General features: G+C 48.0%; 15 protein-coding genes across 22 annotated transcripts; 4 read left to right on the top strand and 11 right to left on the bottom strand.

The window, feature by feature from the left end:
* Positions 1-77,066: 77,066 nt before the first annotated feature.
* On the bottom strand, positions 77,067-79,365 carry LOC120951971 (organic cation transporter protein-like). The gene is made up of 4 exons (XM_040371003.2): positions 78,965-79,365; positions 78,652-78,889; positions 77,656-78,565; positions 77,067-77,535 (listed from the first exon to the last, which is right to left on the bottom strand). Exons 1-4 carry the CDS (start codon positions 79,138-79,140, stop codon positions 77,159-77,161), a joined length of 1,701 nt encoding a protein of 566 aa, XP_040226937.2. The 5' UTR covers positions 79,141-79,365; the 3' UTR covers positions 77,067-77,158.
* Positions 79,366-115,777: 36,412 nt separating this feature from the next.
* LOC120951972 (uncharacterized) lies at positions 115,778-182,540 on the top strand. Of its 5 annotated transcripts, none has more exons than XM_049605387.1 (8): positions 115,778-116,415; positions 117,795-118,581; positions 133,196-133,440; positions 160,409-160,619; positions 163,054-163,134; positions 179,971-180,073; positions 180,176-180,363; positions 180,476-182,540. In XM_049605387.1, exons 2-8 carry the CDS (start codon positions 118,281-118,283, stop codon positions 180,817-180,819), a joined length of 1,473 nt encoding a protein of 490 aa, XP_049461344.1. In that variant the 5' UTR covers positions 115,778-116,415; positions 117,795-118,280; the 3' UTR covers positions 180,820-182,540. The 5 variants fall into 5 exon arrangements, with proteins under 5 accessions (XP_049461344.1, XP_040226939.1, XP_040226938.1 ...); XM_040371005.2 differs by having other exon boundaries at positions 179,956-180,073; XM_040371004.2 differs by having other exon boundaries at positions 115,778-116,541; positions 179,956-180,073.
* Positions 182,541-186,620: 4,080 nt separating this feature from the next.
* LOC120953075 (glycogen debranching enzyme) lies at positions 186,621-193,039 on the bottom strand. Of its 2 annotated transcripts, none has more exons than XM_040372752.2 (7): positions 192,913-193,039; positions 191,818-192,010; positions 190,090-191,745; positions 189,607-189,872; positions 188,662-189,511; positions 187,942-188,597; positions 186,621-187,875 (listed from the first exon to the last, which is right to left on the bottom strand). In XM_040372752.2, exons 2-7 carry the CDS (start codon positions 191,975-191,977, stop codon positions 186,865-186,867), a joined length of 4,599 nt encoding a protein of 1,532 aa, XP_040228686.2. In that variant the 5' UTR covers positions 191,978-192,010; positions 192,913-193,039; the 3' UTR covers positions 186,621-186,864. The 2 variants fall into 2 exon arrangements, with proteins under 2 accessions (XP_040228686.2, XP_040228685.2); XM_040372751.2 differs by lacking the exon at positions 192,913-193,039 and adding an exon at positions 192,099-192,212.
* A 65-nt stretch (positions 193,040-193,104) lies between these two features.
* LOC120953074 (DNA polymerase zeta catalytic subunit) lies at positions 193,105-204,420 on the top strand. Its single transcript, XM_040372750.2, has 11 exons — positions 193,105-193,699; positions 193,766-195,181; positions 195,244-195,348; positions 195,415-197,494; positions 197,566-197,745; positions 199,730-200,790; positions 200,871-201,444; positions 202,585-202,889; positions 202,968-203,493; positions 203,565-203,925; positions 203,980-204,420. The coding sequence occupies exons 1-10, from the start codon at positions 193,344-193,346 to the stop codon at positions 203,703-203,705; spliced, it is 6,744 nt and encodes a 2,247-aa protein (XP_040228684.2). The 5' UTR covers positions 193,105-193,343; the 3' UTR covers positions 203,706-203,925; positions 203,980-204,420.
* LOC120953076 (trypsin-1-like) lies at positions 197,934-198,971 on the bottom strand. Its single transcript, XM_040372753.2, has 2 exons — positions 198,371-198,971; positions 197,934-198,279 (listed from the first exon to the last, which is right to left on the bottom strand). The coding sequence occupies exons 1-2, from the start codon at positions 198,899-198,901 to the stop codon at positions 198,004-198,006; spliced, it is 807 nt and encodes a 268-aa protein (XP_040228687.2). The 5' UTR covers positions 198,902-198,971; the 3' UTR covers positions 197,934-198,003.
* Positions 201,467-202,450, bottom strand: LOC120953077 (chymotrypsin BI-like). Its single transcript, XM_040372754.2, has 3 exons — positions 202,070-202,450; positions 201,853-202,005; positions 201,467-201,791 (listed from the first exon to the last, which is right to left on the bottom strand). Exons 1-3 carry the CDS (start codon positions 202,430-202,432, stop codon positions 201,525-201,527), a joined length of 783 nt encoding a protein of 260 aa, XP_040228688.2. The 5' UTR covers positions 202,433-202,450; the 3' UTR covers positions 201,467-201,524.
* On the bottom strand, positions 203,943-205,897 carry LOC120953078 (uncharacterized). Of its 3 annotated transcripts, none has more exons than XM_040372755.2 (2): positions 205,220-205,897; positions 203,943-205,041 (listed from the first exon to the last, which is right to left on the bottom strand). In XM_040372755.2, the coding sequence occupies exons 1-2, from the start codon at positions 205,312-205,314 to the stop codon at positions 204,576-204,578; spliced, it is 561 nt and encodes a 186-aa protein (XP_040228689.2). In that variant the 5' UTR covers positions 205,315-205,897; the 3' UTR covers positions 203,943-204,575. The 3 variants fall into 3 exon arrangements, with proteins under 3 accessions (XP_040228689.2, XP_049463205.1, XP_049463206.1); XM_049607248.1 differs by having other exon boundaries at positions 203,943-204,591; positions 204,668-205,275; XM_049607249.1 differs by having other exon boundaries at positions 203,943-204,591; positions 204,685-205,275.
* Positions 205,898-206,004: 107 nt separating this feature from the next.
* On the bottom strand, positions 206,005-214,078 carry LOC120952802 (uncharacterized). Its single transcript, XM_040372319.2, has 2 exons — positions 212,483-214,078; positions 206,005-207,525 (listed from the first exon to the last, which is right to left on the bottom strand). Exon 2 carries the CDS (start codon positions 207,504-207,506, stop codon positions 206,133-206,135), a length of 1,374 nt encoding a protein of 457 aa, XP_040228253.2. The 5' UTR covers positions 207,507-207,525; positions 212,483-214,078; the 3' UTR covers positions 206,005-206,132.
* A 4,493-nt stretch (positions 214,079-218,571) lies between these two features.
* Positions 218,572-219,945, bottom strand: LOC120952362 (G kinase-anchoring protein 1-like). The gene is made up of 2 exons (XM_040371643.2): positions 219,640-219,945; positions 218,572-219,572 (listed from the first exon to the last, which is right to left on the bottom strand). The coding sequence occupies exons 1-2, from the start codon at positions 219,838-219,840 to the stop codon at positions 218,790-218,792; spliced, it is 984 nt and encodes a 327-aa protein (XP_040227577.2). The 5' UTR covers positions 219,841-219,945; the 3' UTR covers positions 218,572-218,789.
* A 264-nt stretch (positions 219,946-220,209) lies between these two features.
* On the top strand, positions 220,210-235,376 carry LOC120948518 (nuclear cap-binding protein subunit 1). The gene is made up of 7 exons (XM_040364937.2): positions 220,210-220,436; positions 220,551-221,886; positions 221,957-222,060; positions 233,799-234,046; positions 234,117-234,360; positions 234,430-234,761; positions 234,898-235,376. The coding sequence occupies exons 1-7, from the start codon at positions 220,391-220,393 to the stop codon at positions 235,009-235,011; spliced, it is 2,424 nt and encodes an 807-aa protein (XP_040220871.1). The 5' UTR covers positions 220,210-220,390; the 3' UTR covers positions 235,012-235,376.
* On the bottom strand, positions 222,086-233,791 carry LOC120948517 (mucin-12-like). The gene is made up of 3 exons (XM_040364936.2): positions 229,769-233,791; positions 228,390-228,613; positions 222,086-227,584 (listed from the first exon to the last, which is right to left on the bottom strand). The coding sequence occupies exons 1-3, from the start codon at positions 229,919-229,921 to the stop codon at positions 222,595-222,597; spliced, it is 5,367 nt and encodes a 1,788-aa protein (XP_040220870.2). The 5' UTR covers positions 229,922-233,791; the 3' UTR covers positions 222,086-222,594.
* A 2,693-nt stretch (positions 235,377-238,069) lies between the features above and the next one.
* Positions 238,070-282,178, bottom strand: LOC120948516 (microtubule-associated protein futsch). The gene is made up of 7 exons (XM_049606786.1): positions 279,969-282,178; positions 264,944-265,042; positions 256,782-256,954; positions 256,143-256,365; positions 255,914-256,072; positions 241,338-255,836; positions 238,070-241,270 (listed from the first exon to the last, which is right to left on the bottom strand). Exons 1-7 carry the CDS (start codon positions 280,183-280,185, stop codon positions 241,101-241,103), a joined length of 15,540 nt encoding a protein of 5,179 aa, XP_049462743.1. The 5' UTR covers positions 280,186-282,178; the 3' UTR covers positions 238,070-241,100.
* LOC120948520 (uncharacterized) lies at positions 258,587-259,249 on the bottom strand. Its single transcript, XM_040364939.2, has 2 exons — positions 259,129-259,249; positions 258,587-259,045 (listed from the first exon to the last, which is right to left on the bottom strand). The coding sequence occupies exons 1-2, from the start codon at positions 259,184-259,186 to the stop codon at positions 258,672-258,674; spliced, it is 432 nt and encodes a 143-aa protein (XP_040220873.2). The 5' UTR covers positions 259,187-259,249; the 3' UTR covers positions 258,587-258,671.
* On the bottom strand, positions 259,846-260,427 carry LOC120948521 (integumentary mucin C.1-like). The gene has a single exon (XM_040364940.2). The coding sequence runs from the start codon at positions 260,327-260,329 to the stop codon at positions 259,970-259,972; it is 360 nt and encodes a 119-aa protein (XP_040220874.2). The 5' UTR covers positions 260,330-260,427; the 3' UTR covers positions 259,846-259,969.
* On the top strand, positions 265,117-266,336 carry LOC120948519 (uncharacterized). The gene is made up of 2 exons (XM_040364938.2): positions 265,117-265,708; positions 265,788-266,336. The coding sequence occupies exons 1-2, from the start codon at positions 265,624-265,626 to the stop codon at positions 266,270-266,272; spliced, it is 570 nt and encodes a 189-aa protein (XP_040220872.1). The 5' UTR covers positions 265,117-265,623; the 3' UTR covers positions 266,273-266,336.
* Positions 282,179-284,634: the final 2,456 nt, after the last annotated feature.

Genomic DNA, 284,634 nt, shown 5'->3' with positions numbered 1-284,634 from the left:
GATTTTGTCGGATTTTATTTATATATTTTCTTCGTCTTATTTGTCATTGTGCTTTTCGTGCGACGGGGAGCGCGAGCGAGCGCGCGCGCGTCTGCAGTACCACCAGCCGTCTAACTAGTTCTGTGGTTGTTTGGATGTAATCCGATTTGGGATCATTTTGCTGTTGTTGTTTTGTTTCGGTTGTACTGTGCCGGTGGTTTTCGGTCCACGCCAGTGCAGGTTAGGGGAGGCACCCTCGGGTGCCGCAGGGTGGGAGTTGTTTCAGCTTTGTTTTCCAGCGGCCTTGGCGCTGCAACAGTGGATGGGATTCCGATGACGAATGCTAATTTTGTTGCCGCCGAAAGTATGCGCAGGGTGGGCGCGAAAGGTGCATGTGCTGCAGAGCGCATCAGCGATGGTTGCAGTTTGCAAGTGTGTGCATGTTTGGCATAATTGGCAATTTGTTGGAGCGACGGCAAACCAAATTAATGCAAGTTGGTGCGCTTGGTTTAGAAACGTTGCGGAATATATTGAATATGGTATTAATTGGATGTTTTGTCGTTTGGTGTGAGTTTTTACATAGAATTTACAATTGAAAAGTGTTTGCATAATGTTTAGAGCGAATAGAAGCAGTTTAAGTATTTGTTACACATTAAATTTAATGCATTGATAGGATGGAAGGCAATTAGATTGGGTTTCACCTGCTGGAAACATTGTTGCAGCTAAAATTCATTAGCATTTTCGTGGAATTGCATAATTTGTTTCTAACCGCAAAAACAACCGTGCAGATTGGTTCGGAGCAGCCTTGGTCGGTTGGTATGGAGATTGTTTAGAAATTCTTGGTCCATTTCCTGTACGAAGGCGCATGAATGCTCTAGCAATAATTAATCTGAATAACCATAATTTATGGCTGTATTCATTCTTCGAACTCGTCGACTTCCCAGCACAGCGAAGAGGCGCAATCCACTGCACGGCACAATGCAATGCCGCCGTACACTTGGTGCTACTTATGCATTTCGATCAATTAGCACCGCCTATTTGCTATGGACAATGGCCAAAAGAAAGGCTGGGATTGTGTTCCGAGTGCACGTGTTTCCCCAGCCGATCCCGTTCGCTGTTCTCGGGCAGGAACATTGCCAATGGAACAACAATGAACAATGAGCAGCTCGAGGCAGTCCAGCACAAGCAGCGTGGAGAAGTTCTGTGGTCAGCAGTTCGAGGCTGTGGCAACATCTTCCTCTTGCGGTGGCCTATGGCCCAAGTTTACCGAGGTCGACGACTAATTATAGAGGTAGAAAATGAATCTGTTCGTCCATGTTCCCGTCCCGGCACGGGGGTTGTCATCCCTGTGCCTGTGCCTGCGTAACCGGGCTGTGCTTTGCAGCGAAAACTGTATAACAACTACTCAGCAACAAATTAACAAACAACCCGAAACTTTTATCCAAGATTTTCTTCTTCAAAACCAAGTGCTGCTACTTCTCGGGTTGCACGGGTAGCCGTGCTCTCGGTGTTTTCCTCAGTTTCAGGTTTGGGACCGGCTGGAGGCTTTTCAAATCCCTTTCCGCAAATAAAGAGCCAAGGCTTGTCGTTGTCGGTGGGCCTTCTTGGTGCGTGGCCGGTGAACTTCTTGCATCGGGGTTTGGTTGCGTTGGAAAGTTGGCTTCGGAGGAAAGCAACACGCGAATGGTTTTTCTATTGAGTAAACAAGGAAGATTTCCCGGTATTTCAGCAGGCAGGTAAAAACCCAACGACAGGCAAAAGGCGGAATATAAGGCCACAAACTTCTTTATAGGCACCGCCCGTCCAGCTCACAGCCACTTGTGACCGTAGCAAACCTGGAAACAATAAAACTTCTGGGCGGCAGCAGCATCGGGAGGAAAAGCCAGCAGTTTGCTCTCCGAAAAGGAATGGATAAAGCAGCACACTTGCAGAAACTTTAAACAGTGTTCTTTTCAGCTGCTTACTGGAGCGTTCGCGACCACCGACATCAAGAAAGATGGGAGGGTGTAAATCCTGCAGCTAAGAATAACTCTAACGCTGCACACGAAACAGAGAGAAGTTTTAATGTACTGCGCTAAGAGAATACCAAAGTGATCTTACACCTTTCGGAGGGACAGAACGGTAGAGAAAGGAGGGCAACACAATCCTATACGCACATGGATAAACAGGACTGTGAGCACCAGAGGGAAAAGCTTTTTTCCCCGAAAAGCAAACTAGGCACCGGGAATGTCATGAGTTCGGATGCAACATTTGTCTAGTTGACGATCGTTAAAGAGATTGCATCGGCAGTGGTTGGGTGTACAAGATGTAAGAGATTTGTTTTTATCATTTGGATCGGATTATAGGGGGAACAATGGTATTGCAAACAACAATGGTGAATTATGAAGAAGAGGGAACATTTTTTGCGTTCGTTGACACAAACAGCATAACATTTACTGGCTATGGAACCCTTTGGAGTACCCCGTTGGATGCAGGGGTATTCTAATCAGCCCAATAGGGCATTTTTGATTCTAATTGTGTGTTGCATCATGATCGAAGGAAGTACTCTATGTTTATGTCAGAGTATTCGAGTTAAGATAGAAATAATTGAAATGCATTTCTCCGTATTTGGAGTGATTGTTTATGCGAGCAGGCTAGAGTAACCCTGCAGTAACGGCAGGGGCAAACTTCTGTCATCGATGGCCCTGCTGATTGGTGATATGGGTCTGATTAAAACGAGATCAAAGAAGCGGTCTTTGGTGCGCTCAGTGCGCACGATGCGAAATAATGGCTTACTGTGACGGGCATGAAATGTGTCGCTTTTTTGTTGCGGTTTTGTTGCCATTGCTACCACTGCAGCAAGCTGGCGGAGGGTGTAGTTTTTAATAATAATTTTAGCCTACGCTCGGTGAACACACACCCCTCGGGGGAACTGGCAGTTCGTTTAGTGTGCTGCGTTGTTCAATCAATGCTCGAAAATATGCCACAGTTGGGAACAGGGCACTAAGCCGAAGGCTAGAAGCAGCAGCAGCAGCAGCAGCAGTAGCAGGTACCAGTTAGTGTTCGTTTGATTCCTTTTGGGCACAGACAGAGCGCACGGCACAAATTTTAGTTTTATTGCGTAAGGTTGTGTTTATTTTGAAGAGTCGCTGGAGCACGTTATTAAACAGGACTCACTACGAACGCGGCGTGGTATCATCGCCGTGGGGCTTAGCAGGGTCGTTTATTGGATCTCTTTTTCTAGTGGGATGCCGTTTTTTCATCATTGGCGCATGTAGAAAAACAGGCAAATACTAGCACACGCATTTGTTCTTTTTGATAATTGGTTTTTAGTTTGCGTTTATGTTTGATGAGCGTGATGATGAAACTGAAGGGTTTTAGTGTTTGGTGTATTTTTGGAGGATTTTTTTTTGTTCGTTGCACTTTCCTTTCAGTGGCGTTTGTTTAGCTGGTAGGAAGCATTGCCCGAATTTGTTTGTTTTACTTATGGATTGAGCGGATAAAGCTGGAAGCCGTCGACAAGTGAATGTAAAAACTGCAACTGCACCAGAGAGCTGGAGCGTAAGCTTAGCGTGTATGCGAGTAAATTAATTGTTTTAACATTTGCATATCATCAGCATGGAGAAGTATGAAGTTTATTTTTGGCTTGAATGATTCAAATTTCGCGTAGTTTAAACGGGGTTTAGAGAACGTTTTATCAAGCAAATATACCCCTCAAATGTGCTGTTCCGTTGGAGTGCAGTGTAACATATGTCACTTTTTTTATGAACGGTCATCAGAAGGATTATTCTATCTAGTTTCCAGAAGGGACTATTAAGTGGAAGTTACCAGAATGTTTTACGTGACCAAAATCAATTTATTATCCATACGCTATTTTCACTCGCTTTTCTCACGGTTCCAACAAGTTTTAACATTATTTCTGGTTTGGTGGTGTTGGTAATTATGTTTTTCCGTTCTTTCATTCGGTTGGATAGCATTTTTCGCGAATAATCGTGCCTTATTTGTGTGGAGAATGTGCTCTACCAAACAAAAAAGTCCTGTGAACCTGTGGAACAAAAAGGAAACAACTACGATGGCAACAAAAACGTACTGAAGGCTGGTTGTCACCTGGCGAAAAGGGACCCCCTCTCCCCCCTTATTACGGTCTGCCTTCCTGCTCCACTCTGCTGGATTGAGTTCTTTTAGAAGTCGAACGGAATTTTAATTGCAAATTTAATTTTGACCTTCCTCTGGTTCCGCTCCTTCGACGAAATCTCTACCGCCAGCACGGTTTGCGTGGAAGGCGCTGTGCTGTTGCAAAAATCTGAGCACAATGTACATGCCTCGCGATCAGCCAGCGTGCCCCAAGAAGAGATTGGTGTTAGTCCGTTGTGCCTTAAAAATGGCTTTATTATTTTTTCCACGGTTTCTCCCTCTAGCTCTCTGTCTACGTTCCCGTCCCATTATCCCGCACCATTTGTCGCACAGCGAGTGTGTCCTGAATCGGGAGGCGCTTTTTTTTCCTTTTGCTACCGCTATCGCGTTGTATGTTTGCTCTAGTTAATGTTACTTTTTCGCTGTCTCTATCGCCGTGCCTAAATGAAAATACGTTTGCAAAATTAGCATTTCTAGCGAACGATGGGGCAGCTGTGCTGTGCGTCCATTTCACACTTCTTTTTGCGGAGCCTTCAGGGCCGGGCTGGTTTACCCGAGGTACTCATTTTCCGTCTGTCAGGTCTTTTAACTTTCAGCGCCGGGCCGAGGGTGACCAAAATTAGCTTTCGTTCTAATGAAGATTTTTCCGATTTCGCATTTCACTGTCCCACGTTTCAGTCCTACGCGCAACAGATCGTACCGTCCGGTGGCACGTGGTTTGTTTGCTGTTTTGCAAATGTGTCGTACCGATGGGTTCTGTAGAATTGGATCGATTCTGGAATGAACTGCTAAGTGCGACAACTTTGATAAGCATAATGCTGCCACGGGTAGGGTGTGCAAGCTTTCCTGAGGCTGGGAATGGCAGCGAGTGGGCCATTGGAAAGCATGTACACTGGTAGGGCGTAGTAACTCTGGTTTGTGTCGGCTTTGAGCCTGTCGCTTAATTAATTATCGGTCTTTGGTGTTTGTTTCGCTTTGATAACCATAGTGATTAGCAACGCGTTGGCTGACGGTACACGAAGGCGGAAGCATGTAGCGTAGGAAATTGATTTTTTGGCCTGCATAAATCTACCTAATACGAATAGCAGTCGGTGAAATGTGGTTTTAGTCTTTGGTTATAAAGTTACTGCGAAATGTTGAGATTTGCCAAAAAGTCTCAAATCAATGGATTATAAAATGAAAAGACAAGAACCAGTTCTACATGAACTCTACCTTTTAGTTCGAATAAGAATCAAACGCCTTGCAGGTAGGGTCTCCAAATATTATGTAAAATGGGACCAATGGTTTCCTGATTTTTTGGTTTCTCTTCCAACAGATCGATGAATAATGGAGCTGGTGTCGGCACCGCTGGCACAAAACTTTTCCTCCACCCGAAGTCGATCGATACTCTTGCCACACCGATCGGTTCCGGATGCTCTCCCAAAACGGGCAAGGATTATTCAACGGCAGCATCGTTACGAGCCGTGTTACAAAAGGCTAAAACACCTGGAGGAACCAACCACAGTTGCCGAAACGCCGGCCCAACCATGAACCCTCAACCACGATGGTTATGGGGTTGGGGTTTTTGGAAGATGATGGCCTTTTAGCTGCCGTGATTCGATTTTCTTCCCGTCCTCCCCTGGCCCTCCCGTCCGCCCCGTGTGGTGTCCGGATAGTGGTGGTAAAATATTCAAATTGAAATGCATAAAAATTGAAATAAATAGTGTTTGTGCGGGCAATGGCGTCGACCAAGAGATGTTGTTGTTGGTGGCCAAAATGCCTAACGGCAACAAGCCGTCCAAGGCGTCGCCCAGGAATGGAAGTTGGAAGTGCTGTGTATTATGGATATGGAAAAGTGTTCCCGCAGGAATGGGTGTATTGGGGGTTTCTAGATGCAGGAGAACCTGAGGCCCAGCGGCAGAGGGTGTACAAGGTGGCTTAGCTCTTTTGCAACCTCCATTATCACCACTGTGAGCTGTAGGCAAAAGAAAGGGAAGACAGATCAGCACAATTTTCAGGCGCAATGGTATAGAACCTGTTTGTGTGTGTGTGTGTTTGTGAATGTGTTTGAGAAAAATGGATCATAACTATCTTCCGGATGAAAGAAGAAGCGACCTTCCCGAACCATTTCACCGGAAGCTGAAAACGATTGTCGGCATGTATGCGAGTTTGCAAAACTCCTTCCTTTGTCGCTGACTGACGTAAGTGTTGCATCGTACGAACCCACCATCCAAGGCGGGCGTCTTCGCGTGCTGAAGCGTTGTGAAAGAGGAGCGGTATGCTAAATAGTACCGATTTTATGATGTACTTTGATTGTGCAGGTGGTTGTTGTGATGCTGGCTGCTCGTTGTTGACTAACTTTTCCATTTTCTAAAATCAAACACATTTCTCCAACCTTGCCTCTAGTGGTGAGGGGTGCCGGGGAGATTGTGCTGCGATACCTGCAAACTATTATCATCACGGCTGGAAAGCTGACAAGCAGCTCACGCGAGTTCGCGGGAAGTTTGTCTGCGACTTTGCCAGCTTCCCGCGAGTACTGCTTCCTACGAGCGAAATAAAATGTGGGCTTTTTATGTAGATTTTATTGCTGCTAGCCCAGGAGGACGTCTTCTCGGTATCTAGCTCAAGCTTAAGCTTTTGGGGCTTCTTTTGGCGGGAAGAGTCAGTCCACTGTAGCGGACGCAATCGTGTGGGCAACCGTTTTTTGATTGCGTTATGTACTCGTGTCCTCGTGTACGGCTTTGGCGAAGAAACAAAACACACAACATAAGCGTGCGAATCAATTTTTCGATGGTTTTTGGCAGACTCAAAGTGAAGAGAAAAATGGACGAGTGTGGAGGTGGTAGATTCCGGGAAGCATTCCGCTTTACCATTGTCAGACATACTTTGGGGATTTTTATTTACTCCTCGGGCGAGCTGATTGCACCTAAGCATCACGAGCTCATTTCTTATCAGATCAGATCGGGGGGAATCGGCCATGGCTGGAAAGTATTGAGTGTATTAAACGCGCAGGAAAATAATCCAAATCGAGTATCGCCGATACACATACACACAAACTACATCCATACACGCAGAATCGTACCCTTCGTAGCAATGGATTGTGTGAAGCGTCCCCAAAAGATGCTGCTTATCGCAAACATCCAGTCTTCGGTACATTAGGATGGGAAGCGGCAGGTTTTGTTCGGATCCGTTCCCATTTAAGCACTAGCACAAGAGACCATAGAGGTTACCAGGATCAAGTATCATTTTGCCACCTATTTTTTGCACAAAACCTCCATCCTGACCGCAGCAGCGCGTAATCTAATCGAGCTAGAGAGAGAGAGAAAGGGGGAGAGAGAAGGGGAGACGTGGAATGGAAAACTTTGATAATGAGAAAAGCCGTTCGACGTTCGACAGACGCAGCGTAGGAGCTTCCGTTTTAAGGGATATGAGTCCGTCCTTCTCTGATGCTTGTATCTTCTTCGGTACCTAGCGTCTTGTCAACGTTCGTTTCGGTGGGTATTTTTGGCTCTCCTATTGCCAGGCCAGAGAGACCATCGAAGAAGCAAGGATTTAATATGGCCATGTTGGAGGCAATGTATGGGTGTGTTTATAATTTTAAATGAGCCTACAAACGACACAGACACACAAATGCACTCTGCTACCAAGGGGTAAGCTTAGACAAGCGGCTATTATTGGGTGGTGATGGGTAAAACATTTGCATTTGGTGGGAGGAAGGGTTCCTTCCCATATCCGATGGGACGATACACACGTGCCATGGGCTCTAGGGGTAAACTTGTCTGAAAGTCTGAAGGTTTTTCTCGCATGGGTTACGAAAAGGTGAAGGTAATTTTGATAATACTCTGTGCCAGCCAGCCAGCCAGTCGCCCTCCTCTACAGTGTATGCTTCATTTACGAGTTCCACTAACTCCGTGCGCTCTTGGATCCATAATGGGTTGCTAAATGGCCGCTAGTCGAAATACCTAGAATGCTTGGGCAGCTTACCGAGCAGGTTCGCTGAATAATGGTCCGGGCAGCTACGTTCGACGACGATGTGGCAAGTTTGACTATTACCGAAGGTAATAGTGATTTGGTTTTGTTGCTGTTTATTTAGCGGCCTGTTCATAAGACCCGCAGTTGTTTGGTTACTTTTTACGATTGTATAGATGTGAAAGGTAAGACCTGACGTTGCCTTGGCTGTAGTTTCAGATGCAAAAGCTGTCTCTTTTCATTAAATGGAGTGAGGAGTGTTACACAACAGTGTACAGGTGCTGTTTGATGCTTTGTCGATTTTCTGATGAGATGTTTGGAAATGAAAACAACAGTCACAGGCAACAGATGCAAAAAACAGTTAGTTCATGATTCTCACAATTTAATCTCACAAATTTTCAATCGCTAGAGCAACTAATGAGCTTCCGGGCATGAGCTTGCATGGGAGAAAAAGAAGTCCAGTCCACTGCTGTTAATCTGATTGCTTTGCCAATTGCTCTGGTGAACGTATTCCACCTTCTTTTCCGCAAAACAAACCCGCTGTAACAGAGTCCACTTCCTATGTTATCGGTTTTTATCGCCTTGCGTTGGTACTGGCTTCTCGCACGCCCCACCATTTTCCGGACAGAACGTTTTTTTTCGTTTTAGCAAGTCCATTCCAATTGTACTCTGCAATATTGTTTGGCTCAATACGAGGATTGCACTACTTGGTGGCTGGCTAGCGAACAAGAAAAAAAAAAACGGAACGAAACACACACAGAAACAAGTCACATTGGTGCTATAAAAACAAGCAAACGATGTCTTTACGGGATCCTTGAGGCCGTGGTGACGGGGTAGTGTGTGGTGCAGGCACCCCCATGGAAACGCACGCGGACCGAACCTGGTGATACATTTGTTTGCCTTTCAATGCATGGAGTGTGCAATTCGTTTGCCTTCTGTCGTCTGAAGGCTTTTTGTGCGGCTCGATTTCACTACCTTGTCCTTGGTTCACTCGATCCCCGATTAGGATGTCCCCGGGTTGTCCGTTAGGTTTTTTTTTTTTTTGCGTGTGTTTTCGGCCGAACATGTGCCTTCACAAGACGCCATATATGTGTAGCGACATCGCATAATGTTACAAAATGACGATGTTGAGTGTGTGTTCTTTTTACTGTCGGTTTGCTCGATCCTTCCCAGAGCCTTTTGGTGGGGGTAGAGTGTGTGCGAGAGTGTGATCCGCTCACTCGCTTTCACTCGGCATAAATGGCCAGCGGAGTACAAGTGTGTCCACCAGCGTCGCTGTCGCCATCGTCAGTTGTCGTCCAATGGTCGTCGTTTGAAAGTTTGAGTAGTAGCACTGCCTTTCGGTCGATTCACTCGTGAATCCTGCACATGGGGGAAAACCGCCGGAATCTGGCCAGGAGACAGAGAGAGACAGACCGAGAGAGAAAAAATGAGAACAGACTGAAACGAAAGGAAACAAACACAAACAGCACCGCAATTTGTTTGGACATGTTAGAATTATGTGTAGAAGCGGGCGGCCGCTTTTTGTTTGTCCGGGGATACGTTTTTCTTGGCAGCATCGGTGTCGGTGTCCTCTTGTCACGGTTTCCGGTAAGACGGGTTCAGCTAAGACGGTGCACCACTCGTGTGCGGGGAAATGGTGTTGCTTCCGTTTGTTAAGGCCCTCCCGAAGTGTCTCTGTGGTGGCTTTCCTTGCTTGCTTGGCACGTGGTAATCGGGGCCATTCAGCTCGGTTAATCTTGTTCAATTTAGTTGCTTGCATCAAAGAAGAGTTGGATGGTGGTGGTTGGAGTGCAGGTAGTGTGGCCGTACACTTCTTCTTTTAACACTCTCAGCAACTTCACCTTTCGGAGTGAGGTAGTGTCAGGAGTTTATAAATTCGACACCGGAATGGCGAGTGGGTCCCAGTTGCATACGCCATTCCGAGACAAACGGGATGAGCAACTTGAAATTCCACCAAATCGCATCCCATTCCGAGCAACCCTTTCGGGAAGTTGTAGGGACAAAGAAACGGTCCATCTCTTGGGGGACTTGAAATCGAGCAAAGTTTTCTTTTTTTCGGTGAAAAACTGTGCATCTAAAAGGGATAGGACAGCAATGTGAAGTGCTGAGAGTTTTATGTTTTGTTGTGTGGGGGTTTGTTTTTTTTCCCTTCCCTTACAACTTCTGATCGACGAGTTGGTCGTTTTTCGGCAGTGGCACGGAGTGGACCCGGATCGTTTTTCGGTACAAGCCGGCGAAACTCGTCGCCACGGAAAAAGCTGATATTTACTTTTATGAGAGTGTAAGCCGGTGGAAAATATGCGCTTTATGTGGTTGGCTTGTGCAGTGCCGAGTAACAACTGCGCTTAAACTGATGTTCCCGTATCCCTCGATGTGTCTGTGTGTTTGTGTCTTTGCCTGGAACTACAGTTCCCGGAGCAGTTTCGCCTCAGTTGTCGACGGAACGCATTCATGTTCGCTGTGGTGTCTTTTTTCTCTAGCCCCTGCGGAAGTGGATAGAGGAAAAACTTGCTTATTTATCTACATGCTGCGTCACCACAACTCTCCTCCAAACCCCCCTCCTCCACTTGGGATGATTGCCCGACACACCCGCGCCACAGAATTGTGGACTTTTAGTAGGACGTCTCAGGCAAGCGCTACCACAAAAACTTACGTGCTTAAGAAACACAATTCAGTCACTTGCAAGCATCCAACCAGCTGCTCCGTGAGTGGGTGTCCTTTTTACGGCCGAGCTTCCAGCCTCCTCGTTCCAAGCTCCAGCCTCCCGCTTGGCGGTCGTTTGTGTTCTGGAGCGACGATTGCTGAGATTTTACCGAACACATTGCCGCTGAAAGCCAAACCGGATGAAAAATCACCGCACATTTGAGTGAACCTTCTTTTGTATGCATGAGCATAACTTACGGTCGATTCCGAGGTTCTTGATGTATTATGTTTTTTGTTGTTGTTGCACTGCTACGTTCTGGCGCTTTTTCCAGCCATTTGGCTTTCCCTTTTCCCGTTCGATTTTTGCTATCGCCCTCATGCCTCCGTGGATGGGAGTGGTACTGAGGTTGCCCTGAAGAGGAAATAGGAAACATTTTTCTTCGAGTGCTGTCGGTTGGAAATCTATCCGTGTTACTGAGCGAAACGCGAATGAATTGGTGAGTGACAGTGGGTGGAAATGGGACCCAAATGGAAGCCATTGGAAGAGGGTGGCGGGGAGAACCAACCACACAATAGTACGGAGGGTTCGGTGGCCACGACGGTCGGGAAATCTTCGTTAGTGCATTCTGTGGCTTCACTGAATCGAGGCAAAGGATAACAAGTTTGACACGAGCGTACAATGAACGGTCGGACGGACGAATGGCCACGGTCTGTGTGTGTGTGTTTGTGTGTGCAAAGCATGATGTTATTTATGGCGTGATGGAGCTAAAGAGCTGGCGCCGACGAATAAAAACACGTTTATGATAATTTGAAGGATGGCTTCGTTCGTGCCCTGTCGACCGGGAATGAAATGCGTTTGATATTTGTTTGTTCGATGTTTGTTTGTAGCTCAAGCACAACGGCATGGCGCACGTCGGCATATGGGTGCCGAACGGCTTCTTGTCATAGTTTTAATTACTCTATCAGAAAAGGTAGTAATGTTTATTATAATTAGTCACCATAGTTATAATAATCTTTTTTCCACGAATTGACACCCCTCACAATGCATTATCTGTGCCGTTCCGCAGCCAGAAGTAATCAGAGCGGCGAGTTAATAATGCTGAAAATAGCACCCATCCATTATTATTGAGTGAAATTTAATCACACTGCCGCAGGACGTCCGGTAATTGAAAAGCTGATTTGTACGGTGCTTGCGTTGATGGTTCGGCCAGGAAACGAGAACACCCGATTCTGGGAAACTTTGGCCCGCAACATGCGACACATGATGCAGCGGTCGCCACGCACAGTTCGACTGTTTCCCCTGCTTTCCCACCCTTTTCGGCGAGGAGTGGGTGAAAAGTCAACTGAGTCCTTTGAACTGAGCCGACCGAAGCGCGAGCGAGAAAGTCCCCGAGGCGTGACGGTCGCTGAAACGTTCGGCCACGGTATCAATTTTGCAAACGCAAACGAATGATTGCTCTTCAACAAGTGCGAAAATTGTTGAAATATTTATAACCCTCCCAGGCGACCAGGCTGCCCTCAATCGAAGGGAGGAGTTCCCCGTAGCGTGACGATGCAGTAAGTGCGACTGTGAGGCTGCTGCTGCCGGTGGTGTTGTGACTGGTTCAGCTCGTAACAGTAGATTGTACGTACAGCGAGTCCTAGCATCGATTGCACGGGTCCGGCGAGACCAGCAGTGACCACCGAGCAAGCATACTGGCTGCCCGAGCTGCCAAAGTGTAACGACAAAGTTATGACGCTGATATTTTGCTGTAATAACGGAATTATCTCGACACCGCTTAGAACCGCTGCGGACATTGCCGCTGGAGCTGAAGGGTGCAAGCGAAATGAGACGAAGCGGATTCGACAAACAAAACATATCCTTTTCCACGGTTGGCACAGACAAGCCATTTCCTTCGCCAGCGGTTCGCTCGGGTGGGCTCTGGTCGACTTTGACATTGGTTTGTAGCCCGCATGCTGTACCCTGGAGCAGCCGGGCAACCTGGACCACTGGCAACGAGGCTCGAGATATGCAAATGGAAAATCGGAAGTGGCTGTCATCAGCAGGTTGGCGCTCAACGGGCTGATGTGACCGTGCCTTGGGAGACGTGTGTGTGTGTATGTTGTACTCGCCGAATGTCGAATCGGATTCGTTTGCGCGCCACTGTGCGATGGAGGCGCGCAGCATACCGTGCTTACACATATCGGAACCTCGGAACCTCGCCATCGGCAGTTGACTCGAGTCTGGCTGACACATTGAAATTTGTCAATATTTATAAATTCAAATTTCATCTCGTTCGGAAATCGAAGAGAAAATCGATCGAAATTGCTCCTAGGGGACCGCAGGGCCGGAGCGTCATTGTGCTGTGCTTTTCGCATGCTGCTTGTTCATGCGGTGGTAGGGCGTAAACAAAAAAGACACTGGCAATGGAGTTCGCTGAATAAGAGACGCAGAGATATGGGAGTGAGGGGAGGGAGGAAAATATGCTAACGTGTTGGCATCGTTATTATGTGGCTGTGGGTGAGAGATTCCGTGGGCTAAAAAAGTTTCATTGTTATTCAAATGGATGTTGCCAGCATCGGTGCTCATTGGGTCGGCGCGGGTTGGTTTTGGGAAATTGGGCGATACGCCACTGCTGGTGAGATGTGTCGCTGTCGTCATCGTCTTTTCATGGTTTGGTAGGTTCGGTGCTGTTGGGATTACACATTTTGCATAACCACATACACATACACGGGGCTGCCGGTTGGCTGGCGGTGTGGGTTCCACCAGCAAGGACGACATTTCGAATGATCGCTGTGAATGGGAGTGGGAAGCACATCGCTCGAAACAGGCACAAATGTGAGCTAAACATACTGTAAAGACGCTAATGGATCGTTTGTTAGGAGTGCAAAATGATCTTATTGCAGAGCCGGTAGAAGAGCAAGAATTGTGGAAATTCTTGGATATGCTCGTACGAGAAACACTGCTAGATATTGATTGCATACACAGAACCGTTTATCCAAGATTCAAGATAATCTACAAAATCCTTAATAAAGCAAAAAAAAGGAACCATCACTATCGCAGCACGTTCGTGCGGGGGTTCATGTATCGCCTGCGGAGTACGTTACCATCCCATCCATCTTCGGCTGCTGATGATCATTAGAGTGAAGTTGAGCAAAAATCTGGATTACATTCCCCTGCACTAATGTAAATATGGTGCTACCAACCATCCGGTCCCAACCCACGCCGGCACAAGCTTCCTGTGTCTTATCGTCTTAGCACGACTGTACATGCAAACATGTGTAAAGGCGAGCGGAACTAAATGCTACGGTTTATCGTTACCCCGCACCGAACGGACCGACAGGGGAAAGATCTTCGAATGGCCTGGAGTATCGAATCGATTGAGGGAAGTGCTACTATTTCCCTTGCGGTGTACCCTTTCTTTATTTGGCCCGGCCCCCGTCGCACCCGAACGATCTCGTCCAATCGGGGAAAGCGTGTCGGAAAAGCGCATCTTGCTGTACGAGGAAGCTAGAAGATAAATGAAAAGGATGCTCGGTCTTATCATAAATTTTCTATGCAATTTTCGTTTCCCATTTCCCTGCGGTGTAGCCGGCCCGGGGTTGAAGTATCTGGTTTCATAAATGATCATACGTGTACGCTTCTTGCCCGTCTCTCTGCTGCCCGCGGCCCGCTTGCCTGTCCCGCTTGAACCCGAGACGGAAGTGAAAGTGTATGCATGTGTGTTGCCAGTTCCTTACAAAGTGTATCATGTGCTTGTGCGATGCGGAGGTTCTTGTCAGGGAATATCTTTATTTTATTCTTTTCTTTCTTTTGCGGTCCTCCCGGGCGGCACCCGGGCGCAAACAGAAACAGCAAAAAGGATCGTTCCTTGGATTGGGAATGCCATTAGACGGTGCTGTGGCTACGGGGGGGTTTTTTTTCTATGTGCGGTGTGCCATCGGTGTGCCAAACCGAGCGACTAACGTCAGTCAAAATCTCTGGCACCCGAACATCCGGTGATACCACACCTGGGAGACCTGCCGTTGCTGCCTTTTGGCGGGGGTCCTTGGTTCGATGAGGAGAAAATGCAATCATCCTCCGGTTTCGTCGTTTACTGACGAGTCTTTCCCGATGGGCCGTTCGATTCGTTCGACGCCAGTGCAGAAAGGGGTTTCTTTTTCATTCTTGATGGTTACGATCCTCCCTTGTGCACGCTATCCAAGGATTTGGCGAACAAGAAAACGCCCATACATAGGGAGCAGTTTGAAAGAAAAAGCGACCCATTGGAGATCGTAAACCCACATCGGGCGAACAAACACGAACAGACTAGGATTGAGGAAGTGAATAATTTACAGAAAAGCCCGTTTGAAGGAAGCCAAATGCAAACTGCCAGCCAAAGGCACCGAAAACGTTCCATCAGGCGCTGCACAACGTAGAACGAAGTGTAGACATTATGTCCCGGGACCCTTTGGTTGGAATGGGCGGGCGGGCGAGCTGATGATTACGAAAATGATGCCATGAGTGCAATTTTTGCATGCCCAGTCGTGGAACATGGTGATGCACTCGTTCTTCTAGGCCGTGTACCGCCGGAGAATGGGATAGGTGTCTCTCGTTTCGTCGGAACTGTAGTCGAAGGAAAAATGATGGCACAGTACCAAGGAATCAACCAAAAAAGGGGGGAGGGGGGGTCTTATAAGAAAATATCGTTCTTGTCAGCCCGTTCCCTGAATCCAATGCTCACAATGGCCCTTTTGGTAGATTATCAACCTGATTTGTGTCGGAATGAAATAAGATTTCTTTGAAGCAATACTAACTGCTAGCTCAGTGCGATATGGTTTAACATTGGCAAATGGAAATGGATTCCCTAAAAACAAAAATCAATTCCCAAACTCCCTTGCTCCCGCCCAACTAAAAAGACTGTTAGGATTGGTGTATGTGTGTTCTCTTGCCGCAAAGCAATGAATTCTGAGGTTTGGTGCCTCCGGGGGAAGCAAATAAATAAAAAATCTGTGAGATTTCCCTTTACCATCGTTGACATTGACCATGCATCTTGATGACCTTTGCAGAAAATGAGAACAAGTTCATTTTCTCATGTCCGACAGGGCAAAAAAAAGGAACACCCCCCGGATCGCTGAAACGGTCCGAAAGTTTTGTGCCAGGAAGTGGCAAAAAGCGTCATCTCTCTGGATGGAGCGCAAGAAGGACCCGATCTGGCTGAGGTTGACCGCGAGGGCCGTCTGTGGAATGGGAACAAATTAAAATTTATTGCTATCTACGGGCTATTATCCCTCTGCATCCGGCGGTGATCTGTGTGACAAGGCGCCCGAAGGTTCTCTGATAGTGAAACGACGAAAAAGAGAGTGGCACAAAAAACCAGCGAACAACTTCTGGACGCTGATAAAGGATTGGCGCTTTTGCTGTCGGGGAAAAATCCACACGATGTGACACTCACTTTAAGATGAGCTGTCTGTGTGTGTGTGTGTTTGTGTGTGAGTGTGTGTTTTTTTTTCTATAGACAGGCCCACCAGCACTAGCCTTCCCATAGCAAGTGGAGGTGGCCGTTGAGCGAAAACCTTGCCTTAAGCCTTTCGGACGACCCCGAGAGGATAATGGGCGCGTCCGATGCTGTACCGCACCGGAGTCGCTTGTCGCCCGCGCAGGGATTTACAGGAACGGATGGAGCTGTCTTTTTTAAATCTTCATTTCCGCCGTATTTTCGGTTTGTCGCTTTGTCCCAGTGCTCAACGGGATCGTCCCTCCGGAGAAAAAGCGCCTTGGTTGATGGTTGAGAACCCGCTGGAGAAAGCTTTTGTCGCCGAAGTTTACATGGGAAGGGTGGCGAAAGAAAGCAAAGTTCATTAGGACAAAAAAAAAAACGCCCGGCACACGTACCAAAGAAAGGAGTCAAATGAAAAGGAAACGTTGCAACAGAGCACGAGAAATCCGACATCCGACGTAGTGCTGTCAGTTAGTTATTCAATTTAATGGAATTAAAGTGTCACATTTGCATTTAATTTATGTTCACAGCTCAGGTCCGACCGGCGACTGCACTGCTAGTTACATTCCATCTAGCAGTAGCAGCAGCAGCAGCAGCACCCCTACCATCTACTTCTGCCCACATCGGCCTTCATGGTCGTTCCGGTGTGCAAAGGTGAGCAAGGTTACCTTACGGGTGTGGGGTGTTTCCGCGCTCGGTTGCGATGGCACGGGAAATTGGACCCCGGGACATAATTTGTGCCGAGTGACTTCCTTCGCCGCAGGGATAATTTCATTGCAAAACTGTGGCACAGCAACAGCCTGCATCCAACTGCAGGCAGACGTGTTGCGTGGCGCGTTTCACGTGTAAAAATTGAACATGAAGTCACCGCCGGGAACAGCCCGTGCTAGGGTTGGCTATTAAACGAGCGTCAATGAACTGTACGGAAGCGGGCAAGGCACGCGTTAGGATTAAGCTGTTACGGTTGCAGAACAGAAGTAACTCGCTTAGGGCTGTTTCGCTCTGCCGTAGTGAACACGTCAGCCGGAGGTTTTAAGTTGCTGATCTTTCGCAGAGCAAATAGTTTGTGCATCAAGTTATGCGTGCGGTGCTTTGTGTTTGCGTTCCGCCGTCGTTGCATTAGCCTGTCACTATCAATTAAACGCTGCCGTGGAAAATGGGTTCCTTTTAGCAGGAAAAAGTTTCACAATAATGAGAACAGTTTAAGGACGTATTCAGTGCGTTCGGGTAAAAAGATGTAAATCCTGCTGTTGGAGCTGGTTGGTGCTCAGAGTTGTAGAACACATTTTAATTGGCCTGGCAAGGTGCTGCAGAAACTCAGGAGTTCAGTGGAGACAAATAGCCTCTGGCAAACAGTTCTGCTGTTAGAGCTCAACTTGTTCCTGTGAGCTGTTGTGTGGTGATTTTGCATCTTAATTGGTTTACCCTTTTGCCGGCAGGGGTATGGAAATATTCCCTGAAATACTCCCATGAATACGAAATTTAATTTGCCCTGTACCTGTACCTGTGCGCAAAGGGAGGGAGAGAGCAATGACAAAATAAGGAAGCGATCTGGTATTACGTTGGTGCAGATCGTACCGCGTTCCAGCAATTTCATTCAAAATGTTTTAAATTTACCCAGAACTCACCCCCGTTGTGAATGAACTGTCAATGCGTGAAGAGAAAGTTTGCGGCGCTTTTGTTATTGTTCTGATATGTTTGTATCATCAAACGTGTGGGAAGGGAACAGATTTGCTCGCAGTCCCTGTTGCTAGGAAGTCTTATCACTAATTGGGACTGAGCTCTGCACAGCGCACGAGTCGAACATGAAAAGGTGGATCTTTATCCCGTGCTCCACCGGGAGCCATAATGTGAAAAGCGATCGTTGCAGTTGCAGATAACTTTCCGTATCCGTGTTCGTGAAAAACTCTCCCCTCCATAGGATGACAAATTAACGCATGGAGCCGACTTTCCCGAGCAAGTTAGTTGATGAAGTTAGCTCATTTGAGTGTTGCAAACGGAGCGACCGGCTCGGTTCGGTTTGAGTACCTCATTTACCCCCAATGTTATGGTACGGCAGTGTTATTTTACCTGTGCCGGGCGAGATGCAGGGAGCGAGTGATGATGATGATGATCAGAATGGTGGAGGGCGGAGGGGGCGTGGTATACATTTTCACCCCATAAATCACTCCAACCTTGTTAATCTTGCAAATATTTCACTTCCCCATGGCGCAACCTGCTGCCCCATTACGCCTCTGCGTTTCAACGCCGTGCAGGCGGAAGAAGGATGGAATTTGCTTGTTAAACGCCTGGTAAATATTTATCCTTTCGCAACTTGCACTGGAACTAGCGGGTCGGGCGGCTGAACAAAAGAGTTCCGTGTGCTGTCGAAGTCGAACTGCTAGGGCGGAAAACGGGGAGAGGTAAAATGCAGAGCGAAAGAAACAAACGAAAAAAAAGGACAAACAAGACAACACAAGACAGCACGGAAGCTTAAGAAGAGCTTGACAAAAGGATGAAACGCTTGGCCAGGAAGCAAGCGTGCAAGCTGGCAACTTTGCTAAGACCCGAGCACTTAGTTGATATTGGGGAGTCTGCTTTTTATCGAGCCAAGTGGAAGGTGGACGGTGGGGGGGGGGGAGTGTTGGGCGCTTTCCTGACACAAATTCTGGTTCGTTCGTTCGTTCGTTTGAATGTAGCGAAATCAATGAACCATTGGCTCGTAAATCAATGAAACCTTCGTGCAGGAGGAAGATTTGCAGCAGGAAGTGGGTGATGTGAAGCCGTCCTCCACGTCGGATGGGGCCGAGGTGCGGCGTGGAAGCAATCTTGAGATAAAGGAAAAAATCCGTTCGCCTGACGGCCTTCTGGGCAACTGACAGCAAAGAGTCGAAGGAATCAAGACGTTATCCAAAAACAACCCCCAAAGACGTGCACGGGCCTGGTCCAGCGAGCTTTAAGCTTTCGAAAAACGTTACGTTTGTTCCGTAACAAAAGGCACTGGAGGGGAACGGGTGGAAGTGATTTTTTTTGTTGGCAAAGTGCACAGAACGACTCGAAACAAACAGTGTGGCGGCTGGGTAGGGTATGGAATCGATTTGCCGCTAGTGGGCGGGCATCGTCAACAGAAGCAGCTGCTCGGTCGGACGAACGAGGAGGATCGTTAACGGAAGAAAGGATCTGTTCTTTGCCCTCCGAAAGGGGTACGCACACACTGGGCGGAAGGGCCTGCACCGGTTGAAACGAAACCGTCTGTTAGCTTGTTGAGGCCGGAGTGGGCTTGGCAGAGTCAGAGCAACCGAGAGAAACAGAGAGAGAGAGAGAACGAGAGAAATGTACGCTAACCTGCAGCTACAGCACGCAAGCAGGCTGGTGCTAAATGGGCGAGGAGAAGCGAAAGGAATCCAATTTGTATATTTACTTATTCATTTAATCAATACACATCTCACCGTTTCACCTTGCATTCCCGTCTGGCAAAGGCAGCCGCTGCTAGATTGTGGAGCTTTGCGAACAAGATTGCGGTTGCTAGGTTGGCAGCCGTGAAGTACTCGAACAGCCACCCATGGGCGGGTACCCAAAAGTGGCATCCGCGGGGCGGAAGGGAACGTTTTGAATTAGATTTCTTCAGGTAACGTAGTCAGCCTTCGACGATACGGATTAGCGTATCGAGCGCTAAAGAGGACGGTTTCGATTTCCGATTGACGTATTGAGTTATGGGGCTTTCGCTTGCGTTGTAAAGATAGTTTGAACTTACCCAGGAAAAGTAACCCGCACTTCCCCTCTCTTTAAGCGTTCTTGCTTCACTAGAAACGTGATATACGGAGCTCGGTAGTACATTTGCTACAGTGCAAGACAATTCCCCATCCTAGTACAGGAAAAGTAACGCAATGAATGGATTGTGCTTTGTTTTGGGAGAGTAATTTTTCTTGAAGAAAGTTCTAACAACAAGAAACCCGAAGCGGAACGAACTCGACACTGCCGGGGATTGATGGATTGCAAATAAATCTGCGACGTACTGTGAACTTACACGGCACTCTACGGAAATTGTACAGCATAGACGTCATTAGAACACGAGATTCGATTTAATCAAATTTTGTTTTCCAGCACCACATGGCAGCAGCAGCGTTGGTTCGTTGTTTTCTTCTAGCTGTGACGATGATGAACGGAGAGAGGTTAATGATGGTTTAATGAACTGAGTGAGCGAAGGAAAAAGCTTCACTGACGCAACGATCAGGTTCGCATAATTAATGAACTGTGCATCTTTCTCTTGCCGTGGGTCACGATGCAATCCACTATGCTGTTCGCCGTAAGTGGGCGATGCTTATTCCATCACTGCTTGTAATTTTTAACACTGCCTGGTTGCCCCCGGACAGTTAACAATTAATGTAGATCACGTTTTGTCGATTTATTTTCACATTTAGACCGTCACACGTCATTCGCAAATGCTGCTTTACAGAAATTGGCTTTTGATTTGGAGCATTTCCCGTCTCCCGGGTTTCATTTTCTAGAGATAGATGGAAACGACTGAAAAGTGAGTCTGTGATATGGCAATGGGGAGCAGAAGTAAAATCCCGTTTTCAAAAGGATGTCATTCGCATAATCGATTTGGAAGCCAAAGTTCAAGACATGCTGCCTCGTTGGTGAGGTTTATTAATACGATTAACCTGCTTGTGCTGGTGCGGAAGACCGGGACAGTGCACAGAGCGCAAGAGTGCAGAGAACTTTTAAATTATAATCAAGGGATTGTACCTGGCAGGGTGGCAAAAGAAATCAAACACGTCGCCCGTCTCGCTGTACAGCTGCTGGGAGGGCGGAGATTGAGACGGAGCTTATATTAAAAGTTGCTCCTAAAACATATCACACACCCTTTTGGCGCGTCTTGCGTAGCTGCCACCGCTAGACGGTGGCCACGTTTTCATGAAGCTCGATTTTGCACAGAAGCGTAACGAAGCTGCCGCTTAAATTCAATCTAAACATAATTCCTCTCGGGAAATAACATCATCTTCGCTGCGAGCAAGGATACATGTTCGCCTGCAGTACATCATCGCCGTCATCGTGCTCGCTGCGTCATGGGCAAACGATGGGAATTTTTCGCTGCACCTTGACCCTTTTTCGCTCTTGCGCTTTGCCCTGCGTGACGAGGATGCCCGCTCCTTTGAACACGGCGTTGTAAAGCAACTTTCACCGTGGTTCGCTCCCAGGATTGGCCGGGAATGAGTGGATGGTGACATGTGAATTCCTGAAATTTCTTCACCAACATCGGACAAAAATTTCGTTGCACACACACACATATAATCGAGACATTAGATTCAACATTAGAGACGGATGTCCTCCTGCACGTTCACTTCCCTCGTCATGCCACTACAGCATGGCATGTCGTCTTGCTTCATGAAGAATGCGCTTGAGACAGTCGAGTTGGGCAGTGTAGATGCGGGTTGCTCATGTGCGATTGAGTCGTGCGCTGGCAGAGAGCAGGCCGGAAACAGACGACTACTTTTACACGGCATGAATACATCCGGGAACGCAAATCGCTTCTGTCTCGCTAATCCCGGTCGAATGTCGGACACCCGTCCAGGATGATCTCCATTCAACGGAGAAAGCAAGATTATCCCTTTCCGGGTACACTCATGATGCAAATTCCAGTGGATAGGTTGTGGTACGTTTTTCGGCATTAAAAACAGCTAGGTTCGCTTGATGTCGGTGACGCCTGGTGCTGGAGCCAGACTCTTGTGTTGTGGCCGGCTGATTGAGTTATAAGGAAATACACAACTTTCCCTTTGCTAACCAACGACCCTGGATGGTGCTCGAATGAAAAGCCGTTCGCTTGCATGCGAAGAAAGAGTTAGAGCGTTAGAGGAAAACTGGCTATGTGTGTGCGTGACGATGATGATTGGAGGCTTTGGTGGGTATCGTTGTCGCAGCGAATCTCAACCGTGGTCCCGGCGGATTACGACAGGCGAACCAGGAGAAAGATGTCGCTTAAGATACGTCGGCGTCTGCAAACCGGTTGGAAGCAACAGCATCAAACATTCATGAGAGTGGGCACAGACGGCCGAGTAGTCGCAGGACGGGGAACGTGGGGGAAAAACTAAAAAGAAAACGAAAAGACGCATATTCCCCCTTGTGAACGAAACGGAAGTACGCTAAATTGATAGTTATTCAGCGTAAAATTGAAAATAAATTGATCCTAATCGCAGGGATACGTCCGATCGGCGTCAGCTCCATCGTTGGCTACGGTTGAGGAAATACCAGCCCAGTGAGCAGAAGGATGAACAGCCAGAGAGCGAGAGAAAGCATTGCATAAATATGGTACGCAAGACAACGCCGTTTAGGGTGAAAATGGGTGAAACCGATCAGCAGCAGTAGAAGGAACGAGTCAGCAGAACGACAACAGTAAGAGGATTTTTACTTCGGCAGCATCGACAGCGGGGCTCTATTTCCATCATCACCACCTCGGGGACGGAAATCGATGGAGGTAAGGTGTTTCTTTTTCATTGCAAGCTCAGGCACGATTTTGAACAGATCTCTGATGAAGATTTGACGCACCAGTAGCTGTGAGGCGGCTTTACGCAAGGAACCAGCTTGATACCAAGGATGATTGACGGAGAATGCGACCGGTTTCGGAAATGTTAAGTTACCATCAACTCGTACCCGAGATTGAGAGGTTGAGAGACTTGGGTGTTGGTTACATTTGATTCAAAATGAGCGCTCTGTTCCTTGTGCAAACTTTTAGTGTCCCTTGTCGAAAAACTCACCCGACAAGCATCATCAGTTAAGCGTTTTCTCAAGCGTTTTGTTTACCGGACGCTCGAGCACTCTTCAAGACGGGGAACAAAATTTAAGTTTATCGCATTGGACATCCCATTTTGGATTGCAGTTTGGATCGGAAAATGGTTTAGACAGTGGGGACCTGTGTGCCTCCTTTCCAGAGGTACACTGATGTCTTACTCCAACAATGTCGTTTTAAGAGAATGAATCGTTGAGCGGACGTATTTTCCACCGCTCGAGGGTAGCCAGTGAAACGTTGATTTTCCAATTCCATAGAATCGTATCCTCGAAAGATAGCTTCTATCACCGCTTTCGCCGGCGTATCATTGGAACGTCCTGTGGGCCCCCAAGCATTAAGCCGGGGACTGATGCCGGCGCAAGGATGATTAGATTGGTCGGTTCGGAGCGGTTCGTGCATGTAAGCTGCATATGTAGAGCGCCGGCCGGATTTGGATTGGGGCTACTGGCCGGATTCTTCCGAAGAGCACGAAGATACTGGCGATACGGAAGTGATTTTTTGTCTCCGGCTTGGGAAATTTTGCACAACGCTTGGGTTTGATGGTGGATTTTCCATTTCCAGTGAATGGTTGGAGCGATTCCGGGCCCTGCAAATGTATTTGTCTGCTTTGGAACGGGATATTTCCCGGGGCCTCTGCCGATCCGATCGCCCAACGCGTTGAGCCAGTCGTGTCTGATGGAAAATGTGAATCTTCTTGCCTCAGGTAGTTTTCACCTTTGTCATGTGTAATGGGGCGGCCGCACGGTGTGAACGGTAGGTGGAAGGCTCCAAGCCGAAAATCCGTAACCCAATTTACATAATATTTCTCTTCGCTCCGACACAAAATGCCTAATAAAGGCCGTAGCGTGGTAAGTAAATGATTTATACATAATTTACGGCTCGTAATTCTGGTGAATGACATTGGGGGCGCCGGTGTGTTAGAGACGGTCCCGGTCGATCAGCGGCTTGTGCCCCGGAGCTTGACCGGCTGGGGATTTGTATCAGTTGGAACGGTGGAACAGGTCGCTCGCAAAAGCAAAGCTCCGCTCCCCTCTCGGTGAGGGTCAAAGTTCGTATTCGGTGGCACAAAAGTTACAACCCAAATAAATATCCCAGTCGCTCCCGGTCGACAAAGTTCGCAAGCTGGGCGAGAGCGGTACGGTGTGTTCCGTGTGACGAGTACACGAATCGCGACGGATGTTGGAGCGCGGTTGCTTTCCCTCTTCCTGTATTCGTTGCGCCACATGGCACGGCACGGAACTTATTAAAAATTCTTCACCCTCGAAGGTGCTTCTGTAATTCTTAATGCAGTAGCTGCGAATCTGCGGTGGCTCCGAGAGGCTTGAGAGATCTCGCATTAATTTGCTCGTTTTTTGTAAGATTTTTTGTTGCTGTAACGTAAATTTATAGATTTTTCTGTCCGAGGCAGTAGAAATGGCTCGACTCGACGCCAATGGCTATGCTGCTGAGCTTTAAGTTGTTGGACGATGTTACCTGTGTGTTTTCGATTAACCGCACTAAAGCAACAACGGACAGGAAAGTTGATGACGGGCCTGCTACCTTCTTCATAATTCAACAATTTTACGAGTGTTCCTTTTTCCCCGAGCTGTCCCGTTCATGAGCCCACCTCAGCCCCAGAAGTTTTACCCACCTGCTCGGTCTCGTTTTAACTGCCACTTAGCCGTCCTGCTCCAACGCCCTGTTTACCCAGCGACTCTGGGGAGTCTCGCAAAAGTAAGTCCCCGGAAAAGCTCGTTACGTAATTTTTGATCAGTTGCGTTGCTGTTGCGCCCGTGTTCCGTTCGCGTGTACCGGAGTACCGGAGGCTTATCCCCAAATCCAGGCCTGCATTGTGGCTCGAGCTTTTCCCCCTGTCCCTTTTTCTGCCCACATTCGCACATGTTCGCAGGCAGTAAATGAGGGAGCAAGAGAAGTACAAACAAACAAACACTCCACCGGTCTCCACGGTCTCAACGGGCAACGCATGTGAGCGATCGATGGTTCCAAGTTTCGGTTCGTTTCGAAAAGGGACGTACATCTAGGGGCGTGGGTAGAGCTTTCCGAGGGCACATCCCCGAATAGCACAATAAAGTTTTACGAGTGTAAATAAATTTCGAGTGGAGAATAAATTCGGAATACATTATTTCAATTTTCTTCATCCGAAACCCACGACTGCCCAGGACGCCACTTGACGAAGGAGCAAGTGGACGAGCAGCGTGTGGCAGGGCTACCGGCAAATGAGTGTTGGCGGTTGAAAGGCAAAGCGCTCACTTTGAAGCGTCGTCCGCTTTTGCATAGTACGCGCGTCTTGACTCGAAAGTTTCCACATTGTCTATTTTCTGGGGTGGATGTAAAATTAAACATCGATAAAGTTATGGCTAGCCAGTGGGTGTTTTGAGTTCGATTTTCTCCCTCCTACCGGGGATACGATGGTCCCTGCGGGATCAAATGTTGTGTACAGTGGTCGAAAGAAAATTGACAGCCAAACAGGGGCTAGAGATCTCTCATGGTCCAGTCCTCCGAAGTCATCTCAGATTTGATACACATTATTTGTTCTAGGAATAATACGAATATGCTTTTATAATAATGTCTCGGATAGAAGGCGATACAGAGCTGCCTTTTTCGCTACAGCAGTGCTTCTCGGGATACAAAAGAGTTCTAAAAACAGTGTTTTGAAATGAATTGGATACAGTTTTAGGAAAGGAAAAATACATTCCAGTGGGTCGTTATTTCTTGTTGCTTAGCTGCTGTTGCTGCCCGTTCGAAGGTTCCAGGCTAAATGGGTGACATTCCAGCGGACAACCCGGAGAGCGAAAACGGATAACAGTGGCTGTTTCCAATTTTCCATTTCGCCGAACGGTTTCTCACCATTTGATTGGAAGATTTATGAGCGGTCCGAATTGAATTCGAATTGAATTGAAATGTATTTTGCTTCATTTGATGGTTCATGGTTCGGTTGACTGTTGGCTAGATGGTTCTTTTTTCGCCTTTCACCATTTTCGCTGCTGACTTCCCATTCTGTCTTTGCAGCGGATGTGTTCGGATGTGTCATTTAGCTTCATCGTTAATCGTGCGCTAGAAGATGTTTCCGTTCATATGCAAGCTTGTTTTTCGCCTTTTGGACACGGTGACAGCGCAGCGTTTCCTACGCGTAGAGCTATACATTACTGGCATGACAGATTGCCGTTGTTACACTGCAGAGTGGGCTGCACATCGACGGAGAGAAAGGGGAAAATTTATGGGTTCAAAACCATAGCTTAATGTAACGACAAAAAGATGCTTTTTTGTAGACAATTGGGCCTCATGCAGCAACTATTACGAATTGGATCTGGGATAGTAGGTATTTTGAATAAAAAAATATTCTTAGGATTGGAAATTGTTACAGCGTTTATGGTTGGAAAGACAGGGCGCACATTCAAAGAAATGTATTAACAAGCAATTGTGACTTAACGCCAGCACCACCAGGAACCTATTATCAACAAGCTATACTTAGCGCCACAGTGCAAACGTAGATGGCATTTTCCAGCAACACGGCTCTTTCTGGGCGATAGAATTAATATGTCTTTGCAATGGTCGTGGAAGGGAGAGTAATTATACGAACGTTGCAAGTGATAATTACGTGTTCAAGGAATCATGCTGCTGGCAATTGAAATGAAGCTAATTTGAATTTGCATGTCATCGTGATGATCATACCATTTACAGCTCATTACATCATTCTTGCAATCTGAAACTTTGTATTAACATTTGTCAGCTTGCAGGGAAAATCAACTCGCGTCGGTAAAAGTGATGGTAAGTGGAAATACGACGGAATAATTGCACTTCGCCATACACACCCAGCTAGGCAACGTGTAATTGATGATTTTTCAGCACTACTTACACACCCAACTGGAAGGAGACACAAATATGTCAACTGATGTAGCACCGAACAGCTCCACTCACCGTATCGTGCATAAACCCCAAAAAGGCAGAGTATTGAAAACCAGATCAAATGTATCGAGCAGGACGTAATGGGTGTGTCGTATAGCAACAAAGCACACAGAAAAAAGCTGGTTTTTGGTTTCCTTTTGTCATATTTTTTTCGATTACAATTATCATTGTTGCAGTAAAAAGAGTCACGGATCGATCGTTAGCATTTGGTAGTTGGTTTTAATGGGGAATAAAATTGCGAATCGTGTGAATTTAAAAGAATGAAGGAGAGAAAAAAACATCCAATTTGAGTCAAAACCGATGCAAAATGATAAAGTACGTGATTGTGGCATAGGTAAGCGTATTTAAAAATAATCGACACACATACAAGCCCCAAGATGTGCAATGTATGGAACAAAATTACAGTACATATGATGTAACATGCCACTAAGCGAGCTGGCAGATGAAGCAGAGTGTTGTTTGAGCTGATTCATTCTGCTCTATGCTAGGTTAGGTTTATGGAGCATCGAAGGATATATGTAAAGTAAAGTTATCGCAATGGGAGTATAGTTCGGGATGTTCCGTCGCATTCGTTAAATAACTGGGAAATCATACATATCCCTTGATTCTCAGCCATATTGCAGTGCGAGCTAATCTGGGGAACATTGTATCACAGCAGAACAGTAAAGTAAAACAGGATGGGTAAATTATGATGAGCTATGTACTCATGCTCAAGCTGTACACTACGAATGCATCGCTATTGCCACATAGGATTTCAATCATGTAACCGCAAATGAGTGGATGGGATCGGAGTGCTTTAAACCCTGGCAAAGCGACTAACAACCGACAGTGACAGCGAAAACAAAGACAATGGAAATAAAGAGGAAAATAAAACCCTGCTGGTAGCACATGTTTCCAGCCGATCGATATGGGCAGAGCTTCTAGCAGAGCAGAGGTCAGTTTGAATAAAAAAACATGCCACAAAAATATGAACTTCAAAATGTGGGAACAGATTAGTATTTAATGGTGTGGCATTGATAAATGGTTATGGTGTTGTTTTGGGGTAGACCAAAACATGGGAACACTCGTCACAAACTGAAAGCTTTATGGGGGATATGAGGGGTTTTATTTTCCTATCCAGGAAAATAATAATGCTAGTTGTATTTAAAAAACACAAGCACATTAAATAATCCAATGCAGTACAGTGAGCTTTACCGTACGTATATTAAGTGTTTAAATTACGATGCCATCTCCAGGTTAAAGGATCTTGCAGATCTTGCACCCATGCATGGAAGTGCTACGAACGTTCCGGGAAGGATGCAACTATCACTTTGATATCGATCTGTGGCCGCTTGATATGGGAAATCAAAATGTCGACCAGGTTGTGGAGATTGCCTTAGCACTTACGCTATCGAGGATCTGATGCCACAAACAGGCACAGAACTGTGTAATGTTTGCTTCCCGTGTAAACCACATACACAAAGACACACACCCACACGCATCCATTGCTGAACGTGGCTCGCTCACACTAATTAAATGTATTCAAAACAAAGCGGTGGGTGGTTTGTGGCGATCGAGGCTTTCAAAGCGTTGGTGGGAACCGGTTCGGCATTGCACTCATGATCTCCGTTATGCCAGCGGCAGTATTCGTACACGTACCGGTGACAAGCATCGTCGAGCTCGAAATGCTCATGCTTATCGCCCCGCCACTGCACACACGCTGCCGATGCAAAGCGACCCAAACCATCTCGAGGACATGGGCTGGAGGATTGCTCTGGCCCGCGCACGCTCTCTCTCTCTCACACACACACGTGTATATTGCGGTACATGTTTGGGGATGCTCGGGTAAATTTATCAAATGCACCGAGCACCGAACTACGGCATCCGGCATCGTCAGTGCGCTGTATTGAGATGTTGCGTCTTTGGTGCAGGAAGAACATGAACAGAACATACCCATGCTAACGCGGGAGGTGACTGGTTCGAGGGCACTTTCGTGCAAATGCGACCAGATGCATCGCCGTGAGCTGATTCGTACCTGTATGAAATCGGGAACAGAGGAAGGATGCAACGATTGTTCTAATGCTTAGAATTACTTATTTATTTGCGAATTTAATCGTACGTGTTGTTGTGTGGTTTACAGTACGTTGCAAGAATTTGGACAGAGGGAGTAGTGGGGTAACCGCTAAACCTGCCACATTTTGCTAAGCCGCTCTTACAGATGTCCCACTCGGCATGGCACGTCTTCGAACGGCACAGTGTTGCACAGTTTCCATCCGGTCCCTCTTGCACGAGTGCGGTGTTTGGTCTTCCATTGGATCAGTATTGCCGGTAGGATTGCTCCTTAAATGGGAACAAGTGCTTCGCATCCCCTCCTTTCGCGACCCATCTTCGCAACCCTGCTCCTTTCGCCTTGCCCCAGCCAAATAGACGCGAGGGAATGATTGTCACTTCAATTAACGATGGCAACGATAGGATCCTTTATTTGATATCTTTAGAAACCGGCAAAACACCCCGAGCCTTGAGGTGGACTGATTTCTTCAGTTTGATAGTGCCAAACAATAAGGGTCGATTGTGTGGGATGTTTTCCGAAGGGTTTGTGGCGGTGTGTCTGTATGTGTGTGTGTGTGTGTGTGTGTATGATATCCGATCCGTGCCTCGGTGCCATTGACAAGCGGCATACCTTTCGGGCGTTCTACTCGACGCTTGCTCCGGTGTGTCGGGTGGGTCCTACGCAAGAGCAACCGATCCACCTTAATGTGTCGTTATGCCCGGTGCAACAGCTGTGCGAAATTTCAAGACATTTGTCTCACCATCCGTTTGCAGAACGTCGGCATCGGCGGCATCGTCGTCGTTGTCGTCCTGGGCGATGGTAAATGATCGAAGATTAATTACAGAAACATGGATAATTGGTATGTTAACATTCTCGTTTCCCATTCGAAGCCAGTTTTCGCCAGGCGTGTAAAGGTAGCGGTGGATTTACTGAAGCAGTATCTCATCGGGTTCGCTTTGCACGGTCGGATTTTCACTGCTTATTTGATAGCTGCTTTAGGTGGCTCTAGCGTTCAAATTGACGTTAGAGCGGGTTTAAATATCCATTTTGTCGTGAAACGACTGGAATGAAGAGGTCATTTGAAAGAGCAGGTGAGCTCATGATAAGGATCGCCATTAAAAATGAAAAAAGTGAGCGTATCCCAAAACTTTCGAAATCTAGTTAGAATAGAATGAAATTACGAAAAAACCATTTCAAAAATATGTTTTACTCAAGAACAAGGGAAACCTAGAAGTAAAGGTTCTAGTTTAGTTTATCTGAATGATTAGAATGACTGTGTTGAAAGCTTATTGAAGCTAAAACAATGTTATTGTTAAATCTAACAAAGAATACAATGCAATATTTGAGCTTTTCTTTTTCCTTAGTATACAGTTCTGCTGGTTCTAAACCGGAACAAGCTGAGTATGTTTCTCATAATGTACCAGCTGTTTGTAGCAAAACAATTTCATGTCCGTCGGGTGTTCAAGAGAGTGTTAAAATTTATCATTAGGACGTGTTTGTAACACACCTCAAACGGTGGGTTGTTGGAAGCATGTGTTTGCCATGCAATCGCACCAGGCACTCTTCGAATAAGCCTATTTCCATTCTCCTTGGTATTCGAATAACAAGTAACACTTTGTTCGATACGCACATTTAGTCAAGCTTTGTGCTTGTGCTCTTATTGCTCACAACATTTTTGCAGTCACAGTTAGTGTGGTTTTCTTTTTCCAGCACAGTTGCACGAACAATTGTAAATCTACCTTTCGAGCAAACATCGACAGACGATGCTGCTGGTGAGTAAATGTTGCTTTCGTGTCTGTTTCGCAAACGCTTAAGTCTACAATGAATACGAGTGCCAGGATACGTCTGTTGCAAGAAGTAATGGTTTGAAGAAACACTTTGCTCACAACGTTGACCTTCCTCTAAGGCTTAAGCGACTGGGTTGGTCATAACAACCCTTCAGGTATGGAGTGAGGTTTAGTTTTGAGAAAAGTGTTCTTACCAGTAAATAAAGCATCATTCTTCTGCTTTCTTGGGTGAGCGAGTCAGAGAGTGTTGATTTTACAGTTAAAGCGCACCCTTTAATAGTTCAAGGAATACTCTTCGTGGCAGGGTGGTCGTTACGCTGTGATTCTGAAAGGTTTGTCTAGTGAACGATTATAGTTAAAAATACAATGCAGCTCTTCAAACCCGAAGCATTGATGTAATGAGTTTTAGTTTCGTACATCAGCACTTACCATGTACGATAGGGAGGAAAAACAGCCACAAATGGAGATATTGAACATCAAACGGAGCAAAAAAGATTAAATAAAACCCAAAAGCATCGCTACTGCCAAAACACTTTCAACTGCATCCGAGGAACGCAAGCTTCAGTTACAGCACAAGGCGAAGAAATTCTTCAAAGTACAATACAAGGTTCGCGGCACAAAAAGCAGATTAGAGATTGGAAAGTGCATAAGTTACCTTCACCTGCAAGTTTTCATTGTTTTGTTTGCAGCCGCTGGGAGCATTGGTGCAGGGCTTTTTTCCTTTCTTTCTCTCTCTTTCTCTCTCTCTCTCTGACTTCAAGTCGTCAGTACTTCAGTATCCGGTTTTATTCCATTCGCCCATTGTGTCGGTGGGGACTGCTATTGGGGAAAATAAACTATAACTAGAGATGGCAAAAAGAGGAATCTGCAGAAAAAAGCGTGCGCCGTGAAATAAGAAAATTCATGTTCCGGTCCGAAGAGCTTAGTGCTGCTTCTGGTAGTGCTGTAGCATTCGGGTTCGGTTGGTGTGCTTTTTGCTAGTATTGTTCCATTCTGCCAGCTTCCCGTCACTTCTTTTTATAGTTCCTGCCGGGCTCGGCTGACGGGTGTGGTGAAAGCGCGGCAAATGGGGAAGTTAGTTTCATCTACACCTTTTCGTTTGCAAAAGGGGCAAGGTGGTGCAGTAAAAGCCAAAACCCGGAACAGGAAATGACGATGAAAAACAAACTGCAGCAGAGTTTGTGTTGTTCGGTCGTTAGTTTAGACGATGCTTGATCGAAAAGTGACACAAGTGAACGGTAACCAGGTGCGGCGTGGAGTGAAGGTCTTAGGAGCAACACACGACCAAGGCAATCATGGCTTTTCATCTTTGTGGAGCAGTTTAAAGGGAAAAAATGGCCCATTTTTTCCCGAACATTCAAAATGTGTACCTATCGAAGGAGAACATTGTACCTGCGCAAGAACGATCGCGGGAAACTGTGGGATGCTTTTCACTGACAGCTCCACCACACGCGGCAAAGCGTACGGAGCGAGGGAGGGCTAGGAACTCATAACAGGCGCTCACTCTCATCATTCGTGAAATGGTTGCAGCCACGGATTCGGTTACGGATTTTGAATTAAACTTCAATTTGTGCTTCTTTGATGGGGGAAATTTTTGCATAAACGATTTTGTTTCATCGATCCTATCGCGTAGGAATGAGTACGTGGATGGGTGAGCGTGGGTGGGATCCCTTCAGTTGTGTTGTAACTGTTCCACCCACCCGTGTGTTTGGTAAGCGTTGGTTGAGAAGTGTACGGAACTTTTTCCCAATCGTTATACCAGCTTTGATGGACCCTGCTGGGAGTGGTTAATGTGATTATTTTTCAGAAATTCACGTGTGTTAGTAAAAATGGGAGTTTGGTTGGATTCGAGGGGTAATATAAACCTTTAAAACAGTTTGGTAATTTGTGTAGTATCTTTATTGTTTCATTGTTTAATTGTGTAATTGTTTATTTCTCGTTAAATGGATAACAGTGATCCGTGTGAATGTTCTTAAGTCTAATATTAGTTTAAAATAAGTAGAAATATCAACTTTCAAACAGTTATTAAAGGATTGCACTGAGGTTCCAAAATCAAACAAGAACAATTAACATGAAGTTTGTTTTATGTATCATTTCACCTGTTTGTGAAATTTATCCGCAATCGGTTACATAGTTGTATGGTGTATCGTTGTAATTTCGTTTTGATAACATATTATCCAAGAATTTAAATACATGTTCATAGCTTGTGTTTGGTTTTCATACAAATGTTTTACATTTATATAAAAATCACTATGATACATGACTGGTTTATTAGGATTACTTGTACTGCTTTATCACTTATGATTCGGCTAAGGCAGCAACCAGACTCATTCCACTGATTCAGCTGATTCCAGTCTAATGGATGGAATAGATTACGGTTTATGCATCACGGTGTACGCTGTGTAAAAGTCCCCCACCAGAAATATCTTATCACATACGCTGTAAGCCCAGTAATTAGTTACAGCGTGATTTCTTCGGTGAGCCATGAGCAACGGTAGCTCGTATGATGCTTTATGCTCTTTGTGTGTCCCAGCAGATATTATACGCTTGCTTATGAAGCACAAGCCTCAAGGCCACACAACTGATACTTGCTTCCGTTCAATCAATCAAGCAGAGTGCTCGTAATACAGTGTGCTGATCTTTCAGCATTTTTCATTTTATTATTCGTCCAACACGAATCCGAGCGGCAGCCAGGGCGATTATGCTTCAAAGATTACGCATTGTGGCGAATGCTTCTGCTGGGAAACTGCGTATCGAAATCCAAAGAAACAATCCGGCACAGGATGGCTAGGCAGGTCCAGAATTTATTGCCGGCGCGTAACTAGCGTAATCCTACGATGGGTGGTTTATCTCTTTAGCCTTTGCACCTCTTCGCTCAAAGCGCTGTCGAGTATGAGGATTTTTTTTATGTAGCTTCACCCTTAGTTCGTTAGTTACTTTGATTAGACGGAACGATGTAAAAAAAATCATTGGAATCCCGCGTGTGTCATGCGCAAATATTGGTGGAGGCGCCCAGCTGCTTGTATAACCATGGTTAGACAACGACGTGTTCTTTGGATACAAAACAAGCTTGAAACAAGAACATTAGATTGAAATACTCAATCGATGATAGTTTATAGGGTGTTCGCGATATTGTTAGCGTGCGATGTAATTGTAATGTTACAATGCGGTATATTGCAGAAACGTTGAAATGTTTAATGGAAATGTAATAAGCAAGAGATGAAAAGACAAAATTGTATTCCTTAACTGTATGGGCCGTGTTGCGGTTGGCAGACGGAGGAACCAGAAAAAAGGCATGACTAATGACACGGAAGTCTGCAGCAAAGCGGCAGTAATCACTTGAGCCGTGCACTGTTACGGCCGTATTGATTTCGCACCGAACCCTTCCAAAAATGGCGTGTGGGTAAGTGCAGCAGAAGAAACAAAGCCATTGCCAATGTCTGGAGTGGAATTGAAAAATGTGAAACAAAATCAGCTTAAGCTGCAATGAGGTGAGGCGAAAGGTGAACGTAGTTGAAAGGTTAAATGGAATGGAATAAAGACGCTTAACCGTGGTGGCGACTTTTGCCATTTTGTGGTGACGTTCGTTCGAAACTGGCCAAAGTTAGCTGCATGGGCTAGATGTTTCGGAACGGGCACATACTCGCCATACACACATACACACACACGAAGCCCATCAACAAATGGAAAAGGTTTGATTCTCATCTGTCAAGTGAGGTGAGCTGCTTGGTAGCACAAGGCTACGGAAGTCTGTTAAGTGCAGGTGCTAGAAAATTGCACCGCCCTATGGATGGAGCGTGAGCTCGAAACCTCAACACCTCCCCTGTCCGCCTGTTCACACCGCTAACTTTCAATGAGTGATGAGGTGTCGTATTCGGTGCCACCCGATAGGCAAGTACCAGGACTTACTAGCGTGGTAAAATAACGAGAGCTCATTTTAGCACCCGAGACGGACTTTTCCACGTGACGCCACATCTGTGAGACGGTGCGGAAGAAAATTCAAATCCTTCCTTTTCCATCGGTTCGTTCGAAACAGAAGGTACTCAGGACGGTCGCCCGGATGGTGTGGAGCCCATTAAGGCGAATGGGTCGACCGTGTGTTCAATAATGCAACACAAAAGACGAACGTAGGCATATGTATCAGCGTAACTGCTGCCCGGCAGTACGTTGGGCCTTTAACATCGTGGTGAATGGTGAAAAATTCATAAAAGTGGCTGGTTTGCTGGTTTTGCTTTAAAGTATGTTACTTCATGCAATCAAGAACAATCGCAAAATCCACCAACAGCTGAATCCCTCTCATGCTCACTCTCTTTCCAATTCTAAGTTTGTGCTTTGCATTCGATAAGATTAACCGATGTTTATTGGGCGGCAACTGCTGTCCATGGAGGAGAAATGTATGGTAATGGTTTAGAAGGCTAGGGGCTGCTGTCATGCGAAAGGTTTCTACTTGCTCACCGAAACCCGTGGCAGAGGGACGGAACGACAAGCTATAAGTTAAATGGTAATGCGTGTAGAGCTTTGATATTGACGCGGAACCGTGTTGCCAGCTCGAGCTTTCTTCCCGGGGAAGTGATAAACTCCGTACCGACAGTCATGAAAACATACAAACATAATTCCAACCCTTACCGAGGACATCGGAGGCAAGAATCGTCCATGTAATTTAAGCGAAAATCATAAACTGAACAGTAAGACATGAGAGGGACATAAAACGGCAACTAAACCATTCGGCAGCACAACGGACGAATAGCTTCACCCATTCCTCACCAGGGTCGATAATGGATGCGAAAAACAACAGTTAGTAATCTTTTCTTTTTGTTTTGGGGTCCGTTACATTCGTGGTACCAGTGCATTTTTTTCGTTTCCGTTTTTTCTTTCTTTTATTGTCATTTATTTATTTTTTTCCCTCCGTTTTTTTCTTTCTTCCTCCTACTTGACAGTCGGAGAAAAACTAAACGCAACCACTGGAAACAAATCTGCCCAGGATCGACGGCAACGGCGCAAAAGATTCGTTTATGTTTACAACTTTGGTAACGACTTATGAAAGTAATAATAGCGCTTATAATGAGACTACGCGACCAGATAACGCCATACTCTTGCGCACACTGTCTCTCACTCTCTCTCTCTCATTCTGGCATGCTGGCGGAAAACGGCGGAAGACGCGTGAAAGTTTAGTCAAATAAAACCAGAACTTTCACCAGTGTCTTCCCCGTAGCGCATGAGCTAGCTGTGTGTGGATGTGTGTGTGTGTGTGTTTATTCCTGTTTGAACAGTGTGGGAATATTGTTGTTGCTGCTGTTTATTCCCTTTTTCCTCATTGCCCAAGAAACAAGCTGGACCTGCTTAAGCCAGCTGGAAAAAGGGCGGGTATGTTGTATTGTCCGCAACAGCTTTCCACTTTCGTGTCTTTTGTGATTGTGGTTAAACTAGAAAGATAAAGTGCAGATTCACTGGTAACGGGTGGCAAGGGAGGTTGAACACCAGCAGCAACAACAACAACACCCCCCAACAACAACAAAAAAACGAAATCTCGCTGGAAAATATCTACAAACGATGCCCGAAAAGGATAAAACGCCTCGTTGTGGAGCAATTCCGAGGCGAAAATAAACTAAAAGCGTGCCCCAATCGCCCCGTCGTGGGTGCCCCGGTTGCCGGAAGCTTTTGTTTGTGTTATGTGTGTGTGTGTCTTAAGGAGGTACACTAAGGCCGCACCTCTACGCCGCCTTCATTCAAACACCGCAGCTCGTTGGCGCCTGCACGGACACGGCGGCACTGGCCGAAGACAAATGTTGTTTGAAGTAATATTTGAACGACAGGCAATAAGCGGCCGTGGTGCCCTGGTACTGGCCGAAACGGAAATCGGAGGACAGTGCTAGAAACGCTTTATGAGTTTGCTTTCTGAATGGATAATCGTAGCGCAAAGGGGATGGACATTAACGGGAGAAATTTGGGAAAATTATGGCTCAATAAATCAGCACACAAAACGGTTGCGGGAAGTAGCTGCTTTGTGTTTGCTTCGTAGATTTCTTCCCCAGCAGAGGTCATCATGGTGCGTAAGGGGGGTTTCTTTGTGTGGGGTATGGAAAGGATGAAGCAAGTGAGCCCAAGACCATTCGCTTTGATTGATGTTCGTAGTAAAATAGCTTAAAGAGGAAATTTGTTCACCGAGATGGGCTTGTTGTCCTCGGTAGGTCAAACATGGCTTCGTATTAAGGGGGCAAATTTCCCAAAAACCGATCGCCGCAAGATGTAAGACGCTTAGTGCCGTTTCGCCAATCAACAGATTTCGATTGTGAGAAGCCACACAGTGAGGCAGGTTGGTGATTAATGCAAACCGAACGGACGACAAATTAACGATCGGTTCGTCGTAAATTATTCACGCACCGATGCACTACGGAAAGAGCGTGGTGATGTGGTCCAAGCTGCGAGAAGTGGTAGAAAATTGGTTCCGTGACCAAGAAGCGCAAAATTGAAATCAGTTCTGATGAATTATGATCTGACCAGTCGCAGTCGCAATGGCGGTAGTTTGATGGAATTGGATATGCACATTCCCCCGCACATTCGTAGAAGAAGCGTTCCATAGTGCAACTGACTTGTCGCTTTATCAGCGGGCGGACAGACTGCTTCCTGTTATCGGGATCGTTGTAAATTGCATTTCAACGTATGCACACGACAAGTACAGCGACTAGCGACGGAGATGGAGAGTTTCGGACGGCGATATTGTAGTAAGTTCAAACCCGTTTTGCTACGATCTGACACAGCTATCATCTGATAGTGTTGTTCATGACCAAGCTGTCCATAGAATTCATTCGTAGGAAGTGAAAAGGTCAAACGTGACGACAAACTAAAGCAAAAGCCATTTCATATGGGCGTTTCACTGTACTTTAAAGTACTCTTCAAAGTTGTATAAGGTGTGATTCTGGTCAAGGTGTTAAGCACCATTGGTCCAGCGATTGTAAAGCTTGCTTCAGATAGAATTGGAACATAGACAATTGCCTGTATGTCAGTTATTTATTATTGAAATTAAGATATTTTTTTTATGAAAATGTAGCGTTTTCTTCATACTTTTAAGGAAAAATACGGATAAAACTATTCTTCACGGTTTCGAAGGAATTCTCGATTTTTTCCTGTAACATGGCTCATTAGGCGGCGCACATCTTCTTCGTCCATCGTTTTAGCTATCTTATTCCACCAGGTCGTCATCTGATTGATGTCTTTGACAACCTTTCCTTTTGCCTTGAGTCTCCTCTTCATGATTGCCCAGTATTTCTCAATAAGGCGGAACTGGGGGCAGTTGGGAGGGTTAAGGTTTTTCGGAACAAACTGGACCCCTTTCTCTGCATACCATTCTCAAACGACTTTACTGTAATGACAGCTTGCCAAATCTGGCCAAAACATTACGAAATGGTCGTGGGATCGAATGAATGGCAAAATTCGTTTTTGGAGACACTCTTTTTGATATAGTTCCGACGTCATTGTCTTGTTTGTAACGAAAACTTTCGTTTTTTGTCACAGCTACAAATGTCCTGCCAAATCATAAATTTTCTAGCAAATTTGTCGGCAAAAACAAATTTAAATTTGGCGGGAACATCCCCCCGACCCGTTGCCAAGTAAAATTTTTGACCTGGGATTTGCCCGAAGTCAGCCTTAACATAGGTTTCATCATCCATCAGAAGACACCCGTCGAACCTGGTCAGCACCTGATCGTATAGCTTCCGAGCACGAGTTTTGATCAAACTATTCTGTTTTATGGTGCGATTTGGCTGTTTGCTAGCTCGATACGACTTGATTCCTTCCCGGAGTCGAGTTCTCCTGACGGTACTATGGGCAGCACCGAATTTTCTGGCCAAATCGCGGTCCGACAGATTAGGATTCCTCTTAACCGTCTTCAAAATCTTACTACGCAGATTCCGGTCGACAGTTCCACTCCGACGATTGGCTTGAGGCTTCCGAATCGTCGTCAATGTTTCCTTATACCGTTTGATAACGCGCCATACGGTATTTCTGGGAAATTTCAGCTTTTTAGCTAGCCTAGATGCAGACCACAAAGGATTTTCCAAATAACTGTGCACAATTTTTTCCCTTCTTTCGGCTTCCATGTTGATTGTTTACTAATTACAGTCGATTTGCGGAATGTCAAAAATCCATACGTCAAGCTGACAAAATGCCCGACACGTTGACGCCAAGAACTTCCAAATCCGTCCACCAGGAGCGCCACAATATGAACAAAAGTTTGTTCCAATTCTAAATGAAGCAAGCTTTAATTGAAAATGAACGAAGATTTTTATAAGAAATCTAAATAAAATCAATAAGAAGCATTTCCATAAGTGTCAGACTTGTATCTGACGTTGCGAGCATTAACTAAACAACAACTACTAACACCGGGGGATGGCAGAACGATGTAACCGACAGTTGATTGTGAAGAGTTTTATGACATATTTTCGTGCGAAAGATGTAATTCAACAGCAAATCTGAGGTGTTATATTGACACTGTGCAGTATGTTTTATTACACTACACATGAAATGCAATCGGCAGGGAAGCATGTAACATCTATTTGCTCAAAATTCCATTTCCCCTAGTTAGTTACCAGGAAAAATGTACCAAACGCGGTCAAGAGCGCATTACACACGGAAGGTTTGTTACATCATGTATGGGGGAATGTAGCGCTTGTATGTAGGATATCTTTTTACATGAAACTTAAATTGCATAAGTAGTTTTGCACAATTTCACTGCACGAGTGTACGAGTACGGAGCCGCGAGTGCGCTCTTATCAGGGTGCACCGTCGAACGTTCGTACGTGATTCGATTAACCAATTACTGACCTCGAGGGAAAGCGCTCTTCAACAGTACGTGAGTAGGGTGGGATGAAGCGAGAAGAAACCCCAGTAAATAAGAGAAGGCAAATGCTAACGTTTGGCGTATTTCAAGTGCTGTTGGATTGGTTTCTGTTTCAAATTTTAATTGCTACGCTTCGCATCTGCTGCTTCGTCCTTTGCCGTGCAACCCGTGGACAGAAAGTGAAGCTTGATCGCTCGTGCCGGAAGAACGCTTCTTAAGCTCGTTTGCTGAAGTATATGTAATTACCAACTTTGCGAGAGGTTTTTTTTTGCCGTTCGTGTTCTAGCGTTCGAGGGACATTGATCATGTTTCCGGATGTTATGTTTTATGCACTTTATCGTTTCTTCTCTGTCTCTCTCTTTCTCTCTCCTCACCTGGCTGTGCTGTCCTGTTATTGGAATTCGATGTAGTGTTCGACAGCTTTCTTTCTTTTCCAGCGAGAACGGGGCACGCGTCACGTAAGTCATTGGTGTCAAGTGAGTTGGTACGCGCGACCTTGTTGTGAAGCGGGCAAGCTGGGGCAGCAGATTTTCAATCGCTTGCCACTTTTCAATCGGAAAAACGTGGTGAAGCATGTGTTTCAATATCACATAGAACGAAACCGTGCCACACTAATTGAAGTATGAAAAGTCCACGTACGTGCGCTTGGAGCCAATACATAGCAAAAAAGGTGTGACGTTGTGCGAGAAACATTTTTAAAATATGCTTAAAACGAATGCATAAAGTCGAAATGGCACACTACTTAGTGGCTGAGGGCATGTCGATATGTACTTTCAATGAAAACCAAACATCAAATCGGGTAATCGTGCATTGCTTAAACATTGGAATATTAATTTCATAAGCTTCTGAGAAAGCACAAATAAAAACAAAACTAGTGCAGATGTAAACGGAAAAGCAATATAGAAGCCATTAAGGTAAAATTTCATGAAGGATAGCATGACATTTTCTATACACAACTGTACCGTATCTTGCATACGCATGCGAATATTGGGAAAAAATGCTTGGATTCTGGTAAAGTATAATTCTGCCAGGTGGGTTGAAAATAACATGTTTTGACACTATTTGTAGATAAACATTGACGTTCAACTTTTTCGGTTTAACCAAAATTTGTTCCATGAAAACTGATTGAAGAAAAACAAATGCTTCTCGTTTTAGTTGGCATTCAATTCGCCTGTTTGACGCAATATTGATTCATTTTCAATTGAATGTTGACTTTCATTTGATCACAAAACCCCCGAACAAATTGATGAGGTGTTCAATGGAACGAGAAGCGCTTGAAACCACCGAAGTTGTCCTCTGTTCTCCAAGAAAATGTATGCAAAATAAATAAGAGTTCTTTTGAAGATTTTAAATAAAAACAAAATACGTTCCAGACATCAATAAAGAGAAGCAAGATTGTCTGGTACTGGTTGGTGGGGTTTTGCTGTCTGCTGCGGTCTGTCTCGAGTAAAGCGTCTCGAGCACAAATTCAGCCATTGAACGTGACTTGCGGGTGGCTAAAGTTTAGTGGCTATTAAAATTCATAAACTTTCTCTCAATGACCCGTCGTGTGTCTGATCTGTCAAGGCTAGGAGGCATGGGCGGCAAACAAAAAAGGGGAAGTCCGAGAGTCCACGAAAACCTTTGGCGACTCATGACGAAACATACCATTTCCTTGGACCAGGACGGCTGGACACACGAAATTGCGATTGGATTTGATGACTGTGTTTTGTTCCGTTTTTTTTCTTTCGTTTCATTCCATTTTGCTTTGGCTTCATGCACGAATGTTTGATGTTTCTGAAAGGGCATGATGGCTATTCTCGGCAAGGTTTCCAGCTCGAGCTTCACGATTGTACCCTCAAAGGGGCCAGGGGCAAACTTCATGACTTTGAGTGAACTTTAACGCCGTGTTTTGCTCGGGGTTGGAGCAGACAGGTTCGAAGTTCAAGCGGAAATGAAACGCGCGGAAAAGCGCGTGTGTTTAAAATCCATCACTTCAGTAGAAGATTTATTGCGTATTTTTTCCTCAGTGGAAGTTTAGAGTGTCTCTATTTGGCGCCCGGCAGGCTCTTCAGTTTGAGCGACGAGGGAAGGAACCGGGGTCAGATGTGAATGCAAGAAATCGGGTCGGAGATCGTATCGCAGAAAGTATGAACGAACACCGGTAGATTTGGGAAGGCTTTCGCCGGGAAGGCGGATGATGATTTATGAAGTAACTGCCGATGGGCCCGCCCTGGATGTCCCATGTTTTCCCATCTTTTGTACGGTTTGGTTTGCGTGTTTCCCGGTCTTAGAAACGGGAGAAGGATCAATAGCAACGGAGTGTTTTGGCTTCAATATTTCGCCATGAGCCTTATTGCTATCGACATATAATTGATCGAAAACGTTCAGCTCGAAACAGGAACCAGCAGCGCTTGCAATTCGATTACTGTTCCAAACCCCATCGGCATGCGTTAACGTTCTCGACCGCTCCTACAGCGTTGGGTAGAAACTAACCTTGACCAAGTAAGGCCAGCGTGTGGGGTTGTGCTATGGTGGAAATGGGGCAACCAATCCGCGTTTTGTCCATAGTCAGCAGTCGTAAAATCACGCTGTTCGGCGTATGGTATGGATGGCACGACACGCTGAGTGACGTTTGAGTTTCCTGGCCGGTCGATGTGGCATGGGCGTGATCATAAACGTGTTAAAACCGAACCGTTGGCTCGAAACGCTAGTGGCCGGACTCGGGCGAGGAAGATATTATTGCCTTTTAAAGAGCGATCGTAAAAAAGGAACGTTATCGATGGCGTTGTACTGGGCGGATGCGTGTTGGTCATAATACTGGCGTCGGGAGGTGTTTTCCGTTCCTGCTTTTATCTGATCAATTGGATCGAGCTAGCCGATGCGGGGTGCGTTATCTTTGTTGCAAAAGTTGAGCAACACGGACAATCTAGTGAGCCTCCAATTAATGAAAGTGAAGACTGCGCTTCGAGTGCGTCATTGCCCTTCAATGGCTGCAATCCCCGGCAAGGGTGAGCGTGTGTGCCCGAGACGAGTAAATGGCCTCAATTCTTCTTCCTTGGGCGTCATCAAAATTCCGTAGAAACTTTCCAGAGGGGCGAATTTCGTCAAGTCATGGAAAACTAGAGCATATAAAGCGACATTACGACAGTTTGTCAGGAGGAGTTGGCCCTTCCCTTTGGGAATGGTTGGGTACGGGGACACGAACGCCACGAACACACACAAATCTGTACACTCTCACCCGTAACAGGGCGGTGATCCATCGGTCTAATCAATATCGTAGCCCTGGTTCATTGGTCGTATATTGAAGTTTTATCGTAAAATCTTCCAAAACGACCATAATTCACCGTGCGGACAAGAGTTTTCGTTTTTCCCTTCAGTTGATTGGAGCAGCTCAGGTACGGGAACGCTAACAAGGCAACGACGAAGCCGTTGACAACAGCGACTCATCGACGTCTTGCGCTGGTGTCCTTTGAGACAATCGGTTGGTAGTACAAGGCAAGGCAGGGTTGGCTCGACTCTTCCTGGACTCTGGGCGTTTGTGTGGTGTGAGGTTAGAATTTGCGTCTTTCCCAGCTGGCAGTGGAAAGGGACAAACATTGATCTGGTGCCACCGGAATCTGCTGACAGTGAAACTTCATCGGACCATCGTTGATCCTAGGGACCGTTTTGTTAGTACTTCGCAGTGTTCAGCTCTTTTTTGTTTTCACTGGTTCCGGCTTTGTGTGCCCTTTTTTCAATTTCAGTGCACTTTTTCTCGCACTGCTGTTCGTTATCTACTAGCTTGAAGCTTGGTCTGGTCGAGCTGACAAATTGATGAAGCACGTCTGAAACACAACGAAAGTAAAGTTGATGAACGCACGAGACGAGGAAACGGTTCCAATGGCAACATCCTACCCCACGCTAGTGTCCATGGAGGATTCTTTTTTCGGGCAAACGAAGCGGAAACAATCCGGAACAAGCTTGTTTCTTGTCTTATCTTGGTCTGATCATCATGTGCTCTGCTGGTCACCAGACCAGTCCGCACAAGGTTGGTGCGCCCCTTGAAGTGAACGGTCTAAGTATTTGTCTCTGTGTCAGTTGGTCGGTTGTGGGCTAAGGGGATAAATTAATGGGCTAATCGGGAGGAGGGGAGGGGGGAGAGCAAACATAGGCAACGGCAAATGGTGTCGAAAAAGTCCACACCCAGAGCTATGGGAAGTTTTAATGATGGAATTATTAAGACAGAAGCCATGACAGGAAGCAACGGGGCTGCAAAAAAAGGCAGAGTTAATTTTCTCCATGGCTGGTCGAGCCTTGTCCTGTCAATTATGCAAGATGCGGATAATGTTTACATAAGACTGGGGTAAGAAACGATTAGGGATTGTAGCCATTCAAGGTTGGGAAATAGTGTAGCTAATTTTAGACAGCAGATCTCATTTAGCAGATTGGCATTTTAGGAATCTTTAAAGCAACGGTCCTCTTAAATCTCTGCAAGCATTTTTCAACAGATGAACAGGTGCTTGTAGCAAGACAGTGTAAAATAATTGACAAGTCTTTGCATCCTCTCCAGTGCACTCATCCTCTTACACGATAATCCTAAGCACGATGTACATCAAAGGCACAGTAGATGAGATTGTGAAGGGTGTTTTTTGAGCGTTGCCTTCCGTAAAAAATAACATGCTTAACTACACATTAAAGTGTGGTTCACATGCGACGAAGAGCAACTACTGCTTCGTTTTCGCTCTGAGCGGATTTTCTCGTACATCCACAGGTTTGCACTGCACAAGGATTATACCGGAGCACCGGAACACGGACACGGTCCCGGTAAAGTTTACCTTTTTCGGCCAACTTTGCACTACGATGTAAGGAAATTTGCTGAGCTTTTCCGCCTGCGCAGGCGGTAGCCTTCACCAACAACACACTTAGCCGTGCGTCTCAGGGTCGACGAAAAATGTCGAAAATGCCCAGGAACGCGCTTCTTGGAACGTACACGGATGCGGAAAAAAGCGTGCACATTGAAAGTGAAAACTTTAGCACAAAACTTTTCCATTTCACCTCGCGGCAGTTTCCGAGAGCATACAGTTTTCCGGTGAAGCTGTGGCTCGTGTGTGTATGTGTGTCTCGTGTGTATGTGTATGTGTGTGAGTAGCAAGAACGTTAAGAACATGGACCAACACGTCGGAAAAGCATGAAGCAGGAGCGATCGGTTTAGTGTGCCCATAATCCATCTTACTCGCGTGGCCTACCGCAATCCGGCAAGTTCTCATCACCCAACTGGAAAGCCTCCACCTCCGTTAAGCGGGTGGCAGTGGTCAGTTTTTGATGAACTAAGCAGCAAACTTCGGAACGCAAACGCACATCCAGCAGACCATCAGCTCGTGGCACTAATTCTGACGAAATTATCTGGAAGTAATATAATCTCCACAACACTGGAATGGGAACCGGGAGTCCTTGAAAGCGGAGGTGAAGTTGGGAGGTTTTTGGCGCACAAGGTCGGCCCGGACGGCTCGTATTAGACGATTCGGCAACTCGTAGTTTCTTGTGCTGGTACGTACACCGATCCGCCTCGAAACCAAACAGCCCGCCGTCGTCGTTGCTCTGGTGGCGTGAGATGAGAGCGGCTGGAGAACGCCCGGAGTGAAAACGAGAGGATTTGCTAATGAATTAAATTCACAGGGAAAATGTATGCACTATCGCTCAGAGCAAACATCGCACACAAGACCGATGATGGTGTCGTTGGCATCGTTCGCCGAGCTTCTAGCCTTTGGGTTCGATGCTCATTTATGGTTCTTCCAACTGTGCTTCCCGCTGTTGGGCCACTTAGGGAAGTGTGTCGGGAAGTGTGAATGGCAGCCTGATTCGATTCCGTACCCGTCCGGCTCCAAGCAGCTCATCAATCTACCCGGGGTTTGGTTGCTTTTTGACCAAACTCGTTTGAGGTTCCTCGGTGCCGGTCATACGGTTTGCGCGCTATCTGTTTGTTAGCCACTATAATTTTCAAACAACTCAAACATGTTTATGCTTCTTGTTGTACCCTTTGCATTGCATCTTTGGTTGGGACGGGCTCTCAGCGTCATTGCCAAAATCAACATTGTGTACACCGCGCGCACCACATGTGCAGGTTCGTTCAGGGCCAGCTTCGGAGCATTTACTTCTTGTTCATGCCCGCATCTGCTATTTGCTAAATTCCCTCCAGCCACATCAAGCAGTCGCGGCAGTGATGCTCCTAGGTATAACTGATGGTGATATATAGTGCTATGTAGCTCACCTGAGTGCATCTTGATCAGGATGCACTCGCGCTGAGGCGATCTGATCTTGCCAAGCGTTGAGTATTTCAAACCTCCGCCACATGATTGTAAATGTGAAACTGTTTCGTTTGTACGAGCATTTCGAGTGACCACCATTAGCAGCCGGGTCGATTGTAAGAAAACTGCTCGTTTTGCAAGAATGAAGCTTAGAATACTGCAATTAAGTGGTGCTTCCAAAAAAACAGCTTTAGTTTGAAGGTAGGTTGTATCAGCATGCTAGAAATGGTGCAGTGCAAACTCAGTATCTTATTCCCAGAAGCGTACGCAATGTAAGAACCCTCGATCGTTCGCATCGACCAACACCAAAACACATTGAATGAGTGTTTGGCTGGGTGTGTTTGCGTAGACATAGTTCAGTCAAAGTGGAATCGCTTGTTGAATAATCTCTCACCCGGGCACAGCTTACGTGTGATCATTTTTCATATGCTCCAAACACATCCATTGCTCCGCATGGTAAGCATAATAAAATTGCAGCTGAAGGGTGCATGGCAAGCAAAACGGGCAAGCTTGTTGCTTTGGGTGAAAAGTTCAAGCTAGACGGGTAAACACTTTTGACTTTCCAGTTGACTTTAACATGCTGCTGAGTAATGATTGGGAAGTGTCGGAAGCGGAGGCGAGAGCGGGGTGCATGAACGTAGCCAGTGCCTTACCACTTCCAAGTCCGTCGCCGGTGCACCAGGTCATATGACGGATAGGAAAACGCATTTCGCCCCAGTGACCCCGGCAATCGAATCGGTTGCTGGGCAGAAAGGGAAGCAAACCAGCAGTAAGCGGTGTTTTCTCCGAGGTTCAAGGAAAGAATCTTTACGAAGGAAGCAGCAAGCTTCTTACGTTCGCTCTTCGTAGCATCATTCCTCCAGGCGGCAAGAGACTTCTTCGCCTGGTTCTATAAGGACTGTTGATGAGACGGCAAAGACAGTTCAGCTCCACGAGACCTCCACCACACGGTGGGCACACGGAACGGACGGGGTCTTTTGTTTTGCCTGTCGTCAGTGATTACGTACGATGTTTACAACAAAATTCTCGAGTCCTGCATAATCACCATCATCTTTCGGTACACTGGTACACCAGCGCTCCGGTCCTGGGACAGGCAGATCGGGTGTTTTCCAGTCCCGTACACTCTCATTACACTTTGGTGCCCTGTGTACACACACACACACACATGCATGCATCCGGGATGGGACGTAGTGCATTTACACCAGACTGATGTGTTTCACCTAGGTCCTAGGATAAATCATAAAATCACACTCCTTCGATATTGTAGTTCGTCTTGGAACTTGGCACGGCAGAATCTTGTGTTTCTTAGCAATGTCTTGAAACAATGTGTGTGTGTGTGTTTGTGTGTGTGTGTCTGAGATAGATGGAGATACTTGGCGGGCGTGCAAACTCAACTTCGATTGCACGATCCGATTGACGGTACTAGAAGAGCTGGGGGTTTCATTTCCGGAGGAGGACAGAGATGAAAGGAGCCTTTAGTTGTGGATGGGTCAGCTGGGCAGTGAAGATATCCCGCCAGGAGAAACGCACATCAAAGATGCAGTTTATGGTTTTATGTCGATTGCTGACGGTAGCTGATGGTCGACCTTTTTCCCTTGAGCTAACATTCTTCCAGCAGCATCTTAAACGTTTGCCGACAGAGCATCTCGCTCCCTTTCCCATGTCTTGACGCCACTGTTCTTGGAGCAAATGTTACGCAGCAGTTCTTTGTGCGTTGCGAATCTAATCTGTATCAATGGTTGGCTCAGCAGGCACCAGCAGCGCCAGGAAATGGAAAGCAGGTCGACAAGATGTTTTGTTGGAAGAATGCTTTGTAAGTGTCCGGCTTGAGCCAAGCTACCTTGGGTCGTAGGGTCGCAGCACCCAAGAATAACACGTTTGCTTCGTTGTGCTTGGGTTGTTTTTCTGGTTTCCCAATGCAAAGAACGACTTCGAAGACGATTATCATAATATTTGCTATTTTCAACCTGCCGCAGGGAAAGTCGTCCTTGGCAGTTTGGTCTTCCTGACTCTGTACAGCTGCAGTCGTACAGACAGGTAAGCAGATGTCTACCGATGCATTGCGTTGGCGTGTTTGCGACACGTCTTTGTAAGATTGATAAACATGCCACTTTGAAAGATCGTTTGATGCTCGAGTTTTCCCCGGCACGCAAATGAAAATTGGTTATTGAAAACGAGCAATGGGTGTAACTTTTATTGACTGGCATAAGCGAAATGAAGCTTTTTATCTGCACCTGTGCAACGATCGGCCGATGGTAGATGAACTCATACAAGTATTCAAAATTGTAGGTCGTAATGTTACACTTAATCGAAACGCACCGATGTTAATGGGTGCGCGGTTTTGCGGTGCCTGGAAACAAAGTACGGTGTATTAATGAAAACATTTTCTTCGTAAAAACGAAAAGGACAACGGGAAAATAAAAGAGCGAGATAAAAGCTCGGGAACGATTTCCATACCGCTTAATCACCGTAACGGCAATAAATCATTATACTTGCTGATGAAATCTCTCTTTGAGCGGCTCAATCCTGACACGCAGGCGAAAAATTAATAATTCGTCCCCATAAACGTGACGCTCGGTGACAGGAAAAAGTGCAAAAAAAACTTTGTACCCGCAGGAAGCAACCGCTGCCAATCCGTTGGTAGGCAATTTTTGTCCCCTCATCCGTTGATCTGTAGGCAGTTGAACGCAGTTCTTTGAGCCGAGCCAAGTTGTGGTTTCGCTAGAACGGAGCGGCGGTATTCGGGTGCTGCTCAAAGTGTGTCTCATAGTTGCATTCATTAATTCACTCCTTCACACTTGGCCGGGGAGCGATGGTGGCATGTGTTTTTACTTGATGTGTTGGTGTTCGGCTTTCCGTGCGCTAGTTTCCGCGGGCTAAGCGGATCATAACTTTACCTTGCCTGTGTTATCATTTAATTTTTTTTCCCAACCATTGAAAGCACATTCTTCACAAAGTAGCTTCCCTGCACATGGCAGCGAGTGTTTGTTTTTTGGGCGAAATTTTGTTTCGTCCCTTTCATTACCGTGCTCCAGAGCTGTGGGCTTTCCACGCTCGTTGTTGTCGTTTGTCTTTGGCTGGTGACTTTTGGTAATCCGCAAACTTTTACTCAACCCCCGTTTGCTGTGGTGGCGTTTGTTCTCAAAGCATACTTTTTTTGGTCAGGATCTCTTTACTTCATGCCATCGTTTCCCTTTCCTTCTTATCACGCTTCTCGTGTGTCAAATTCCTTAACCTGTGCGAAATATCCTTATGTACGGGACAAAACGTCCAACAAAGTCGACCAGCCACCCTTCCGAGCACATTCCAAGGATAATCTCAATGGCGGCTAGGGTGGTTGAGCCGCATGCTAAGAACACGCAGCAGTGCTCTGGAAACAATTTTTACTGCGCGGCCAGTTACCGGCCAGTTAAGTTTGGGCGTTTGTGTGAGCGAGCGGGGGGAAAAGTCTGCTCGACATTCCAAAGAAAAGCTACCGGTTACCGGTAGGCAACAAAGCGAAGAAAGTAAAGTATGGAGGATGGAAAACTTTTGCCGATAAACTGTCACCTTAATACACCCAGCCCAACCGTCACCCTGTGCCCAGTCGCTGCGTCAAGAAGCGTCAAGAGTGCTAGTAAACAACATATCCGAAGTTGCGTGGCGGTCAAAGACTGGAGCCAGATAGGAAGCCACGAGATAGAAGCGGAGGAGGGGTGGAAAAGAGATAAAAATACACACAAGAAGGAACCCGCTCGAGACAGACATAAAAGTTCAAGTGAAGCAAAGCCTCAGGATTAGAATATCGCTTACGTTCGAATAAATAAATATAAAAGGCAGAAAAAAATGGGGAAAAGATTTATGCTGTCATTATACTTACGGACTTTGTACTCGAACTCAGTGGTGCCAAGTTTGTCACCGTCCCAGTTCCGATTCACTCCGTTCAAGTGTTGTCATTTTGCTGCGCATTCCTGCACCACCCCAACAGCAAAGGACGAAAGTTCCGATGTGTAGATCCTGTCTGTTTCCGCCTGCAGCAAGAGGGAAAGAGAAAAAGAGAGAGAGAGAGAGAGAGAGAGAAAGAGAGAGAGAGATCACAATGGTAAAAGTAAACAGTTTGTGGTCGATTTGCTAACGAAAAGTTTTTTATAAATACTGCCAGCCAAAAGATCAACGTCCAAGCGCGTCCAGCGAAATGAGCACGACGACTTAAACCCAACGTCAGCAAAGACTGTGTGCCATTGCCTAGCCGCTAGCTGCACCCGGTCGGACGAATAAAATATTTACAAAAGAAGCTGTAAGTGGAAAACTTTCGTCGATAAACGACAGGAAAGGCGATAGTATATACAACACGGAACGCAGACAGCAAATCTTACCCGCCCGGTGGAGAAAATCGCTCGCAACACGCGACCGTCTCGCATTCGTCTTACAACTGCAGGATAAGAACGGCCCAAATCGACGGGGCTTTTTTATCTTTCGCACAAAATTTCCACACTAATGGTCTAATGATACGAGCAGCGAAAGGATCGAGCAACATTTTTAATGTAGCCGATCGTTTCCGCCTGCGTTCGTTCGTTTAGCAGAGAGCTCCTTACCAAAGTAGAGTACTCACTCCACGCCATGATGTCGAGAGCGATGGATCAAAGATTTCCATGAGGGCGAGCGTCGCGCGGGAGGTGTCGAGGTGAAGCTTGTGAGTGCAAGCTTTATTACTTTTGACGGGTGTTAACGTAACGAGTACCATTGAGGATAAGCGTGTCCTGCAGCCTCCAGTTGGGTGGGCCGTGCTTAGATGTTAAGGTTGAAGGCAGCTCGTACCTTGCGGCAGTGTGGACTAATCTGTTGGAGGTGGTGAGCGAATTTCAGGCAACGCAAAACCTTAAAGTCGATGGGAAGCTGTTGTTTGACTCCGTTTCAAGTCCTGTTAAAATAAAGAGATTTCATTGAGCTAAGGATTCGAAAAATGTTGCGAGAGTATTTTTGATCTATCTTTAGCGCAGGGGAGGGGTAAAACGCGTCGGTATTCCATCAATGTTAGCATCATTATCACGGTTATCCGGCTCATCGGATGCGGCCCCAAAGGTGGTACGTCCATTATCCTTCATTATCGTTCCTTTCGGCAAGCCTATCGGGGTGAGCCGAGCGAGCAAACCGAGCGCTGTGGAATCCGGAAGCGCACTATTATCGTGCTTAACATGATCATCCTGCTAAAGCTCGGAACACACGGCCATCAGTGCTAATGTTCGTTGGCGGTACGCTTCACCGAACGATTGACCGGGGCCAAAACATCCAGGGGGATCGATTCAGTAATCCCCTAAAATATGTCGCTGTCAACACCTCCGGGATGCAGTGGAGCAGTGGAAGGACCGGCAACGGTCAGGCGAGCGTGCTGCAAGAAGCTGCCAGAAACTCTACGCCGTGCTGAGTCCCTTGACGTACGTCAGTGTCGTACGCAGGGCGGCCGGATGCGACTTTCGTGTGCGAAAGCTTCCGTACGGGTACGGGCAAACAAAAACAAAGTGGAACATTTTGGGAAAAAGCTCGCTCGACCGGTCACTCAGCGCTGGTGCGCAAGCGTCACGCTGCCCAAGGAACTCACGGCAGTCGCGTAACGCTTCCGTGTAACGCTTCGCTACGCAACCCGAACGGGTCCGGGTAGTCGAGGCTCCCTGTGTGTAGCCCGTACGCGATGGATGCTGGCGTTTCCGCGGCTCAGTGCGCCTGCTCATCATGGCGGTAAATATTGGCAGCCGAAGGCGAGGGTGCCGAAGTTTGACAGCTGCCTGTACGAGGGGCCCGAACAGACCGGGAGCGTTACCAGGCACTTAGCCGCACGGACTCGGACGTCCCAGTCAGAGCCAGCAATGTTGTCCGGTTGGTAGGGAAGCGCGATTTAACGACGAGTTGTGTTCCGATTCCTCGCCCACTTGATACGGCCCCGAGCTCTCGGTGCGGGAGCAGAGCTATTGTGTGTGTATGTTGGATTTTGGCACCGGATTTGCAGTGCGGTAGGTTGTGAATGTCAACGCGTTACACACGGAAAGGAGTACTGTGTGATATAGGCCGAGCGTGTACAGCAGCGCGCCCTGCGTTTCACGTGGGTGGATACGTTTTACGCGATTGTGACAGCAGAAAGGGCATACGTGAAGGTTGACTATAAAAAGAAATAGCTGTAGTTAAACATGGTCGTGGGAGCGATTGAAAGGATTTCGCACGGTGAGGTATTGTTGTGTCGCTAACGTAAATGCAAACAGTGGCCCAAAAAAGTGTTGACAAGTAAGCGAAACAGGTGAACATAAAAATTGCAAAACCAACACCCCATGGTACACGGTGGTGTGTGTTTGCTGATTGATTCGGTGAAGTGATTCGGTCGGAGCAACAAATCAATGACATGTACAAATCGCGCGCCAGCAGGGCAAGTCAATCGAGCTGACTCTGCTGAACTCGCTCCGTTACGTGTGGTCGTGAGAGCGGAAACTGTGGGAAAAGTGTGTGGCCTCCGGGCGGTCTCCGGCAGGGCGAAAGGCGTGAAACGGAGCGCCAAAAGTTAGTCTACGCAAGTAGGCAAGCAAGTTTCTGTTTACTGTGATCTTTTTCCGGAGTCTATTCTGCTCTCGAAAGTTCTTTATCCCGCCGCTGTTCGGCCGCTCGGCTCGTCGAACAATTTTGCCCGCGACTTTGATGGCAAGAAGCAGAATTGACTTGCTGGTGTACGAGTGTGCGAGATGGAAAGTGCGTATCCCAAGAAGTGAGCGTGAACGAGGGGGAGAGGGGGGAGGCGCCAAAGTTTTCCTTTTTCGGGTGAAAAGCGTGCTAGCACAATAAGTGAAACACAAAGCCCGTCAGCGGTCGCCAGCCAACCGGCATCCGGCTGCTGCGCGAGGCCAAAAAGTCAAAGAGAACGGTGACGGCAACGTCAACAACAACGGCCGGCAGGACCACACCGTCCCCGGGAACGGGCAAATGTTGCGGAAAAGTTTCACCCAAAAATGCCACCGTTCAGGCTGGTCCTGCCCCGTGACGCTACCGGGCCTCGGCGTTCCGACTTTCCTTTTGTTTATTATTGTTTCTTATTATCAGCTGCTCCCGTTTTTCGTGATTGAGTGATCGGCGCATCGGGCCCGGGCGAATCGCGGTCAACCTTGGGCGGAAAATCGGCTGACAGAGTTGTTTGTTTCGTTGCCGTTGTCGCGGTGAAACTGGTGAAATGAAAGTTTCCTGGAATTTCGCAGTGAAGTAAAGGCACACAGCTGGGAGAAGACCGAATGGTGACAGGATCTTTTGTTTCCCTTTGCTTGAAGGGCAAAAGGTTGTGAATGTCAGCGTGTGGTTTGAAATTGAATGTTTTTTTCTTCGTTTTTATGTGTATAGGAAGTGAAGGAAATGCATGATTGCACGCTGCACGGTGTAGAGTGTTAAGTGGTAAAGTGTATTAAAGTTGCTAAAAAGTGCTTCAAAAGCCGCAAACGGTGACAACGCGAGCGCGGCGGAAAATCGAAACCTAATACCCGAATTTATCCATTCAACTTCCTCCCGCCTCCCAACGGGCTCGACGTTGGAAGAAGGTTAGGATCGTTTGTGAGTAAATTTAGGTTGCCCACTTTCTTATCGCAGGCACGTAACGCACAGTTGCCGCGTGTCCTTTTTTGGAGCGCGCGTCTGAGGACCCGGGGCATGCCCGGCGGCGCTTCGTCGCGATATGATTGTCCATTATTTGCCGCCCTGCTTCTCGGTCTCGGTCCGTCTGTGCTTAATCTGCATAAAAGCTTAATGAAGGAAAAAGGCGAACCATCGGCTCCAGGATTCCGGCCCGGTGGGCCATCTGGGAACGGGCATGTTTATTCGCAGCAGCAGTGAAAAGCCGGAGAAGTGAAAATCGTGCCCAGAAAAGTAACGATACCCGGTGGGCGAGGAGAGTTGGTGTAAGTAGTGCTGAGTGAAAAGAAGGTGGGAAGAAAGTGCGCACAGAAACAGGAATCAGCGAGAGTACTAGCATTGCCTTTGGCTCGGTGTTGGTGGCTGGTATGTAAATTTCGTTCCGAGGGAGCCGTCGGTAGTAGTGGCGCGAGAAAACGGAACGCACCGACCGAGGGAAAACTTCAGCAGCGCGTTATTTAAAGGTACGGTTATTTAATGTTTGCTTGTAACGATAAGATCCATTGGCAAACAACGGATGATTGGTTCTGTTTGATAAATTTCATTTAATAAATTTGATTATGCTCAGCAGACGGCAAACAAGCTCCACGTTTGCATCTTCTGGTCCAATTTAGACGTCATGGGCGAAACCTCGGTACGAACCCAATCAATAGCAGAGCCGATACCGATGCATTGTCCTGCGATAAATCTTGCCGTCCTACTCGGCTTCAGACATTTCAGAAATAGCATCAGGAAATATGTTTGCGCTCGGATGAAATATGCGTCGCCCGTCACGACACAGCGGACGAGCAGGCAGCAATGGAGTGATGGGGGAGGAAAAAAAAACTCGTTCTATGGTGACCTTCTGTCGAGAGCTTCTCAAGCGCCGGCTCGAAGACGAAGAGACGTAGACGCGAAACTAATGGTGATCCAGGCTAACGGCGAAACAACAGTAACGAATCGAATTCCTCATTTGATTGAGATTCCTACGAAAAAGAAGGCAGCACCAGCAGTAGCAGTACCGTACCGTGTTGATATGGCGGACCTTCCTCAAAATAGACCCCGATGGTCACCATCGCCACGGGACTGATAAATGAGAAACGATTTTGCTCCCGATCACGAAACACCGAATTGCGGCGGGACGGGAGATTCTTGGCGGCAGGGTGACGGTGAGGCGGCAAATACAAGTGCCCCGTGACCGGCCACTCCTTTTGGCTGCTTGGGGAAAATCGATTGCACTGTGGGGAGCACATCGGGCCGTCATCGGGCCGGTACCAAGGGAGGATTGGATATTTTTCCAGTTTTGATTGATTGTAGAACATATCCGGCCACGCACGCAGTTGCTATAGAACACACACACACACACACACACACACACACACACACCTCATGCAAGGCGGCGTGTGGTCGAACCGGTAACGGTGTCGCGTAAAATAAATGGTTTCTTGGAAACATTCTGACGATGCTTTGCAGGGGTCCGGGCACACCGAAGGTAAACCGAGGCTGTCTGTGAACAGCAGGGAAAAGAAATAAGCAACCCGGTCAATAGATGCCGAACGAGCGATCCATTATTGTGCGTGTTTGGGGGGTTCCTTCCGCTCTTGCTCCATGCTTGACGAGAACCGGTCGACGGCTTGAAGATTGCGACGACATGATATCTTCATTACTTCTATTAGTGAGATTGGTTTGAACGTGCACAAATGATACAATATTGACACAGGCCCCGGTCAGCTGGAAGTAACTGCCACATGTATCCTTTGATGTGCACGGCGCCCCATTATTGCTACCGCACAGTCAAGCATTCTCTATTGTCAGGTTCTCGAGAGCGTAGAGAGCGTGGGGAAAAGATGGAACCGACAACCCGCCCAAGTTCGTTGCTACTGCGAAAGAATGAACAGCAGTAATGGCACTTTGAGCCTGACAGAAATGCCGTAACGGGGACATTTCAGTGGGCGTATTAAGTTGGTCAGCGAAGTAAGTCTGTCCTCGGAGCTGTCAAAGGAAATGCTTCGGTCAGAGATTTTCATGGAGGTAAATAAATCAGTACATGCGTGTGTGCGTGTGTGTGTGTTGTGTGCCGATTTGATTTGGAGGCAGTAATAGGGCTGTGACATGGCCGAACCTTCATTGCACCACGAATCCGCACCGGCACTCACGTGCAGTTCTGATGAATTCAGGTTTCAGTAAAGTTATTTGGTAAATTTGCTCAAACAGGCTCAAACTCAATTACCTCATTGGCAGAGACAAGTGAACGGCGCTCCAGATGCTAAAGTTGCATGTATTGAAGCTGAAAGAACGTTAGCGATATACAAATTTACGGCCAACTTTTGCCAGCTAGCTTTTTGTCAATTCTCGGTGCGCGCACGAGCGCGGCAAGAAAAATTAAAATAAGCCTCAGCTTCCACCGTTCTTAAGACGGGAGGATAGGTAGTGAAGCAAGAAGGGGCAAAGCATGACGGGCACTGCAGCAATGGGTTGGGGTTGGAAAAAGGGAAAAATCACCCTCGACATGCAGCTTTACAAGCTGTTACAAGGCACACATTTGCATAATACAATATTTATGATGATGACTAGTCATGTTTGCTAAGAATTATCTCGTTAGTGAAACATGAATTAAATATTTCGCTAGTGTGCATGGGGATGTGTCTGTGTGTGTGTGTGAGGGAACGCGCGAGCGTTTTGAGTGGGAGAGAAAGCCTGGGAAAAGCGCAGCCTGTTGGAAGTGATGGCTCATCACTTGTCCACGGTACAAAAACTGGGGAAAGGTGTAGATGAGGAGAGATGGGTGAAAATTGAATTTTCCACAATAGAGAGAACAATACAAATGATGTTCACTCTAAGCTGCCTCCGTACCGTACCACCAACACCATATTCACTCTTGACACGTGTGGGTAGGCGTCGCGTATCGATGGAGTGGCGGGTGCGAGCTTTTGTGTTTGTGCTCCGGAAAATTGGTAGGAAAGGGGCATGATTCGCTCTCTTGCCTAGCGCGCTTCCATGTATCATGACAAAACTCGCCTCCCACCGCAGTAACTCGAACGTCGTTTCCTTATGGAGTCCCTCTCGAAAGCGTCTTCGAAAGTACCGTTTTCCCCCTCAGGCTGGTGTGTTCGTACCCATCCATTGTGATCGCTCCCGATAACCACCAACGGAGCGCCGGAGGAATGCTCCACCCCCAGCAGGGAAGGATGCAGCAATTTCACACATTTGATTCAATCAAGCACAAGCTCCCCTGTGTCACATTCCTGTTCGTGGCTAGAAGCATACGCTGCTTCGTTCTCGGTGGGTTCTGCGGGCACTCCTGTGTCCACGAGAGTCCCGGACGACCATAATGCTGATATAAGTGAGGACGATTTGCGAACGTTCGGTTGAATGGGTTGCGATACCGTACACGTGGACTGAAGCGTGGATCAAGATGAATGTGTGGTGAAGGGCAATGGCAGCGCCATTTCTTAAAAGCTGCTCGGTTACCGTACAATAGCCGCAATAGGTGGCCGTTTACGGTTGGGCGGAGGTGCCGTACCGCTGGTGTGACATAATAAGCCATGAACTGCTCACACTTGCCTCAACTCGTCTAATGCGTCAGTTTCGCGATTCGGGCTTAGTACCATGTGTGTGTCTGTGTGTGTGTGTGTGTGGACGAATTCTGATGCTGCAGCCGTGCAGTGATTGAGTTCTTCGAGCAGAAAGGCACGGCTTGGTGTACATTCACACACTCACACACATCGTACCGTGGCTATTGTGTGCTGGTGTTTCTTCTGCTGCACCGTGCTGCTGACGGACGGCAGGAAAACGACTAACAATACCGTCCATGATCACTGGAGTGTTTTATGGAATCAAACAATAGGTTGCTTTCAGCGGTGCCTCCCAACGCCCCACCGTTTAACTCGGCAAGGGAGAGAGAGGAGAATGAGAGAATGAGCCCTTTTTGCACCGTTAGTGGATTCTGGTTGTGCTGGCGGATAGTGCTTGCGGCAAATGGCCATCCCGGCGGTACGCGATGATCTCAGCCCAGCACCGGCGGAAGAGCTGGGAAATCTATGAAAGGAAAATATGCTGATTGTGCAGAAAATAAGACACAACCTTAATGGGGCAATGATCTCCAGGCCAAACTATGCCAAAGGGATGAAGGATAACAGGGATGGTGTGTGTGTGTACTTGGGCAAGGTGAAGGACAATGGCTCTTTTCCCCCACGGTTTGGCCTGTATCGCTTTTCATAGCATTGGGAAAGTACGAGTTATTCTCGTCGGTTCAGCGCTATTCCTTAACAAATCGCTTGCAATCCCAAAGATCAATTGCAGTGTTATTGATCAATTTGTACAGTATATTTCGTTCTCTTTCTTACGTTAGTCGCTCTACTGTTTTTTAGCTGAATGCGCAGTGAAATAATTTAAACCCAGCAAACAATCGTCGAAGATGCGGGCTTGAAAGAAGAACTCACAAAAATATTTGCAGAGTCGTTGACGCACTATTGAAGTGACCTTTTTGTCGGGTATCGTTTACCAGAGGTCATCAATATTAGCTCTCGGGTTTTGGGAGCACACGTTCAAGTGAAACCCATTCTAAATATCAACGCTCCTATCCTTCTCCTGGGCAATATTAACTAACCGTCCCATGTTTGTCGCTTGCGTGATCGAAAGTGCCAAACTGCGGAATGTGTAAGGTATCCTTTTGCCCCATATCCCACCCATTCCATTCACCTTACACACATACACCCAGACACACACACTCATAAACACATTTAACTCCTCTCGCAACAAAAAGCTTACTGGAACAATCGACATCCTGACTTCTCGGCAAATTGAATCCTTTACCAACCCTCTTTAGGCTGCACGGTCGATTGGGTTTCTGCCCTGTTGTGTGCTGTGTATGAGTTTTCCTTCTGCTACGATCTGGAGCTTCATTTCCGGTGTGTTCGTTTGGTTCGCTTATTTTTGGTTGAAAATAGTTCAACTATAACGGAGCCACAAAAGGTTTACAGTTTCTTTTGTTTCGGTTTGTTTGAGAGTAACATGTTGTGGGTAAGTAACCGTTTTTCTCGGTAGTGGACGTGAAGTTGAAAAGAATGTCCACTTTCCGGTAACAGACCCTCGATTTCTTTTTCTTTTCCTTTGTCAAAAGGGACCAACTTATGTTCTCTTTGTTTGCATACATACGCCGCCTGTCAATCATCTGCGGTGATGTTTTACGTTCGGAAATCGATTGATGCATGAAAAAGGTGTGGCATTTGTGAAGAAGCGTATCCATTTCTTAGAGCAATACACATATGGCAACAACTTTTGATAAAAGACCCCCTTCAAAAGCATGAAATATAATTGCCAAGTCATTATTTTGTCTACAAATGGGTACAAAAGTCGTTCAATTACATCTTCACGTCGTTGTGTGTAGCATTGCGGTAAAATAAATCACACCGCTTGAAACAGAGTATACCGCAATACGTGACCGTTGGCGAATATATGAACTGCTCTACAGAAGACTCACCCGGCACGGGTAAACTAGTGTTTAGTTTTTCGACTTTAATGTCAGTTGAAAGTAACGAAACCACTATAAAACTTACCAAACTTATAACGCTAGCGCACGCTCGCAAGACGGCGCGCAGGGAAAGAGCACGAAGATAAGCACCACCACCGCGGTGTCTGGCAGAAGTCGAAAAATCACGTGATAAAAAGCACTTTATCATAATAAATATGTTATAATGTGGTGAAAAATGCGACCACGGGTCGAAAACCTTGGAAGCTACGCAAAGCATGCGGCTTGGCAGCAGAGCAGCGAACGTCTCCTGTGCGTCCGTCACCGTCGGGTTTGCTCAACATCTAGCCCCCCCAAAATACATCAAGTCCGATGGTTCAGACGATTGTCTGGGCTGACGGCAAGGTAAATCTAGCCTGATGGATTTCGCACTGATAGCGCTCCGCACGGCTTCCGTTTTCGTTTCGTGGTAGACTTTTTGGAGTTTCTTTTTTCCCACCACGCTTCTGTTTGGTCGGTCGTACTGTGAATACGCTTGTGGTAGGCATGGCATCAGATATGAATTATGGATTTAATCTCCCGATCCCACGGCAAGCGCCTTTGCTGAACGGCGTCCGACAAACTGTTACGAGAAAGCGGCACGACATCGTTTGGCAAAGTGAGTGTGTGTGTGTAATGGTAAGGTTTTTTGGCCTGCACCTGTCGACCCCGCATGGCCAGAAACGTAGAGCTGTACCGGCGACCAGTACTCATGTCGGATGTGCAACATTCCCGGACCCTTTGACTGGCTTTACATATGGCGGATATGGCTAACTGGTAAGAGAGTGCACTTTTCCCCGTGGCGCACGGAATGAATGACGAAGGCAATGCCGACGCCCGAGATACGATTGAAAGGGATAGTTTCTGTAAAAGGGAGCACCAGCGTGTGTGTTGGCAGTTGCTAAACTGGTACAAGAGATCCTTCGTCACGATACGGCCGCACAGCCTAACGAGTTCCATTATCCCATCCATCAGCAACGGTTGCCAACGGTCGGTTAGCCGGTGTGTGTGGGGCCAAGCGAAAACGATAGACCTGCAGCGGTTAGAGTCCTTAGTTTCAATTCACGGTTGGCAAGAGTGGCTTCACCTCGGTAGGCGTAACGAGGATCGAGCCACCCTGCCACGTCTCGTCTCGTAGGTTTAGAAATGATGCATAGCCTTTGTTTGTGGCATTGCGGGCAAGGTGGGTGGACAGGAAAGTAAATCCAGGTCGTACACCACAACACAACCAGGTCGCCTGTCTGTCATCCGTCCGGTGTTGTACGCCCCAGGAGCTGTCTTTTGTGTGGGATGATTCCTTAAGCCTGCCTCTTTCTTCGCTTATCTGGCGAGCTTGAGTTTGGTACCGGTTTGCAGGGAAAGCGCGAGGGAAAAAGTCGACTTGCTCATTGTACCCCACCCGTTCACAAGCCTCCTCCGCATACCATCGGACAAAAATGTGCTTCTTTGTCCGCTTCCGGACGCTTCACGAAAAGGACACAGAGCGAAAGAAAAGTGGTTGGACACACATACACAAAAAAAAAAGATACCAACAGAAGCACGGTTGACGCCAAGGTTCCGAAAGTGCAGGCGCTGTTGCAAAGCGTTTGTTGTTTATAGTATCATATTCTTCGCCGTACAATGGAAACAGTTTCCTTTTGATAATGTTCTGCTTACCGGGGGAAAGTTTCGCTTTAAATGCGTACTTAAAGATGTATAAAGGTGGTGAAATGAAATGTATCTGTGTCGCTGTTTTGATGCAGCTTATTATAATAGTACAGGTTGCGTTTAGCAATTAATTTGAGAATTTTTTGCTAGCTAAGCAACTAGGACAATGATTCACGCTCTGAACGTTGTTTGCGCACAGAGTGCAGCTTCCCGGAGCTCTCCACTGTGTGGTAATTGCGTTTTTTTCGTTTTGCTCGGGTTTTACTTATTTGCCAAAAAGATCCACCGACCGCAGGGGAATGTGTGCAGTATGTACGTTTTGTGTAAAAGCATCTGTTTTTCTTACCTGAGGCAAGCGTCAGCTTCAAACGCTTGCCAAACGGACGAAAAGTGCAGGATAATCTGTTTTACAATGTGCAATTCAGTTTCCGGACGCGAAAATGAACTAAGAACTGCGGGAGCACCGTCACCCCGTTGAGGCGGGAAGCATTTGGCTGCAGTCCATTCCCTGCTGGATGCAATCGCTGCAATCTAATGCACCAGTCGGTTGCTCTGGCTGGCGGGAAGAAAAGGAAGGGTTTTTTTCAATTTGTGCACACGGACGTACTCCTTATATGCCGGATCCGAGGGCCAAAGCTTTGGGCGAAATGGTTTATCGCTTCCTCAGCAACATGCGCGCTCGCGCGCGAACAAAGACGAGAGCAAACAATTATTTCCAAAGCTTCAATCATTCGGTGAATTTTTTTTCTCTGTGTCTGTTGGCTGCTATCTCACTAGCAAGTGGTTCGGTGTGGCTGCTGTTTTCAGACTTGGTGGTACTTTTTCCTTACTTTACGGCGTCCCATCAGCCGTTGTTCGATTTTTTATCTGTTCCCCAGGCGTTTGGCGTTCCAGATATACCAGGGATAAAAAAGCATGTTGTTCTACTTTCGAAAGCATTTCCGGTGCGATCTTTGGCAATCTTGCAATTATGGCGCCCTGTAGGAGGGCGGTAAGAATACAAGCATACGGTGCGGCGTGAGCTTGTGTGTTCTCCGGGGTGCAAAGTGGCCAGAGTAAATAAAAATGTGTTGTGCACGTACCTCACATAGCCATAGACTGAAAAGGATCACACACACACCTGAAAGATCCATTTGCGAAGCATTTTCCATTTTTTTTTTGGGGAGATAAGATTCGGATGCACGTCCCAAACCGAAACAATGTCTGACACATCATCATCGGCATCATCAAGTGCGGCGGCGACGATTGAAATGATTTTCCGAGCACTATCGTTCACCACATGCTGTTGATGGTGTGGGTTGGATGCTGTCTTTACGGTAACAGAAATACAGAATGGAAAAGGTGAAACCTGCTCACTTGCTTTCGCTAAACAGGCGTCCCAAACCCAAGCCCACACAGTGCTTCACAACAAGACTGACTGACAGGTGAGCGGATGGAACGGACTCGGCAGTCTTTTTTCGCCTGCAATCGCACCAGACGCCTGCCCGAACGACAACAGCTGCGGTAGAGATGTGTCCGTGTCCATTTGTAGCACCGGACAGCTTCTGTTTTCTGGGGAAAATTTTAATTGCACACTCACCACCACCGGCGGGCAGAATCACTTGCCGTGCCGCACTGGGACTGGGATGAATGGATGAAATAGACCCAACATCTCGGTTGGCCTCGAGATGCACTCGACTGATTTTCTTTCGGAGTGCACTTCGGTACGGATCTGTCTGCCGGGCGAAAAACACTTTGCCCACACGATGGGATGGTTGCCGGGGCAATAAATCCCTGCCACAATGCACAACGATGCACAGTGCATTTACAAAATGCGAGCAAAATGTACCGCACAGCATATGTGAAGGGGATGTTTGGTTGCTGAGCTTCACGCAAATCGTTCTTAGCGACATGTTTGTCTCTTTCTTAATCAGGTTGCAGATAAGATCGAAATTATAATTCATTAAGGACGGTACCATGTTGTCCTCGGTTTGTTAATTTATTTGATTTTTGGATTAAGTTTCACATTACCATAAGCTCTCAACTTCATAAAATCGATTTGTTAATGTAATGTCCCTTGGAATGGAAGCTCCCTTTCCGCATTAAATCCATACTCTCTGTACGGCTTACGAAGTGAAGTGAATGTGTTGTTTGCCAGCATTACCAGACGACGATATCGAAAAGCCCGAACGGCCACGGCGGTCGTTTCCTTACATCTCCCCGATCGAACGCAGCGAACGAAGAAGTTAAATTATTTTATCAACAGCTTTTGAATACGAAAAACGACCCAAAGCCATGGCGAAAGCTCAGCTCATGCAGCTGATCGCAAGAAACGCAGCACCAGAGTATCTAATAATCCTTTGCATACACTTACGCCGCACTCAATATATAGTTGGGGAGAGCTAAAAAAAAAAGGCAAGTGTCTCCTCCGTTTGCCTTGCGGATGGGGTGTCGTTGAAACAAAAACTGTGAATACTTCGTTAGCCGGGATATCGTTAACCATCGACAAGCGCTGCCGTTTTCACCACCTTCTCCAGCCACCAGGCGCGTTATGTAAATGAGGCAAGTGGCGAGAGTTAAAGTGTGTGAGGTTGTGCGGGACCGGGACGACGGTGAACCGTCGGAATCCCGTATCCGGTAATCCAATCCACGTTCACGTTGGAGCCGACGCTGGTTGGAAACGGCACGAGCACTTTAACCACAGGACCGCAACACTGTGAAGATGACGATGATAGTCCCTGCTGGGGACGGGCGGGGACGGGTTTTGTGGGAGCGACGAGATGCTACTAGACGAGTCACGCCCGGTGGACGTTGGACAATCGTTTTGCGTACATGTGTATGGAGTGCGGCGAGGGTCCAGTCGGCACGGAAGTGATGCATTAATTTTTGCGCAGTGAACTATAATTGTTGATATGATGGGTACGTGTCCTGGGCGTAAAATGAGAAGATGAGAGAGAGATGCCCGACCAAACGGCGTGGTGGTGTGATTGTTTTTGTGTTCTACAGTGCCAGAACGCTGGAATCGTTCGTGATTGTGATGAGAGAGCGTTGGTTTCCGATAGTGCGGATAGTGTTTTGTTCTGGTTAGAATATAACTGTGCCATGTCATCGCACCATCAGCACTAGAACATTAAGGATTGCTGGCTGTTTTTGTGACGCCTGAACCATGCACACGTTATCTTAATTTAGCTGGCACGAAAATAAAGCACTGACTGCTTGAGCTGATCTCTCTGATCTGGCAGGAACGTGCTGTGCTTCAAGACGGTTTGTTTGAGTATCCGTGTTGCACTGCAGCGTCCAAACCACAATGGCGGTTACGGTGTCACAGCCGTGCCGATACCATCGATACCCAGCACTTCCGGGAAAGAACATCAACAAAGCACGAGCATAGCCGTGGTCTATCGGCAAGGTGGCACCCGGGTATCGGCGAACCGCAAACCGGTGTACGTCATGTGCTCTCCAGGGTCAGGACGTCAAAAGCGTGTCATATTTCAATTGTGTCGCAGTGATTCTGCTCTGGCCGTGCAGCATCCGGACGGGGGTGTCGTTCAGCCAGCACTTCTGTGGTGAGGGTGTGTGTGTCCGTGTGTTTGTGGATGTCCTTGACATACGTACCTGATTGAAGAATGTATAATAAGCTCCGGTAGCAAAGAGCGCTGGGTGGGAAATTAATTAACATACGACATGATGTAATCGTGATGAGCGTTCGAGTGTTCGCGTGATGAGGCTGTGCCGGTTAAGGGAGCGTGGGGGATGAGTTGTCAACGTCAGGCAAGATCCTGGTCTATCAGCATCCGCATCGGTATCTTCGTGCTGTCGAGAAGCGCCAAGATGGAAACCGTGATGTTTACAAACATTGTTGACGCAAGAGTTAGCGCGTGCCATTTATTTCTGTAATCCCCTCGATACATAAATCTCATTCCGAGCCCACCCTGTGTCGGGTGCCACTATTTTTCACTACTTTTTGATGAACGGATCAAACCCGTTGGCTTCATGGTTGGTGGTTTCATTCTGCTGATCGTGTGCTGCTGAAACATTCCATCGATATTGATGCAAGAGAGTAGAGTCGTTGCTTGTGTTGCTGTTGACTCTAGTGTGCACGACACCGCCCTGACACCTCCAAAGCGAGACGAGACAAACATTCCGGCCGGTGGTCGGTACGTGAGTGATTTTCGTTTACTGCGAGTGTCTCTCGAACGTTCTCGCCCTCGCCTCGGTCCCGTTTGGCGAATGGTCGACCTAATTTTCGCCCCCCCCTCAGGAGTATGGGACGCACATAGTGGCACTTTGTCATTCTCATTACTGTCAGCCGTTTGACATTTGCAGGCGCGAGGAGTCGTTTGTACGCAGCTCCGTGCGCGAAGCGAATGTCACCGAAAAACGGAAGCTACGTGACGTGCTGTCGCTGGGCACCAAACGCAGGAGCTCACGCACCCGGTGGATGGCTCCATGGAAGGCATGTGGAAAACATTTGAATTTTACCAAGAGTGTGAAAATGCTGCTTCCTTGCTGCTAGGGTGTACACGTTTCGCCATGACGCACAGTGCGTGGCAAATGGAGAAAACAACCTCGTTTCGTAGCCACGTAGCCGACGCCATTTTAGTTGGAGCTGGAGCTGTGTGTTACGCAAACGAGATGACAGTGTTGCGATGCTGCACCTCCGACCCCGTTGCGATTCCGTCCAATCGTTTGCACTCACATAATTACAGTACAGACGTATGCCATACCTATTGTTCAATATTCGATAATGCCATAGCAGCAGCGGCAGCAGCAGCAGTTGGACATAATAATGAGTTGTTCTTATTCCGCCTCAACGGTTAAGTACAATTGCGTAAACTGTGCTTGGTCGTTGCAAGCAAAGAAAGGCTTGTTCATGCCGAAATTATCCAATCCGAAACCGAGCTTCAGTATTAATTCTCTTTTGAAAGATGACTTGCACAAACGCACACAAGCCCCAATTGGTAACCGAAGGCATAAACAGACGCAGGAAGTAGATGCGAAGTTTCGCTCGCGATGATTATGCCTTACCGCCGGTGTGTGCAAAAATATTGTTTCAAACATAATGCTCTTATCTACTTCCAAACCCTTGCGCTCCAAGCGGATTAAAATTCATTACACAATTGGTTGCTGTTTACGGATTGGAGCAGCAGGGTGGAAAAAACTTGTACCATCTCTCTTACGTCCGTTTGTTCACATGTACAGTGGTACTTAGGTTGCTACACTACCACGTAGCCATTTTGAACAGAATTTATTGGAATCATATCGACATGTGCAAATTAATTGGTTGGCCGATTATGGCTTTCTCGGTAGGCCACCGGCCGATTGTCGCTGGGTACGATTACTGGAAAATCAAACAAATTAATCAATTGTGGCAAATCATGCGTGGTTCAAACTATCGTTCACTGTAGGGCCCCATCATTTGGTATAATTAAATAAATCCCACGGTAAATTCCTTCGCAACGCATTCCAACCGGTCCAAGCGTTGACGAGTTCACCGAAATATTGGATAATATTCAAGATAGGTTGGATTTAAAGTTGTGTTTTGGTTCGCCTTAAACCAGCTTCCTCGATAGGTTGCGGCCGAATAAAGCTTACCCTGGTCCAAGACGTCCCACCCCCGAGACACCTGAGCATGCTGAAGTTGGCAGCAGGCAGAAGTTGTTGTTTGCTGGTTGGATATCCATCAAGCGTTGAGGCTAAAATATGTGAAAGCGGAAAATTAATATTCTCTCGGAGGAAATAATTGAAACCGAATCTCTTGGAAAATACCAACGATACGCTGCCTGCTACTGGGATGTTTTGCTCTCGAATACGTTTCGGTCGAGGCCCGACGGAAAGCGGCCTGTGGAAAAACGGAGACCTGCTACGTGGGATGAATTTTTATCTTAATTAAAAGTTCGGCTATCTATCGATTGGGAAGGGCCTTCAGCATCGTTGAATGTTTTCGCACATTTTCCAAAGCGCATCGAATTCCAACCACCCTGGAAGTGGTGTGTGTGTGTGCGTATGTTGGTGCAGGGATGTGTGGATGAGTGTAGATACGTACGGTGGGGCCAAGGATTTGGTAATTTTAATCTGAAATTTACTCAAAATCGATAACCAATGCGGTGGGTTGTTTGGAAGATTAAAGTGAACGATACGTTACGTAGAGTTAGTTGTTCAGATATTCATCAAGATTTTTTTGGGTAATCTGTGGGTGGAAAGTAAATGAAATTTTGGAGAACTGAGAAAGGTTCTTTTAAAAAAAAGCAACCAAAATTTTGTTAAGTTTGCACATCCAACATGGTGAGGTAGTGAATGGTAATGGAATGTACTGGAATGTGGAGATGAATTGCTATATAAACATGCTGGTCATAGTGGTTTCATTCTCTCCTTCATACAGCTTTGCTCAAATCTGTCTTAAAATATCCGGTATACACAAATATGCTTAGGTCAAAGTTTGACAAGCCATCATTGGCAGCTTTAAGCATTCCGATCATGCTACTGAAAAAAAAACCCGAAATAAATAAATTCGTTCAAAACTTTTCATTCACCGGCATATAATCCGCTTTCCCTGCTGGGGTTAGAATGTGAACAGATCGACGGGCGCTGTGCGAATATGAAGAATCCCAAAATGAGCAATGGAACCGGTGATGGGCAAATTGGATGGAAAAAGCCAGAAAGCAAAGCCATCGACACCGGCCAAGCAGCCGTTGTGATATGATTGCAAAATGGAACTTTTGAATTAGATCCCCGGATAAGGGAAGGTTTTTGATTATCGTTTTTCAGTAAGGTGAACCATCGGTCCAACCGGTCCAACGATGTGGAGGAAACGCCCACGATTTAGGTCTTCTAGGTTCTGTTCGGGGCAGCCGCTCGGAGGCTCGCTTGGAGGTGGTGAAGTAAAATTATTATATTTATCAAAACCACGATTTATGCTAATAGGATTTCGACCGAAAGCTCGTGGTGCTGGTGGTCGGTGTGTAAAGGCACACGCTTAAAAACAACCCACCTCTTAATGGGGAACTTTCGATAAGACGGGCGTTCGCATACATATTTATGTTGGGTACATGTGCATCCATTTCCCGATGGTCCTATGGTCCTTCATGCTGTTCCTAAACGGGGGTAGTAGCGTTGGTTTTATGGAGTGCTTAAAGAAGTGTGTATACTGCTCTCCGAATTCATCGGTGTAAGGGTCCTCATCTAGCCAATGACTGCAACCCGGATATCGAGATAGAGGGCCGTTATCCACTCCGGCTTCGTGTGGTACATTTCCTTTCGATTTCATTTTCGGCAGTGAAAGTGTGCTTAAGCGAAAGGAAAACGCTCGTTGACGCTTATTCGTGCCAATCGATTTCGACAGTTTGTCTTAGCAGAAGGGTCCGTTACCGTATTGACTGCAGGGAGCGGATTAGGATTACTTCCGGTAATCATGTTTTCGCTTCGTCCCGATTTCCCGTCCCTTTTTTGCATGGCGGACACCATAAATGTCCGATCAAGAAGGACAACCGAACAAAACGGATCATCGATTTTCAATTTCAACACGCGCTTGGTAGTGGTGTGGAGTGGCTCCAATCACTTGATCCTTTTACAGCTTTTTTCTTCTTCTCCCATTTACCTCCGATATGCGTGGTTGATGGGAAAGTTTTCGATTCCATTTTTTGCCCCCCAGAATTGCCAGAATGATGGAAGGTGATGAAAATTTTAGAATTTCCAATTTCAACAGCTTCGTGTCTGCCTTTTTTACATTGCCGGTACGATCTTCGCTTTCTGGCAACTCCAGGCCGTTCGGGACACGCACGGAATTGGAGCTGGTGGTTCGCAGAAGCGGTGCGAATCGGTTGACCGTGGGTCGTGCCTTTCGAGCAGGGAGCTCCGGATGTAGATTAGCAGCCTCGAATGTTGCTATATTTCCGGGGTGTTTCGGAGGTTCTCCTCGGCTGCTGCTAACGATCGGCCAGCCACCAAATCGTGCGGAGCTTGTTGTACTGGTTTTGCAAAATATCCCCTTCACCCAAGCGCCCGCCCAGGGTCGAAAGGTTGCGTTTGCCGTTCCGGGGAGTGGTAAAAATTGGATTACTGCCCAGACTTTTACCCTAATTTTCTGTGGGGTGACTTGATTTTATTACCACCTAGCGTAGCGGCGTTAGTCTCTGCCGCAACTTTTCTTCTGCTGTGCGCCCGCTGGGACGTAGGGGAAATCTTTGGAGCTGAACTTTACGACTCAACTCAACACGAGCGTGTCCAAGCAGGACTGGGGAGCAGGCGGGGGAAAAAAGGTTTACGGGACTGGATAGAATTCCGGGACACACGATCGTGTTGCAAGTGTATGCGTGCTGTACGGTGTTGTAAATTTCCGGCAGCGGAAGTTATCAACGGTTGTAACGGTTTGTTTTACGCTTCTACCGAGCCAGTCGGGATGTGTTGGGACTTTGTTTGCGCAAGAAATTTGTTCCATAAATATCGAATGGCCATTTGGGTTTCGTCACCAGCCAGGCGGCAAGGGTTTTGGCGAGCTGAAGCCATTTGTCAATTTCACCTGTTCGAGATTGGGTTGGTTTTGCTGTTTGCAGTAACAAAAATTGCGTTTTGACTGGTTTTGCGCCATGTTTTGGACTTTAATTTGCTTTGCTAATCCAATTTTGATTCGTTCCATCACGCGGCGAGCCCTTCGGCATTTGGCGAGTGAGAGAAAGAGAAAGAAAAAGAAACATTCGACAAATTGATTTACCCCTCCTAGCTCGCTTCGTTTTTCCTTTCGTCCCTTCGTTTCGGATTTATGTGCGGCAATTAAGGAAAAGCGACGAAACTGAAAACCCATAAAATGGTCGAACCTCATCTGCATACTGTGGAAGCGCTCCAGCACCATCAGCGGCCGGCATCCTAATCCAAGCAATTATCCTGTCCACGACGATCGGGGGTGGCGGAATTCACGACGGCACTGGCGAGTGAGCAGCACCAGTTTACGGTCGTCCAGTAAACATTCGTCGTAGGCCGGCAAACAGTTTGTGGCCATTTAGGTGAATACGAAATTGGGGAATCGACAAATCAATTTATTATTCCAGACAGGTCCGTCCCGGTGGCAGGGCGAAGGAAGGAAAATCGGGCAAAATAAATCAAAGCTGCTGCTGTAACAGGGTGTGTTTGTGTGTCCCGGGATGCACCATGAAATAAATATCCACTGACCTGATTAACTTTAACGCGGCGGGTTAACGCGACTTGTTAAATTAGTCGGAAAACATTCTGAAACCGACTGCCGGAAAGTGGCAAAAGGGGGAAAAAGCGCCACCAATAGCGTTGTCCGTTTTTTTTTCGACCTGCATAATCCACGCTGTAGTATTGCTGCAATCCTTGTTAAGCTTGTAATCACAACGTATCCGGAATGTCAGTTTTAATTGCAAAAATAATCTCCCATCAGTGTGGCCTGAAGCGAGAGCCTGTGCGTAACCGTCCTTCGCAGCCATGCAACCATGTTGGTTAGAAATTACATGCAGTCCGAGCTGGTTCGGTCAATAGTCATCTTTCCGCTTGAATTCCGTAACGGGAATGGCACGATTAAAGGCCGACCAGGCGTCTCTCCATCAATTATGATACCGCACAACTGCTGGTGGGTGAATCGGCCCGAGGGGATGTGTTGGAAGACGGGGAGCCGGATACGACGGGGGTCTATTTCGAGCGGAATAAACCACCGAATGCTATACACCTGATACGCTCATCAATGTCCCTCCGACTTGTGGCCCCTGTTTGCCTGTTGAACCAGCCACGTGGTAGGTTATGACTGGAGAGTGAGTGCAACCATGCTCTAAATTATACATATCTAATAACGAATAATTGATTCGTATGAAAAATGCACCACTTCCACTCTTGGCATCGTTCACATCACACACTCTTCTCCGCGGTTCATTGAAATTTAGTTACCAATTTCCGCTTCCCATTCCCGATGCCGTCAAGCCCATGTGTCCAGTGGATGTGTTTGTGTTGGACATGCTGCTAAACATCAGCTCTATAAATAAACGCAACGCCATGGACTAGCTCTGATCGGAACTGACAGTTGCGGTTTATTTATTCGTTCGCCAGCGCCAGCCAGCGAGCAAATTCGGGCACCGCCGAGCCTATGTCGAGCTTTCGGCGCGAGGAAATGTGTGCATGGTATTGTGGTTTCGGGGCAGTTGTGTGTGTGTGTGTGGTTTGAAACGAAATTAGAATCAATGTTTGGACAGATTATATTACAGTGTGCTAAACAAACTGCACGGGCGCTTCACAGCGATAAAAAAAATCGTTTCGCTGACCCTCGTTACATGTGCGGCGAGCGTTTATTTGCGTCATTTTTACGGAATGTTTTGAAAACATGCATATTTGTGAGGCCAAATTTGATAAAGGATTGGCTCGCAACAACATAAAAATACGCAAACAAACAAACAAACCTGAACCGTTATCCAACGAGCGCGCGCGCGCGCCTGCGTTTGGGGGTTATGGCTAGGCTCGGCCGCGTGGAAAATTTGAAACATCACGACGGCAGCAGACCCCAAGGGCAAGAAGGCGTACATAAATCATGATGCCCATTTTGGCGTAACTGTTTTCCGTTCTCTGCATAACGATGAAGTTCCCGCTCCCGCTCGCAAGGACTAAGGTTCTTAGGCCTGAGGACCCTTTCGAGTGGGGCGGCCGGTTGTACGTCCGCTTGGTGAGGTGCGAAACCTCCGTACCCAAAACGGATGAGTTCCATATTTTAACGATCAGGTCAGACCAAACCTAGCGAGCATTAATATGCCACCGTGTCGGCGTGTCTGGAAAGGCAATAAATTCACCTGAACGCAGGGATGGCTGCAGAAGGAGCACGGTGCGAGGCAAAATTTCACCACCAACATGCCCCATGCACCCGTGTATTCGAACGATAATTTCCTTGTATTAAGACTACAAAGCAGTGGCCCTTCGGTCTCGGGCGGCTGTTTATGGTGTTGGTCAGCTGGCCCCGGTGGTCGATTAATCTTCGATCAACACAAGCCATTTAGAATCGGAACGATGATATATTTGCCCTGGTTTTCTGGGGCCGAGTATCCATTTTCCAGAGAGAGAGCGAGTTGCTTTCACGGGCTGCCAAACATATCAACGCGTCAAGAATAAATCATAACCTTCGGCTTGGGTCGATCTAATTATCGTGTGCATACCACATGAGCTTTCGTTTACGTTTGTTCGGAGTTCATTCTTCGGATCTACCTGTTAGCGTGCATAACTAAATTACATAAAACTTATGCAAAGTGCAAATAATACGTTATTTATGCTGTTTGCAGTGTTAACGAAGTCACAGCATTGAAATCGAAAGGGTAAGCATCAGACCCGTAAAAATAATCGTTGGGAAATCTGTTACTCTCACATTTCCATCCAAACGGCGTGAAACAACTTCCAAACAATGAAGACTTCACTGCCCACAGACATCCATTCCAAGAACGAGGGCGTACCGAACTTGATTCATTCTTCTTTCCCAGCACACACAAACGTTCAACACATAGACGACTTTTTCTCTCTTTACATTGTGGCAAAACCCCACTTCAAAGGGTCTCGTTATAATAACTTCTAGCTTTTGGTCGTATCAAAAACTAATTTCATTGTTTGGTTGATTAACTAAGGCGGCTATCCTCCGAGCCGCTTCGCCCGACTTTTCGGCAGTTGGGTGGCCTGCTGCCTTCGTGGGGCGTGAGTGTTTCGTGACTTTCGGCAAACAGCCTAATCCAACCTCTTCGGCAAGTAAACATCCATCCGTCCATAGATCCATCCGGCCGGTTTCATTCATTTCTCGCCACGGACCGACTCGGATCTATCCTTTTGCCACTGCAGGAGAAGACGAGGGGATGACAGCAAAGGGAAGGATTGTGGAAAGAATTTAAACACAAACAACATCTCGTAGCCGAGAAGCAAGCTTTTGTAGAATGCAGCATTCACAGAGAGACACGGTTAAAGAGCTTTGCTTAAAGTGTGTTGCCCAACGGGGAAAAGGCACGCCACGATACGCCGATGGTCAAGGACTGGCTCAAGGAAGTCTCGTGGCTGAGGATGAGCGAACGGTTGGACGTTTAATAATTTCATTACTATTGTTATTATCCTTCCTTATTTTAATCATCGTTTCATTATTGCTGTGGTGTCTGGGATACTCGGTCTGTGTTCGATGGGTTTCACTGGTATCACCGCAGGCGGTAAATAACATTGTGGAGATAAAATAAAAAATCCGGCACTCCACCGTGGGTGGTTAACTTTTGTTCCACTGGGAATGTCCGGAAACCCGTCCGATTTAGGATCGTGCCGACTTCAGGGGCTCAGAAGCTTCACTTGTGCGCTGGGCAACACAAAAAGGGGTTATGGCGGTGAATCCCGGACCCGGTTACTATTGACTGTAACTGACAGCCCGTCTAGATGCCTGGGGATTGGAATCACGTCCATCGAGTGTATACTTAACGCCACCGTAAGCCACACCTTCATAAGAGCAATCTGCAGACAATGGGCTAGGTGGCAGTGTGTGACTCCACACTGTCCCAAGAGCACTTTATTTCGAGCCATGCCGAGCGAAAGCCCGGAGAAAGACGAGCTGACTGTGGATGATGTCTTTCGCTTGTTGGTTGTTGTGATAATCACAGAAACATTACTCGGCATACACGTTTGAACGCTCTTTTCCCTGCCTTCGGGAGCGGACAAACGTTGTTATTCTAGCGGCAACTGTTTGACATTTACACAAGCACCTGTATGAAAATTTAATAACCAGCATTCATAATCCCAAAAGGTTTTCATCTGACCGGTTGACATTAAACGAAAAAAATAAGAAAAAGAAAGCAAAATCAAATTACCCTTCTAACCCTAAACCGTATATATAGCTCACAGTAACCGAGCAAAAAAACCCTTCACGTGCGGTATTAAATGTATATATAAAACGAGTTTGGGTATTTCTGGGTCGAAGGTTACACCGTAATGGCAAATACGAAGCAATGAAAAAAACGGGACCCCAACATCGTTTTCACCAAAGGGAAAAAGGCTACCTCTGCCGACTGACCGCTTCATTTTCCATGACCTATCGTCATTGGTACGGGCCCCTCTGCATCCTGGATGAAGCTCAGCCCCACGTAGGCGTTTAGGGATTTCGCCAAAGTTTCTGATCCACGTTTTTGGATCGCTCGCGCCCGACACAAATACGGGTTTTTTACGCTTTCGCTCGAATATCTTAATCAAATAATTCTCCGGAATCCTTGAATGTTGATGAGGGCCGGTCGAGATAACAACAACAGCAACAACAACAACAACAAAGAATAAAAAAGTGCTCCCGCCGCAACACCAGGTGCACCGGCCTCACAGTAGATGCTGACGGGAAGGAAGAAGATCATTAATAACAAAAACCGGGCAGAGTAGAAAAAACGAACCGAATTCCTTTCACCAGTTCTCACGACATGGCTCCATTCTTTGGGCACGGGGTTTTTTTTCGGGGGGTAGGGAAACGCAAGCAATACCTTCAATTTCCGGACCGTCCACCGTCAACATTTGGTGGTAGACTCGAAAAACGGACACCTTTTTCGATGGATCCACATGCAGCGCACTCATGACCCTGCGTTCGTGGGGAAATTGACCGTTCGGCGAGACTGGCGGCACTGGCGGCGCTTATCTAAACATTCCCAGGCAGGCAAATGTTCACCCGGCACTGACCAACAAGCGCCAAGTTCCGAGCATGGCCGATGATCGTCATCATTCAGGTTTGGTTTGCTCTAAAATGGATGATGTGTGTTTTCATCGGACCGTGTTGTTGATTCGTTTCGGCTTTGTGTATGTGTGTGTGTGTTCTAAAAAAGAATGCTTTACCGTGAAATATCTGATAATTTCGTTTCGGAGCTACAAGAGGTCCGAGGCTTGATCTCCGACCTTTGTTATTGTTATTCTTCAACGCGCTGTTCGACAGGCGCGGTATTTTTGGGGCGCAGGACCACAGGCCCGGTCAGACCAGGGACAGCTAGTACGTGTGATTGCTGCTGACCGGAACGCGAAGCGGGGTGCAATTCGTTTGCTCGTGTGTATGTGCATTGTTTTTAGTTGCCGTAAAATTGGTAGCGTTGCCATATTTATTCGGTTCGCTGGCCGGTTGGTGCAATCGATTCGCAAGTCCAGGCCTGCGAGTGCCGCTGACAGGCACGGGAACTGATGAGTTCGACAGCGGCGTCCAGGGCCGGAGTGATGGCACCGGGCAACAGGCACAGGCAGCGGCAACGTTTGCCCGTGGCATGAAGTTTTCATTTCACCGTTGTTCCGGCGCACGAATGTTTGTCAAATAAAAGCAAAAGGCGAAGCACGGCCCAGTGCAAAACCCGGTGGACGCTCATTGTGTTCCTGACAGGATATGAAGCAGGCCGCTTCCCGTACCAGTTGTTGCACAAAGCGTAGAGTGTTGGTGTACATACATAGGGAAAGCATTTTTTTCTCGTCTATATCCTTTGCTTTGGTATTTTTAATGTTTGGCTACAGTTATTCATCGTTGCAGAGCAGAATTGTTGAGAATTCTTATTACAAACGGCTGGAACGATCGTTTGGTTGTTGGTCGATTTCCGGAATTTGGGCTGTAGCACTTTATGGACGTTGTTGAACGTTGATTTCTGAGGCACAAACAAAAAAATCATCAAACGGAAAGTAATTTACAGATGGGGTTGGTAACTAATAAAGTGAGGCGTTGTGTGTATACGCGAACGTACGATGAAAGCACAAGAAATAGCTTGCTTTCTTATCAAGTGGATAGGAAATTGTGAAAATGAATTCTGTTTAAAAGCATCTGATTGAAGCACACAACTTCCACCACCTCCACCATCCCTGTGGCGATGCTGCGATAAGCAGTTTACGAGCAGTTTAAGAAAACGATAAAATGAAACTAATAATCCTGTGACAAACTGTGGGACTGCTGTGTTGGGTTGGGGCGGCCCTTACCGTAAAGCATTCTTTTTAATGTACCATCCCTAATTTCGGTCTGTTTGTGTTTTCCTCACCGGCAACAGTAGTAGTAGCAGCAGCAGCAGCAGCAGCAGCAGGAACAACATAAGCAGCGTCTTGAACGTTTCAAAAGCCATCGAGTTTAAACCGTTAAGCCGAATGGTCTCTTAAGCCCCCGAGCAATAAATCAGTTTTTTCTCTCCGTTTAGCTCCCGGGGCCCGGAGAACCTTCGCATAAAGGCGGCCAGAGAAGACGGCCAGATCTGCCATCTTTCAAAGCCATTTCTTCGCCGGGTTTTTTTGCTCTCTCGCACAGGCTTTTGCTGCTGGGCTTTGTCAATTTTTCGCATTTTCTAAAACCACCAGCAGCAGCAGCGCAAGCGGTACGGTAAACAGTTGGGAAGAGTGAAACTGAAATCCTTTCCACGCTGCCGAGCATCATCGACAGTTTGGTGGATGAGTTGGAGTTTAGAACGAAGAATGGCGAATGGAAGGTAAAACAAGACGTACACGTATTTTGGTTTACTCGCCTCGAAACACTGTTCGGTTTGAAGCTATTTGCAACAGTTTCACAACTCCCCCGGGAAAGCTACAACATGAGCAACGGAAGAAGCAAACATGCTGTCTTTTACTCCATTCTGTGACAATGGAAGCGATTCCGTCTTTTGGAGCTTTCAGCCCTTTCCAACCAATTCGAATACCTTTCAGCTTCTGTCAACGGTTCGTTGCGGCGCGGTGGTTGCCATATATACAATCTACTGGATATACTCGAGCACTTGCTCGAATCATTTTGAGAGACTTTAAGGTCTCATACTCTTCATTTCCCTTACTCGACGAGGGCTTCCGTGTTCCGTCTGCTGGATGAATCGAACAATGCTGGAATCGAAACATTTGCTTGCCGGCCCGGGGTGGGCCAACCGAGTTTTGATTTTAGTTTTGCTGCTCCCGGTTGCCCTCGGGAAATAATTTCATTTTTCACCTCCCCATACCCGTGAGTGTGCACGATGAAAGAACCAAAGTGGAGATCTGGGACTGATCGACCCAGAAGTGATGACCCAAATTTTGCCAGAATTTCACTCCAAATTCCCCTGCGGAAGTCGATCAAATCGAGGTGGAGAAATGAAAGCGCAACCTAAGCAAACTGACGGGGAAAAAATCTAGAATGCGAAAGTCGCCCAATGAGGCGACGGGAATTGGGCAAGAAAAAACAACTTCAAATAAAAACTATCTCACATCAGGACGGTTTGAAATGAAAGCTTGACTAGAGTTGGGTCACGCTGATTGTTTGGTAACCAGCAAGGCAAATTTGAGCGTCCCAGCACTATACCATGTGACCGCAGAGAAGGAAATGTGATTGTATTGGATAAAAAATGGAATTGCTTGGAGGGATGTGGGAGCTTTTTTTAGTCATTGTGCGATGTTTGCCGGACAGAAAAAGAAATTGGTATACAAAAACGTTTTGCCCAATAGACGTTTCTGACTGAAAAAGCTTCAGTAAATGAAAGGATCCAAATCTGGAAATGAGATTTTATCGGCAGCAACTAGCAAAACCTACTAATCTTGGAATAACCTCAGAAAATTCATTCCGTTGTATTTCATTGAAATAATTTAATTTCCCAATTTAATTTGAACACAACAACCAAACCAATATCTGTTGTGTTTGAATGAGTTCTATTCAGGTGTAAATAACTAATGAAAATCATTTGATATGTATTTCAGGGTAAGCTTTCCACTGGAACGTCATACTCATCCCGGACTAGAATAGGATCCCTTTTCGGCACCGTCGGCAGACCGCTGGCGTCGACTGTGCAGCTCGATAGCCTCCTCGAGTGTGTTGGGCAGCGTGACGCCGGTCGTTTCGGGAAACTCCAGTATCAAAATGCCCGACAGGACGGCCACCGAGCCGAACAGCACCATCGGCAGTGGTGCCCAGAGGGTCTGAAGCAGCGGCATCTGGGGGGCCAGCATGGACCCGAACCGGCCCACCATCGAGCAGAAGGAAATGAAGCTCTGGCGCAGGTTGGTGGGGAAGATTTCCGCCGTGTAGATGTAGAGCGTGGAGAAGGACAGCGAGATGGCCATTTTGCTCATTAAAAACAGGCTCACATTCAGCCAGGTGATGTCTGAAATCGGAAACCGTTCGATGAGTGGTGCGCGAATAGACTCGGCACAGGACTGAGGACGGGGGATGTGTTTGTTGGGATGGGACGGACGGGATGAGCATTTCAACGCCCTCTGCCTACCTTTGAGAGCTGTCAGCGCCAGCAGGCAGAACAGGCCGGACAGTAGCAGCGAGCCGCATTGCGTTTTCCGGCGGCCGAATCGATTCAGTATGAAATTGATAGCCAACGATGGGGGTATCTCGGCCAGCGTGATGAAGATAAAATTACTGTACTTGTCCCCGGCCAGCGTGACCGAGTTGAGTGTGAGCCCGTAGTACACCATGGCGTTGGTGAACCAGCAGAAGGCACAGTTGGCGATCCGCAGCAGCAATCGCCGGTGCTGGCAGGTTTCGCCGACCAGCTGGAGAAAGGTTTTGCGCTTCCCACCGTCAGCCGCCTGCTCGGCGTCGAGCTTGGCCCGCTGCTGCAGGTAAAACTCGTCCAGCGTGCTGTTGGGCAGTGGAGGACGGCCGTTCGCTTTGGCCACCCGTTGCAGGATGTTTACCACATCCGATTGCCGATCCTTGGTGAGCAGCCATCGGACGCTTTCGACCGTGGTGTAAAGCAGCGGAATCGACAGTACGCCCGGCACGAACAGCACGATCGAAAGCGTCCGCCAGTCGCGGAACGTCATCGCCAGCAATCCGAGTACGGCTTCGGCCAGCGCATACGCGACCAGTATGACGCTCTTCACAATGACACGCAACCTCGGCTCGACGAGCTCGAGGCTGAGGATGAACGCGGTCGTGTAGCTGGTGGAGCCAAACATTGCCTCGACAAACTCGAGCGTGATGAAGGCACCGTAGCTGGCGGCAAAGGAGCGTATGATCGCGAGTACCGCTCCGACCCCAACGCACAGCAGCAGCGTCCAGCGGCGCCCGAATCGATCGGAAATGATGCCCGACATGGCGAGCGACACAAACTGGCCGATGCTGTGCACGGTGCCGACGAGCGTTACCTTCCAGAGGTTCTCTTCGCACGTTAGATTGAACTGGAATGAAATTGCAAACAAAAAACACGTATCAGTTCATCTGATAGTTATGGAGAGTCAATTGGTATTTGCGCGTATTTCCTCACGTCGTTCACGATAGTCCTTTCGGTGGGATCGGCGTACACGAACTCTGAGCACCGTTCGATGGCACTTTGATTGAAGCGAGCAGCATCGCACCCGAAATCCTCACTTGCCGGTATCACGTGATAGCGGTCACATTTCGCGGGCAGCTCTGGCTTCCCGTGAAACGGCACCGCGTCCCGTAGCCAGTCTGGCGTGTACAGCGCCGTAGTGGATGCATTTTCACACGCGGGAATGTGGCAGCTGTGAAGAATTGAAGTTTATGGCGGAGTTACGGATGCTGCCTGGACGACCCTTGAAAGTGCCCCCATTTCTTACCGATAGTGCAAGTCGCCGGCGGTAAAGACGTAGCAAAGGTTCGAAAAAGCGGTAAAGATGACGGGCAGCAGCAGCAGCGTGCACTGCCACAGCTGAAACGGTCCGAAGTGACCCACTTCCTCGAGCAAATCGTCCAGCTCGACGCGGTCCGGCGCCGATGCCGGTGACTTTGACATCGTGCGCGGCTACTGCTCGGCTCACGGCACAGGCTAGAACTAATCGGGCAATCGGGCGCACCAGATACGCAGCCGCCAACACAAAACTAGCCGAGAAACACCTGATAAATCTTCGCCCGATGTCGTACGATGTACACGCGGTCACGCAGACATCCAAGACGGCTCGCGGCCGCATGGTTTACTATTCCGCGTGTCGTTGACTTATCAGCTATTGTTGTTGTTATGATCGTGTCAATGCGCCGACGCACAACAACACACCACGCTGATGCTGATCGCCGTCAACCTTCACCAACACTCGCACACACAAACATGGCACGCACATGTGTGCAGCTGCTTCCGCTTAGCTATCGAAAACGCGCTCGTGGATGGATGGTCTCTGTAAGCCTGGTGAGAATACCTTGTAGAAGGAAGGTATTCCCTCTAACGCGTCGACACAATGTTGAGTGAGACAAATGCTGGGCGGTGTCGCACGGTAGATAAGTTTATCTGCGGCACAGTCAACACCCCATTCAGACGGTCGGCAACCGCGAGATGTCTGACCTTCTGGCATGACTTGCAGGAAGCGAGCAAAGAGAAGACACGCGTACGATACGGCCTGGGCGTAATGCTATCAGACCTTTTTTGTGGAAGGCGAGTAATACTGTCCAATATCGAGCTGATTCTATTTTATGAATATGATTGCAAGGTTTGATTAACATCGCTCTGCTTGTGGATTGCTCAAGTGCTCGTGTACGTGTAGCGCATGCGAGCTCAACCGAGCCGCACTTGACGAAGCCAGTTGTTGGAAAGTTCAATAAACAAACGTCGAGCTCGTAAAAGCAACGCGCTCGACTGCGTATCGAGCGGAAAAGGCCTCCGATCTGATGAAGTGTTGGTCACCTTCTCCACAGCCATTTTATGACCTTCTTCAGAAATGGAAAGGACGCTATCCGGCCTGCGTACGTAATTCTTCCCATCGCAGGAAAAAACGGCGTCTGGTGGGGTTGCTTTTTTTCTTCTTCTTACTGCTGCCTATCGACTAAAACCATCGAACTAACCTTCGACCACAAGAAATAAATCATTCTACCTTCTCCCCAAAGCGGCGGTGGAGCCTATCGTACCGGAAAAGCCCGGAGCGCATTTAGAATCACATCGGTCCTTTGGGTCTTCCGCTGCCCCCTGTTGGTCCCCTCCCCGACACAAGCTCTTCTTTCCCACTCCCAAACAGAGGAATTCGCACGGGAACGTTTCCAAACTCTCCGAACGGTCTTGTCATGTAGCGAAAGGGGAAGAAATCGAATGGAAAGATTCCCTGGTTCTTCCTCTACTTTCGTTCATTTCGGCCTATGGACAAACGAGATGAGAGGCATTCCGTTTTTTTCTGCTCTCTGGTCTTCTTTCCGCTGGACGTTGAGGTTTCTTTCAACGCCGGCTTTCGGTGACATTAGGTAAACCAGGCACGATTTTCCACTTTTCCGTCACATACGACCACACACACACATCTCGTTGTTGGACGCCGAACGCCTGAAGCTCGCCGTCTATCTGGCCGGTCCGATGGTGACATTTCATGTTTTTCGTCCGAACGTTTTCGGAACCACCGGCCCACGGAACAATTCGTCCAGCGGACTCAGATGTCAGATAAATTCGCCACCATTTGACACATCGACATAGGCACAACCACCCGCCCACCCTCGCTGGGCAATGGACATTTGGGGGCGGGTTCGGACTGGGCCCTCTTCAAATAGGAGTGTGAATTTATGTCCCGCAAAGTGACGCGTTTTTTCGGGCAAGTCACCATGGATCGATTGTTTAGCCGGCGGCTTCACGATCTTGGGCAATTGTCTGTTTGAAGGGCACTCACGGTTGGCCTTCGAAGCCGGCTGCTAGTAACATTAAGTGTCCTTACACCTGTACGAAAGGAAAGCAATTCGCGTTTTTTTGTTCTCCCATTTTGCCCAAACGCACCTCAACGGACATTGTGTGGAGTGCACACGTGCAGGCACTTAATCGAATTGTTCAATAACTTCACGCCACCGGCATGACATTTCATGCGCATCGAGAGCACAATTTAAACAAAAAACCCCTTACGCATTACGGTCCTTCCCAGACGGTGGTCGCGGCTCCATTAAAAAATAAACGAGCTGGCACCCGTTCCACCCGTTGCGTGAAGAGGCAGCGACGACGAGCAATTATTGAAGCGCAGATCGCGCAACTGGAACGTGGTGAAACAGTTGGATAATGGGTTTCTTTATGGCTTGTTGAATTTGTCCCCGATTCGCAATCGGAATCGAAGAAGCCAGCCATCCCTTCGCTGACTGTTTGCCCCGCTGTTGGCACGCTGGCACGGGAAAACTGTGGAAAACAACAACCTGTGGAAATGTCACAACAACCGTGTTTCTGCGGCCGGGACGCTTGCCGGGACAAAATTACTTTCTCGGTGTGTGTTTCTTTATTGAGAAACATGCCATGCTATTTCCATTTCTTTTATATTTTCATTTATTTGCTTTGCTGTACAATCTCCTCCAGCTCCCTTTCGGTTACAAAGTCCTCGGTTGCCTGATGGCCTGTGCTGGGTGGGCCGCCACCAGAACCTTGTCACGATCGAAGTGTAAAATAATCATTATGCAAATGCAAATACACGAAAACACACACACACACAAACGCGCGTCTGATTACAAGCGTCCTTGCCGGAATGAAGCCGGAACGCTGCCGCTGTACCCGGTACCCGGGAACGACAACGAATCGCTGATTTCATGATCCATCTATACTCGAACGATGTGTTTTCTTGTAGACGCTCGATCGATCGACAGGCAGCGCGTCCTTCGCGATGTTTGCTGAGCAGCGGCGCAGGGGCTGGGGTCGGGGTGCGAATCGTTTGCCGCTCGTCATTTGACGCTCGTCCATATTGGTTCGTTTAGCGAAACACTTTGCTCGAACACAACATTGTTGCTTGGCCAGCGCCAGCTCTTGCTCGAGGGGTGGCGACGCCAATGCAGCCAGTAAATATTATTATTCGCCTCGTCTGTTTATTTTTTGCGCCATTCCGCCATTCGTGCGCTGAAAATGAGCGTTTGCCAAGCGATGTTTCTTGAGTGACAAGACCCCGCACCTTGTCGAGGAAAGCGTGTTTTTTTTACATCCTCCACACCCTTGCCGTAACACGCCTGGATGGGTGTGCTTTCAATTGATGAAGGTTGGAGGGAAAAGTTCCACGCCCGAAAGCAAGTTGTCGTCGTCGCAGGGAAATATCGGGCGTTTCCTCGACTGGCTCGTGTGACGAAGTACGAATATAAATAAAACCATTTCCCAGGACTGTGCGTGTGAATAATTGTTGCAAAGCGGGGCCGACATAATCACGATAAAACGAAAAGGTGAAGTGGCTTACCTTCTGGGAAAGCGACAAAGACAAACACCAGGTCCCTTTTTTCCGGAGGGACGGTATAAAATTTCACCAGATGACGTCGCTACGCCGGTGCGGGGCGGTCGGATTCGGGACCAAGGGGCCACGTGCGGCGGGAAGATTTGAGGTAAAACTTTGCAAAACCCCTGACCCACAACCCCCACACCCCTGGCCAGGCGTTTTTGGGGCCCTTTTGGACGGGTGAATGTGTGATTGTGGCGTGGCTACCCTCACCACACGGCGCAGATTCCGGCGGTTGTGTCGGGTGGGCAAGGATTGGGCTGGCTGCGGTTTGGGTATTTCTCGCGGGAGAAAAAGTTGTTGTTAGAAGAGCATTATCTCGTTACAATTTCGGCGCATGTTTCTTCGGCACTGGCGGGACGGAAACTTTTCCATCCCATCCCGCCCCACAAAAGGGTATGTCGTTTTGGATTTACGAACCTGGGCTGAACTTGAGAAGTGGCCCCGGGACCGTTTTCGCAACAGTCATGGCTATATTTAATTTACATGGCGGCGTTTTTCATACAATGTTACATGTTCCCGTGCTGGGCGCGCTACACACAATTACCATTTTCTGTCGGTGTGTAAATTACAGCACCAACGAACGTCACATGAGGCGCGTTATGTTATCCTGCCGCTCCCTCCGTTTGATGCGCAGAAACTAGCATGGGACACGCTCATTAACACGAATGGATGTCAATTAACGCAATACTTTGCGCATCAACCCTTTTTTTCATTTCAACCCGGGTGGTGGTGGGGAGACATTAATTGAGGTGATTTTATTACAGCTGGAAACAGTGTGCACAAAGTTCACAAAGACAAAGGGAGAGGGAGAGAGAGAGAGTGAGAGCGTTTTTAATTCGCGCCATGTGCAGTACACAAATTAGGACTCATTAAAAACACGCACACACACGGCGCAACCGTACGCACCGACACACTTTGGACTTTGGTTTTGGCAAAGAGAGACGGCTGTCAATCAAGTTGATGTAACCCAGTTATCATTATTTGTGTGTGCGACATGATGTAAAACAATCAAAATATTGTGAGCTTTTGTGTCATTGCCGGGCGCGCAAAACTTAATGGTGGCATGGATTTTTGCGCATTATTTTACGCCAGAAGCACACGCTCCACAAAACTGCGCGAGCAAATGCGGAGTAATTAACACGAGCAGAAGAAAGTGTTCGGGTTTTGTTTTCGGTCGTGCAAAAAGAAAATGCAGAAAATCGTTGTTGTTCGTTCCGGTCTGATTTGTGCCATTTTCTTTCTCCTTTGATTGTAACGAATGGCGAGGCGAGGTTTGGGTTTCTTGGGTCTTTACAAAAATAGACAACCATCTCGCTATCAGCGGCGATCTTGATGCTGCTGCTGCTGTGAAAAAAAGCAAACTTCAAAAACAAAGGGACACAATTCCTTTTCTACTGTTTCGGACATGGTGTTTCTTCCGCGAAACAAACAGTTTACTTTCTCTTCGGTTGCACATTGCGTCCTTCGCGCGGTGCTGATTGTCTTACTCGGTTCGTTTGCAGGATCTTCGCTTCCAGCTGAATTAATTTGAATTCTACGATTAATTATCATCGTCATGCTATACCTCTGGCCCGTGTTCTGGAAATTGTTCGATACTTGCTTTGTGTTTGTACGCGTCCTTTCCCGACCGATGCTCGGTTCGCCTTTGTTGTTTAGTGCTTTCGTCCCCGTCCCCGTCCTGGACGCTCCATTTACGTCGCGCATTTTTTGAGTTATGTTTCACTGTTGGGACAACCGTCCGCTGGCGTAAGTTCACACAAAGACATAATTTTTCATTTATGAAGCTTGATGGATGAAGCTGTAGCATGGGCCAAAGAAACCTTTCTCTCCCCCTCTCCAGCTCCCTTTATGCCGAGTGCAACAAAGCAAATCCAACTTTATTTATAAAAGCTTCATTCGTAAAAGGGACGGTTCCATTTTTCATTCGAAATGGAAAGTTTTTGATCAATAATGTGACTGCTGCGGAATATTCTTTTTTTTACGTGCTTGTGTGTGCCTGTTCCTTCATTACACTGATGCATAATTGGAAGCTGATGATGGCTGTGAGAATTTGTCAAAACTCCAACCAACACAACGAACGAAAGCATCCTTCTTTCCGTTTCTGGTTGATATTACTTCCTTGAGCGATTTATATCATTCCATAACTCTTCCGCGCTTCCGGGCGACTACTGTGCAGCAGTAAAATCTGTCAACGAAACACAAGTCAGTCAAATCGGGAGCGCTTTCTCGTGCGGATTTCGCCCATCAAACCCCCCACTGGCGGTGGCCATAAAACCCGGATTGGGCCATTCGCTGGGGGCGGTGAAGGGCGGCCCGGAAAATGCCGCCCCGAAAACGTCACCGCAGCAGCTCACTATAAATAACGAGAATAAACATACAAGCGAAGCATATTTATGGCGTGTGTATAATTTTATTATTCAATGATTTATTTAATGGACCCCCGGCTTCCGGCAGTGTCTGCGATGGCTGCTTCTTATCAGCAAGGAAGGTCTTTCGGGTAGTAAGTCGCCGGTTTTATTGTTTAAATCCATTTCCTGCCACTTTCTGCCTGCTGGTGCTGGCGTGTGGCTGGCAAGGAAAGGGAGTTTATGGGCGATCCGATGGAGCACTGCGAGCAGCTCCGGATCAATCCGATCCCGTTAGGTAAGGTGCAAAAAGCTACCACTCAGGACTGGCAGAAATATCACACACATGGACAAAGCATGTTGTACAGCTACTTTCCTGTGAGAGGATATTTTAATTTGCATCAATTTGCCATTCGTAAAGGTAATTTAAATCGTACGCATGTTTGCTACACTGTAACCATGCAAATATTTACACATTTCGGTTACAGCACCGTTAGGCCTGTTGGGGACGATGCCGAAACATCGGCTCACGAACGTGTGTGACGTGGGACTTGGCCGCACAAAGTCAAATAATCACAAATACCATAAAAATCCATCCCCTGCGACACCCGAGCACACAAATGGGAAATGTCATTAACGCAGAATGGCGGGAAGCTAATTTCAAACACGAAACCCACCGGACTCACTAATGAGTGATCGCAATCAAACGCTGTTACCGGGTTTGGGTAGTGCGGACAAATTTGGGTTTGCGAGGAACAAATTTGCCATCGAAGCCAATCTCTTTCATGTTTTTGCCAGTGATTCGGGCTGACGGCCGGCCGCCCAGCCTCCCGCAGCGAAACGCTAATCAACTGCACACGCGAACGCAGTCGGTGGAAGGAATGCGCTGCTCACAGCTCGTCGCCCCACACCGACCCTGTCCAATTAAAGCCAATAAGCCAGCACTCGGTATCGTATCGTGCTTGCCCCGGGGGCAGGATGTGCCAAGTATCAATTGCACCGGTGCACTTGGGTTGGGTGGGTTCGGGCGGTGGGCGACGTCGAATGAATTTTCAAAATTTGCGTTAATGATAATGATGAGCCAAATCAAGAGCAGTGGAGCAGTTGCGTTTACCGCGTGTGGCAGGGGAGATGACGTACCGATGACAATAATTGTTGGCGCTTATTGTTTTGCGTGAAAATTGCGTTTAGAAACCAAACTTCACACTGCCCTTTGCAGTACACACGGGAACGGGAGTGGAGGTGGTGCACAAATATTGCCACATGTTTTTACCTCCAATGGGGATGCCAGACACACATGTACACACGCGAATGAGCACAGATCGAGCGGTTAATAGCAAACGCACTAAACAAATCCGCCAAAGATCCTGCCTGATTTGGTTGGCTTTATGAGTGGGGGGTAGGTCTTAATGATTGGGCCTTTTCATGCCCAGTTCGGCTTTGTTTTTTTAGTTGCGAGCACTGAAATTGGCCAACATCAAACACACACACGCACACCCACTGTCAGCACACTACTAATTTGAGCATTCAGTGCGGATCCCGATCATTATCATATTTTGTGCATTTTAGCTCGGTTTCAGCTAGGACAATGTATGATTTTTAACTAATAAACTCAATAATTATTTCATGCCTTTTGGGCGTCAATTAATGGTGTTGGTTTGTTTTGGGGCGAGCAGTTCGTGGAAAGGAGATGCTATAATACCGATTTTATTGTGCGTGTGAAACGTTGGAGGCGTGTGAAGTGTGCTTGAAACTCAATCAGTAATTAGAGGATGTAGGTTGGGAAAATTAATCAATTTTCATAAAAGCACCGAAAGGCGGTTACGGGTAACAGAGTGAAGAATTAGAAACAAAGCGTATGGAACTTGTAGGAGATTTACACGGAGGTGGTTGGTTTTGAGTTTGATGATTAGTATTGATTACTGGTTGCTGGGAAATATAACCAGTATTCATTGAATACTGTGAAATTTAGAAAGCATATGAACAGGACTTTTGATAGAATAATAATTTAGTTTTCTATATACACTGCAGTAAGTAAGATTTGTGTTCTGTATCCTATTACATTAGGGCGGGGCACATCAAAAACAAGTTTTACACGAAACGGTTGCATTTGATGAGAGCGTTCCGGCAAAGCGCGACACAAAATGAAACAAAATGCAAACAACAGTTTCCAGACTAGCGCAATATGTTCCCATTACTGCAGGCGAGCGCTTGTCGTTTCGAAACAACTAGCCCAGCCATAGTAAGAGAGAGAAAGAGAGAGAGAGAGAGAGAGAGAGAGAGAGAGAGAGAGAGAGAGAGAGAGAGAGGAAGAAAGTGCGATGGAAAAAGAGCGAAAGAGAGCCAGTGTAGGGATTTTGTTCGCCCGAGTGTGCACAAATATTGAACGAGGACTTTGGACCGACGCTTCTGTAACCTTTTTTTACCACTTTACCTCCCTAAAGCGACGAGGGGACGAACTTTTACCAACGTTTGCTTTAAGTCGCGTTGAAACAAAGTCAAACACGTCAACTGGGGATTTTACGGTAGCGTTGAGTCTGCGTCGAATGGATATACGTGGCGGGATAGAGGGAAAAGGGCATAAAAACACACACATAGACACTTCTTGGAAAATGACTGAAGCTCTCAGCAGGAAGCAGGAAACTTTCCTACCGGAAGCTGATTCTGGAGCGGACCAACAGACACAGGGAGCGCTGTAAAATGTAGGAAAAACGATCAATGCGCTTTCTGCGGGTGACTTACCGGGTGTATCGTATAGCTCAGGATAGCAGGGCAGCGGCTGGAGTGAAAATTTGAGAAAACATCCAACCGAACGAACGTTTGCTTCTGCATAGGTAAGCATTCTAGGATGCATGCTTGCGGTACGCCCTGTGCAAAGAAAGAACCCAAGAAAAAATGGGAATTTTCGGAAGGTGTATACTGGCGCCATGGGAGGAAAAAAGCATCAAAATCCCGTGTTGTTGAACGGCAGGGCTTTGCACTAAGTAAGTCATTACACATTTCCGCCGGGGCTCGAGGATCCTTAGAGCTGCTGTTCTGTTGGTTTTTAAACAGTATCACGGCGTGCATGGTACTCTGCTCCTGCTCTGGCGGAACCGTGTCTTCCAGAAATCTCAACCGCTCCCAGTTTGTTTTGGTCCGTTGCTTACCGCCACGTGGCCTTTCCGCCACGTGTAGCCTCGACATGAAATGAAATATTCATAATTAAAAAGGGTTCTCACATCGTTCTCGGGGCTTGCAAGCGAGCGAATGTTAGGCTGGAGCTGCTTGGTCTTGGTCTCGGCACTCGTCCTCGTACGGCCCTGCGGGAACAGGCCATCGCTGGTGCAAAACATGCATGCAAAGATGTGAAGTGTCAGATTCGCTGTAACGCGTCACTCCTTTAGCCTCGAGACTTCCCCTCGGAAAGATCAAAAGCCCTTATTTAATCACTTGTAATGTTTCATGTCTAACGAGAATCCTCGCCACACTGCTAGTTGCCCCACAGTTCTCGCTACGGTTGTGGCAGGCGGGAGGCTCGGAAACCCCGGAAACGTGAGGGTGCTTTGTCGTGGTAAGCACACACTAACCCTACCTGGATACGATAATGAGCCGTTGACGGACAGAGATAGGCCCCGTTGAGCGACCGAGTGACGTTGGGACGTGCTTGACCGAATAAGCTGCCGTTTGATCAGCACAGCCGGACGTCCTGGAAGTTCCTCATTCAACACATCACCCTGCGGGCTGGGGCTTGTGTAAATGTGCTCCAGGAAAGCTTCTTAAAGTTGGTCGAACAATGAAAAATACAGGTGCCTAGTAAGGAACAAAGTTTCGTTATTTGTTAACGTTATTAAAAACACTAGCCGTACGATTCGCCGTGCCGGATGACTCGAGAGAGCGTTCAGGGTCTCACTTTATATGAGTACTTTAATCGATTTCGTGGAAATCTCTGAGGACAGCCCTTATAACAGCTCGTTATAGTAATGTTTGTAACTAGGATTTGTTTCACAAAAGGCATGAATCGTTTCATTTCCTTCTGAGAATCGACTCATTTCCAACGACTCAAAGTGTAAGTGATACCCAACAAGTTCTTAATTTCACATCAGCACTCTGTGGAGATAGCGAGAGAGAGAGAAAGCAGGTTGCGGCGACGATGGGCCAGTTCCCGGGAGCAGGACTGAACACACGATCTGATTGACAAATTCCTCTTACTTCACGTACGGATTCCTCGGTACGGCCCCCCCACCATTCGCTTTCCACTCGGATGAACGTTACGCGACAGTTCCGAAAGCTCTAATAAGGTCCAGTGGCGTAGTGTGTGGTATGTTGGAAAATCCTTTTCGAATACACCACACCGAATGGGTCGAGGGACAATTTTCTCACGAAGCTGTGCTCCTTACTACGTAAAAGCACATCCGCCTGTGCCGTGGGGCTTCGCTTCCGGACAAACCCAAGCGGTGGTAGCCAAGTGGAATGCTTCCCATACGGGACGTCGGCTGGTGCGGTTCATTACAAAGACGAACCACAGTAATCCTTCCCCCTTGCTCCATCTACGCAAAACCCTTTCATGTGCCCGCCCTTGTCTTCGGTAGCGTTGATTGAAACTCATCAATGTGACCTTCGTCATGGTTGTGATGGAATGCGATGAATTCGTCACTAGAAACAGAGAGTGCATGTGTGTGTGAGTGTGTGTATTTTATCTCGACGCTGGACCAAAATTCGTGTGGATAAATTGCCACCACAATGGAGCGCGTTAATGCGGGTGAATCTGGTGGGTGTGTGGGGTGGACAGTGCGTTTTACTTGCGTTAGCCGTTCGTCCATGAAAGGGGTGTTTAAATGAGAAATATTGGTGCTTCGGGACGGTACAAAGCTTTTATTATTGCCTAACCCTTTCGAGGATTGGTTTGCAATCTAAGGAGCTACGGTTGTCGGGGCTTCCCAAGGGTAGTCTGCGAGAGGTATGAGCGTATGATTCATTACTGCCATTGCCTGTAAACGATCCAGGGAGTGGTCGTTCGAACCGGCCGGCTTATAAAAACTAAATTAATTTTCGCTTGACTTAAGATGCTTCTGGGTGTTGCCAAGGCAGCACCACCCGGGCTCGAACGTCCTTCGGTACACCGAGTTTGTAAAGCGATTTAGTGGTTGGGCGTGAAAAGGAATTTTACCGAGCACTTGGATGAGTCGTCCCGCTGGCGATGGTCTAGCACCCCGTTGGCAATGGGCGTTTCCCGATTAACTAACAACTTCTCGAAAGCTTGCCGGCAAGATTACAGCCGACACTTTTCGGCTCACTGCCTGCGTCTTTGTTTATGGCGTAAAAGCAAACTCGTTCGCCTTACCTTCACATCTTTCGCTGGAAATGTGTACCGGGCGGGAGAAGTGCATGTACCTGTGATTCATCCCAACGCAGGATTGATTTTCCCAGAACGTGCCGAACATCGCAACCGTCCGTTGCCGGTTCGTATCGAGACGAACACTCGCCCGGATAATCTGTCGTAAAATTAATTAATTATATAAACTGTTTTAATTTAGCATCGACCATGGTTCAAATTGTATCACCGCTTCTCGAACCAAACGCAAGGCAAACGGACCCGTTTTTGCGTTTCGGGCAGGAGTTCCGTTTCTACCTAAACCGACTGCATCTCGAAGGACCGTTAACAAAATCCTTAATTGGAATTATAAATCAACAATCAACACTGGGAAAAGGATGGTGTTGGAAAAATTCCCTGGAAATCAACCCCGGTGAGAGGATTGGGCACTGAAGCCGAGGCGAAGAGCTATTCGATGGAAGCGTACCGAATTCCAGGTAAAGGTGTGCATCGGTAAAGTGAGATACTGTGAGCTTAAGGCGTTGGCCCGAGACGGGCCAAGATTTATTCTGATCATTTTGATTAATTGAATACCAGCCCGTGGGCTTAAAATGAGTAGCAATCGTGTAAAAACAAGCGTGCCTCGCACGCCGCTCTTCCTTACCGGAGTTTGCTAAGTAAGTAAGTAAGTAAAGAAGCGCAAAAAGTCTACAACGCCGAATGGTATTTGTTGGAAGACTGCTACAGTACGCAGGAAGCATCGGTTGGGCAATTTTCCACGAATCATTACAAAATCAAAGCTGCAGATGTGCGTGTTTTCATTCGAAAAGCATCCTCAGCTTAGCTCAGGTGACAAGAACTTCTAGGAATGAAAATCACGCCGAAATGAAGGCAGGAAAATATCGCTTAAAGTGAGATGATGTTTTGATAAATGGTCTGCGTAGCCGGTGTTGGGTGTCTTGAATAATCCTTTTCCTTGCCGCAAGCTTACCTCCATCTCCGATGCAAGATACTCGTGTGCTGTTTGATCCATAAAGTTGACCGGTCACGATCGTCCTGCCCGAAAATAGTTCCCCTTGAGTGCATCTGTTTCATGATCTGTTGGTGCTGATAGGGCCTGATTCTGACGCAAGAGCCAGCCTGCCAGCGTCCATTCAAATTCAATCAAGTGAAACTAATTTTAACCGCCCTCATTATCAGACAAAGCGGCTCGATCTAATCTTTATCGTGCGTTTTTCCTGGCCCTATCCGGTGTGGAATGAATTACTTAGCCGGTAATACCAACTCTGCTCGCTCGTGCCTGGCCCCGGCGGTCTGCGGAGGACAGTCATCTGCCTAATAGCATTCAAATGACCTGTTTTCCTTCCCCACGAAAGGATTAGGATGTGGTTGGAATGATACACGCTGCCAAACTACTGAGATAGAGCGAAGAGCGCAGAGTGTAGGGAAAAAAGGAAAAGCATCAGACCAATCAGAGGCAAGCACTGCTGGAATTACTCGAGTATGGAAACACAAAAACAATTACGAGTGAGGCAGGAGAGCAAACAAAAAATACATATTCCAACTGGAATATCTCTTCTGGCATGAAGGGTTGGCCCTAATCCAGAGAAGCAAAGGCATAACGTCCCTCCCCTGGACACGGTTGGCGGCCATCTGTGTCCCGTGACAATCTCTAGCCCCGCGTCTGGCATGGCTGATGAAAGATAAGCGTCTCAAGATGAAGGCGAGAAATTTGACGTCAGCTCGCACCAGGGCACTCGATTTGCACCGGTGCGCCAGTCCACCAGTCAACTAGCATCTTTCTGGACCGGATCATAATAATAAAAATAATCGTAATAGTTTCATTAGTTTAAATCCCATAAAGTCCCAGCATCTGCTGGATTTAGTAAAGAGCTGCTCGGTGGACGGAAACCACATCGCCTTTGTCTGAGTGCGTCAACTTTTGCATCAGCTCAGTTTGTTGCTTTTGAGATTCATTGACAAAGGGAGTTTTTTCCCCATCATTTTCGCCTTTACTGCAATCTAACCATCTGCTGTTGGAAGGGTAAAGAACAGCCCATTCTTCAACTCGCTTCCCTTTCGCAGCCTTCTTTCAATTTGCTGGCCTTACTGGTGGGGACGTGTAGGTCAGCTGGAAATGGTTTCCATCGTCACCAACTTTTCGCCTACCATTCTTGCCGAATTACGGATTCCAATATATTCCGGATTATGAGACGAACTTGGGCCGCAGGCTCAAAGCCAGCTGTCGAAACGGGAAGGACGCTACCAGGAAGCGTGGTCCCAACCAAACTCTCATCAGCAGTATCAGAACGGCGCGGCACGGTGCAAGCTGTTGTGCGAAAGGTGCCGAAAAGAAGCGATGAAAAGAATTCGTGAAAATTACGAACCGGAACACCGGGGTGCCGGAACAAAGTTCCGAGGCAGTTTGCACCATTGCACGTCATGCAACACTGCAGCGTGGTGCTGGTTGGTTGGTGTGACGCGAAGGTTATGCCGAGGACACCGTCACCAAGCGTTAAAAACTTCCCACAGCCCAAGTGACGCACGGCAGCTGGACGAGCCACAAATCAGTCCGCCTGTGCTCGCTCGCGAGGACAATCACGGACACGGGCGGGGAAGACATCTCTGAAAGGTGGAAAATGTCAAAACAAAGAGAAAACCCTCGCTGGGAATTCCGTGAAAAAGGCCAGCAATGAACGGAAACTATGCATCTTTGCCTCCGAATGCCTCTCCGCTCATCCCTTGTGGCATTTGCGTACCTTTGCTGCGGGGAGTGTGTGAGTGTTTTCTTCCCAGTTTTTTTGTTGCTCTCACGTCCAGTTCATCGTTTCATATTTTAAGATGACTGTCGACATCTGGTGCGGTTATTTTCTATATAATTTAAAAGTTTTGCGAAATTGCCTCCACTCCACGAGCGGTGCAGGAAGCAAATCGGCGCCTTCCTCTGGGACGGGCTGGTTTTACGCTTCCTTCTGTTTGGTGGTCGACCATAGGCGCCAGACGGTTGGAATAAATCTCGCTACAAAGCATCGGGCCATCTGGAAAATTTTACATTATTCCTATGCATATTGAGAAGATTTTACCAGATTTCTTCCTGGTTTTAGGCATTTGTACTCAGTTCAAAGCTCAAAGCAGAAACCTTTTTTTTATATCATCATCATTCTTTCTTTAGTAGGTTAGGCATGCTTGAAATAAAGAATAGTGATGGTAGAAACAGTATTGCGACATAGAATGTGAACGAAAAGCTTGGTGGTGTATATAGATAATGGAAAAGATGCAAATGGATTCAAGATATTATTTCATATTTTTTATTCTTTTAGAATAAAATATTTGTGCAATATTTTTCTGTCCGTTTTAAATGATCTACTTCCAAAAATATTTGTATTATATCTAGATAATTTACACATCTTGTCAAAAACAAGTTTACTCTGCTGTTAAAACGCTCGCACCTTTAGATCCCAAAGGTGGAGACGACTCGATTGCTACCTATTAATTATGCATTAAACGTCCTAGAAATCAATTCAGCTGCAGATGGAAGTGATATGCATTGGTGACAGGTAGTTTGGTAGATGAAAGTTTCGTTTGATTTGTCAGCCATTGAATATCATTCCAACTCGATGAATACTGGAATTATAAACATTTCAGTTTAAAAAGTTACTTTTTTATATGATTTGGTGGTATTATTAATTTATTTTCTCTCTACTGTGTAATTACTAGCTTTCACTCAATTTCACCAATTGGATCAAATCAAATCAGTCTAAAAATCAGACATACCTGAATGCTCGATACATCCGTTGATATGGTCGGAATGTTGCTCCCAATGTAGGAGAGCTGCCAGAGAAAATGTATCTTTCTGTGAGAAAATCGATGGTACGACACAGAAACACAACAAAAGTGAACAAGAAGTACGTGTGAATATGGGAACCGGTTGAGGAAATTGTTGTTTCAAGTACTGTTTGTCACACACGCTGCTCGGGCTATATCAGGCAACCCTTGTGACATCCTGAAATTTCTTCTCAAACTCGCTCTCGCTCACTCTCAATACGTCTCGTCCACACACCTTCGCACATTGGTATGTATTTTCTTGAGGAAAACGCACCACAGATAGGTCGCTCGAGATGCTGTCACCCGAACCGGGCGAGCATGACTGCTCGAGAGGATCGATGAGTTTAGCAAATAATGATGTTATGCGAAAGTGGCAAAGTTTCCGTGCGTTTTTGTTTCAAACTTCATCTCGTTGCCGTTTATTGGCATGCGTCTCACTGGGCGGGTGCGGAGGGGAAAAGCGAAGAAAGAAACACTGTCGGCAGGCCTAGCTTGCTGGCTGGTGTTGGTTAGGCGCTCATGAATTTTACATGACGCTGTAGCTTTCAAATATTGAGGTTTCGGGTGCGTTTTGTGGTTTGCTAGTGAATTATTCCGGCACTCCTGCAGAGACGGAGCCGCAATTGCGTTGGCACTCGTACAAATTTATCCATTCGGATACTGGGTCTCCCGGTGACACGGTAGGAAATTGCGGTCAGCTGATGATATTCACTCGAAGTTTGCACACATAAATTGCGAGCTCACATCCTCCCCCGGGCGATACATATAAATAAAAAGTCACACACCTGCATGTTTTCTCAGCACAAATATATTACCCAGAATAAGTGTTTGTCACGATTGCAGCCGGCACGAATGCTAACGGGGCGGGTGATGAGTAGTGCGAGGGGAGTGGCGAATGTTTCGGTAGGCCAGAGCATAGCATCCATTGCGCTCTGGGAAATAATATGTTTGACTGCATTATCGATGAGAATATCGTTTGATTTGCTTTGTTCTGTGGGACTGTTCCGAATGTGTGATGAAATATTGATGAACTTAGGATCTAGGCAAGCACGATGCCAAATCTAGATGGCTTTAGTTGGAGTTGAAATCAAAATTTGCTCAACCGTATCCTAAAAGAATAACATTTCCTATCCCACGACCGATGCTGCATGAGAGGTACATTAGAAAATCTCACAAGCATTAGTTCATAAACGTGAAGCATTTCATGTACCACGTGTAAGCTTATTTATAGCTCCCGGTAGCACATTACAGATAGTGCCTCTATTCTTGCCCCGCTTCTCTAGAGGTCCTTTTCTTCACAGAATTCACTGCGAGTGGCGAAAAGTCCTGGCGAAAAGAGCGTCCTGCTAGCAAGTGTTGCCGAAACCTCTTCCGTACGATGCACTGGCAGGGCTTCGCGAGGGGAAGATTAATAGTCGCATCAGGCGCAAATTATGTTAGCTGCTTTGGGAACCCGACACGGCTGTGGTAACGCAGCACGGTCTGTCATCTGGAGCGGAGTGTGCTCGAACGCCACCCCTTTACTTGTCGCTGTCAGAACACGTGCTTTGGCCAGTTTATTGTGAGCCTTTCGTGGAGTAAATCTAGGTTATCGGGTCAAGTAACGGGCGAATGAAAAATTACGCTTTCTGCCCCTTTGATGGAAACGTTTGACAGATTAAGAACCTCTGAGGTAGTGCTTCACTAAAGCACTGTGCCCGGCAACTTTAAGAATGTTGCAGAAATGTTTCGAACAGGACAACCGTTTCTGGGAACAATTTATTTTATCATTATCAAGACTGTGATTCCGATTCACGAGCTGCTTGCGGAAGAATTTGCTCCATTCGAAGAATGGCAAACATATTTACAAAGTTTACCAGGAAACAGTATCGCCATCCAAAACCCCCGGCTTGAAAAGGAGCTTCAGCCACAATAATGCCCATTGTTGTGCTCCCGCAGGACCGGTAGTTGGCCATTTTTCACGTATTGAGCAAGTTTGCCCAAACGATTGCTGATTGGATTACGTTTGCCGCTTGTCGATTTATGATGACTGATGATGGACGATCGCACACGACCGATTCGAGAGTGGTTGCTGGCCTCCGACCTGGTGGCTTTTGTCCATTTCGAGATCTTCCACTTATTCGTACGAACAGGATGCCACAAGCGGAAGGAGCATCGTATGAGGTTTTTTTCTTTCGCTCGTCCTTCTTCTCATCTTCACCATCAATAGAGTAGTGGGCCGTTGTCGTCAGTCGGCAAAGCACCGTTCCACAGCAAAACGGCCGAGCTTAAATACACAGACAATCAGAAATCAGTGACTCGCCAGCAGTGACATAATTCCGGATGGCGAGGTTCCCCGGGTTTCGATGCGTACTGTGTGAGGCTGTGTGTTTGCTGTGAGCCGCTTGGTTGAAGATTCGCGTTCCCATCGATAAGAGCAAGGCCTCGAGAAAGTCCCGGAAGGTTGAAGTTCGTACGCTCGGTTCGGATGTTGTGTACTTACCAATCAAAAGAGTAAATAAGCGCCCTCTGCCAGATGAAATCAGCAATAAATCTCGAGCAAACATTCCGAACGCACTGTGGCTGTGTACCGATTGGCAGACGGCGTTCGGATACAAACGCACCCGATTGAATGGCCAATGTGGACATACGGTTTTTGGTGCCTGCGATGTCCACTTGGACGTCCTTTACGTCACGGTGAATTCGGCAATGAAGCCATCACGAAGAAGAGTGCAGTGATCTTGGCTAATGAGGAAACAGAGATGCAGTACGGGATGAGCCACCGTGAGCTAGACAGTTAAGCCAAGGTCCTGTCTAACAGTATTTGTGTTGGACTGCCACTTTAATTAAAACATTTCTGTCAATGTCTACAGCCTGCAGTACAACGGAATGTGTTGCAACGCAATAGAGATGTAACGGAACATTGGGGAAATGATTCACCTGGCATGTCTGGGAGCTGAAACCCGCTGCCAGTGATACTTTTCTGTCTGTTTGTCCAAATCCTCTTACCGGAAGCCCATTTCCATACCAACGGTGCTGAGATTCCTTTGCCGAATGCTTCGGCTAGATGTTGTTCCACGGCCTCACAGCCTCTCCCAAACGCACGTCCTACGACAGAGGAGCAGAAATTGCCACAAATGTAAATCAACAACAACAGACTTCACCTTACGCAACGTTTTCTTTTGGCGAAGGATTTTCGCTTCGACGTGGAAAACATTCAAACATTCCTGAAACGTACCGAGCTTAGAAGGGGTTTTATTTCGGGTCTCTTCCTTGCGTTTGCTGCTGCGCTAAGAAAGCGAGACTGCCTTGAGGATGTCCAAGTGTCAGTTTCCCATGGGCACGATACTCTCATCGTCGTGCACGGCTTGTGATGCGATTGGCGGAGATGGTTCCATTTTCCCCGGTGACATTTTCCCACGATGCGCAGCAACTGCACCACCCTTTTGACTAGCAGCTGCGTTCCTTGATGTACAAACAAAGCACGACATTTAGGTTATTTCTTCTTTTCATCTCACATTTCATAGGTGTGAGGGGAAACAGAAAAAAAAACAAACGACAATCGCCTTCGGTACCATGCTTCTATTTATACCAACAACGCAACAACGACTCGACAAAGAAAGACATTCTTCATCTTGCAAGCATTCGGAACCGGTTCTACGCTCCACGGACCAGCCGGATACAGACGAAAGTGTAATTTTCTCCTTTACTCTTTTATAATGTACAAAACACCGTCAAATGGTGGCGAGCAGCACACAGAAAGGAATGTTTCCACCCCCTGGGGGGGGTGACAGTGGGCGCGTAACAAGTAAAGTCGCAACAGATCGTATGTTCCGCATCCGGGAAACGGTGCTATTCCATCCTGCCGTCGGCAGTGTTTCGATTCTGCAGCGAACAAAACAGAATTGGAAGCCTCTAATTAGTTTCGGGAACATGACGAATTAAAATACATCCCTCGGCTAATGAAGATGCTCGTTGCTTGAGGGTAGTTTGTGACACTGGCGAGTGCTAGTGACACACACTTTCTCAGCTTTGTCGTTATATTGTGCTTCTGTAGCTAATTAAAAAGTAAAATGGTAAAGAGTTTTCTTCTCTTATATAACACTATTGAAGTCAATATCCTCTCAAAATATTGTAACAAGACCTCTTATACGATAACGACAGCTTACAAAGCAAACCTTGCCTGGCATTATTTTGATGCATTTAGCGGAATTTATAAAATGCTGTCCTTTCCCGTTCATCTTTTGTGTGCATGTTATTTACTCAACGTTGCTCCAAATTCCAGCGATGGGTTATAAAAAAGGGGTGAATAGCGCATCCATTTTACCTTGAGCCATAGCACGGGACAGAGATTTGTTTTCGCAATGGATTGTACAAAACAAAAACCCTTGCTGCGTATGTGTGCGTCACACGATAAGTACCTTTGGGGAGTTCTTTTACGGGAAAAAACGATTTTGTGGCTTTTTTTGTCGTTTCGTTGGAGGGATTTACGTGACCTCGCATCGCGTCCCATAGCACAATAACACATACACACGCACATATGCTCGGTAGGTTCCCGCTTGTGCGTGCGTTCCGATGGAGCAGCCTGGTGGTTTACTCATTTTTCTATGCTATGGAAAGCTTGTGCACGGCATGACGAAAAGCCGTTCGAAAGTACGTTCACGCTGAAGGCTTGTTGAAGGCTGCATACCATAGACCCTTGGCGCATCCCTCAATGCCTTTCTCCAAAAAAAAAAGGAAGAGAGTGGAAAAGAATGTGTTGATGGGCTTAACGAAGGAAATGTTTAGCTCTAAAATTCAAACGCACATTCGCCCCTCGCTTTGCCCCTTGGGTTCCGCAGCCGAATGTTTGTCTGGCAATGCTGCGGGAGGGTTGGAATGTGTTGCGCTTTTGAGTGCTAGAAATCACCACAAAGCAGCTCCTCAAGTCATCGAAAGGGAATGAAGCAGGGCAGGTTACGACCCATGCGGTATGGATGAAGTTAAACAAGCCAGAGCAGCCCCGGGAAAGAAACAAGCTTCACAGGCGGAACGGAAACATGAAGGACGAAATCCATCACATCCCGCTGGATTTTAGATGAGTGATAGCGGTTCAGAGGGCTGATTGCGCGGTTAACTTAGCAGCTTGTGGAAGGGGTTGCGCGGGAGGGATGAAGGTAGGTGTTAGGTGACGACTGATACCCTTTTCCGGGTGACATCTTTACGGAAGAGTGGGTGCCTCGAAAAAAAACCCCAAAAAAACGCTCTTTCGCCAGAGCTGCTGGCAATTTTTCTCTTGGAATGAGCTCAGGGTGAAAATGTTTGCGTTGCGCAAAGTCAATTGTAGATTAAATATGCTCCTGTCTCTTTTGGGTAAGCAAGGATATGAAAAGAGAGTAGAATTAAACCGAATTTGGAAAAGAAAAAAACGGTATGGAAACGGTTGGCCCTGGATTTTTCACCGACGGAATCCTCAAACCGCAACAATAATTTTGATGAATCGTTTCTGTCGCGTTTAGAAAACCAAACAGAGTAGAAGTTAGGTGTGAGGTATGAAACCTTGTGATAATATTTCCTCTTTTTATAAGCAAACCCTATTGTGGTGTTAATGTGCAAGGATTTAACAGCGGTCAAAACATGTTGTTTATACATAATACGCAAATTAAAGGTTTATCTCTAAACACCTTTCATCGACGTTAATTAATCCATGTAAGGTTGACAATTAAGGCATGATGAAGGTGTGTTACATTTGAGTGACACGTTTTAATTGAATAATTTTACGGATAATATTAACATGTAGGTAAAACAAATATTAACAAGTGCCTATAACTCGCTAGGAAACAATGTCGACTTGAACTCAATCTTAAACAATTTACGGACCTTTTTACATAGCTTAATATGACGCTTCCACAGTTTATGTTGATTTTTTTTATTTGGTTGATTGACAGTTAAACTTGTTATGTTTTTCGATACGTTTTTGTTAGCACTGTTCTTTAGCATTAACTATATAAATAAGTATGTTATGTAAGCTTATGCCAGCTGGATAACAGTCGGAATAAATAATAATAATAATAATAATAATAATAATAATAAAAACAGAACTGTAGGTAAAAAGAGAACAGAAATTGTTTGTGATTTGTTCGGAGCTTCTTATTGGTGAACATAAGTAATACATGTTCAATCACAATCATTTCAATTGTTTCACCCGATGGAGCGTGAAAAGTCTTGCAGGTAATGCATCTGCTCAGGCTGCACGTTTGAGTGTGTCGCCCGAAAGCACTCCCACACACGCAAGTGCTCAAGTGTCACGCGCGTTCACCTGCACTGAAACTGCAAGAGTTAATATTTGATCGGTGCGACTGTGGCTGTCATCGCCACAAACGCCTCGCTGCCAGCCACTTGACATTGGGGCGAAACGCGATATGCAAGTGTCACGCCCAAGAGTCGAAGGATACTCCAGAACACAAACCCCTCAGAACGGCTAGATTGCTTCCAGAAAACGCCATTCCCTATCCTGTACTTTATGCGTGTGGGTGTGTGGATGCACGTGTGCTTGTATGGATGTTTTGCCCGAGTCGCTACTCAATCCTGGGAAACGGAAATTCAATTTCTCTCAAGCAGCATGTTGCCGGTTCCGTCAAGAGCCTCCAGTATCGCACAATTCAACGAAATTGTGTCCCGAAATTCATGCTACTGCTGGTGCTGGTGGTGGTGGAACAGGAGCAGGAAAGCGCAGGTGGATCAGACCGCCGTTGCCGGAGCACCGAGGCACAACAAACAACGTTACCATTCGTTACAATTCTCGCCAAATCACATTAACCGTGTTGTGCGCTCTTCAATTTTACCAATCGTTCGATTTTGACGGTGAAGAAGTCATCGATGTTGTTTTGTGTCCATTTAAACTGTAAGCTCGTGTGTCTGCGAATGCCTCTGTTTTGCAGTACTGTTGAGGAAAACAACATAGATCGTGTAGACCTTTTGTAGACGAGTGAGTGTGTATGTATTCTATTAAATTGCTTTAAAAAATTAATACGCATTACATTCCCAGAAAGCGAAAGGCACTGATTCTATGATAGCACGTTTGTTGCTTGACAAACAACATGTTGCTTGGCTAGCAAACATGGTTTATTCATTATTCTTGAGATTGAGTACAATTTATGAATTATCTTACACAGGCGGTGGGTGGGATGACCAACATAAAATCAAATCGAACGCTTAACAAATTATGCATCAACATAGAAGCACAGCCTATTCCAAGAACCACTGGCCCAGCAATAATTTTGCAAAGCTGAACAAGAAACATCCGCCCGTGTGTTGTATCAACGACTGCGTTGATCCAGCAAAAACAGTTCGGATCGGTTTGGGCGTGTTTAAGATGATTGAAAATTGATCCATTTCAGCGCCAGAGGCAAATGGCCTCTGTTCCTGCGCAAAGCGGATGACAAAGTCCGGGACGTGTGGTACAAAAATCGCCTCAAACCGTGTAGCGAAGCGGGAAGATTGGTGCAGCATTCGGGTTGGAAAGTAAAACAAGGTTCAAGGATTCCGGGTGTGCGGGAGTTGATGAAACAGACAATTTCATCTTCACGCTACAGTGAGCAATAAGAGATGGCACAGGTTCCAAAATCCTTCGCTCAGATAATTGTCCTTAAACGACGGTTCACGGCGCAACACATTAGATCCCTGAATTGGGTGAGATTTTCAAGAATACTGTCAAAATGGAACGGAAACCCAACCCCAAAAAAAACTCAAATGGAACGCCCCGGGCAAGGCATTCGGATGGAAAGAGTGGCCAATGTCAGTGCAAACCCGGCTAGATAGGGAATGACATCACGTAGCAGTGATTGTTTCAGCATCCCATCACTCAGCCCGGCTCCTTTCAACCGTGTCGTTCGCGTTCCTTTTCTTCTGTTTATCCCGAACCGAACCAACATGGCTCTGGTGTATGTATCGGTGCTGTGTTGCTGTTGTTGTTTTGATTACTTTTTACGGAAGGGGGAAAAAGGGATGGGGCAAATAGCAGTGGGACGCCAAGTAAGTGCGGGCCAAGGTCAAATGGTGGGGTCGTTGGAAAATTAAGCACAAGCCCTCATTCACTCTCGGTTCCCGGAAATGAGCCTTCCGAGTCCGATGTGTATGCAGAGCGAGGTACGTGATTAATTGATGAAAGGAAAACAAGCTGGCCAGCAGCTTGCGAATGGAAAACTCTGTGTGTGTGTGTGTGTGTGTGTGTGTGTGTGTGTGTGTGTGTGTGTGTGTGTGTGTATTTTGGAGTCCTTTTTCCCTGAGAGTCTGGTCAATTATGGTTGCCGTCGGCAAAAGGTCATTTTTCGAAAATCGTACCCCCAACACCGGGCATCGTCAAGATCGATAAGGCGTTGATAAGGGTAAGCGGTCGGTTTATGGTCGACGGGCAACCGATTTCCCCTCGTGCACGATTTTCCGGCTCTACGGCCACTCGGACACTCCAGATGGCGAGGGTTGTCGTACTGACCTGCGAGTTCTGGTCCAATTGCCACTCGGTGTGCCGCATGTCTCGTGACGTAAGTGGCTTTCCCGAGCGCTTCGCTTGATTTATGGGAACGAATTGATTGATTGATCCGCCTGTTGATGGATAGATGGCGTCTTATCGGGTGTGTTCTTTTGTTTCGCCACAATTAGCGAACAACGGTGGGTTGGGTTTGGTTGGATTTTTGGGGTGTTTTTTTTCTCGCTCCCATGAAAATTCGATCATCTTAATTTAAGCTCAACGATGGTTAAAACGCACCCCCTGGTGGATGGAACTTTTCTCGATGAAATAAGAGACCTGACAGCCCACCCAAAAAAATTGAAAAAAAAAACCCCAAAATATACCTGTCATAGCAACACGCCGTTTAGGGTAATGGAAAGGAATTATCCTTATTATAAGTTTCTCATTATAGCCCGCGTTCACGCGCGGGAGGGCAGGAGATTCGATATTCCAGTACGACGAATGCCGAAATCCATCTCATTGGTACCACGCTCACGTCACCGGTGCACGCCGGAACGGTTCCGGGAGGAAACTTTCTCATAATTGATATTATTTCCACGCGACATTTTAAGCCCGAAAATTCATGAGCTCCGTGGCGGTGACCGAACGCGGGCGGTATCGGTTTTCCCAACAAGCAAGGAAAAGTTATTATTCCACTCCGATTTCCGGTCTGGAGACCTTTCCGGGTGGCGAGTGGATATACGGCGAGGTGGGGCAGATCCCGAAGGAACTGCTAACGACATTATCCCGATTCCCACAGCGCCCGGCATTGTGGGGGACTCTTGCGGCAGGGCAGCCACGGTTGGTGAGATACCGGGAAAACTCCCACAGCTCTAGCTGAACCAATAGCGTTGCCGCATCCGACACCCGAAGATGCAGTGGATGGGGCCATTTTGTAGGACAACGCTACACAACGGTGCACAATCGAAAAACGCAAGACAAACCAAAACCGAACTCACCGGGTACGGACAAAGTTTAACAATAAATATTAAATCGCATTGGCAATTTTCACTTCACTTCATCCTCTACTCCCAGGTTCTAGTCCGTTCCCACAGCGCAATCCTGTGTACGTGTGTGTGAAGGTGTCCAGAATCGTCCTGTTAGTGTTCTTGCCATCCAAAATGAGAAAATGAATCGATACTGTCCTCCAGGCCGGACAGGTGTGTGTATGTGTGGGTTGTATTGTTTCAATGTGGGTTTTTTTCGATTGGAAAACTGTGTCCCCATCGAGACCCGGAAAAGTTAGGTGACTGTTTTTTTCCTCGAACGAGTGAAACTTTTTTCACACTTGCCGCAACATCGCTCGGTGGGTGGGCGTTTTTTTCGGAAAGGGCGTGATTCTAGGTTCAACACAGCGAATGAGCCAGTATCGACAATAATTGAAATAAATTAATTATAAAGTATCCGGCAAAGCGATCGAGCAGCCGTTCCGTTGGGAGAGGCTCGGGGGAAAATTACGGGGCGAAAATTACTGTACAAAATGGTGAGCATTGGGCGCAACAACAAAAAAAAAAAAAGATTATTTTTAAGCCATTGCGGAATCGGGTGGTGAAAAATCTAATTTGATGGAATTATACTCTGCTCACTGTTTTCATTGCCATGGGAAACGGTTTTGCTTTTTTTCTTTTTCGCTCCCAAATTCCTTTCCCGCACAGATTACACTCCTACTAGGCACAGTAAGCAAATTTCGTTCATTAACCTACTTTGATTGAGCGTGAGTGGGTGTGGTAGTGTGTGTGTGTGGTGTGGCTGGCATATGGATTGAATTTATTTCAGGCACCCTCCAACAAAATGGCAACATACCGAGATAATGGGTCGCTGATTAGCACTGATTTCGATTAACAGTGGAAAGAAGTCTAATTAAGATTTGCCTTCCCGCTTCAGCTGTCCCCTCGCCATATGGATCCACGGCCCCCAGCTCCTGTGGTCGCGACACTGGCGGATGCGTTTTGGGGAATTTAATTTCCCCAAACGCGCACGCAGCACGTGCGTCGCGCCAGACCTTGGAGTGCTCTTTACCACGTACACTCACGGTATGGTTGGATGGTTGGTAGCACAAGGGCCTAATGAGAACCATTCACGCAAGCAAACAAGCCATTCGCTTTCACTAGTGTTAAACCACAACTCAGCGTTACTTCAGCCAGCTACCAGCAACCCTACTTCTATACCGCTAGTAAGCAATGGCGAATGAATATCATAAATTTGCACACGATTATGATCGGGAGAGTGCGCCTCAGAGCGTACGCGCGCCACGTGACCTTCACGCGGTGTTTTCGTCCCGGGACAATGAAAGGCTCGCCGACGGAAGAAGGGTTTCGGCCTAATTTATGGAAGTGGCTCTCTTTCTCTTTTGGCTCCCCTTCACATTCACACACACATAGAAGAAAAGGGTGATTGTGAGCGGGAAATAAAATACAATGACTGTGGAGAAAAAATACGAACTGCCTACTCGCTACAGGACGCAGGCAGTATGACGTCACAAATGAGGGTGGTGTAACTTGCAGCAAGAACAAAACAAAAATGCCGGAAGCTGCTCCCCAGTATCTTGGGGCTAGTAAACTTCATGTCACTTTAGGAGAGCGCTGGCAAATGGAGCGACATGTTTAGATCTTTTATTACTATCGTTGAATCCGAGGGACGCCCTAGCAACGCAATTTCCTCCATTGCGCTCGCTGCGCTTAGAACGCACTACTGTCTTCAGTGTATGTTTGCGTGTGTGTGTGTGTGCTCTTCGTTTCTACCATATGTTGCTCACTCGCCGACCTACATCCGCCAAAAATGTTGCCATGTTGTTTTGTCTGCCTTTTGTATTTGGGCTCCCTCTCCCCCCCATTCGGCATGCTAATAAAATGCAAACATCAAAGCATCTGCCACGCTTTTTACGGTGGATGTGGGAGTGTAAGAGTGTGTGTGTGTGTGTGTGTGTGTGTGTGTGTGTGTGTGTGTGTCTGTTTTACTATTTGCATTTTTATTGAAAAAACAACACAAAAGCGCAAAAGCTTTCCCCATTTTCGCTGCCGTTTCGATGTGTTGCAACTGCAGCTCGCAACAAAGGCGTGTGTTGTTGTGTTGCGAGCTAGCAAAAGTCCAATCATGACGCTCCGAAGCAATATGTGTCACAGCAGTGTGATTGCGAGTGGTTTTGTTTTCAGTAAAACATCAAAACGATTGTTATGAAGCTGTGTTTCGCCTACAAATTCAACTGAGGCGTCGCTGTCTATGTTATGAAATATCTATAATTTCTTTTATTTTTAGATTGTTGATAATTGTTATTTTTTCCCCCGGAACACTACTTTCCACTCAGCCTGCTTATGTTGTATGGTTTGTTTATTGTTTATTGATGTTCCCTTGTTATTGTACCGCAAAGCAGCAGCTGAGCTTTTTGATGTAAAAATCACGATGGAATGCTCATTATCACTCCACAAACGGGTTGAGTACGGCATCGACTAGTTTTGTTTGATGCCTAGGCAACACAAGGGGAATTTTCCTCATTAGTATCCATGGCCGCAGTTTGTCGATTTGCAGCGAGCTTCCGCTGTGGGACATTTTTCTAGTTTTATTTTTCCGCTTCATTCCCGTGCTAGTTGGGGCTTCAAACGCTAATGGCAAAACGATGGTTGGCAAGTATTTTTCATTTTAAACCATTAGTTGTGCAACGCGCATCAACACCGGCGGCCCAAAGCAAAGTCGCAATAAGTCTTAACAGTACAAGAGTACAAGGGAACGGGAGCAGTGGGTTGTGTCTGTGTCAATGGCCGACGGGAGGTCTCGCACTGGTTACCACATGCTTGTTTGTTGTTCTACTGCGTTCGCCCCGAGGGCTCCGGGCTGCCGTGCCGTGCCGGAAGTGGAACTTTGTCGTTTTGAATCTACTCGGCAAGCAGTCCCCGGGAATACCACCGCAAGCACTCCCATGGCAAAGTAGGAGTGGTAGCGGCCTGCGAGAGAGGGTAAAAATGTTTAATATCGAGAACAGAGGACTCCTGCCGTGACTCGCGCTGTAACGGAAGCGACGGTACACGGGGCTGTGGTGAAAAGTTTTTAATAAGCTACCGCTATGGGCGGCTTCCGGTTGTACAACAGCGGGTAATTCACCTTTCTTTTGCCGCACAGAGGCCCTTTTTCTTTGTGTCGGTCGTGCAGACCGTACCTTTGGCTTCCCTGGTTGGCGTGAAAAATCCGTTCCTAGCGACATTTCAGGGTAGTGCAGTGCGGGCGACTTGTGCCTTCCCGTCCCAAGGAAAACCTGCATTTGCATGCATTACACTGCAACGAGGCGATGCATGTGACCTGTCACATTTGAGCGGCAGCCCGCCTGTTCACTGGTTCGGGCGAGGCAAGATTATGAATGTTATTTCTTAACGATATCATTTCCCCGCCGCACTCGTACAGAGTGTGTGAAAAACTGTGCCACATACCTTTTTCTCGCGCACTGCTGCGCTCGGTGTGTTAATGGTAAATGTTTTTCCCCCCTTCCACTCCAAGACGCCAACACGATGGCCCTGGCGCGTTGGGCTGGGCAGGAAGGAAGTATCGTTAAGATCCATCCAACCACCTTCACCACCGGGGTCCAATTATTATAATAGCTTCCACCTTTCCATCGTTCCCCGCCGGCCTTCCTGTTCGCTCTCTTTATTACACTTCATTAAGTTGTTGTTTCAGCCAAGTGGAAGCGTTTTGTAAGCCATTTACGAAAGCCAAACCGAGGGAACCGCTCCTCACAGAGCGAGCCAGCCGGCCGGTACCGATGCAGTTTTGTGATGATTTGTGAACGCACTTTTACGATGTTGATTTTGTCGGGCCGGTGGGATCACCGCTCGGGTTGCGTACTTACGATTTACTGCAAACTGATCGCATCGCGCATTGCGTCGCTAATGAAGCGAAAAGTTAATGCCCACTTCCGGTGGGAGATCTTTCCTCCTCATCCCAGACGATTACATTTCCTCGCGGGAGCGGGTAGAAAACTTTGTTTTTTGTTGTGCTGGAATGTTGACGCAACCATGTTCGATTGTTTATGGAAAGAGCAATGGATTGCCTTCAGCTCGCCAAGCAATTTTCCAACAAACCCTTCACAGCACCGTTTCCATTACAGTAGTGTGCAGTTAATACAGCTCAACGGAAAATAATTACATTAAATGGAAGAATTATTCCAAGCACTTGTTCGCTTCTGCACTTTCATTGACAATTGCGCACTTAATTTTTATACAAACTGTTTCGTTTCGATGCTTCGTGGACTAGCTTTAAGCTGAGATGCTGGACGCATCCTTTAGGCGTCGACTGACGAGCGCTCTAGAACGGGCCCCGCATCGAAAAGCCCGGACTGTGGAAGAGTTATGGCCTTTTCACACCATTACCGGCCCTACGGATGGACATAATAGATTACAGCTGAAGTAAAGGATAACAGCAATAAAAGAGGAATAATAAAGCTATAAATGAAAATTTATTACCTTATTCTTTGCAGTCTCGCCCTTTCCCACCACCACCACCACCACACGCCCAGTGGGGTCTGGGGGCGTTATGACGGTTCCCGTTTCCGGCTGACCAGTTGAAAATCCAGACCGGTATTTTTTGTTTGTGCGAAGCCATTTTCTTCGGGACGAAAGTCACCAGTTTCACTGTATTTGTCTGAGAAGTCCAACAGCTTCGGTCCATGTTTTATGCTTTGCTCTTCTTGTTTGCGTTTGATTTAAATTTTATTCCATTTTCGCAGGTAGAGCTCCCCGGGAGCGAAGGATAAAAGCACATCACGCACATATCAACACGTACCGAACATTACTCACGTGAAACAAACAATCATGCGAGCTTTTCCTTGCCTGCCAACGTCTCAGCTTCTGCTAAATCCACTTGCAAAAGCTTTTTCCTTTGTAAAAAGCGGGGAAAAAAGGCAAGCGCTGTAAAAGCGATTCCATTTCCAATTAGCCTTCGAGACGGCCCCATAATCCATCAGCGCACGATGCAACTCGTCCTTGCGCTGTCATCCCCGGGCCACATTCACTTCGGGGGCCATATTTCTGCCATTTATGTTCCGGATTGCTCTCTCTCTCTCTCTGTGTTTCTTTGCAGTGCGACAACGCACTGTCCATGGGTCGTCGTGGCTTTTTTGCTCGAGACTTCGTTCCTGTCAGCAGGAATGGGGCACGGATGATCCCGATGTTGGCCAACAAAAAGAGTGGAAACTTATTCATAAAGCTTTTTCCTTATGCTGGCCTTGCATTAAAATGGAGCGGGCTGGTTCGGTTGGGTTGCTTTTTGTTGTTTCCTCTATCTTTTCCGCAGTTACTTTCCGCTGGCTGGCGTTCTCCAGCACCGAGAGGCACTCATTTTTCTTCCGCTCAAGTTGTTGTTCCTGTTTGTTTTCTCGCACTGGTCACCAGTAATATTTATTCGCTCTGCCACCATTTCTTTCTTCCTCGCAAACGGAACGGACCGAAGTGGTGGTGGGCTGCGGGTTTCTTCGAACAAATCTGTGAGCTGTTTTTATCATTCCCTTCGCGCACGATGCTTATCGACGGAACGTGCCGTTTGCGTGTGCGTTCGACCCCCTCCTCGGAGTATGAATATTTATGTTTACATCACCTCTTAATTTGCTTTCGGCCGTGTATGAGCAATGGTTCGGTCCGATGGGCTTGGGCTTTTTTCTTCGAACATGCGGCAGATTACTGAACGCACTCCCCCGTACCAGGAAGTGTCGCTGTCGTCGTTTGTGCGTACGGTTCTTCAATTTTCTTTTCAATGTTTCTTTCCCATTCGCATCAGATGGCGCGTCGATGGTCTGTTATCATTCATACACTCCCGTTTGTTTCCGTTTTTCATCATCGAAAACGGCGATTCTGGCGCGGTTAGTGTGCTGAAAGCGAGCAACCTAATGGAAATCCGTGCTCTCCGGTTGCGCTTCATGTTTATTTATGCGACTTCAGTTGACCTTTTACCTCCCGCTGGTTGGTTCTAGGGCGTGGAGCAGTAGTAGTAGCCCCAGCAGCCGTCAGCCTAGTGCTGCCCTGTCAGCCAGATCATTGTCACAATCCAGTGTGATTCGTTGTTGAGCTTTGTTCTTTTGCTGGCTGTTCGTTCGTCCGCACACGCCTAGCGGCCCTGCCTATCGCTGAGAATAGCCATCAGACCGTGTCCTTGCACTCCGGAAATACGCTTTCGAGATAGGCATCGGCGTTGGCGTAGGACGAACAATTGTTTTACCATTCCAACGATACTTCGTCGCTTTCCCATTCGCTCTCTCTCTTTCGCACTCTGTCATTCCGTCCTATATCGCTTTCCTCGATCGCAAGTTATGTTTCCTGCTGCTCTCAAAGGCTCCTTCTGTACGTGGAAGCTAAGACTATAGGGTATACTGGGAGCAGAAGCCTGTCCAAGAAACGGTCTGCTGTAGATCAAAGCTGTAAGACAGCGTAGCTGTGGGTTGCTCTGACGGGACGGGGACGAAAGTCATTGGCTTCCATCTCCGCTGCAAGAGCCATTTAATAACTTGCTGGTACCATTTTTTTCTGCTCTGTTTCCTCCACCCATCGTCACTTCGTCGACCCGCCTCGTCGTGGCTGCTTACATCGAGTGTCATTTTACTGCTCAGTAGCAGAGGCGGAAGCCCCAACATGGCCCGGGCTGTTTGACACACGATAAAAGCCTCCGATGCTCTGAACGCCGCTCGCAAGTTGCACTTGCTCGCTTGCTAACTTGGGGCTGTGATTTCGTCGTTTTTCCCTTGTCCTGCGTCAATCCTGCGCGATATTGTGGCAAATGAAGTTCGCTGTACTGATGCTGGCAGTGGTGGTGGTGGTGGTGATGGTGGTGGTCTGAATGTGTTCGTATCTCCCGCGAGACGACGGGAATGACACGTGGAAGCGTAACCGCCACCACCCCCGGATGGCGACAGCAGGCAGCATAAAGCGTTGGGGACGACGAGCACCGTCTTCACTCGACTTCTGGGAAATATTATGCCGCTTGGCACTTTACCGCCTGACCATCGCTCACACGCTCACACACGCAGACCGAGCGCACCCACGAGCGTTCCACTCCTCGGAACCATAAATCAACGACGAAAACATAATTTAGATATAATGCAGCGCCGTGTAAGAAATATGATCGCGAGTGAGAACCCCGTTGGAGAAGCAGGAAAATCATCAGAATGCGGGGAGGGAATGGGCAATGTTTGGAAGCAACCAGTAAATGTACCCAAAGTTCCTTCCAGTCTCGAGAGGAATGTATTTGCAGCGCAGAGTGTGTTTGTGTCATACACCACGTCGAGAGCACAAAATGGCAGCAGAAGGCGTGTGCTTTTGCAACATGCTTTCCGTTCGTGTGCGGCTGTTTTAGGAAGTCAGCGGAAAACGTGGTTCACAGCCGCCTTTCGACAGGTTAAGTCGTGCTGAGAGCAGCATCCACTTTGCAATCCAGTCTCGTACTCCCGGGCGCCACTGGATCGCATCCCGTCCGCTTCTCAGCAGGGGCGCAGTGGTCCTGCCTTACATCGGCACCGTAGCGACAACGGCTGCCCCGACCAGCCGACTTACTGCCACGCTGCGTGAAAGCAGCGTGAATTTATGACGGTGGAAATCATCATAAAAATCAGAGTTGCTTACAGGCAGCCGAGGCTTTAACTAGCATCTCGTCCCAGCGTCGTCTTTTTGTCGGTGATGGTGGGAGTCCGCCTTCCCGGGCAGATGCACTTTGCGAGGAACCGGTTGGCCTTAGTTGGTTTCTGAGAAGATCCTTAAAAAATGTCAATCATTTCTCTCCCGCGGTTGCCAGGAATTTTCGTTGCATTCCAGGCCTCGGTAGAGATATAGTTGGTGCTAGAAGCGGCCTAATGAAGTCATTGGAGTGATGATGAATAAGTTTCAAGTGATAAGAATAAATTTTAGTAGTATTACGAGATACAACTTCATCGTTATCTCTTTGGATGGATGTTTAGAGGCCCCAATGCATTAAATTTGTAATATTTTCCACCAGAAAAACCTATAAAGTCTCTTACAAACAGAAACAAAACCTTACACAACAGAGAGGAAACAAATACTTCAGTGTCTAACCTCCAAACAGTCATTGGATTATTGATTTCTTGAAAGTAAATAAACAACTTTTTCACTCGAAACAAAAGTTTCGAGCTTGACTACGGTTACATTTCCTTTCATGTGCCGTCGAAAAAGTGCTTCACCTTCCTGGAAACAATTCTAAAATTATGCAAACAGATACGACCATCGCAGCCATTCTGATCAAACGATACCAATTTCTTACCGCACAACTCTTGAATAGTTTTACAAAACGATAGATAAATAGATCGATACGGGGAACGGGTCCGAGCGATTCCTATACCTTCATAGATCACCCGAACAGTAAGTTGCAGCCACCCAGCCAATTGTTCCTGTAGGCTGTTGAAGAAAAGCAATCACAATATTCGTTTACATCCATCCCATCGTCGGGTTGAAGCTCTTTCATCTGTCTGCAGCGCACGCAATCCGGTTTCGATTGTGCGTATCGAAGAAATCGGGCGTTTTTTCTTCCCCTTGGTGGGCGTTTTTCCCCTCCCCTGTCGCCGGTTCTACTCAATATGCACAGCAAGCATTGGAGGACGGGTTGTTCGCTTACCTCTCGCAATGCAATCAGCCCGACCGAGGCCAATGGAATCGAAATCGTCAATTCTGCCCCGTTCTACCAGAAGCAATACAGAAAAAAGGATAATGAGCTCCGCTATTACATGCTCCGTGCGGTACAGCAAGATGGTTGATAAGAAGAACGCTAGAATAGAGACGACGAGGGAGCGAGAAGATTGGCACTCAAGAGCGAAAGCTGTTTGTTAGCCAGCGATAGAATGGTACGGATGGCAAATTAATAAACAAGAATTATCTTAAACAAGTCTGGAGCCTGTTACGGGGCGGCAAAGTGGCAAAGTGGCTACGACGACACCGCACACGCCAAATGGTTCTCGATCCCCTTCATTCCAGTACGTGGGTGAAATCACTCAGAAGATTAGCTACCTTTTAGCCGTTTCCGGAAGCGGCCGAGCAGGAGCCGTAAAGCAGAAGGGGTCCGTGTGCCCATTTCCCGGCACTACCGGTCGGTTAAAACGTGTGATGTAAGCCCCGCGCCCGGTCCGCTGCCAGGAAGAAATCAATTTTAGTAGAAGAGTAGCTTTTTCACACGAAATTACCCTCATTTGTGAGATCGTTTCTGTACGCACCATTAACCAAGATAAGCAGCTCTGGGCTGAAATCGGCACACCATTGAGGAAAGAGAGGGAGAGAGAGAGAAAGAGCGCAGGAGTTATGGATGTAACGAGACAGTTATCATGATTTTCCAGGCCTGGCTGCGCGGATCTGGATTGGCATCGAAAAACCCCGCCGCTGCAAAAGTTCAGCCGAGCGATGGATTGGAATTGACGACTGAAAAATGTCAAACGGTAGCTCCAGACGGCCAAATAACTTTCCCAATTAGTTTCGTAATGGCGAGATAACAAAGTTTTGCCAAGTCAACCGGCAGGCGGCGCAGCCTTTTTGCTGCTGCGAACGACTGTTTATTTACTTCTTCTCGAAATTCTTCTCGACGATTGCACCGAAAAGGGGAGCGCTGTGGCTACAATTGACGGGAAAGCTCGATTCGGCACGAAGTCAATCCACCAGAAAGCTCTCCACCAGCAGCACCAGAAAGAGTTTTGCACACGAAAGAGTAAAGTTTGCTCGTCAAAGTGTTGTTTGTAATTGTTGTGGTTGCCACCAGCAGCAAAACTGCTTTCCGAAATGGCGTCCAACGCGATCGCCCCCAGTACACCAAATTGTGGCAGTGACCAAACATGGAAGGAAGAAGAAGAGAAAAAAAAGGATCCGAAAACGCAAATTGACCGTAACATGTTTGGATGATACGCTTCATCAAAGTCTAATCTAAAATTCAAACGCGTCCGTCCACACTCCACACACTCTCCGGCGACGCGCCAGTGGGTGGGATGCAAAACAAATCCAATTTCTTCCATTTAAGCTTTTCCAATCAATCCGACTAGAACCGGACCGAATGATTCGGTTTCGATCGGCAGTGGTCGGGAGGGGGGGGGGGGGGGGTGTTTTCCTTGCCATTTGCTTTGTCCGGGAGTCTCATTTAAATTTTGTTTATCTTCAAAACTGTACCAATGGATGAATGGTTTTGGGGTTTGCTTGCTGCTCTTGTTTCTTCACACCTTTTCGAAGGAAGTCTTTTGGATCGATCGGTTCCCCACCAGAAAGGATTTTTATACCACATTTCTGTGGGTGTGTGTGTGTATTCTGTACCATGTAGCAGACAGCAGCGCCGGAGGCTTACGTGTGTTGATGCGAGAAAGCATTATCCCCTTCGGTTTGGTGAGAAATGTGGCGGAGCAAATAATCGGAAACTTCACAACATTTATTTCACATGTAAATCATCCTTCATCGCACGTTCTGGTGGAGAGCGAGAAAGCGAAACGATTGGAAGGAAGTTAGCCTCTCGTTCGGTTTCTGATGAAAAGCATGCTCGTTACCTTCGTCTTCCCTAGTCATGATAAATCTCTTCCCCTTTCCCTTTCTCTTTCCCTTGATGCGGGTGTGGCAACTTTCTGCCAGGTGTGTGGTGTTGAAAAATAGAATCCAGCTTTCCCCGTGTGCTGGTCGAAAAGCGGTCTAGCTTAAACGAGAAAAATCGATTTCCCCGAAAGGCCCCGTCGTCGAATGCAACTCGGCACATGCAAGCGTGTTTTCGAGGCGGTGTTTGCCGACCGATCCAGGGAAAGGAAAAAGCTGCTCCTGTATAATCTAAAAACAATGTTTTCCCAATCATTTCCTCACTGTTACACATCGTCGCAGTTTGCGCACTGGTACAAGCGGTACCCACGACTGGTGGAAAACGGTGAATTCGCCACAGCGCTGTGTAATCCGATTCCGATTCGACGAAAGCAACCGCAAACGTGCCAACACTGACTGAGCATATTTCCTGAGACATTACACCAAGAAGCGTAGAAAATGGGACCGATAGCTTACACCGGCTGGCGGTGGGCCCCCTGGCTGGAGGAAAGCTTTAAGCGGAGTGGTCCTTTTTTTGTTGTTGCTGCTGCTGCTACTTCTGCTGCTTCTGCACGGTCCATGGCTTTGTTTGGCAACGTGTGCGTTAGTGTTGCGGAACAGTAGGAAAAATAACGCCATTGTGTTATCGGTAACACTCTAAGCTTGAGTGCTTTTCGGGCATTGGTTGCTGTTCATCCGACACCTTGCAACTGACGGGGGAAGGGAGAGCTGGAAAGGAATTTGGAAGGGAGAAACCACAATGATGGGGAATGGGTAGCGCCGTGTGGGACGATTTCATCCACTTGTGGTTAATGCGAGCGTGCGCCATATGCGAGAAAACAATCAATCCAGGTTGTAAACGATACCTGTGTGGTTGTGTGTGGACCTGGACCATCGAAAACGGTGCCATAGACTTGTGGTAAACTAAATGTAAAATGATGTAGCATAGGGAAAAAGCAACGTTCCTAAAATTTTAAGCAATTAAGCAATTCAAGGAATACTTCATGATGATGTTATTTTAAGCTTTTCCTTCCGCGCACCGTACGGGAGCTACACAATGCCAAACGCCGGCAAATACAATTCAGTCCCACTTCCGAGCACTTGCCAAGTGCTCTGGCCACTCTCTGATTTCTATCCATTTCGTTAATCCTTTTGGAGATTAATTACGCCCGAACCGGGACGCAAATGGAGGGTAATGCGTCCGAATGGAGATTAATTTTCATTTTCCATCAGCTGTTTGCCAATGCTCGCCTGCCGCTGTAATTCCCAAGCCAGTTGGTTTCTGGTCTAACTGTGTCTTTTTTTTGCATCGCCTTGGGGTTTGCAGTGAACGAAAGAAGAAGAAAAAAAGAGCAGCACGAAAAATAAATGCCGTAATACGTTCCGAGACCTTTGAGGCCTACATAAATCCAAGTGCTTGGACGTGGAACGAAGGAAAGGGATTAAAGAGCGAGGGACGCGAACGAAGGGGGAGTGAATTTTTACTCTGCTCTGGGACCCGAACCACCGAACCACCGGCTGTGGCAGCTGTGTGCGCGCCGGCAGTGTACGGTCGAGACATGGAAAGCGTTTTAAAACGAAATAATTGATGAAAATTTCGACTCATCTTTCGCCACTCGACCATCTTGATGAAAGCGTTTTAATTAAAAACTTTTGCCCACTCACCCCATCCACCACCCCTGCGATGGGTGGGAACGTGAACCACACACACACTCGGGATGCAAAAAACGGGTTTCATATTCGAGGTTAACGCTTTTGTAATGTGGTTTTTGTTTCACGCATAATGTCGTTCTCATTTTTCTCTTCCCTCTCTACAGCCCCGATGCTCGAATGCATTGACCTCTGCAACAGCATCAACAGCCACAAAAAGGACGAACCATCTGGCAGCAGTAACGAACTGGAGAAGTACAAATTCGATTGATTCGACTGTGCACAAAAGACAAATTCAACCAGTGATTGCACTAAAGGACCTCCACTAAGACCTCGGTTGATGTGTGGTTCTGTATTTATGAGACACAGCACAGCCTCCAAGTGAAGTGAACACTCGTACCGCCCGTAGTGAAGTGGTCATGAAATTAAATTAAGTATATTTGAAGCGATTGAAGTGCCGTGAGCGTTAAAGATCGCAAAGACAGGATGCTGCCGAGCGCTAGCGAACCGGTGGTCCGGGTCGCGCCGTACGGCCACGAGTGCCCATTAGTGCTCGAAATGAAGGGGTCCACCACTGTCAAGGGTCGAGGGTGGAGGCCACTTTGCCGGTGAACGAGCAGGCCGTGTACTGCTTTCCATCTCACACCAACGCGCGCGCGCGCTCCAGTTTGCGGTCCCGGAAGGACGAGCAACGAGCCGTCACTGCAGAGCTGCCGATCCCGGGCCGGCCCAAGACAAAGGGGGAGGGAGGAAAAAAGGAACAACAGAAAGCGGAGCTAAAGGTGAGAAGGAAAAATCGCTACCCATTAGTCACAATCGCGGGCAGCGGAAGCGGAAGTAGCAGCGGAAGTCGCAAGCGGAAGCGAAACGGTGCTGCCACGGAACCGTGACGGCAGCTACGAGCACAGGTACAGCGGTTTGGTGGATGGGAAGAATGGTTACCAATTCAGTTGAGATTGTGATTTATTTTATTTATATGCCCGGGCCTTTTCGGTTCGAGTTCTTGTCACGTGCTCCGAAACCGGTGCAACTTGTGGGAGCATTCGAAGCTGCTCGATACTAACGAACTGGTGCAAAAGCAATTTGGTTTATTTTTCTATAAGGCATATTAGCTTAGGCAAACACACACATACAGTCAGGCCTCGCGATTAGACACAAATGAACCGACTTGATTGTGGAAGTCGAGCTTTCATTCCAAAGTGAGCACTTTTGCGATAGTTAAGACACCGATTGGCAATGATAACTGGCGGCCACTTCGCTCTATTCTGCTTCTCGTTCATTTGTTCTGTCGCCTGTCGTGTGCTAATGGCAAACAGGCATGCTTCCCCTCAGTCCGGGTGCTAGATTTCTTTCGTTCGTTTTTTATCATTCCCATTGCTACATTGCTCCTTTGCAGCGCTGCTCCGGGGTGGTGGTAGCGATAAAAAAGCGCAAAAAATTACTACAAAAACTCCTAGCGTGCCAACAAAAGCGTGAAAATGTATTATTATTAATAGCTAGGCCGTGCGCTAAGCGCACGGTGCTGCGGTGCTGCCTTTTTTCCGCTGTTTACTGCCGTTTGCAAGAGCAAAAAAAAACATAGCAAAAAGGTCAACGTGTTGGGTGACGCAAGGATAGGGAAAAAAGTGTGAACTTGACGCAGGCAAATGGAGCGCCCGGGTATGGGAGAAGGCACACCTCGATCCTCGCACCAAAACTACACCCTCTCCCGGGGGCCGGAATGGATGGAAGCATGCAAATTGCTAGGCCAAAATAGAGCATAAAACACACAATACAAATATCTTTAATGAAGGTAATAAATTCAAGCCTCAAACGGGGAGGTAGCCCGGTTCGGGTGCGCGAATTAAGCCGAGACACCGGTTCTTTCCTTCCAAACCAAATTCGCGAGCAAACGAACCCCGCACGGACTTGCAGAAAAAGATGCTCTCACAAAACATCGCATGAAAGCTTCAAACGAAAGGACATAAAGCAAGATGAAAACAAAGCGTCGCAATAACACTTACTTGAACGAATCTAATAAAAATCTGCACTTTCTCTTCGCTTGAGTTGGACCGGATGAGCGTGGCCTTTTTGTGGGACGGGGTGGGCTATGGGACAGGGCGTGGGTTTTTTTCTTTGTTTGTTTCAAAGCATCTATCATTATGCTTGTGTCCCATTACAGGACAAAGACCCCAAAGACGCAAGACAAAAAACACATTCTGGAAGCGAGCCGTACGATGGATTCGAGTGTGAAGAGAGCCAACATTAACGCCAACGGCACAGAACCTTACGTCATTGGGAAATAGGCGGAAAATGGAGTGCAGTGCAGTGCAGAAAAGTGACAAAATTAGCAACAGCCAAGGAGCGAGTGTGTGTGTGTAGTGACGAGTGAAAAATAGCCAAAAGGTCGTGAAAAAGGTCCCGGTAACAAAGAAAGCAACACAAACCAAGGAGTGGCATCCTTTTTGCACAATACGCACAGTACGCGAACCGAGTGTACAGAAATACACCAGAATAGAGTGTGTGTGAGAGAGAGAGGGAGTGAGACACCGCAACTGGGACCTTAGGCAAAGTTTTCGGTGATAATTTTCTTTCCCTCCCCGTCTGGTGCACCGGTGGGGAGTTTGCCGCCGACGGCAGGAAACGATTTGCCAACGGGCACTCGCTAATGGTGCCTATGATGGCGCTGAAGAACAACAGATCGCGTGGCCGCCGTCGTGAGGCGGGAGTGCGGGGCAACCGGTGTGGCTGTGGCGGCATCGCCAGCGACTGTAATCCGTTCATTTCCACACCATCGGCCGTATTTTCGCGAACTTTGCTCGTTACCTTTCTGCTGATGACGTTCAACGTGAACGTGTGCCAGGTGGTGGAGGCCGCGGCCAGTGCCAGTGCCAGTGCAGCTGCCGGAATTGAGCGACGACCGAGCGGGGATCTGCAGCGGCCCGACGGTCTTAAAATGCATCACCACGGTAAGTAGTTGGGTTTGAGTTGGGTTGGAAAGGAACCTCATTGCAAAGATCGCGTTTAAAAATTGAGCTTTAAATAGATAGATCTTTAACCACAGTCGAAAGACAAGTTGAAGATATTACAGAAGAGTAAAATTTCCAGCGAAGTTTCTATTTCAAATTTATTATGCAGCTTTCTCCGACTACAACAGACATGAAAACCACTGTATGCTCGTCCATATTGTTTGTGATGGGCGAATGAGCTCGCAAGTTTCCACGCCACCACTTCCGGGGCGGCCAATTAACCGCTTTCCTTCAGCAAATCGTTGTCGTCGTTGGTAGTTTGGTTGCCCTCCCAATCCCCCATTACCCAGTTTCCATCCCATTTTCCTCGTACACCGGAACAGCAAAGGCAATTGGATTGAGTTTCGGCAAAAAGTTACAATTGAAAGTGGCACTTTGCCGCAGCCCCTGTCTACCCATCCTCTAGCCAAGCAGAAAAAAGCCTTGCGTTCCAAAGTTGAGCGCTGGCAATTGCGCCATTGCGATAAACAGATCCATTCCGGGTAAATCTGTTTGCCTTCTAAGTTCGTCGCGGGTTGCCATCTTGCTGCTGGTGCTGCTGCTGCTGCTGCTGGGTGTACATAAACAAAACAGCAAAGCAATAGAAGAAGCAAAAAAACACGGGAAAGACACACGACAACCCGTTTGGAAACAGCAGGCACAACACGTATGCGCCATTGCACACGCACACTTATTTAAGCTGGGGAGCGCGGCTAGGGGGTTGGTGACGTTAAATGGATGCGATCAGAAACAATTTCAATCGGTATGACTATAATTCTTCCGCTTCCGTACGACCGCCGCTGCGGGCCCACCGCCATCGCCCAGACCTTCCTTTACCCGCCACTGCAATCACGGTGGAAAACGCAGTGGAAAAGATGGTTTATCTGTCGCCAAAGGACGAGTCGACTGCTCTGCACTGCTCACGAGCACGAGTTACTATCACCGCGTGTACCCGTACTGTCCCCAGCCAGCCGTCCGGTACATACTGCCGGCACAGCGTACCGCGAAACTGTACGCCGAAACTGTCGTGTGAATTTGTAGCCTTGCAGGTTTGGCAAGGCCCGGGCAAGCCCCATGCCCTGAATGGCATGGATCGCTCTCCGGCGTTTGCAAGCAAATAAAACAAATAAATCCCGGAAATACATTGCCCCGAAATAGGACCATGGCAGCGTGCCGAGGATCGTTTTTCTTCCGCAACAAAAGCGACGGGAAAAAGCGTTTGCATCAAATCGTTCTCGGAGTCGGTTGAGAGAGACGTAGCGAATACAACAAAAAAAGAAAACAGTTCTCGGATGAGAATGTTAGCCAGACTGACACACCCTGGTACTGGTCGGAGTTTGGGAGGAAGCCAGTGCTAAAAGCCGCCCGTAGGGAAGTGTGCACGATAAACTATATCGCCCCGAAGGTAGCAAACGACGACACGCGACATGCTGGTGATGATGTACGACAGAGTGAATTGAATATTAACACTTGCGGGACTGGCGAAGTAAGGAGCACGGAAGAGAAGGATGGTGAAAATGTTTTGCCTCGAGGTGTGTGAATGATTTGTTGACGAAAATTGGGAGCAAACACTCGGTACGCTGTGTTCACTCTTCCCGCTGGAGCTCGGGACCTTTTTAATTGATCAAACCAGTCTAATGGAGCGTGTTGGTTCCATTTCTTTAATTAAAAAGCATTACAATGCCCTGCAACTGTAGCATAGGTTGGAGAACAACAATCCCAGACCCAGAACACGCACAACGATCGTGCACAGTTGCCACATTCGATTGCCGACCCATTGCATGCTTGTTTGGGAACGGCTTTCCTCGGCTTTGATATCAATGTTGCACTGTTGGAAAATAAGCAAAATTTGGAAAAAAAACCGAATTGCATGGTTGTGTGGTGAAACTTTGATTACTTAATTATACACTGACCCACTTTGCCAGCTGACCACTGTGAGGGCTGGAGCATATGTTTACCATTGACAGGGTGGGTTTGTTTGATAACTTTGAACTGGGCCCGCATCGAAACACAAACACCATGCATGAAATCCTTATGAAAAAAACCGACTCGCTATCTCATTCCCACCTCTCTATCTGTTTCCCTCTCTTCATGGTGCTTAGACTGGGGCAAAGTGTCATCAAGCACGCTCTGCAAAACGTTTCTCCAGAAAGCTTCGTCATTCAATGGAAATAGCAATCGTTTCGGGAGGCTCTAACGTTCCCGGGGAAAACTACTATTTGCTCGTTTTCGATTTACCCCCAACTTCCACCCAATCGCATCCACATGCGATGGGTTTTCTTTTCCCCACTTTCCGCGGCAACGACAGCTCACTGCGTCCCACTCTTTCTCTCCCTCTTTCTCTCTCTCTTTCTCTCTCTCTCTCTCTCTCTCTCTCTCACTCTCACTGCCTCACTTTCGACACATTCGGTTTCGATCAATCGAAGCGCCTCCGGGTGGCCCCCGTCTCTGTGCCTCCCGGTTAGCAATTTCATTTACTGTAATCAATTTCACCGATCGGCACGAACCCTTCCAGCCCCCCGTCGACCCAGCCCACTCAGGCACGCAACTCGAACCAAACACGATGGGATAAAAATTAGCAACATTTTGTAGGCAGCTCTGGCAAGGGCTGCGTGGAAGCCGATCGGAGGTGGGGTTGTTTCGCCAGCCGTTGTGTCGTTCTGCCTAAAAATCTGATTTATTCCCTTCCGTTGAAACGGCGTAATCGTGTGCATTTGCGTGGAGATGAAGGTGGGTGGGTGGGCAGGGTTTCAGTAAAAGCCAATTTTCCTCTCCCGAGGCCATGGCAGTGTTGGTTATTGGCAAACATACATCGATGGCGGCTCCAAATCAACCAATATAAAATGTGTCCAAGCTTGTGTGTGTAAAAGAAAGAGAGAAAGAGAGGGAGAGAGAGAGAGAGTGGGTGATATGTTAAAAGATAAAAAACTAAAACTCAACCAAACTCTCCATATGCAGGTCACGTGGCAATAAATATGTTTTTGTTGAAAATGGGAAGCCATATAGGGCTGCCACCAAGGATCTTTTTTTATGAGTGTGTGTGGGAGTGTGTGTATAAATTTTATTTTCACGTAGCGATCGCTAACACCACGTCACAAAATGGGGATGGATTTTGACGCACTTGTACCACCCACCGTCCACCACCCGTGGTACGTGTCGCGATTCATTTCGCGGTGGGTTCGCTTTGAGTGCCAACGGTAGCCAGGACAGCAAGTTTTTCACCCGTGTACATTAAATCTGATTTTGTATCAATCGTCATAGTCGTATGCGTTTGTCCCTTTTTCTCTCTCTCTATCTCTCTCCCTTTTTCTCTCACTCTTTCTCTTTTTTCCGAATCCGAATCGAGATTGGCAGTGCCTCCAATATTCGAATTTCAGAACAGTCAAATCAAATCAGATCACGATTGGGGATTTTTTTTGTCGAAAGATACATTTAGGCGCTTCGATACAAATCTGAATGGGCTTTGTGGAGGAGTTGGGCAACTTTATATGATTTTTTTTTCTCGGAAACAAAATATTGATATAAATGGCTTTCGGTAGCTTTATTTATGCACTGATGAGTAAAGGCCTCTGCATTTAATCTTCTTCTTTTTTTAAGCTGGCGTGCGTGACACTCAAATTTGAGGAATTTATATGTTTGTTCTGTGTCCTGTGGTGCAGGGACTCAATTTATTTCATTCCGTATATTTCATTATTGGAGGGCTGCAATTGTAGATGGAAATATTAAATAATAGATTTACAATATAACTTGATACACAACACAAGCACAAGTGTGCAACCGTAATTCCCACTGAAATCACAAAGAATATCCATTTTTTGTATATTATTTCGCCAAAGGGTTGTTCAGATTTTCCATAGCAATAAAAATGCAACCCTCTAGAGACGCCCCATCAAAAACGAGTTAATCTCCTCGAGCGGAAAGTCAAATATCTCGAATATCACAGTGGGCCGATTTACTAATGCGTGCCGATAGCGACGGCATCTGATTATTTATTGCCCGACCCGCTTTTTCGTTGGCGTGTTATCAGCCATCAGCCGTCCCTGCAATAGTTTTCACCCATTTTCAAGCCCAAATCCAACCCCACATGAGGCAGATAATTTCCTCTCGCATCTCTGTGTGTAATGATCTTTTCAATAATTCAGACCAAACCCCGTCTCGGTTGTCTGCCTCCAGACTCGATAGCATAAGTCCCTTCTGGCGTGAAGGTACGACGCCGTGTGTGCATGTGTAGAAGATTTCCTCTGGGATCACTTTGGGGAAAATTAAAACCTCCGCCTACGAGTTTTCCTATGCGTGCAACCTCTTATCGATTCCGTTCACTTCACAGAGGCCGGCTCCTGCCGTTGCTCACCGTTTAGGTTGGGTTGCGAATGATAACTCATAAATACGAAAACAACTCCCCCGAGCCCCGAGCCCGGACTGATTTCGGAAAGGGTTGCACAGTGGCCCGGCAGCTATCTCCAGCGCTGCTTCTTTTTGCTGCCCGACACATCGGCTGATTGGAGTTGGTAGCTGTCGATATCTTCCCGGACCCGCTTCAACTTTGGGCTTTATCGATGATATTGGAAAGGTCAGCAAAAGGGAGCGACGGTGGCGATAGACTTTACACTGCCTGCACATTATCCGACAGCCGGAACGCTGGCCAAAGTAAAGGTGTAAACTCAATCAACGCGTCTCAAATCGATTACCCGACCGGAAACCCCTATCTATTGGAAAGTGATTCCTATTTTTCCCGAACCCCGTCCCGGGCAACGAGGGAGTGATCGATTTTAATTGATTACCACAACTGGCAGAAGGTACCAGCTGGCTGTCTCCAAGCTGGCCACGCAGATACATGTTTGTATGTGTGCGTAACTGCCAGTGTGAAGTATCTTCTACCGGTGCTAATCACCACGGGGGCCTCGGAGTTGGGTTTGTAGGTAGTGTCGATAATCATTTGCTTCTCTCTTCCCCCTTCCCACCGTACCGACGGCACTCCACTCCAGTAGAGCAATTAAAATTTAATTTCTCACCGTTTGTTCACAAAATCGAGCTTTTTGTCAGCATTCCCAGCGCTCCCAACAAGTGCGACCGAAAGCCCGAACCTTTCCCGACATCTCTGTTTGGAATGGTGCTTGTGGTGTTTCGCCAACGCCAACACTATTTACACAGGGGGAAACTCTGCCTACTCGGTAAACCCATTCAACGATGGCAATTTTCGGAAGCGGTACGAGATGACAACACCACCAACGACGATGCAAATGATAATGAGGTTGATTTTACTGAGGAAACAGGGCCGCGCGGTTACAACACAGCGTCGTGATTACCTGCACAATGATTAAAATTAATTAATTGCACTAAATCTTCCCCCTGCCCTTTGCTTTACCCTTTGGATCGACCGAACGCGGGGCACCTGTAGCGAATCCATTCAAATTGGCCGTTACAATCTGCGGTCAATGAGGGATAGTAATGGAAGTAATGGAGGTTTTTGTACACGCAGATTGCTTCAATCCGTCTTATTATTGTAATGGCTGAAACGATACAGAACAAAGCAGTTATGGCAGTGTTAAATAGGGAAACGGGACTCAAGAATTAGTTCATACGAATTATGCATTTGATCCGGTGTAAGCTTCTACGTGTACGACAATAGATAACAATCGGACGAACAGCCACGCCGTCCATTACACGCATCGTACCACTAGCAGCAAATTAGAACCACCTTTTCAATCAGCCCGTATGATAAACTGACGAACTGTCCAACTTTCCCCCCGCCTCCGTTCGCGAACAATGCGACTGCAAACTCGTGTAGCTTCTGTCCGATTAGCAGCCCCCTCACTGCCGACGCCAATGGCCCCACAGTTTAGGAAAGTTTTCCCGCACGTGCATTTCCCCCGAAATCCTATTATGTCCAATTGCTGCCTGCAACAAACGCTGAGCCGGGCGAGTGCTGATCAACGTCTTTCAAAGCTGCTGCTGCACAGAACATCCACCGCACTAATCGCCGCATCGACAGCCATTCATCGCTAATCTCCATCAATTCATAGCTAAAAGACGTGATAACAGCGAATCACGAGCGCCATCGTCCGGCCGTACCGACAGAATCCTTTGTCCTCCGAGCTTCGAGGCGAGCTGGTGAAACTTGTTCTTCGTCCGCCCTGGACCTGGTCGAAAGTTGGACGGACATTGTTCTTCTAATCCCCAACCCGGACCCTTACACCTCTTTAGCGTGGGTACAAAAGGACCTGCTTCTTACGGTACACGCTGCGGCGGGAACAATATGCGCTCGACGGGTTTCTCGCTTGCCGGTGGAAGTTTTACTTCTACCAGTGTGGCCGCAATGGCGCGCGCCCAGTGGTACCATTTTCATGGACGATGGATGCCCGAATGAATGCATAATTCATCCACGTTTTGTCAAATTTTCTCAATCACATAAGTGAGCGGCCAGCAGGAGTGGTTGGCTAGAAGTGGTTGGCTAGGAGTGGTTGGCGACCATCATACGAATGCTGCTGTCTCATTAGCAAGCACACTTCTTGCTCACACACACACATTGCTCACGCAAGGTGTGTGGCAAGGTGTGTTCTCGCTGCGAGTCCCCCGAAACTATCTTATGACACGGGCAGTGATCGTGCCGCCGGTGATGCCGGGCCATTGCACCCATTTCGGAGCACGCGATGCACACCAAACTTTATCCTTTCTGTTACTGTGAGAACGGTATCATCCTTACATTTGTGACCTGCCACCGGCTGCTCCTACCCTGTGTGTGCTGAGTGTAAAAGCCACATGAAAGATCACCAGTGCAGACGGTCGCCACGCTCGGCACAAAACGAGAAAGAGAGAGAGAGAGGACCGAGGGAAAAGTTTGCTGCCAAGATTCGTTCTTCGTGTGCTTCATTGCCGCGATGGTCGTCGATGAGTAAGAAACCGGGCTACCTATCATCGTCCTGCACTAAGCGAATGGCTCTCAGAAGATGAATTTCGCCCTCCCGAAAACTTTCACCAACTGCATCGTTCGAACTTTGCTTTCACGCAACGTGAACGCAGCCCGGCAAGCAGTGCTGATGGTTTCCACACCCGTAGAGCGACAACGCTGAAAGCACTGCCCGAGTTTCTGCAGCCCTGCAGCCGTCTTACAGCGATTTCGGTGTAATTTATTTAAATTATGAATGAGCCAACGCAGCAACTGCAGCTTAGAGGCGCCCTTGCACGAGAAAGTTTTCCCTGCAGGTCTGCCGGCGAGGCTGGTCTTCATGTGGCGTGATTAAATAATTAAATAATTTCCTTCAAAGCCCGAGACGGTGACTGTGGAGAGTGGGAGAAGAAGCGGAGTCGCAGGACTCCCTGTGGGCCTTTTGACTTGTCAAAGGTCCGAGATAAAAGACGATCAATACGTGACATCGAAGCTCGTTCCGGTGCTGCTGCCATGATGTTGGTGCAGATTTGCACGAAACATTAGCCATCGCCGGTCGCTCAGGCCGTGCAACGACATCTTGTGTCCTTGTTGTGTGGACCAACGTAAGAAGCCGTCCGCAGGCTGGCAGAGGAAAAGAAGGATGAATAATTTGTAATTGAATTTATCCACCCGGCCCAACTTCTTCTCAGCGTGTGGGAATGGCTCCACACACGCAGCACAAGTCGGCCGACTTTAGCCTCGATCTTCTAACGCTTTCTTCAAGAAACTCATTTTAAATGACGAACATCATCAGCAGCAACCGGTGGGAAAGGTCAGCGACCAAATTTGATTACAAACAAGGGTTGGTGGTGGTTCTGGGAGTTGATGTAGACGTATGTGAGGAAACTTTGCCGGTTTTGAAAATTCTCTTTCCCGCCGATGCAGCAGGTGGTGCTGGTCTCTTGGGTGCTGGATGCTGCAAAAGATTATGCTTCGATATGAACCGAGTTATGGGCGACAAATTGAGCGGATCAAATGAGGCAGGGAGACTCCCCCAGCCGTCCCTTGGGAAAACATACCGATGGTCATTGGGTCAAAGTACATCAAAAGTTGCTGGTGGTTGACCACCAGTTGTGTTCAATTTCTTACGCCTGTGGAAAGTTTATCTTATCATTAATAACAGAGAAACAACAGGGTATGTATTTTGTTGCTGGGACTTCAAAAGCTGTCCTCCACATAAAAACAATCAAAGCATTACACATGTGCATAGCTGATGCTTGAGCTTACGTTACGTGACCTCCTGCGTTCCAAGAAAACTCCTTCACTCGTAGTCAATCAAAAAGTCAAACACAAGTACAATATTTGCCCGCCCGACGATGAGGCCCGAATGCAAAGAAAAAGATCTCCTGAAAACACAACATTTTCCATGCCACACAGTGCCGTATGCTAACAAATTGCTACCCTGAAAAAGGGACCAGACGCACACACACACACCCACACACAAGCTTTGTTTTCACTCATCATTCCACCCAAGGTCCGACGAGCTCGGTGCACAATTTGCGTATCCCAGCAGTGGTGTGATCTTTGTAAATTCTGGACTCTCGTTCATGTGGAATGTTCATTCCGAGAACGGCATGAATGTTTAAACGTCCAACGTTCGCCGGACCCGTGTCAGTCTTGATGAAAGTTTCCAAATCGATACACTGCCGGGGCGTTGCAGCGTTCTGGGCCGGTGCTTTTTGCCTCTTGACCATCCATCTGGCCAGCGCCGATGCATGTCGAATGCCACTCGGATAAATAGCTTCATCGAGTCTAGTTTCACAGTTTGAGCTCTTCCAGCCAGCTCTCTTCCCGTAGGGCGGCTCGATGATGCTTGATGCTGGGCGGCTACACTCTAGCGCTTCCAGACAGCTTGGACAGCGTAAGATGAAAAAACCAGCACACACTCTGCAGCTAAAGCTCTGTTGTGAAGCACCTTTGCACGATGTACCTTCAAAGAGGGCTTTCCTTTCGGTACGAGTCCGGACCTCTCTCTCTCTCTCTCTCTCTCTCTCTCTCTCTCTCTCTCTGGGATTCGGTTCCCGCTTTGCCGTGATGAATTGTTGTCAGATTGTTTTCATCCGTATATCGAGTGAATTGCCCTGAAGTGTGGAGTGTTTTTGTAGAAGCAAACGGGCTGAATGAAATTGCCAGAGCATGCCGGATCGTGCGCCGCGGGCCATGGAATGTTGTTCAGCCATGGAGCTGAGGAAGGATAGTTTTTCTACCCTATTTTCCAATCACAATCAAGAGCAAAAGAGTAGATTTAACAATTATGCATTCATTGTACGGGTTCACTTGAACATTTGTTAGATTGTTTGTAAGAATGTATTTCAGTATGTCTAGAAATTGATGATCTCATACCACATGCGCTTTTCCCAAATAGTTCAGACAGTGTGCAGGAACCACATTAGAGACTAAGTGAGTTTAGAATCAATTTTCTTAGCTCACTTTCCATCATCATCCATGCGGCAAATCCTACCCGATTGAATTCCGGGATGCAAGACGGCCTAGGAACAGCCGGCAGCGCACGAAATGAGCACGACCACGCATGAGTTTCATTAATAATTACGCTCTCCAAAATATCTCATTTACTGCCGGATATAATCTCGGCAGCCGCGGCCGACAGGCTCCTGCCAGCTGCACGATTAAACCGTTCCCAGCGGTGCTATTTTCACCCACCGCTTATCGTGCTCTGTCTCTCTCTCTCTCTCTCTCACTCACACACATGCGCCTGCATGAGTGTGTCTGGCCCGGCGGGCATCCATTCGGCCGATTAAGCGGGCAAACGTAATAAACATTTTTCACTCCCGCTTCCGCTCCGTTTTGGGCCACTCGAGAGGGGTCGGCTCGAAAAATCCTTTCCACTTCCGTGGCTTACTATCGCAGGCGTTTACACACGATCGCCGGGCAGGCAGGCAATAGACAGGTGGATGATGTGGCCCATCGAAACCCAAATAGACCGGCTGCGGGGGAAAACGGCAGCAAAAGGGAAAGAATAATCTCCGCTACCATCCACCGTATCATTAATATTTCTTATTATGCTGTTATTCCAGTGCGGGCGTTTCCTGTTCGATTGCTACGTCACAACACCGTCCACCGTCGGTTTGGCAAAAGAGGCTTTCTGTCGTCTGTTCGGCAGAGGGAGTGTGGCATCATTGACTCGCTTCGCTACTTTATGTATTGAGCGTTGTAGGGTCAGACAGGCTGCAGTTGCGTGCCGCAAACCCATTCAAATCGGAGACAATGGTGTATCGGCCAGCAGTTTTTCATTATTCATCCCATGCAACATGGGTTGTGGAGAGAGAAGGTTCAATAGACGATAATGGCGCGCCACGTCCCTTTTATTCGCCACAAATTCAGTTCCTCTATCGAATGGCTCACTAAGAACAATTTCATGTTCGGTGGTTGTTTGCTGTGTGTTGGATTGTTTTGTGGAAGGAAAAGTTAATCACTGAACAGATAATTAAATAAACACAGCGAGCGGGACCGAGTATGGGCAGTATTTTGTTTTGAGGTTGAGATACATAATTTAAAAGAGCCTTTCAGCGACACTGAAGCATTATCAACATTGGTAATCGAGCTCACATGAACTGACACGGATTGAAAGGATCGCTTATTTTGATATTTTTAGCAACCTCTAGGCGTATTATTGTTATCAAAAATTTTCACGTGCGTATTCGAACAGCCCGTGCGTTATTTACATGTAACTGTGCGCACTATAGCCAGGGTTGTATACAAATTTTTCACTTTTATGAAGAAATTTTCACTGGTTTACACGTGCACGCTTGCAACCGAACACTTTCCACAACAGCGAACAATGAATAATGAAGGTGCTGGCGGAAGAAACCATTCAGCTTTTCCTGCGAGAAATCTTTTTCCATTAACGCTCGATGGTTGCGTTAAGTAAAGCACTTCTTACCTTGCACCTCGCTAGCTGAACGAAATGAAGCAATTTGATTTCAGGCAAAAGTTTATATTGTTTGAGCATTGCCTGAGGGAATGAGAGTGGAAGAAACCGGTCCATTCTTGAGCAAGACGGAAACCCTCTGCTCTTATCCCACCTGCAAAGGCTACCAGCACACACAAACACACCTGAGTAGTATGATTATTTCCCTCCCACCCTTGCCCCGCTGAAATAGACTTGCAATTAAGCACACACAAAAAAAAGAGAAACAGAAGCTGCTGAATGTGGAAAATGAAAAACTTTCCATAATTTCCGTGCTAATTACGCTCGACGTGTTTCGGGGAAAATTTCGGCACGGCGAGGGCTCTATTTGCCAGACGAGCCGGGGAGGGCATTTAGTGGGGGGAGGGGGGGGGCATATTTGGGCACAAGCTAGCAAAGTCCGAATGAACCGGAAAAAAGACGACGCAATCTAGGCAAACTTCTTCGCTTCCCTGATTGCCGATTCGACTCGAATGAAAATGGTGCAATTTTACCACCTTTCGTCATTTCCTTACCACGCTCTATCACTATCTCTCTCTCTCTCTACACATCTTTATTGAAGGTGTTTCCCTCCTTTCCGCTACAGTTGACGCCACCGTCAATCACTCGTTGAATGAAAGTTTTGGAGTACCGCTTCTTGAGCACTCCTTCGCCGGAAAAAGGATTGAACCAGCGGATGGCTTTGTTGACGAAGGCGTTGACTAGAGCCCTTCGGGTGTGTTGGCCATGCACAAGAACGGACATAAATTTGCCACACCTACCTACACGCCTTTCTTCTGCGTCTTTCGGCCGCCTTGTACCGCCGGAAGTGGTCCGCCGCCATTGCAGCAGCTCGTCGATCGGCTGCAAACGACCCGAACTTCCGGTTCCGGTCCCGATTGCCTCGATGGGCTGGAAAATCTGCCTGTAAATTATTGCTACCATTAAATTATGTGACATTAAATCCACAGCCTCTCCCGGACTTACGGCTCGCTGAGCTTCGAAGCGTCGAGCTTCAAGCTCAAAACATTTGCAAACCCGCCACCGCCACACATGCTTCGCCTGGCTTATGTGTGTGTGGGTGTGTGTATTGCGTCCCCGGATGCAAGGCACTTGAGACGTTCTGCAGCCTTAGCGCTTGCCTATTTATGGGCAAATTAAGTTTAAACGCTCGAACGGACCGACCTCCCGGCGCGGGGTCGTGAAGCAACGGGGTTACGATGCAATATTTATTTATGGATTCAATGAACGTCGTTTGACGACAGCGTACGCCTTACGGGAACGGGGAATTGTTCTGTCCCGGCAACCGACTTACACGTGTACGTACACATGCGTCCCGTTTGGCAAGCTGCCCGCCCGGCCCCATAACTCGCCCCACTGCCAGAGCATTCTGCTGCATCGTTAACCAACGTGAGACCATTTCACAACCGCCAATGATCGATAAGTAGCGTGTTGTTTGCAAGGTTGGCCCATAAATCAAAGGGCCAACGCGCTTACTTTCTCCTTTCCTCGCGCAGCGTTCGACTTCCACCCCATAACGGTAACCATGGCGACACGTACATAAATACACACTCCATCTGCGACGGTGCCTTTGCGTGTTCGATCGATCAGCACGACGCACCCGGAGCTTCAGGTTCAAGCAAGGTCAACTGCAACGATCCTGTGCTTAGTCGTGCCCGATTATTGCCCCGTGTGCCAAGACGCAACGGCCTCATCCAGGCGGTTCTCAAGATGAGAAAGCCATTTCACGGGGTGCCTTATGATGCCAGCCCTGAAGGACGGCCAATTAAATGGAGTTGTTACCCAATTTTGTGGGTCTCAAGCGCTAATGACTTCCTGCTGTGACCCGTTTATGTGTGGCCGTGGTATGGTAAAACACACCAGCAAACATAAAACCACCGTTCGCCATAAAGGAGTGCACGAGGGTAATCAACATCCAATAATGTGTACACCTTGTTTCACACCCATAGCAGAGTGTTGTCAATCGATGGGAACAGCATTTGGTTGTAAAATACTGCGCTGCGCAGACGGGAGCTTCCTGTTATTTACTTTCCCGTTTTTTGCTACAGGTTGTTTTACGGGATGCTGCTGCCTATTTTTATGGTGTTTGTTTTACCATAATTTATAACGGAAATGGAAATGTGTTAAAGCAACACAAAGTTAATGATATGCTTGCGTCGTCTTGCTTCAGCCCAAAAACAGCAGCAAGGCGTTATGCTCGCGCAACATAAAATCAACACCAGAACTCGGCAAACGGACGGCGGTCCCGAGCGAATGTGCTCCGACGGCCAGTCGACCACACATTCGCAAGGTAAACATTCGCCAACTGTCGTCGTTCGCATCTGACCACACGCTGAAAATGGTGCCATTTGCCCACTCCTTCTCCTCTTCCTCCTCGTGGTGGAAATCGTAGGCTGTAGGCTCCGGTGAACAACATCGCAGTAACCGGTAACTCAACACCTTTATTACCGTGAAGTGCGGGTCGCCCCGTCGAGGCCTGCATGTACTTTTGCCTTAGGAGAAAAGCTGGAGAAAAGAGGGTGGTTGAGACTACAAATCTGGCCACATATGCAAATTAATTCATTAAACGTGATGTTTATAAAAAAATCTCCCCAACTTCAGCGCTTTCTCGCATTCCCCTCTCTCTCTCACCAACGGAGGATGCTCTTGTGAGAGGCATTGGCAAGTTTAATTAAAATATCAAGTTCCCGTTCACCAAGGAGCGGGCGTTAGCGGGCGGAAAGTGGCTCGTACAGGGACGAAACATTACACGCCCGTTGTTTGAAGCCCACCCATAAAGGGGGCAATATTTCTGTGTAGCTCATGATGAAGAAATCACTTGAAAATATAATAACCACTCCCTCGCAGGTGCGTGGGTAATGAAAATGGCGAAACAACTTTGCCTTTTATTTGTTGCGCTTATCCATTCATCCGCCAAGCGCGTAACCATTCTGCACGGTACACCACGCTTCCCGCGCGCCGTTCCTCTGCGGCAAAAATCAAATTTCTTTTGCCCTGGATTTGTAAGCAGCCAAGGAAAGTGGGATTAAAAATTGGAATAAAGAAACTGCTCGAAAAAAAAAAACTCTTTGAAACGCTGTTGGTAACATATTTCACCCTGTTAAACTCGGTAAGCTTCTGCCCCGTGCCAACCGCTAAAGAGGTGTTTAGTGCTAAGCAACGTGACTGAGATTTTAAATTTCTACTCAAAGCGCCATTCCAAGTAGCCGCTTTCCACGTGCTGGATACAATTAAAGCCATTTTTGTTTCTAGGAAGCAGCATTATCAGCCTCGTTTGGTATTCATTTACATATTATCAATTAACATGCCAGGTCAAAAGTAACAACTCGAGATTGTTATTGCAATTTGTGTTTTATAAACTCACTCGGTGCTGCTCCATATGCTCCGTTGACACGAGGGTTACAGTAATTGGTTCGATAGATGGCATTAAATTAGGATTAATTAGCATCCTGCAGAAGGGAGCTGTTTTGTGATCATGGTGGTAAATTATCCAGGAAAAATATGCTGGCAAATATTTTACGTTGATTAAATAAAATGAAGTCAGGAATGTTTCGAGTTTGGTGCTTCGATTCATCAAAATACTTTCAAATGAAGAATTTTGCAACAATCAATACGAAAATTTGCCTAAAACACGCCACAGCGCTCAATAAAAGCCATTGCAAATAACGTTCTCTAAATGATCCTTGTTTAATTTAACCCCTTTTTCATTCCCGTTGCAGGAATTGCGTCAGCAGCGTCCCCGGGCTCTCTGCAGCACGCCACCGCCGGCACGTCCACGGCCTCATCGTCGGGCTCGGCGTCCGCAGCGGCCCTGGTCGCTGGAGGACTCGCGTCACCGTCGTCCTCGCTGACAGGGCCAGCCGAAAAGCCGTACTTTGACGATGTCAACTCGCGCAACGTTACGACGGTCGTGGACGACACAGCAGTTCTGAAATGTCGCGTCAAGCACAAGGGCGATAGAACGGTAGGTCATTAAATAACGATATAAATTATATTTTCTCTTCCAAAGCTCCCCTCCCCCCCCCCCCTCCCACACACACACACACACACACACTAACAAAGGCCTCCGTAATTGGTGCATAGGACACTGACCGAGCGCGGGAAACTCGCACAAAGGTTGGTTGGGAAGTGGGCGATCTCGTGGCCCTTGTTCATTCTAATGCATTCGCCACTGGACATGCTTTTATGAACCGTCCATCCTGTCACTTACCCGCCTGATGGCACCAACATCATTTAGAGCGCGCACACGTGTGAGTGTGTGGCCCTCCCACTCCGCTCCAGTGGGTCCTCTTCAGCTCGATCAAACGCTGGAAAACGCGGCACGGACTGGCGTATCGGAGCGTCCATCGGGCGAAACTTCAGTCACGCTTGGTGCGTATCTTTTATTTGCTTTCCGTGAAAACCCCGGAAACCAGGAACACGGGTTGTACATAAATATTTTACCCCAAACCTCTGCCCCCATTGGCGCGATCTTTCCCTTCGTCGAAAACGGGAACCACACCAACCATTCTCACTGGTCTGTATTGTTGTGCGGTATTCCGTCATCGACAGCTTCTAGCATCGACATCGCTGCGCCGAAAGAATCAAGATAGCAGAAAAGGCCCACCCAGCAACGTCCAGAAAAGTCGGTCCGTTGCTGGACGGGACGGACGGACGGACGGACGGACGGGCGAGCGTGCACGCGGACGCTCGCGCTGGAAAGTGCGAAACGGCGTAATTCATTTCACTTCCATGAATAATGATTTGCATAATTAATTCCCCGCCTCGAGTGCTAACCGGTTCGGGATAGGGATTCACTTCACGCTTCAGAAGTAGTGACTCGTTTTGTGGCTCCTGCTCCAGTGGCTAGACCATATAATTACAGTTGCTCCAGACCAGTGCCACGGGATGCGGGACCGAAGCTGGGTGCATTTGCACCAATTTTCATTTGCTGCCACTGCGCTTATGCTGTTTGTTAGTTTTATCGTTTCAGAGGGTTTTCTCACTCTTTTCGGGCGCGAGTAACGAGCGCACCCTGCATTTCCTGGGCCGTAGCGCAATTGGAATCAACCCGCTCCACTACACAGGGGACCGTGTTCCCGCTTCCATTCACGCGCGCGCTTGATGGATGGATTGATGGAAGCCTGGAACGTGATCCACTGTCTGGTCGGTTTTGGGGTTTGGGTGTAAAGTTTCGTTTTATAGCGCAGTACGCGGCACCTTTAGCTCCTCTTTAGCGCTGCCAGGCTGGCCAAGAATGGCCGAATGGCAACGGGGCAGGAAACTAGAACTTCCCATGGCCTAATGCAAAACGACGCTTGCCCGAATGTGCGCCACCCGCGACGGGAACAGGGGGAGAAGAATTAAACGAGCACGTCGGCGCCATTATTTGCGGAAAATGGGCATTCCTTGGCCGTCGTTGGGCCGTCGTAGCCGGTGCCGTAGTCGTCGTTACGAGTCAAACGGTGGAGTGGAAACGCTTCCCCGCACGTTAGCACACTTGCACAAAGTTGTGTTTTATTTCTGCCGCTCTTTTTATCATTGCGCTACCTCCATTTGCTAGATTTCACAATCAATCCTCCCGGAAGTGTGTGTGTGTGTGTGTGTGTGTGTGTGTGTGTGTGTGTGTGTGTGTGTGTGTGTGTGTGTGTGTGTGTGTGTGTGTGTGTGTGTGTGTGTGTGTGTGTGTGTGTGTGTGTGTGTGTGTGTGTGTTTGTGTGCTGGCTACCGAGCTACCGCTGTGCATAAACGATTTTTGAGCTCATTTTGCTGTCAATTAGACGTCGTTAGCAAGACTGATGATCATGATGTCGGCGGTCCAAGGTGTTACGAGTGTTGCCCGAACGACCCAATGCCCGGCAAGATCGCACGAAAACGATCCAGTTGCCAGTACATTGTTGCCACTTTGCAACTTTGCAACACTCAAAGTCGATCGCTGTATGTTTGTGTGTGTTTGAATGTGAGAGACTGAGCATTTGGTCCGACGGCCCCATGACACGCAGTGACTGAGCGGAGGTCACTCGCTAATGGCGAGTAATCGAATTGGATGATTTTAAATTTCCACATCTGTCAATTAGGGTGAATTCAACAGGCCCCAACCTCATACGCCTTCATCTCACTCGCCCAGTGAGAGGTAAATTTGCCTGTGGAGTGAAAATTAAATTTCCCTCAATTTTGTAGCCCCCCCCATCTGTGCAACTCGTCCCATTCCGGGCTCCAGTGGTACGACTGTAACGTTTACCAGCAAACAGAATTACCACGTTTCCAGCACACTTGTCTGAGTGGAGCCACCCGCTGAGTGGATAATTCGCCCAAATAACTGGCGCTTGGTAGTGGAGAGTGGGGTCGAGAGTGTCAGTATTTTGCTGGCCAGCCGTACCGAGCCAAGCGCCTTTTTCGGTGGCCGGAAGCTTGTCAGTTCGTTATCATCGACCAGAGCGTGGTAAGCGAGGGTTTTCCCTTTTGCTTCGCTGCCTTGCAGCCCCGTGCGTCGGGGCATATTATTTAGGATCATCGTTATCATCGTCCTCATCATCTTCATCACCATCGCCGCCATCATCATCATCATCATCGCTGGCATCATCTGTCGGAAGTGGTTGGACAGTTCAGTCGAGTTTGCAACCGCTCGAGCACAATTCGGCCGACGGTCTGCGTGTCGGGAGTGTGAGCAAGATCGAATGGCTCAAGTGCCCAACGACGCACAAATAAAGCACCGGCCCAATGCTAAACTCCGGACCGGAGATAAGGTAGTGGCTATCCGAAAAAGAGCTCCCCAGAGACGGAGACGACCGTGTACAGAGATAATGTTCCGCAACCACGGTCAGAGTAATTAGGCCGACACGGGTTCGTAGCTGCATAACACCGGGAGGGAATAGAAAAAGAGTGAGAGAGACAGAGAGAAAGAGAGAGAACCCTGCTGAGCTGAAGAAAAGTTTTCAGAGGCTACGGGGTTTGCTTTACCCTTCCCTGATCCCTTTTTCTGCGAGCAGCCTTCAAATACAATTATGTCCGGTTTTGATTGATGACTTGCCGACAAACTTTTCGTCCACGTTTTTTTTTTTGTTGTACCCTCGATGTGCCCTCGCCGAGGAACGACACAGTTTCGGCAAGGATTAAACGGACATGATAACGATGCCAAGGATGGCGTGGGGTTTTGCACGTCGCATTGCGTCGGGCCCGGGTTCCCGCAACCGAACGTGGTTCATTATTATGTCGACCCGAAACGGTGGACAAAAAACACCCGGGTGAGCCTCAAATCTGTGAGGTTAAGAGTTTGATAAATTTTCTCGCCAACTTACCATAAGACCACAGTTCCATCTGGGAGCGGCATGGATTGGGCAAGTTTTTCATTGCATTTTCATCAGTCGGGCGAGAAACTGTTAACGTATTCCATTTCTTATTCCAGCGAGTCTGTGATTTTAGCAGATTTTATCAACGTTCCCTTGCACGCTCCCTCTCTTTCTAGCTCTGTATCTTCCTCGTCTTTTTTGTTAGACACAAGCTACCGCATTGATAGGCTCAGGCGGGCGAAAACTTCCAATTGGAGTTGAAAATGAGCTTGAAAAATTATAATTTTTTGATGCATTTTCATCAATTGTGGATCTGCCTAATCCGGGCGCACCAAACTGTAGAGCACTGGTGTCACACCGCCCGTTTCAATGGTGGTAAAATATTCATCAATTCGACTTCTGCCTGTCTGCTTGCCGGTGTGATTTGGCTTCGACCGTCGAGGTCTAATGAAAAGAATAAATTCCCGTCCCAGCGCCCGCATTGAATCACGGTGGCTTGGTGATGAATAAAACATCTCAAGGTAGCTGGGGAGAGCCTGCTCTAGAGTGAGTTTGGGCAGCGTAGGCATACCAGGGAACCTCCAGTGAACCCCGGAAAGAGCAAAATTCAAGTTGACACCTGGCAGCGTATTCGTAAGATGGGAAAAATGAAAGTTATCCTCCATCTGAGTAGCTGAGCGAATGAGTGGCAGCTGGTATTGCCCAGTAAAAGTTAAGCATTTGCTAGTGTCAATTTCATCATTCGCGAACTGCACAAACTATCATCTCCATGCTAATATTGCCCTTTTAGATGACGGAATCATTGCCGCAAATCAGCATACTGGGCGGATCATTTTTCTTCACTTAGTTGGGCTCTCCCCCTTCAGCAGCTGATTTAGCTCTCAAGGAAAATGATGGAATGTGTTTTTCATACAGTTGTCACACTGCTTCTCCAAGTGGGGCTGCCATGATTGATGAGTGTTATCAAACCCGGAATCGATCGGGGCGAAAACAATTTGCTTCAAATCTATTCCAGTTGCTGGAGCTTCAATCGTCCTCATAATAGCATTGAACATTCATGCTCGTGTGTGTGTGGCCTGTGTGGGCAACGCTAATGGGCGAGTGTAACGGTAAAGCCAGCATAAATAATGCCGTCCAATACCTCCACTTTCTGCCCTATTTGGTACAAAAAAGAGCGTTCTAGGCGTGTTTGAACCCATTCGTAAGAGGTGGTTCGTGTTTTTGTGAGTCACTTAAGTGACTCCTCCCTCCGGGCTCCCCCCCCCCCCGGCGATGCCCACCGGCCCTGCTCAGCACTCTCGATGTTGATGATGGCTTGCCTAATTCTTCGAATTCTCGGTGCCCATATCTCCCACACTGGGCTGTTTTTGCTCTACCCCAGCGGTACGAATCCTCTTGTGAGATTATGTTAATGCTTGCCAAACGAGCAACCGACCCTGCCATCCTGAGCCCACACAGCGCTCCCCCGAAGCCCGGCTTACCGACCATTTGCCAGCGTATTTAAATGCGAACCTCTCCACTCGGCCTTTAATAGGCTCGTCGGGAAATCCGAAAACAAAACTAATGACGTCTTTGATGACGATAATACCCAAAACCGACCGAACCGGGCGCGCTACATACGGCGGGAAAAGGCATCTTCAGCTTTTTTTTCCTTGTTCCAAATTCAACTCAAAGAAAAATGCTTCACAAGGACGCTGTTTTGAAAAATCGACTAGATTTTCGACCGAGCTCCAAACACTCACTCTCCTCCAATTGTCTTTGGGCCGGCCAGCAAAACACACCTACACAACAGCAAACAGCAACACAAAACACCGCCGCTCCGTACCGTAGGGAGGAACCCCGAAAAGGTTGTCACGAATCCACCACCAGCAAACGGTCAATTAGCCCAATGTTCGGTGATGTGGCCAGCAAAAGTTTACCTCAACTTGCCCGTAACTGTGGCAAAACCCTGGGAATTAATTAGCATCGGCGTATCGGCGTTGTTTTTCTTCCCGACCATGATAATGTGGCCACTTTTTCGTCCCCGGCGCCTGTCGTCGTGCTCCAGCGGGAACGATGGCTTGTTGTAATTGGCTATCCCAAGCTTAATTTAATCAGCCAAAGCGGACAGGCACGCTCCCTTTACTCTTGCTCGACCCCTCCTTGACCCGCAACAACGTCATGTTGTTTTAGTGGACAGATTACTGTTTGGTAATCATTTACTGGGTAAACAATCGCAAACAACCCCGAATGCCGAAAGTTTTCTTTCCAGCAGAAATCTTGTCGGAAGAATAGGGTTATGGGAAAACCTGGTCTCCTCAGGGAAATGCCTTCCTCTCTCTCCTTCTCGCTTTTTATACAAAGATTCCTTCGCACCAGTGGCTTACGATGAACGATTCTTGGTGTGTGTGGAATGGGTTGAAAAATAGGGGGAACGGGTGATCTGCCTCTCTGGATGGGATGGGTTGTGAATTTGCTCAAGTAATCAACATTCCAAGCTCCGTGACCGAATCGTCGAGATGGAAAACCCTTGTCCTGCCTCCCGCAGCAACCCCACGCAGTGTGAGTCGATGTATAGCTTCGTTGGTGTCCCAGGTTTTTACCGACCGGAACCAACGCGCGTCCCTAACGCACCTTTCCGGCGTGTGAGTGCAGAGTGAGCGTGGATATCGTTGTTTACCAGACTGATAAGCAGAGCGAATCCAGGGATTGAGTTCATCCCAGCCGAGCGATGATCGACCAATGCCTTCGCACATGTTGGGCACAGCTTGAACCTTCGCCCCGTTAGCATCATCGGAACCGCCCGGATGATCACGGTTGCCTGGAACGGACATGCGTCTCCCGGCTTTCGATGCGACACGTACTGTAGCGGAGAAAAGCGAAACGCAAACATAATTGAAAATGGAAATTTATTTTACACGTCCCGATAAGAGCGGCAGCTACAAAGGGGATGGTAAAGGCAGGAGCTGTTGGAACTGTTCATCATTTGTTCCCAGGTTAGTCGCTCTAATCCGAGGCACGAGCTCGCACACTCCTTGCCTTCGCACACGTGCATCTGGATCAGCGAAAATGCGCCCCCGTAAGCCGCCCTGCTCAGAATCGGCCCGAGCGGAGTAAGGCCGAGAATGGAGTCTTAAGTGGATCCTGAAAGGATACTAATCCGCACCAACCGCCACGAAAGGACCGTCGTCCAAAATTTACGCATTTTCCGCTCGCACGTACCCGAACCGCCGACAGGGTGGGATCGCGCCCTTTTTCGGCTAAAAACCGGGTGGACCACCGAGCAATGGGTGGTTGTGTGGTGCTGTTTTCCACCCTCCCCAAAAAAAAGAGATGCCCGAACCAAGTACGAGTACTGCCCATGGCTCGAAACTCGAAACAGTCGGTAACGAGCGGTGAAATTGATTGAAATCAATCACCCGAGGGAATGCTTGAGTGTGCGCTACATCATCGCAAGTCGGACGAGCGCGTCGAGCTTCATCTGCCCTTCGGTGGCGGTGGCAAAACGGAAGCAAAGCGGGGATCGTAGCGGGGAAGAATTCGAAAGGAAATTTATGTCGAGGTTTGATTACGGCGAGGAGCAGGGCACAATAAAAACGATGATTTGATGAGAAAACATCGCCTGAAGCACGCGAGAGACGCGATGTGCGTGAAGGTGGCTCGAGGCATTCAGAAACGGCGATGGTTCTATCCGTTCCACCCGGATATCCTGCAAAGGGGCTCGTTTTCGGTACGCTCTGGCATATTTCGCACATTTTGAACCTCGCCCTAGCAAATACACACTTACACACACACACGCACAGGCCCGTCTACATGTACACGCCCGGAAAGTGAGTTTCCGACGAGCAGGTTTGTTATCTCTATCCACCGGTCGGTATTTGATTACGAATCAAAATATTGATACAAGGTATGTCTTTCCGAGGGGGCGTTTTGTCGCTTCTCCTTTTTTTGCCACCCGCTGTGAGTGCTGGAAGGAACGATGCTCTAAGCTGAGCACGGTTGGATTAACATATTTCCTGACGTTGGCTCTCGCAAGCGCTCGTTTATGACATGGCAGCGGTAAATAGTGATGTAACCGCGTGTAATCCGCGGCACTTTGGTGCTGCCGGAAAACTTTCCCCTCATCTGTCCGTCCGTTCACAGCCGGTTGCAGCAGTCCGGGGTTGAGAAAATGTAAAAGTTTTTGCATCTCCCGTCCCGTGCACAGTGCAACTTTGGAGCCGCTCTTAAGCTCCCACTCAAAGCGCACCCCAGAGTAAATGGAATGAAGTGAAAAGCTTGTAGTCACTCTAGATTGGTCGGAATTGATGAGTCCTCGGCACCAACCGGGACCGTTGCACTAAAACAAAATACCATCTTTTACGACTCCTCGCACAATGAACGCAAAGAAGAAGAAGACAAAGAAGAAAAAAACCCAACGAGAGCACACTGCCACCGCCGGGGCAGCGGGAAAGTTTGAAAGAGGATTAAATTTATCGGATGTTAATGCAGAACGAATTACGCTGACTCCGAAACTGCTCAACCACAAAGCGCTTACGTCGCATTCGGTTTCCACCGGGGGAAAATGCCGTCGCCCGGGCGTAGTTGGCCGGATTCTGGCTTCCGAACGGGCAAAGTTTAGCCATTCGCCAGCAAACGGCTAGCCAGCGAGCCAGCCAGCTAGCGCGATGGAGGTTAAAATCGATCGAACTGACGAGATCGTTTAATTGAAAAAAGGCGTCGATGGCAACACGATGCGAAAAGGCGATTCGTTACGATTGAAAAGTTTCCCAATTGCCACCGCATACCATCAACACACTCGCCGGGCTCTGTCGGAATTCGTGGCCACCGGTCGCCGGTCACAGAGGCTCCCCCTCCCGGCGAGCGAACGGACGAGCGTGCAACGAAACGAAACGAATCGAGAAACGAATTATCCATTGGGACTTAACGTTTTACGAGCGAATTGCTCCACTCGCTCAAACTGGCCACCGAGGGCGTAATCCGAACAAAACTCCTGGCCAACTCACGGCCACACGGTGGCGTCCATGGATTAAAACTCTTCCCACACGCTCACGCCTCGGAAGCATTCGCCGGCGGGTCTGTGCTCAAAACAATCCACCACCATTTGGGTGGGCATGAGAAGAAAAGAGGGAAAAAACACTAAATTGAACCCTGAAATGAACCAACGACAGGCGAAAAAAAAGGCTCCCAACGGCATCCTGTACCCACAGCTAAAGTCTCCTGACGAAGGAGCGTATCAGAGGGGAAATTGGCAAGCCCTAGCCCAATCAAAAAGAAACCGGTCCACCCGAAACTTCCTTCGCAGTTCATTTATTCTATTATCAACAGCCCATTATCGGATTTCCAAGGCGCCCGCCCCACGGAAGCTTAACGTCCCGCAAAATGTACCCGTGCCGAGGGAGTGCGGGGCACCGAAAAAGCAACACTGCAAAAGCCGACGGTTGGGAGGTGTTGATTGTTGTTCTTATCAAGCACACAAGCACCGTAAATCTTGGCGGGCGAATAAATAACTCGTTAAAAAATTGGTCAACTTTTTGGCACCCGAAGAAAGGATCGGTCTTCTTGCCATACCAATGGCTGGAGAAGTAACCACGGCGAAGTCCCATGACCGCCCGTCGTTATCATGGACTACCATTTGTTATTTGTGTTAATTAAATTAATAATAATGACTTGCCGGCACTATCTCTAAGTGCTCTCGAAGTGCTTCGGATCGTATCGGAATGGGTTTATGGGTGGTCTTCACCGTCACACTTCAGTTCGTTATCACGAAACACGCCAGCGGAAACGAAAACGAACTGCGAACTCATATGCATAAATACGCGATTCTCATTGTTCGACACGTTTGCGAAGAAGAATCCACTTTAAAGGCATTCCCAGAACTCCTGAACTTCGCCTTCACCATAAGCTACATCAATTAAAACCCACACATAGGAGCCCCGGTCTCCTTCGGTCCTGGATGACGGACGAAACAAGTTTCCTGTCCTCGGGCTCAAGTTTTCCCCATGCAAAGAGATAACTAAATTTGTGGCCAATAAAACAATTTCAGCTAAGGATGAATTTTAACCAAATCACAGCCCCGCAATGGAAAGCGACGTAGCAGCGACCTAGCAGCGCGTGACGTCCAACAGAAGCTGACAGCTTCGGGGCGTGACGTGACGCTCGTCGGTGCTTTGATGGTGCGAGAGAGAAAGAAATTTTATCATTTTTATGCGCTCATTACTGCTTTCAAATTAAGTTTCACCGCTAAACACACAAGGTGGTGTTCATTTTACCGCCGTTTTGTGTTCGATTGTGTTCGCTCGTACCACGCGCGGCAAGCGTAAGCATCTAAGCACGCCCAACACATACGTCGGTGTACTTTTTCGCAATTTGCATTTACCTGGCAGAAACGACGTGACAAAATGGCATTTACAACATTCAAACTAAGCTTATCTGTTCTTAAAGTGTGTAATGCTTCACCTATGGGTCGGGCCGGGTTTGCTGTGCTGCCCATTCCTGCCAAACCGAACATTGAATCCTTTTTGCCCTTTCATTCGCTCCCGCTCATGTTCACTTTAAAACAATCTAAACACAAACTCTTCCGAAGGGAAAGCTTCGTCCTGAACATAGCTCCGTTCTTTGTTTTCCATTCCCACCTGGAGCCCAGGCTTGGAGCCCCGAGCTGTCCTTGAGGAAACCATCCCGAAGCCCGCTGTCGGCAGGTGTACTAAATTGCGTTAAATCTGGTACTTAAAAGAAGATTACACATGCCCGGTACAAGAGCAAAAACATTGATTCCCGTGCTTGTAAGCACGCTCCTTGCTGCCAGTCTTCGCCAACCTCTTGGGGCGCCGCGCGCGAATGTGCTTTCACCGAGGCTAACGCGTGTCGGGCGCCCGAAGGGTAATTATCGAGTCAGTGACAGTGTGCTTCACGCGCATCTGCCAGCGTAAGCATCCCATTCCCGACACATGCTAAAGATGAAGGCTTCGTGCCCATTATCCGTGGAGAGCGCCCGCGAGCCCCCCTTGACACACGCGGGCGCACGAGTTTGGCTGGATTTTCTTATTTCCCCTTCAAGCACAGCATCCTTGAGCGTCGGCGGTTGGCTTTTATGAGAACGTGTCTAATTTAAAATTGATTACGGCAAGGAGGCGATCTGCAGGCACGGCGTGGCGCTCGCCGGCACTACCGTCAACATGATTAGATTTGACTTGCTTCATTATTCAAAACATTCGCCATCCGAAGCGAACCGTTTCCCCCCCTGTTTCCCTGTTTCCCTGTTTCAAATGTACATTCAAGCAACCGCTTCTTGCGACTTTGTCCATAATGAGACACACACAGACGCACATGCAGAAGCATCGTTCGGGTGTCTCATTATAGGCAACGTTTTATCGTTATCGGTGTAATTTGTTATTGCAAACGATACCGGTGGGTCTGGGAGCGGGTTAGTGGGCCAGCGGAAGGAGTGCGAAAGCAAGTGTCACTCAAGAATCGGTCTCCGGTCTCCTTCAACCGGCCCTTTACGTCATACGCGGAAACCACGGAAGGATAAAAGTAAGACAAGGGCGGCAACTACAAGATGGCATGAGGCGATAATCACATCAGCAGGTCCCAGGCGAGCATCTCTCTTCAAATTTAATTACGAATGTCAGGCATGTCGCTCCCGCCTTGTCTTGTGCAGCTGTCCGCTCGTTTCGTTCGACCTTTCTTTCTCCCTCTCAAATGAAATAAATTACAGCTTGAAATGTTTTCTCGCCTGTGACCATTTGTTGCACTTTCCAATCTGGCAGCGAACCTGCAGCGCTGCCCGGACAGGGCGTTTCCTTGAGCAACGAAGTGTGCTGCCCGGTCGTTTCGCTCAAGGTCGTGCAAGCTGGGCCAAACGAGCCCGTTCGCCCATTCTACCATTGCCCTTCCCACAAAGCGAACGGGTCAAAGATTTCCAGCACCAATTTCCGTCTGGCCAAATTCGAATCTCTTCTAATTACACGCTTCGATGACCCTTTTCCCGGGGATGCCCACTTGCCCGGTTCAGTAAGTGTCGCTCTTTTGTCTCCGGAATGCCCCGGAAAGGACGCGCGCTGTGGAAAGCGATGGGAAAACTTCACCCCGCCCCCCTTCCCCTAAAAAACGACGGCACGGCAGGATTTAGTGTCTCTCGAGAGGGAAAACACATCTGTTACCGGGATGCATATTTGTCCGTGTTCCGTCGGCCGCTGCCGAGTTTTCGACTGCTGTCGGACCGTATAAAGTGGAAGCTTCCGGAATTAGGTACACTGTCAAGCGTAAGCAAGATCTTAATTAGATTCATCCGTTACTCGAGTCCGACGGTGAGTGTGTGTGTGTGTGTGTGTGAGTAGCAGTAGTAGTAGTGCTGGGATATTGTTGATTTTGGCACACATTTGTGTTTTGGCTGGGAAAAGAAATCGATCTACCCTTGGCGAACATTAAAGGTTTCCTCGAAACCGTTGGCTCTGCTCGTCAGCGACGTTCACAATGACGTGCCAATCGATTAACGACTTGCTAATGACCACTGAGTGAGTGTGTGGAATGAAGCGTTTGAGTGTACCATCGTACCGATCGTTAAACGTTGCCGTTGCCTAATCTCGATACAGCAACTAGATGCAGCAGTCTTTTCATGCCAGTTGACCCAGTTTCTTGGTCCATGGGGCGATGTGCAAAAGCAAGAAACTTAAACCGATGTTCCAGCGGTGCTGGGGCCGCCTTGGAATGACCTTGTACTGTGAGCGGTTGCTCATGACATTCGAGAGTCGTTCGCTCTAGCTTCTTCCAAGAAAGCGTAACAAAACCGATGCCATGTATTTTAATTTTTCTTACTAAAATGGACTCGTGGTTCGCTTTGAGAGCAGCAACAAAAAAAAAAAAAAAAAAAAATACAACGCCCCGAAACCGAATGGCCATCGGTGCAAATCTTGTCTCAATTTACGACCTTGTTTCAATATTTATTGTTTCGCTGTCGCGTGTACCTTCTGCTCTCGCGAGGAGGAGGGCTGCATCTGACACGGTAACCTGAGAATGGTTGGTTCGTGTGGTTTGTCCGTCCTCGGGGGTTGTTTTCTCTTTCCAACGGGATGGACACCCCCCCGACTCCGGGAGTTCCAAAGGCCAATTTTTCCACGCTTTCCACAATTATGGCGTTGGCTAAACTTTTTGGAGGTTTAAATTTCGTGTGACACGAAATATCAAACGATGGGTGGCCAAGTGGAGCACCAGGAGAAGGGGGATGGTTTGGAAAACCAAAAACGCCCCTGCAAGGAATGAAACTGAGCTCGCCGCCAAAGCAAAAGAGCGTCCAAAGAAAGTAACGATGCGAATGGCAAAATACGTTAATCCGTGTCTGAACCATAAATCACACGCTCTTTTTATTTTCGGGGAACCGTTTTTACGATTTACTTTTTTGCGACGCCCTTGTGTGTGTGTGTGTGTGTGTATGTGCATGACTGTGTGTATTTTGCTCCATTTTCTTTCGCTCGCTGTGTTGTGCCGTGTCTGTCAGGCACATGTCGGGCCCTTTGCGAACTGTTTGTCACCGTTTGCTTGTCTTCCATCGGAACTGGGCCGTGGGTGTATGTGTGTGTGTGTTTGTGTGTGTATTTTTGTGCCAAAGGCAGACGACGACGTTAGAAAAGCAAACTGGAAAACCGAAACTGTCCGATGGGTGGATGAATGTACTACCACCAGCGCCACCGCCCACTGTCACGGTAACCTCTCGCCTCGCTGCGGCGACGGCGGGTGAACTGTTTGGCCAAAGTCTAATAAAATAAATTTCTATTACGTTTATGATGCCCTTTTTCACTTCGTCCTTTTGATGCGTTGCCGTCCACGTGCCGTTTCCGTTTGATGTCCGGCGGTCCTCCGACACGGTTGCCTCCGTTTGTCGCACCCGGTGAAAAGATATTAGTTTCTTTGGTGGAAAAATAATGCTTTTAATGTTTGCTATCGCTTCTTTCTGCTTCAATTAGATGCGCATTGTAAACAGCCTGCACTGTCCAGTGCAAAAGGCCGGCTCCGTACTCCATTAGGTTGAGTTCAATTTAATCGAGTTGGTTCTTGTTGAGTGGCTTTAACTTGCTTCAAGAGTTGAGTCGTTTAGTTGGGTTAAAAGTGGACTTCGAAAATGCAGCTTCAAGCACCAGGCAAACGCACCTGAGGTTAATCGCCCTTCCGAGCAGCACACCTCGGCAAGTGTTAACCGGTCTGGGACACCAGCATCTGGGTTACACGTAGAAACACGTCGTTTTGCAAAACTTTTACTTTTACTTTTACTTTGGCGAAAACATGAAATGTTCAATTTTCCATTTCTCGCTCGAATCCGCACCGCTGTTCGTGCAGCAACTACCCGCAGGGTAAGTTTGGGCCAAAGCATCATACCATCCAGCATAGTTTAAATTCTTTGGCCCCCAAAAACGGCTGCTCCTGTGGCTCCGTTTTTGTTACATTGGCAAGCTCCAAAGCACTTCCTCCCAGCCACACAAGCAACTCTCCCAGAGGTGTTTGGTGTTGGTTGGCTTTCGCCATTTTCCATCGCTCCATCGCTCCCAACCGGTGGCAAGGGAGAGTGGAGAAAGTGCAAGCAATTTCACCACTGTTTAATTACGAAACATTCCACGGTGCAAGTGCTATTTCAAGTCAATTCAGCCAGCTGGAGTACCATCTGTAATTTGCAACGTTCGACTGGCAAACGATTGTGCTAACAATTTACTCTCGCTTCGTCTCTTTTTTTGGTCGAGTAAGAGACGACACAGCAAATGGGTGGATGTGGGAAAAACGAACACAAACTTTACAATAAATGAACTATAATGGCACCACGATGTCGATGTCGAGAACACAATGGTAACGAGGAAGCGCCGAGCAAACATAAACGCTTGCTCGTGTAAACGGTTTGCTGTGTTCTATTAAAGTTGAGTTAATGTTTGACTTTTGTGTTTCCGCTTCATTCTAAACTCATTTCCGCACTGTTTGCCGTTTGCCGCCGTCGCTTCGATCGCTGCTGAATTATGTCACTGAGTGTCCTGAGAACGGCAAAGGCAAAATCTCTTACTCGCAGCGTCATGGAGAGGAAAATAAATGTACCCACAATAACGGAGAATGTGCGGGTGCTTAAATTAGGCTTACGAAACTCCCTTCCCATCCCATATTATCTTTAACGATCAATCGAAACAAACTGCCAAACAATATAACGCTTCGTGCCATTTACCGGTCGGTGGGATAAAGCTGCCTGAAAAATTGTAATGTGTCAGCTGTATTGGGGTTGGCGTGTCCCGGTGCAAGTGGAAACACATGAAAACACATTTACACCGCTTCCCTTTCTCTCTCTCTTTCTTGCTCCCTCTGTGATAAAAAAGCAAACCATCCTACACGCTGCTAATGAACCTTGGAATGCTTCCTCCTGGTGGACAAATCGAATCGAGCCCCGCTGCGTTGGAGGTGCAATTTTTGGTCAACCCATCACGAGCGAGAAAACGTGGCGCGTTAGGGTCGCGCCGGATGCTGACAGGTCGGTTTGTGGCTTGCCAGTCCGTTCCATTCGACTTTTGGGTCAACGGCACACACACAAAAAAACGCTCGAATGCCAATCCTTCCCCCGCTTCCCGGAAGCTGTCAAGAAAGTAATATTGGGGTTCACTTTGTAACGACCGCAATTTGTCGCTGACCTTCGGTGCCCGTTCCCCGGTCCTCGCAGTGCCCGGGATGTAATCGCTTCATTTTTATTGCGAAATTTCGATTTGTGCAGGAGCGTGTGATGTGATGACAGAGGGGGAGGGGGAGGGAAGGGCATAAAATCAACAGTGGGAAAGGGAAAAGGTGACAGGCAGTGTTTCAGTGTGACCGAAATGGCATCCGATGGGTTGGGTGGCGCGCTGTGGTTGACGCAATTCCATCGATCTGCCAACACGTGTCCCATTCCGAGTTTCCCATTTCATCCGACAGTGAAAAATTGCTTAATAAGTGATGTGGCCATCCACCCCTTTTCGCACCTATTTTTTCTTGTTCCGTGTGGATGCTGAATGTGAATGTTTGCCGGTGTGTTTGCGAGGTACATTTGGCCAATGGCTTTCTTCGTTCTTACACGTTTTATTTCTGCGCTCGGGACATGTCCGTAAGGAATGCAAATATCCAATTGGAAAGGAATTGGAACTCTTTTGCTTCCAATATTGATGATGTAGAGCAGGTTTTAGGATAAAATAAACCACATTCATACCGTCACACCTGTCTGTGGGTGTGGCTTTCGACAAAAAGGTGAATCATCTGAGAAGGTGATAACGACACCAACAGACCCCGGGGAGCGCATATCGGCCAGCGACCGCAATGGTTACGTTTTTACCTTGCGTACGACACCGAAACGAGCGTCCTCTGTCAGCAGGTGTGCGCATCAGTTCGCATTGAAACTGCACCGAATCGAACCATGCGCCGGCCAGAGACGGTAATTTAAATTTATGAAAATGGAAGCTGAACGACGCACAAGATAACCCTTGCACCTAAAGCGGAGTAAAATAAAACTGCATCGCGGGAAATGGCACCGACCACCGGTGCTCAACTCGCATCTGGTGTGTCTGTAAACACCATTCCTCCCCGTTTGCTTCCATAAAGTTTGCCCAAAAAATCATCTTCAATTTCTAACAAAGTCACGCAACGGCTTACGGTGGTTATCTCGTGCGGATATTTGCATCCATCGAGCGCACAGCAACAGCCCAGCCCAGGTCGTACGAGCAATGGACCCGACCAACTCCATGGCTCCATGCGCTGGGAGTTCGTTTTATCTCGCGTTTTTCCACCCATTACCCTTGCAGCACGCTGGACCCGCGACGTTCACGGATCTGCAGTGCAAGCCTCGTGGGATTTGTTGTTTGTCGAGCGGAAGCTTTAGCCCAAAGCCAGCTGTTTCGTGCTTTAGCAGGACAAGTATATCCGCTCGTCCGGGCTCTATGGTGTGTGTGTTTTTTTACTGTTCGTGGTTTCTGGTACTGAAAGTGAACTCAGCTGTTAAATTGGAACGTCCAGGAGAGTGTGTCCAACCGATCGTCAAAATGGCTTTCACAGTACTGCGCTGCAATGCTTTCCCTTTAGCTCATAGACCATTAAAGAGTACGAGTAAGATAAGAGACTTCAAGCCAAACTCCGTACGTTGTTTGTGCAGCATGAAAGAATACAAACTTCCCATTTAATTGTGTCGTAAACAGGGAAGGTGGGAGTCTAAACTGCCGCTTCTCTCACGCTCTCTCGATTTCGATTATCATAGCAACATAGTGTGTCGGGTACGGTCGTTATAAGTATCGTAAAATATACTTTCACCGCCCAAAATCAACATTATCATCACTTTTCCGGGCCGGTCTGCTTAATTTCATCGCCAGCTAATCATTCATCTTTAAACACCAACATTACCGCAGCCGCCGCCGTGCTCCGTTTGTCCGGAAAGTGGCGAAAACAGATCGCACCACCACTTTCTGCAGCACTTTTAATACATTATAACAATATTTTGAATGTCCCGGTTCCTGGGGCCGGGCTCTTCACCGTTAAGCTGGCGCCTTAATTACTTAGCGTAATTTCGTTTACACTGTGGATGAGCCTCAGCCCCAGGGTTCCACCCCCCCCCCCTTCGGCTGTAGTCACACAAAGTCGGGCGAGGAATCATCATTTCAACCCGCGCCTATAGGGAACTGCGGCCATAAAACACACTAAGTGTATTTGTTTTCGCTTTGCCAGTCGGTGCCAAGGAAAGCTTTTTTTAATTCCACCCGAGAAAGCTTTGATGGTGGGAGTGCAGTTAAGATGCGTCGTTTACCGGTTAGACATTCTGAGTCCGATGTTCCGATGGGCGATAAGTTTCCTAAATCAAAGCTCCAAACCATTTGGCACAATTTGTTCAGTGTTGGAGCTTTTTGAACCCTGTTCTCGTCGCACCATCACACCAAAAGATGTTTATTAAGATAAATTGAACGAGACTAACGGGCGTGCATGATTGGAAAGCCGTGCAGAGAAACACCAGCATAAGTAAAAAGGAGAAAGATATCTTGTTTGAGGTAATTCTATTACTACACCAAAGCGAACGAGATGCGGCGTCCTACTGAACTGTTGCTGTACCAAAATTTACATTGCAGCCGTTGGCGTAAGCAGGCGAACCAATATTTTCTTTCACCCTGAACGATAAATCATAGGCGTAGAGGCTGTATCTTCTCGATCAAGATTGCACATTTTAGCTGTTTCCTTCTGTTTTTGCGCTATGCTGCCCACACCACACCGCTTAATGAGATATGAAAGGAACGATTTAAAATCATTTTCAATTTACCTCTCCAAACATATCAACTGGCTTCCACTTTTCCGCTCCCGTCCAAGCAAGACTTTTCCATTCTTCTTCATCTTACGGCTACAGGTATGCCCGAGGTGGATGGAATATTTTTAATCTTCTCCTAAATCAACAAAGCACGATCCGGTATCAGCTGGCATTAACTCTGGTTGGTATCCGGCCCTGCGGGAAGTGGGTGTAGAGATGAAGAGAAAAAAATCCCCACCACGCACATCCACCCACACCAAAGAACGCATCAAATTAAATCAAATCTGGCGTAATGCTGCTATATTGTGTTTCGGTACCGGCCACCAACTAATTAGCTCGTCCCGTGTCGCAGAGTGGCGCAAATTTACGACTTACCTCGACTTGCCATGTGTTTCGCAGAAAATTGAAAACACCGGTCTCAGACACCGGTCTTCCCGTCGTGTCTTACACGGTGCAAAGTGACGCGATGAATGGTCGTAAAAATTAGAGGAAAAACTTGGAAGCATTCATGTTTTCACACAAATTCGTCACATTTTTCACTTTCCTTTCGGCTCCGTGGATGTGGGTCGTTACTTTGGCCACTCCAGTTGCTGGTTTTGTTTGCCCTTAAGAGATTATTTAAAAGATGAAATCTGTGGCGGAGTGACGATCGGCAGCAGCATCAGCAACAACAACGACAGCCAACAATGGCCAACGAGCAAACGTAATCATATTTCATCGTTCACCCATAATAAGCCAATTAAGGTGAGATAGGCTTGTGTAGCGATAAGCTTCTTGTTTCGTTCTCTCATACACACACAAACTCCCCTCCACGGTCGGGTGCGTTAGCAAACTTCTTTCCGCCCTTGGAGAAGTTGTTTGCTTGAGCCGAAAGCATTTTGACTTTCTTCTTTACGGTCGTCATTAAATGTTGTGAATGTTGCTTCCTCGTTCCGCCCCCAAAATTCAACCACCAAGACGAAGATCGTGCTGTTTTTTGCCTTCCATTGCCTTTCACGTGAGCTGGCCTTTGACTCTCCGGAAGAGCCCGCTCCGGCCGGCGGGGCAACGGAGTAGAAAGATATTAAAAATGACACAGACGCGACACGCCGGAAAGAGAGCAGTGATAAAAATTAAATCCCTGTCGGGTGCCATTTGCTTTGCTTGCTTCACCCCCAACCAACCAACGGCGGGACCGAAATGAGAAGCTGTTCCTCCCCCCCCCCCCCCCCCTCATCCCGGTAAATGTGTTGTGTTTGTTTATCGGACACACTTTAACGACACACTGGGAAAATGGTGACGCGAGCGACATCTTTATCGTCTTTATGAAAGGGCAGTGTTGTTTCTTCGTACGTTGAGACGACTCCAGAAACAAAACGCACCAGACGCCCGTACAACATTGCGCGTTACGAGCGACGCACGCTCCTATCAGACGAGAGAGAGAGAGAGAGAGAGAGAGAGAGAGAGAGAGAGAGAAAGGGCAGTGCGCGAAGTGAACCTGGCGTGGAAAATCCCATTTGAGCGCAAGTTTAACGGTCATTAGGAGTTTAAAGTGCTGTAAATCCTAATTGAAAATAAAACCATTGCCAACCTCCCCATCAAGGCCGTGGTGTGCAATTTCGCACCGTAACAAGATTGAGTCGCAGATCGGCCCCTGGGGCCACGGGTTCTACAAGATGGAGATCGCGTGAAATTGTTCATTTGACCATTTTTATTGAGTTCACTTCGAGTGTGAAACTTGCCAAACCGGTGGTGAAGTAGCTGCAGTACAATAGTGGCCATAGGGAATCGCCGCGATCACGAGATGACAGCCATAAAACTAGCCCATAACCTTTGCTTAATGGAGGCGCCAGGTATTTATTGGAAAACAGCGTTCGTTCGGTCGCTCGGTGCGCTTGCCGGCAAAAAAGTAGTAAAAAGGGAATCGATTTGAAAAATTGCCATTCAAAACTGTCTGCTGTTGAGGGGTTTTTTATGATAAGCTCCAACCTCTACAGCTTATTTAGAACGTCAACACTTTAGCGCGGAATACGTGAGAGTCGTTGGGTGCAGTAATGAGAAAGCTCGCTCTCTTACAACCCTTTGAGCATAAAAACCCTTTTGTACATAAAACCTTACATTCGCTTCTTTTATTAACCAGGGCTTGAAACATTTATTCACTGATAATAAAGCACCCTTTTTATAGCAATCGATTGTTCAATTGTATAGCCTCTACGCTCTTCGTTACGTTTCGCTACCTTTGCGTTGACCAGTATGGGTTTTAGCTTTTGTGGAAACGTGGCCTCTCCTAATCCTCTGTATGAACGAGTCTACGGGCTGTCTGCGAAACGATACATGGATGCATGGCAAAGCGCTTTGTATGGTGATGCTTTTCTATAAACCCGAACCCCACCTCCCCTATGCCCCTTAATGATACTGCACCGCACGACACGGCAAGTAAGAGAAGAGCATATTTTTTGCTCGTATCTGCACCACTGACCTTTGGTGTGCCGGTCGCTCGCTCCGGCCGGTGTGATCACGAAGCGAGTCGGTTGCATTCTGGCCATGTTTTCCCCCAACCACCCTCCCATTTCGTTCTGCAGCAAAAGGTGAATTCTTTAACTCCCAGCGCTGAAAAACGGCACGTGATTGTATCCCGCAAACGCAAACGCATACACATGCCGGGCGGCGCTTAGCTCCCTGGGTTCGAAATGCGTCCACCCCTACGAATATTAACTACCATTTCACCGCGCTCGGAAACTGACCACCGGTTGGTCGGTTGGCCGGCGAAGCGTAACGTGCACGCATGCGGCCACCGGCGAACGGCGGACATCGTGCGGGCCAGCAGCCATTTTAAGGAACGGCTGATATAAATTCCTCACCCATAATACATCACTGTCAGCGGTTTTCTGCTGAACACGAATGACACACCAGTGATTTATCTTAACGGGTCCCGGGCTGAGTGCATTACCCCCGGGTCCCTTCTCTGCCCTTTCGTGTCGTGCCGTGTGTTTATCCCGCACGGCCACGGATGACCATCGGTCGGTTGGTTTTGCGGTGAAGAACACTGCGAAGGTGCAGTGCATTGCTGCCTCCTACGGGAAAGGGCGCTGACCGTGACCACCGACGACGTTGATGCTGAAGAGAGAGAGAGAGAGAGAGAGAGAGAGTATGTGTGTGTACAATCTGATGTGTTCATGAACAGCCGGCCCCGTAAATAGAGATTTCCAGATCGACATATCACTCTGCGCGGGCTCTGCAGCATCGATAGACGCGATTGGCAGTTATAATGGAACCGGTGGGGAAAAAGGCAGCCTTTTAGTACCCGCAAAAACGTTCGAAAACGTCCGAGAAGAAACGTGTCACCATACACGGGACCGTTCTAATCGGCAAGTGGCCGTGTGCCTTTTTTGCCATTGCTAAGGCAGTGTCTTTCTAAAACTATTTGCTTTAAACACCGCGCACCACGCCAACTGCCTACCAAACGAGGAAATGGTATAAATGGAAATACATTAAAATAAATCATCATGCACTCCGTGTGCTTGTGTGTGTGTGTGCTTCCAGCCGCTTCGCTCCAGCCAATGTTTGGAGTGTTCAAACAAATAAAGCAAGCTAAAACCAAACCTTCGAACCAACCGCCACGTAACGCACGCTCCAAAACGACATCGAGCAGCCAGATTTATGTGCAGTGTCGGTTTCGGTAGGGGGTTTAGCAGAACTGTAAGAGGCTGCACCGTAGACGGCAGTCCCTTTTTGCGGTGGGCTACATCTTACCGCACGTGTCTTCGTGTCCGAGCAAAACAACCGCCCAATCTTCAAAACCCTTCGCGAGCCCGTGCGAGGCAACTTTCGGGAGTGAACTTGCGACCAAAAAATAAAAGAAAACTTTGGTCCAACCCCACGGCACTGCCGCTACATCGAGCGACGACCGGAAAGTCGATGTCATAACTCATAAGATATGTGCAGGTTTTTCTGTTTTAAGTTTTTGCCTGCGCGTGTGGCGTTTGTGGCGAATGCTTTGGCGAAGCACTTGGATGTGTTCCATCGTGCGGAGTGTGCGAATCGAGGGCTAATTTATACATTAGAAAGTTACTCAACTGCCACCGAGTGATAATGGAAGCGAAAGAACTGCCAAACAACTGCGGAAGGAGCCGTCGTCGATGCTCTCGAGAATGCTGTAAACGTTTCCTGCCCCGTTCTTTGTGTGTGTGTGTGTCGCTGCCAGGAGGCGTGGTTGGCAGTGTTTACAGAGCTCCGAGTGTGGAACTGTTTACAGTGATTAAAAGCCGGTAGAACATTTTCGGTCGACGGTTGAAATGGTTTCAACCCAATTAGCCATCGAATCCGCTCACTAATGGAATGTTATCTTCACGATTTATTCAAAAGCGCTGGCATCACTGGCTTCTAATCGGATGGAAACGCGCAGCCTGTGATTATGCGGCCTCAGTGCGCTCGATTGATCGCAGCACAACATCGAAAAGTCCGACCGACTGACGTGTACCATCGTGCTCGTTTGAAATCCATCATTAGCTATTATTATACACTCGTGCGCCCTCTTCCTGTACCATTTAAACAGACAGCAACACCGACCAGCCAGCGAGCCCATCCCGGGATCAGATCGGACGGGATCGACCGGGATGTGTGCAGAAACCCATTCACGCTGAGCTACGCCGCTCGCCATTGTCGCTACGGCAAGCTAAATTATTCGCATATAAACTGTTTAACAGATGATTAAATCAATCAATCAGCCTATATGCTCAACGTGAATCGCAAACACTGAACCGATCCTGTGTGATGGATTAGACTAAGCCTGGCACTGCCTGCCAGTCTGACGGCAGCGGAACAAAGGCCCCAAATGGCAACGTGTTGCTGCGCGTTCGATCGATGTGCCTTAAAGCTTTCGACCCGAAATTTCGACATTCCCTCAACGATTTGTCGCAGAATGACGGAATGCACGAATTTCTTCGCCATTTCTTCACTGCTATGTCATAATTTAAGTAACCCTCCCGTAGTGATGCAAGGTTACTAATTGAATTCCACGACATTGCAGTCTACCCCGCGAGCCCTCTATCCGTGCCCAAAAACCGTCCCACCAACTACCATGACCAACTTTCCTGCTAAGAGCGACAATCCGTGTGGCACAACTGGTGCTACACGCTGACGCCCCTCGGGCCTTGGGATGCAGAATTTAATTACACCCAGCGACGTCGCCTTACATGTGCGTATGTAGCTGTTTGTATGGGTATGTGTGCGTGTGTATGCTTGCGGTGTGATGGCGTAGTAAACACGAACGAGCGAGTCAAACCGACCGAACATAATACACGAACGCCTGAAGGTAGGCACAAATCTAGGCGCTCTCAGCACACCAACTGGATGCGGATGTAGGTTATGCGGACCATGTACAGCCGTGCTGAGCATGTATGTTTGCGCATTAACTATCCTCAAAATTGTTTATCCAGAGCCCACCAGCTGTTTGGAGGTTTGGCATAGTTGCTATAAAAGTGTTTTCAGAACGTGAACACTGTAAGTTAGAATACCTGTAGCGGGATGCAAATTCTAATCGCAGTAACGTTTCTTAAAATAACCGAAAATATACAAAACCATGATTTACCGACCAACGTTTATGCGATTTGGAACACATTTGGAGCATTTAGCCTGCGTTGGAAATCTATCAAACTGATGAAATTAATTATCGATCTCGTCTCTCTCGTGTGCTCTACACCGCACTGCTTGCAAATCAATCGTATCACATCGTCTAGCAACAATTCGCCAACAATTCCTCGGAACAGCTCCCCGGAAACGCTCACGTGACGCGGTTAATCGTGCAGTTCCGTTGCGGCCGTACCGAAAGACATATGGGCAAAACGCACCCACACCCACATACACACACACACACCGGATAAACGCCGGCAGCGTCAGCCGGGATGATAAAAGCGTAAATGATTTTCTTAATTAAATAAATCTCCGATAATTGAAAAATAATATATCAGTGCACAAAGCAAAGCTCGGCCGTTTGCGTGGTCATGTGGTTTTGTCTTGCGCCCGTCGTCGGCAGCGAAACGGGCCCGGGCAATCGGTTAGCTCAATTTATGCCACGTCTTATGGCCGTCGGCTAAGACGCCCATAAAATCCGTCCGACTCTGCTTCTGCTCTGACGGCCAATCGATTCCATCGACGACCACAAATCGTCCTACGGTGCAATAGCCTTCCGGTTCGTACGCTCCAGCCAGGATGTGTGATAGATGTGCGGAAATAATTTCGTTGTGCCGGCAAAAGTTTGTCACGCTTCGCAGCTTCACTTCCTGTTTGTGCAGTAAACGGACTGTGGGCTGTGACTTGAGCAACGCGGGGCATATTTATCTTTGCCATAAGCGGCTGACTGATTGCGCACCGTCTATTGCGTTGTTCGTAACAGTAATAGAATCATCTTTGGCCACCGCTTTCCCGTAGCATGTACCCTTCATCGATGACAACGCGCGAGATTATTTTCACCATACACTCGCTTACTTACGTGCGCATTAATTAAACGGAAGAAAAGTTTCCCTCTAACACACACACGCACACATCCTCGAACAAAGTTTCACACGGTGTAGCCTTTCTTCGCCCAGGCAATTGAGTTAATGTTTTCCCCGTTTCAAAATTCTCTATTTGCACGTCGGTGTGAGTTTTTGTCAAAAAGTCAGCAAAGGACACAGAAACCCGCGGGCTATGAAATGCCATCTACTGGCTGGAACGTGCCCTGAAGGGAACAAACTGTGGGGTGGATGTGTTCCATCACATGCGTCAAATCATTGCCGCAATGCTTAATGAGATTGTGTGCCAATGTATGTATGCGTAATTAAATTAATAATAAAAAAAAGATATAACCCTCCAATTAGTGCTGCAAATGATGTCTTCGTCGCTGTTTGTGATGGCTTTGAGTTATCAATTGAAGGCATCAGAAAATAATTAAAAATAGCTCCATTCGCATCTCGAAAACGGCTCTGTATTCAATGTTCTGGGAATAGCTTACGGGCTTCCAAGCTGTAGCAAATTTTCTTATCTCGGATACATACGCATAGCTTTGAAGCTTTAAGTAATTATAGTGACACCTGACCCGGCGACCCGTTCGGTCAGGAACAGTCGTGGAAACTTCATTAAGGTACCCGATACCCGTTGCATAAACGAATTATCTTTCACTCGCTTGACGTTTGCCCCGGGCTGGGGGTAAATATGTTTGCTCCGTTTGCAACTCATTTGCTGGTTGGTTTCCTGCTCTGTTTTCGGCTGTTAATATTCATCGAATATTTTCCATCTCCACGGCTCCACGCCGTCCGCGTTGGCGACTTTATCAGTTACATCAGTTGCACACACAAAAATGCAAACACACGATGAAAAACAACCAAAAATAGTTGAAATTATCATGTGACCAAAAGCAGTAGCACAAACACAGAAAAAGGGCAGCATTCGCACTGAATCGTCAGTTCGCCGGAAAATCAAATTGAGCTGACATTTTTCCCATCATTTCTCATCCGTCCGTCCACCCGAAGCAGCCACCTTTGGTCCTATCGGCCTTCTCTGTGGTGTAGCGGTATGTGAATATCCACCCTGGTGTTGTGCAAAATAAGCTTCGTGCGAGTGCACATTCTTTCCGCCAGACACATGGGCCTACATTTTTGATGCGAATGGAAAATTCGCGAAATAAATATTCAGTCTATAATTCATCAATTTGTGTTGCTGTGCTGCATCGTGCTCGTGTGCCATTTGTCGCCATATGCGAGCTTGTGTGTGTGTGTGTGTCTTGGGGTGGAATATGTCCTGCCATGATGTCACCTTTCGTCATGCTTGCGAACACAGCGCGCCTATACACACGCCTATGTGCGATATGGCGCTCTGGGAGCTTGGAGTGTTTCTATCGGCTTCGCCAGCACGCTGCACGCTCAGTGGTCCGTTTCAGCCACTGTTCCGTTCGGCTCCAGCAGCCACCCCGAACCCCGGTAGAACACGGATACGGATGGATGTTTCGCGCGCCCACGATAGGCGGGTGCAGACAATCGGAATGGTTCAGTCCTTCGCTTCCAAAAGCCTTCGCGCACTGCCGATCGTATCGAACGCCGACAAAGATCTGTTTGATATAGAATGTTGGCAAAAGGGCGATGAAAAATATGTATTGAAAAAATAAAAAAAAACACCATCCACCCACCATCAAGCCCACCCGTTATGCTTTATTCACGCGTGTCAAAGGACGGCACAAGAACAACGTTGCATTGTTTCGCCAACCGTCGTGGCCGATTCGCACGACCGAACGCGAGACGCTGAAGGTTTTGGCTTTGCAGTGAACAGACGCACTCACGCACATTTGAACAAAAAACGTAAGAGACACACAAAACATGCACAACAGCAGCGACCGGAAATGCAAACAAAAGCGTTCTATTCTATTCTACTGTCCACTGCTTCATGACGGCTGCAGTGAGCGGGCCCTTCATGCAAGTTGTATCTTTGCTGCCGTTCTCGATGCATGATGCGTTTTTGCAGCCGTTCGAACGGTTCAAACGGCCACGTCCTGTATCAACGAGTCCGTGAACCTTGTTTTTTGTTATCCACCCACCTCCCTCAATCGCATCCACACAGACATTTTTCATGTACAACGGTAGAATGTTTTTCCCGAACTTTATGACGCATTATGATTAATTGATCCATGTAACCTCACCGCTCTTTGCCCCGACCTTTTGTGCTGCCCTTCCATGCCCTGTTATGTTTTGTAAACAGCACGTGGCTGTGCTCCAAAGTAGCTGAAGCCATTAAAAATGATGGTGAAAAAATAGAATATTTTTTTTCTATCCCTTGGACTGCTGCCATCGAATAGAGGAACATGAATACAAATTTGACACAAATTGATTAATGTAACGATTGCAAAATCAGCTCAAGAGATTTCCCTAGTTGCTATTTATTGTACTAGCTGTGTGACGCGGCAAATCATAGAGCAGTGGTCAACTACTGTTGATAAAAGCAGCACCATAAGCGCGGTCACAGCTTTTGATTGACAGATTAAAGGATTTGGCAAACCATGCAATTGAACGATCGCCCAACAGTAATATATTACCTATTACAGTTTTGCGGCTAGGCAAATTATTTCCAACAACTTTCCCGTCCATGGGTGGATTTTTTTTCTCGCATTTAACACAATTTAATACCTCGTTAAAATTATGATCTCGCCATCACGCGATGCTTGCGGTCACATCAAATTGATTCAATATTGAAATATATGACGCTGGTAACGGTTTATGGTGTGCCATTCAATATTTTCCCGACTGTCACCTGTTCTGTAATGTAATTAAATATTTAAATGCTTCAATATAGACACAAAAAAGCACCCCTGAACCGTCTAAACTAAATGCTCTACAGTTTCAACTGGCAATTAACGAGAATTCTATTCCTCTTTCTCTCTCTCTTCTTCTCCCCTGCACGTACAGGTGTCCTGGATGCGCAAGCGGGACCTGCACATATTGACGTCCAACATCTACACCTACACCGGCGATCAGCGCTTCTCCGTAATCCATCCGCCCGACTCGGACGACTGGGATCTGAAAATTGAGTATGCACAGCAGAAAGATAGCGGAATTTATGAGTGTCAGGTGAACACGGAGCCGAAAATAAATCTCGCCGTTTATCTGGACGTCACAGGTCAGTAGCGTCTGGAGGTTGGGACGAAGAGAAGGCAGGATATCCCACCGTGTTCCCGCTGTGTTTCCTTTGCGCCTTATTTGTCCCCATTTACTGTTTTATCCTTCTTAATGCCGGCGATTGGCTTTCCTCTATGCTTTCCACGTGTATTCGTGTTTTCCTGTCTTCTTTCTCCTATTCTATCATTCTTATTTCCTTTGTTCAGAGTGTTTTCGGCGAGTTTAAACGACGACAGTTTTGTTAAAGGTTTTTTAGAATATTAATATGCTTTTATCGTGTGACTTTTTTCTTAATTTTATACAGTTTTCACTTAGCTTAAGAAGAGCTTTGTTAGTGGAAGTAGTCGTGTGCAGGCATGTTTTTTACTTATGCAAACATTTGCGAGTGTGTAGATTGTCACATTCCATTGAAAACCACTCAAAGTGAAGTTTTCATCATTCCCTAATGGCTTACCATTTCATAGTGCATGACTGTAGCAAAAAGGTTTTCCTTTAGTTTAACTTGTTGGACAGTACTCTCGGTTTATAATCCATTCGCAAAAGGCGCCTCAGTCTCATCTGTCGTACCGATCTGATCTACAAATGGCTGTGGTCTAATCTTTTAGTACATTCCAAAAACCTTGAGCACAGCTTATCGCACAACGGCCTGGTGTGTTTTCCAGCCAAAGATTACAAATAGAACAGACAATAGGAACTATTTCTGAGCTCAATACACACAAGCACACACACATACCCATCTCATCACGCCGACTCCTCCTCAAAACTTGGACATCGTCTTTCCGATCAGCCAGCCCTTTTGTAAACGAACAATAGCGTCGATTTTGTCAACCGGTTCGATAGCTTCGAGTCCGTAATGTAAGGAGGGAGGAAAAATGCTCCTCGCTACGCAACAACGACCGAAAAAAGAACGCCCGCCCAGGCGGAAATGCACGTCCCAATGGCGGAGCAACACCCAGAGGGCATAGTGAAACCCGATCCCAGCGAAAGGTCAAGGATAAAAGGAAGCCTTGCGTTGAAGTATCAAAGTTTGGGTGACCTTTTCCGCTTGACTCTGGGCTTCTGGGGTTCCCTCCAAACGCTACCACGTATCGGTGGGCCGTACAGCGCCATGCTCTGATCCCAATATTTCCGGACGGTTCTACGCGACTAGTTGGAAAGATTTTTGGTTTCTCAGCACCAGCACGGCGCCGACTAGAGGTGGTCGATGGTGAGCCGCTGGGGGGAGAATGAAGATGTTTCAGCACAATGGATTTTCAACCAAAAACCCTCACAAAGTGGACGGCATTGGAAAATGTATTCTTTTTTTATTGTGGGTGCCACGGTCCGTGGGGAAATCGGACGTTTATAATCAACTTCGGCTGGAGCCGGAAGGTAGCCGATTGGGTAGAATAGACACAGAAGGGAAACGCTGCTTGCTAGAATGTATCTTGGGCGATGGCCATTGATCTCGAGTATAGCAAACAACAATAAAGATCGTTTGTCATTCAATTTATTACATGTTTATTAAGCTTATACGCAATCAGTCAAGCATTCAGTGGAGCGCATGGCCGTTGGATGGTTGCGTAGAAGTGGTAGCTAGAGCAAGAAATAGAACCATGACGGGAATGAGTGATTTTCTGACCTTAAATTCTTCACCATCGCCCGTCGTCGGTCTGTACTGTTTACGGAAACATTTTGGTAATATAAGTAAGCAAAACTAGGCGTCTTCTTTCCTGTTTGTCTAAGCAAACAGATAATATATTAGCCTCTATGCGTGGGTGTGTGTGTGTGCCACACCACAGTCACCAGCCCATCCGACACCTTCCAAATAACACATAAATCTGCAGCAAAACAATGTTTTGTCAACTCGGTCGTGCAAAGCTTCGGGGTGCGAACCTTGCCGCTAGAAATAAATCTTGCTCCTCTCGAAATCTGGGGCCGTCTGGTTTTAGGCCAGACCCACCACCCACCCCAAAAATCCATTAAAAGCTCGATTTCTTCCCCTTTCCAGCAAGCCATTCAACCTCCCTCCCCCTCCCCCTTGATCACACCTTGACAGGATTTTATGTTCTCAAACCTTTCTTATTTCATTTCATTTCACCTTCTCCCGCATGGTCTCGCTGGCCACTCTTGCACTGTCCCGTTCTTCCCCCTGCTGCTGTTTTATTTTATTCCATTTGCTACTACGTGATCATGCCCGCTTGCCCCTTTCCTCGTTGGCTGGCTCAGGGTGGGCTGCTGCTGCTCCTACTGCTCCACGGACAAAAGTTCCGACAAAACAAGCAATTTTTCATCTGATCCTGCTGCTTGCGTTTTTATTCATTTTTACCCATCCAAACCATTCCTTCCCTCCTGCAACCGTTCTCATGCTCACTCTCTCACTCACTCACTCTCTCTCTCTCTGTCTTTTTCTCTTTATCTGTCTTTTTTTTCTTTTTCACCCGCATGCCGAACAGATGAACGAGAGTTTGCCCAAGATTTCTCCAAGTATGGTCCAAACACTGGAGGAAAGCACTTTATCGGTGCCATTGGACTAGGTAATGGATCATATTTTTTCAGCTTCAGCTTTCCTATCCCATTCCCCCCCCCCCCCCACACACATACACACACACACATATAGTCAGAAGAGAGTCCTTCTTTTATTCCACCCACACCCCTCTTTAGTTCCCGAGCCAAAATAACGTAGTACGGTTAGTTTTACCTTTACCGCTAAAGCCATGCTCAACAATACCACATAATATATCTTCAAGCAAATGCTGTTTTTAATACCGTAAGCAAACAGTGAGCGTGAGGAAGGGTGTACCGGAGGGCTTTGACTTCATGCTTTCCCTTGCGGGCTCGGTGAAGGTTAAAGTTCAGAGTACCTAGAGCATTATTTTAACGCTCAGCTCCCGACCAAGGATTAGCTCGAATGCATTAACAACGCGCACATTGTTTTTCCCCGAGAGCGTGTTTTTTATACCATTTATCAGCAAAACCTCTAACAATCATTTGGTGGTTGGGTCAGAGAGAGAGAGAGATTCATACTTGGAATGAACAAAAGCAGTGGCTCCATGTGGATTTAATTCATTTCAAAGCTAAGCCAACCGAATAAAGGAATCCAACGCCGACAGAGGCTGCACACGGGTTTACCTTTCACAAATCATCGGTTCAAAAATAGCATCACAGGAAACTCGGTCCCGCCCAAAGACCTAATATGACTTTGCCTTTCTGCCTGCGTCCGTGTCCGCATCAACGTCTCTTTGGCCAATAACAAAAAAAAAACACGTTTGCTTCAATAAAACTGTTCCCAGAAATCGTTCAGCGACAAAAAGGGAAAGATTCGCTTTTTATTTGCTTCATTTCAGGGATCGTCCAGTGCAAACAGACAAAAAGAAACCAGCCCGCTCCAGCTCCTTAATGTAATTTCCCTAATAAAGAGCATCTTTCACGGGGTGTAGTTTTGCATGGAAAATGGGAAATTCCTTCGTGCAATATTTGCGATCCTTTTCCGGATGCGAGCCTCCTCTTCGGACATCCTTCTCTTATTCTGGTGCCATTGCCTTTCAAAAAAAAAAAAACATTAAACCAGCCGACCATATTGAGGGCCATTTGTACAGCGAAACATCCTTATTATGCTGGCACGCCGGAAGGAAATGAAAATCGAAGACGAACGAGGCGCTACGCGCCAATTCCCGATAAATGTGTTCCATCGTGCCGTCAACAGTCAGGGCTTTGTCGTTTCCGCCCGGCAATCGCGGACTGCAAATGATATTCTTTTTTTCTTTTTCTTTCTTCCTGGTCTTGCAGGGACATTGCAATGGAAGAGGGTTCCTTTTTGTGCAAGAAATTTAATTACGATACAAAGTGGGCTATTTCTCACGAATCCGGTGGTATTTCTTCCCCGGCACGTCCCCGGCCATAGATGTCACATTTTTAAGTGCCATAAAATGTGCTTCAATTGCTACAAATTGTTTGCAGATGGTATTAATTTCCCCACTGCCTGTGCAGCGACGTAACTGGCATGTCACTGTCGGCTACGCCTCAGTCAGTCGGGCACACTGGCTCATCGTCATCGTTAGAGTGGATTTTTTGCACACAATTTCGAACGTCACTGTACGGGCACACATACGCCATTGTCTTTGCACATAATCATAATAAGAATGGAGCCGTCCATCCCCCCATCGGCTATGATGACTTTCCGAAGGCTGAAAAAACATTACCCACACACACGCATTGTCACTCGTATGATTCGACCATTTTGTCACTTTTCATTCGTGCTGTGGGTTCTTTTTAAACGCCCCCGGCGAACGTCGGATTGGGGCGAAAGACCCCACAGCACAGCATCGCCTTATCTGAGGCGCCATTTATTTTCATTAGTCATTTGTGCTGTTTATCCTTTAGCCTAAGCCGCTGCACGTTCTAGCCAGCAACTTGATATCCGCCCATGCTGCCCCCTAGTTCTCCGGAACTCATCTCTCACCCACCGCCCGACACTTTGAAAGTGTCGTTTGCTTTGTCGTTGTCATTTAATTTTCCCGAAGCAAACACGACACATCACCTTTTCCCTGCCGAAGGCGTCGGCGTGTGCCATCGCTTCTACGGCGTCCGCTTTCGTGCCGGATTTGGCGTTTGGAGATGGATTTTCCTAAGCGTTAACTGTTTTTCAAGTCACACTCATTTAGCATCACATGTGGCGTGACGATGCAGGCTGTATGTGTGTGTGTGTGTGCGAATCCAACGAACGGAAACCGAAACCACACCAAGCGGTAAGCACTTCGAGGAATGTATGCTCCGGCGCCTCCATGTGCTCGAACCATGACTTTCTTGGGGGTTTTGATGTTATGTGAAACACGAGAACGTATCCAAAGCGTTCGTTTTCGGTTTCTTCCCAAGCAACCGTGTGTTCTCGGTGTTTCTTTCATTTCGTCGACGTGTGAGCTAGGCTCTGCTTTCTCGACCCACCACGCTGCCGCAGGTAACTGATCCGTACATTGTGGTCACGCTAGCCGGACGGTGTTAGAGCAGCGCAGAGCAAACTCTTCATTTACTTACTATGTTCTGGAGAATGCCACCGAAGCGATCGTTCCATTCGCTTTCTGGCACTCGTTCAAGGTTCGATTTTGCCCTGGCTCATGACACCGAACCGTTCTGTCGTCGTGGATGCCTCCCTGTCATCAACGGTGTCCGGGCGGCCCTTGTAAGCGGACTCGCTCGCTGACGGCAAGAATATGGGACGGTATTGTAAATGGAACACGACAACCAGCGAAATCCTTAATCGGTAACATCGTCTTACACTGTCACACACACACACACACTCCGCCACACTGTAACAGCAAACACACTCGCTCATGTTTTCATGCCGGTCGCCTATCGCCCACAAAGTTCCTTGGAATCGCGTACGCTACGCTATCTGCTGTTTTCGAAGGAGGAAAACGCCTAACCTGGCACTCGGGGGGTGGCACAGAGGAAAGGTTTACATTTCGGTTTGCGCAGTAATCGTGCGGCAGTTGTTGACAAAAAGTGTGAAAACTCCACATCACCACATAAGCTGCAAAGCCCGACCGCGAAAGATAGTAAAGTGAGAGCGGGGCAACGTTTTAAAATTAAAGCCAACCTTATCAACGTGCGCCCAAATTGAGGATTACCGAATAATTTGAAGCCTCTATCTCTCGGGCTTGGGAGGTGTGCGGCTCCGGCGGATGGCTGTAATAGAACGATTTCAAAGTAAATTGGATTGGATCTTCGATTTCAGCAAACAGTAATAGGGTAAATGATGGTGAGTCATAGACGATAACGTAGGAGAAGACATTTTGTTTAGATTACTGTAAACGTAAAGAGTGAAACATAGTAGAAAGAACTTTCAAACATACTTTTTAATACAAGTTAAAAGCCAAATCTGACTGAATGTATTCAAATATTTAATCGCCAATCTTTAATCTTTCTCCGAATCTTATCAATCTTATCTGAAAAAGTATGCGTGATCTAATAGAGATGTGAACACAATACCCATAGCGTAGCGCTCGAAGAGTATGTCGCTGTGGTCAAAAGATTCTGGCAAGATTAAATGGCCAAGATACACAGAAAACGAACATGTAACGCATTACACAAAGCTCTAAGCCGACTTTGCCAACTTGGAAACGATTTGTTCCTAAGAGAAGGCAGTTTTCCATCTTCTTTATCGTGTAAACTATTTCCCAAACTAATTTGAATTCATAAAAACTTCTTCCATCAAAAGCACAGCCCGAAAAGCTTGTGCTCCCTTGCGCCTTCACCGCCACCGTCGAATGATTCATTTGAATGCAGTATCATTTTTCATACTCATGAATGTAATTCTTCACAATCATTTGCTGCACTATTTTTCACCCCCACGGTGCACCGAGTCCACGCGTCACCCCACGGGTGCACCTCTACCCTCGAGCACAATCGCGATGCGAAAGCCAAACGAGTTACAAATTTGCCCTTTCCGTGCAAGCACACAACAGTTTTGCACAAATAAACTTCAACCGAAATCCCACAACTACCCAACTGACAGCAACAATAACGCCCATAATTCATCCGCGCGACGAGGAGACGACTCTGGCCACAAATGCAACACAACCCGCCCGGTCCGTGGTCACCCCCGGTGGGGCGGGCGGGGAAAAAAACAAGCACAGGGGGGAACAACGGTGCGGCAGGATAGGAAAATGGTTTAATAATAAAAAAGTGCTCCACGTCAAACCGGTAAACAGTGCAAGAGAAAAGTCTTTCCTATTTGCTTGGCTTCTACAAGCAACCACACACACACACACACACACACATACACAGACAGACAAACGAACACAATACAGGATTGGGAATGGTTTTCAATTTTTGAATTGTATCGCCTCCATTACCGAGACTCTATTGCCGTTGCAGAACGTGGAGACTCTTCGGGGAATCTGTACGGAGGAAATGGCAGGGAGAAAAATCATGATTTAAAACCCCTTTTTGTGTGGGCCACCGAATGAAGAGCGCCGAGCCCGGATAACGGAAGCTACGTAATCTTTAACTGCCACAATGACTTTTTGACGTGCCGACATTGCTGCGTAGGACATCGAGCGCACGGGACTTAGCCGGGCGTACACAAGTTGAGCACAAGTTTATCTATTATGCAAATGCTCGATGCTCGATAGTGCGCAACAGAGCCGTGCATGTGTGTGTGTGTGTGTGTGTGTGTGTGTGTGTGTGTGTGTGTGCTGGTGCGCCATGTGAGCTTCACGAAAACTTCATCTGACGGTACGAAACGGAACAGTTTTTACCCGCAGTCGCATGTTGTTTTTCCAACAGCCATTTCCTAAAACATCTCCGTTTCAAAACTCATCGCAGCCTGCCGACTTCCAGCGACTTCCCTCCCCTCCGCTACCCTCCGCAGGGATCGAATAGTGTGACAAAACTTGGGTGCTAGATTACGCGACAGACCGGTGCGCGGGGAAAGGGCTAAATTCTTCTCGCCGTTGTAAGAATATTAGATGCCAACCACCGACCGACCAACCGACCGCCCGACCGACCGAAACTAAAACATGAACAAACAAATATCCTCCCGCCCGTCAACGGACAAAAAATCGGCCCCCGTTCCGAACAACAGGCGACATAATCCGTGCTGCAGTGTGCAATAAATCATTTCCTTTATGTGAGGATTCTAGTCAACTTCCGGGTGCCGGGTGGGTAGGTTTTTTTTTGTTTTTTTGCTCCGTTCGCTGTATTGTTGGTGGTCTTGTTTGCAAAATCCCAGACGGTGGTGTGGCTCGTTTTTGGAGGCAAAGGAACCCCGAACCGGTTCCGCTTTTCTTGCAAACTGCTGCTGCTGGTGCTGCCAGTACTGTTAGATGTGCTGTTATCTGTTGAATTACACTATCTATCTGTCGTGTGTTTTGAGCTCAAGCTCTCGGGCTCTGACAGCAAACGAGGGCCCAGCGTAACGCGTCTGTAACATGGCACACATACACTTACCAGCGTCTCGGGTTCTGCACGGCCGGCTTAAGTATACATTTATATTGCAACCAAACACATGCGCGACACATGAAAACCGACACCGAACGTTTCCAATTTCGCCTCGTGGACTCGCGGGCGCGAGGGCGGAAAGAAATGGAAGGATTGATGCGACCACAACTGCAAGCATTACGAGTGTCGTACATGCAGAACGCAATTACTTAAACGTCAAAACAATGGCGAATGATAAATAAGCGTCTTTTCATGTGCATAAATATGTCGCTGTTTTCTGCTAGGTGGGGGAAGGCTTTCGAGTTGCACCCACTCTTCCTGCAACGCACACTGGTCGTTGGGGCGTTTGGACCGTCACCGAGACTCGTCATTCTCGTCATCAGCATCATCATCATCATCGTCGTCATATGCGCGGGAATGAATGAGACGACAGCAGAACACGATCTCCACCGGGAAACGATCATAAATTTGAATAAATAATCCTCCGCCCGGTGCTGCGATGGGGTGTTTTCGTTTGGCAATCCAAAGCGGAAGCAGCGCGCATTCATCTTCCGAGGAAGTGGTTGTCCCATCGCTCGCCCCTTCGCTAATCCTCTGTGTGTCACCGAGTGTAGCACTAACTAGTTTCCACTGCCCGCGAGCCGCGGAACGCGTTCCGGAGTGAATGAGTTTGTCGCCAACATCAAAGCAGCGGTGCCGGAAGCAACGCTGGCCGTCGTTTCGTAGCGATCTGGTACGGCTGATGAGATCCCAATTAGGTGAAATTTACCTTGCTAATGGAGGATTTATGCAGAACGCGCAGGACTCGGGGCATTAATGCAACGCGCGTGTGCGTGTGCCAAAGCAAAGCGCTTGTTAAGATCGTTTTGACTAATATGTGTGTACTTCATTTACCCATTCGCATTCGCGCACTATTCTCAAGTGCAAGAGAGAAAGAGAGAGAAGGAAAGAGAGGAAGGGAAAGAGAATGAATAGAAAGCAAGGATTAATGCTGATCCGCCCGATTCGTCTCATGTACGCTCACGGATGCACGCTCCGTTGCCATGGTGACTCCCCGCTAAGTGCAACCATTCGAGATTCATTACTGATCCGCATCATTGCACTCAATTTAATGCTCTTAAACCCTTTCCACCCCGGGAACGCTTTCCCCATTCAGCCGACTGATGGCTGATTTACGTGACTCCTGTTGGACTTAATCGTGCACAAACACACACACACACACACACACACACGTACAGGTGGACGGTAAGCTAGATATCTATCGGGAAAACGGGGGATATTTTGCTCGTAATTTGAAAGGATTCTTGTCCGTGAACGCTACCAATCCGTGCACTCGTTTTCCTCCAATAAATTGTTTAATACCACGTACCTCACTCCTCTTTACTTCTGCTTCGCTTCCCATTTTCCCCATGTAGAGTCCACGCGGTGGTAGTTGTAGTTAATAACAGCCCAGTTTAATTGAACACTGCACGCTTAATCCGACCAGCCATGGGAAAAACGCAACACGGACACATTACGGATGCGATCGAAAAAGGTAGCTTTTCCCCCCCGCTGAACACTCACCCAGCTCGATGCCAATAACTTATCATCACCAGTGGACAACACTGGCGCGGAACAAAACCGTGGGATTTCCGTGCGACATGGCCCGCTGTCGACTTTATGCTCGATGGCACAACCACGGCACACGAACACACTCACACAAAAAACGCACCAAGCGAGCTTTATTCAAATGTCCATCCACGGCCGCGCTCTCGACTGCATAAATCAATGGCCCCGCTAATCTCGAAGCATTCATTATTATTGACCATCATTTCTAATCTTTGCTGCCCGGGACGCCCGGGACCGGCTGGCTGAGCGTCATCAGTCGCCGGGCTTCAACCGGTGCGCGTATGTATGCACGTAGCGCCTCCGTCAGGTGAGGCGCATCAGTGTGAGAAAATCAGTGTGTGCGACGATCAGGGTAAAAAGTTTTTAAGCACTCCCAGCAGAGCACAGCACCAGCGTGCCGGTAATAGTAGCGCTGGGAATAAATTTGCATCTCCTGCGCACGACGGAACGCATTATAAATACATTACATCAAAAACACGGGCATCCTTTCCGGGCACCTCCGGGAGCTCCGGGTGCTGCGTTAACCTACCAGGATGAACTAACACGTGTAGTTGATTGTTTTTTGCACTTGCCCTTTACTTTGCTACGCAGCAGCGCTAGCTAGCCGGTTGGCTGGCTGACTGGTTGGCTGGTTGTGGGAAGCTGTGGGAAGCTTTGCAAGCAGCAACAAAGGAGGAGAGGCAAAAAAATGGTTCCAGTACAGCTAGCTAAACTATTTTTTGGTTTTCTCCCTCGCTGTTGTGTCCCGTACAGGCATACAAACACACACACAAACAGTAGGACCTATTCCCAAAACGGGATCCCGACAGTAGCCGGGTGGTCGGGTTGAAATATAGCCCTGTTTCGGTACGAGAAAGTGATTTTTAATGGTATTATTTATGGACCGGTACGCTTTAAAATTTGCTTAAACAATTTATCAAACACCACTCCCACACAAACACACACACTCAACGAGGCTCCATGCTGCCCCCTTGGGGAAAGAGAACTTTGTCCCGTACATTACTACGCACGTAGTGGGCCCTTCTGCAAACACGGAAGCTTCATTGCGCTTGCCCTGCGTTAGCCAATTTGTTTATATTCCATGCATATGCAAGCTCACATACACACACATCGATCCTTGTGCAACTACTTTATCCACTCCGAAAATTCCGGTAAGCCTATGGGTATGTGGGGTTCACCTTTATCAACGTTTCCCCCCCCCCCCCCCTCGGGGTTGTTGTTTCAATCCCTCCCCCGATGGGACAGTCCACAATGAACTTGATCGAGCCGACAGCACGAAGGCTGTATTATCTCGAAGCAGCAGAAAAACTGGACCCCAAACGATAGAGTTTCACCTCCCAAAACCCCCATACCAGTGTGAGTGGGGGGACAGTGCTTCCTGTAACAGAAAAAAATGGAAGTAAAATTTCGTTATGCCACATTCGAATACGCATAAAACTGTTCATCTCCCTCTCTCTCTCTCTCTCCCGTTCGTATCAAAGCGAGTACAACCGATGCAGACTTCCTCGGTCGGTGAATCACCTCTGTGAACAACACCAACACACACACACACACACACAAATGCAAATGCAAAGTCCCTCTCCCCCCTCATTTCGATCCGAATTGGCCGTTGTGCCGTGGGATCGAGTGCCTGGGTTGGGATAATTATAATGATATTTTAAGCGTCCGTACGACCGAATCGAATAACTTTATTTTCCACCCATTTAACACTCGCCACCTCGCGTGTGGATGGCACTAGCGGGTGGTGGTCGATTTTGCAGCATTTGGGCTCCTCATTCGTTTTTTTTTTTTACTCTTCTTTCGCTTAATTTAATGCAACCCGGTTTGGGAATTGGCTAGCTGGGTAGGGAATGGGCGTAACCAAAAAACAAGCAAACTCTCTTTAACTTCCATTTCCCTCTGGCGGGCTTGTGGGTGATTATTCTGGGTGGAATTTCTTCCCCAGCCGCCAGCCATTGACTGTGCGGGAAGCGGGAAGAAAATGGCCCCCGATTACCCATTGTCTTCGGTGGAACATGTTTTCGGCAAGTGTTTTGCAATTGAATTATGGTGTCACTTCCGCTGCAGGTGCAAAAGTGACTTTCCATTTCGTCCCTGCCCCTAGAAGCGCAACCGTTTTCATCGTACAGCGGGGAAGCTTTTTTCGCCCTTTTTGGTGGTTCGTACGGAAAATAAAACCCCATTTGCTGCGCATGCAATGGCTGAAGGATTTGGGAGGATTAAGATGAAAAAAGAACCCCGAGCATTGATTTCAGAACGAATGGTGATCATTATCGTTCATCTAACGACTCGGAGCCGACGAGCAGTAACGCCCTCGGTTGCGCTAAACGTACCACGAGCTCACATCCTTTACACGATTTTGTGGCTGTACGCTGGAAAATATGACGCAATGACGCAAACAAGCTCGCAATCGAAAGCCCTACCCAAGCGTGTAGTATCGTGTATGGGATTTTGGGGGATTAAATGCAACGTGAAAAGAACTTACAAAAAAAACGGGCGATGCGATTTACAAGCTCTAGCATTTTAGATACAATTTTCATCGCCCATTATCTCAGCGTTTGCGTAACGCGATTAAAAACACTCTTCGATTCTTTCTTTTGTGAAGTATGAAAGCCTTCATTTATGGTCGATTTCAGACCTCTTTTTCAGACTGAATAAATGGAAAATTAGACAAGTGTAGCGCCCGATCACAAAACACTAGGACAACGACCTCAAAAGCAAACAAACTTAATCTTTTTCATCACGCTATCTCCAGTCTGTTATGTAGGTTAATTTGATACAATTTTCACACATTTTTACACACACACACACACACACACACCCCTAAATTGCTAAACAAACACATAACAAAAAGGGGTAGGGAGCGCTGTCAAAAGGAAACCGACACAAAATTTGACAGATGACCGACACGACCGCTTGCCGGAACGTTGCGCGCTGGTCCCTTTTTTTTGTGTGTGTGGAGAAACTTTCTTTATAATACAACAAGGGAAACAACAACTCATCGCGAGCGAGCAAAGGGTGGGTTCGGGCTTCGTACAAAAATAAACCCTCTCCTTTTCTGTTCTCTCTCCCTTCCTACACGGGGAGGTGGAACCTACCCACTCGCCAAATGCACTTTCAAGCGTACTCTCCAGCGGGGTGTTCATTTGTTGCAGCGTTGCATGTTTTCATTAAAATTCATTTTCAATTTATAATCATTAAAGTGCGCTTGCTACTTACCATGAGTGTGAGCAGCAGCAGGGAAGAAGAGGGTACGACCAGCACCATCGCCCTTGTGTGTGTGTGGTACGTAACATAAACGCAGCCAACGCTGATAGCAGCCGCAGCTGATACGATCGTGAGAACTATGCACCGGGTAGGAAGTGTGAGCAAAAAAAGCAAAAACGGAAAAACAAGCGACACACCGCCGAGTCGCACCGAACTGAAGCTGAATAAAATGAGGAGCGAACAACAACGACACACCATCGGCCGTGCGTGTAGCTGTCGCGGAACCATCGAGACGCGCAGCTGGTGCGCCGGCGGGGGTTTGAAAAGCGACACGAGTGGCTTGATAAAAATTGAAATTGTCAATCGAGAAAGCAACATACCCTGCCCGCTTCACCGCCATCGGTCGCGCACCCGTTTGCCAATGTTATGCACGCACGCATGCACACTGCACCTTAATGACACCACGCGGGCAAGCCACGGCTGACTCCTCCGTTGGCTGGCGAGGCGTCCGTGCAAGCGAATGAGCTTTTCAATAAATAACACTCTGCAGCCGACAGCACCCTTCCCGGTCCGTTTTTCCCCCGTGCCACACACGCTGGCGTGAGCGTTCGGTGCCGTACATTATTTCGAAAGCGAAGGCAAATCAGCAGTTCCACACAGCTAGACGGTAGAGGGGGAAGCGGGTGCTGCAACAATCACGGACCGGTGGCGCGGAGGGTTGACATGCAAATTAAACTCAAATTAAAGTAGTATATCTCCCTCTCGAGCTCCCACCTCGCACGGTCCGTGACAGTATCCCGCTTTCTATCTCTCTCTCTCCCGGTTGCACGATGGAACTATCACTGTCGGTTCTAATTTATGCAGCGTGAAGTGATATTAACGATGGCGCGATAGCTAAAGAAAGGCACACCCCTAATTTTCCAACCCACCCCGGACAAAAGGACGAACGGCCGGGCAGAATGAATGGTTAGGAGCGGGGCCATTTCAACACCAAGTGTGGCCGTTTACATGCACGCAAACCAGCATTTTCATTTCGTTTTTATATTGCTGTACGGTCGTGTTGTCTTTCCCTTTTCTTTTTTGCTCGTGCCTTGTCGATAGAATCGCGGTCGATTACGTGATGCTTTGGCGTCCCTTCTTTTGCATTCATTGCCGACCCCATAGGTCACCGGTTTGCCAAGCATTCTTGGCACGGGCCCGATTACTTGCCTCTGCAGCAGCACCACGAACACGATAATGCAACCAACCAAGAAGCACTAAGAGAGGGAAAAATAAGAACTACACACACACACACACTCTCTCCCCACGAACGATCGATCGATCGTGTTCGACTTTGTACGAACTAGCCATTTCTTTCCTCATTTGTTCTCGGCCCAAACTCTCTCTCTCCGTGGCCCATTTGTGCTGCCCATTTGCGCGCTAAAGAAAAACTATCGAAAAACAATATAAAAAACTTTTGCTTCTCCGTGCGCTCCGACCCACCCAACTCACCATAGACAAACGGTGGTTTGTTTTCTTCAACCTTCTTTCCCACTCTTCCGTTCGTTCGTTCGGCCCACACAGAATGGGAACTTTTTTTTGTGTGTGCTGTTTTGTGGCAGTGATTTTGCTGGCGCGGGAGAAAACCCGCACACGCAAACCAAATCCGTCATGATAGAAGTTGGCAAAGGATTTATTTGTTTGCAAGACGTAAGCCGCAAGGAAATAATGAAGAAGAAGAAAACACGCACCAAGAAGTAGGAAAAGCGTACAAACACACGCTCGCATACGCTTCTACACACATACACATATATACACTGTCGTACTAGCGGTCGGGTGGTGCTTTGACCGTGCTCAGCTCTGCTGTTGTTGCTTCGGTGTTTATGTATGAGCTATGAATGCTAAAAACATAATGATACACTCCAGGAAGGGGCAGAGATCCCACTTCTCTCCAACTGGACACTCGATGGTAAACGATACTCAGCAAACGACCGTCGGCAGCCGGAAGTGTGCTTTCAATTGAACGCTAAATAAAAGAATCATCCCGCCACCGAGGGGGAGGGAAAATTGTGGCACGAGTATAGAGAGTAAGTGGGTGGCATGCACCAAGAGGGAAAAAGCACAGAAAACGGGCAACTACAGTCCCTTGCTGACGATGGTCTTGTTTGAATGCGAAAGTCAGCAGTAAAATTGATGGTTTTGTGTATCTTTAATTTTTCACTATTATGCAAAACATTTCACCAGTCATACCTCATACTTATTGCAGGCATGCTACTTTGTTTTGCTTGTTAGACGATTAGAACGAACGAGCTTTGCACGCAGTACAGAGCAACTTTGACTTTTCGGAAGTGCACGGAGCTTTTCGGATGGCTTTTTCTTCGTAGTGACAACGTAGATAGAGTTGACATTGGGTTTATTTTTCGATAGCGTAGTGCATTCAAAAGATTAAATTTAAATAGTAAGCACGTCGAAAAAACTGAGGGAAATAAAATGAAAGTTATTTGAGCATATCACTGAGGCGATCATTTTTCGTGGAGACGCCCAGTACTTCGCTTAAATGGAAGCTTTATGAACACGTTGTTGAAGAATGCTTGTATGGATCATTGAATTATTAGGAATTTTGAATTATGCAAGCTTTGTTCCATGTTTGAGTGGCTGGAAAATGGGCGAAATGACAGAAATATTTACAAATAATTACAAAAACATTTTCACCAATTTTTTCATGGAGACGCCCAGTACTTCATCGTAAACATCGTTCACTCAAATTAATTGGTATGTAGTGACTTCTACCTATCGCTAACCACAATCTAATTCATTCCAGTTGTTCGACGAATTCGAGCAAATCCCTCCCAGTTTTGGTATCGCACATACTGCTGCAGCGTTTCGTTTTAATCCACTCGTGATTTATAAACCATCTTCCTCCCGCGTACACGGGCACGGTCGCGCATCGATTTCAATCCACCCATAAGCTTGCACAGTCCTGCCTTTCCTTCTGCCTTCCATCGTTTGTCGGTACGCAAACGATGAAACCGAATCGATGTTGTGAAAGCAAAACTTAAACCTTGCTGGGTTGCCGGTCCCTCTCACGCAGTATCACCCCTGCATCATCCCCGAAGCTTGGAATAACTCCATTAAAACCATTCACAGTCGACTTTCTCAATCCACCAACAAACAACAACCATTGAGAAACGCTCCACAAATGTGTGTGTGTGTGTTTGTATGGCCGTTCTCCTTTTTTTTCTTGCTTCCAATCCATTTTCAAAGAACAACCCGACCCTCGATTCACTGCGGTTCGCGAAACAAAAACGTGGCTACGATGCAATTGTTCCACTCTGAACACACACACACCCGCTCAGCCGCCTACCCGCAGCCGCTTTTAAACCCATTTATTGTTTGCGCTATCTCTACCAAACGACAATCGTAAATCATATATTAAAAGATATAAAAAGTGCAACCTCCAACCAGCCACAGCACCAGCCAGCCAGCCAGCCATTCCGGTGCGCTCGAATAAAAGCTCATAATCTGGCAAACCGAACATGGAACTGGTTCGCATGGAGCACGTTCGCATATTCGCTTACTCGTACGATTTTCTCCTCCTCCTCCTCTTCACCGGCTTCTGCACCTTCTTCTCCTCATTCACCAGCCTAGGGAAAGGATGTTTAATGTTCAGGTTCGGCTCCCCTCTCTCCTCAACGCTTCCCCACGAGACTCGTACTCCGTCGCTAACGTTATTATGTTTGCTCCATTTTATTTCCACCCTCCGAACGACCGTACCCAAGATCATTGATCGCGCATTGGTACAAGCGACCAGATCTTTATCCCGTTATACTTTCCTGCTTACTATACTCACACACACACACACACACACACACACACACGAATTTACGCCACCACACGCTAATGGCACACAATACCCCATCACCTCGGGCGCAATGCTGTGCGCTGTACCTTGTTGCATCTCCGGGAAGCAAAGGGAACAAATCGAAAGTATTTCAATCCACCCCATCATCCCGAGCCCGACCCGCCCTTCCTAAAACTGATGGCAATGGAATGGTGCGGCAACTTTTAATGCCTCCCATTATTACAGCAGAAATCCTTCTGGCGCACAATGATGATACGGACGATGCCAGCGAGTGTGGCGCCCCGGCAAACACAGCCTCAGACAAGATTGCTCTTATTTATTTCGCCTTGGCGCTAACCACTGTTTTATCCTGTCATTATCCGTCTTTTATCGCCATCATTCGGGTGGGAAGGGGAGGTGGGTGGTGGGAAGGGCAGGTCGATGTGAATGTGTGTGGTCGATGCCGCGTAACGATAGTATCAGTTCGCTTCGCTCGTTCCCGCTCCTTCCATCCATCCACAGCGAGCAAAGCGTGGAGGAAATGTTCTGCGTTTGTTTTTCCCGCGCGACGGCGAACTTGTAGCACCCTCTCCATTGTGGCAGGTATTTGAGTGTAGCGAAGCACACGACTATACAGCAGCATTCGGTGAGCTAAATAGCACCCCTTCACAGCCACAATAGCGAGACAATTGCACACTGGTGGGTTCATAATCTAGTGGCGCTTAACAAATTATGATTAATCGCCAAGGGGTGAATACGGTGCATATGGCTGAAAGCTCGAGATCATTTTAATTTGAGCCGTTCATACCGTTAATAGGTTTCGTGTTGTAGTATCTCGTGCTCATAGATTGGTTGAAGCGTTTAGCATTTCAGGTTTAGGGCAATGTAGTTGGAAATTAGATGCTCACAACAAACTCTAAACCCCTTCTATTTCTTTCAATGTAAATATTATGGCTGTAGTTTGGTACACATGTATAATTAATTAATATGAATTTCAAAGCTACAAAACTAACTTCACAAATGCCTGAGGGATTTTCACCGATGTTCAGCGATCGGTGAAATAATTGCTCACATCACGGTCTCTTAGAATTATCCCCGAACAGGAGCGTCTGCATGACTTTGTACGTTTGAAATTCACGCTCAAATACACTTTTGCGGTTGAAAACACATCGGTTCGTCTTGCTGTTGCACCGGCACCAGTACCATACCAGCAGATGACCGGCAACAACGGTCGAGAGTTGATTAAAAATTCTTGACAAATTTGCATCACATTTAAGCCACAGCTGAAACTTTGTTTGACTTTCGATCGCTGCATCGCTGGTCGTTACAACAACCGGTTGGTTGCAGCATATTTCCGACTCGTGGAATAGATCCAATTAGAAAACCACCGTAACATATCTGTCATACGTGCACGGTTATCAATAGAAAGCGAACTACGTACAATTTGCACTCGCAATATAAGTTCCGGAAACTATTCGTTCGAATCCGCTTTACCTACTCCACCCGCACTGCCAGTACCCCCCTCCCCTATTTCGCGTTCATCATGGCGTTATTGTGTCGATGTACAAGCATCGGAGCACAATAGTTTGCCTCGACACCCGACAACACGACAAAAGGCCCGTCGCAAAACCGTACCGGAGCAGTGGGCAAAGTTGTGCTGTTCGATTTTGTCGGTCCGTAAAATCGACACCGGACACCGAAACGTGTCCAAATTACTGCTGCACGATGTGTCCAGCACAAACTATTCTAATTTTTGTACCACTTTTCCATCGAAACGGAAAGCGAAACGGCGAGACAGCCAAAATGCCTGTTTCGAACTCGAGCTCGGACTCGGATCCGCGGCAGATCCGTCCACTTGGTGTAGGATTATCCCGCTTTCAACCCGTACCGGGCAAATGGGCAAAATGGCAACAAAAAAAAACGCACACCGCCAATGGGAAGCTACTAACTAAGCCAATCGCAGCCAAGGCAAAGGCAGTTGCTAATGCAGCTGCAAGCTCAACGCGTACGCGTACTGACGGCACCAGACCGGTCTGGTGCTTTTGTGCCGGCGACATCGACTACAAAGAAGTCCGGCCCATCGATCCTGTCAGCAACTGAGCCCGTGTCATCAAGCCACGCCGACGATGCAATGGGAGGAAGGAAAAAAACTGGGTCTGAAACCCAGAGCCCAGCTGCTGCTGCTAAAGTGGGACGAATTAAAACGTTTCGCATTTCCGCATGGGCTGTCAAAAAACCAACTTCTCAAACCATTCCAAATGGATGGCCAGATGTGCTGCAACCAATCGATCGATCCTATGCCTATCCGGACATCATGTGTGTGTTTTTTTCCTTCTTTTTTTCTTCTGCAACCGATGGAAATTGTGCGATTTACAAAGCTTTAAATTTGGAGCCACATTTTGCGCTCTCATGTCCCATCAAAATGGTGGAGACACACAAGACAGATGCGAAATGCGCAGCAATGTAACGCAATTATCGCAATTGCAATTCCGTTCCAATGCATTTCTACAGCTGTCTTCCGTCGCAGAAGTCATTAACGATCTCAACCGGACGCGAGATTGGTGATTGAGTGACGGGAGTGCAAACTTCACTACGCTTTCCTTCGCTTTAGTTTGTTGTGGATTGATTCTTTACCCATTTCCTACCCATTTCCCCAGCACACCTAAGCCGCCTCTCTTCCCTCTACGTAGTATCCCTGTCTACCAGCGTTGGTGCAGCAAAAACACCTTTAGTAACACGAATCCATTCTTTTCCCACGATAACTTCACTGCGTCACTTATAGATTTTCTCTCAACAGCCGCCCGTGCTAAGATAATCGGCTCCCAGGAGGTGCACGTGAAGAAGGGCAGCACCATCTCCCTGTCGTGTGTTGTGAATGTCCATGCGTCGTCCATCTCATGGTACGTGTAGTCCTTCGTCCTTCGTTGACGTGAGCGATCCACCGACTCTGCTAAAGCGTTCCGTCCGTTCATTCGTTTCTTGTGCGCTTCTTTCCGTTTCAGGTACCATGGATCGTCGATCGTTGACTTTGATTCGGCCCGCGGTGGCATCAGCCTCGAGACGGAGAAAACGGAAGGTGGCACCAGCAGTCGGCTAATGCTAACCAGAGCCACACTGCGCGACTCGGGCAACTACACCTGCGTACCGACCGGTGCAATATCCGCCAGTGTACAGGTTCACGTGCTGAACGGTAAGACGTTGAGGCCAACCTCGCTAGCGAACCAATTTCATCTGCGAATGCGATTGGAGATTATCGTTCAATTGGTCTGCATATCTACCTCTCTCTCTCCCCCCTTTCCCAGGTGAACATCCGGCTGCAATGCAGACCAGCAGTGGCGTACCGTGTCCAACGCACCAGACACTTATCCTTCTCTTTGTATCATTGAATAGTTGTAATGTTAGTAAATTAATCTTCTTCATATCAAACCTGCTCGAGACGATGCGTTTCCTGCTCACCACAACGATCGCCCACTTCCTTCTCCACCTCCGTCGGCTACCATCCACGCTCGGTGCAGGGCGCACAAAGTCCACCCGCTTCGTACTACTGACACTGGCCACGATTGGCACTCGGCTGCGAAGAACGGCACTGCAGCAACGGCAGCATCCCGCAGCATCCCCCTGCTCGGTGCGCACCCAGTCAAGATGATCTTCTTCCCGGCGCGGCGAAACAACAGCAACACCGAGCGATGGCGGCGACGGCGACGTTCTATGAATGCCCGGTGGACTTGGCAACGACGGGCCAGCTGAGATCTCCGAGACACTGATTGGAACGCACTCACGTCACGTCACGTCGAGCAGCGTATGCAATCAACGTGCGCCCACAATTCAGCAGTGCAAGCAGCAGCACGTTTCGAGTGAGAAACACTGGCAAAAAAGGTAGGAAAAACTTCTGAATGCAACGGGAAGATGCAACCGGTACATAAGGATGGAATCACGCGAACGAATCATCATTCTCCCAGTCAGTGTGTGAGTGAGTGAGTCGCGGAGGTGAACTGTAAATGTATAAATGTTAAGTTTCTACTTCATAATAATAAAAATAATATTTAAATTTAATGGCATGCCCCCTGCAGTGAGGAAGTGGATAAAGGTAACGGAGAGGAAAGAGGGGGGCTCGCGATTAGTAGGAAATGGAACAGTCAAAATGGGCGGAATGACAGTAAACTACACTATCTGGACACTATGATGTACTGGATTCGAAGAATCCTAGCGAGTAAGATAACCTAGATAAGTTAGTCAATATTTCCCCATTTTCCCACGCCCAGGAATGCGGTAAGATGCGGCCTGCAAAGAAGAATAAGAAGAAAAAGCAGGCCAGCATTTCGTTACGGGGCCGCGCCGAATTTAAGACTTAAACCGAATGGGACACGGGACAAGCCGTACAACCGTTGTAAGATAGGCACAGATAAGACACAGATACACGAGTGAAACTGCAACCCAGATCGATAAACACACAAATGCGTAAACATTTTAGTAAGAAAGAGAGCAAACAATACGAATGAACACCCCCCAACAAAAAAAGTGACGAAAAACGAGTTTGTGAAAATAATAGGTATAGAAACATGGAGTAACATGGACGAATTAAATCAAACGTTGGTAAGAATGGGGGGCAAAGAAGAGGAAGCAGGCGAGAAATGTGTAATTAAACAGTAATCGAACAAAAAAGCCGAATTTTCTCAACCCTTTCCACTTCATTTTAGCAAACACAGCAGATCGAGTGCTCTGATCAGTGCTACCTAGAGGCACTGGAAGCACAATCGATCGAAGGAGACAGAACATGTAAGGCTAATCTAGATCCCAATTGTAGGCAATACAGGAAGTCGGATAAGTAAAGCAGCAGTAAGTAAGAAAGAGCAAACAAGCAAACTTGCTAACGGTGGCTCTAGCACACGAGAGTGAACAAACAGACACGAAAACAAACGATAACGATAAAAACCAAACAACAGACATACAGAGTTACAAAGAAAAGGGTAAAAAACAGAACAGAAACAATGAGAAGCAAAACGCAAACTACAAACTGAAATGGTTTTCTTTTGACACATATTTTATCCCATGGAGCAGGAGGAAGCCGATGGAAAGAAGTAAACGAAACAAGAACATAAATCAAATAATCTCTCTGTATAAATCAAAACAACAAACAAACCAAAACACAAATAAATCTAACAAAAACTACAACAATCATCACTTGTGGAGAGTGTGGCCAGTAGCAGAGGGACACTTGTGCAGAAGTGGACAGCTGGACAGTGGAGGAAAGAGGAAACAGAGAACACAAACCATTATCATCATTCGTTAAATGGCAAACCCGGTTCACGTGTGATGGTTCATAAACATTGAAAATAAACGACTAATGCGTAGGAGAAATTGAAACGATGCGATGCGTTTCGAGTAACTCTTGAGTAACAACAGCTAAGAAAGAAAGTGGGAAAGTACCTGGGAGGGAAGTGAGAGTGAGGGAAAACTGGAATGAAAGCACTTCACGGGAATATTCAATCCGGCCGTCTTACTTATTCACCAGGATTTCCAGGAAACTTTTGAACAGAAATTACCTCATAAAATACGCCACACTGCGCCTTATTGTTCCTCACACACATATGGTTGGTGTGCACGCACGCACGCTTATGTTTGTGGAGCTTATTATTCTTTCATTTATGTTTGGCCGTGCATTTTCTCCCATGTAGCCGCAAGCGTATTGTCCTTCAAAGAAGGATCCACACCGGCACACAGGGCCACAACGGTGTCCCACGCACGCCAGCAAACTGGGAATGAAAAATGCAACAACTTTGTAGGAGACGCCACACCACACCCCGGCACCGGCACCGAGCATCATATCGTGATGGTTTTAATTTCAGAGTACGCGACTTTCCAACGAAAAATTACTGCCGCTCCAATAAATCGATACGGTTTTCATTCCATTAAACAAATCCAGCGCAGAGGACTAGCACGACTTTGAAGAAAGCTTCGGCAGCATCCTCGGGGTGCCAGCGGGCAGAAGCAGAACGTGCAAACGTCATCGATCTGTTTTAGCGGGAATTTAATCGAATATCGGCACACGCAGAGAATGCGCTACACTTGCTGTGCGCGCTCCAATTCTACGACATTCTCAATGAAAGCTTTCTTACCGTACCGTGGAAATCTCTGCAAAAAAGAACTCCTTTTGAGCAGGTGAACGCATATCGCACTTGTTCAGTCCAATGTCCTCGGGGGATGGGGAGAGCGCCCAGCGTGAAGAATGCCCGCCCGGGATTGTGTATGATGCCTGAGACATCCTGACGCCGAACCCCTTTCCCGAAGCTTTCCGTGCTTAAGCACGCCAACTTCATGCGAAATCGCGCTCCGGGACGCAACATCATCACTCCGTCGTCCGTCCGTCCACACCGTCAAGAGGTTCATTACGCATGAATATCAATGTGGAGATGATTGAATAAATTTCCATTTTCATCGCTTTTCTTCCATTTGCCCCTTCGTTGAATGCAAAACCCCGCTCCCAGGGTTCTTCCTGTCCTCCGGACGCACCTAAATCCCATCTTAGGTCCAACCACTGGGAACTGGGAATGGGACACTTTGCTTCAATAATGGCAACATTTCTTTGCGTTTTGATTTGGAAATATTGCAAAAGAGTCGTCATCCTTCGTCTCTTGGCTGTCCTCATTCCTCCTCACATGGCTCTTCAACATCTAATTGGCTTCTTAGCACGACTCGGGCGTTGGGGCTTTCGCTCGGCTACAAAATGATGTTCCACCATGGATTGCGGGACGGCTCAAGGGGCGCAGAACCCTAGGAATTGAAGAAGTGTCAATGCTTATACGTGCTTATTTGGATGTGCTTACGTGCCGAGGACGGAACCGTGCTGATGCTACTCTACTACAACACGTCGGTCAGAGTAAGGTCAATAGATATCGGATTATTTCCCCGGGTGAAATATGCCTCTCTTCACTCCCATCCGCCTCCGTCTTTTTATGGGACCGGAAAAGCATCAATTCCCATACCCGATGATTGGTCAGCGCTCTAATCTCTCACCCACACCGACAAACATGACGACCTAATCCAGCGACGGATATAGTATTGGTGCAGCGCCCTTTTCACAACACATTTCCCAACCCAGCCAATGGGTTTCATTTTCTTTCGATTGTCCGATTGGCCCACTGCCCACTGGCTGGCCATTGGGAGGAGGGGGGGGGGGGGGAGGAAAGCTGGCATGAGAATATGGCACGTGCAAACGATTTCCATATCAATTTTCATTTAAATCCTCACCTTCCGAATGACCATAGCGACCATGAGCTGAGCTGAGGGTCATACGGCACGGCACGGTACGGTTCACTGGTTCCGACTTTAGTTCCTTCACATCCTATTCACTATCCGTACCCTCGGTAGGCTGATTGTACATTGTGATTGCTTCGGGTTTTCTCTGAATGCAATTGGCCTCCGTTACACGAACGGACAGCAGTTCCGGGCGAAAAGGAGCCGGGCTTTGCCGCTTTGTTTGTCGGCGTGTTCCGCACGTACGTGTCAGTGTTTATTGCTTCGTACAGCGTAGGTTTTAGTTCCGGCGGATTGGTTTCTTCGGTGTAAAAACCGTTCACCTGCAGTTGACAGACCGTTCACCTGCTATTCCTACTTTCCCTCACTTCATCCGTCTTTTGTTTAGCGGCCCATTCTCGACTCCATACAGCTATTACACTCGAGCAAAGCTCCCCCAACTCCATCCATGCATGCACCGATGCTTCTGCAAGCAAAGTGCATTTGCCTCGCTATTTTCTACTTTAATCGTCCATTTGAACCAAGCCGCTCGTTACGCCGGTTTTTGACCCTATCTCACCTGCTATCCCTTCTGATGGTTTGCTGATGATCTGCTGAAATCGGGCGGGCACTGCTGTTGAAGACAAACTTTTGCTGAAAGGCGCAAATCACCCCGCAGAGCAATCATCTCATCAGTCAGTCGTCGGGAGTGGGACTGAGACGAATGGGCAACTAATGGGAGTGAATGGGGGGAAGGGGAGGTGGGCAAATCCAAACACATTCTGCAACTGCATCAGCAAAATTTCGAATTTATCCTCTCTCTCTCTCCCCTCCACCGCACCCGGCCCATCGAGTTCGTAGTCCATTCCGCTACGATCTGTCTTAATTAGCGAACAGTTCCCATTACAGTCGGCAAAGGCAGCAAAGAACAGTTTGCCAAACAACTTTTAGCAACTATTTTCAGTTTGCTGTTGTTGGGGTTTTTTTCATAAGGGTGGGATTTGGCTGTTTACCAAATGATCTACATTTGTTTGAAATAGTTTTTAAACTGTTACTGAACAGGAGAGCAGCATTTAGTTAAACAGAAGCTTTGGAAAGCATGGCGTTGGCTACACTATTTTGTTAATATTTCATAGAAATTTCCATGTTTTGTGTGACTTTTTCATACTTGTCTATTGTTCTCCATTGGGAAGAATGAAGAGCAAATTGGGAATGATGCCATAGAAGAAACTTCTCTCCTTGGCGAAGTTTATTTTTAACACCTATCAATGGAGTTCACTTTCTATTAATTGACGAACTTTTTCTGGAAACTCATCGCCCCTGTTTTTATGTACCACAAATATGAACCCCATTTGCTTACTGCACCATTGCTCCCTTCGAAAGTAATACCGAAGTTAAGCAACATAAATCCTTCTCCGCATGGCAGCACCGCACTCAATCGGGTGTAATGCCGACGGTTCTGCCCCCCAAAAGCCCACAGAAACTTTCCCCTCCGTTCTGCGGCGCTAGCGTCCTCTCCCTCTCTGTTCATTACACTCATTTTAATAAAGCTTTATTTCGACCGCCATACATCTGCATAAATATGCACGAGCCCGTATGACCTCCGGGGGTAAAGCTACCCTTTCTTTCTAGGAGCACGTGATTCGAGTGATTGCAAATGCCGCACTCAATAAATCGAAGCAGCGATATGTTAACCACCATCACCACCCACCTCCCCCCACCCCCACCCTTGCCCGAAGCGCTTGTTAATAGTAATTGGAAAGTGATAATTTATCGTCACTCTTTTCGTGCGAGTCTTCGCCCTGCCGGCAGTCGCAAAACAAAACAACAAAAAACTGGGGACATTGGATGCGATCACTATTAAACCGCGGGACAACAGCGCCAAACACCAGTAGTGTTGTTGGTAGGTTGGCATGACGCATTTCGTTTTAATTAACATTGTCACATCGACTACACGGACTGCAGTGTTTTTGACCGTCCCCAAAAAACGCAGTACGTGGCTTGGTTTTACTTCCGTTACTTTCGCACTCGTTTTAGTCCGTTTTTCAATCGGCCGTGATTCGATGGTGCATTGTGTGGTCGTTTTGGTCGGGCTTTTGGGTTTTGTAACGCCGTGCGAATCTTTTTGCGATTGAGCTTGACTCGATGGAGTTACGATGGAGTGTGGCCGCTACTTTAAACGCGCCTAACAGTTGCAATTCATCAGTACAAGCATTCGTTTGAGTATTGTTGCTTTATTTATCAACAGCATGTGTGCGCAAACGCATTGTACATCCGCTTCCTCTACTAGCATCTTATCTCATAAACACAATCGATCAATCAACAACGTATAGAGTAAAACACAAAACAAAACAAACTCAACAGAAGGTATGGCATTGAGTGGCATAATAACGCTAAACACTAAAACACTCCACACCAGTGGGGGCGGCAGTAGGGCGGGCCGTTTGCCGGCGTACATTTAAAGCTCCTTTTCGTACTTTTCCAAATCGTACAGCACTTCCAGCACGCAACCCATGCTCCAGGCCTGCGTCCGGCACGAGTCCTTGCAGTACGCACCGTTCTCGTTCGTCAGCTCGGCCAGCCCGCGCCAGTGGCAGCGCTGCAGCTCGTTCAGATGCGTTTGCAAAATCTTCCACGTTTCGGCAACCGTCTCCTTCAGTACGCCGTTGGCCTTGGCGAAGATTAGACGCGCCCGCAGGTAGAACCCGATCGGCCACACCCACTCCGGCCCGTTGTGATAGTTCGCACCGTGCGCGACCGTCTTGTCGTCGCTGTCGATCGAGTTGTCGTAGTTGCCACGGTAGCCCCAGTCCTCGTAGTCGAGCGTTTTCATGCCGAGCGGGCCGAGCAGATACTTCTTGGCGTTCTCCAGCGCACGCCAGGCATGCTTCGGGTCGGCCAGCTCCGGTGCTGCCAGCAGAGCGATCGGGAAGTTGCAACGCAACTGGTAATCGGTCCACGCGATCTCCGACCCGACCGTATCCTTGTAGATGCCACGCTTGTTGGCGTAGTTGCTTTCGCAGGACTCGTCCACGTAGAACTCCTTCTCGAAGTTGGCCGCAATCTTGTTGGCCCACTCCTTGTACGTCCACACTGTTTTGGTTCCATTGTACGAGGTGCGCTCGACCGACGACACCGGGATGACCTTCTGCTCGGCCATCGCCTGCATGAACCGCAGGCTGGCCATCTGCAGTCCGACCAGCTCGACCGCCGAACCGTCACGCGGGGTCGACGGAATGCCCCGATTGCCGGCCTTGTCTGAGGAGCCCATCTTGTCCATCCACGTGCCACAGTTGGCATTGTTGCCACCGAACACGAAGCCCGTGTCCGGGTTGATTCCAATGCGGTTGTTGAAGCCCTTTTCCTTCATGTGGGCATCGATGCGAGTACCGGCGTTGCGTTCGCGATAGGACAACCCTTGGAAGTGGACTGTCAACGCTTCCTGAATCACTTCGTACAGCATTTGATCCTACGGCAAAACAAAAGCCCACATTATCTCACGGAAATGGCACCAGCGCAAAGTGGTGCTACTTACGCATTCCCCTGGTGCCTTCGCTTCGGAGTCATCCGTTGGGTAGAGACGGGACACCTTGTCCTTCAGGATGCTCTTGCCATTGGGCGCCTCCTCGACGTACTGCTTGATCGTGTACAGCCACCACCAGACGGCATCGCGACAGTTGAACCGTGCGTTCTGACCTCCGTCCAGCAGGTTCGGGATCAATCCATGCCGCAAGCATCCACCGAACCCGAGTATCATGTAACGCGTCTCATCGAAACGTCCGGTAAGCAGCGTCAGGCCACGGATTGCAATGAAAGTGTCCCGGCCCCAGCAACGCATATAGCCCGTCGCGAAGTGAGGCAACCCGGCAGCCATCGTAGCACAGTGGCTCGGTGGTTTCGGATCGCTCACGTTCGGGCTTAGCTTTGGAAGGCTTGCCGACGGACAGTCAGCCACACATTGCACCGAACCCAGCGCAAGTCGGCGCGCAAAGTTGGATCCGTGGCGCACAAAGTCCGACATCAAGTTGCACGCGGCCGCCATCGCCAAACGGTGCACGTTCGTGATGATAACGTCGAAGTAGGACGGTATCATGTAGCGAGGAATTTCCTTCAGTGACTTTAGATTGTTCTCCAGCCACTTGGCCATCGGTACCAGCTTCTCGTACTTCATCAAACGCTGGGAGCAGTAGTCTATTGGAAGAAAAGTTGGTTAGTAGAATAATAAACGAACTAATGCTATGCGTAATGCGCTCACCGATTAACCAATTTCCGTTGCGTAGATTGTTTGCCAACGGATGGCCCAGGTCGTTGTTAGGTCCAATATCGGACAGAATCGACATAACACCCTGCAAGCCACAGTACACCAGATCGCCGTATCCTTCGACGTTGTACGGACCACCGCCATTATCACGCTCCTCTTCAGCACAGCAGTACAGCAACTTGTTAAAGTCCACCAAGTCCAGCTTGGACAGGATGTGCTGCAGCTCGGCGTACCGTGAGCCCCTATCCTGGTGGAACTCGCGCACCAACGACTGCAGCGTGTCGAAATGTACCCGCACACTCTCCTTCAGCGCGACTCGCACCGCCACCACGGAGCCGGGCTTCAAATTCGAGAAGTGAAGCTGCGTAACGTTCCCTTTCACGACCGCTTCCTTGGCGAAAATGTCCGACTCTTCCAGCTTCAGATTGCGCTTCAAGTCCACCACATACTCGTTGACGCCATTGATGTAGTCTACATTTTTGGCGAAATCCGTGGGCCTATCGAACGTTTGGCCCGTTTTCTTGTAGATCTGCACCTCCAGAATGATCTCCTTGAACTCGCCCTCAAACTCGAGCGGACGCACGCCGGTCGGACCGGCCCACGGGTTCGGATAGCTGAAGGCAGTGTGCGCGACAAGGATCACCGTCTCGTGATTCGAAAGCGAGTGACGCGTTACGGCCACAATGTCCGGGTGCATCTGGTCGACAAACAGTTGGTCGAAGCCACGCGACGCTAGTCCACCGTGCAGTACGTTAAACGCTTCCTTTACCGCAATCAGTCCAGTGTTCTTGTCCACATGCTTGCCCCATTCTTGATACTGTCGCTCCTCGTCCACCACATGAACCTGTTCCGAGAGAGAGGGAGAGGGAAAGGAATAGGATTAACTCGCGGGGCTATAATAAAACAAACACAATCACCGAACGTCCACTCGAAGCTTACGTGATGCGGAACGAACTCATCGTAGCCACGATTGCTACCCGTCGCACAGCATGCCATCGACACGAGGCCGGCCGACGGGATCAGGTCGAAGATCGACCGTTTCTCAACCGGCGATGGATTGTCGTGCGTAAGGTCCATGAACAGGGCGTGCGCAATGCCCGGCGCCAGGATACGCTTCGGGCAGGGGAAGAATGCGCCAACCGGTGCCCCGCCGTAACGATAAACCAGCCGACCTTGCTCGTGCGAGTCCCAGGCCGAGAGGGCCTCTGAAAGTACGGAAAAGAGCGGGGCAAAAATAACATTAATGCGAAACACATAAACATCCCATTGCAGCGATTGGCAATGCAAGCAGTAGCTCGTTAACGCTTGCTTGCTTAATCACCCGTCCGAGATAACGCGGCATAACTGGGCATTCTAGACTAATCTATCAAATCGATCAAATCAATCCATTCACCCACGATCACCTCGTCGGCGATTAATTACCTCGAATCAGTGACGTAATGCCGAGCCGATTGACAAATATGTTGTCCGTGTGGTCGGAGTTGGTGAACAGCTCGGCGGCTACGTACAGCTCCGGGTTGACTTTGCGCGCCGAATCCAGCAAGTACTCGGCGACATGCAGCGGCGTCGAGTGGCAGTTGTCCAGCCGTACGCCGTCAAAGATACGGGCCGTCGTATCGACGTACTCCTGCATGTGCTTCCACAGGTATGGACTGTCCTCCGGCTTATCGCCGTACCGCAGCTTCACGCTGTCGCCCCAGGCAATCAGCTCGCGGCGCAGGTACACATTGCCCGTACCCGGTTGCGCACGGGCAAAATCCTTCAGCGGATCCCCATTCATCACCCATCCGTTGTGGGCCATGAACAGCTTCCCAGCGCCGCCGTACATCATGCTCTCGATGTCCTTGAGCGATTTGCCCTGCGTTCCGTAGTGCGTAAAGTACTTCATGAACAGCGGGTACTTCACCGATATGCCCTTCACCTGGGGTCCATCGCCCTGCACACGTTCATAGCGCGTGCCGGCCAGACAGTTGTCGATGGCGTAGTCCAGATGTTCCTGTATTTCCCGGCGCACTTCTTCGTTCAGGAACTGCAACCGAGCGCGGAACACCTCAGTGCACTTGCGCTTACGACTGTCCTCATCGAAACAGTCCTGCCGGAACACGTTGTAGATGCTCATGGCACGTTCGAAGTCGATCTCTGCACCCAGTCGGCGATGTTCCGGGTCCATCCGCAGCTTTATATCGCCCTCGGGAATATCCTGCGCACGGCTGGGGCTGCGTTTGCTGCACTCGTCGTTGAAGCGCGACACGTACTTGTCCACATCGCACTGGTACAGCTCGTACAGCTTCACCTGCGGCAAGTAGTTCGAATGGATCTGCCAACGAATGGCCTGCAGATGATCCTCCGTTTCGACCACCTCCGGCACGCCAACGTGTGCCAGCATACCGTCCTTCACGTCCTCTCCGACACGGGCCAGCATTGCGTCGAGCAGGAAGGCCGGCCGCAGATGCGGACAGGTGAAGCAATTGTAGCTGCACTCCGGATACTCCCGAATCCAGATCGACTCGTTGGCCGTGTGGTTCAGCACAATGTCACAGATCGATGCAACGTTCCACTCTTCGCGCATTTTGCGCATTAAAACGGCCAAATCGTCATAGCTCACCTCCTTGCCGCCCTTGCTCTGGAAGTCCGGATTCACCTTGAGCTGGTTGCGCAGCGAGTAGGCGGAGCGCGATCCGCCCAGCTCTTGCACGGGCGTAAAGTGAATCATGTTGTAGCCCGACTCCTTGCCCACGCGCAACTTTGCTTCCCACGTGTCCAACGGTCCGAGCAGCTTCGAAATCACCGTCTGACAGCGGATGGCATCGAGGGGCAGCGTTGTGGCGGCCTCTCCCGATCCAACCGACAGCTGCGGCTCAATTTGTACGTACAGGCCAGCCTGTGCCCCCGCCTCGGGACACTCTTCGTACAAGGCATAAAAGTGATACGCTCCCGATTTGGTAAAGTGAACATTGCAATAATAATCCACGTCCTTGATGGAGGTGTAATCGGATCCGCTCGCGCTCGTTTCCAACGGTGACCCCGCTGCCGAACACCATTCCAGTCGTCTGTAGGTCTTTCGGCAAAACTCCTTATCTGTAAAGACACAGCATAGAGTAATATAGCAGGCCACCCGGCAAGTGACATACGGGAAAGGTGAACTCTTACCATCCGCTGGGTAGTTGCAGTAAAGCGCAACCCGGCGTCCCAGAAGCGATGCACCCGGATGCACATGCACCAGCGAGTTTTTCTTCAGCCGATAGAGAGCTCCATCCCCTTGGTTGCTGTCATGTATGGCTAGCTTTATTGAAATGACCCCATCAGCCATGGCGCTTGACTCGATGACTTCTTCGATGGCACTCTGAAACAGAAAGAACGCCCGCGCATGGGCTAACGATGAGTTTTAACCAAAAAAGCGGTCACCCGTAGCAAAGTCTCGTTCTAATCACCAGCGGTGTGAAAGCACTGGACAGTCTTCTCGGCAGGGACATACTATGCAATGATCGAGCGATGCAACACTACTGACCCGAGCAGCGCACGATCGTCACCTCAAGCCAGACGCTCGCGCGCGCGCTCGCTAAACGCACCAGCAATTTTGCTGATAATCCACAATCTCGCCCGGCGGTTATTATCGCGAGGGCGCCATCGGGAATCGTCTCCCACCGGGTGAAATAAACAACAAACACAACCGTCGACTCAGCAGCTGATCGACACGAACATGAAGTGCAGTGTGCCATCAGCTTCTTCTTCGCATCTTTGAACTCGACCTCCAAGGGGCGCGGAACCGTTGATTACAAACAGATTCCGATGGCATGCTTGGCGGTGGTACCGTCACCATCTGCTACCACAGCCAGTGGTGTGTATATTTGGCTAAATATAATTCACGTGCACACTCTCTTTCATCACACAACAATCGCATTCTTGCCATCCGTTCGCCGTTCATTAGTTTGTACGCTGGGTCCACTGAGTGCGTTGCAGCAATCAGACAAAATTGACGACTTGCAATCATTACTGCTCAAGCAACTATTGATCACATGGCTGGAAAATCGAACCAATGCTTCAGTAGGTCAAATCATGCTTTCATTACAGGTAGTTTTACAATTTTCCACCTAGCACGTTTGTCCTTCGGTGTCCTGCGGCCCAGCAGTAAACATTCTCATAAGGCTTCGCTATACACATTTCCTTGAGTTCCGCAATGCAGTGTAGGTTAGCATCGCAAAGAATACGTATTTTATCTGTTAGTTTGCGCTATCTTTCACTCACCTTTTTCCACAACTTTAACCGACCGCTGTTGATCAGTTTTGTTCTGTGTGCTACAGAAAAATTAAACTCAAGGTGACCCCGCGAGAAATGTCATCCAGCTGGGCGGCAGCAAAACAACAACAAACAGTACGTTTGACAGTTCGCGTTTGACAGCTTCCCGTTTTTGACAGCGGCTTCGTTTGGGAAAAAATAAATTACAATTTTGCGCGTCTTTGGCGTAACAAGATTTTCGTCCGCATTTAATGCGATTTAATGGCGCGTGCGAGTGTTTCAGATGAAAAAGGAGTGTAAACTTCCTTGCGGCACAAGACGCAACCAAAATTACATGCAGGTTGGGCGTATTGATCGAATATAGGAGTTTTACCGCTCGAATCTTGTTGATTGAAGGTTATGTTTGGGGACGCTAAAGAAGATTGAATCTGAATTTTACAATGGTGCAACATAAAAACCAAACACTGATTCGCATCGTTAGTGTGGATCACTACATGAGCAAGCCGGATCCCCAGTTCGATACGTGCTATTCGGAGTTCCGTGGGGCGGAAGTGAAACAAGTGCCGGTCATCCGTTTGTTTGGGTCAAACGCCGAGGGCACGCATAGCTGTGTCCACATCCACGGTGTCTTTCCGTACTTTTACGTGCCCTACGATGGTTCCGTCGCGGACCGGTTGGCGGTGGACAAGAAGATCTATCAACTGGCCGGTGCACTCGACAAAGGTATCAACGTTATGCTGGGACGGGCATCGTCCCAAGCCAAGCACATTTTCAAGATAGTGTTGGTGAAAGGAATGTAAGTATGCGCACTTTCGGCACGGTTTCGGGTGACCAATGGCTCATGTTTCGCCTTACTTTGCAGTCCCATTTATGGCTACCATCGTAACCCGCACCATTACTTTAAGATTTACATGTACAACCCCTACTTGGTGCGGAATGCTACCCAGCTGTTGATGAATGGAACCATCCTGTCGGGATCGTATCAAGTGCACGAGACTCACATCCCCTACATCTTGCAGTTCTTCATCGATTACAATCTGTACGGGATGAGCTTCTTGGAGCTAGACTCCAAAGGATTGCGTCAAAGGACTGGCGACGTCGAAGGCGACCGCAATATCCCTCCGAAAATGACCACTTCTGAGTACGAAATAGATGCGCTAGCATCGGACATTTTGAACCGTGAGCCCGATTCCAAGGAAGATGGAGAGTTTGCGAATCCGGGCATCGCTTCCATCTGGAAGGACGAACAAGCTCGACGGGCACTGTTGGGTTTGGAGCAACCGGAACGCATGTATCTGTCGCAGGGCTGTGGTCCACCGGTTGAAGTGGTAACCGAAAGCGATCGCTTCTACCGAGCACGTCTGCAGGCGCAGCTGTTGAAAGAGCCCACGCCCAGCTCGTCTGCTGAAGATCAGGCCAAAGTGTCGTCGTCAGCGTATCCCTCCGAAGCATCGGAGGGAGAAGCGTTGCTGGATGCGTCCTACATCGCCATCCATGCACGGGCTAGCGGTGTTCAGAGCAACGAAAGCTTGTACGATTCTCAAATAAGTTACCATTTCGATGCGTCGTCCGTGGTGGACGAAGGGAAAATCATTTCCATGTCGCAGAATCTGGACGTAACGCTCGATGAGGAGGATTACAATCTGCTGGAAATCATGCGCGAACTCGAAGATAATGAAAGCAAAAACATTGAAGGCGACTGTCTCTTGGCCCCACTGACTCAGCAGAGTGGTGAAAGTAACCGGAGCATCATTCAAGCCACTCTGAACCTATCGCAGGCCAACAAAATACTTAACGCCTCGATGTGCGGAGATCTAGAGACGGTTTGTCTCATGTCGGGTCAGGCGAACCGGTCAGCCGCTCTGAATCAGGATCAGGACGCAAGCTTTGATTCGGATGATGAATTTCTGCTTGATTTGACCCAGAAGCAAGCCTTTGCTGGGAACGACACCGCGCCCGAGGCTGAGCCATATTTCAGCGACAGCGACGAGGATCTACTGGCTGGTGGCCGCATTCCACAGCTAGACGGAGGTGATGATTCATTTACCTCCAACACACCTAAGCGTAACAGGGACAGCAAGGAGGGTAAATCACCGGCCAACTCTTCAGCGAAGAAGATGCGCATCGACTTGACGCAACCCATTGCTCGGAAATCGTTGACTCCGCGCAGAGTGCGGTTCGCCCCTTCTCCCAAGGAGAAGGATGAAGAGCGCGCCAATCGTGTGCTGAAGGAGTTTGAAGATTCTTCTCCAAACACGCTGAAGAACTTTGAGATAAGGTAGGGCACTTGAAGGTTGATACTAGCAAGCGTTTATAAATGATGAATTTCAACATTTTTAGGATCCCTAAGCTTGGATTGATAAAGAAATCGATTCTGTTTCACAATCGCAAATCTCCCAAGAGCAATGATGAAGCCACGGCGCCTTTAAAAAATCTCCATGTGCGGTAAGGATAAAGCAAGAAAAATGGAATGTTTGTTCCAATTTTCTCATCTCCATTCATCCATTGCAGCGTGCAAAAGTTGGATCCAACGGCTTACGACGTGCATAAACCATCTGTTCCCAAGCCGGATGATCGGTATCAACTAGCGCGAACCTACGATTTGCTGAACAATTACGATCCACTCGAGGGCCCGTCCACACCAAAGTCCGAGCGCTGCCGGCGTAAGAGCACCGACGACAAAGGACAGCCAAAATCGAAGCAGTTGAAGCTGGACGTCGAGCAGCAGATAGAAGTAATTCTGTCGGAAAGGTTCAAAAACATCGTACGGCTTTCGCCAAAGGTACTGATTAAACCGTTGCTACTTATGGACAAACCCGCAGTCAATAGTGAACTGTCGCTGTCCGAATATTCATCGCCGCGCAAGACTCCACCGGAAGCAGGCGTTGAGCAAACGGGCGATTTTTCGGACAATGCGACAACTTCCGTCTCCAAGAGTCCTGAATGCTCGTCCTTGGTGAGCACAATAAACGATAAAACCACCGATACAGTGCCTAGTTCGGACGCTATGGCAACACCACCGGAGGTATCGAAGGTGTTGGAAAGCAACAGTACAAATAAACCAACAAATGAATGTTCAGCCGAAACGGCCACGAACGAATGTGTGACGATGGTCGAAACCGATGAAACGACCAAGGATAGCGACACTATGGATGTGGAGTTTTCATTGCCTAGCAGCGATGAGGTGTCGGGGGATAAAGAAATGGAACGAATCGATGACGATGCTTCTGACATCCCGGCCAGTTCTCTGCAACATGAAGCAAGCCACGAAAATACCGTGCCAGATAAGCACAATGGGGTAACAATTACGATTGATGATAACTTGGACACCTCTTTAAACAGCAAAAGTGGCCCTAAGCCGCCGAAAGAAAAGGGGATCGAGCCGGAGCCCATTATTTCAATGCCGGACAATGAGGAGGATGATTTTCGGATGATCACATCCAGTTTGCTCGACGCAATACCGCTCTCTGACCTTTTCCAAAAGGATGCAACTGCAGCGAATGAAACAATCAATATTTCCGACGACGACAGCGACAAACAATCAACTGCACCGGCTGTAACCATCGAAAGCCAGCTGGACGGTGTGGTCGAATTGATGGATGAGGTGGAAGATGCTGTAGGCGAAAAACAAACCCATGACACGGCGGAGGCAACTAATGCGGAAGCAGTTGAAGCCGAAACGGTAGAAGACGAAGAGGAAGATAATGCAAATATTCAGAGTTTCTGCGAGAAAACATTGCTGTGCGAGCTTGACGAAATTAACTCCGATTCGGACGACAGCTGTGTTGGGGCGTGGAACAAAGATTCTACCGAAAAGGAAGAGAACGAACAACCCGTCGTAGTGTCGCTGGCAGCAGGGGCACCGACACGTGCCGAGGCACAGCAGGCAATAGATAAATTCGAAATTCCGGCTGTCATTAACCCTACCCCGTTCTATAGCGATCCAGCCGATGTGACGGGAAAGAAAGAGGTTGGCCATACCGTTCTACACGTCGGGGGAAACAGTCTGAACGATGTGGAAGAATTCAACAGCACCATTGCTGGGCTGGGGTCGTTGAAGCATCTACGCTACGATAAGCTGCAGCGTACGTTTGGGGAAAACATAAACGATGTGCTTGGCCCGGTCGGTGCGAATGGTCCAAGCTCCGATCGAATGAAGGAGCTGCTAGCGTCGGAAGGTTCCGTTGCGATCACTCCATCGCAGCTTCCGCCCAGCCGTACCGAAGCGAGCGAGTGGATTGATAATAGATGCCGCAAACGGTCGGTAGATGCTGCTGCTGCTGCTGCTGCCACCAAGGAAGGGCCCGCCGATTCAGACAGCCCCATCAAGGTGAAACCGGTGGACACACTCATGACGGTGGACGATGGTGCAACGCCGGCCCGATTACCAGCGCCAAAGATTGACAGTGAATCTTCGCTCAATCTTAGTGTGTTGGTAGCTAACGATGGAAATGCTGCACCATCGGCCTCATCCACCGACAAAACGAACGCAACAATGCAGGAGCGAACAAAACCATCCCAAGACTGTGACGCAATCGAATCTTCCATGATGGAAAGCACCGAGGCAGCACCGAATGCTGCAACGAACGAGGTCAGTAACGGATGGTGATGTGTGTGCGTGTATGTGGAATGGATAAACAATGTCGTGTTTTTCCGTTGTAGGAACAAGCGGAGAAGAACGCTGCAGAAGAAACTATCGCACCGGTATCGAGCATTGCTTCCTCCAACCAGTCGGACTTGGAACAGAGCAATGCCAACATTTCGTCCGCCACACCGAGCGACAACACGTTCGGGTTCAAGGTGGACTACGAAAACTTACAGGACGCCAAATCCAAGTGTGAGGTAAGTTGAACCGCGACTTGGCGTGCTGCACCAACGATCGCATAGTGGAGTGAGGGTGCTTCGATCTTTTAATTTATGTTTGTGGTGTGTTCACTGTATTAACCTGTTTGTCCATCATGTATCACAGACATGATTGTTTTAGCTAATACAAGGATTTTAAGAGTAAGCGAGAATAACACACGGCCAAATAGGGTAGCACTTCATTTGAAGCCTTTATTTGCGTAGGACATTGTTCATCGATCACGCGCCCATTGTAATTCAATTGTTGATTTTGTCATTGATCCAGTCAATAAAGTACGAAACACGAACGAAAACACCCGGGTTTTTGTAACCGCCGCACGGAATACCTCCCCAGGACACGATGCCAACCTGCACGATCTCGTCGTCGATCTGGACCAGCGGGCCGCCGGAGTCTCCCGAGCAGACGCTCGAGGTGCCTTCCATGGTACCGGCACAGATGTTGCTGTCCGCAACAGTCTCCGTGAAGTAGATCTTACGGCACACTTCCAAATCCATGATCGGGAGGGTAGTTTTCTGTAAAAAACCAACAAGGCAACAGGGTTTAGTTCAACGGCCTTGCAAAGCTACTACGCTAATTGTGCTAATTTGCCCACCACCAACTTACCATGAGGATGTTCGGATAGGAGGGCTCAAAGGAGAAGGATGTCGATCCCCATCCGCTGATGGTGGTTTCGCCCGTTGGGATAGCGTTCGGTTCCGGCAGCGAGACCAGCTGGATGTTGCGATTCAGATGGAACGGCTTGTCGACACGGAAAATGGCAATATCGTTGGGCCCAACGCTACCCTCGTAGTCCTCGTGCACGTACATCTCGGCGATGCGACGACGCTGTACTCCTGCATCGTACTGGCTGAAGTCGTGCTCGCCGGCAACGGCCTCCGGGAAGCCATCGGGCGAAATCGCACTCGGTACGCAGTGGCCAGCAGTCAGCACGAACTTTTCAGCGATCAGCGAACCGCCACAGAAGTGGAATGGATCCTGCTCGTCGTTGTTGTAGTTCCACTGCAGCGAGATCTGGTAGGGGAACTCGTGCGCGATCGCTTCCTCACCCCCGACGATCTTCGGTCGGGACGGTTTAGCTGCGACCAGGGCCGCCAGCACCACTGCCAGAGCTGCCAGACGTAGTAGTTTTGCCATCTTGCTGCTGTTTGCCGCTTGTCTTGCGTGTTGTTACGAGTCGAGCCGAGTCGTTGAACTGACGGAACAACCAGACCCGATGGATATTTTATACCAGTCGTGTGCCCGACGAAACACTCCAGTATACAATATTGAAGATGGATGGGATTCCAAAGATAAACCGAGCGCGACTCTCATTTTCTGTGCAAAGCACGTGGCCCTTCCCATCAACTGCTAATCGCTGGGAGCGTGTGACGCACTTTGGAGTGTTTTCTTCGCTGAACTGGTTTAAGGATCATCTTCAGAAAAGCCACCACTCGAGAGACTTTGAGGGGCTTTTACAACGTTCACGGGCCGGGGATAACCGAGGGCTTAATCATCTTTGTCATCGTGTGTGTGAGTGTTTGGTGCTACTGAACGATTAGCGATTTCTGTGTTTGCTAATTCTATTGTCACGTTTTCTTCGCTACAATGTATGTTCTTGAAAGTGTTTATATGTTTGTTTGTTTAGGTTTGTGTTTTTCGTTTGTCCTTCTATAGCTCTTTGTGTATATTTTTGTATTTTTCGTTATTATTGCTCTGTATTATGGTTTCTTACAAGATCCTTTCGATTTGATTTCCTTTTTCCAGTAAGCTTCTCAAAAGCCGTTGGTAGTGGTGTATGTATGCAGTATGCATTTGTATGGGACAGTAATAATTAAAACGATGTTTTGTATGGAAAACCAAATAGCTTGCAAATTGTTGGTGCAGTTAGTGATGACATTCGAGCGAGACGCATTTACAGATCAAGTTAGAAATGGAGATGACATTCTAACAACTGATTCCTCTTTTTTTCTGGCCCGTTTTCAGTACAACTATCTAACGGTCATGTCGGTTGAGATTCATGTCAATACCCGGGGCGATTTGCGGCCCAATCCGGCCACCGATCCGATTGCGGCCATTTTTTACCGCATCCACAACGACGTTCCCCCAAACCATCCGAAGGCATCGTCCGTGTGTGGAATCATATTGAACCGTGACCACGAGGGCCGCGAGTTTGAACGCGTCCAGGGGCAGGCTGGCGGGAAGACGGCGAGCTTCAAGTACAACCAGTGTTCCTACGTGGCCGACGTCGTGCTCGTGTCCGACGAGAGCGAACTGTACGAGAAGTTTCTGCTACTGATCTCCTTCTGGGATCCGGACATATTTACCGGGTACGAGATCGAGAGCGTATCCTGGGGCTACGTGATCGAGCGGGGCTACGCACTGGAAATGAATCTGATGAAGCGGCTTTCGCGCGTACCGTCCGCCGAGACGGTGCACGTGTCGGAGGAGGAACAGCGCGAACTGCTCGAAATGCACGATTACAGTGCTGGTCTGAAGATACCGGGTCGCATTCTGCTGGACATTTGGCGGTTGATGCGGCACGAGATCGCGCTCACCTCGTACACGTTCGAGAACGTGGTGTACCACATACTGCACCGGCGCGTTCCGAACCACTCCTACCGCCAGTTGTCTCGCCTGTGGAGCAAACCGTACAGCCAGTGGATCGTGCTCGAGTACTACCTCGAGCGGGTGAATGGGAACTTTGAAATACTGAACCAGCTCGATCTGATCGGTCGCACGGCGGAGTTGGCCAAGCTGTTCGGCATACAGTTCTACGAGGTGCTGTCCCGCGGGTCCCAGTTCCGCGTGGAAAGCATGATGATGCGCATAGCAAAGCCGAGGAACTTTGTGTCCGTATCGCCGAGCATCAATCAGCGGGCGCACATGCGCGCACCCGAGTACTTGCCGCTGATCCTCGAGCCGAATTCGCGCTTCTACGCCGATCCGATCATTGTGCTCGACTTCCAGAGTCTCTATCCCAGCGTCATCATTGCGTACAACTACTGTTTCTCCACCTGTCTGGGGCGTATCGAGCATCTTGGAAAGTAAGTAAAGAAATGGTCGCTTTGTTCTCTCCCTCTCTCTCTCTCTGCCAAGTGTTGCTTTAATGGTTCATTGTTTGTAGGGACACGGAGTCGTTTGAATTTGGCGCTTCGCGACTACGCGTGCCGCCGAAAATGTTGAAAGCCCTGCTCGACAAGAATCTGGTCACGTTTTCCCCCTGTGGCGTAGCGTTCGTGAAGAAGCGCGTGCGGGAAGGAGTGCTGCCGCGTATGTTAAGCGAAATCCTAAACACTCGGCTCATGGTGAAGAAGTCGATGAAGCTGCACAAGGACAACAGTGTGCTGCAGCGCGTGCTACATTCGCGCCAGCTCGGACTGAAGCTGATAGCGAACGTGACGTACGGGTATACGGCGGCCAACTTCAGCGGACGGATGCCGTGCGTCGAGATCGGCGACAGTGTCGTGGCGAAAGGGCGGGAAACGCTCGAGCGAGCGATCAAGCTAGTCGAGGGGACGGAACGCTGGGGAGCGAAGGTTGTGTACGGTGATACGGATTCACTGTTTGTGCTGTGTCCGGGGCGTAGCAGGGAAGCTGCGTTTAAGATAGGGGAGGAAATTGCCGAAGCGGTCACGAACGCCAACCCACCGCCAGTGAAGCTGAAGCTGGAGAAGGTCTACCAGCCAGCGATATTGCAGGTAAGTGTAAAAAGGCACTAGATTCATGTTTGGGGGGGTTTGTTTATTATGTGTTTTAAGATACAGAGCAAGAGGTGTGCTTAGTCTTCCTTGATCGCGTCTTGGATCCAATCGTGGAAGTACATAACGCTCGAATACACAATGGGCAATCGAGCCTGACACGGCTTCTCGCCATACGAAAGCACGCCAATCTGCATCTGCTCACCGTCAATGGTCACAGTCAGTGGTCCGCCCGAGTCTGCTGTACAGCCAGAAACGTTCTTGTATCCTCCGGCACATATCTGGGTCTCGTCGATCTTCCCTATCGTCTGACAATCCTCTTCCGTGCGTAGAATCAGATTTACTTTCTGAAAGAGAGAAAAGGAACGTTCGTGTACTTTTGCTTGATTTTCTACGAATACGTCTTACCATTAGCTTGTCGGGGTAAATGTCTTCCCATGTCTTTGAGATTGATCCCCAACCGGCAAACTTTGCTATCTTCTGGTGGATCAGCGTGTCTTTCGTGGCCAATCTCATCGTTTTGATGTTCCGGGTTAGATCCAGCGGATGTGAAAGTTGGAGCTGTAACGAGTGAATCATTCACAGAGACGTTCCATCGCTTTGGTGGACTTTTGCATGAACTTACCACTCCAATATCATACCGAATTGCCGACAAATCGTACGACTCGTGTTGCTCATACCGGGTAACATTTCGTCGCTGTGCTCCCGCCTCTTCGTGCGCAATGTTGTTCACTCCGGCGACGACTTCGAACCACCCGTCTTCGGTGTATTTCTCCAGACAGTGTGCCGCCGTTAGAATCCACCGTTGGTTAATGATCGAACCCGAGCAGAAGTGCCGTGCGCGGGATCCATTGTTAAAGTTCCACTGCAAAGACACCTGGTACGGGAACTCGTGCAGATTGGCTTCCGTGCCCTCGATAATGGGCGGCCGGATCGAGTGTCCGAGCACAATGAGGGCAGGGATGATAATAAACGCTAATCGTTTCATGTTGCTGTAAAATCGGGAATCGTTAGCCGGTGTATTTATAGCCGGCGCTTTCGTGTTGATCTCAAGAGCTCGTAGCTCCTCTCGTACACGTGTAGTTTGATAAGGTGGAGTGTTTGTTTTCTGATACTGACTGTTGCGATTCGCCTCCGCAGACTAAGAAACGCTACGTGGGATACATGTACGAGTCGGCCGATCAGGAGAAACCGATCTACGAAGCGAAAGGCATCGAAACGGTCCGTCGCGATGGGTGCCCCGTGGTGGCCAAGATGCTGGAGAAGGTGTTGCGCATCCTGTTCGAGACGTGCGACGTGTCGAAGGTGAAGCAGTACACCTGTCGGCAGTTTACGAAAATACTGGAGGGCCGTGTAAATCTGCAGGATTTCATATTCGCCAAAGAGTTCCGGGGCGAAAGCGGCTACAAACCGGGCGCCTGTGTTCCAGCGCTAGAACTGATGAGGTAGGCCCGGGGGGTCCCGGTCGCACCGTAAAGCCGTCCTTCTGCCGCCCATTATTAACACACGCTGAATTGTTGCAGGAAATGGAAGTTAACCGATCCGCGGCGTGAACCGCGACAGGGCCAACGGGTGCCGTACGTGATAATCAACGGGCCTCCGCTCGTGCCGCTCATCCGTCTGGTGCGCAGCCCGGAGGAGCTGCTGTCGAACGAGGGCCTCAAAATAAACGCCAATTATTACATCTCCAAGGCCATCATTCCGCCGCTGAATCGATGTCTGCTGCTGATCGGCGCCGATGCTCACCAATGGTACAGTGAGCTGCCAAGAAAGACGCTCATGTTGCACAACACCGGCGGCGGTGGTGGTGGTGGTGGTGCACCGGTCGTTAAAAAGGGTGCCGCATTGGCCACGGCGGGTGGTGACGAGCGACTGCACAAGAAGATCACCATCTCACAGTACTTCTCCACCACCAACTGCATCGTGGACTGTGGCAAGCAGACGCATCATGGAGTGTGTAAAGATTGCCGGCAGCAGCCCCAGCGTGCCTTGGTGCATGTGATGAACAAAGTGAACAAACTGGAGCGGAAACTCGTCCTCACGGAGAAGGTGCGTGTCACACGAAAAGGGGAAGATGAACACCATTTACTTGATTTCCTTGTTTTTGGGTCTCTTTGCAGATGTGTCGATCGTGCTGCCAGCGAACGTTTGAAACGGCCTGCATATCGCTCGATTGTCCCGTCGTGTTTTCGCTGAATCGTCGTGAGTTGGAGCACAAACAGGCGCAGTACTATCGAGATCTGATTGAGGAGCTGTTTTAGGGGGAATAAGTAATTTATTTGCCTTTTGTTGTTGTTATTTATGATTAATTCCGATGATTGAATACCGCGATCAGTGTGGTATTCGAATCACAGCGCTGCGATAATTTACGTTTTCGTCACGATTTATTAGCATTTCGAAACCAGGCACCAAAACCCGATAAATTCAATTAGCACTTAAAAACCACCCTCCCCCCACGCACCCCTGCTTATTCGAAATGAGGTAATGAACGCTACTGCTGAAACAAAACAAAACATAAACTTTTATTATTTTCAGCTAAATGGCACCACCCATTACGAAGTTAATGTTCCACACAAAAGCAACCCGCGCTGGGGAAGAAGCGTGCTCGAAGTCCAGCGGTGCTGATAGCAGCTGATAAAATACAAACATTACGCACGTTCGATTCAACGCTTCCTATACCTATACTTATGGGTAAACTAGCACCAACGGTTGATTCGTCCGATTGTAACGATGTGTGTTGCTGCTGCTGCTGCTGCTGCCTTGTAGATAACGCGATAGAATGACTCGGACGGCACTTGACTCATACCGTCCCTGACCCTCAGAAAGGCACAGTAAGGCACTTCCACAGTAACATTTCGTTGCGCAAGTCGCAAGGTGCATAGGTAGGTGTACGGGCGATCGTAGGGCGCAATACTGTGCAGTAGTAGTTTGACGTATGACTAGACGGTAGAATATATTCGTGGACGTTTTGAAGAAGCTGCCTGGCGAGTGGCGACTTTACAACACAAGAAACGGTATAAGGGCATGCGGCCTCGACAGTGCAGGTAGATCATCACGATGATCGATGCTTAATGTCACGAACGATCGAACGTGATTGCCGCATGCGATGCGAGCCTCTCAACCCTGGGATCTCAACGCGTTAGTAAGCTGCAAAGATATATCCGGGTCAAAAAAAAGGGTAAAGAGCCCAATGAGAGACAACCTGCTCCAGCTGGTGACTTACAGTTCCCGTTGTCGTACCGGAATGATATCTCCTCCACGTGCTCCACATCATCCCACAGTTCGATCGATTCGATCTGGTCGAGCGGCAGTTGCACCGGAAACTGGTAGTCCGGCGGATGGTCCACACTGTTGACGAACACCTTGATGCAATCTTCGTGCAGTCGGAATACCACTCGGAACGTTTGGCTCCGATCCACGTGCCAGTAGTTGTCCAGCACCTCCTCCTGCTGCCATTGCAAGTTCTTCCAGTTGAGCACCACGCGGCTAGTGTCGTCGCGCTCGTCGTAAATCGTTTTAAAATGGAGCGCAATGTACGGCGGTGTTTGGTGTTCCGCCACCTGCGCTGGCCTCGGCAGACAGAAATTCACGGAAAAGCTAAACAATAACGCACAAAAAACGCACCAGAAACGCGTGCGTGACGTAATGGCCGGCGACGGGGCCGTGGGGGAAAGAAAGTTATTTCCGTCATTAGCAAAAAGGTGGGGCCGTTTCCTTCCCCACATTCCCTGGTTGGAATTTATAGCGCTGGAAACACACACTCTCTCTCACTTACCTCTTGGCGTCGTCTTTCAGCTTCCCTCGAATGAACACTTCATCGCCATTTTCGGGATAGCGAGGAAATTTTGCCGTAAATGGTCGATTGCTCATATTTTCACCGTGTCCGTTTGCCAATATCCGAGGTCCTACTAAACTGTGGGGGGGGGGGGGGGTCACAAGTGCACAGAGCGCTAGAGCGAAGGAAACGATTTCCTGGAATTTTGCAAAAATGCGCGCCCCGCGTCACGACAACCGTCTGTGTGTGGTGCGGTGCGTCCAGAGCCGTTGCTATGCAATCCGCGTGTGAGCGCGCACTGTGTTTGCGGCAGAGGCTAGAGAGACGCGAACGATACGCGACAGCGCCCGTGTGTACTTGCGTCGAGAGTGCGCTGTATTTGTGTGTTTGTTTTGAATTTTCCGCACGGCCGGTTGCAACCCCCTACCCCGCCGGTGCGCGCGTCTAGCGATACTTAACGAAAACGTCAAAGCGCAACCCCTATCTTTTTAACGAAAGCGAAGCTGAACGATTCAACGAAGGGCAGTGTTGCCAGTTGCTGTAGTGGGCCAGAACGTGGTGTTGAATTTTTGGTGGAGAAGCCTGGTAGCTGATACGAAAAATAATTATTTATTAGTGCAAGGATTGTTATGCTTTTAAATGACGTTTCTCGTTTCAATTTAGAAGTAAATAAATATGTCTTTGTTCAATATTTTTATCTTTTTCTCAATTTTCTTACCTTTTTCCGTTTGAAAAGCAATTTCTTTCCCACTCCTACCAAAAATGCAATCAACCCAAAGCCATCTTCTACACATGCAATATATTTACGTGTAATATGAAATAGCATGCACTATATGGCACAACAAGAAGCGAAAGATACATCTGATAGCCAAACACTTTCTTTCCACTTGGCGAGCCCCGCTTCAGTAACGATTCAATTCTCATCAACCGCAATCGATTCCTCGTCCGAAATGACGTTCAAATCGACATCTTTATACTTATTGTCCTCCCCGTTTAGATCGTCCGCCGAGCCGACGGATTTGCTGTCCTGCTCCTGCTCATCGCTCAGATTCCCATTCGTCTCGTCGTCCTCCGTCAGGCATCGATCGACCAGCTTGTGATTGCCGTTCAGATCGCCGTAAATGCGGGGCAAATTCTGCAGCACATAGTTGGTGCTTTTGATCCCCTCGATGGTCTTATGATCACCGGCATCGCCCAGGAACAGCGATCCCATGGTTGGTGGCTGCTGATCCGTGCCTTCCTTTGCACCGTACCCATCGCCGGGCACACCTTCACCCTCCTCCGGCGGTGCGGTGAGATTGATCGGTGCGGGTTTGTTGCCGATCGTGGTGTCTCTGGGCTTTGGAACGCTGAATGCCGACCCCTGCCGATCGTTGCCCGCTCCGATGAGCTTGGAATGTTCGCGCTTTACCGTAAGCACCGAGTCTTCCGAGCTGTTGCTGGATGAGCCGGATTCCTTCTTGCGGTCGTAAATGTGTCCCGAGACGCGCAGATCGATGAAAAAGTGTAATGGATCGATACCGTAGGGTGGGTAGAGCGGAGGATACCAGACGGGAGGTGGAGGGGGAAGGATAAGATCCGACGGGGGCATTGAAGCTGCCGGAGGCTCCTGGAGCGGGGTGCTGCTGCTAATCGGCGCCTTATCGGGAACGCCAGCAGCCGTTGGAGGTTTCGTGTCGTGCGGCTTGCGATCGTGGAACGACGGTGCCTTAAAGCCCTCGGAGGGGCTTCCATCGAGCCCGTCGGGATATTTTGGAGGGCCCGTGGTCGAGCTAATGCTTCTAGTGAACGCCGACGACGACGACAGTTTGTTCGTCAGCTCGAGTGGCTTCTCGGGCTGGACCGGTCGCCTGTCGTCCGCGTCTTTGCCGTCCTTTAACGCGTCGGGATAGTATCGGTGCTGGCTCCAGGAGCGTTTGCGTGGCCGACGGGTTGATGCGGCCTGAAGCGCTAACTGGTTGCTGGTCAAATGGTTTGGATGTTGAATGGGTTGTTGTTGCTGCGGTTGCTGCTGTTGTTGCTGTTGCTGTTGTTGGTGGTGAAGTTGCTCCGTTGCGTTACGCAGACTTTCGTTGCGCTTGTTCGCGACCAAAGAACGGAGCATCTCGCTAAAGAAAAAGTTGTGTGGACCGACGGCTGGCGAGTAGAGGTAGGGCGGATTGGCGGCCATCAGCTTGGTGACGAGTTCGGAGTTGCGATAGTCCTGCGGGCCGAGTCGCTGTTTCGATTGCGGCTGCATTGGTGGAGCCGCCTGGGGCTGTGTTTGAGTTTGAAGCTCTTCCGTCATTTTACTATCGATTTGGATTCTAATTAGAGGAAAAGATGGAGGGAAAAAGAAGTGACATTTTTAGCGAGAACCAAAAGAGTGCAAGCAGAGAAACGTGGAAATTGAGTTCGGTGTAAATTATTCCAACACTTGTGCATTTCCAATCGCGATTGCCGTGTCCATCCCTGGCGAGGGCGAGTGCGATGTGTGTTTTCATTTAATTTGAATAAAATATAACATGCAATCGAACTCACTGAATGCAGCGATAAGGATGGACGGAAGGAAAGGAACGGTTCGGGGTGCAACTCGCCAATAGACCTGGTCTGTACCGGAAACACGGACACGTGTGATGAGATATATCGCATAAAGTTTCATTTCAATCCTTTCAATCGCCCATCAAACCCTCGTGAAAGAACAATGGGTTGTTGCAGGTTGAATGAATGAATGAATGAATGAATGCCATACCCATCGTAGAAACCCCTAGATATTCCCCGTGTGGAAAACTCCCATTTGAGTGTGATGTTTCGTTTATATTGAGGAGAAAACTACAAACGCTGTATTTTCGTGATTGACACCACCGGAAGCACGACACGTTGAAGATGGAATGAAATTAAATGTTGGTAAATTAGTTTTCTGCTCTTTCGAAAGGAAAACTGTTTCGGAAAATAGTAACTGACAATTGTTTTAAATCAAATGTTGTTCAACGGAACGGTTCAACAATAAGCTCAGCAAAGCAAAACATCCATACCTGTAGCCGTACCCGTAGCTGTGGTCTGTGTGTCCACATTTCCCGAGTAGGAGGTTCCGAATGGCGACGAATGGTTCTATATTCTCCTCCCACTTTTTAGCGTGTGCTCCACGAAGCCACTAAGGCACCAAACCAAGGCACAGCAATAGGACACGACATTCCAATGCGGAGCGAGAGCGAGCGGATGAAAAAAGAAAGAAATCAAATCCTTGAAAGGTGTCACTTGCGCGGTCCAATCCCACCAATCGCTTTCGGTCGCTGCTACTCCTTTGCAGCGCAACTGGAAGCATGTACGGGGAGCGCATCACAGCGCACGCTGTGGAGCAAAAGTTTTCCCTTTGGATGGAGGAAGCTTGTACACGACACGTTGTAAATAAAATGCAAAAGTTTTCATCCTCCTAGTTGCACACAAAAAAAGGAAAATCCAACCACGGTCGCGGCATGGCACGGCAGAACGGAGCACAACGACAGCGCACGCAAGCAACCGTTTTGCAATGCTAATTTTAATTTGCGACGAGTTTTTCGGGGAACTCAACCCACAATCTCCACCTCCTCCTCCTCTTTCTTTACTGGCGGCGTATTTACTTAGCAAAGGCGATGATGAGGCGCACGATAAAGCGTAAAATGAAATAAAATAAAATCGCAACCAAAAACACTGTTTGCACACTTTCCGTTGCGCTTCGGCTAAAGCTGGCACAGTTTCGGTTAGCCGCGGAAAGAACCATCACCCCACTACGCTCACCACCACCAGATGGTTTTCGAGTTAATTTGGAGTTAATTATTTCCGCTTCAGCTGCTGCCGCCGCGCAGTACAAACAGTTTGTTGGACGGGGGGGTACGATTTAACGAAACGATTCTTATCAGGGGTGGAAAAGTGCGTCTTCAAACGTGCGGTTTTTGTAATTGCTCCAGTGCTTCTTGCTTTAAGCCTTGAATGCTTGAGCTGTTTGGCAAGTTAAAGAGTCGGTCGGTCGGTAGAGAGTTGAAAAAGCAAAAACTAAATGTCCCAACCCGCTCCATCCAGATTTCCCTCCAGAGGTGGAAAAACAGATTTATCTTGCTGAAATGATTCATCATGGGCATTCGTCCCATCCGTCCCATCCGTCCCCCGGCATTGGTGGTTCAACCTTTTGTAGGCAACTCGTCGGACACAAATCTCCTCCAGGGGCAGGGGAAAACAATAGAATCTCGGCTACATCTCGGGAAAGTGATATAAGAAAATGGAGTTAGTTTCCCACCACCTCACCCCGGTAAGAAACCCATTACCTTCACGGCTAAGACATTTCCCATTGAAAACCTCCCCCACAGGAGCTTCCATCTGAAGGATGTCACATGGAAATCTAAAATAAATTTTCACCACTCTCCTCCCCCGAATTCCTATTGAACGAAGACAATTGCTATCAAAACCAGCCCAACAGCAGCAGCACTGTGCAAACTCTAACACTAACGTAGCATAACGTCTTCATCTCGTGTTGTGTGGTGTGGTGTGTGAATTCAATTCAAGATTTCACTCCGAGTTTTCCACCCAGTCCCGTCTCGATTAGTGTCAATTCTAAGCGCTCGTTCTCTTCGTCCTGTCGGCGCTGTGATGCTTGATGGTGTGAAGGTGTGATAAAACATTATTTGCACACGTTCAGGTGCATTCGCTCCGGGCTGTGCTAGGAGTTGGGATATAAAACCGGATTTGTTTGGCTACTGCTACACATTAAAATCCGGGAATTGCTCTCAAACTCCTCTTTATTTTTGTAATAAAATCCTCCAATTAAAAGCAACCCAACGTTTTTGCATGCTCTACTTTATGACGATTGCAGCTCATTTTTGACGGTGTCATAAAAGCAACGGCGACAAATAAGCTCCGCACACAGCCAGACACACTTTTGCGCTATTAAAAAACTTTCTCCTTTTCCTGGCACCTTTTTTCTCTCCAGGTTTTCCATGCTGCAAATCCATGCAAACACACGGGCGCACAAACGGTTGCAATAAAAATGGGAAATAAAATCCTCACAGGACGCAGGAATTGGCACGAGGAAAGCGCGATCCTCGGATTGCTTGCAAGACAGAAGATGATGGGTGTGCAATATTGTTCGCGAAGAAAGTTTTCCGCCCCGCCGCGTGGATCTTAGGTCCACTGAGAGAAGAAAGACACACACATACACAAGAAACCGCACAAACAAAAAGAAAATACTTTTTAATCATCATAAATTTTCTTCTGCCCAGTGCTGCTCAGCGCTTTAGGCGAAAGCAAAGACTTTAGCAGCTTTCTTCCATTGCCTTTAATTGTGGTAAAGTGGATGGATGGCGCGGCCGGATTTGGTCACCCGGTTGGTTTGGACACGCCAAACCTTTGCGTTTCTTTGCGGGGGAATTAAAACCATTTTACATCGCCCGATGGAGAAACATCTCATAAATCAACCCTCGAAAAACTGTGACCGAACTGTGCTGTTTGTCATCGTCATCCCCGTGGAACGACGCGAAAGACGCGACGCGGAAAGCGGGAATCAATTCACAATTAGGGGTTCTCTCACATTTGACATTTTCCCTTTTTTTTGAAGGGTCGTTTTTCTCCCTTTTTTCACCCTTTCCTCCCAACCTGAGGCGTATCTTGTGTTTTGCATCAACTCGAACGCCGAATTTAAAACCCTAAAAAGGAAGGACCGACGCAAATTTCTCGTTCTTTCCCCCTTTGGTAAATATCGTTTCTATTTTCCGATCCGAGTGATAGTGATTAAAAAATGAACTTCTCTTCGCCCCTCCCTCCCTGCCGCCACCCTGCCTATTGGACACAGATTCGACCCCTCGTTTTGGCCTTCACTTGACGCATTTGCGGCGCACTTTCGGCAGCACTCCACAACGGTTGTCATCACCGCGGCTGTGATAAATAAGTGATTGACGCGTAAAACACTTACAGATACATACACACACATACACACCGGGATGCGGTACAATTGTGTCCTTGCGGTGACAAATTTATGCGAACAGGACGAAATTCAATTACACTCAAAATCGGTTCCCCTGTCGTCAGTGTTGCAGTTGTGTGGGTTTGCTTGTTTCCTTTTGATTTTTTGTTGTTCTGCGCTGTCGGTTGAAATTTGGCATTGATTTTATGTTATGAGGATAATGAGAAACTGTTTATGTGTAAATTTATGTAAATTTCCAATATTGGGTTTTTTATTTATGATTTCTTAAACCGTATCGGTAGAAATTCAATATTTAAACAATTATTTAAATTAATGCGAAAAATGTTCGTGATAACACAAAAACAAATGAAGAAGTGCCTTTTACTAATTTATCCAAAAATGGATGACGATCGTACCTTTCCTAGATAATGATCAATAACATAATGTAAGGAAAAATTGAAAATATTATGAAAAACCTTTAGAAAAGCTAAAAAATTGTACCCTACTAGCAGTTTGTTAATATTTAACCCCCTTTTGGCAAGTTTAAATCCATCACCACGGTCACGCTCCTGATTCCCATGGCGATGGTACTTGTCCAGGACTCAGGTTACTGTTTAATCGGAAGGTTTTCCACGTCTGCTGCCTGCGGTCACACTGTGCACGTGTTTCGTGTTTCGAACCAAACACACATACACACACACACACGCACACAGCCACAGGGGCATAAGGGCAGCGAGAGGCAGTACAGGCGTAACATAACTCCCGACAGCACACATCACCATCATCGGGATCCGGCTCATGTGTTAACCCTTCCATTAAAAAGGACATTGATGTTAGTCGCTCACTCATAAATCAAACTATACGCACTGTGTGTGTGTGGCACGGTGGAAGAACCTGGTTGAAAACCTGTAGCACTAAGTGGAGGATTCTCCTCCCGCTCCTTTAAACAATACCACGATTCAAGCTAAAAAACAGGGGTTAGCAGCGACCACCCATTGTGTGCATGCGTGTGCCTTTTTTGTTGTCAAACTCAACGCGGGACGGGAGGTGGGCAGGTTGGAAGAACAAATTACGCGATTAGAAACTCATTTCCAGCGAAAAACGCACTTCCCCTCCCCCGTCCCCCTTGCAATCCTGCTTATCGGGTGCATTTTGGATGAGTGGTAATTGGAGCCAGTATCAATCAGATTGTCCGATAATTATGTGGCTTTTATCCAAATTTGAGTGCATTTTTCAGTGCAAAATTGGGTTGGCTTTCATAGACATATTTTTTTTACAAAATATGTATCCTTTTCATGTTGTTATCCTTCTTCAATGAACAATTAATTGTAATTTTGTAAAGAGTCACTTACACTGGTTAAATAATTGTTTCTTCGCAAACACACACTTTACTCAACTTTCTATTTCCTCATCTACTTCTTTTCACTGTTTTTAATGTTATGCACAATTTTCCAATCACTTTTAACACAAAAATCGTTTCCCGATCTGACGATCGACCACGTGTTTTCCCGCGTAGTCCACCGTTCAAATCACGCAGCGCACGAGGCGGAAAACACCGTTCGGCAACGCTTGCCGCAAGACCTACTACGACCGATCCGTTCGGTGGTTTAAAATGGAATGAATCCCTGAGCTGCCACTTACGTAAAATCATCCACCAGCTCGGGCGGCCCAACCACTACACCCCGACCACTCGCTTCCCTTTTTGCGCTACAAATGAACGACCACAACAACAGATGGTGGTGGTGGTGTGTGTGTGTGTGTGTGAACAGAAAGGAAGGAAGGGAGGATGGATGTACCGAGATTGGCGGGATCCGTTCCAGTCGGTGCTCGGCAATGCGATGGAAAGGAAAATCACACCGGCAAACAAACCGCAACCGCTGTCCCCCTTTGCCAGGCCCGCCCATCCGCTCCGTCAATTCGAGCGTTATAAAATCCCGGAACAGGAGCAGAGGAGGAGCACGAGCACCACGTTCTAAAACCTGCCAGCCAGACCCAGCCGGAGGAAAATAAAGTATTCCAACCACACGCGACCGCGTCGTCCCCGTGCGAAAGAGTGAGCTGGCAATAGGGTCGGAGGAGCGAGAGCGAGTGCGTGCAAATGGGTGAGATTTTGAGAGATTTTCCGTGAATAGCGCGCGCATTTGCATCCTCCCCGGCACGACGACGACGGTGACGACGGCGACGACGACACAATAGGACGAACCGAGCAGAATAACGTCATTGTCGAACACAACCGCTGGGGGAGAGAAGGTGTGAGAAGGGAAGTGCGTTGGGTGGGTGGTGTGCTACTCTACCTACTACAATCACTGCAGCCAGGAGTCGGTAGCAACTGGTGAAAACCGCAGCATGGAGCAGCAGCATGCCATGACTTCACTTGGGAGATGGAAGTGATACAGTGATGTGCGGATTTTGGTGCACCGTGTTTGGGGCGATTTATTAGTTTGCTATTTTTATTATATTTACTGTACATTTTATTGCTTTTTAATGAGGCTGTTCGGCTTCAAGACAACGAAATGCATGTGTATAAGGGCCTTTTTCCTCGGCGTGTGTCATTATCCTGACAAGAGCTGTCGAACAGTATCCCTCCCCTTACCTGCTTTTAAATCTCCACGATGATTGCGACCGGATCTGCGGTTCCGGCTGGTGCAGCAGCAGCATCCAGATTTCCTCCCGATTTTGGAATAGCAGCACCCCCCTTTGCCGGGAATGTTAAGCCCCACACACACACACACACACACACACCGACTAAAAGCACAGGAAAAACGAGGCAATCCCTCGACGCTTCGACGGGTGCTAGTGGCCACCGAACTTCAACAATTCGTCTTCCACCAACGTTCGTTACCTTTTTTTTTGGAGCTGAAGCTGTTGTCACCGTTACCGGATACAGCTCTGGCCCAAAATCTACCCATTGGCCGCGTTGGCGAACCGCCACCATGGGAAGGAGGTGCATAATTTGAAAAATAGATGGAACGCACCAGCGAGAGGGATTAAAATCGAGAGGGAAAAGGGGCGAAAACAAAAAAAAAAATAGGCTCATCAAAATCGACAGCCAGCGATCCGTGCGGATGGATGGATGGATGGCTGGAATGATGGAGAGCTCGCTAACGATGGAGCCCGAGCGATCCAACCGGTGAGAATGCGTTGCGCTCATGTGGCGCATTGCTTCAGGGATAAGGATGTCCATCAGAATGTTTGGTGGAAGTTTCAGTTCGTTGGAGATGACTTTCGAAATTTCTTCAGTTTTTGCCTTCAGAGACATGCGAGAATCATTTACAGCAGCGACCACAATGTTGATTAATTTGCGACACTCTTGCGATGTTTGTAATAATATATTATTACTCTCCCTTGTCCTCGATAACAACTCCTCCATAAAGCAATTTGTTAATCTTCAAAAACCCCCGTGCACTACGGTGCGGCAATTTGATGCGCGCTAATTTTCCAGCGCAAACAGCAACCAAGCAGCGGTCAAATTACGCGCGAGCCGGCCCGAGCAAGAAATACGCAACCACCGCGTGGTGCGCGCGTCTTGCGCTCGTCTCAAGTAATACTGCCGGCGCATTAAATCAAGCGCATTTCAAAGCGGGATGATTTATGGTCACGTTTTTTGTGTCCGTGGAGCGAGGCGTGGATTTGTCCTGTGTTTTCCAGTGTGTTTTTTTTACTTGTACACTTTTCCTTCTGCCGAATAAATTTCCCTCTGCTCAATGGCACGTGACGGTGGCGATAGGCGGCAGTGGACCAGTCGGTTTGGTCCTGTGGTCCGTGTCCGTTTTCAACCGTTAATTGCACTTGGGAAGCAAACAGTTCTTTTTTTTCTGGGGGTGGGGGTGGGAGGGGGCAGATTCGGTCTCGAATGCAACCGTTGCACAAACAAACACGCCTTTTGGGCAGTAAATTTGGGTGGCCGAGCGAAAGCTTTACACACACCATTCGAGAGAATCGGTGCCAATCGGCCGATCAGTGCAAGTTTTCTAGTAAATTAAACAAACTCGTTCGATTTTCCATCGCATTCGCGGGGCGCAAAAAATGCAAATTGCCAACGGTTTTTGGTCCCCCGGTGGATTATCCTGCACGTTGAGTGAGTTTGTCGTTGCTGTAATCGGGAAGGCTTTCGATTTTTTTCCTCCATGTTCCTTCCGTTCGTTCAATTAATCTTCCTCAAAGCGTTGCAAAGCGTGCCTCGGAACTGCTGGACGGACTTTTAAATCAATTACACATGATTGATGCACCACTGTGTGGTGGTGTTGGTGGTGGGAAATCGAATCGAGTGAGACAAACATTTCCCTCGGCCTCGGTGAGTGTCAATTTTGCTCTTAAAAATCGCTCTTCTTTTTCGCACATTTTTCATTCCACTTTTCAACGCACCGGAAGCACTTTACATCTTTTTTTGGACTTTATTTCCTTCTTCTATCCTTTCTTTGCGTTCGGTACAAACAAACAAAATCGAAAAAAAAGAAGGAAACACGAACACATTTCTAAAAGCAATTTGCGGACAATTTCATGCTACAAATCTCCCATTATTGTGGTTCGTTGGTGGTGGTGGGAGCAGATGGAGCCAACCGGGTGGTATGCAAATGAAGAAAAAATGGGAGGAAAAAAGGACCCTCCCTTCATTGGATTTTGGTTCATGAGGAGAAGGACAGTATGAACTGTTTGGCATGGAGTTTAATGTTAGAAAAAGTGTTTAAATTTAATTTATCTTTTTATTTAGATAATACTATTATTTTCAGTTAATTAGTAAATGTCCAATAGTATGTATTTAATCAACTATATTTTAAAAATTGTTTCCATTAAAATAGAAACTGTAGAAATGTTTGAAAGTGTTGGAAAAATCAAATTCGTTCCCATCTTTTGCAAGGGAAAATATTGCCACCGTCACCTTATCCACCGTTGGCATTTGCCGTGTTTCACGACTGCACGCGACCGTCCTAGTCGAGGAATTCATCCGTCCAGTCATCCAACCAACCGGTTGCCGGCGGTCACAATTGCGGTAGGCACCTCTCCGATCGTCCACATTTCCCCCTCCCCCACCACCACCACACGCTCGTTATGCTAAATGGTAACATTTCCCCCAACCAGCTTTCCTCTGCTCTGGCAGTGCGAGGACTCATTTGTTGGCTGGTATGGCATTCGGGGTTTTTTTATGACTTTTTTGTTCCTCCTTCTCCTCCTCCTCCTCCCTCTCTCATATTAAAACGTGGCCATGTCCGTCCACGTGACGACAACTGTCACTTTGTTCGCACTTTTCACACCGCAATAGGACACAGCTATGACACAGCAGCAGTGGAAAGCCTTCCGGCCGCAACGAGTCCCCTTTAACGGTGGTGTGTGAATGCAAAAAAAATGAGAAATGTATGAGTGTGCCTTTTTTCGCTCTGTTCCACTTCCACGCTGCTCTAAAATCATGAATATTCAACACAACTTCAAGTGAGAAGAACAAATAGAGTGCGAAACGACAAAATGTGGAATAGATTTTCCTTCTTTGTGGGATGGAAAAAAGCTCATCAGGGCGCGCGTTTGGCGCCTCATTTCCATTAATTTAAATTACTTGATTGAAATTGATTCCTCCCGTCGCACAGGACTTCAAGGGATCTCCCGATTATTGATGGCAAATCAGAACCCCACCACCTTTCGTCGCTTTTGCTGGGGGAAACTTTTCCGCGAAAAATCAACAGTGAAGGAAAATCGGACGAAAAAGACTCGTTAAAAGATGCTCTTCGCTCGAACAAAAAAAAACCTCATTTATCTGAGACCGTCAATAAAAGGGAGCGAAAGGAGAGGACACGACCAGGTAGGTAGGTGGTGACGATTATGCTGCAAGGAGATAATTCTTTTTCACTTACCTTCAATCTGCCGCGCAATCAGACTAAGAAGCTCGTTAGCAGAGCAGAATATTCTTGGGAATATAATGGAAAGCGTCCTCGATGTTGTCATCTGCGGCGGTTGCGGACAATGTGGAGCACACAATTTTCATCATAAATCATACAATCCGTTTCGTGTGTGTGTGGGTTCATTTTTTCACCTGCTTTGTAATGGTTATCGGATTCATTTCAAACAGAATATAACCGATCGATCAGTTACCATCATTAGAAAAAGTTGAATCTCCACACGTTCACACTGCCGGTTGAGGTATCGATTTTCTCACACGTTGATGCAAGATAAAGTGGCAAAAAAGCACTGCAAACTCTCTTTATCATTCAACGCACTTGAATGCAAATAACGATTTTTTTTCCAGTTAGAGTTTTCCATCGCGTTTCCCATCGACACACACACACATAAACACGTACGTGAAGGATTAAATCAAACAAACGCATCGCTAATGGAATAGAATCGGGATAAAAGCGTACGCAAAATAAGCTCTCCACAACCACCACCACCAATGGGGAAGGGGAACTATGTGTAGGTGGGTGGACGTGTGTGTGTGTGTGGTTTTGCATCGCGAGATATTTCATCCCACTAAGAGAAGTAACAAAAAAAAGAAAAAAAAACTCCACCACCAATATCCTTTTTATCCTTCCCATCACCAGAACCCTCCCTCCCACCCAACCCCTTTTGGTAAACATTTCCACGATATCCACGGAAGCACATCATGCATTGTCTCCGTGCTTCACCACGTGTTTCGTCCACGCGGTTTGAATCTGTGCGGAAGCGTTACAGGGTTTTCCACAAGGCCGGAAAAGAACACGAACAGCAAAACTCTTTCCCATCCCCACTCCGCCGTTCCGTTACCGGCTTACGGGTTTCATCTGTTTTCAATTGTTGAGACAACTTCACTCCCCCCTCACTGACACAGCCCGGGGAAACTGCGGCTAGAGAGAGACAAGGGGAAAGCAGGGTTTATGGAACAGCTCCCTTCGCTTCCAGGCGCTGTTCTGTTCAAAAAGGGGTGGTGTTGGTGGGAGGATGTGTTCACTATATGAATTGAAATAATCCCCTCTCGTCTAAAGCCTAGCAACAGATTTTCACTCATTTTCCACCTACTGCCAGGGGAGGTATATGGGATGTGTGTGTGTGTGAGTGTGTGTTTGGATGTGTTTTTCTTTTTGCATGCAAAGATAGGAACGACTGCTTGCGGATTTGTTGAGTTTATCTTCGTTTTTTTTTGTGCTGTTTTTTGTTATCATTCTTTGCGCATTGGGAAATCTGTTTCCATTCTCACCACTCCAGGGCGTATGGTTTCGCACAAAGGCATGGGGAAGGCATGAGAGTTTCTGTTCCGTTAGCGTATGCGGTGAAATCTGAATCGGGATAATAAAAGACGATTCGTGCAAAGACGGTAAACAACCCCAGTACGAGGCCGAACCGTAGGACAGGTGTGGAGGACCAACATAATATTGTGCTGTGATTGTGATAGGTAAGGTTCCTCCGGCCTGTATCGCTATCGGTAGCAGCTGTTATGAACGATGTCACGTGATTTGCAATAGAATCTGCTTCCGGTGTGTTCAATATGCTCTTCATTCATTTCGTTTTATTTACTTTCCCTGACAAACAAAGACATGCAATATACTAAAGCTATTGGAACGTAATTTATGCTAAAGAAACACTCTATCAATTTAGATTCTTATATCTACAGCCATTACGTTGAGAAATGAGATCTTCTGGGAAATGTGCTTCAATACTGCACTGCTAAAGTGTTTAATGCTGGAATGAGAATTGGTTCTAATTGGTGCCACTTTCGGGCTGCACTTCAGAAGCAGCATCAAACCGTACCGAGCGGCGACTTGCTAGCTTTTCTTTGCCCTTCGATTCCTGGTTCGTTCTGGACTTGGCCTGCTCTAGCTGACCGTACAGGGCAGTCATCTCCGCGGTCATGTCCTCCTGCACCTTGCGCAGCTTCTCAATCTCTATCATCAGTTCGGTTTTCTCTTTCATTTCTCCATTCTTGAGCATTGCCACCACCTTCTTGTACCGATCGCGCAGAACCGTGATCTCTTCCTTTAGGGTGGCATTTTCTTCCTTAAGCAAATCCAACTCACTGGCAGGCTGTTCGACTGCCGGAAGGTCATCTGTTTTGCCTTTCGATTCCCTAGCTTTCGCAGAATTGGCATTGTTTTGCTGCAGCAACGTTTTCAGCTGCTCTTTGTTGAGTATTTGCTTCGTTTCGAGGTCGATCTGTTCGAAGAAGGTGTAGTTGCGGTTGTATTCTGCCTCCTCTTGTTGGCGTTTCTTTTGCTGCTGCTTTTCATTCAACTCCTTGCTGACCTTCTCCTGGAACTCTTGCAGGGACAGTGTTTTGGGTTTCTTGTCCTTCGATGCTTTGGATTCCTTTTCCTGCTGATTGTACTTGGTTTTGTTGGCCTCGAAATCGAGCTTCGATAGCAGCAGTGCCTGTTCCAGATCGTTCATGTAGGATTTCTCCACCAGTTCCGTATCCTTTTCCTGCCATTTGGACCACTGCTCCTTCTGTACTGCGTCGCTGGAATTTTTGTTTTTCTGTGATTTCTGAAACAAAAAGAAATGAAATATTTAAAGAAAAACCTTTTATGGAAATACGCAATTATACACTCACTGGTTTAGGTTTCTTTGCTTGCGGTTGAGATTGTGGTGGAGGAGCTGCAGCTGTTTTCACGGGCGGCGTTGTGGTCGTCGTCGTCGTCGTCTTGGGCTTGGAGTTTGCATTGGATCTAGATTTTTGCTTTGGTTTTCGAAATCCATCATCGTCGTCTTCGATTTTTAGACCCGAAAATCTTGAGGGAACAACCGTAAACATTGCGATTCCACACTATCTCTAGAAATAATGGAAAAACGATGAAAATTGTGGAAAACAATATCCCTGCGGGCGGGTTTGTTTGTTTATTACGAGCTCGATGACAGCCAGCATAGGCGGTAAGGTGTATACATTTAACGAAGAAATAGAAAATTTACGTTTTTCAGATTTTTATTACCAATATTTCGCAATTTGCCGCTGTGTTTAAAACTTTTCATTCTTTTCTTTTCTTGTAAAATGATTTTCGCACCTATTTTACCGAATTTGTGCGTGTTGTGTATGTATAAACCTTGGCATTGTATCGATCGAAGTACTGGCCCGAGGGTTATAGACGCAACTCTTCGTTTGACATTTTTGACGCTTCGGCAATTGGCGTTTGCGGAGTTTTTTATTCCCCAGTTCTTGCGTCCAATTTTCGTAAACTTGGTGCGTCCAAAAACTTGTAGATTTCACCGCGTTAAGTGTTTGGGTTTAACGCAAATAATTCGGAACTAAAGTTCTACATTTGTACACATTAAGTTCACCCGTTAGCGCGCAGTGCAAAGGAATCACGATGAACCGGAGACGAGCGTACGAGGATGATGGAGACTTTTACGGAGGTACGGATTTAGCGGGCGTTTGTTGGTTAACCTACAAAACCAACGTATCGCGAGCGGTGGTGCCAGCGGTAGTCGGTGAATAATATTTGGATCATGTTTATCTCTCCCCAACAGAGCGCAACAAGAAGCGGCGCAGGGTGTCCGAAAACCAGGAAATGGAAGAGCGGCTGGAAACGCTGATCCTGCGTGTCGGTGAAAACAGTACCTCCTCCCTGGAGTCGAATCTGGAAGGGTTGGTGTCGGTGCTGGAGTCCGATCTGGGGAATTTTCGGAGCAAAATTCTGCGCATCCTTTCGGACTGCCCGATCAAAATGCCGGAAAAGTGCACCATATACTCGACGATGGTGGGGTTGATGAACGCCAAGAACTACAACTTCGGCGGCGAGTTCGTGGAGTACATGGTGAAGACGTTTAAGGACAGCTTAAAGCAGTGCCAGTGGGATGCCGCCCGGTATGCGTTGCGCTTTCTGGCCGACCTGGTGAACTGCCACGTGATTTCCACGAACTCGCTGCTGCAGCTGCTGGACAGCATGGTCGATGCGGCGAACGAAGACAACGTGCCGCAGGTTCGCCGGGACTGGTACGTGTTTGCGGTGCTTTCCACCCTGCCGTGGGTTGGGCGGGAGCTGTACGAGAAGAAGGAATCGGCACTGGAGAACTTGCTGGTGCGGATCGAGGTGTTTCTCAACAAGCGCACCAAGAAGCATCACAATGCGCTGCGCGTCTGGTCGGTGGATGCGCCACACCCGCAGGAAGAATATCTCGACTGTCTGTGGGCGCAGATTCGCAAGCTGCGGCAGGACAACTGGACGGAGAAGCACATCCCGCGCCCGTACCTGGCGTTCGATTCGGTGCTGTGCGAGGCGCTGCAACACAACATCCCCGTGATTCATCCGCCACCGCACCAGGACTCGTTCGAGTATCCGATGCCGTGGGTGGTGTATCGCATGTTCGACTACACGGACTGTCCACCCGGTCCCATCCTGCCCGGGGCGCACTCCATCGAACGCTTCCTGATCGAGGAGCATCTGCACTCGATCATCGAAATGCATCGCTGGGAGCGGAAGGACTGCGCCATCCATCTGCTGATGCTGCCGTACAAGGACAAAATCCCGCTGGAGTATTGTATCGTGGAGGTGATCTTTGCCGAGCTGTTTCACATGCCTACGCCGCGCTACCTCGAGATTTGCTACGGTTCGATACTGATCGAGCTCTGCAAGCAGCAACCGTCGAAGATGCCCCAGGTGCTGGCCCAGGCCACGGAGATTTTGTTCATGCGCATCGATTCCATGAACACGTCGTGCTTCGATCGGTTTGTGAACTGGTTCTCGTACCATCTGAGCAACTTCCAGTTCCGCTGGTCCTGGGATGATTGGGACAGCTGTCTGCTGCTGGAAAACGAGCATCCTCGACCGAAATTCATTCAGGAGGTGTTGCTCAAGTGCTTGAGGTAGGTAGAGATACTTCTTACCTGTGCGATACTTACCCCTGTTAATTATACTAAATTTCCCCCCTTTTAGATTCTCTTACCATGATCGATTCAAGGAAATGATGCCGGAAGGCTATGCGAAGCTCATCCCAAAACCACCCGTCCCGCACTACAAGTACTCGATGGAGGGTGCAGGTAAGTCCTCCCCGCACAAAGGGAAATCCACACTCCTATACACTTTACACTATAATTATCTTTATTTTGACAAAAACAAAATAACAAAATTGTATCCTACGACTCGAACGCTGTGTCCCCGCATCCTGCTCCGTTCAGCGGGCCAGCTGGGTACCGTTCGTTTCGGTTGGATCGTTCGGTTTGGGGGTGTGTTCGTTGTTGGTTTTGGCTTCGCTTTTGCATTCACTTTGTCCTGCTATACCCATACACCTTTCGTATGGATGCTGTTGGTTCGTTTCTGCCCTCCCTGCCCTCTGTCTTGTCACAGTTTTGATAAATAATATATTAATGTTAGAATAATTTAACATCTCCCAGTGAGCACGCGGTGGGAGTAGAGCGTTTAAAACTACATGCAGATCAATTCGGATGATTCAGATGAACGTGTCGTACGGGGGATGGATGAGTGGTTCAGTGGATGGAATTGAGGGAATGGTCATTTTCCGCTCTGCATGAACGTGGCATGATCATCGTGTGTTCAACGTATGACTACAGACTTTAAGCAACATCGACAGCCACTGTCGTTTGGCTTGCCCCATCATCGGCAGTAGCACCTTCGACGCCATCCTCAAAGGTGGTGCCTATCGTTTCACTGACGGTGCTTTCCGTGACTGGGGAGCTGGTGCTACCGGCCGCGGCCGTCGTCACCTCAACCGTTGTTTCCGGCTCGTACTCGTCCTTATGAGCGATCTCGTTGCTTTCGATCGATTTGCCACTTGCAACGGCGGGTGCGACGGTTGGCTCCGTAGCGCTCAGCTCTTCCTGTGCCGGGTCGGCGGGCTTTTCCGTCTGATTTACGATCGCTTTCGCGTGGTTGATGATGGACATCGTGAGATCATCGAAAGCCGAACCAATCGATCGTCCCGAGCTTTCCACAGCGGCAGGGCCGCTGCTTGCATCGAACGACACGGCATCACTGGCCTCGAAGAGTACCATATTCGATTGGTTCGTGGCAATCGGAGGCGAAATGTTGGCCTTCACCATAACGAACTCCTTTTCCGGCTCCGTCACCTCCAGCGCGTCCTGCTTGTGTTCGGCCTGCTGAGCGACGAGCTGCTCCGCAACGGCTACCGTCGTACGATCGGTCTCTTCCTTGTTGTCGTCCGTGGCTTCACTGGTGTCGCGTTTGATTTTTTCATTCGACGCATTCTTGGCCGTGGCCGTCGTCATGACCATTTCTTCGGCCTTGCGTTCCTGCTGTTCGAACGAGCGGCCATCGATACGGTTGCTGTCGAACACGGAAGAGGTTACACTGGGGATGGGCTTGATGGTGGTGGTCGAGGAGCTGAAGTTGCTGTTTCGCATGCGGCTCGTCCGCATGCTGCTGCCAGTTAGGTGCTGCTGCTGCTGCTGCTGACCGGTCGGGATTGGTGGCGGATTGCCGGACGGAATTCTGCGGTACGTGTATCGGCTGCGTCCTCTCGATGCACGGACGCGCTGCATCTGCTGATCGAGGTTGGACCGCACGACAGGCACGACCGGAGTTTTAGTGACGACGTCAATCGCGCGTTCGGACGATGCAACCGCCTGTTCGCCACTGAGCGGCAGCGAGGAGGAGGGAAGCGTGGATGTGGAAAACTCACCGCTCGTCGATTTGCTGCTGGTTCTCGGTCGCTTCGGTACCCACTTCTGGACCGGCTTTTCCGTGGACGTCGACGTCGAGGTCGACACGAACGATCCCGGGAACTGGCGGTAGATGGTTTTGAGCATCATGCGGGGCCGCATCGTGGTGATGCCCATGGTGGTAAGATCGTCCGACTTTTCGTTCCGGTTCTTGTAGTAATGGGCCGTGCTGGAAGCAGTGGCCGAACGGAACGTCGAGACGGTTACGTTCCGGCTTCCCTGTGCCGTTACCTGTTGCGGTGGTGCGGAAGTGGTGCTAGCGCTTGCAGGGGCTGGCGGGGACACAGAGGACACTACCGAAGGAGCCGAGGATGATGGGACGGTCACGGCAGACGGTGGCGGAATCGGTGTAGTCGAGGAGCTCTGGTAGGAATGCAGCGGTGTGACAAAGTTCTTGGGTCGCTGCACTTTTTGGTTGTGCTTGGGCGTTCCGTAATAGGTCATGGTGTAATCCTTCTCCGGCGGAGGCAGCTGAACGCTGAGCTGAGCTTCGGGACGGTGCGTGGCATATTCCGGTCCATCTCCGGGGTAGAAGCGCAACGGCTTGCTGCTCGTGACCGTAACGTGATGATGGTGGTTGCCATTGGGACCCATTCCCGCTCCTGCCGGACCTGCCATTGGACCGTTGGGCTTCTTCTGTCCCTTCTGTGACTTGGTGCGCTTACCGTGCTTCTGACCGTTCATCTTTTTGACGTGCGCCAGCTCGACGACGCGCGAAGGAATGAAATCGTACGTGTCGTGGTGGTTCAGATACTGGTAGGTCTTGAGGGTGGACGCGATCGGGGTCTCAATCTGTGGCGGCAGGATCGTCACCGAGGGCATGCTCTTGAAGGCGGGCGGATACTTCACACCGATCGTGGGACCTAGCTGCTGGATGTAGGACTTGGGCGGCGGCACGTAGGTGGCCTGCGTGGTGATGGAAATGGGCGTAGTAGGGGAAGGCGAACCTGCAGAAGAAGCGGAAGAAGAAGACGCAAGCGATGCCGTACTGGCGCTGCTGCTGCTGCTAGTGCGGTGGTGCGGTGAGGAAGATGTCTGCTCAGAGGTTAGCTTGGCGGTGACACTGACGGCACCCGAGGCGTCGACAAAATTGCTGTAACTGAAGGCACCGGGACCTCCGGCGAGGGTGGTGCGGGAAGCGGGCGAAGCGGTGGGGGAGTGGTGAATCTGTGACAAGCTGCTGGCGGTGGGCGTGGCGGCAGACAGCAAGGATTCGGCGGGTGGCGTTGGCGTGACGGCGTTCTCGACACCAAATGATTCATATTTGGGTGAAACGGCATTGGACGGGCTTCCGACGGTATCGGTGACTCCGGCCTGGTTGTTGTTGTTGTTGTTGTTGACCTTGGACGTCGGCGATTCCAGCTTGCGGGTTGTCTGCTTGGACTCGCTGGCGGATGGTTGGAACGCCGCAGCGGTGAATTTCTCCCGTAGACCAGCGGGCGAAGCCGGGACCGTTGGCAGGGGTGCGTAGCGATGGTTGGCCACGGTCGAGCTGACCGTCGGACCACTGACCTGACCGACCGCGGACGTGTAGCGGGAGCTGGAGCGCGTGGCCGAGGTCGGTGACGGTGAGCTAGCGGAGGAGGAGGAGGAGGAGGACGATGATGGGGACGATCTGGTGCCGCCGGCACCCGTCGCTCCTCCGCTGACGGTGGAGTACCGGTGGCGGTGGGCAGGCGTAGGACTAATCGAGGGGCCGCTCAGCTGCACGTTCGGCGTGTTGTAGCGATGATGCTGCGCGGTCACTGTTGGGGAGGACGAGGACGTGGGCCCTCCGCCGAGCGTCGTCGTCTTCTGTGGGTGTGGGATCGCATTAGAACTGGTGAACTTGAAAACAGTGGGAATGGCATTAAACGAGTGAGAGCTATGATGCGGATGCGGATGCGGATGCGAATGCGGATGATTCTGGGACGTGGGGGAAGGTTGGCCTGCGGTGGACGCGACCTGGGTGTGGTTGCCCGCATGGTGGCCGTGGGAAGCCGGATGAGGATGATGCTGATGGTGCTGGTAGTTTGTGGTGGTAGGGGAGGAGGATGAGGAGGAGGTTGTCTTGGGCGTCACAGTGACGATCGGGTGATGCGGGTTGTGGTGGTGATGGTGGAACGATTGCTGCTGCTGGGCTTGCAGCGGCGGCAGGAAGGGATTGACGGGCGAGTAGAGGTGGACGGGATTCGGGATGGGTTGCATGATACGCACCGGGATGGCTTGAAGACCATCCTGCGGCTGATGCGGATGAAGCGGTGCTTGCTGCTGTGGTGCTTGCTGCTGTTGCTGCTGCTGCTGCTGGGCAGCGTACAGATGGTTCTGGGGCGGAGGGATCAACTGTACGTGCACCGGTATGGCGATCGGTTGCGGCGGGGACATCTGGAACATGTGGTGGTTGGACATGACCGGGATGTGGTTGACCACCATCTGGCCTTGGGGATTGTAGAAGGGGATCGATTGGATGACATGCGAGGGTGGGAAGAAGCCAGGAGGCCCTCCGAGTTGCGGGTGAGCGTGGGGATGAATCAGAATGGGTTGCTGTTGCTGCTGTTGGGGCGATACCTGTGGCCGGTAGATGAGGTGCTGTTGCGGTGGGAACTGTTGTGCGGTAGGGGCGTTCGGAGCCTGTCCCGGGCCCGTTTGCTGCTGCTGCTGCTGCTGCTGCGGTCCGGTTGCAGTGGAAATGGTTGCAACCTGCTGGTGGAACTGCTGCTGCTGCTGCTGCGTAGGGAACTGCTGGGGATTGGGCGACGTCTTCTGAGCCTGGAACGATTGCTGGATGAGGTTCGGCGAAGGCGCCGAGGGCTTCTGCTGCTGGACGGCATTCGCTTTGACGGTGGTTGTTGGCTTCGCCTCGACGGAATCGTGCCCCGTCGGTGTCGTCGCACCGCGCAGATCGACCAGCTTGGTGTAGTCGTGATGGATGTTGCTCGGGGCCGGGGCATGCGAGTCCTTCGGATGGTGGAACAGATAGCTGCCCGGAAGGGCCGTCGGTGCTAGGGGAGCGATCGAGGGACGCTGGAAGTGGATGTGCTGGTAGAACTTGGGCACCGAGTGGCTGGAGCCGGTAAAGGAATCGGGGAACTTGATGCGATTGCTCGTGGCCGCCGCTAGCCCTCCGTAGTATGCGGGGCTGGCCGCCATCTTGCCGGGGACAAAGTGATGATGATGGTGGTGATACTTGGGCGCCTCGCCACCGGACAGCAGCGATTGCAGCAGATACTGCCCGACGGTCATGGTTTGCTGTGCCTGCTGGACAACGGCCGGTCGGTAGAAGCGGGTTGCCGGAGCGAACGAACCGAACTGGTGGTGCGGTTGCGGATGAGGGGGAGCCTGCGATTGGACCATGTCGAAGAAGGTGCGATCGAACATTTGATCGTTCTTTCGGTGCATGGGAATGGCGTTCGGGGAGTTGATCAGCTGTCCAAAGTAACGCGGGTAGTCCTCGTCACGGATGATGTAGGTGCGATTGCTGTTGCTTGCGGCTGCTCCTCCCTGTTCCTGTTCACCTTCCAGCGGAGTGGCGGTCGATTCGCTGGCCGTCGTCGTAGCCTGTTTGGACGGCTGTGCCACCGTGAACTTCAGCTCATACCGATGTCCGCGCTGATCATCACGATGCCGAATCCGTTCCACCTTCCACAGAGCGGTCACGTTGCGCTGCGGCTCCTCCGACTTACCGTCCTGCTGCTGGACGAAAAAGTACGAATCGTCGGCGGTGGCGTCCTGCTCCAGTCGTCCGTGGGCCAACTCGACGATGTCACCAAAGCGGGGAACGGTCAGATCGACTGCCCCGATGTACGGTGCATTGTAGATCGCCTTCTGCTGCCGGTTCGCTAGGAGCGGTGCATTTTCAGTGCTTCCAGAAGATTGTTGCTGAAGGCTGGTTGGATGAGGGAACGGAAAAGAGGGAATGAGGGAAAGAGAGATGAAACAAAGAGAGCAACAAAGGAAATAGCAGGAAAAGGAAGGGTTTTGTTTTGCTTCCTGTTTGTCGTTAGTGTGCACGATTGTCATTATCTCCCGCTTGTCATTACGATCAATGTAGTGTAGGAGCCGGAAGAAGCCGTAATGCCCACCAAATCCCCTATACACCCCCCCCCTGAAACAACAGTCGAGATTATCGTTTTTGTTTTCGCGTTACCAATTGAATCGGTAATTTCATGCTCACTTAATCTGTACGGTTTAATAAGTACAACTGCGCCAATCGCCTTGACGTCAGCTGTGTGAAGGAAAGCCTTCTGTTTTGCATAAACATACACTACTATCTCCCCGCAGGTACGCGCATGACATGGCGCCAGTCGGTGGCACGCGCGCTCGGGCTGGCCTTGCCGCTTTGCTATGCTGTTTGGCGCGTGCAGCCTCGTGGAACGATGCTGCCACTTCGCACTTCACTGGTTTGTGTATCGTTGGACTTTTCTTTTCGGGCGCACTTTTCCTTTCGGCAGCAATTACAGCCCCCTTTCCCCCTGTTTGTTGTTATTCTTTTCCCCTTGAAACATTGAAGGGGCCGTTTAAAGGGGCCTTCTCTGTTGTTTGGCATAATTAATTCCAAGAGAAACTACGCGTTTGCAAAGAACAACTAAATGATTGGCTCGCAATTTAATGTTTGTGTGTGTTTGTGCAGCTTCGTGGCTGTTCTGTAGCTTCTCGATCGGTCTCGTTTAGTTATTTTTTCGGTGACTTACCTCGTCTTGTTATCATTCAGCGCTAGGAAAACGGTTTCTTTTAACACTTCTTCCCAGGGCACCGCGTTACCATTGCCGCCGGTCGCGTTGGGCTTCTCGTCGGACGGAACCTGCTCACGCGGTCGATAGTAAAGAACCTTGCCCGGGTGCGTCTTCAGCTGGTGGGGCGTCAGAATGATATCACGGTTGCTGAAGTACTGGCAATGGCTGCCGGTAATGGATATCTATGTTGTGTGGGAAGGAAAAACGAACAAATGATGAGTTGATTTGATCAATTCTAAGCTGAAGGAAGGTCTGCTGAAGATTAATGCTACAAATGGACTGTGATTTATTAACTGTTTACGATTGATGAGCGTTTTTTCGGAACGCGCTGGCGATTGTTTTCAAGATCAAGTCAGTCTCTTCGTTACGGTGCGACGATATCGGCTCGTGTATCTGCATCACGATCGCCTTGAGAGCTTCCCGTTCTCGGTAGCGTTTTCTCTGCGCCGATGTGCGCCCGCCGCTGACGTCGTTTTCCATCGCGGCACAATAGTAGTAACTCGCGTTCTTTTACAGCTGCTCAAAAATTCTCATGCCCGCCGCTCAATGAGGTTACAGTTCGTTCGTAATTAAACAAACCACGAGCCGAAAGACGGGCCTTCGAAGCGTTTGACCCAGCTTGCCTACCTGGCGCGGACGAACGCGATAGTCGGATGGGCGCCGGCAATCATCAACAGAGCATTAAAGCTGATGAATAAATTACGATTGCAGCGGTCGGACACAGGTGGTGGTGGGTCAGATGTGCAGTCTAAACGAAACGAATACTTCTTCTACAGTTCCATGACAGTGTCGCTAGTGTCAAGGGCTCTGTTCTGGTGTGAGGAGAAGATCGAGAGCTAATTTGTGTCAGCCTCATTTCGGGTACCCGAAGGCATTGTTTCGTTGGAGGCGTGGAAAATCGGTGACATTAGCAAGTTTGATTGGTTTTTTAAGAACATATTCTAATCAAGTGAATTGATCTTTACTCTCCGTTTGTAGACACCTGTTGCATATCTCCAGGAAAATGTTTAATCAAGTAAGAGGGTTAGTTCCCTTGCAGCGGCTTTGAGCAATCACATTCCATGCTTGTCGCATTGCCTTGATTTGAATTTAGCTCAAACACAAAAAGGGAACCGTTTCCCACAGTTCTTCGTCACCGTGAGGTATGCAAAATACGGCGTTGTCATTTAACTCGCGTGAGCTTTTCGCTCTCTTTGTCGACCTCAGAATCTGCTGGTTTGGTATGCACATAAGCCGCCTTGCCAACCTGCCTCCTAAGCACAGCACACCCCACCAGCACCGCCACCGCGGAGGGATATGCGATGTTGCAAGATCAGTTAGAGGGAGTTTTGTCTTACCATGAAAAGAATTAAACAAATGTTCATTGTACGCCCGATGTAATCCATGGCGGAACGTGATTGGCCGCTGACAGTGATGGATCGTTCGCTGAGTTTTCGTCTTGTACAGCTGCAGAACGAGCGCCGTGAGGGTGCAGAACATTTACCACACATACACGTACACACACACACACACACACACACACGTGGCAGCAGTTGAATTGTTTCTATTTTAAAACGGAAAACAAAAGCCTTTCGTTGTCTATGGGCGCTTTCTTTGTTGCACTGTTTTGGGGAGCTTTGATCCTCACACAACGTATCGATCGTATCGTAACACTGCTACTGAGCACGATGGTTTCGGGTTTGTCACTGTGTGCGTTCTGTCACTGGAGGGAAACTAGTCCCCGTACTGTGCACTATTCACCGTACATCTTGGCTATCTGTCGGTATCAGTTCACCGTAGCCCGTTGGGGAGAGATGCGTTTTATGCCTGCACTTGCCCTAATCGATCGATCGACGACCGGTGATATCGCACCAAACCGAACAACGCTACTATTAGCTTGTTTCCACCAATGTGTGAACCGTTTCGAACGAGCGTTTTGCGCCTACTGAAAAGGGTAATATTTTCAAAATCATATTAAAACTGGCCATCCACCGCCACGCCGATGCGAGCGATATGGATGGATCTCCCTCCCTTCCAAACCGATGCCTTCGTCGTAACGCAGCGTTTGCATTTCCCAGCCACCGTGGTTGCTCTCCCCTCTCTTGCGCGAAAACTCACCGCTCGGGCGCAGTTTCGTTCGTTAATTTCCATTTTCCGTCGTGTACCGACGCCGACGGGAGGCGTTGAGGGCTTTTCTCACCCCTCCATTAAGGGCCGGTACGTCACTCGTCTTCGACACCTCTTCCAAACAGTCCAAATCGACCGTGTTGCATCTCTTTTCTGCCCGCAGCTTCTGTAATGCTTAGCCGCAGCATCGTATTTGCATCCCAAGATCCGATCGTTTTTGTGGGCAACAATTAATGTTGCCGAAAATGTAATGTGTGGGTCGTGTGCGATCTTTCGACGGGGCTTAATGGACTGGAAATGTCGCAAGAGGGAGAGAGAGAGGGAGAGTGTTTGTTGCCTTGCCGGGTCTAACGACGAACGTAGCACACTTCCGTCGTACTTTTAGCGTAAGTGCCCCAACACGGCACCACCTTTCGGGGGTTAGTGCTTGCTGTGACAAACTGTAATGCACGAAGAGCTCATCTTACCCTGGGGGGTTGAGTGTAAGTGGTTGTAGACTCTTTTTTTTGTGCTCATTTTGCATAAATTCCAGTTTTTGTTTGACGGTTTGTGTTAGACAAAAGAGATCGAGCCGCCGTTTGCAATATGTTGAAAATGGAAATTTAAGCACATAGCTGCATGCAAAAGAAGCACTCTCGGCGGTGTGCGAACGACGCTAGACACGTGCGAAGAAGCATCTTCTTTCGGTATTGGGCAGAGTTGCATAAGTTGGTCCCGAGCGGTGAGTCTAGCAGAAAGAGAGACAATTTAATTATGTTGGAATAGATTGCTTTTTTGTTGTTGACGAATGTTGAGTCTTGGGTTACGTATGAGGGCTCCATTTTGTCATAATTGAAACATAAAAAGGGGTTTTCCATCAGCGGTCAATATGGTGCAATAGTACGATCGACGTGGAAGGAAAGCGCTTTTCAGGGTGGATCTCTTCTTGAGTGAAAGTAATTCCTTGATACTAGATATTCACGTTCGTGTGCATATCGATTCGGCTGAAGAACTCGTTCAAATATACGCCCCAATGCACTTGGCGCAGAAGGCCTCGAGCAGGCTTTGGGAACCGAGAGGCGAGCGGCGAACTTTTCGAATGTACACACCGACATTATTGTCAGGGACTGATTGTTGGCTTTGATTTCGGCATTTTGGGCCGATTCCCACTTCCCGGAAACGCGGATCTCGTGGAAAAGTTCAATTGTTTTTTTCCATCCAATTTGCCCAAAGCACACACCCGCGCCCTGTGGACGATTCTAGTGACAGATCAAGGCAAAAACAATGTCAGTCTGTTCGGTGGCGGTAGATTCAAATGGATTAAGAAACGGAAACATTTGAATACAAATTTGCCACTTAAAAAGAAGCACAATGGTTTTCTGGGTCGATTGGTCGGGCGGGTGGTGGTGCCGAGTTCAGAGCGACCACCCGATCTGAAGACAAAGCTTGCGCCAAAACAATGCGATCGCAGGTGATGTGCATGACGCTCATAAAGCCTCTAAAAATATGACTTAGTTCGTCACTGCAGACATGTTAGTGTCGTTCGTGCAGAAGTGTTAGCTTAGATGTACAATTTCGGTCGACGTAAGCATATGGAAACAGTCTTGCTAATAACCAGCAAACTTCTTTGTACCACCTCGAACAAGTAGCTCTATTGCATTAGGTTTTTTTAAGGAAAATTTGAGCTATTTTCATTCTTTAGCAGAACCCGTTGTACATGTCTAACCGCAAAGCTGTGCAGCATATTGTCTTCCTTGCTTTCTTTCGATCGCCTTTCTTCCCGGAACACTCTTTTTAGCATGCCGTAAACTCTAATTGCGCTGTTGTGGTTTAGCAAACTTTAGAAGGGCCGTATTTGATGTGGCTTTTTGTGTGTCAGGAATCAAACCAATGGTGCATATAATGTTGCATAAGGAGAAAGGAAGGTTCTGCTGTTGCGTCGCTTTTCGCTCCCGCTTTTAAGTGCATTATGTCAATATGAGATAATTACTTCCCATTAAAGGTAACGCTCGAATTTCCTGTTTCGAAGCAGAACGAATTTACCATCCGGAGTATGGATACTTTTGAACTGATGTTTGGTCTATTATTTCCCTGATAAACGGAGAGCTTTGTATGTTATCGTTATCCGATCGTTAATGTGTTAATGTGTGGAATTATTTAATAAAAAGTGTATATCGAGCTCAACAACCCTGAAGGACGTTCGTTAACGTGCAATGGTCATGCGAGATGCGGTGGCGATCTTCTTACATTCCCCGTTTCGTAAAGTCCGCCCTAATCTGCTATGATACCATTAATTAGATTAATTTCTCAAAAACAATTTTTCGTGTTAGTGCATGCAAGTGCGAGTGAAAACTCACCTCACGCCGATCAGTTGCACGATCTGTAGTTGTAGTTGTGCACGACTCTTCTTTTTTGTTGATCGTTAGTGCCATGCTGTTAGCATCACAATCCATCCTTTTCTACCGAGATATGTGTACCTCTGCGCTACGAGCAATGTTTCTGCCCTGGCCAGCGACTTGCGGGTTGTCGATAATTTTCACCAAGGCCGTCCGCATCAGCTGCCTAGACGGGTGGTGGTTTGTCGAACTGCTGCTACTGCTGCTGCTGGTTAGCATGAGTCTTGCTTCGTTTGAAAGAAAGTGGCGAAACTCTTTAATCGACAGCTATTGGCTGCAGATGCACCGGCGATGCATTGTCGGCTCTCCGCGGGCAATGCAAACGCAGCGGGTGTGCAGTTCCACTCAGCTGATCAGAGGCAGACGTGCGCCGGCATGATGGACAGATCATGCCCCGCGCGATGGAAGCGATCCTGGGGCGAAACAGATGCAATGAAAAGAAAAGCATTGCTCGCGTGCATCGACGAAACCCGTCCTCTCTTCCCCCTTTTGGCCCAATGTGAGGGGAAGGTGGCGTGGATCGCACTTAGAAAAGTCAAGCGCTAGGCTAGCGATTATGTTTTGGGCTGGGCTTTGGCGCATCGTGCTGGAATTTCGCATCGGATCGTGTAGTAAAAGTGATGTTTAACCAACGTTCGGAATGTGTGCATGATGTTTTGCCTGCGTTTGGAGCGTTTGGGGCTGTCGCTTCTCCCGCAGCTGGGTGGAGCTTTCGTACATTGTTCGGGTAATTTTTTACCATCTGCTTCGATTAGTGGAGAGTTATTTGCAACTGTTGAGGTGGTACTGCACTGTCGACTGTAATAGAATTGTAAAATGCATCGAAAGGTCCTCGTACATTGTTTACATCCACTCATGTTTTCCATTATATTCCTCTGCTTTTCAGCATCTCTCCCGGGGACTGCAACGGCACACAAGCTGGTGGTTGCAATTCGCCAAAAGTGCAACGCCGAGGATGTGCTGAACGAGCTGAACGATTTGCCGAATTCAAGGGATGCGTCCGACACCGACATGGCCGAGGCGCCCTTCAACCCACTGAAAATCGATGTATTTGTTCAAACCTTGCTGAATCTGGGCTCCAAGAGCTTCTCGCACAGCTTCGCTGCCATTTCTAAATTTCATGCCGTATTTAAGGTAATGTTCGCCCTATCGCTTTAAAAGAAAATATGATTTTCTAATGTACTTTCTCTGTCTCCCTCTCTAGGCACTGGCGGAAACGGAAGAAGCACAGATCTGCATTCTACACAACATGTTCGAGCTGTGGGTAGATCATCAGCAGATGATGGTCGTTATCGTTGACAAGCTTCTCAAGGTGCAGATTGTCGAATGTTCGGCCGTCGCGACGTGGGTGTTCTCGAAGGAAATGGTGGGAGAGTTTACCAAAATGTACTTGTGGGAAATTCTGCATCTGACGATCAAGAAGATGAATCAGCACGTCACTAAGCTGAGTAAGTACATACGGATATGTTTGTTGAAAGACACAATTTTTCACCATTCTCCGTCCTCTCCGTGCACAGGTCGGGAAATGAACGAAGCGAAAGAAAAGCTGGCCCGCACAGTAGAGTCGTCTTCGAGCGAATCGGAAGACGAAGCCGCTTCGCCCAACGCTCAAAAGCGTCGCAAAAACACGGAAGGGTCGGGCGAAAAACCGACCGAAGAGCAGGTGGAGCGGATGGAGGAAAAGCTGGAGGCAGCGTACGTCGACCAGAAGCGCCTGTTTCTGATCATCTTTCAACGCTTCATTATGATCCTGTCCGAGCACCTGGTCAAGTGTGACACGGACGGGCGGGACTATGACACCGACTGGTACCGCTGGACCATTGGCCGGTTACAGCAGGTGTTTATGATGGTAAGTACTAACTGCAGAGTAACAAAACTTAACGATAATGCGATACACTGTGCTCGCTCGGTGGTGTTGTTCACATTGTCCTAATGACTTTTTCCTCTCCGCTGTATGCGTGGTATTGTTTTTTTTTTACGTTTAGCACCACGAGCAAGTGCAGAAATACAGCAGCACATTGGAAAGCTTGCTATTTACGTCCGATCTCGACCCGCACATACTGGATGTGTTTCACCAGTTCACCGCGCTGCGGGCGTAAGTCCGGCGCCTGCATTGCCTCCATTATCGTGCGCGTTATTTCCCTCTGATAGATGGTACTCGTGCACGGTCCAGTGACGACGATCGATCGATAGTGAAAGAAAAGACACGATCATGATCACTGTGTGCAAAACATGCGTCGGAATGTGCTGTGCGCACAGAGGCAACGAGAGCGAGAGATAGCGAGGGTGTGTGGGAGATGCTACAATGATCGTGGAATGGACTAGTAATTATCATTTAAATCATTTAACTCCTACGTAATCCGCTGTACGACCAGCGGATCAATATACGGACACTGACTTATAACGCAAGCTGCATGAGCACATGGGTAAATGAATGCTGGATAGACAATTTCACGAAAATCAACACGTGTGCCCGGAGTGTTTTCTTTGCAGAGAAATGATAATATCACGGTATAGTCGTAGATTTTATAGTTTTTATTGAATTTTATTCATTTTTATTGATTTCACCATACATCATAATAATAGGTTAATAGTTTTGTTTGTCTCTTTGTTTTGTTTTCTGTTTTTGTATCGTTAAATTGGTTTGGTAATGTGGAAATTCTTCAGCTTTTGCTCGTTCTCATGCTCTGTTATGTTCCTATCCCCCTCTCTCTTTCTCTCTGGCGTAAAGAACGGACGTATTTTTCTTCAGACGCGTAAGCAATGCATTGTTTTCCGCAATCTGCTCTTCTGGGTGCCTATTTTGCGCATTGAGATGACTGGTGCATATTATTCGTACAATTGATGTATTGGTAAGCAGCAGAATACATTTCGTCTGGGTCGCGTTTTTCGATCCCGTCCATGTCTCACGTTCCTCAAGCTGTCTTTCATTGTTAATGTACGTTGTAATCCTCCCAAACGACCCGCCTTCATATTGAATTTTCATTTAAAAAAAAACATCACGCCGAAAAGGGTCGTAGCTTCTTTGCAGTCGAAATATGATACGCCCATCTTTTTGTCGCTCATCTGTAGTGGTCTTAAGTATTTCTTTTCTCCAATCGGGTTAGTTGGGTCCAGCCTGTAGTACGGCTGCTTTATGTGTATGTATGTATGAGTACATAGTATTTGTTTTGTTGTTTGCCTCTTGTCTTTATTATTTCTTTTTTGTTTACTTTCAAAAACTGATGAAACATTCAATTAACTGACTAGATGAAGCTAAAAGTATAGGGTTTTCTTCTTGCTACTAGAGATCTCAACCAATGTGATCTCAGCATTAATGATAACTCTTTTTTTTATTATTATAGTATCAGAATGTGTGCATGTGTCTGTTTATTGTGTAGAATGTAGATTCATATAATTTCCATTATCGTTCAACTTCTGTGTGTGTTTGTGTCAATTCCACATTCCTGTCCTGCCTCATTCCAAACGTTGCGTGTCTTGTGAATACTTTCAGTCCAATTCCGTCCGACTGGTTTTTAGTCATCAAATGTCAAAAGCTTCTTTTTGCCCGTTTTTTGTATGCAAATACTGCATACAGCCATACATGCTTCTTGTCTTTTCGAAAGTAGGATATGATATATAAGTTAGAGATGCAAGCAAACATATAATACAAAAGCCGTTCTCGCTGGGCAATCTTAATGTCTACAAATCAATACCGAAATCTAGATACCATAACTTAACAGTCTAGCATCTAACGCATGGTAAACCTTAGAGGTAAAACCAAAGTATGGATAGTACATTGGCATAGTCTATCTTGCTGCAGTACAGGGATTGGTGGCTATAAAAGAAAGCTGAACATTATCCTAGGCCCTCAGTATATTCTAGTTTCGTAACAGTATCACCTGTTCGTTCCACGAATTCGTCGTCGTACTGCTCAATCGTCATTATGTTTGCCTTGCGTCTTCTACACTTGTCACACCCCACACAGTCGCACAGCCCTTCCACGGTTCGTCCTCGGGGGGATCCTTACATATGATACTCCTCTCCCTCACTCCCTGCTTCTCTGTCGCACGCATTGCGTCGCGTTCACTTCCTATCCATCCTAGAAGGCATTTCCGGTACATAGCACCCAAAACATACAAGAACACTCCCACTCATACTCACGTCGCAATACCAAACTTACCCCGCGTAAGCGTAAACCAAAGCAAAAATGGGAACCAATTCATTAACAGACAAATGCTGACTAATACTAACAGTAATAAGAACCCTCCAAATGGTCGGTCAAATGGCTCGTCGGCGCACAAGCTAAGGCAAATCAGGAAAACATTCGCTACCGCTATCGTAAAAGGTGATCGTAACACAACGTCGGCAGATGAGCGTACACGCGTCACACGCACGCAGCAAAACAATGATATCCACTAAGCGGCAAAGCACTTTGCATTTTGATTGGCCACAGGTATCAGATCAGCATTGACGGTGGTTTGGCCACCGATAGGAGGCGGCAGCCGTTTTTGCTCTTTCTACTTCTCCCGCGTCTCCTTTCCCTCGCTACCAATAAGCAGACGTTGATTCTACAGACCCTATCCTAATATCCGTGCAATGCTATTGGCAAATAGTAAATTTTCGTCACATTCAGCGGCGTGCCCGGTTTGTGGCCGGAGTCAGAAATCACAAGCATTTCTTCACTGAGAGAGGTTACTAGGGCCGACGTTTTCTACGGCCGTCTCTATTACGCGGGGTGAAAATGTATCTTTTTTTGTTTTGTTTTGTTTAATTCTCTGTCTGTTTGGTGGCTAATATAAAAGCTTAAAATTGGCATATAAAAATCGACAAATTTTGCTCCTATCTTTGCTCCCCTTCCGTCTCCTTCCTGCAACGGGACGCTGTTCTGTCTGAGTCTGTCACGATGACGACCACGGTTCGGTTACGTTTTATCTCTCCCCAACATTCTTGTTTTGGCTTTAAAGCATTACTCTCCCCCTTTTCGCACTTGTAAAATATCGTTCATTTGTTCTGATTTCTGCAGTTTTGATGAGTGTGGGATGATTTGTTTTTAAATATACGAGTACGCATTTGTAGATGCACGTCAATGTTACGTGTGTGTTGTATATGTGTGTGTGTGTGTGTGTGTTGTTTTGCTTTGTTTTTTTTTTGCTAAACAGCCATCGAAACTAAACATCGTTATATAGTGTATTTTATTCATTAATTAACACCGCCGCTTGTAACACAAATCGATCGGCTAATGCTGCTGCTGGAGCGCATTTCTCTCGTGCTAACAAATAATACATTTATTAGTTGAACATTCGTCTTGTGTTTCGGTTTCTTTCGTTCCCTTTCGCCCCGCACGTAGCCTTGCGGTTTCGTGCCGCTGCTGCACGTTGTGTTGTTTAAATGTTTTGTTGTTCGCAAGTTGCTTCATTTGAACTGTCTCATGGGCTTATATCGCTATCATTATCATCATTATCAACTCGTGTGTGAAGTGTGTTAAATACGTTTCCCCCCCCCCCTTTATCTCCTGTATGTGTAGGCTCCGATTTTCTTTGATGCATTAAATGCGTGGCCTGCCTATGTTTCCTATTGGTTTGTGTTTGCCTTTGTTTTTAACTATAGCTGAAAGTTTCTTTCAGAGGGATAACACGTTCCATGAACAATTTGGGGATGTAGTATCGCGCTTTGTGAGCGTGCATCTCGATGAAGTATAGGAAAATTTGATTTATGATCTATTCAACTCTCACACCACCCACCCACCGCCCTGAAATGTACTATAGGCATTCATTCAACAACAACATTCTTGTGGCATATTTGGCGCCCCTTTTTCTGCTTGATTTGGTAATATTCACTTTGCTCTAAGGAAGATTAAATGTAGTAACATGGTACATCTTGGTTTGTTGTTTTTCATCTCTCTCTCTTTCTCTCTTAAATCGTCTTTTGTTCAGACTATATTTAGATAAATAGAGTTTTGTTTATCCTCTTGTTTGCTATAATCAATCGCTCATATAGTTCAGCTGTGGTGATAAATGATGTTCATTTATTTAGATGACGAAATTGCATTATGGAAAAGTGTGTGTTGCCTTTAAGTAGTAATTCATCCATTCGGTCTGTTGTCCATTCCATGTGGGCCAGTGCTGCTCGTGCTTTTCATATAACGCACGTTTTTGTGTGTTAGAGAGGGAGAGCGAGAGAGAGGTGATATAGAAAAATATAACTATCATGTCTCTCTCTGGATCATCCACTGGCCCACAGACCCATACAAACAAACGCACGCGTGCTTGAAGGATCACACCGCGCACACTGAGTCGCTATAGCATAAGGAATGTTTAGTTTATCTTTGTGCCACGAAAGTTTGACGTGTACGATCAACAACATTAGTGATTTAAGTAAATAGACTCTCCTGTCCGCATCAAAGCTCATCGGTTATACGTGGTGCGCGCAACTTTGATATTTTTGGGGATATTTGTCGTCCTTAGGTTGTTTTTACACCTTTCCGCTGCAGTTCGCAGCGTTGGCAACTCCCCCGAAATATGGCAAACGCCGCTTGGGCACACTTGGGCTTTCTCTACGCATTGTGGCTGACGTGTGTCAATGTGGTTTTTTTTGTTCGCTGAAAGGGAGACGTGTGAAGTGGTTCTCCAGTCTGTAGTGGACGTCTTACAGTGAGCGATCGTCTTCGCTTCGATTCTCATAAGATGCGTAAGATACGTTATCTACCTACCTAAACACGGTTTACCTATCCTCTGTTACTGGGTGGATTCCATTGCTGGGTACTTTAGGCGATCAAGACGGCAAGCCGTCTGTGTTGCACTGGAGGTGATGATGATTTTGTAAGCTGGTGTATAAAAGTTTTGTATTGTAACCACAGTCTCCGAAAAGCAAAAAATCCCTTCTCAACCAACTCCCGTATGTTTCGACCATCTTCCAAAATGGCATTGCGTATATGCTTTGCTTGTTTGACTACCTTGCAATCCTAAAAAAGAACAGCAATCCCAGGAATGGCCATGCCAAAAACTCATCCTCGCTCCTGTTTATGCTCCCTGATGAACCGACCCGTTATGTATCGTCCGGTATGGCACGAACTCGGCCATACCTCTTCTTGGAATTAGTAATTGGTGCAATGTAACGATTGCCTGACGGTGCTGCATGTTGTACGTACGTTAACAGTTGCATTTGTCTGATGCAGATCTAGCGAACGACGATCGATTTGGTTGCGACATACGATTATCATCGGTATGGGTGTAGACTTTAGACGGATGTTGTGCGTTTGTATCTCCCCAATGCTGCCACCCTTTGCTGTGTGTGCCCGGCTGTGCACGTATTCAGACGAGTTGCCAACGGGTACGACTGTGCAACGAAGGTGTAACCTACACGGCCAGAAGCCGTTCTGTTCTCTGGTATATGACATTGCAACCTAGCTTGTGGAGTAATGCTGCTCAATCAACAAGTAAACTTTATCACAACTAACTACAGGGTGCAAAACCCCTTGCAATGTTGTACCGGTGCACGGCGATTGGTACAGCGGCCTAAGCTATGGCGGAAGAAAAAGTGTTTGCCTCTCGCCGTCGGAACGTTGGATGAGAGAGAAAGAAGCAGTGTCTGTAGGATTCAAAAGGGAGATTCAAAAAATTCAGGTAGACTATCGTTTGTCTCATTACGGACACTTCTTGCGTTCTATTTGTATCATCCCTAAACTAGGCGTCTTCTAGCCGGAAGCTCAAGAACAAATGCGTGTGCGGGATAAAGGGTCTGCTCTACAAAGTAAGCTCTTCGTTTAAATTATCTTGTATCCCTGCTATTCCTTTCCACCGTTTGAGTTCGCTCGGTCGTGTTCTATCTAAAAACCTCTTGCTTTAGCTGACGCTGAGTCTTGTTTCCATTCCTTTTCGTTCTATACCTTTCCGTTGGAGGAAAATGTCTAATTGTAACTTAACATAGCTGCATTTCCAGGATGCGCTCGCTAGGACTAGATACGTACAACTAACAATTGAACGAGTGCAATCGATCAATCGGCAGGTCTTTGCGGTACAAAGAACCGAACTAAAGTGTGTCTACTCACGTTGGCCAGCTTTCTTCATCTCCTCCGCCTAAAAGATGGTACGGAAGGGAAAGCCAGCGCATAACTTGGTACTGATGAGATCTCCTACTGCTATTGCTGGGTGTCCACATCCACATCGTCCATGGTCTGGCCGGTGAATGCTATGATCCGCCCCGGTGCCTAGAACTCGAGCCGATAGGCTGAACAGGACGTCTCGTGATCCTGCAGATTGATTGTACACCGTGCGGCGCTTGGAGACAGATCGATGTGATACTTGGCGAGCAGTTCCTCGTTCTCCGAAACCCAGTAGCCAAGCACATCGGTGTCGTACGTTGGAATGATAGTTACCTCTGTAAAATGAATTAAAAAAATTAAGTATGATATTTAGGATGAACGCTAACGTTAGCTAGTACCTACCTAATTCTTTATCTTCCCAGGTTTGTTTGGCCTCCAGCAGGGCATTGTACACCTCCCGGCTCGGTTCCGTACCGGAGAAAACGTAGTATCGGGCACGCACTCGCTTGAAGAACTCGACGTTCGCGTAGTACGAGTTGCCGTGATGTGGCACGTATGACAGGTCAACGTAGACGGGAGTGGTACACTTTTTCGCAGATGCTTTGGTAGGAGATTCGGCTCGCTTGCGGAGGTTCTTCTCGTTGTTCAGCTTCGTTTTGCTCATCAGCATGCGGCGTTCCTTCTTCGGCGTCGTCTTGTTATCATCGGCTGTCATGGGCGCTGGCGATGGAAGTCCCAGTGGTTTGCCCCATGAATCGAGCACGCTCTTCGCTTCGGCCGCAGCCGTACTTGTGGAGTGTCCGGCCGGCTGGGTAGTTGATTGTGGTTGAGTTGATTGTGATTGCGCTTGTGGTTGTGCTGGCGGGAGCTGAGACGGAGTGGCGACAGCTGCACTCGGCTGTGCTCCCGTGACAGTGGTCGTCACCGACGACGGAAGTCCGGTTGAAGTGAAATCCATTTCCATCTTTTGCGCCTGGGCCATACTGGCAGCGATAGTGGATGTAGCGGCCATAAACTCTTTCTCGCTCGAAAAGTGCATTGACGTCGTCATCAGATCGTCCATCTTGGTGCTGCTGGCGCTGCTGAATGCTTTTTCAAAGTCAAGATCTGCCTCGTCCAGATACTTGCGGTCACCCGTCATCGATGGCTTGTGGCTGGAATCGACACTGCTGTCGCCACTGGACGCATACTCTACGTACGGTTTGGAAAAGCCTTTAGCGGTACCGGTAATCGGAATCGGGATCGAACGAGTGGTGCTTGAGGCCATGGTCATTGACGGAACTTCTGGCAGCTGGCCGTAAAACGAGGTGCTCATTGGGTCTGCTTTGTAGCTGGAAGTGATGGGAATGGCCGATTTCGCTTCCTCGCTGCCGTACTGCGGCGGAACGACGTCTTCCTGGCTGTCCTGGTCAATTTCAATGTCAGATTTTTTGCTCACACCCGAGCTCGAATGCTGCAGGTCGTAGTCGTAGGTGTATTTAGTGCTGGGAGACAGTGGAGCTTGCGAAGTGACGCTCATCGGCGAGCCAGGTACATCCTCGTCGTGCCATCCGGCCACAATGCGGGATGCCTGTCCAGAGGAAATGTCGGATCGCGGTGATAGCACATCCTTTTCATCGTAGTCCTCGGCGAAACTGCGCTCCTCGGTACCGGCCAGCGTTAGCTGGGTAGGAGCCGACGCTTTGATGGAAACGATCGATTGCGACATCTGATCGGCGTGTTGGCTGCTGTCCACTTCGATCTTTTGTCCATCTTCTTTCACAATGTAAGTTGTTGTGGTGGTGGACGATACTCCACCGGAGGGGACGGCAGAAGCATCGGGTTGCTGTGTTTCCGTTTTGCTAACTGTGTCACTATGCACGTTGCTGTCGACCTCAATCTTTTGTCCATCCTTAATGATGTACGTCGTGGTCTTTGTCGTCGTCGTCGTAGTCGTAACAGTAGTTTGAGAGTCGCTCTTCTCCCCGCTCGCTGTCGTAGTGGCAATGCGCTCGATCTGTGAGTCGACCATGTCTGGCGTTGAGGAACGCGTCATGTCCGGTGTGCTCATGCCGGAGGTGGTCTTTGCCTCGTCCGCAAGTTTTAGCGTGTCGACGACCACCTTCGGGAAGGGCGATGTTGGCTTTGGCGATGAATCTGATGTCTCAATACCTGAACTGCTGTGGCCCAAGTTGATCGATTTGGAAGCACTGTCCGTACTACCCTGCGTGTGCACGGACATCAGCCCCGGGCTCGACTTGCCAGATGGTACAGACTCTTTAGGTGTTGAAATACCAGATGCATCGTCCTTTGGCGCTGTCGGACCAGTCGGCGCAGTCGTCATAGCAGTACTCGCCAGTGTCATTGTCGCTGATGCAACAGACGTCGAGCTAGACAGAGTTGAAGACTCGCAATGAGTTTGGGTTATACTCATACCATCTTTTGCTGCAACGTTCGGACTAATTGGAGCAGTTGGTGGTGTTTTATTACCAGCAAAGAGCAATTCGTCTGCAATCCTCTCAGTTGTGGTTGCGGTAGTTTCAGTTGTTATTGCTTCGCCAGTTGTATTCATGCGAATAGAAATGTGTTGCTGCTGTTGGGTCTTTTCCGATAAGCTATCCTTCTCAATGAATGTGTTGAACGATGTGGAGCTCTCGTCAAGCGAGTCTTTGTCCTGTTGCGGACTGACCGATTTTGCACTGGACTCCTGCGATTTGTCAGCAAGATAAGGAGACGATTTACCACTATCGAGAGACATCGGGAATGCGCTCATGGTGGATGTTCCAGAGGTCTTGCCTTCTGTTGTTGATTCCTCCTTTTTAGAGACCGTGGAGGAAATGACAGTGGAAGTCATCTTTTCAATTTCTTTCATGGAGGTGACTGTATCTTTTAGTAGCTGATCCATGCCTTTTGCAATAGATGCGCCATGCTCAGGGCTTTCGGTACTGTCCAGGCCGCATTTTGGGAACGTACTCGTTGCATCTGGCTTGTGTATATCATCCTTCTCTCCCGGGAACTGTGGATTGTCACTAAACAATGGCTTAAAAGACTTTACCATGGTTCGCTCCGATTGGTGTGGGACGAACGTGGGATCTATTTTTGTTACACTATCACGAGGGCTGCGCAATGTATCAAGATCGTCACGGGAAGATATGACCGATTCTTCTAGTACTCCCAATGTGCTACCTTCAAATCCGGGACGTTGTACAGAAGATGTGGCCACGGCTGACATAGATTTGGATCGGGTTTCCTTCATAACCACTTTTGTCTCGAAGTCATCTTCTTCACCATCGCTCATTGCTGAAGCAGGGCGTTCGTCTTTGGTGGTAGTGGATGATTCTCGGCGCGATAAAGACTCCTCAAATTTCATAAATGAGGATGCACAGGATGTTTCCACATCGGTTTTATGATCAACCGATTTGTCTGATGGTGCTTTGTCACTAGTTACACTTGCACTATAAGCAGGTCGGGACTCTTGTTTGGCATCTGCCTTGAGATCGACGGACTTTTCAGACGGAGCTTTGTCAGCTGGTCCACTTGCAGCAGAAGCAGGACGGGACTCCTCCTTGTCATCAGCTTTCAGCTCAACGGACTTCTCAGACCGAGCCTTGTCAGCTGGTCCACTTGCAGCAGAAGCAGGTCGGGACTCCTCCTTGTCATCAGCCTTGAGATCGACGGACTTCTCAGACGGAGCCTTGTCAGCTGGTCCACTTGCAGCAGAAGCAGGTCGGGACTCCTCCTTGGTCTCAGCCTTGAGATCGATGGACTTCTCTGACGGAGCCTTGTCAGCTGGTCCACTTGCAGCAGAAGCTGGTCGGGACTCCTCCTTGTCATCAGCCTTGAGATCGACGGACTTCTCAGACGAAGCCTTGTCAGCTGGTCCACTTGCAGCAGAAGCAGGTCGGGACTCCTCCTTGGTCTCAGCCTTGAGATCGATGGACTTCTCAGACGGAGCCTTGTCAGCTGGTCCACTTACAGCAGAAGCAGGTCGGGACTCCTCCTTGTCATCAGCCTTGAGATCGACGGACTTCTCAGACGGAGCCTTGTCAGCTGGTCCACTTGCAGCAGAAGCTGGTCGGGACTCCTCCTTGGTCTCAGCCTTGAGATCGACGGACTTCTCAGACGGAGCCTTGTCAGCTGGTCCACTTGCAGCAGAAGCAGGTCGGGACTCCTCCTTGGTCTCAGCCTTGAGATCGATGGACTTCTCAGACGGAGCCTTGTCAGCTGGTCCACTTGCAGCAGAAGCAGGTCGGGACTCCTCCTTGTCATCAGCCTTCAGCTCATTGGACTTCTCAGACAGAGCCTTATCAGCTGGTCCACTTGCAGCAGAAGCAGGACGGGACTCTTCCTTGTCATCAGCCTTCAGCTCGACGGACTTCTCAGACGGAGCCTTGTCAGCTGGTCCACTTGCAGCAGAAGCAGGACGGGACTCCTCCTTGGTCTCAGCCTTGAGATCGATGGACTTCTCAGACGGAGCCTTGTCAGCTGGTCCACTTGCAGCAGAAGCAGGTCGGGACTCCTCCTTGTCATCAGCCTTCAGCTCATTGGACTTCTCAGACAGAGCCTTATCAGCTGGTCCACTTGCAGCAGAAGCAGGTCGAGACTCTTCCTTGTCATCAGCCTTCAGCTCGATGGACTTCTCAGACGGAGCCTTGTCAGCTGGTCCACTTGCAGCAGAAGCAGGTTGGGACTCCTCCTTGGTCTCAGCCTTGAGATCGACGGACTTCTCAGACGGAGCCTTGTCAACTAGTCCACTTGCAACAGAAGCAGGACGAGACTCCTCCTTGGCATCAGCCTTCAGCTCATCGGACTTGTCAGATGGAGCCTTGTCAGCTGGTCCACTTGCAGCAGAAGCAGGTCGAGACTCCTCCTTGGTCTCAGCCTTGAGATCGACGGACTTATCAGACAGAGCCTTGTCAGCTGGTCCACTTGCAGCAGAAGCAGGTCGAGAATCCTCCTTGGCATCAGCCTTCAGCTCATCAGACTTATCAGATGGAGCCTTGTCAGCTGGTCCACTTGCAGCAGAAGCAGGTCGGGACTCCTCCTTGGCATCAGCCTTGAGATCGACGGACTTCTCAGACGGAGCCTTGTCAGCTGGTCCACTTGCAGCAGAAGCAGGACGAGACTCCTCCTTGGCATCAGCCTTCAGCTCATCGGACTTATCAGACGGAGCCTTGTCAGCAGGTCCACTTGCAGCAGAAGCAGGACGGGACTCCTCCTTGGTCTCAGCCTTGAAATCAACGGACATCTCAGACGGAGCCTTGTCAGCTGGTCCACTTGCAGCAGACGCAGGACGGGACTCCTCCTTGTCATCAGCCTTGAGATCGACGGACTTCTCAGACGGAGCCTTGTCAGCTAGTCCACTTGCAGCAGAAGCAGGTCGGGACTCCTCCTTGGTCTCAGCCTTGAGCTCATCGGACTTCTCAGACGGAGCCTTGTCAGCTGGTCCACTTGTAGCAGAAGCAGGTTGGAACTCCTCCTTGTCATCAGCCTTGAGATCGACGGACTTCTCAGACGGAGCCTTGTCAGCAGGTCCACTTGCAGCAGAAGCAGGTCGGGACTCCTCCTTGGTCTCAGCCTTGAGATCGACGGACTTCTCAGACGCAGCCTTGTCAGCTGGTCCACTTGCAGCAGAAGCAGGACGGGACTCCTCCTTGGCATCAGCCTTGAGATCGACGGACTTCTCAGACGGAGCCTTGTCAGCTGGTCCACTTGCAGCAGAAGCAGGTCGGGACTCCTCCTTGTCATCAGCCTTGAGATCGACGGACTTCTCAGACAGAGCCTTATCAGCTGGTCCACTTGCAGCAGAAGCAGGTCGGGACTCCTCCTTGGCATCAGCCTTGAGATCGATGGACTTCTCAGACGGAGCCTTGTCAGCTGGTCCACTTGCAGCAGAAGCAGGACGGGACTCCTCCTTGGCATCAGCCTTCAGCTCATCGGACTTCTCAGACGGAGCCTTGTCAGCTGATCCACTTGCAGCAGAAGCAGGTCGGGACTCCTCCTTGGTCTCAGCCTTGAGATCGACGGACTTCTCAGACGGAGCCTTGTCAGCTGGTCCACTTGCAGCAGAAGCAGGACGGGACTCCTCCTTGGTCTCAGCCTTGAGATCGACGGACTTCTCAGACGGAGCCTTGTCTGCTGGTCCACTTGCAGCAGAAGCAGGACGGGACTCCTCCTTGGCATCAGTCTTGAGATCGACGGACTTCTCAGACAGAGCCTTGTCAGCTGGTCCACTTGCAGCAGAAGCAGGTCGGGACTCCTCCTTGTTATCAGCCTTGAGATCGACGGACTTCTCAGACGGAGCCTTGTCAGCTGGTCCACTTGCAGCAGAAGCAGGTCGGGACTCCTCCTTGGCATCAGCCTTGAGATCGACGGACTTCTCAGACGGAGCCTTGTCAGCTGGTCCACTTGCAGCAGAAGCAGGACGGGACTCCTCCTTGGTCTCAGCCTTGAGATCGATGGACTTCTCTGACGGAGCCTTGTCAGCTGGTCCACTTGCAGCAGAAGCTGGTCGGGACTCCTCCTTGGCATCAGCCTTCAGCTCATCGGACTTATCAGATGGAGCCTTGTCAGCTGGTCCACTTGCAGCAGAAGCAGGTCGGGACTCCTCCTTGTCATCAGCCTTGAGATCGACGGACTTCTCAGACGGAGCCTTGTCAGCAGGTCCACTTGCAGCAGAAGCAGGTCGGGACTCCTCCTTGTCATCAGCCTTGAGATCGATGGACTTCTCAGACGGAGCCTTGTCAGCTGGTCCACTTGCAGCAGAAGCAGGACGGGACTCCTCCTTGGCATCAGCCTTGAGATCGACGGACTTCTCAGACGGAGCCTTGTCAGCTGGTCCACTTGCAGCAGAAGCAGGTCTGGACTCCTCCCTAGTCTCAGCCTTGAGATCGATGGACTTCTCAGACGGAGCCTTGTCAGCTGGTCCACTTGCAGCAGAAGCAGGTCGGGACTCCTCCTTGGCATCAGCCTTCAGCTCATCGGACTTAGCAGATGGAGCCTTGTCAGCTGGTCCACTTGCAGCAGAAGCAGATCGGGACTCCTCCTTGGCATCAGCCTTCAGCTCATCGGACTTAGCAGATGGAGCCTTGTCAGCTGGTCCACTTGCAGCAGAAGCAGGTCGGGACTCCTCCTTGTCATCAGCCTTGAGATCGACGGACTTCTCAGACGGAGCCTTGTCAGCTGGTCCACTTGCAGCAGAAGCTGGTCGGGACTCCTCCTTGGCATCAGCCTTGAGATCGACGGACTTCTCAGACGGAGCCTTGTCAGCTGGTCCACTTGCAGCAGAAGCAGGTCGGGACTCCTCCTTGGTCTCAGCCTTGAGATCGACGGACTTCTCAGACGGAGCCTTGTCAGCTGGTCCACTTGCAGCAGAAGCAGGACGAGACTCCTCCTTGGCATCAGCCTTCAGCTCATCGGACTTAGCAGATGGAGCCTTGTCAGCTGGTCCACTTGCAGCAGAAGCAGGTCGGGACTCCTCCTTGTCATCAGCCTTGAGATCGACGGACTTCTCAGACGGAGCCTTGTCAGCTGGTCCACTTGCAGCAGAAGCTGGTCGGGACTCCTCCTTGGTCTCAGCCTTGAGATCGACGGACTTCTCAGACGGAGCCTTGTCAGCTGGTCCACTCGCAGAAGAAGCAGGACGGGACTCCTCCTTGGTATCAGCCTTGAGATCGACGGACTTCTCAGACGGAGCCTTGTCAGCTGGTCCACTTGCAGCAGAAGCAGGTCGGGACTCCTCCTTGACATCAGCCTTCAGCTCATCGGACTTCTCAGACGGAGCCTTGTCAGCTGGTCCACTTGCAGCAGAAGCAGGTCGGGACTCCTCCTTGTCATCAGCCTTCAGCTCATCGGACTTCTCAGACGGAGCCTTGTCAGTTGGTCCACTTGCAGCAGAAGCAGGTCGGGACTCCTCCTTGGTCTCAGCCTTGAGATCGACGGACTTCTCAGACGGAGCCTTGTCAGCTGGTCCACTTGCAGCAGAAGCAGGTCGGGACTCCTCCTTGGCATCAGCCTTGAGATCGACGGACTTCTCAGACGGAGCCTTGTCAGCTGGTCCACTTGCAGCAGAAGCAGGACGGGACTCTTCCTTGGCATCAGCCTTGAGATCGACGGACTTCTCAGACGGAGCCTTGTCAGCTGGTCCACTTGCAGCAGAAGCAGGTCGAGACTCCTCCTTGGTCTCAGCCTTGAGATCGACGGACTTCTCAGACGGAGCCTTGTCAGCTGGTCCACTTGCAGCAGAAGCAGGACGGGACTCCTCATTGGTCTCAGCCTTGAGATCGACGGACTTCTCAGACAGAGCCTTGTCAGCTGGTCCACTTGCAGCAGAAGCAGGACGGGACTCCTCCTTGTCATCAGCTTTCAGCCCGACAGATTTCTCAGACGGAGCCTTGTCAGCTGGTCCACTTGCAGCAGAAGCAGGACGGGACTCCTCCTTGTCATCAGCCTTGAGATCGACAGACTTCTCAGACAGAGCCTTGTCAGCTGGTCCACTTGCAGCAGAAGCAGGTCGGGACTCCTCCTTGGCATCAGCCTTCAGCTCATCGGACTTATCAGATGGAGCCTTGTCAGCTGGTCCACTTGCAGCAGAAGCAGGTCGAGACTCCTCCTTGGTCTCAGCCTTGAGATCGACGGACTTCTCAGACGGAGCTTTGTCAGCTGGTCCACTTGCAGCAGAAGCAGGACGGGACTCCTCCTTGGTCTCAGCCTTGAGATCGACGGACTTCTCAGACGGAGCCTTGTCAGCTGGTCCACTTGCAGCAGAAGCAGGACGAGACTCCTCCTTGGCATCAGCCTTCAGCTCATCGGACTTATCAGACGGAGCCTTGTCAGCAGGTCCACTTGCAGCAGAAGCAGGTCGGGACTCCTCCTTGGTCTCAGCCTTCAAATCGACGGACTTCTCAGACGGAGCCTTGTCAGCAGGTCCACTTGCAGCAGAAGCAGGTCGAGATATATCTTCTGCGCTAGCTGGTGATGCAGGACGAGAAAAGCTTGTTTCTTCCTGCAGTTCTTCTGCGAGATCCAATGATGCAGATTCTTTCAACTGTTGTCGCATTTGAATGGGTTGTTCGTGAACATCTCTGGTTGTGCTATGTGGCACTGTCGATTCTGGAAGGCAAGTGTCTCCCACACTTGCTGGAGATTCTGGACGAGAAAACTCACCCGTTTCGACCTGTGCTTTAGCATCAATAGTCATATCGGATGCAGCAGCTGGCTCAATTGATGAGGCAGCAGTTCCGCCTACAACAATCTGATCCTTCTCTGATACCGTTTTTTGACTTGTAATGGATTCAGGACTAGAAAGCTCCTTCATTTTGCCGTCTGTTTCAACAAATACTTGATCGTGATCTTTTTCAGATTCCTTTAAAAAGTCTGCCACTGATTTTAGATCGGTTGGGTCTTCTTTTAGATCACTGATGTGACTTGATATCGAATGCGCCCGAGACGAATCACGTTCATCGACGAAAGAGCTTTCATCCTTGGTATAATCTCGCTCACTGAATGTACTAATGGCGGACTCACGTCTAGTATCATCGATTTGATCGTATGTTTGATGATCGGCTAACGATTCCTTACGGATATCGCTCACCATGTCAATAGTTTCTTCAGGCATCTTTGGTTTTGCCACCTCGACCTGAACCACTTTCTCAGGTAATTCGTGTTTGTCCTTCTCTTCGATTGATGTGGGAGATGTTTTTAGATCTGGCGACGATTTGCCTGACGATGCAGGGCTTCCCTTTTCATCTCCTGTTCGCTTCACGTCAGTAGCATCCTTTGTGGGCATATGCGACTCGGCGTCATCCTCTTCGTCTTCATTCTCCTCCTGCACCTTAATCTCAGGAGTAGTCGTGCCGGAACCCTGAATGGGTTCTGGCGTGGCTGACTTTGAGAATGTGATAGTCCCATCGGCACAAATGACCGTCTCTTCGCCACCATCTTCGCTGCTGGCCGTAACGAGCATTCGCTGTACTGTGCCTACATCTTCCTCACGCGCAGCACCTTGGGAAAGCTTTCGCTCCAGCTCCTGAGGATCGAAACCAGGAATGATTTCCTCTAAGTCCTTATCGGACTTCAAGACTTCCGCTACATTGGCCACAATCTTGGCCACATCTTCCGGAGTACGCGCGCGTGGTGGCATCATGCCAATGACTGGGTCAAGCTTCTCCGAGGCTCCTTGTGGTGGAGAAACCCGATCTTCCTCTTCCTCCTCTTTGATCTCGCGCAGATTAGCATCATCAAAAGCACTGTACTTGATGTCCTCGATCACAAATGAACCCATGTTTTTGTTAGCCTCCAGCTCTTCGAGCTCCTTGTCTTCGTCGATATCTTGCGGAATGTTAACCATGGATTTCAATTCCATATTTAGTTTATCCCCATCTGAGACCGGAGAATCGAGTGTCGTAATATGCGTTTCACGCAACTCCTGGGTATAGCTTCGCTCGTAAGGGCCTCCAAATCGATCGTATGCTTGTTGTTCCGACTCTTGGTGTGCTGCTGCGACCGATTCTAAATTGCGCTCCATTTGGAGACTGTCAATTTTTTCTGTGACTTGTTGCAATTTGACTTCAACTTCCTCGGTTTTATCTTTGATCTTGTGTTCCACTTTGTCTGCCATTTTCTCGATTCCACTTTTAATGCCTTCCGTGATGCTTCCGAAGAAAGAGCTAATGCCAGTTTTCGCTTTGTCTTGCACCTTTTCTACCTCTTTCGTAAGGTCTTGTTCGAGCTGTTGTTTGGTACTATCCAACTGGCTGATAACATCTTGTTTGAGATCTTTCGCTAGCTTTTCCAGTTCGCTCGTTTCTGCTGCGATGTTAACCAGCGTTTCATCTACCTTTGTAGCAGCTTGCGAAACCTCTTGGACTACGGAATCCACTTTCGCGTCCATCTTAGAAGTGGTGGCTGTTAGTTCATCGTCGATCAGCTTGGTCTTAGCTTGCAGATCGTCAAGCACGGAGTCAGCTTTATCGGTAATACCTTTTACCACCTCTTGTGCAGTTTGAACAACCATTTGTTCCACTTCTTTGCCAGCGTCTTCAAGGATCTCTTTTACTTTTTGATCCGCATCCTTGACCTCTACTACAACGGTATCGATGATTTCCTCCTTCCGTTCGGCAACAGTTTTCACCATAGTGTCCTTGATGGCCACTAGATCAGACACGGTGCTCTTCGCTTTGTCGTCGATTAGATGTTTCAACTCGTCCAATTTTTCCTCGACCTTTGATGGTGTTTGCCAGATTTCATCCAACACCGACGCTACGGTTTGTGGTGGTTCAGGAACCTTAGGTACTACTTTTTGTGCGACGATCAACTCTTCCTCCACTGGGACCTTGTTCGTTTCGTCTTCATCCGCTTCATGCTTATCTTGATCGGTTGCTTCTGCTGGCAACTTGCTGTCAGGTTTAACCTGATGCAGTTGCTGCACCTTTACGGCACTATCGAGCTTATCGTCTACTGGGATTATTTGTGACTCCAAATCCCTCAAAATGGCATCGTCCATGAGCAGTGGTTTTGAAGCATCCTGTTGCTCTAGTTCCTGTGCGTCAGATTTTGGCGGCTTGTCCAGTAGGGTATCTCTTTGCATTTTCTCGAACACTTCCTCCACTTCAGTTGGTTTCTTTGACGTATCACATGGTTTATCACTTTCAACTGACTTATCCGCTACATGCCTTTCTTGATCAGTCTTCTCAGGTTGCTTAACTTCAGTCTCTATCGCCGCCAGTGTCGATGACACGATTGTCGTAGAGACTGCGACGATCGGTTCCTCCTCTGGCTTCTCTTTCGTATCACGGTCCTTATCCTCATCTTCTTTACTATCCTTATCCTTATCCTCGCCGTAATCCTCCTCGAGATCGGCCTCCTCATGCACCGGCAGATCGGCAACCTCATCCGGTGTTTTCACCACATCGCGCATATGGGCCTGCTGTGCGCTGAACTGCATCTTAGCCGGTATCGGTCGTTCCAGTGGCTCATAAACTGTTTTCAATGGAGCTGCCGTAGTGGGCACTTCCTCCGTTGCCACTACCGGTCCCATCGGTTGCTCGATTGGGATTGCTGCAGCAGACGCCACTGGTATCGTCGATGCCACTTCGATTTCCTTTGTTTCCTCCTTGACGTGCTTTTCTTCGATCACGAGATCTTCCTTGATCTCGTCAAGGGGTATGCGTTCGTCTTCGGGAAGTGTTGGAGCAGTCGTTGTCGCACCAGACTCGACGGTTGCCGAAACGCGCTCCTCGTGGTGGCTCTCGTGGTGAGGGGGATCGATATGGTCTTTTGGATGGCCGATCGGTAGTTCCTGCTCCTCGTCCCGAGTGTCACTGGTCTTTTTCGTGCTGCTCATTTTTTCATCCGGGCTAAAGGATGAGATCTCCTCTGTCTTCAGCCCGTCCATCGAGGTTTCCATCTTGGATTTGGCGATTTCCTTCGCTGATGCGATAATATCCTGCACCTCCTCCTCGAGCTCTTGTTTGTGCTTGGGCGAAAGCCTTTCCTTGTCGTCAGGTCGCTCCTCGGCCGGGGCACTGGCTTCGACATCTTCCTCCTCTTCCTGATGCGGTTGATCGTCATCCGGCTTTTCACTTTCAGCGGCATCCTCATCGGCAGCCGTCTCAACAACAACAACCTTATCCGCATCCACCTTTTCCTCTTTCTCTTCTTCCAAACTGTCGCGCTTCCGTTTTTCGGACTCTTGCGAATCGCGCTGATGTTTCTGAATTTCTTCCTCTTTGGTGGCACTGCTCTCCGGCTCATTGATCGAGTCCTCGGTGTACTGTTCTTCCTTTTCAATGATGAGATATTCCTCCTCTTCTTCCGGCTCGGTGGCACTGTCCTGCACTTCGCGATGCTCCTCGGTGAGTGCAAGCTCTCGGTGTTTGAGAGCTTTCTGTGCAGCCTGATCGCGGTTAAACACGGCTTCAATCTCACGCACCGCTTCCTGTTCTTCCTTGAGCTCGGCCAGTTGCTGCTGTTTCTTGATAGCTTCCAGCGTCTCGGTATCTCCAGGAGCGACATCTGGAATAGCAACTCCAATCGGTCGCTTGGGAACGGGCACACCGCCTTCGTCGGCGCTTGGCGTTGACACGAGACTCGAATCGGTGGTACCACTCTTGTCCAGCTTGGCCTTCCTGATGACTGCATCCTTTTCCGACTTGAGCACCTTCTTGGCCTTGACAGGACTACCACCAGCGTTCATTGCGCTGGAAGATGTCGAAACGGTGCCCTTCGGTCGTCGCGAGATGGGCTTACGCTCCGTTTGCTTTGCTGGAGCAGTTTCCTTCTTTTCCTGGTCTTTTCGAGCCTCACGCTTGGCAGCCATAGTTGGACGCTGTCTTGCCTCGAGGACCTTGCGGTTGTTTTCATCCTTCGCACTTTTTGCTGGAGTAGCTTTCGGACTAGATTTGCCTGGTTTTGATCCTAAGGTTGGGCCCACTTTGGCTGCAGTTGACTTTCCGACGGCCTTTTTCACATCTTCGCCCTGTTCCGCTTTGGTGGCACTGCCATTGGTAAGCTTTGCTTCGATGGAACTCGTCTTTTTCGGTGTTGTTGGTGAGGATTTATTTGCTTCTGTTTGTTTCCTTACTGCAGGCTTTCTATCGACCGAAGGCTTGGACGCTTTGCTTGCTGTGTCCACCCTGGATCTGGCGGTCGATGAAGTAACGGTGCGTGACGTAGGAGGTTTCCTGGTTGGTTTTGTCGCCATGCCACCGGTGTCAGCTCCAGCTGGGGATGTATCGTCCTTCTTCTTTTCCTTCGCATCCAGCTCTGGTTTGGCAGCATCGACCTCCTCCTTCTTTTCGGGCGCGTCGATCGCTTCATCGAGGCTCTTTTCACTGTCCACGGCCACGGGTTTTGATTTGTCGATGGATAGTGCATCCTCCTTGTCCGAGCTCACGTCTGAGATGGAATCTTTCTTTTCGTCCTGCTGGTCCAGCTTCTTGTTGTCAAGTTTCTTCTCGGCTGTGGTAATCGGTTTGCCAGAACGAATAGCTTTGGGTTTGCTTTCGATCCGGGCCGAAGCAACAGTCGTCGAGGCCGCTGTCTTGGACAGTTGCTTTTCCATTTTGATCTCGTCCGCAGAGCTATCCATCCCATCGCTGGCCAGCTTGTTATCGGCATGCATCATTCTCATTTTGTTGTCAATCAGTTTGTTGTCCTTGGGCTTGGACGGATGTAGGGGTTCCGCGATAATCCGATCAGTCGAGGCCGACTTCAGGCTCTTCTTCGTCACTAGCACTGGTGTTGAGAGGTTGGCCGTGATTGACTTGACCGGACACACTGGCTGTCGCATAAACTCGACATTCTTCATCTTCTCCAATCCCTCGAGAATCTTGTACTCAGGTGCCGACCCCGGGAAGAGAATGCGTGTAATATTGTCTTCCGGGTTGGCTGGCGTCCACACCAGCAGCGCGCAGATAGAGATCAGATTTTGCAACGGGAAGGCAAAGTCTTTTCCATCCTTCGCCTCTTTCGTAAACAGCCGCTGGTCGGCCGCGGCCCAGCGTGCCAGAAAGTCCTTCACCTCGCGCGAATCTCGGGCCGGACTGATAACGTACATATCGAGCGTTCCATGGCCCACCTTATGATACAGATTGATCGGCTCCGCATCACGGTAGCAGTTTTGTGCCTTCAAGTTTAACGATTTCAGATTCGTCACGATTTGGTGGCCCTCCTGCAGTATATCTACCAGCAGCGGGTCACGATCCTTATCACCGTCCGGACTCGGCAGCCCCTTGCGCTCAGGAATGTTGCCAAAGAAATGTCCTATCTGTGGGTAGACGTGCGCCTCGCTCTTGCGCTCAACCACGGACGAGATGCCCTTGATGTTGGTATTGTTGATGCGCGTCATCAGCACCGCATCCAGACGATCTAGGTGGCGCACAAAGTCCCAGAAACAGGATTTGCGGCTGAACCCTCCATCAACTGTGGGGATGAGCAAAAAAAAAAAATAAACTCATTAATTATACATTCACGCTGTCTCCTCACACTCATTCGATTACCTAACATGTTGAAGCCATTAATGCCAAACAGTGCTGCATCTCCCTGGCCTCCTGGGAAGACGTACAGCGTCGGGTGGCTGAAACGGATGTTTCCAACAACGTCAGAGCTTTCCAGCAGCTCCGAAATTTCCGTCGGTATGATCATCGACGACAGATAAGCTGTAAAACACGAAATTTGACAGTGAGTAAGGAAAGGCAGGAAAAAAAATACTTCGCCGCTGTAACTTACCGACAAAAGAGTTCAACCTTTCACTGCCCGAGTCCAGTACGTCGACCGGATTCAAACGCAGCCGACAGAGCCGTGAGAAGGACTTTTCCTGAATCATGTGCCACTGTCCTACGGGCGCACAATGAATGTCCATCGTGATCGTTTCAGGATAGGCACGGAGCACGCGTTGCACCTCGTGCTCCTGGAATGCTTCCATGAAATCCATCACTGAAAAAGTTCCATCCTAAACAAAGAGCAAATGAAAAGGGGTTTGTTCATTAGGTCATCCGGCTTGCGTGCCTTCATCTGTGACAAAACCATTGCCTTTGGTCCCAACTTTAATTCCAATTGTTAAATCAGAAAAAGTTATTCGAACAAACAGAATTCATAATTTAATTTTTCTTCTGCGTATTGCGTCTTTGTTGGTAAATCTTATGAAAAAAAACAAACTCGCTTTCGTCAGCTTCATCGAAGATTAAGAAAAGGAAAATAATCCCTTCATAATGAGTAACGATTGCATAAATTATACGTATATGAGAAAAAGGATACGGGAAAGCTACGAAAAAACTTGTGTTTGTAATCGCAATAAAAGAAGGGCTGAGATAAGAACGAAATTATGTTTTCCGACGAAGCAAAATCAATTTATCACTAGCTCCTTACCTGTAATATCCACGACCCGTTTCCTGAGAAGGTGTATCCGGTGTGGATGATGTGGCGGTGCCGGGTGAAGCTACTCAGCAGATTCCGAATGCACTGGATGAAGGTGTTGACTTGTGGATGAATCAATATTTCAGTAACCAGATTTTCGCTGGCATACTGAATCAATCGTTCACCTGTGAATTGATAATTTAAAAGTTAGAAATAACATTTTTCTTTCCACCAACAAAAACAGACAAAACGCTTTTAGTATGTGTGGGACTGGGAATGGAAAGCCGTCGGAACGTTTTGCTTCGAAATGGCTCTTTGTTTTTGTGTCAGCTTGAACGCTCTGTTCCATCAATCTTGTCAACGTCGTCACGCCTGTCAATACTCATACATTAACACTCACTCGCATACATAAAATCCGATAAAACTCTTTGACATAATATAGAAAAGCATGACATCGTATACACTCAGTGGCTCCGAGCAGAATAAACGAGGAAAAACTGTGCTTCAAGATGTTTATCAGGAATCTATGATGCTGCGCGTCGACAGCATGTATTGAGAGTATCCTTCTTCTCGATAACCTCCCACAAGCTGTGGCAGATTAACGAACCGAACGAACAAGTTGTTGCCATTTGGGAGTGGAAGCTTATCCGAAGCGCACATAATATTCTCGCAATTTCCATGTATTCCCAATGGTATATGTTTGCGAAAGTTGTATTTGCGACATTAATTCTCAGCTTCGGATGTTGTCCAGTCCAATGCCGCCGTACCAAAACGTGCACACATTAAATGAAATGTGGCGAAGCGAAGCACTAAACTCTATCCCATATTGAATAAGTTCTACATGGCTGTAATGTCTCGCAAAACAGTGTTTCAACCGCAAGTACATCATCGAAAGGAGAGTTATGAAATTTATAACAGTGCTCCCGGTCGGCCTACGGTCCTACGCGCCTTGGATGGAACGTGCGATCTCGTGCTGATGCGAAACCCGGCACATGGTAGCGCATGCCTCGAGGGATGCGAAAAGTGCTGGTACCCAAGTGTTACTTCATGTGGCTGCAGCATTCATCACGTTGGGCCCTCCTGCTCGTCGGCAGTCGTTTCGGTTACATGGTGCTGTGATCCTGGCGAACACTTGTGCTGAGAATGAGGTACGGAACAACGGGCGTGTGTGTGTGTGTTTGTGTGAGTAGCGCGAAGGTCAAAGTGAAGTGTAACAGATTTTATGTGTGTGTGCTTTTCGTTACCCTTGCCGCGTGCACCCTTCGTGGCGTGGTGGTGTGCTTCGGTCGACACGAAAAAGCCACTTCACTCCCGGTGTCCCGGTCCATTGTTGGAAATTTGCATATTCATGTATTTTTAACCACTTTAGCCGAAACCCATTTTGTGCACACACCGTACAATCACTGCACAGCAGATCGTTGCGCTTTTTGTTATGGCGTAACAATCAACTATATTCGCAAATCCTCCACCGTTCACAAAAAACGGCCCAAAACCGATGGAATTGAAGTGTTTTTCGGATCATTTGCTTCTTCGCATTGCCCCGGTTTTCGCAAGCAGTGCAAAAAAAGGTTAGATTGTGCAGAATGTGTGCCTTGGTTATCATTGCTCATGTTGATGGATAGTGGAATTGAAAAAAATGTTTTAATTTACTCAACATTATCAATTCCATTAGCATTGAACGGTTACTTGGAATTAAAAGTAATTAATGATATGTATTTTAAACACTTCATGTCTGTAACCGTTCGTGCAAAAATCGATCGAATCGACAATTTGTGATATTGTCAGGGAATTTAAATTGATGGATTAGCGCTTGTTGGTACTAAATGAATGAATTAGAAGTCTATTTTCAGTCTCACTGACTGTCGTACGCCTTATATGAGGCCGTTACACAATCGCCCCTAGCTACGTGCGAAAAATTAGACCAACGGTCAACAGCAGCAAAGCACCGGTCAACACTCGCGTACTGCTCGCGTTACATAGATTGTCGTTGCACACTTTACATACGTCCACTTTGCCGTCCGCCTCCACTTCCGCCGTTAGCAAGGCACAGAACTCTGTCTCGGTCATTTTGGGAATGCACGATTTCATAAAGACCTGCCCTCCCGAACCGGATCCACTGCCCTTTCCGCACGCGAAGTTGCCATTTCTAGACGTTGACGCGGTGAACGGGAACGGCAGATCGGGCGGCGGTGAGTCACAGTCAATTTTCTGGGCTTTAGTGGAGCAGTCGTCAAAGCTCACCGCACTTAGACACACGTAGCACTGGAGAGATTGTGCTGCAAGTGGAAAAGGTTAGCAGTGTGCGTTATGCAACAGCAGGCGATGTGCTGCAGTGTACAGCCTTATCGGAGTCTCTTACCCTGTTGGATGCACAGTATTACCAGCGCAATGATGGCTCGTAGCTGCAGGTTTTTCATTTCTAAAAGTTGTAGCAAATCTAGCACCGAGAAACAGCCGACGCAGCTATTTATATCGATGCTTATCAATTGTAAGTCAACAAAAGATACCGTAGCGTTGAGTATCTTGTTAAGTTGTAGCGGTGACTGCATCGGGTGGGAAGGATTATATCAAGTGTGAAGAGCCCCACGGCTTGAAGAGCGATTAGTAGAAAACGACCACTTTTGTGCAGTTCATCGATGACATGAATAAGAATCGAAAGAATATTGATTTGGAAAATTGGTTTCAGGTGCTGTAAAAGTGTACTATGGAAAAGCTTGATAGAGTCATAACTTTTCCTACACTGAATATCGTGGCAAGTTAAGCCGGAGCTGTTTATCTGATTTTCATATCGTTCACATCATGATGGTATGTTTTGTTAAAAAGGGTCAGAACGTGCCTTGAAACAAAATGCTTAGGCACGTTCTGGTTGCTTGTCGGAAATGCAATGTATTTCTTTTTTGTGAAAGCTAAACCTCAAAAGACTGCCGAATAAAGCCGTTGGTGGATTCGGTAACCTTACACCTGAATATGGCGCATGTTGAATCCAAATATTGTCTCAAGAGTGAGTGAGCGGTTTATAACGGAAAATATGGCAAAAGAGTTATTTAAAACAAAGATAAATGAATGTAAATTCGAGTGAGGTTTTTACATTTAAATTTATTCTGTGTTACCAAACCGCTTCTTCACACGTTTTTCAGTTGCACCAAACTATGTTGAAAGTAGACTACTTAAAGTAATGATATGTTTACCGCATGGTACAATTAGTTGACTAGTATCGACATTGCCACGTATACTCCCAACAACACTGGTACGAGGGCAGCTTTCACATCCTGTGGGGCACTTGAAGGTGTCGTTGTATCGGTACTTCCGGTAGTGGTTACTGGTCCAGATGCCACTGTGGTGGTGGTTGTTTGTCCAGGTGCCACAGTAGTGGTAGTGGTCGGTGCCACAGTAGTGGTAGTGGTCGGTGCTACCGTGGTAGTGGTCGGTGCTACCGTGGTGGTGGTCGGTGCTACCGTGGTGGTGGCCGGTGCTACCGTAGTAGTGGGAGGATCTATTTGACCACTGGTGACTGCGAGCAGGACACAAACAGTCACTAGTCCCACAACAACTTTCAACATGTTTGTATGTTTTCGGTTTGTTTCTTTTCTACGCAAGCTGCTGCGTTCTGTGACTGCAATCGGGAATGTTCGGTAGGTCACTATTGGTCGCGATGTGCACCTGCAGAGGTATTTATATGCATCTAGCTGGAACGCCATCGAATCGATAAGTAAATCGTTTTGAGACCAATAAACCACTTCAATCGGTTAGTCACTTGACAGTGCAGGCGATGTGCTGTGTCTTGCATATCACGCGAATTCCTTGATATGATGGTATCAGCCAATACAGGCCAGTACAACTAATCAATACTTTTGCCAATTAAAACTGTAGCATAGTGGTGTGAAGTTGTTTGCTTATCTCATCCTTACAAGACGATCATACAACCATTGTTAGTAGCAAAAACCCAAAACCATCTCATTTATCACGACTTGTTGTGGATTGATGCAGGCATTAGTTTATTAGGAATCATTCTTAAGAGCTAAAGAATATACACTGCTGACTAGCATCTAGCATGTTCTAAAGCATAATGCTTATGATGCGTTTTAAACTGTAAGCATTGACTTTAGAGATACTCAACGACTTCTATCACACTTTTCGCTTAGTCGTCATCGGTAAGATAAACGATGTATGAACAGATAACTCTGTTTAGTTGTGTGATCCTAATGGGCTTTTTCAATCTGCTGCAATGCTCCAACTTTTCCTTCACGCTAGTCCTGCGGGAAAACTAATTCAACATCGTGCATCCCTGCCCGTAGCGATTCCGTACGATTGCCAATCAAGTACGATTCCGGTGGCTGAGTAAACTTTTTCCTTCCATTTCAATCAATATCGGTGGCGGTAAAAGTTTTCTCGCTATTCTTTTCTATTGCGCAAGAATGCTATCCACGGCGTAGTGCGGTGGAGGCAGAAGCAGAAAGAATGTAGAAAAAACACAGCCGCTCATTTTCGGTTCCATCGCATAGCTCAATTCGTGCAGAGGTAGCTAGCAGGAGTGCACAAACGCCAGATCTTCGAGGTCCCTGCGGAGCGCAATGCAGGAAACAGGAAATTGCGCCTCCACCATGCGTCTCCATCGAAGTTCCATTTGCGTTAGATTCTTTTCTTTTGTTGGATGTAGGGTAAAGTCACCGCATTCTAGCGCAGGGCTCGTCAACGATTTCTCTGCTGCCGGTACGTTAGTTTCACCCGTTTTGTGTCATCGGTAGCGTACACGTACACGGCAGGGGTACGATAATTTATCGCCCGAGGTCTAAAGGTGCCTTTATCTGCCTTGAAGACGCTCACATGGGTGGGCGCGTGTGTGTGTGTTTGCACGGCATGGTACCGGAACCTCCCTTATCCTGCCGACATTGATAAACGACAAGCCCAACGATAGGGAGATACCGAATCAATTCATTTGCTCCGGCTTACCCACCATCTAGCCATCGCTTGTGGCGACAATGCAGGGAAGAAATTATTCCACAACGACAAAATTCTGTACTCGGCTTCGTGCGAACGAGCTTTTTGGTGCGTGCGATACTTTGTAGGAGAGGGCTAAGCAGCACATAAATTAGTTTCGTTACGAAGGAAATCGATGGGAGGGATGGGTTTCCTATTTCAGATTAATGGAATTACTGTCGCCGGCGTCTGCGTGCGTGCGGCCGTACATCGTGTTTGGATGGCTTGGGACGTCGTTTTTAGGTTGAGCCGAGGCCCTGGAATGGAATTATAATCTACCCCAGCTGATCAATTCAATTCCATCCATCAGTTTTCAAATCAATCAATTAGGACTGGATTGTTCCTTTGCTTTCGCAGGAACATATGCAAAACGGATCCATTCCGTACAGTAGGTACATTCCAGAAATAGCTGATATACCTTTTATTTTTGCAATTTTAGTCGTACGAGAGAATAATTTTCATGATTGTAAGTCCTTCAGCGAAAAGCAATTGTTTACGCATTAGTTAATACAATACATAGAAACGGCTTTTGTCCTTGTGTCAACCATTCTCTGTGCGTTCTTTTCATCGGCTCCAACCCACATACAAGTGTGTTCAACTTGGCAATCAAATAGAAATGACGCACGGTCTCTGGTTGCCTTCGGGGTCGTTCCTATGCTATACAAAGGTTGGTGGTAATGTGTTCTTTCCCCACAGAGCATTTTGTTTTCGACCCTCTTTACAAGCTATGCATGCTAAAGGGAAGAAATAAAAAAGCACACAATCTCCACCCGATGAAAACGAGACCTCACCGACTCGTCCGCCAGCATACTTTTCCTTTTCCACTGAGCGCTCGTGTGAGGGCACAAACAAAAGGCACAGGTACCATTTAGTCGCAGAAAGTTGAGGTGCCTTGCCTTCGTTAACATGTATGCATGGTAGGTATGCTTCGGTGGGTCTAATTCAATGCAAAAATATTACCTGGTACTAGCGAGTTCTTTACCATACATCACTGGGGTGCAATTTTGCAGCACCAAAGATTCTGAGAAAAGCGGAGTTCTTTTGTAGGAAAAATGACACAAAGATAACATGCTCTTGCACATAAATTCAGTGCCGTCTATCGCAGCGAACTCATCTTGGTACCGCAGTTTGTACGATTTGTAAACAGCAGCCCCAATTTCCAATCAACAAAACACAAACAAAACGAATTCGTTCGTTTCCACCAAAAACAAGCAATTGTCAATTCGGAATGCATAAAACCCGTTCGAAAGCAATCCAAGTTGTAATCTAGAATTGTCATGCTCATGCATGGACGCGACCAATCACATTCCGCGTTGTGGACAATCGAAGCGTTGTGGGTCGGGGGATGAATTCCGATCGATCGATTCTTCCATCGCGTCGCCGAGCAACGGGCTCGAAGCTGTCAATTTCGTATCGTTTTTCATAGCCCGGTGCCTGTGTGCGAGGACGGACTAAATTGCATTTCTTCTGAATCTGGACGAGCACCATCGACTCGCCCTGCCAGCCCGCACCCTCCCTGAAATCGGCACAAAAAAGGCAAAAGTTGAGCAGAGAGCGTGGTGATGATCCGGGTGGGCGCAATGGTGTTGCACCATTTGCTGACGCTTTACAATGCACCTGCACGATTTACGCTCTATTTTTAGTGCACATGTCATCGATTTTTAACTAACGCTGATTTCTTACCGCAGCAGTCAGGGTTGGCTTTGTGGCCCGAGAGTGGAAGCTGCGGAAAGTGGATTAGCCAGGATTACCAGGCTAAATCGCATGTTACGTAGCAACAAAAAATGGTTTAATCCCTTGGCTGCAACTGAATTGTTACTTATTGGATATTGTGTTGGTGGTCGTTTTCAATTATAATATAGAATGAAGTTCGTCAATGATGAACCATCACGCAGAACACAATCACTATGTTGATTCGCTTTAATTATTAATGACTTTTGTATCATTAGAACAATATGTGCGTTTTACGATCACAATCAAGCACTCAGCAAACAGCGATAACTAACGAATTGGTACGATGGTGTTGTGCGCCATTTCGTGTCTAAAAAGTATCCAATTCGACCTTTTTAAGGTCGTATTCCGTGTTACCTTCTCGAAGATAATAAAAAAATCCTTCAACAACTCGCAAGGTAGCGCAAAATTTGATTCGACCCTACAAAATGAACGGGAGATAAACTTATCTCATTCTGGACGTGCCGGCTCAAGAGAGCCCTTCATAAAAAATGTACACCCGGCAAGCTATGGTGCTTGACCTTCCTGTGCGTCTTAAAAGGTCAACGAGAAAAATCCAGCATCTTCTGTGAAATCTTCTGCAAAACAGCAGCTAAGTCTTGAGCGATGGCGGTTTTTTGTTTTTTGTCCGAAGCATAAGCACAAACAAGTGTTGATAGACCGCAGCTATGTGATAACACCGTTTATCTGTACGTATTCGCAACCCTTAGGAGATTGTGTTTGATGGAAAAATATGGTTTTCTTTGAAGGACAAGAAGCACGGGTTGTGGTGGATCATGGAAGCTCCTGGAGGCTAAGCTTAAGTTTTGTTAGCAACGTGATAAAGTAATTTGTTGTGTATTTTAATGTGCAAAAGATGTTTCTTTGATTTGGTACTTGATGGAGTTCGCATGTTAAACAATAGTTGTTTTCACAGTCTTATATTTGAAGAACACCGTTCATAACACTTGATTGGTGTTGTTAGCGGAGGCAATGAAAATTAATATCTTGCAGAAAGTTTTCCACCGTGAAGAACTCTTACCCGCTGTTGCGAGAAGAATTCTTTATCAAACGCGCTCATTACTCATTACCATAAATGGCCTCACCAGGCTTTCTCAAATTCTGTTGAGCTGTGTGTTGTGTAGCTATAGCTTTTCCTCGTAAAAATGTGCTCGGCTACTGGGCCGCCCTTGAAACGCAGCTGTTGTTGCTGTGGCATTGCAGGTAATGAATTATATTGCCTTCGACAGAACCTTTTAATTTACATTTGACCTTGCCGAGCTTTCCCCTACCGTTGGCGAAAGAACCGGTAGGCCCGCTTAAAAGCAGCTCCCGTGGAGTTGAATGTTCAATGCGGTTGTATTAAAAATAGCCCGATGTTAAAAGAAGGACACAGTAACGGTCGGATTAAAAGATTAAAGTTGATATGTTGCGAAGAAGCGTTTTACGTAGTTGGATATGCTCGTTTATGGGCGATCTACACTTACCATGCTTGCCTTCCTCTCCCTCCAATGCCTGCAACGTGATTGTATGCAGCTCGTCCTCCAAGTCGACATGGCAATCGACGACATCCCATGACAGGAAGCCTACGTATGGGAGAAAAGAGGAAAAACAGAGAATTAATAATTTAGTAAAGAATCCGTTGTTTTTAAAGCGATGTATGTGCGATTCTGAAAATAGTAAGAAACCTTCCCAGTGTTGTCAAAAAATAATTAATTTTTGCTTTTTCATATAAATGTTTTTTCTCTTGGTGCGATGTTTTGAAAACGTTGCCCATTCAAAACTCATTCACAACTTTTCTATTTGGCTTTTAAGTGTTACTCCAAAATATTTTGGTGCTGGCTGAAGCTATGTGTTTGTGCAACGGCCACACAATGTTGCTGCTTTACAAAAGCTTCACACGATCGCGAATCCATATTTGATCGGGGTGGCCATCGTCTGCCAGCAAACGGCACGGTGCAGAAAAAATGTTTACAAAGTTTGCTTGCATAAGCAGATTGTTGCGGCTACCGGCCCCGCGACCGTCGCCCAGAAGCTATTTTATCTCGCCAAGGGCACGTAGTGTTTGAGCTCTTTCTTCTGTTGGAAAATAAGCTTGACGGCATCCCGAATTGTGTAGCGTGCCGCTGGTCAGTCGTGCATCGCAGTTTTCCCCAGCAAGTGTAAGATGGCGTTCGTTAGTGGTACATTTTTGTGGAAAGTTTCGCTAACACTGGCCACCTTGGCAGCTGTGTTGGATTTGCAAACGAATGGTTTGTAGTGCTTTGTGTGTGGATCGTTTCGATAGCGTTTCGTTTCGTGGTAATTGCAAGACTTCATCTCGATTTGTAGGCGCTAGTGCACTAAGGTGTCATCATTGCGGCTGGGACACGTGCGGATCGCACGAGGAGCTGGTCGAGTGCAACCTGGAGCGTGTCAACCAAGTGCACGGCAATCTGCAGCGGCTGGTGAATTTGACGCAGTTCTCCGAGCTGCCCAACCTCGGCGAGTTTGCGTGTTTTGAGCTGCGGCTTACGAACGCGCACGGAAACCGATCCGGAACGGTCAAAAGCTGCACCGTACAGTCCGCTGGAATGTGTGAGCTAACCGACTGGAAGTCGGTTAAGGTGGTCGGCTGCAGCACGTGTAATGATCGAGACTTTTGCAACGGGTTCAACACACTGCTGCCGGCAAAGGTGGACAAAGGCGCCGGGTTCTCCTTTTCCATGTACAAAACGGCGTCAGCGGCGTTCGTGCCGCAGCCACGCGTTTGGTGTACCGCAGTAACGGTGTTTCTTGTAGCTTTGTTTTGCCGACTTCCGTCGACGTCATTGTAGTTTATATCATGTGTATTTTGGGTCGATCGATTCTTACGAATAAATCAGTGTTTATTAGTTTTAACTCTTCGTTGCAGCTTTCATCGCCTAATTTAAGATTCGTTAGGCGCCAGTCAAATAGGCTTGATTATTAGATGACAAATACTTCCCGTCGATGTGCTGTGCGGTGCTTTAAAGTACCGTTCCTATCCATCCAACTGCCACTCACCGTGACTGTAATCAATGACATTAATTATTCTGTCCATCACGAATAAACGTCATTTCACCTGAGTTAAGCGCAGATCTTGGCGCTGCTTCTTGTTATTGCAGATTGGTTTTGGTTGGCTTCAATTTTCGCAAGTAATCTCATTTCGTGAAGCATAATTAATGAGAGTGGCTAGAGAATGATGTTACCTAGAGGCATGGTTCGTTTTCCGGCCCCGGGAATCAAGCTCAAATTGTTTGTTCCCTGTAACCGGTTTCATTTTGTCACGTAGCATCTACCCACGGGGTAAGCTACTGGTGCTACGTGTTTGGAAATGGTGCTCTCAACAACACCCTGAGTAATTAATTAGTGTTTTTTATTGTTGGATTAAGTTTTCTTTTAATATCCAGCTCCAAAATGCTACGGGCATCAAGGTTAGGTTCGTCTTTTGGCGAATGAGCCATTTGATATTGAAATTGTGCCATCGCGCCTGACACGTTAAACAAAAGCTTTTTTGAGAGCGAGGGAAATTGAGAGAGAAAGATAGATAGCTGGCAAAGAGAAAGAGAGACATTGTTTTGTTCGTATAGATACTCAAATCACGCTAATCGGACGTGTCATTATCGTTCTACAGCCACGACCCCTTCTAGCACTTTCTATTCTTATGGTCGCTCTGGGAGACAGTGGTGCGTTTTGGAGCGATAATCCGATTCCATCCACCCGTGGCCACTAGTGGGCAGGGGAAAGCGCTAAACCCCAGCGCTTCCCCACCCAACTCGAAGGTCATACGAATGACATCACTTGCATGACGTAAAGCCATACCATGATAAATGTAAGAACGCACACAGCCGTGCGATGAATTCCCCATGTCTTTTGCGCGAGGTGATTCGCCCATGCGACGCTTTGTTTCTCTTATTGTGCAGTAAGAAATAAGAAAACGAACACTTGAGACGTGATCGAACGAGCATTTAATGGCTCTTATGAATGACATGTCGAAGCTGAGAAGGTGAAGAATCAGCTGCACTGAACACGATTATTCGTGGAAGGAGATTGCACTAGCAAGTGAAGTATTTTGCCGATAAGCTCGAAGTAGCTCTGACCACAGCGGTGATTTACCCGCAGAAGACGGCGGTTTGTAGTGCGAGTGAAATATTACTGCACTGATAAAACTGAGTAAAAAATATACGCATTGAGCATGGTTGCTCAGTAATTACGGCACATGTTCAGTTGAAATGTGGCTGTCGTTAGCTTTCTTGATGGGTGCAAAAAATTTTCTAGACCAATCATGTTCCTTCCAAAAGCTCATATTACAATCATGCTCGTCCATTCGTATGTCGTTAGCGTTTTGGGGAATGTTCCAGGTTTTCCTGGATTTTACCATCACGCTCATCGCACCCTGACCACACTCAATTGCCTTTTATGTACCAGTCGAAGAGATACAGGGTTTTCGAGGATTATATAGACTTGTTCAGCGAGTTGTAGATTCGTTCAGGCATATAATAGACTCTTTCAGCGAGATATAGAATTGTTCGGAAGTAGGCGTTGACATGTTCAGCGATTCTGTAGTGCTGTCATTTGTTTTGTTTACACACTGTGCCGTAGGGTTCAATTTTTCATTCTTAAAAGTCCTAAAAGTAGCTAATAATCATTCTCCAAGCTGTTTAATGCATAAATTAGTTGAAACAAACATATTTTTACGAAAACCGTTTGTTTACCTTCTGATGAGAATGATCCAACTTGCAGTCCAAGGGGTACGAAAGTGACAGCTCTATAGTATCGCCGAACTTGTCAACGCCTGCTTCCGAACAATTCAATATCTCGCTGAAAGTGTCAATTATATGCCCGAACGAATCAACAACTCGCTGAACACGTCAATAATATCATTGAAAACCCTGTAATGCAGCCACTCGCTACTGCTATGCTGTGTGACGTTCCATCCCACGTTCAAGCTGCTGTTTCCTGTTCTCGGCGTCTTGTCCGTCACTCTAACAGCTCGCTCAAAGGTCTTCGTCCGCTTGATGGTTAAAATGATGGCCATACCGTACGTTATCATGATTAGCATTCCACCTTGCTCGGAACGGGTATTTTCTGCTCCATTTTATAGCATAACACAACGGCTCGGTGCAGTGACGCTGCAACCGTTTATCATCGTAGCTGCCTTTTGCAGTCGCATGGCCCGGCGATAAGCGTCCGCACCGAAACGACCGTTGGACGAAGCTTCGAAGGATGCTCACAGCGCTCCGTCGTACGTGGAGTGTGTTTCGCTTTGGCGGCATCATATCCGGAAATTAATCATGGCGTATGTCACAACCATCGTCTGACCAGCACTGTGGGTGTTTTTTTTTCTGCATCGTTCGTCAGGATACGGCTTTTCTTTGGGGTAGCCGCGTGAGAGTGAGGAGATATATTTAATTCTAGTAAATGTACGACATGCGACGTTTATTGAGTGTTTCTTGGGAGCCCTTAATCATACTAGCGAGAAAAGGGAGAAGGCGAGTCGGCTTCAAAACTGTCCCCAAGTGCTGGGAATAAATTTTAAACTGCCGCACAACGGGGTACCGTACCCTGTTTGCCCGCCCACAGTTTCATCGGTGTGTCTATGTGCGTAAACCAGAAACCTTAAAATAATTAAAAATGACTCATTCATTGCTGAGCTACCCCAGTTTATTGTGAAATAAGGTTATGGGCAAAATTTGGGGTCGCACCAAAAGAGGGAACGCTGTACGGTTCTTTCCTGTCCTGCCAAGGACTCCGGTTTGGTTTCCGGTCACGCAATCATTGATTTATGGATGATTTATGCCTGTTTGAAGGGGGTGAAGGATTGAATACAGCGCGGTTTTTGACAATTAACAAAGTTCTTGCTTATTTTCATTCGATTGGGAGGGTTCGCTCTGCCTTTACGTAAGCGGTAAACTGTTGTGTGGGCGTATTGCAGCATTGGTGCTTGGTGACAGTACGCCTGATGTAAATTTAATTGTTTCGAACCACTGCGATGCACTGTGGTTGTTTGGTAAATAGGAAAATAATAACCTTTCACGCAACAAAATGGATGTGTGTGCATCATTTGGGACGCAGCATGTGTTTTTCAAATGAAAGTAATTCAATATGGCTTCTGTATCATGAAAACTGCAAACAAGTTTTGGGGCTATCATATATATATCGTTGTTTATGAGCATTTCTGTAGGACAACATGTATGGATTCCGCTTAAGCCGAAGTTAATTGCTTCCACGATATTTCAATTATATCTGTAAGCACCTTGCACGATTATCGTTCATTCAACGGGTGAATCATAACCGTGCGCAAACAATTATGAAGTCCTACAAGAAGCAGCAGAACCGTCTTCAAAAGGTCCACCCAAGACGTCGGTCGATCGTCTGGGAAATCAGTCAACTGTGAAAGAGGATAAATTTTAACCCCAAACCGTTCCTTTCATCAGTACCAGCGATTGCACAATCAGCCACCCGCTGATCCGTGGGACTAAAAAAAGGGTTCGCCAGTTGTGAGGCGAACCAATTGAAAACCCGCGACCATAAACGTGCCGGCCTCCTGCAGGATACCCCCTACCCACAGTGCCACCCACCGGGACTGCGCGCAAACAAGCTGATGGTTGATATAACGGCAGCACAAGGTTCTAAATCCTGCCTCAAGTGGAAACGCATGCTGCCAACACTACGCACTGTGGTGTTGGTGCTGGCGGTAGTGTGTTCCGTTCGCCTTTTCCGTAGCTGGAAATTCGAGATTCCTTCGTGCGTATGCTATAACCTCCGAGCCATGCGCGTATGATGAAGCCGCTGAGCCGAGCCAATGAAAGCTCATTGTTCTTCCCGTTAATTAGATTAGCAATAAGAAGCACGAATGCGAAACCTCTTCCTCGTGGCCCCTTCCGCTTATCGCCTATCTGCTACTGCGCGTACTGTGCCGTACCTTCCCCCCAGAACAGAAACAGCCCGAGGAAGGGCTTATTTCATTTACCTCAGGATTACGAGTTTTTGCCTTTCAACTCAACCACAAATCGACCCGTGGGCTGGCGTGTTTACGGAACGTATTTTTCATTTCCAGACATTGTGGCGCACACGGGCGGCTGGATCGAATTGCTAAACGGTAGGAAATATGAATGCTTTGGGTGTTGTTCGATGGGGAAAAGGGCCCTCACGATCCTTGGAATCTGTTCTACCGCGAGGAGAATGCTTTTGTTCGGACGGACACATATTTTCGGCAATGGTGAATGCCTCCATTTTCGTCCATTTATTGGGCCCTTTTGTGTACGATTATTTATTTTCTTAAAAATGTCAAAAGAGAATGTAGCTGCCAGCTTCCAGCAATCTTTTCCTTGGTACGGATCGTAACACCCAGCACCAATCGGGTAATCAATATCCCATCTAGGGAGGGAAAGCATACCAAATAAAAGGATCGAAACGAATCCGCCAGACTCAATTACGTAAAGCGGCTGCGTAACGCTCCAAACGGTGGTGCTTCTGCCATCCATCAAATTTTCTCCATTTCGTATCGTTTGACGAAATATAGGACGCACACATTCACACACAGAAATGCTCCACCGACTGGCACCGATTGCCGCAAAACCGAAAATCGCCTATGGCGTCGAATTCAATAACGAATGTCAAGCCCCCCGACACATAATCTCTGCATGTGTCGGCTTCGACCTTTCCGAAGTCAAGAGGGCATTTGCAATGAGACGGAGAGCGAAAAGCTTGCCAATTCGATATCGGCTTTCTTGGGCAGGGTTATTGAACTGCTACTAGCAGCCTAGAATTGGTTACATCTCCTTGCAGCTTGGTTTTCGTTGGTGGAAACGTTATTGGCATAATTACGTACGATGACCGGCAGGTCTGCCGTAACGTCGTTAGCTGACCAACAGCTGTTGAGATTGTGCATGTTTAAGGGCAATTTAAAATCAATTCGATAGAGAATTTGAATCTGTTCTCCAACACAAAACTGCATTCTAATATTTTTACTTATTTGCATGCCTTATAAAAAGTAATTCGTTATTTTCCTTCATTCCGACTTGAGACATTGTGTGAAAAAGCCCGCAGAAATGGAATAAGTTTTTACGCAAGTCACTAATAAATAAATCGATCACCGTCAGAGGTTGCGTGTGGCGTTGGGTCGAAAAACACGTACACATCTCCAAGGGAGAAGGGTCGCCTTTTCCTCTGCGACCGTACAGCCAACGTAGCAGAGTGATACTGTAGTTTTATCAATAGTTGAGTCGAAATTTATGAACTTTAATGCAATTCCCCATCCTTCTATTTTCGTTCCCCGACACCCTCTCCCTCCAACTCCCCCTCTCACTCAGTCACAAGTGACAAAAAGTGCTCCGACAGGCGTCTTGAAAAGGGGGAAAATACACAGAGAGTGTCGAGTAGTGAACCCGACAGACTAGTGGCGTGACGCAAATCGTAACGCGCGCGCCTCGTCGTAGCACTTTCGCCCTTCGGTACGGTCACATTGTTTCCTTCTGGGTGTGTTTGTTTTGATTTAACTCCAAACGTACCCCATCAATGTCACGGGCGCAAGGAAAGCGCTACCGTCGGACTGTTTGTGCAGGGCTGGATAGGGTTGGGTTTTTTTTAAACGTTGCGTAATATATGCGCAGGTCAAATCCAGCGTTGCCACTATTGCGTTGGTGCCTGCCGTCGTTGAGTTGCCAACGAATTTGTTTTAAAGTGATTTTGAATTCTCTGGGAAAGAGTTGAACGTGATTGTGACCCTCTGTCCCCCACTGGAATAAGATCATTAAATGTCATCTTTGCATCTATGTTAAGTTTAGTTATTTCAATCAGTAGAATGGTCGGGTTCGCCACCCATTATGACGGTGTGTGGTTTGATGCGGGCCGCAGATTCGCTGTTCGAGATTAGAACCTTTTGCGATGTTAAAAACAGACACAAGCACACCCTGTTCGGCGCTCGGTGGTTGGTGTGGTTTTGTGCGTGACGGTAGGTTGTGCAGATTCTAATTACAATTTTACCGCAAAATCATCGGTACCGAAAGATGGAGCGCTCCGAGAACGGTCTGTGTTGTGCCTTCGTCAATAACCCGGCATCTAGAGCGAAACACTGCGTAGCGTGCTGGTAGAATCATGGGACTTTTTAGAAAGCTGGTTCAACGTTTTTGCTCTCGTTGCCTTGTTGCGGAATACGGCGAAGGATAATGGAAATAATAAAACATAAACTCAGTGTGCCAAAAGAGTGATGAAAATCGTCAGCAGCCGCCAGGCAGTAGTCAGATAGAGCCGTGACGCAACCACATTCTGTTGGAACTCCGTAAACAACCGCTGATGACATAATTTATCCCGCATAGCGAACAGCACAAGGCAGAGTTCTCTGGGGAATGGCAAATGCAAATTTGAGCCACCCGCAATATGTCTCTATAAGAAACTGATTCCACGGCCTTTTCTGAATTGATGTGATTTGTTTCGTAGATTTATTTTTAACACACAAAAAAACTAAACAAAATCATTCGACGAAAAGACATTGGAATAAGATTTCGGAACTCATCAATTATGATCTTCTACCGGCACATCGTGCCTTTCCATCGTATTGGAAAACAATTACCCCACCTGTTTGGCATGCCGCTCTGACCTCGAGACAAAGGCGGCAAAGGCTGAAGTTGGTCCAAAATACAAGCTTACAAGCGAAAATAACCCGAGTTACATGTTTCCTTGGGCACTTTCGGATAACATGTCTTCTTGAGTTCCAAACAACCGTCCATGACGCAGACAACGTGACAGGCCGAAACCCCACCCGAAACATGAAACGGTGCTCAGTGGTTCCTCGTTGCCCTAGCATTCGAATTGGGTTGAAGAAGGAAAGCACCACCACCACCACCACCACCGCCCTGATGTTTTTCTTCCACTTTTGGACAACCAAATAACATCGAACCCAAAGGAAATCGATATCCAATGTCTAGATGGCCCTTTTTCGGCGACCCCTTTTTGCAAGGGCCTTTTCGGTGCGTCCCAGCTTTTTTGGGGTGAGTTTTGGTTTTTGGGGCTATTTTTTGTTTTGCGCCCGACATTGCACCCTTCCGCCGGAACAACCTGCAAGGATGTTTATTATTTATGTCTGCTGGAACACGGTCGCACAGACGGTTATGTCTGCCTGCCGGGGTTTGAGGGGACCAACGTTCGCTATGCAATGAATCTGCAAAATGTAGCTAGCTCAGAGGATTGTTGGCTAGGAAATGGTTTCGTTACAGATCGCCAAACGATGGTGAAACATTTCCGAGGAATGGATTTGCTCCAAATTCCAATTGAAAATGTCGGAATAGTTTCAATTCATTGGAAGGAATGTTTCCCACTGGAAGGTGATCGCGTTTAACGAAAAGGATGTTACTGAACAATACAAAAAAATTGGCCACGGTTTAAAGCAGGAACCATGGAAAATCATTATCCCAACGATTGCAGGTGGTGCATGTCAAAGCAATCGCTCCGCTGCAGTGCCAATGCAGCTTAATTTACTCACGTCATTGTGTATTTAAATGCCTAAGCGATTGCTCATAAATTATGACCTCATTCCCGTTCAATCATGGGAAGTGCGGCCGAATGCCCCAGCAGCGGGCTGCTTAAAATTATTCATAAAAGCTTCCACAGAAGCGTAAAGCTCGTTAGGTATGAAAATTTCATTCCCAAACCTGCATCCAGTAGTCACTCTCATCGACGCGCTGGTGCGGTTGTTGCCGGCGACCGTTGGAGAGAAACTTTTTCACAAATCAAATTATAGGTCCATTTTTACATTTTATCATCCCCGGGAAATCGATCCTCCAAACCCTCATCATCTGACACCTTGTCCCGGCTTCTCGTTACCATCCACGTCAGCATAATTGATGAAACAAACTGTACAGGTTGTATAGAACAGTTCAAAAATATCCCCAAAATCGTGTGCCATGTCCGCAATCGCTGTCTTTAGGTCGCAACGAGCTCCAGAGCTCCCTGGGTGTGAGTGTGTGTTTGTGATGTATCGAAAAGGAAACAAGTTTCGGGACCCTGTAATTATTCCGGCACGCTATACAGCCATTGTACAAGCGGGCTACCCTACTTAAAAAGCTCGACATAAAGTGTGTTCTTTATGTGTGTGTGTATGTGTGCTTTTAAATATAACTTTACTCATGGAGAGTGGCTTTTTTCGAAGTCGGACAAAAAGCACGAGAACTGCCTGGCTTACCGGGCCCGTGAGGCTGTCATGAATTTTAAATGAACACTAGGAACCATTTTTTCCTCCTTTTCGTTGGTGTGTAATATAGTGCTCCCGCCGTATAATGGGTGGTTGGCAGGACTACCGGCGAATGGTAGGCTACCTACCGCGTAGCCCGCATGTACTTACACGTGCCGTGCTGGAATGTTTGTTACCTCGCACACAAAACGAGCTATAATGGGTGCGCGTACTGCTTTCCTCGAGATATGAAGTCCAATTTTCCAGTTTCACCTCATCGGAGCTGTGTGGCGTGCCCTAACGAACCTTTCCTGCTGGGTGGAACCTCCCACCCCAAGCGCAGCCGACATCCGTTTTATCCGTTCTGGAATCGTGGTAAAAAATGAGGCCCAAAGCATTTATCGCGACTTGCTTTGGTTCCGTTGGTGCCAGCTGGTCGAGCCTTCCAGCCGGCTTCAGCGACTGATTGCATGTCTAATTCAGCGTTTGATCGTTTTATGATTATACTCTCAACATTATTCTCAAACCTAACGCTGGAAGTGGGTCTTCCGATATTTTTTCTTGCAATAATATTTGGAAACAAGCAATCTTCAGTGTGATGGTGCCTTTTTTTCTCCCTCTTTTTGCCGGATGGCAACTTTTAATCCTCAACCTTGTTTGGTTGGTTTTAATTCTTTTCAAACTTGATGTTTGTCGAGGAAGTTCCGTTCGGTAAAGCTCGAAAGTCACCCAGGAAAAGCCGGCAAAAGCTCGAAGAAGTACACAGGTAAAGCTGAAGACACTCGCACCCGCTATGGCCCGGAACCGGGCCGAGCCAGCACGGTGGCACGGTGGGTGCAAAAAAGAATGCCGGAAAACAGCATTGGGATGCGTTTGCGCACAAGCTTCTGCCCGCATTCGATTTGGCCGAGGGCGGTCCGGTGTGGCGCACAGCACGAGCACAGGATCGAGGCAGCGAGTGTTTGCTCTAGAATCTTTCGCCAAAGTTGCAGAACCGATTCGCAACTTGGATCGTAGCCAGACGGGCAGCGTATCCTTTCACGGGTAGCACGGCCGGTCCGAAATTTCACCACTAGGTCGCGGGCATTTGTGAACCACCTCGAGGGCATATTGAAAAGAAAAACCAAAATAGCTTAAGAGCATAAAGTGGTGCCGGTAGTCGTAAAAAAATGCGCTACAGCTACAGCTACCTTTTTTTCTCGAACCACTAGACTCGCCTTTTTTCGCTACTTCAAGCCGAACGGCAGTTTTTGTGCCTTTCCGAGGGACAGATTTCGGTTCCACTTAGTCTGGCTGGCAAGTGATTGCACTTAATGAGCAACATAGGCACTTGGCCGTGGTGGATGTAGACGGTTTGTAAAGAACATTCAATTACGAGGCCGTTAGCATCCTTCAAGCGACATCAAACGATGTCTCGTGGGCAATGTGTCGCTTCTGTAAAATGGGTCTCCCGGTGCCCGTCTCCTCCCGGCACTGCTTCGGAGCACCCACGTCGCTGTGCTCGAAAAGCTCCACACTCACACACATATATACCCACATGAGATACAATCTCATTACCGAAACGATGACGCAATTTCGACGAAAGTAGGAAACATATTTCACGGTTCGTTTTTCACATCGAAAAACTGAGCAAACACGGTGCAGAATGAATTCCCTTTGCTTCTGCGCTCGGATCGGGGCCACGAGATGGATAAGCACCACACTAATGTCTGTTTTCATGTTCAACAAACATTCCACTTTCGGCGCTATTCAGGCCAGTAACCACCGAACACAACCGCGTGGAAGAGAGCGCAAAAGGGAGAATAAAATGTTTAAAACAGTTTTACGATTGCTGGCGATGTAAATCAAACACCATGAAAGGATCTGCAGAATTTGCAGAACAATAGGCAAGGGACCCAGCACCAGCATACATACACACACAAAGAATAAACCTCCCCGTTTTATTGTGTGCTTTCACGTTTACGAAATAACCCTTTCACTGGGGACGGGATTTCGGAGTTGTGAACTTTAGCGGCGCGCTCGAAAGTTTGCTACCCGCCAAGAGCCTAAAGGCTTAGAGAAGGGTTTGCCAGTTTTCAAAGGCCAGCGATAAGCATTTCCGGTCCAAACAGTGCAATTCATAAATTACCTTCCTTTCGCTCTTCTCTTCGCTCATGCTCTTTTGATCTCTTTCACTCCATCATTTCGATTGGCCTGCTTTTGGCCGTCGTACAAAGCTTCTGTTTTTTTTTGTACCAACTGGTTTGCATGTCACACGCAAAACGCATCCACGGCACGATTGCACCGGCTCTGGCGTACACGGCGGCGCTCTCCAGCGGCATACGGTACAGCGGTGTTGTTATTAGCTTGGATTGTGACACGAAAACAGCAATGCGTATAATCGACCGATACGTGGTGGGCCTGCGATTGCTTCGGTCGAAAATAGAACCGCGCCACAGGATACACGCCGCTTATCGATTCGACATTTTCCACCGGGGCTTGGGGGAAAATCCGTTCGGTCGTACGTGTGTGTGTGCGTGTGTGTGGGCCTTGTTTCGTGGGAAAATGCGAGAGGCTATCGACCATTCGGGTCGGGCTATTATAAGTTTCTGATTTTGATGGGACCGGGCTCACACGTCTTTTGTACGACCTCGAGACAGACACAAGACACAAGAGCACAGCGCACGGCCATTGAACAGTGGAACCGGGTCGGTGTGGTGGTAGTGTCGGGCATGTGCTTTGGGGATTACTAGCTCTTCTCGCACTGTGGCGCTCCCATCAAATCCCCGGCGCTCGAGAGCACACTCGTTTTGTCGTCGGAAATAACAAAACCACCCCGGTGGAATACAAAGTAGCACCGGGAACCTCAAAGAAGGCAACAGCAATAGCAAAGTATAAAAAAAAAAACGAATGCTTGCTCGCATAAGAAACTCAGCCCAAGCAGAAGATGAAACACTTTCAATGGGGAGTCTCGTTTGCTCGTTGTGCTTAAAGGACATTCATGACGACTCGATACGTTCGGAAACGGCCTTCCGTCGGCGTATAAGAAACAGGGCTGAAATTACACACCGGATGCCTGTGTTTTCTATCGCTCGTCTTGCGTCTTTCTGGGGGTGTAAAGTGTGTTGAAGAAGGTCCTCCTGTGAAGACGTATACGTAAAAAAAGTAACGCAACACAAGGGAACTACATAGAATTGATTACTATGAGCGCTCTTCTCGCTTCCTGCTCGGAAGCCTGGTCCCGAATGAATGCAAAGGACGAAACCCAACGCCGCGTCCGCTTCCAACCGCTGCTGCGGCGCCATCTTGCGGTCAGCTTTTTTGTGTGCAGCGCTCTTTGAGTGGTAAATAACGACTAGCAACACCTCACAATTTGTACGCTTCAGAACCATTCCCGCATTGTGTGGTGTCTGACAACCACAATGGCATTCGGCAAAGAAAGGCCTCTCGGGCTCGGCTAGCAAAAACTGGGTGGAAAATATTATACTCGTTTTAAAAACCCACCCTCCCCATCTGCCGGAACCCCATTCCCCACCTTCCGCAAGGTGAGAAAAGGGGAACGCTGCCGTCCATTGATCCTAATGACGTCCATTTCCATGTTAACACTTCCAGCGTGGCGGCAGCTTTTCACCGGAAGCGAAAGGGAACGGATGAGCACGGCACCCGATTAAAGCTACCGTTTAACGTGCTTGTTGATGTGCTGCTACCTTATCGCCCCGAGTGAAGTGAAATGGAAATTTATATTTTCTCCTCCTTACAGCAACCAAAATGACGTAAATGCCTTTTCATAGAAACAACCACTACCATAGGCACGCAGACGGGCCCAAACCTGCTATCATTCGCACGATGATTTCAAAGATCCGTGGCATTCCACCGTCCCATCGTTGGTTGCCCTGGCATGCTGGCATATTCTCTGGCCCTCTTTATGTTGCGAAACGAGACACGACTCGTTTCACTTAGCGCTTAACACACTCTGCCTAATCCTTCCCAAAAGCTCTGTTTGCTCAATGAGTGCTTTACTGTTTGGGGGGGAATGGTGGGTCTGTGAATAGCAGGATAATATTTACTTGTCAGATGTTTAATGGTGGCGCAGCCAACATGAGACGCCGAAATTCAATGGTAGCAACGAAATGAAAAGCCGGTCCTCCCAAAGCCCAAGCCCAAGCTATCATAAATCATGTTGGTGGTGTAAAATTTTCCCATTTGATTGATATCGTTTGTCCCCATGTGTGTGCTTTCTCCGTGGGATTGGCTGAATTCTTTCAAAACTTCTCCATAAATCCCCAATTCCCCGGTTGTGGGACGACAGAAGGTGTCGAAAAGCGTTTGGCACAATATTGTTACTTTATTTGCGCTTAACACGCTATTGTTAGCGTAATTCGGCATGGCGCACAGCAAACCAAAAAGTGTCATAAAGACAAATAAATTACAAATTTATACGCAACCTTGCATAACAATGGGCTTTTCTTGTCCTGGCGACCGGGGAAGACTTGTCCACTCCCCTGAAATAGTGTTTGTTTTTCTCCTGAGCAAATGGCTTATTCGTCGGCTGGTAGAGTTCTTCAAACAAACCCCTCCGTCACTCGTGGACTCCGGAACATTATTAGCGTTTCTGATTTCTTCCCCACACTCACACAAGGAAAACCCATACTGCCACCATCCAAGGGGTTGGGTTCTGACGGATAATTTCATTAGACTTTCGTTTCTGGAAGGTTTTTTTTTCATTTTGCTGTACCCAAATACCGGCCATTTCCAGACACCCGGCATCAGCTAATATTTGCCTACGCTTTTATCGTCATGATATCCTGACTTGGGTCCATTGGACGAGGCCGGTATAAAGGGAGGGCAAGAAGTTGCACTCTAAGGGCACGTAAATGGATGGTCCATTCCGACCGACAAAGCAATCGGCATAATAGAAGGCTGTCCCGTCGTCGTCTAGGCCTAACGAATGGCTTTATGGTGGGTGGGTAGTGCCGCCTGAGCCGCCTATGCCCTTGATGGGTGGCCGCCGACAAGCCCGAACAAGGAGAAGCATGAAGCGCTAGGGATGATGTAATTAATTGCCAGCGATCGCCGCAGACACGGCACGTTTTTCCGGTCAGCGTCAGTGACAGCCCGGCGGATTATCGTTTCGGTATCTCCCCTTCCGGTTTACGACCTGCAATCGCTAATAAGACGAGTGGGGCGACGGCATCTCCCTTATCCGTTCGAATTTCCTTTTTTTCCACCTGCGCTGTAAGTCGCAACTGTATGACGTAAGCGGCTGTCATAAACAAACAGTTCCGACGGTTCGCTCCCTCCCGTTCGTTTACATCATCTTTTCGGAAAGCAATCAAAATGGCACAGCCATCGCAGCCACCTACCTTTGATAAGCCGTTGGAGAATGATATCCTTATGGTCCTGCGAGTGTGGCTCACCGATGACAATCAACAGATAGCACCCGGTAAGTGGGCTCGGCGGACCGACACCGATAATGCTCGGTGGCCCATCGGACCCTGCCCCGATGTCGATGCTGCCGCCCTGCTGCTCATCGGCCCCGTTCACCTCCATCGGTGCCACCAGATCCTGGTCCTGATCCATGCTGGCCCGTCCTTCCTGGCGTTCGATTTGTTCACTCAAAGCTCACTGGCAGAAATAGAATAACGTCCTACACCAGCAAAGATGGCAGCTGCTTGTTGTGCACGGTACACGAAAGGGTGGACGCTTTTTGCGCAGCTTCTCGCAATAGGTCACTTTCAGGATAACGGGTCAGTCACTCTCCGTGGCAATGGGGCGAGACAAAGTATGCGAAATACGCAGTAAGCTCTAGAAAATGCTGTGTGCTTTACTTTCTCCACCGACCGACCGTGTTCTTGCGAGTCTTTGTCCACTGAGAACAGTGATAGCGAATGGTTGGAGCGCAGCCGTTGTTTTGCTTCGCTCGAGAAGGACACACACACAGGACACTTCTTGATGATGAAGATGCTTGCCAGGCAGCAGTAGCAGTAGATCAGTGATGGTCGGATATTTCTTTGCTCTTTTTTCGAAAAAGGAACACACCCGTAACTGCGTGTCCTGTCTATGCACTTTATCGCTCACGACTAACACAGTGACACCGAGTCGAGTCCACTAGCCTTGTTCCAGAATCGTGGAAACACGAACCACCACACCGTGCGTCCGTTACCCCTCGTGTCGCTTTCGTTCCGGCGTCGAAAGGGAAATCCTTTCGGGGTGATTCCACCAAACTATCAACTCACTCTCTTTGTCTGAACCTTCTCTCGCTCTCACGCTCTGTGAAGCTTACTCTCTCGATCGGAAAAACGGGAGAGAGCGCAAAATTTTCTCGTCTACACTGGAAAGTTTTCTATGGCCTTATCACAACCACACAAACGCACGAATTGGAAAGCACGGATGATGACACAAACACGAAGCTACCTTCTTGATCGATCCTGGCAATGCCTCAAAGATGTGTCAATTTGCTCGCGGCACTACTTTTCTTCGAGCTTTTTTTCTGCAGCTTTATCTCTAAACGAACAGTTATTTCACGGGCTCACATTCACACTACTGTCTCTAGCTTAGCTGTAGGGTTCTAGTTATGAAGCAGTTGTATTTAAATTATCCTAATTTCTCTCTTCATTCGTTCCTGTTTGACGCCTGTTACCACCCCTCACTACCGAGGGTGAAAGCTGTGGGAATGTCTAGCAAATGGTTTTGCTTGCTTGTGTTCTTCGGTTTAATCACTTTTTTTTACCAGATATCACGGCTGATAGCTTCTTCGATTGCGTCGGTTGTTTCACAGGGGTTTGCCTTAGCGCAAGATGTACAATCTGGTTCTGACTGTGGCTGTCGAACGAATGTTGGAGACGTAACAGTTGCTTGCCTTACTCTGATGTATGTAATACTACTTATTGTACATGAAAAGTCTTTCCTATTCCACTCTTTATCGCTCTCGGTGTAGCTTTCTCTCTCTTTTGCTCACTCTCTGACGAGCCTTTCTATGTCCTCTGATGGTGGAAAACGACGTCCCAAGACACACACTCACACAAAAACACACGCACACTTAACACACATGAGCAGTTTTTCCCCTGCTGCGGACTAGTATGTGCTGGGGAAGTGGAATTGCGGTGAGGTCTTTTTTCTTTGGGGTCAATTTTCCGGACTTGTCCGTGTCGTCAGGACTTTGGATAGGACTTTTCAAGATATTTTGCGATTATCCTTAACTCTGCTCTCTGTTCTTCTCGGGTCAAACGGGGTTCGCACTTTGGATGGTTTGCTTGCAGCGCACTGGATTTGTAACTGATAGCAACTGTTCGTTTCGCCGTTTCGTTTTTCTCGGCCGATAGTTTTCCACTTGCTTTTGTGTTTTTATGTCGTCATCTTTTTGGCGTGTAATATATTTGCGTTTACCATTCTGTCTGAATCTTTGCCGTTTGCCCCGTGTTGGAGAGATCACTTTTATATTCGACCGGCGTTTGCTGGACACAGCCAAGTCACCTGCGCGCTGCTGCGAAAACGAATTCAGTATGACAGGCACGACTGACGACAGGCCACATCTGGCTGCTGGTTGGTATCGGCTTCGCCTTTCGGGGTTTCTCCGGCTCGTGCGCCGCTCGCACACACATTTCGTGTGTCATGCGAGCGGAAGAAAACCGTCCGGTAGCGGAAAAGCCGAGCGGCAGGCCTGCAAAACAGACGAAACGAAGAGAGCCCTCAGCCAACGGACCGCCGGACCGGGGCGGCCAGAGGCCGGTGACGGTGGTGGAGAATTCGGTGCTCGGGGACGTACACACGATCGCGCATGCCTCGATTCGATTTTCGTGCGCTACCGGTTGTGTATGTGTCGGTGTTTGCTGCTGGAAGCGCCATGGTTGCGTACAACACGGTTCCCTGCTCTCGCCACCGTGGTGTAGGGTCTTTGGGGGGATGCTTTCTCTTCTCGAGTCACACTGACGACAATTCGGTCATTCTCTCGCTTCTCTCTGGCAAGTTGTCGCTCTCGTCTAACGCCGTCCATGCGCTTCCCGTTGCACTTTGCGTCTTGCGGGTTCGAATTTTTTGCGTTAGAGAGAGAGCGCCAACAGTAGGGCGTGTGAGAGCATTCCGGCCAACCGTACCGACACCATTCATTGCTTCCATCTGTTTTTCCGATCATCCTGCTTTTGGTAGGCGATTCTCTGGCCCGCTCTCTGCACAAGTCCGGCTAGTCATTATGGCGTATAGTTTCGAGGGCGAAGAAGAACAGCAACAAGAAACGACGACTCTTCCCGATCCCGCCCACCCCCCACACTTGCCATCGCCCTCGGCAGAGCCAAACCGCACACGTCTTCACTTCCGTTTCGTGGTGCTTACTTTGCATGTCTTTTTTATTTTCATCGTTTTATGGAGCGGGGCTTAAAAAAAATCGCTCCCGACACTCAAGCAAAATTGAGAAGTATCTTTTAATCTTCATCTTTAGAGGCTCTAAGTATTTATGATCGTGGGTTTTTAGTGCGGCAAGAGGCTTGCGTTGGCAGTGTTGTGATATTAATTGAGTTATCACGTTGAATGTTTAATATTTGCACTGAAGTTATGTCGTTGTCTCCAAATAAATCGTTAAAATTGTGGTTGACAGTAAAGCTTTCCACGCTTAAAACGGCTAGCGAAAATGTACAGCAAGCGGAAGGTCGATCAATAATCCAAAACCGATAATACCCCTCGCCTAATCGAAAATCGAAAATCCAATCAAACTGTGGCAAAGACAATATTGGGAGAAGAAACAAAACTTCCCCTCGTGGGGCAATGCTTTAACGTCCACTTGGCATACCATCCCGCGTACGCATTAGCAAGAACCACAAACCAAAACAAGAAAACGAACAAAAAAAAAACAAACAAATCTGCCGACAATGCCACATCTGGACGGAACTCATTTATCTCCCCGTAATCGGCGCCAAAGGCACCGATTTGAAAATGGAAAATGAACCGCCGCAAACAGCAAAAAGCCGACTGGCTGTGTGAATACGCTAAGTGATCGAGACACACAGTGCGCACCACAAAATCTGCTCGAATGGCCGTGTTTTTCCCCACCGATAAGCATTGATAATGAGTTCGTTAAATCGAATCAAGCGCCACCACGCATCCGGCCGAGTTTAATTGTATCGGCACTGTGGGAACACCGGTACACGGTGGTACATTTGTGCAAAGCCCCGTGTCATTTAGCTTCCAAGCTCATTTTCTCCTCCCAAAAAGCCGGTCGCCGGTTCATCTGTGCCGGATAGGAAATGTGAACTTTCATCGCCAAATTTCCACCCATTTTCCTATCAAAAACTAAAGCTTTCAAACCGATTGTGAACGACCCGTTTCATCAAAGTGTGATGAGGAGCATTAATAATCATATCGGTCAATTCGCACAAACGGAGGTGAAAACATTTGCCGTACTATCATTGGTTTAGCATATTTTATCACATTGTTAACCATAACCCCACTTGCTTATCTGCAAAAGTCATCACACACATTAAGATTGTGGGTTCCTTTCGTCCGCTCCCTGGAGGGTATAGGCGAGGGCATTAAGATAACATTAAGAAACGGCATTACAAATGTCGGCCAAAAATCAAACGACACGAGGCTGAGAATGTTGCTACTGGGGGTGCGTTTTATGTTCCACCACACTTAACACGTGTCGGAAGCGGGCCGTTCCGGTTTGCTGGCGTCCGATTTTGGGGACCTAGTTTTCCGATAACGCCGTCTAAACGCTGGGCGCATGAACTTTGAGAAATGATTTTCAAATACGTGCCTTTCGTCGTACAGTCCAACGCACACACACCCCCCCTGTCTTCTGCTATCTATTTTACACTGCATACCCGAATTTTCAGATAGCAAACACACAGACACAGAAATACGGCATTATTTTATGACTTGCAGTTGCACACTGGGCCGCGCCATACAGCACCGGCCTGTTGTTGGGCGAGAAAGTTTGGAAAGTCGCATTTGGGTGGCTGCGAGAGTGGGTGGTGCGAAAGGGTGTACAATGAAACGTTCACAACCATCGCCTCCCTCCCCACGATGATGGTGCAG

Source organism: Anopheles coluzzii, chromosome 2 (genome assembly GCF_943734685.1).
Source record: "Anopheles coluzzii chromosome 2, AcolN3, whole genome shotgun sequence".
NCBI classification, from domain to species: Eukaryota; Metazoa; Arthropoda; class Insecta; order Diptera; family Culicidae; genus Anopheles; species Anopheles coluzzii.
This window is presented reverse-complemented; position numbering and strand designations above follow the sequence as displayed.

Bases quoted from the DNA above. Each gene is read 5' to 3' on its own strand.
- LOC120948521 (XM_040364940.2), bottom strand. From the start codon at position 260,329: ATGTTGAAAGTTGTTGTGGGACTAGTGACTGTTTGTGTCCTGCTCGCA.
- LOC120951971 (XM_040371003.2), bottom strand. From the start codon at position 79,140: ATGTCAAAGTCACCGGCATCGGCGCCGGACCGCGTCGAGCTGGACGAT. The intron at 78,890-78,964 runs GTAAGAAATGGG...AATTCTTCACAG, and splicing joins GCCGGCGACTTGCACTATCG to CTGCCACATTCCCGCGTGTG. The intron at 77,536-77,655 runs GTAGGCAGAGGG...TTCCGATTTCAG, and splicing joins GGCGCTGACAGCTCTCAAAG to ACATCACCTGGCTGAATGTG.
- LOC120953077 (XM_040372754.2), bottom strand. From the start codon at position 202,432: ATGAAACGATTAGCGTTTATTATCATCCCTGCCCTCATTGTGCTCGGA. The intron at 202,006-202,069 runs GTAAGTTCATGC...CACTCGTTACAG, and splicing joins TTCGGTATGATATTGGAGTG to CTCCAACTTTCACATCCGCT. The intron at 201,792-201,852 runs GTAAGACGTATT...TCTCTCTTTCAG, and splicing joins TTTACCCCGACAAGCTAATG to AAAGTAAATCTGATTCTACG.
- LOC120953075 (XM_040372751.2), bottom strand. From the start codon at position 192,140: ATGTCCCTGCCGAGAAGACTGTCCAGTGCTTTCACACCGCTG. The intron at 189,873-190,089 runs GTAATTAATCGC...CCGTACTTTCAG, and splicing joins CATTACGTCACTGATTCGAG to AGGCCCTCTCGGCCTGGGAC. The intron at 188,598-188,661 runs GTGAGCGCATTA...TTCTTCCAATAG, and splicing joins CAACGGAAATTGGTTAATCG to ACTACTGCTCCCAGCGTTTG.
- LOC120953074 (XM_040372750.2), top strand. From the start codon at position 193,344: ATGGTGCAACATAAAAACCAAACACTGATTCGCATCGTTAGTGTGGAT. The intron at 195,182-195,243 runs GTAGGGCACTTG...CAACATTTTTAG, and splicing joins CTGAAGAACTTTGAGATAAG to GATCCCTAAGCTTGGATTGA. The intron at 203,494-203,564 runs GTGCGTGTCACA...GTCTCTTTGCAG, and splicing joins AACTCGTCCTCACGGAGAAG to ATGTGTCGATCGTGCTGCCA.
- LOC120953078 (XM_040372755.2), bottom strand. From the start codon at position 205,314: ATGAGCAATCGACCATTTACGGCAAAATTTCCTCGCTATCCCGAAAAT. The intron at 205,042-205,219 runs GTAAGTGAGAGA...GTTATTGTTTAG, and splicing joins CTGAAAGACGACGCCAAGAG to CTTTTCCGTGAATTTCTGTC.
- LOC120952362 (XM_040371643.2), bottom strand. From the start codon at position 219,840: ATGTTTACGGTTGTTCCCTCAAGATTTTCGGGTCTAAAAATCGAAGAC. The intron at 219,573-219,639 runs GTGAGTGTATAA...TTTTTGTTTCAG, and splicing joins AAGCAAAGAAACCTAAACCA to AAATCACAGAAAAACAAAAA.
- LOC120948518 (XM_040364937.2), top strand. From the start codon at position 220,391: ATGAACCGGAGACGAGCGTACGAGGATGATGGAGACTTTTACGGAG. The intron at 221,887-221,956 runs GTAGGTAGAGAT...CCCCCCTTTTAG, and splicing joins GTGTTGCTCAAGTGCTTGAG to ATTCTCTTACCATGATCGAT. The intron at 234,762-234,897 runs GTAAGTACTAAC...TTTTACGTTTAG, and splicing joins TACAGCAGGTGTTTATGATG to CACCACGAGCAAGTGCAGAA.
- LOC120953076 (XM_040372753.2), bottom strand. From the start codon at position 198,901: ATGGCAAAACTACTACGTCTGGCAGCTCTGGCAGTGGTGCTGGCGGCC. The intron at 198,280-198,370 runs GTAAGTTGGTGG...GGTTTTTTACAG, and splicing joins CCTATCCGAACATCCTCATG to AAAACTACCCTCCCGATCAT.
- LOC120952802 (XM_040372319.2), bottom strand. From the start codon at position 207,506: ATGACGGAAGAGCTTCAAACTCAAACACAGCCCCAGGCGGCTCCACCA.
- LOC120951972 (XM_040371005.2), top strand. From the start codon at position 118,281: ATGGTGCCTATGATGGCGCTGAAGAACAACAGATCGCGTGGCCGCCGT. The intron at 118,582-133,195 runs GTAAGTAGTTGG...TTCCCGTTGCAG, and splicing joins TCTTAAAATGCATCACCACG to GAATTGCGTCAGCAGCGTCC. The intron at 160,620-163,053 runs GTCAGTAGCGTC...CATGCCGAACAG, and splicing joins CGTTTATCTGGACGTCACAG to ATGAACGAGAGTTTGCCCAA.
- LOC120948516 (XM_049606786.1), bottom strand. From the start codon at position 280,185: ATGGATCAGGACCAGGATCTGGTGGCACCGATGGAGGTGAACGGGGCC. The intron at 265,043-279,968 runs GTAGGTGGCTGC...TCCCATACGTAG, and splicing joins TCTCCAACGGCTTATCAAAG to GCTTCCTGTCATGGGATGTC. The intron at 256,955-264,943 runs GTAAGTGTAGAT...ATCAATTCACAG, and splicing joins GGGAGAGGAAGGCAAGCATG to GTGAACGATTGATTCAGTAT.
- LOC120948519 (XM_040364938.2), top strand. From the start codon at position 265,624: ATGGCGTTCGTTAGTGGTACATTTTTGTGGAAAGTTTCGCTAACACTG. The intron at 265,709-265,787 runs GTTTGTAGTGCT...CTCGATTTGTAG, and splicing joins GTTGGATTTGCAAACGAATG to GCGCTAGTGCACTAAGGTGT.
- LOC120948520 (XM_040364939.2), bottom strand. From the start codon at position 259,186: ATGAAAAACCTGCAGCTACGAGCCATCATTGCGCTGGTAATACTGTGC. The intron at 259,046-259,128 runs GTAAGAGACTCC...TTCCACTTGCAG, and splicing joins AATACTGTGCATCCAACAGG to CACAATCTCTCCAGTGCTAC.
- LOC120948517 (XM_040364936.2), bottom strand. From the start codon at position 229,921: ATGTGTGGTAAATGTTCTGCACCCTCACGGCGCTCGTTCTGCAGCTGT. The intron at 228,614-229,768 runs GTAAGACAAAAC...CACACAACATAG, and splicing joins TTTGTTTAATTCTTTTCATG to ATATCCATTACCGGCAGCCA. The intron at 227,585-228,389 runs GTAAGTCACCGA...TCATCCAACCAG, and splicing joins CTGAATGATAACAAGACGAG to CCTTCAGCAACAATCTTCTG.